The sequence below is a fragment of the Saccoglossus kowalevskii genome, chromosome 13, assembly GCF_978046115.1.
Source record: "Saccoglossus kowalevskii chromosome 13, keSacKowa6.1, whole genome shotgun sequence".
In the NCBI taxonomy this organism is placed as follows: domain Eukaryota; kingdom Metazoa; phylum Hemichordata; class Enteropneusta; family Harrimaniidae; genus Saccoglossus; species Saccoglossus kowalevskii.
In genome coordinates, this window is record NC_140653.1 from 24,959,913 (window position 1) to 25,208,257 (window position 248,345).

General features: G+C 35.0%; 8 protein-coding genes across 8 annotated transcripts; 3 read left to right on the forward strand and 5 right to left on the reverse strand.

Annotated features, from left to right (window-relative positions):
* Positions 1-3,534: 3,534 nt before the first annotated feature.
* LOC144351769 (neuronal acetylcholine receptor subunit alpha-10-like) lies at positions 3,535-8,982 on the reverse strand. Its single transcript, XM_078009083.1, has 6 exons — positions 8,934-8,982; positions 7,971-8,113; positions 7,271-7,315; positions 6,949-7,058; positions 4,280-4,815; positions 3,535-4,037 (listed from the first exon to the last, which is right to left on the reverse strand). The coding sequence occupies exons 1-6, from the start codon at positions 8,980-8,982 to the stop codon at positions 3,535-3,537; spliced, it is 1,386 nt and encodes a 461-aa protein (XP_077865209.1).
* A 2,555-nt stretch (positions 8,983-11,537) lies between these two features.
* Positions 11,538-18,251, forward strand: LOC102801782 (transmembrane 6 superfamily member 1-like). The gene is made up of 8 exons (XM_006816207.3): positions 11,538-11,750; positions 14,216-14,313; positions 14,853-14,956; positions 15,644-15,851; positions 15,988-16,089; positions 16,727-16,819; positions 17,022-17,141; positions 17,735-18,251. The coding sequence occupies exons 1-8, from the start codon at positions 11,540-11,542 to the stop codon at positions 17,942-17,944; spliced, it is 1,146 nt and encodes a 381-aa protein (XP_006816270.1). The 5' UTR covers positions 11,538-11,539; the 3' UTR covers positions 17,945-18,251.
* A 4,554-nt stretch (positions 18,252-22,805) lies between these two features.
* On the reverse strand, positions 22,806-89,553 carry LOC102801555 (SH2 domain-containing adapter protein F-like). The gene is made up of 6 exons (XM_006816205.3): positions 89,142-89,553; positions 54,764-54,923; positions 41,177-41,698; positions 32,249-32,486; positions 30,483-30,605; positions 22,806-26,381 (listed from the first exon to the last, which is right to left on the reverse strand). Exons 1-6 carry the CDS (start codon positions 89,469-89,471, stop codon positions 26,198-26,200), a joined length of 1,557 nt encoding a protein of 518 aa, XP_006816268.1. The 5' UTR covers positions 89,472-89,553; the 3' UTR covers positions 22,806-26,197.
* A 3,659-nt stretch (positions 89,554-93,212) lies between these two features.
* On the forward strand, positions 93,213-104,172 carry LOC102801669 (F-box only protein 22-like). The gene is made up of 5 exons (XM_085507130.1): positions 93,213-93,344; positions 99,662-99,800; positions 99,982-100,147; positions 100,825-101,167; positions 101,929-104,172. Exons 1-5 carry the CDS (start codon positions 93,229-93,231, stop codon positions 102,332-102,334), a joined length of 1,170 nt encoding a protein of 389 aa, XP_085363256.1. The 5' UTR covers positions 93,213-93,228; the 3' UTR covers positions 102,335-104,172.
* Positions 104,173-111,801: 7,629 nt separating this feature from the next.
* Positions 111,802-120,468, forward strand: LOC100376469 (uncharacterized). Its single transcript, XM_002734529.3, has 6 exons — positions 111,802-111,945; positions 114,687-114,895; positions 117,518-117,635; positions 118,344-118,784; positions 119,112-119,245; positions 119,871-120,468. The coding sequence occupies exons 1-6, from the start codon at positions 111,885-111,887 to the stop codon at positions 119,886-119,888; spliced, it is 981 nt and encodes a 326-aa protein (XP_002734575.1). The 5' UTR covers positions 111,802-111,884; the 3' UTR covers positions 119,889-120,468.
* A 4,438-nt stretch (positions 120,469-124,906) lies between these two features.
* On the reverse strand, positions 124,907-131,534 carry LOC146735101 (stimulated by retinoic acid gene 6 protein-like). Its single transcript, XM_085507367.1, has 10 exons — positions 131,439-131,534; positions 131,214-131,348; positions 130,432-130,511; positions 127,966-128,059; positions 127,625-127,673; positions 127,292-127,400; positions 126,547-126,648; positions 125,875-126,038; positions 125,456-125,623; positions 124,907-125,284 (listed from the first exon to the last, which is right to left on the reverse strand). The coding sequence occupies exons 1-10, from the start codon at positions 131,532-131,534 to the stop codon at positions 125,064-125,066; spliced, it is 1,218 nt and encodes a 405-aa protein (XP_085363493.1). The 3' UTR covers positions 124,907-125,063.
* A 74,923-nt stretch (positions 131,535-206,457) lies between these two features.
* On the reverse strand, positions 206,458-211,941 carry LOC144351768 (stimulated by retinoic acid gene 6 protein-like). The gene is made up of 7 exons (XM_085507368.1): positions 211,855-211,941; positions 211,501-211,549; positions 211,168-211,276; positions 208,113-208,214; positions 207,435-207,598; positions 207,032-207,199; positions 206,458-206,857 (listed from the first exon to the last, which is right to left on the reverse strand). Exons 1-7 carry the CDS (start codon positions 211,939-211,941, stop codon positions 206,637-206,639), a joined length of 900 nt encoding a protein of 299 aa, XP_085363494.1. The 3' UTR covers positions 206,458-206,636.
* A 32,925-nt stretch (positions 211,942-244,866) lies between these two features.
* On the reverse strand, positions 244,867-247,852 carry LOC102802912 (stimulated by retinoic acid gene 6 protein-like). Its single transcript, XM_085507369.1, has 7 exons — positions 247,766-247,852; positions 247,412-247,460; positions 247,079-247,187; positions 246,342-246,443; positions 245,660-245,823; positions 245,240-245,407; positions 244,867-245,087 (listed from the first exon to the last, which is right to left on the reverse strand). Exons 1-7 carry the CDS (start codon positions 247,850-247,852, stop codon positions 244,867-244,869), a joined length of 900 nt encoding a protein of 299 aa, XP_085363495.1.
* Positions 247,853-248,345: the final 493 nt, after the last annotated feature.

Genomic DNA, 248,345 nt, shown 5'->3' on the forward strand with positions numbered 1-248,345 from the left:
TATATACTTTTTTACTGCACCTTATTGAAAATATTCAAGGATACTTGCTTACTATATTGAGTACAAAGCTGCCTATACCTATGCTTTATGATCCTGGATATAAGTTTGCCTGGTATTCACAAAATTATTAAATTAACAATCATTTGCATCCCCCTACACATGGGGTGAGGAGCAAGTGCTCCTGGGTATGAAGTTCAACCTGCTACAGGGCCTAGTAAGGCGCAGTGACTTGTGTGCTTCATTCCAAATCAACAGTCAAGTTGACGGCTTTCATGTAGGCCATTCTCCTCCAAGTACAGATGCTAGTACTGTAGTTACTGTAGGCGAATGGACCTGCAGATTCCTTTGGCAGGGATCACGGTTCAATCCATCATCTCCATCCATAACTGATGCCTCCTTAAAGGTCTGATTGGAAGTACATCTAATGGACCTGAAAGTCGGGATATGTTAACTTACTCTCTGAGCAAGGTTCAGAACAATAAAGTTCTAGTCCACTGTGAAAATTCAGCAGTTGTGACGTTTGTCACAAAGCAGGGGATTGCTGCACTAAGCCAGCTCATGGAGGAAATGTTACTCTGGTGCTGCAAGAAGGTAATTGAGTCAGAAGCATGTCACCTGGCATGGGACAAAACTAGTGCAGCTGCTGCGACATTCAGAAGTGCTTGTGCTAGAATAACAATTGGCAAGTTTCTGAAGGACTGAAAACAGCCAGTTAACCCTGCAGGGTATCACTCATATATCTGTTCACATCAGCCAACAATTTCAAACCCTACGGATATGTGACATATCTCCTGGATCACAATGTACTAGTATATGTGATGAAGGCAATGTTTATATCGTGGACATTCCCATCATTCCCACTGGTTCATGCAGTACTGGAGAAAGTAGTGGCAACACTCAACATCAAAACGACAGCTTTAATCACAAATTGCCAAGTTCTCTTCTGGTAGCAAAACTGGTATGCCTACCAAACGGCCTTCACTAGGCCACTGGGGCACATGACTTCAGTGCTGTTTCAATCACATGCTTAGAAGCTCTCCAGCAGTTGGTAGATAAAAGAGCTATTTTCTACCAGAGTGTCCTACCCAATGGGATACCACCCTGCACTTCTATAAATATGCATGGGGCAGTCCTATAATTGGTGTGGTAGGAGTTAAGCAGATCCACTGAAACCTACTGCTCCCAAGTAGCTGTACCTCATGCCCATTGCTATCAAAGGGCACCAGGCTAGCCTAGGATCATATTTTCAGATTGTGTCTTTGTTGCAGCAACTGTAAATATGCTCTCAAGGGGACAGAAATCCTCGCGCCAAGAGCTTCATTTTCATTTTGCCTTTAAGTCCAGGCGGGACATGTGTTGTGTTCCAAATATTTCAAGTTGCAAGTGAAAGTAAGCTAACATGAGTTCTCTTAGTGTAATATCAGAAACCCTTTAAAAGTTTTTATTTAGCACAATTCATGTATCTTGACTACTCGATTGTCAGAGTCACTAAACCCCGAGTGGGGACTATGTTATTGACAATGCTTTATCCGTTTATTAGCTCATAGAATGTCGAATATATTGTGAAGACGACGCCAGCCATGGCAAAAAGTTAATATATATATATATGAAGACAGCGCACGAGGTAGTTAACGACCTGTTTGGGGTCGAGGTTTTAGTAAACGTCTGAGGCCCGTCAATTATTAACAATGAAAAATGCAAATCACAGTTGAATGTTTGAGGAGTATTCAGCACGTTAACGTGTGGCCCACTGACTAAAGACGAGGTTCTTGTCTTCTTGAACATAATCGGTCAAAGTATATCGGAGAAAAAGTTAAGCACACATGAAAACTAAACCAACATAGGCATCAGTATGTCATTTTGAACCAGACCACAAACCAAATATCAAGCATCAGTAATCCGTCATGTGTAGCAGGTGTAGTGTTCATACCAGGTTTGACTACAATTCGCAGGGCTGAGGACGTCTACGAGAACCGAGACCCCAAACAAACTACCGTTAGCGTCCGATTGCCGTACTTCCACGAAGTAATACTAATTTGGCGAGTTTTAAGTGGTTTGCCACAGTGTATATCTGTCACGTAACTCATTTTGTATAGAAGGACAATGGCCAATGAATGGTCCAATGACCTGTAGTAATCGCACCTGGTTCAATGTACATATCACAGTAAACTACTTATTGCTTTCAACCACCTGCTCAGTTCTTTCAGTGGAGTGGACATGTATCCTACAGCTCGTCGATCTGAAAATCGTTGGTTCGAATCCACGGTGTTGCTGTTCAAAAAAGTCATGTTTTTAAATAGTGAAGGATGGGCTTTGTGCTGCCCAATTCAACCATGTGAGAACAACCTAGTTCTGAAAAACAATACTCTCCTCATAGGTATTGCTGAGAACAAAGAAACGAGTAAAAGGAATATTCTTCGAAACTAGTACTTTCTTAGTAAATTCTGAACTAAAACTGTCCGCCATCGAAGGTTGGCGGACTGTTACAACAATAGCGACGACAATAGTATTACTGTGTGTATTGACTACTACCCTCACAATACTACACCGTTATTATAGCTTGGATATATATAGATTTATTGTATTAACTGATCACACTCTAACATATGTATAAGTGGCTAGTTACTATAGTAACATAATTCGACAACGCCTGCACTATTGTATCAATATAATGCGTGGTGCTTTTTAACAAATCTAATAATTCAATTTCAAATGCTGTTGGTGCATTTAGATATACATCGCTTTTGAAAAATTGGCAAAATAATAAAACTGTTGAAATAAACTAATTATGTTATGTTGTTGAACGACCACGAGTAGATTTCTGTATTAAGTTAAAATTTCTTTTTACTGCCTAAATATTTGAAAATAAAAATGAAACTTATCGACAAACAAAATACAATATTTACAAGCTTGCAATGTCTATGACTTTATTCTCAACATATAGAGAATAGAGGGAATATTTAATGAAGCATTAGAAGTGTATATTTGTTATTGTTTTGAACATAGACCTTAAAAGGTATATGTTTTGAATAAATGTTTAACCTGACTATCAGTATATAAAATAGAAATCGCATCGCACACAATTCAAATCGATAATATTAATAAACGAATAAAATATGCTTTAATAATAATAAAAATGGACAACATCCCCAATTTTCGGATATATGATGTAAATAAATAACAACAGCAATGGTATAGACTTAATAACTACTTCTCCTGTCGTGTGTTCGTTGTCACTAAATCTTTGCAATGTCGGGTTTCTTTAGATGGGTACAATCTTTGAATGTATAACAGTTTTAAAAAAAGTTACAAAATAATATTAATAGACGTTTAATAGGCAATCTACAAACTACTAAAGTTTTTATTCTCTGAGACAATTGACACAATCAAAGGACGAGATTGAATATTGCAAGAATGTCTCGCTGTCCACATACACATGGTAGCACAAATTAATCTACGCCATTCTGTCCCAGAATAATATTCTTCAGTAACAGATTTCATCGAAGGTTATTTTCTCCGAGCTGGTATATCCAACTAAACAAACGCCGGTGCTTGTAGTAACGTGCCGGTCGTGAGGCTAACCGTTGCAAGGAGAAACACCCACATGAAGATGCGATCAATGACCGTGGCCAGCAATTTCCACTCTTTCAGAATGACATCGTCTTTGTCCTGATCATTCTGGCGATCCACAAGGGTTTCCAAGCAACGAAGGATGCGTACTATGTGGCCCTCAAATCGACTGTATTCTACGTTATCAACATTTTCAATTTTATGAAATGGTTCGGGTGATGTGGCCGAGGGAGTGGTCTGTAAATGGTTATTCTCAACATTTATACTGCTGGATTCCCCCATAGCGACGTACGTTGCGTTTAGATTCCCCATACACAGCATGCGTGCACAGTAGTTGAGGAAGAACACGCGCGCCCATTTTGGTACTCGTCGCACGCTGCCAGGAATCTTGTAGTGAATACTAAGAACGATTACAGTCATAATTGTTGACATGGATACCAAGGCGATAGTGCCACCGTAATACCGACCTATTTTCAGACAGTAAAATGAACAGTTAGTAGACGGAAGATGAACGCAGTTTGTGCAATTACTACATTGGTTAGTTGAGAAATATCCCTGTTCTAGGAATCGAAGACATGTCATCATGTTAGACGTAGAACGGTACAAGTCATAAAATTACCCACAATGCTTAAAGGAAATTAGAATAGAAAACAACCACATTTCGAAATTCCGAAATATAAGACACTGGTTCTGAGTCGAGCTGACTTACCAATGAGAGGAATGACTTCTGACGTGGGCGGCATAGCCTCGGCAACTATTAGCATAAACACCATGAGCGCCAATAATATAGTGATTCCTAGTGTGACCTTCTCACCTGCGTCGGCTGGTAAATAGAAATCCAACAACGTAAGACCGGAAACCAAAATGCACGGGAGTAGTAAGTTGAATAGATAGAACAGCGACCTCCTCTGGACAATGACGGTGAAAGTGACATCGGGGTATGGTTCTGCGCAGCATCCGTAATAGACGACGTTACGAGTGACTGGCATTGCCACCAAGTTCCATTCGCCGTTATCCATGTATGAATCAATATCCCCCGACTCAGACCGGTTGACTATGTCGATTAGTAAGCCATGGTAAGCCCATGAGCCGAATGTCATGTTGCAACGTTGCTCGTCAAACGGGAAATAGGTAACGTCTATTTTGCAGGTGCTCTTGTATATGACAGGAACGAGCCAGGAGACAGTCCCGTCATATTTAATCTGGGCATTGGTGTTCATCTTTCCACTGAAATTTTCATCACAACTGTTAACAAAAAATACAGCATTTGGTAGCTGGCTATGTTGACTATAATAATAATAATAATAATAATAATAATAATAATAATAATAATAATAATAATAATAATAATAATAATTTATTCCCTTTGCTTCCCCCGATAGAGGTATGAGAGAGCTAAATAATATACATTACATAATACAAACGAAAAAAGCATGTACATGGAAGCGTCACACGAAATTAATTAATAAAATAGAAGAAATGCATAATGAGGCACCAGCCCAAAATTACAAAAAGCAAGTAAATAAATAAAAATACATGGCACTGAATCGGTGGTCAGCAATGACCTGGCTGAATTAAAAACCGCTTCATTATATCTTTACAGAATCTAGAAAGATTTAACAACTCCGATTCGTTAGATGTGTTAAATAGCTGATACATTTTTAAAGTGCTAGGTCTAATTCTATGATATGATTTCAAAAATCTCTCCCGTTCTTTACTCAAGGCCAGACACTCAAAGATATAGTGAAATTCATCACCAAGGTTACCTTGGCATAAGGTACAAATTCTATCATGAACGGCCTTATTTTGATAGCGACCTGTGACAATGGGCAAATTGTGGTTCCCAAATCTAAATTTACATAATTGAATACGATGTACTGGATCGAGTATCAGAATGTAATCTGACACATATAATGACTTTTTGATTATTCTATAAGTGGTACACAACCCATTTTACACCAGATCGGCATTCCAGTTTTGTGTACACATGTCCGATAATCTAAGTTTTATCGCTTGCTTAAGCCACGTTCTATTTACATTTGATCCAATCTGCCAAAGATTTGACATACCAGCCGTACCAAGAACACCTTTAATTTTTAACATCCAGGCTGATTTGTATATATCTCTGTCATGTAACACTTTTAATAAATTGTAGATTCTATGTGATAATTTGCAAGGTTTACTTTGTATAATACTACTCCAAAAATGTATCATTCTAATTTCCGCCAACTTACGAAGGGAACATACCCCAAGTTCACCGTATACCATACAATTTGCAGTATTTTTGTGCACTTTGAGAAGCCGTTTACAAACTTGAGATAAAAAGATTCTATCTGAGAAAGATCTGCATGACCCCATATTTCACATCCATACAATAACACCGGAACGACTAAGTGATGAAATAACTCTAGTTGTATGTCGATGGGTAGACATAATTTGTTTGCCTTCATCGGTAAGCTAAACATGGCCTGTCTGGTCTGGTTTGTCTGTTTACATATTGCTTTCCTGAATTTGTTATTATAGTTGAATGTTATGCCAAGATAAATATAATCAAATGTTACTTCAATGGTTTCATTGCCAAACTTGAACGCAGGGAACTTTTTAACTCTCCCACGCGAGAAAATAACAACCTTCGTTTTATTAGCATTTACAGTTAAATGCCAATCATTGCAATAGGTATAGACAGCATTTAGTGCAGATTGCAATTCTGTTTCTGATTCAGACAGTACAATGGTATCATCAGCATATAATAAAGTGAATAACTTAAGAAATACTTCTATATCCTCATTACTTAAATATGTTTTAATCTCGCTAGCCATATATTTTAGACCATTATAATGCTTACTGATAAAATACTCGAAATCGTTAAGATAAATAGCAAACAACAGTGGTGAAAGATTTTCACCTTGTCTAACACCAACATTACAATTAAAGAAATCAGATTTAACGCTTCCGTCAATAACACAAGTCTTTGCTTGGTTGTACATATTATAAATAACTGTAATAATTTTACCATTTATATGGTTAGAGATTAGTTTAAACCATAGACTTGTTCTGTCAATTAGATCAAACGCTTTTTTATAGTCAATAAAAGCACAGTATACCCTTTTCTTATTATGCAAATATAAATCAATAACCGAGTGTAGGACAAACATGTGATCTAGCGTGGAATATCCCGCCCTGAAACCTGCTTGCTGGCATTTGTTAATGGTCACATAGAGAGTATGTCTGAAACATGTACACAATAGTTCATATAAGTTGCCAAACTGAGTTGAGCTGAATATAATTTGTATTCATGAAATAGGTTAATATTGTATCTCAGATCATCGCAAAGTGTGTCAATCCCAAATGATATTATGTGATACTTGAAACTCTTACCTATTGTATAGCATAATGTCTGGTTTCCATATAATATCAGATGGAACAATCAGAGCAAACGAACCCCCGTACTCATCCGGGTTCCAAGTGAAGTTATCGTCTGTCCAGAACTAGAACACAAACATCATGTAAAACTAGTGTTGTTCATTGTTTTGTTTTTTAAAAGAAGATATTTGTTGTCACCGTCCTCAAATCCATTTGCTGTACGATTTAAAGATGCTACGATTTCTGCATGAAAGTCAGTATAAACAGGTTGATAAAGATTTTCTAATTACGACATTATGAAATTCTATTATTTTTTTTTTTCAAAAAACAAGCTTACCATTCGTATCCAGATGCTAGTGGTCAGTATCTGATTTTTTTCATCCTGGAAATAAAGCACACAACAATTTACAACTTGATGTAATTTCTAAAGTTAGTGCTGTTGATGTACGAATCGTGGATGAAGCTATCTCTATGATATATACAGGATTGAATTATTTACTTGGACACATGTTTAACTTGATGTGTATTTTTTAAAATCAGTTTTACTGGGGTGTGATTTATCATAGTTTTGTAGCTGAGAGAACTGTATTTATACAAAAATACTGGAAATACACATTGTTATATTTGCTACATCTTTATGCTCTAGAATGCCAGCTACCCAAAGCATGGGATCCACAAACATGTCAGTATGACAATGATATCATTTACTAGTTTACGGGGTACTTTAAAATGAATAATTTTCACTGGGTTTACATTTCACTGTTTTAGCATTCCAGGCATATTAGTGGGTTTTAAATTCACGTTTTTTTTTCATTTGCATAATGTGTTCTATGCTCAATTTAAATATTCACTGGGTTTTAATTTAGCGCATTTTCCAGTCAGCGAAATAAGCAAAATTAAAACCAAGTGAATAATTAACCCCTCTGCAGTATTTACATTGTGACAATCAAATCAAAATTGGTTCAATAAATAACTACATTTTCATTTCTCGTTGCTATACCGACATTGCTATTTGTAAATTGCCACGTGAATCTTACCATGTCTATTATTTGCTGTAAGGCGGCGTCGTACTGAACAATCACGGCAGCTGACGAGTTTGCTACAGGGCGTACTACGTTACTGTAGTCTGAAAACAGATCTCGGAATAGGCTGTATTCATTGATAGATGACGTCATCATGCCTGAAATCATAAAAAGGGACGCACGTGGTAATATTTATTTTACAATTATTATGTAAGAGTATATATTGTGTATATCGATGTTAACAAATGAATCGACACCATGTATTACGTACCTTGGACGTACATGACAAATCGCAATGTGGGCTTATTAGTATTCCAATAATCAGTCCTGCGTTTGGAGAGTTACAGATGTAACGTATACTATTCTATAACGTGTAACTTCATACAATTCAAATGAACCCGTTTCAATTTGATTTGTTTACAATTCTGTAACTTTGATTATGGCCAATGGGATTGTGATAAACAATTAGTGTATGTACTAATGCTTTCACGACGTTTAGGTTGCCACTAAGATTGCCAGGTAAAAAATATTTAGCACTTCACAGAGACGATGTTAAGGCCAGACTTTTTTTATTTCTTGTTTCTCGAGTTTTTATAAGGCACTTTTTTTGAAGAGAGCGGAAAAAAATAAAATTATTTTTTTCCCCATTAGATTTGTGTGATTCCCAAAGAATTGTAAGTGAGATCATTGATCGGAGAAAAGAAATGAAATAAAATTTTATTCCATGTATAACCTTGTTTCTCATCTGCGCGAGACTTCGGTACTTTGATCACGATACTACCACGAAAATGCAACTTGGATTTGTTATGCGGCGGGCGGTAAAAAAAATGAAGATAAAAATAATATTTTTTTAGCGGGCGCGAGAAATTACACTGATTCAGAAATAAAATTATATTTTTATTTCATTTTTGGCTCCTGTTCATTCGGCGGGTTCGCGAAACAAGGGATAATAAAAGTCTGGCCTAAGACAAGACTTACCTTGTGCAATTGAAACCGATATAACAACAAGAAGTACGTAAACCTTCATTATTGCAATTGCTGAGTGACTGTTCACTCTCATATGTTGAGAGAATATATAATGAAAACTAGTTGGATGGTAACCAGGCAACTTCTATACATGTGACTCGTTCTCGCGCCACCAGCAGGAAAGTAAATATCCAATCATGTAGGCGAACACTGATATAATTAGCATAATGCTACCTTTCACCTACAGGTGTGACGTGGACGTATTGCATATATCATGGTTACTAAAAAGATACAGATACTTTGTTTATGTATTTTGTGTTAAAATTAATCCCCGCGAAAAACACAAACCCGAAACGTTTGCACTGATTGAGAATGTAAAACCCACAGAATCGGTGTGGGTTATGCATTCATAATAGATTATTCAGGTTTTCCGCCAAAGTGAAGGGTTCAAGTGAGGCTACCTTCCAAATCAACTGTACCTGTATAACTAGTTTAGAATACTTTTCAACTACCCCTGTATAGCCAAATGAAACTCGACCTACATTAACAACACTCTCAATGAACGTTTCAACTAAAAACATTGGTTATCCACTCATCAGATAAAATAGCATTAGTCGGAACACAATGCGACCTCGACCATGTTAACAGATTCTATTGGTTTCACATTCAACAAACATTCGGAATCAGACAAAATTTATTTACAATCGACCCATGGCTGGAAGGAACAAACGTAATGAGGAATGACGTTACCAAAAGAAAATTGTGCATTACTTTTCGCCTTTGTATTATCCCCAGATTTCTGGTTTCAGTTACTTTAATTGTTTTATTAAATTGTCTATGATTGTGTGCTCTTTTGATTTCAGTTACTTAATTGTTTTATTAAATTGTTTATGCTTGTTATCATAGTATGTTATCAAATTAATGTTTTCAGTGAGCTGTAGATGACCTTTGAATAGATTACCCACAATCCTTCACGTTTCTAAAACTGTCTATCGAGGTGTTGTAATCACTGCGACAATTGTGTTTTACTGGATAATAAGTCGAATGCGCGCATGTTGAGACAAGGTTGTCCATTTCGGCGCTGTTGTGTTAATTTCGGCCTACGCTTCCTATAATGTTTCTCGAAACACTCAAGGTATTGATAAGAACGTCGTTTTAAGCGTTTGAAAAAAATAAAACGTACGTCGTGACCAACCATTCTAAACTGTCTAATTTCACAGTATTGTGTCACCGGGTGTAACAAATTGTTTATTTACGTTGGAAAGTACAATAATCGATCAGTCCAGTTACCATATATTGGAGACATATACATGGAAAAAACAATCAATAAACTGGCAACTCATTTTTTTAGCGTTGGCAATTGAACCAATTTATTTTAAAATCGCCGTTACGGTTTTTACTACAATCAACATGTGTTCCAGACTCTGAAGATTTTGAAGCACGAATGAGAAACTGTCAAATAACGGAAAAACGTCACATTACGCATTCCTTAAATATATGTGTATTCAGTTGGAGTTATCACGTGTTCAATAAGCAGGGGGCGGGGTATGATTTATTTATTATAACGCAATTATAAACTAACAGACACGTGACCGCTACCAGAAGACAACTGAGAATGTTCAAATTGACATTACATAAGGCGAAGAAAGTCTGAAATTACGTTTTCAATTAATTGGGTAAAAGTTGACATTTTCAATTTTTAAATCATCGATTCATATAAAACATTTTAGTATTCGGTGTTGAACATGTACTCTGGAAAGGGGTGGTTAGAATTCTATGCATACAAAAATGCCTGATAACCGCATTGTTAGCAGTAATTAAAAAAAATGCGAATTAGACAGTCGTTATTAGTCATTAGGACTTTGGCTTTGTGCCTGCGGTCAGTTACAGTCTGTGAGTAATTCTTGTGTGTTCATTAAAATGGGGCCATAGCTTAGAATAATTGTTGTTTTACAGCTATATATTTATTATGGATTTCTGTTGAGAAAACATCAGGTACTGTGACCAGTTTTCGGCACTATCCATGAATGCCCAGAATAGCAGTGCATATAAAAATGACGCCTCACAAGAATTAGGGTGATGATGACTGTTTGGACAGACAGTTTTTTTTTTTTTTTTTTGGCTGGCTGGCTCGCCCGTCGTATGTATCCTGTTTGAAGTTTAAAGCGAAAGGGTCGTCACCTGCGCACGCGCGGGAATTGAGTCCCAAGCGAGATAACAACACACGCTAAAAACGCAGGGGCTTATGGGTAGAAACTTGTTTGTAAACAATGACACACTATGGCCATCTGACGCATGCGCAGGTGACGACTCCCCCGCTTTAACATTACAATTCAGTACACTAATAAAACTACTTCATATTACTATGCTATAATGGTTCATCTGATATTTTCATTGAGGTATACACTATTTTCTTGATACCACAAACATATTCGTTTCGGAGAATTATGTGTTGCTTTGGTAACGCGACGTAGAAGTAAATATGTATCTCTTTATTTGGCAAGTTACTAATTTACCCGTAGAGAGCGCCACCACTGACCACTAAGTTGAACTTTGGCTTATAACCAGGCACATGAAAACTTATTGTATTTCTTCGTTATACAAGTAAACGTATAGCGATGATTTTCTCGCCAATCGGCGTGGTTCTTTTCACTCTCACGGCGTTCCCTGTAACCTATGGTTATAACTATATACTCAAGTACACCGGTGACAATCATTGGACTGTGTTCGGGGTAGCAGTCGCTGTCTTGATAGTTTTATGCTTTGTCTTTTACATATTGAGCAAACTATCTGACCAAAATGAAAGACCAAGTGATCCACTGTTCTACGGTAAGTGTCCGATTCATGTCACAGAATTTGCTAGGTGAGATTGACAGGCCTCAATCTTGATAGGTCAAAGGTCACTCGTCGATGGCCGGCTCATACTCCAATTAGAATTCTATAGACGACAATGTTAGCGTTTGGGTGAATTTCTGTTAAAAAAAAAAAAAAAAAAAAAGGTTACAAAGATCAAAATATTGTTGAAACCACGTGTATAATAGAATTCTGGACAGTAAAACACATGTTGGCCAGCTCAAGCTCCTACAAAATGAATGTAAAGAAAAACACACAGATTTGTCAGTCTTTCTCAAAAATGCAGCCAGTTTGGAAGTGTCCAACCAAGAGTTGCCCAGATCCACAGGTCACCAGTACTTGTCAGTAAACAAAGCCACACACACAAATCTAACAGCTGACGTATTTGAAGTACGCCCTCATACATCGCGTTTCAGATAAAAATAGATAGAAAGAGAACATAAACAACAGCCATAACATTTTGCTATGAACGCTGATAGCCTAATTAATGGTGTGTGACCTTTACAGCCCGGGGGATCAACCTTTAAATGTTGTCTAGGAATTATAAACTAGATCACAGCCATTGGGCCAAAAAAGTAAGTACGCAAATAAATGAAACCTACAAATTTACAAGTGTTATGGTATAGTAGACAAACGCAGCAACACGCTTATTTTCGTCATTCTGTGAAGCGAGTAAATTGAGAAATTTGGTTTCAGATGGAGGAGTGAAACAGTCATACTCTGAAATAGTTGTTAGCATTCGTATACTAATCTGACGGAGAATAAAACCAAGTAGCACAGTCATGGAACCAAGGGTTACTTTAACTAAGCCATACACCGTGGATCTAATTAGGTAAAAAACAACAACTTATGTTGCCCTCAGGTCGGAAAATTGAAAAATTGGGTCGGACGGTCGGATTTATTTCCCAGAGAAATACAGATCAACCCGAGGTTCAAAGTCGCCACTTATCCCCCGGGAACCCTGGGGATCAAACAACGGTCCGGGATCGTTAATTTTTAGAGGAAACACTTTTTTACTGCTTAAAATGATGAGTTTTTACTATTTGGGCCTATTAAAAAAAAAAAACAAAAAAAAAAACAAAAAAAAAAACAAAAAAAAACCGCGTCCCGATATTTCATATTTTTCGGTCGCAGAGGGCAGCAAAACATTTTTTTTTGGCCTTATAACAAAATCAAAGCATGCAAACTAGACCATCAGCCACAGAAATGTAACTCATCAGCACACGTTCCACATATAGGTTTGTGAACACTGTTTTTGTATTTCGTCCCTGGTGACTTAAAACAATTGATAAGTTATGATGATCGAATACAGGATGGCCCCACTGATATCCAAACCATAGCCGAGGGTCGGCAAGGGTTTTTTCTCGAAAGCTGTAATCAATTGTTTTTATTTTCGTAATAATACAATTTAAATAAATAAAAAAACGTAAATTCGTAGACATGTGCAAGGTGTAAAATGTAATCAGCTATATTGTTCGTCCGTAATTTGCAGAAAGATCTTATTTTTTGTAAGCGTATAAAGCATTTTCCACATTAAATTTCGTAATTCGTACGCAATTTCCAATTTCGAATCTTAAACACAAATTATCAAATATATTATAAAATGCAAAATGTAATTATGAATATGCTTTATCTGTGAAGTGTAAAAACCTATTTTTACTGTAAATGAAACTTTCATTTTATTTCCTGTAAAAACGTAAAATGCCTTCTTTATTTACTGTAACCTGTACCCGGTATCCCCTCTTGCCCCCTTCATACCATGTGTCTTAGAAAAATGTGTATGCACATAACTCGTCGCGTTTGTAATACATTGATCCCGGTATTAAGACAACAACTTAGAAGTAACTTGATTACTACAAGCTCCCATTGCATGAACCAACCTGACCCAAATTAATACAAGCCCACCATTCAATACGCTCAGAGTTGATGTGAAACGATTCATGTTATTAAACATTTTTATTACACGCTGGTGAATTTAGAAGACTTTCCTGCAGGTGCGGCTCCTCTTCTGAAAATTTTTACTATATGTATTACTTGGATGATCAGTTTTTATAACAGAGAGGGGCGGGACTGAAGTCTCTTTTGACAAATTCTCCAGATACGCAAATGTAACTTACAGAAAAATGTACAATAGCAATTTAAAATACAACAAAATTTGATATTATAATCAAGAAGCTCAGCTTCATCCAGTGTCCACCCTCTTTCTTTATAGATAGATAGTATTTTCTGCGCATGTGTACGGAAGTTTTATATTTTCCGGAATCGAAGTCAGCCCAAAGCACTAACACGTATTAAAATATCTTTAAATATTCGAGAACTAATTGTAAAATCATCATTTAAAATCATATATGGCTCAATAGTTCGTCCGAAACATTGCAAGGTCGAGATGACCTAATTAGAGACAGGTTTCTTGCATATGACCTCCTATGTTTTTATTGTAGTGTTTTTGGTGCTGTCTTTTACGGCATTGGTAGATCTTATAATAAGTCTAGAAATTGATGGGTATATTCATGGATTCATGGAATTCTATTTAAAAGAGGTAAGAGTTTATATTTTTCCCGAGATATCTGAGTGTTCTACAAATGGTTCGGTGAAATAGTATAATCATGAGTGTGTTGTTCCAGTCATTACTGTTTGGTCAAATGTACCACCGGCCACCGTCGAGATATCAGAGAGTGAATTACTCGTATTATTTGAAGTAACAAAATTGAGAGATTTCTAGACTGGTTATTGGTGCAAGCAAAAATTCTATGAAATTTATGGCTCAAAACAATCTCCTTATAAAATTATGTTCGTTAAAGCGAGAGGGTCGTCACCCGCGCACGCGCGGGAATTGAGCTCCAAGCAACGATAACAACACGCGCTTAAACGCAAAGGCCCATGGGTAGACGCTTGTTTGTAAACAATGGCACGCTATGGCCATCTGACGCATGCGCAAGTGACGACTCCCCGCTTTAAGAGTACACTGCATTTCAAACAGGATAAATCGTGGCTATAGTGAATGAGCAGGCTTTTAAATAATCATGCTTCCTCCCGACCTTTCTTGTTGTTGACTCCGTGGTGTTGATTTGATAACAGGGCGAGCCATATCTAAATACTGCCCATGGTAAACTGTGTGTATACTGGGATGGTACCGTGCATTACGTCACACAGATGTCCATTGCCATACGATGTCTGCAAAAGTAAGTACCTGATGTAAAATACCCATAGGCCCATTTAAAGCGCCATAGTCTTTGCACCGCGTCGTGTTTGTTTACATGAAATTTAAACGCGTGTGGTATGACGAGTGTGCGCTTTAATATGAAATGAAACAATGTAGACATTTTACTCATAAACATCAACGCATTACGTAAATGATATATCGGTAATGACACCTGTCTTTGGTTTTTGTAATTACGCCCTCCGGCGGTCAACTGTATCTATAACGCCAGTAGCATGGAGCGACGTAAGCTGCGTGTTTATCCGTGTATTAAATAATGAAGTAAAATTCATCTCGTGGTTTCATACACGGTATACATACATAGTGAAATGTCAGAATATCGATGTATAGATCGTTTGTTTTTGTGTTTTTGTATTCGTATTCTATTATTGTAAATATAAACGCTATGTTAGTGCACCATCTAGTCGCCGTACGGCGTTCACATTTCAGGAAAACACCAAATGTATTTCACGTCTTACGCGACGATGAACCATTTAAGATGAAGATGAATTTCCATGATTGGATTCGAATTGAAAAATCCGTACATTCTGTGGACGAGCTGCACGATGAGCCATTTTGTACATGTATATAATTATTAAAATAAATATTCTAATGATGATTTTTCAAGTTGTAAATGATTTCTCATATATACCTGTTTTTTTCTCCCAAGAAAAAACTATGATCACCTCGCCCTCTATTGGTCAGGATCGCTTGGGAATATCGTACTTGTTTATATACTTGGTACCATGACAGGTAGTCACGCCGGTGAAATTAAAGCATCATTTTTACTGACGGTTCCGTATTTAATCATCCCAGTGGTTATTGGCTGCATTGTGATTAGGAGAAGAATGTTAGCGGTAAAATTTGATAATCGCAAGGTTTGTAATCAACTAAGCTGAAACTCATTGACAATAAACGCCGACCACGTTACGAGTGGCGCAAGACACGCTGCTGAGATAATGAGTCTTGGACCCCGGATGTTGTTTTCCTGACCGTATCATTTGTACATTTCAGGTTCGCATTGCATACCAACAAGATATTTTAACTCGACCAATGGATATCCTGCTCATCACCTACTTGATATTTTCAACGTTTATTACTGTTATACGTGGCTTGGTAAGTCATCAAGAACAAATAAGCTGAATGGACCAAAACTAGTGTTTATCAAAGGCTCTGAAATGGACGTCTTGCTTCGTCGTTCCTTTTTGCAAGTTTGCTTTTAATTTTAATTTTAATCGGCTTATTTCAGTGACCAAGAAATACCTTTTGGCCGATATTAAGTGACGATATGCAAACAACAGAACTAGACTACGCGCATGTATTACTTTTATCAATTACATGTTTTCGGCTAACAAGTTCTTGTGTTTACTCGAATGTGTAATCTGTGTAGTGTTTCTGTACTTCAAGAAGTCAAGTCCAATAGTGAACTACTCGGAGGGATTTGGGCATGTTTAATACAATGCGAGGCGCCGCTTAGTCTGAGATAATGAAATATTGTTGCAATATTTTGTTTTTGCTTGATTAATTGATAAGCAATACTGTTCAATGTATAGCAATTTTGTTAGCAAACAGCGAATATATAAATTGCAACATTGCCCAGCAGATTATTCTCGCGATGACAAAATCTGTAATGACAAATTTTCGGCGGTTTTCACTGTAAATAGGCAATGTGGATAACATTGAGTCAGTTATTTATACGAATGTTGCATTGTGCATTGACTTACACACGTATATACGGATGTTATTTACCTAGGCGGCACTGGATTGCACGTGGCCATCAGTGCAGAATTACGTAACTAAGTATGAACCGTACATCGGAGATCCAATAGGTTACCCACGGATTCAAGTAAGTAAAATAAAAGACATGGTCGAAAAATGCAATCACCGACGAACAAAACAGCATAATATATTTGAAAATATAACATTATAACTTCGATGCTGTTTAATGTATGTATTACGCACTTCGCCCTAAATATTGGCGACATCCGTCCGTATTATTTACATGTAAGCATATCCATTAGTGTATTGTGATTCCATTTTGTTGTTAGATGCTGGTGTACCTGTTGTATTTTGTACCCTTCTATGCATTCGCTATATATGGGCTTGTAGTACCTGGAAATACATGGATGCTGAACTGGTCCCTAATATATGCAGGGGTGACTAGTCAGGTAAGACGCGACAATTATCCATTTTTACTAGCTCGTTGTTGTTTTATGCATATCCAACCATAGACCTCAGAAAGTATAAATCACGGTTACTAATAATGTAACCATGGATAAATATTAGTCAACCATTTGTCACCGCACATTAAATCAGCCGAGTAGTTACTGATGAAAAAACGAATTGTAACTCTACATATATTAAGTGTCATCTAAAAGTATAAAAAATGGGTCTTGTATAATTGAAATCTAGTAACAATTCTATGTAATGAACACAAACACTGAAAGACGTGTTGCAAACTGCGCGGCCGATTGATTGTGAATGACGTCATTCGGCTTTCTTAGCTTGGTCATTTGTTATAACTGTTGTAACCCACCTTGCACGCCGGATGTCGTGAAATCCTTTGTTTTAAAATCCAGTTGCCCGCCCTCTCTTTCTAAGGTCTATGATCCGACAAACGCGGCGTTGATTTGTGCGGAATATTTGAGTATAATCTCCCATTGACAATAAACTGCTTACAGCAATTTGATCGAATGAAGGCAAAACCATGAGCGCCATAAGTTGTCTTCTTATTTTGACACTTTCGCTTTATTATTCACAGTCACAAATCATACACTTGTGTGCGGCGTTTCATAAACTCACAAGACCCGCCTTCCACCCACCTCGCCTAGGCAGAGAAGGATTTATATTGGTTAACATCAGCCTGCAGGTTATACCACAACTGTTGGCATGGAGATGTAACAATTATCCCGAAATCTTTGCGGCGTTACCAGAAGATTCAAGTGACACAGTGAAGGCAAAGAAAGAATGAACGTATTAACAATAGTTGTTACACTGTCATAACTTTAACGTAGTGTACAATTAATGTTGTAGTATCGAAACACTAAACATGTTTAACACTTTTCATGTTGACCTTTGATGGCCAAGTTTGTATTACAAACCAATTACGGTAGCCAGATGAAACGTAAATCGAGAAAAATGTACATTAAATTAGAGGGCGTACTGCCTGAAACACTACTTGTTTGGGCGTTGGTGGCGGTTGGCCGATGTCGATGTTCCATATACTCAAGTGTATTCTATTATTAATTTTAATATTCATAATATACACATAGAACGCACGTGCTTTCAGTATACAAACCTACTATGTTAATTACGTAATACCTCATTACCAGAGCCATTGTCAGCAAAATTACAAGTTACGAAATAATTGGAAAAAATATGGAGATGCTGAATTGTTATACGATACGACTTTTTGTTTTGTTTAACGATATATATCTCTTGTAATTCGAAGTTCGGTTAACTGATAATTAAAACTGGAGTTAGACAATTCGAACGTCCGACAACAATAAAAACTTATGTTGCCCGTAACTCGAAGTTCTGTTTATTGAACTTCGAGTTACAATTTGGGCGTCGTTTCTAAAATATGGGCGTTGTCATTTTTGTAACTCGATGTTTTCTTAACTCGATGTCCGTAACTCGAATCATTCAGCATCTCGACAATATGACTCCACACAATTATACACCCATCAACAAGTGACTTTGTCAATGTCATGGATGAAATAGCTACCCTTGAATTCATTTACATAATGAACAGACAGTAGTTATATGCTAATCTGCGAAACGAAGACATTGACCACATCTACACAGTATCGTAAAATGACGTCACGGCTGAAGACTATGTCATTCAAAGTGGCAACGGTGTTTTGCTGTGCAGTCGCTCGTCACTTTGAATATAATAAATTATTGTGTATTGAAAGACTATTACATCCAATTACGTAACATACGCGTTATGTCACTAAATTCCCATGCATGGATAAACATATTCATGGAAATCAATTTCGCATCGACTGTCATATGCACACGTGACACTGAAAGATCTAGAAATTAGGTAACGGGGGGGGGGGGGCGTGGTCCTATTGAATATCCTCATGACGTGGCCTTGGTGGGGGGAGACTGGCACCATAGTCATTCTAAATTGCCACAGCAAACACCGGAAATCACTAGCGATATTGACCGACATTATTAAGCAGCCTGGCCATTGCGAGAAGAAAAAACTCGTAACTTGTCCGTAAATACTAAGGAAATGAGTTGCTGTATCATAACTGCATTCCTTATTCTCTAATAAAATTAAACATATTCAAAATAATTATCATTTGAATGTCGTTGATTGGAGTTTTAATCTGTAGTAAATTTATCGTACTTTATTTCAATTGTCTCAATATTCGTGTAATACATTTTATTTTCTAAAATTCGCATTGTTTGAAATTTGTATCAGTGCGTAGATGACATTTTTACAGTTGTGAGTGTATCTAAACATTTGTATAGACAATATAGTTCCGTCAGTACCGTCCCGCTCCTACTTCATCGAGCACACGTTTGAGCGTCTGTACCGGATATATTAGCCACAACAGCGTATGATGGTCGTACTAGTCAGAGTGGTTTTTCACATATACACTAACATCAATAACGTACATTAAACACTGCTCTGGCATACATACTGTGTAAATTACGTATTCTCAGGTAATTTACGGAGACTATTGGGAATTATTTACAGCGTTGTCAATGTTATCTGGAATCAATCGATCTGCGAAAGATACTTTGATTGTCCTACAGGGGGACATTACTTACGATTGGGTGAGAAATCATTCTAGCGGGAAGTAATATTGTAGTTATATTCGTTCTGATTATTATGCGTGAATAAAGAAATAACAAGTATTACAAAGTGTATGCAACGGCTCGTTAATAAATAAATAAATAAATAAATAAATAAATAAATAAATAAATAAATAAATAAATAAATAAATAAATAAATAAATAAATAAATAAATAAATAAATAAATAAATAAATAAATAAACTAAGAAACAAACAAACAAACAAACAAACAAAGAAACAAACAAGCAAACAAACAAACAAACAAACAAATAAATAAATAAATAAATAAATAGCTTTTTAACCGATTCATTAAATTTTATCTGTTTTTGGTGATGTTTTAATAGTTTGTAGTAATTATTCAAATAAGAATTAACATCTTGACTTTTATTAATGACGCACTGAGGGATGATTTTATCTTATCAATCGGAAGGTCACTTCAAGGGGCACACGTCTATACTCGGTTAGAACTTGAGACTTCCGATCCAAGTGTTACATTTAAAATACCATGATAGGTAATAACGTCAACCGATCTAATGAGACCATCGGGATGGGAAAGAAAGCTGAACATTTTAAATAGTTTTCGTATGTCTAAACATATTATATAGTCACGTGGTATTTTGATTGCAATTCTCTCATTTGTTTGATTCCAAAAATCACTTTGTCTAAATTTTTTGACTTTGAAATTAATGTATGCTAAAACCACTCAGACCAAGACTACTCATGCACAATTAGGTATATATATATATATAGATATATAAGGTAAAAATATATATTCATCCAACAAGATGTAGCCCAATCGAAACATTGTTACTGAAATTACGATGCCGAATTGCAGTTTCACTACCATAATGCAAGTTTATATCGGGTTTTTCATAATTGTTTGTACGTCACTGATATCATGAGAATTGGCAGCTTTCTTGTTATCGAAATTCGATGAAAAAATTTATTGATTTTAGTATGCTTTGCTTAATTAATTGAGCATGACATTTGCACAGTTGCTATGACTCTGTTATAAGAGTCTTGATTCACTTGGCATTACCGGGCATACTTTGATTTGATCTTCTTTTATTGTACAATCTAAATGATACAAAACGATTCAACTTTGCAGACAGTTACAGAAAAAATCAACATTTTAGTATGTACATTTATTCTCTGTTGCCTAAAGTTCAAGGACACCCATTAAAATATGTAGACTTGATTGTGCACAGATGAAGTACTTACAGTTTTTTCGGAAGCACATTACTTGGCAGAAATACTAGCCGAGGTTCCTAACATAGTCGTACGCATTGATGTAGTATAGCCGTCCTCTAATATAGAGATTTGCACCAATGATTTTCCGAGGCAAGGGACTGTGGCACGTTATCATTATTTGTTCATCTCGTGTTTAAAGGGGCGATGGTCGCGGGGATGGTCGTCGCTTGTTTACAAGAAATTCGGAGACACACTGCGCGACGACTACCGCCCTTTAACTTCCATATGTCTTATATGTTAATTTATTAATTGCACTCAGATACTGCTTCTCTACTGGAGATACATTTTCAAACACTACACGTGACTAACCCGATAAAATATAAATTGTTAAAATTGTGCGCACTACACACACGTGTTTAGTCGTGATCCAATAACTGCTTAAGTCTTCTAGTGTGCATGCCTGAAGATGTCACAATAATTGACATAAAACAAAATACCAGAGTATACGTCCTCGTGCATCGTACACTACGGTATTCGATGAGAACAATGCCGTACGTAGCATGCGATGCACAAGAACGTGAATTCCGCTATTTTGTGTATAACATTATTAATATATAAATATATTATTATTATGAGTATATGATGATTTGAGGCTATGACGTTTAGTTATTTTCATAATGATATTGATACATTGTCATGGAACATCTCGTGAGTATTTAGACTCAGTTCCAGGCCTAGCAGTTGAGCAATAAACACCTTGGCTACATGTGCTCCTCTCCAGTGTGTTATTCTCCTCCCGGATTTGGTGACCGATACTCACTTGGTTCACTCTGCCTTGAGAAGTCTGTTCTCAATTTACATAGTGCAATAACGAAAATTACTGGAGTGCTCACGGCCATAGGTTACAGAGCTGGACGTATAATAATGTTATATTTTTGTAATTTATACATGCGTCGTTCATGTAACATATAATAAATGTTATACAGAAATGGTAGTTTTTTTTCTTCATGTATTTGCTCCAAAAGGGCCATTCACCTAGTAAATTGAACAAACGTAAAATTCATATTCAAATGAACCTGTACACACAAGTACAACTGAAGTCATGCTACTCACATTATTGCTATTATTGGTGCGTGCAATGACGATTATAAAGTGTACATATTGGGATACACATATCAATTTATATTAAGCAATAGTTTGGTATATCATTTGTGTGAAACTCGTATATATGCTAGGTGGTTGTCATGGCATTATGTTTATGTATTTTGTTAGATGCACACACTTTATTACGACTGTTCGAAATGACGCGAATACGTAACAAATTAAAATACCATCCATATTTGCGCTTATCGTCGTCCTTCTGATATTTTACAAACTTTACTCTCCTAATTAACTAAACTGACTGAACTTAAATGGTCACATATTTGTAAGTGTGGTACATATACCAATCACACAACGTAAGTGAATAGATGACTCATTGTGGACAACTACTACGATTTCAAAAGATTCCATTAATCCACATTGAAATAGGCACTGCGTTGTTAAATGATTTGAAAAAATGCGAGATCGATACAAGAAATGTATTCACCCTTGTAGCCATGCTGTTATTAATGTAATGGTAAATGTAGAAATTGCAAAGAACGTGGAAAACGGAGTGAAACACGCAGACCACCCGACAAGCAATGCTACTAAGATTTCCACAACTTAAGTAGTTTTCTACTCAGTTATCCAAACAATTCAGTGACATGCATAGTATATAACTGGAAGCTGCATTGGAACATTCAAATATCATACAACTTACACACGTACCAAGAAAAAAGAAGAGGTATATGGAAACGAACAAATCAAACATATATATTTCTGAAATATACACAACATGAAAACAATAATTACATTAATACACAATACAACTGAACCTCACAAAATATTATTCAGTTTTATTTATAAACAAACAAATGCGTAATAACTATTATTGCATGAACCAAGTATCGTTGCATATATAAATTATTGAAAAGCAACAGGCATACGACTTTTATAAATAGAAGCCATGTTCCGGTTTATACGGAAACACTAGACGCAATCCGACTTAAACGGCCACAGTAGAAGACATGTTCCGGTATACATGGCCACCATAGAAGACATGTAAATATGTGAAAGTGAAATTTTTGTAAACTGGAGTACACAAACTTTTATAATATATACTGACCATTATATTTTTTTTATCCAACTAACTCGGCATTTGGAAAATTTCAAAATGAACAATTATAATGAGGCCATTATATATACGAAATAAAATCATTAAACAATCTTGTGTAAAAATGTTTAGATTAGAAGTGATTTGGCTATTACGTTTTTGACTGCAATACATTATTATCCTAAACACTGAATACCAAATGTCTCAAAGGTATTGCTTTTTATGGACAACATCTAAATGATATCAGTTTAACCATTACTATTCATGTATGTAACAGAGATGATATTAACAATACATACTTTTTCTGTCAAGGTTTAGGTCAAAACTTACTAGACAAATGGTTCGCAAATTGCATTTAACAAATGTTGATAAATGCATTAAATATCCAATATTTATAATTAGTGATTATTTCAGGTAATACACAAAATATTACTAAATGTGCAACAAGAATGTGAATTCTTTTTGTTGAATTGGTATTGGTATTTTCACCTGCCACAAAAGGGTGAAAGGATCATTAAATGTAAGACATTACTTGGTAATCATGACCAGCCAATTACAATGCGATCAGAACTGTGAACAAGGTGTTTCATTTCTCTCATAACTGGAAATGGTATATGGATCGATTTATATACAGTGCTGAACCTGCTATGACTGTGCCCTATTTGCAAGACAGCAGAATATTTACAATCAAAAAGGTCTACCGTGATGCAGTTGCAATAAATAAAACTTCCTCTCCTCTCCAATAGTTTACTTTGTTTGGTAACCATACCCAACGTAAAGAAATGTGTACCCAACCTTTCTGGACTTATTTCAGTGTCAATATTCATTCATACAAATCGACTGAACTAAAACAGACTAAAACAGGAAACCTATGAGTTATACAGACAACTACATGGCTATACTAATGAAGACTTATATCAATGACACACGATTTAACGGTACTAAGTTTTTTTCTACATGTAGTGTAATGATACATGACCTTACAAGTTCTGCTTCGACAGGCAAATATCATAAGGGAAATAAAAAGACTCAAATGGCATTTCGAGAATTTGTCTTGGTGAGAACAAGATATGGATACACACAATTATAATTGGTATATTGTCATCCATGGAGTGAAAATACAAGCAACTTACACTACATGTATTTCTAAGAAATGGTCCCAAATTTTTACATAAGCTCAGCAACACAATTTTAATTAGATATGAGAATCATATTTTACATAGTTCGAAATTCACTAAATATTATTTTTAATGTTTTAAACTCCAATTTTCATCTCCAGCTGTTGTCTACAGTTACAAACTCCTCTGCCTGCCACTTATTGAACATTCGAGCAATCTGAGACCATTCCTAACTTCACTGGAAGAACACTTGAATAATAATTAGATTATCTAAACTGATTTACACTTGGTATGTATATAATATATTGCAAATCAGAGAACCCTACAGTAAACGCATAAACACAGTCTTAAGATTTGCAATAGATACAACATATATGTAATGTGCAGAAAATTGGAAAAAAAAAAAACGGTTTCAAGTTAAATGCATACATATAGATAGAAAGTAACAATGTAAAAACAAATATATTCTTATGTAAAAATAAAGGCAATTAATATTCTTATATTATGTATACCTGGGTAGTTTATGACCAACTCCACACTCGTCCAAATTGAATAACAAAGAAATCACTACTAAATCAAATATACAACTTACAGAACAATTGCACATATATATATATATATATATAAGTATACTGTATGTATACTTTCTTAAAACAACAAACATGATTGCAATGGCTAACAACAAATCAATTGAAAGTGCATTCAATCTGTATATTAGTAATCAATGGAAACGAAAATACTACTTATGGAGCAACTCAGTGCAAATTAACCTATGACCTACAGTATGAAAAATGACTTGCTTCATGAGGAGGATGCATGTTTTTTTTACAATGAGTATGTCAGGTCACAGTTACCACAACCACGGGTTGACCAGATTATAAATCATTGTGAGGTAAATCATATTCTTAGTTTTCTTAGAAACATTTAAATTAGAATATGTGTGTTTAGACAATCTTTTACTGAGAAATTGCACAGATGAATGAATGAATGAATGAATTAACAAACTGATTGACAATGGATAGATGGATGGAATCAATGACTACATTGTAGAATGGATGGATGGATGGATGAATGAATGAAAATGAATGAATGAATGGATAGAATCAATGACTACATTGTAGAATGGATGGATGGATGAATGAATGAATGAATGAATTGGATTGATGATTGCATGGTTGATAAATAGGCGAATATACAGAGAAAAGGAAGAACAGATAAGTAAATCAAATAGAATATATGATGGATGGATGACACTTGTATGGTGATGTATAAGGATAGATGGAAGAATGTATTAATGAATGAATGAATGAATAAATGAATGAATGAACAAAACATTCATCTGCAACACAGATACGATTACTGGTTACAGACTGTACGTAGAACTGACTGAATACGGTACAAATCAATAAAAACAATGGATTACATCTATCACATATATACGATTACATTGTTATGTGACTTAATGCTATAATCTAAAGTGATATGTAGAGTAGAAACATGGATGTCAAATTATATCTCTAATGATAATTTGTTGTAATAGGTGCATAATTTGCATATTAGCCATAACTGGGATTTCAACGATGATATCTAGTATGTAAAACATGTTGCAATGCTTCCACAAAATTATGAATAAATTTACATACATTAGTGAACTGCCCAAAGTGTATTAGTCTTTGGTATATGAGGTAAAATAAAACAAAACATAGTCTATACATCTTTGGCAGTTAACAGAGAAAAACAACAAAATAATCTATGCGTCTTCAAGGTGTTCAGGTTTATACATGTGACCAGCAACGAGTGGGTTTATCGTAATTAGCCTGCGGGATGAAAAGACCCATTATGGCACCCACAGAATGCAACAGCTTTATCACAAATATAGATGTAGGTATGGGACACCGGGAGATTTTTTCAAAGGAGTTGACTTGTGATTGGGTGAAGTAATCGCATGTGTTCTGCACCTTTGATGTTGAGTTTATTTTTAGAATAGTGATCTATGATATCAGGAATCATGTGGAATGGCTTGCTGAATTCACCGAGAATGTAACCTTCTTTGTGTCTTACAATCTTCATATGCATGAATCCTCTTGCACTCCTAGAAATGAACAAGGTAGAGGTTTATTACATGCATATGCAATACATGTTTTAGAACAGAAAAGCCCAGGGTCCAGTGATCAAATTCTGCATTGACTGCTGTCATTTGTACAAACCATTGATACACAGCTGTTAATTATCCAAGTTTAGCTGGATTTTTGTTGTAATAATTATTGTATGCTTAAATTTTCATGAATATTCAATACAAGGGGTTTAGAAAAGGAACATACAGGTAGTAATTCACACTCCAGTTAAGCACGTATTGACTGTTGCCATGGGTACAGACTGTGTTGCTATGCGGAGAACATGTGATCAAGCTTACAAAAGTTCAAATGAATTTTGTTAACATGTATGGGTTTGTTTTGGAGACTAAAATCAGGAGTTTTTCTATAAAAAAAGTGTTAAGAGGGAGCACACCTCTGAAGCGTGTAATTATAGGTCCTAAAACCTCAGAAATTAAGACATTATAATCTGATGAGTATTTTGATATGCAGGTGCTGCGCCCTTGTTTCTCTGTCTGGAAGAACCCTTTAAAGTTCATGTATATGATCTGGGAGGCATGTAATACAAATAGTAGAATACTTCATTTTCGCTTGGAATTTATTTTCGCTGAAGGGATGATTCAGTGAAAATAAAATTTAGGGAATATACTTTTTTTCCTATATTTCACATTAAACTCATCAAAAATCAGTGAAAATAAATTCCATACAAAACGCCCAAAAAGCCTTTTCAGCGAAAATTAATTCCAGCGAAAATAATACAGTCTGAATACGAGTGTTTGTGTCACCTTGCACAAGGAGAACAAGTCTGCAAAGTGATTTCCGGTGCAAATAATCTGAAGGCAGGAAATTGTGATTAGATAGTTTGAGGGCATTTGCAATGACCAAATTTCATGAAATTTGCATTTTACATACAAATACATGTAGGTGTTGTATATTTCCCATGATGCATTACCATGAAGAGTGGCGTATGTATATTTGGTACTCAGAGTCAATAATGTGTTTACACATGGAATTAAAGTGAAGAGTATGTTAAATACACTATTACAGAATGACATTTAGAGATTAATCAATATTCGCAAAATTCATGACAATTCTCAGTACCACAAATACCATGCATCTATTCGATTCAGCATTGAACACATGATTTTTAAACTTCCGGGGGTCAACACATTTTGTGTTCTATAGTACAAATCACAGACAGCACACAATATTTTATACAGAAAAGCAAACATCAGTGATCCATCAGCCATTGTAGAAGTGACGTCATGTCTGCTACATGTGTTTTTGTATTCTATGTGTTTTTTGTATTTTCATTGAAGGAAATGATATAAATGATATAAATGCAATTTTCAGTGTCATTTTGATGTTAAATTTGTCATCTCTATTCAAACTTATAATGGCTATTTTTACATATCACTGAAACACATCAGCTCATTTCAATGTATGCAGAGGGTCTGCAAGGGGTATTTTCATAAGCTGTAATCAATTGTTTTTATTTTCGTAATAATGTAATTTAAATAAATAAAAAACGTAAATTCGTAGACATGGGCAAGGTGTAAAATGTAATCAGCTATTTTATTCGTCCGTAATTTGTACAAAGATCTTATATTTTTGTAAGCGTATAAAGCATTTTCCACATTAAATGTCGTAATTCTTACGCAATTTTCAATTTTGATTCTTAAACACAAATTATCAAATATATTATAAAAATGTAATTAGGAATTTGATTCATCTGCAAAGTGTAAGAACCTATTTTTACTGTAAATGGAACTTTCATTTTATTTCCTGTAAAAAAGTAAAATGCCTTTTTTATTTCCTGTAACCTGTACCGGGTACCTCCCCCCCCAATGCAATATTAGTTGATATACATCATAAGATACCAATAAAAAATACTACCCTTGACTGAGAATCCGAAATAAGAAAATATTTGGTCTTATAAGCCATTATTTTTCAGAAATTATTTACACAGCAACAAGTGAAATATTACAGATCAGTTGAGATTTGGAACCAAGTTTAAAACATGTCTATTTGTTTTGTGTTAATTTTCAACCTATTCACTTAATAAATATTCAATCTTTATTATGTCTTCATGATGAGCCAATTTTTGTTTCACGTTTTTAGCGGCTTTAAATTAAACCGATTGGGTGCATATTTAATTTATAAAATTAAAATTTACTCAAATATTTCCACATTTTTTGGACAATTTCTAACAAATTGATAAAGTATCAGTTCTTCTATTGCGTTACGCAAATGTTTACTTTGTCAACTATTTCCCATGGTGCAATGTGCAAAACACAGTGAGAATATTCCAGAGATGCACACACTTGAGGTACTGAGAATGGTCATTTATTTCCCATGATGCATTACCATAATGAGTGACATAATGTAAATTTGATACTGGAAGATCTAGCAAGATAACCTGCCCACACAGGGAATTTAATGAGTAGTACCTTAAACACACTATTACACCTGAATCACACTTAATGAGAGACGGCCTATTGAGAAACCCTTATATGGAAAGCTATCTACGATAAGTGGAACTAATGATAGCCTGACTCAATCTTTTTTTATTCACAGAAAACACAATGGCTGCTCAAGTGAATGCAATTTGTATATGGACATACATGACAAAATTTAGTTGTATGATTTTTTTGATTTTTCTATGCCTACTACTAAGCGACATGGATGAATCTAAAATATTACCCATTCACAAAATTGCTTACTTTGACAAATAAAAGCGACACCTGAAATAAAGGAATCTGAAATTAGTGGTAAATAAATTCCAAACTAATTTACAATGGAAATTTCATACGTTAAGATTTTTAATATCAACCAAAAATATTGATCAAAAAATCTTCAGCTAATTGGAATTTACGTATATTTGGTTCGAAATTAAATAAAATACAATTGTTGGCATGGAAACTGTTCTGTTGTTCAAAGCATTGATTCATAAATATTTTGACATTTCAACAAATTATTAACACATCACATACTGACACCTTTTGTAGCCATTTATTTCAGCTACCCTGCAAGCTTTCCTGTGTCAACTGTGACCAATAGTTAGAAAAAGTGAAGAAAAAAACTTGGGGTCTCTGAACTACTTTTTTTTAAATTACAAATCTCAATTTGATGTGTTTTGATTATTCTTCAATTCAAAATGGCCACCAGAGTAAGGTTTAAAGCAATCACAAAGTCATTGTTTCCATGAAAACAAGTTAGGAAACCCTCTCATGTTATTTTCCAATGTCATGTATTGGGGGAAAGAATCAAGAAAATATAAAGTATTTTAATGCTTTATAGATTTTCATAATTTTTATCTATTTAGCTACATCAAGACACCTCTGCAAAGCAAAGAAAAATTATTTGTACTATTCCAAGAGTTATGTTTTCACTTTAGAATTGTGCAGACTAACAATATTTTAAATTGAAATGGCCACATGTAATCATAATATTAAATTGAAATGGCCACATGTAATCATAATATTAAATTGAAATGGCCACATGTAATCATAATATTAAATTGAAATGGCCACATGTAATCATAATATTAAATAATACAATATTTAATAGATTTTTTTCAAAAACCTCAACAAATAATGTTATGTTATTTGCCCCCCAGGCACAATGGTTACTCAGCAGTTTGTTCCTTATTGAAACAGTCATAATAACACAAGATTTAAAATAAAGCTGGTATTATATGGACTGTTTAATCATCTACTAGAGGTAGAAATATTAGAAGAGGGAAACCAATTAAGTTGATATAATTTATCGCCTATTTATAGTAGTTGTACATATGAACTAGAGAATATATTTACTTTTGGTTACTAAGATTATCATGCTATCACATAAATATATTTTTATTTTATTTTTTTTTACAACATTTGGAATTTCAGATTACAGATTAAATTAGTGGGATATGTATATCCTACCTTATTAGGAAATTTGAATTCCAAATAAAGAACAATTGTTTGTTAATTTGTTTCCAAGATGGCTTCTCTGCTTCATAAATGAAAAATGTTCTACAAATAATAACTCCCAGATACTCTGATAACGATTATCTAAGACATGCATTTATCTTAAAAACAGAGAGAAGTACTTACTTAAGTGATAATGAATAGTCTTTGGCACTACCACTCTCGCTTTGTCTCACTAAAAAACTCCAATCATCATAAATTCTAAGAATACTCTCTGCCTCGTGTCGGGATAATTTACCATGATACCACCTAGGAAAATACATTATAATCAAAAAACAATCAAATAATCATAATCTAACAGATACACCTTTTATTGTATTTATTTATTTATATTTATTGCCTCAAGATGAGTGATGCAAGGCAAGGCAAGGCAAATGAAAAATGCACAATATATGTGCTATGCAATGGCGATACATGTACATGTACATGTAGCACAAATGTAGAAATAGTGACGGCCAAAAAACCCGTAGTGCATAATGCAATTACCATACAAATAAAAAACAAAAAAATAGGCCAATGGCCTGATGCTCAACGGCTATTGTACAAAAGATTAGTGCTGTATATGACAAATACCCCAAAAGGCAGTGAGTGAGACAATAAAACATAATGCTGAAAAGTGGAATTTTTTACAAAAATAACAGAAATATTAAATAAAATTAGAATCAAAGAGAGCCTAAAAAGAACTCCAGTGTGTTGAGAGAATAACATAACATGATATTTGCAATTATCTGAATTTGTAATACGTGTATATACCAAGTTTTGTTGAAATATGTTGAATGGTTCTTGAAATAGCACCCAAATAGCTTGAATTTCACTAGCTGATATGCAAATTATCTAATTTCCACCAAAAACAAAATATATCTGGAAACTGCCCCAACACATCTATGCATCAATTTTATTTAAACATATTAAATGGTTCTCAAGATATCACCAAAATAGCCTAAATACTGGTATGTAAATTAGGCAATTTGCATAATTTTCCACCAAAATCAATCATGTCTATATACATTTAAATATGTTGAGTGGTTATGTTTTCATTACAATCACAATAGACCAATCAAAGAAAACTTAGAACTCCCATGTGCTATGTGAGAATGAGAAACAGTTGGGAAACATTACATATCTCCCTGTGAGCATATAATTTCAATATGGCATCATTGTATAATATTCCTAAGTTTTGTCCATTTTCTGACAACTGTAGTGCATTAAGGAAAAGGTAATGAAAAAAATCACGAATTTCTGAAATTTTTGATAAATTTGGCCACTTTTAGTGACAGGGTGAAGTGTCATCCAAGCTACATGTGTACTGGTTTTGAAGAACAAGTCAAAAGCACTATTTTTGATGAAAAATGACAAAATATTTGCTAAAAATAGAGAATTGAAGATGTCAACACAAAATGAACAAATCTGATAGAGGTCCACCCAAGGTATATACCACGCGAGTTTGAGTGCAATCGGACCATCAGTTTCAGAGAAGAAGTCGAAAATAGCATTTTTGACCAAAAAATTTTTTTTTAAATATTCGCCAAAATTAGGAAATTGAAAATTTCCTTACCAAATTAACAAAACTGATAGAGGACAACCCAAGGCACATGCACTATCAATATCAGCACTGTAGACCACTTAGTGTCATAGTAGCATAGAAGAAATTTTAAAGTTTTGGGGGGCTAATTTGCATAATTTTTGGCAGATCAACTTCTCATGAACAAATTACCATCTACACTCATCAAGGCATCCACACACCAAAAATCGAGTCAATCGGTTTGCCGGTTTTTGAGAAGAAGTCGTGCACAGACAGACAAATAGATAGACGGACGCAGGACAGAAACCCATCCCAAAGGCTTCAGCGGACCTATGGTATGTTTAGTCAAAAAAAAGTTAGCAATATTTACTTTTGTTCCTCTAATGGTATACTTGGATCTATTGTTTCTCCCAGTGTTTCAATTCTTGGTTTGATATCCAATTTCAAACCTGTTTTCTTTGGTGACTGACGTGGACTATCGGTAGTTTTCATGTTTTCTAAAGTCTTCGGAGACTGAGGACATTGTATCGGCTCTGACATCTTGGAATAATCTATGGTAAATTTTTTTGGTGACTCCATTCTCTTGGGTGATTCTAATTCTGCATCGCCTGTAGTAATTATAGAAAGAGTCAATAAAAGAAATTAATTAATAAACAATAAAATAAACAATTAAATATACTGGTAGTTCCTCATAGCGCAATTTGACCAAATATGGTGTAATGGTTAACGTATCTACCCAGATTACAGTTTTGCTAACATTTCCACTCAACAGTAAAAATATAATTGCCAGGTTGCGACATTGATAGTGGAAAAATAGACACCAGTCGGAGAGGAGATTAAAACTGTGGAATACTTTATTTTCGCTGGAATTAATTTTTGCTGAAAAGGCTTTATGGGCATTTTGCTTGGAACTTTCACTGATTTTTGATGAGTTTAATTTTGAAATATAGGAAAAAAAGTATATTCGCTGGATTTTATTTTCACGGAATCATCCCTTCAGCGAAAATAAATTCCAAGCGAAAATAAAGTATTCTTAGTACAGTATTGTCCTGAACCTAAAGATTTACACAAAATCATTGATGAAACAAATCACAATTTCAAAATATAAAACCATTGAAGCTGTTATAATCTTATCTGGATTACATCACAATTGTTAACTTTTAACGAAATAATAAAAATTGAAATGTCAAATCGAGTTTCATTCGGATGAGCTACACTATGATGCATATGCAGACAAAATTACAGACATTACAGTGAGAGAATAATCCAAGCATTAAAGTATCTAAGCTGTATTACGACTATATAACTGTATAATTGCACTGTGGCACGCATAGGCCATTACTCTTGATATATTGTGTCTCATAAATACATACAAACCGTTATTATAGTTTGGATTTAAACTCCCCACATACACGTACGTGTTATTCGGACACTAACCGTCGGAATGCCCAACTTTTGTCGCCTTTACACAAAATATGTTTGTGAATCCGTAGATGTTTTACATATACGTTCAAAATGGGAAATTAAGTCAATTCGGTGAAAATGATGAATTATAGAAATAAACATAAAATATACATTTTCACGTTGTACCAACATTTAGGTCTGAAAAAATGGTCCCGCTTTTAGGAATAAGAACACAAGAATTGGAAGAATTCAATGAAATTGGGATTTCTCTATTAAAATTGGTTATAATATCATGTTTTGCGATATAACAAAGAAATGGTCTATTCTCATTGGTATATACCATGTGAAACTTCTACACAAGACGTTAAATGGGCAATGCTTGAGGTCAATGCATGTAGCCATCTACTGGTAAATGAATGTAATTGAATCTTATCATTTCACAATTTGTCATTTACTTGGCAGAAAATTAACCTATTATTAAACGTATGTACAATATAATATTGTCAAGGGCGAGTTTGTCTGCCCAGCACAAAGGTTTGACTGTGGTCGACTGACACATAGCAGTGAAAAAGAGCTACATCACTTGTCTCCTCTTTTCTTTTTGGCTAAAAGCCATTATAGTACAATGTATCCTCGTTAAAATGAGTGATGGATTATATATGGTAACTGGAATCAACTCTAATAACCTGTAAATGGAATTTCCAATCAAATAATTAAAAAATAAACTCAACAAATTTTTATATCACCGGGTCCCAAAACGATGAAAATTTGAGAAACCAACATTACAAATTCTATCACAGTTTATCTACAAATAATTTACATTTAATTCAGTTCTGTACATTCAAAATATCGCCGATTTACAAAACAGCTATCTTAAAATTATCTAAGGCGATGGTGATTGGTTACCACTCAAGAGCAGCTGCCCTACTATCTCAGATAAGGCAATTAGAGTTAATGGAGGTCTCGGGTCAAATTGAACTTAGTCAGAAAAAAAAATTAAATTTGGTACAAAGAGAAACTGCATATATTCAGTCATATTTCAATGTCATACAGGGTTATGCAGTGATTATTATTTTTTTAAATGTCAACTCAAACTTAAGAACAAAATGAGTTATATGATCACAGACAGACGTCAATAAACTGAGTTTCCATGATGCATTAACTAGGACACAGGTTACATAAAAAAAGTAGCAATTATATCAACATTATCGATCAGCAGCTGTCTACACTTTTATTTCATCGGTGAATTGATGTTTTATTTTTGATGTGTAAAAATGTGTTTTACATCAACGCATCTAGTATAGGATGAAAAAAAAAGATTGAAGATTTGTATGCAGGAATTTCATGAGTAGATTTGATGCCTTAACTTTTATGGTGAAGTCTTGATTGGGAGTAAAGGTGTATAGAAAGCACACATTGATTACTGTGGAATACTTTATTTTTGCTGGAATTAATTTTCGCTGAAAAGGTATTTTGGGCGTTTTGCTTGGAATTTATTTTCACTGATTTTTGATGAGATTAATGTAAAATATAGGAGAAAATGTATATTCGCTGGATTTTATTTTCACAGAGTCATCCCTTCAGCGAAAATAGCGAAAATAAATTCCAAGCGAATATAAAGTATTCTACAGTACTGTTACTCATAGTTTGATGAGTAAATTATACAGCTGTTTCTGTAGATTAATTTCTTTGGATTAATTGATGATACAATACACTGTCTATGTAAACATGTGTCTGTTTACTTAGGAAACTAATTATATTAATTGTCATTGTTGAAGAATTTAATTGGCTGGCAAGCTGTCTTTGAAAGAAAGGGTCTGGTTATCACTCTTGATGAGTCTTGGTAAACAATGAGAGTGTATACTTTGGTAAAGTGTCCGGTTAACAGGGAAAGTGTATACATGCATTGTTAACGAGACTGGGACGCAAAAAAAGTATATACTCTGTTAACATGTGTGGATAAAAAGAAAATAATAAACTGTATTTCCATCGATGTCTAACAAACAGTACAATGGCTTAACATTGGAAGGCGATGATCGTCGTGCCACACATCCACGTGATATGGGTCTCATTTCTCAACAAATATGGCGACTTTGACTGTTAGGCAGGATAACAGATACAAACTGAGAAGTTACTAAGTTTTAACTAGGTAATTGCGGTGGTGATTGGAAGGCATCAAAGGATCCACCAGCGGTAATTAGTGCATGTTGAAACTAGGTCAAAACGTGCGAGTTACATTAAAAGAGCACATTGGATTGTGGGAAAATCAATGTTTATCAACACAAATGTCGCACATGTACAGTGCAACGACCAGCTTCCTTTAAATTATCTTATAATTTAGACACTAAAGGCTGTCTACAGCTACTTTACAATTTTAATACACACTCGTAACGCCATACCCTGGTTTTAATGAAACGTTATTACTTTCTATTACAGCTGTCTTGAGCGACTAATTTGTCAAACAATGTACACACCATGATTGGCTTGTTTATCACTTGACTAGGGAGCACGTTATTTAAAGTAGCAAACATGACATGTGAAATATCAATGCTGATTTTTGTATGATGACGAAAAGTTAAATTCACGTTGTACATTTAGCACATAATCAAACAAAATATTATAATGCCAGACCCCCCCCCCCCCCCCCCCAATAAATTGTTCAGCAGATTCGCCACAAATTTCCAAATGTAACACGACAACGAAAATATACAGCAACAGTTATTTATTATAGTTTCACCAATGGTTCACTCTTTTGGGAATATATTCCTGTGTTACTATTGTGGTCTTTGTCGAAGGTTAACATAATCTAGAATTAGCAGAAAACTATATTTTATGTATAAAACAAAAAAAGTCATAAACAAATCTTAGTTCACTACTGTATTTTTACTTGAAAAATCAACTGATCAAGTTGTCTCTTGGGTCTGGCCTAATGATACATTTTGTTGATATCAATTGAGAACCTTATAGTTGATTGTACATAAAAGCACTGGATTATTAAAATTAAATTTTTTTTTGAAAATAGGCTCACATATGATAAGCACATATAATACTGATAGAGTAAATGAGGTACATACAATGTATGTACAAATCACTTTTCACCAAAAAGCACGAAGTTACACAATAAACGTGCGAAGTGATACAAGAACACATTTTTGATGTGGACCGTTATTTGTGGTGATAAGGTTAGAGTTGGTGGGTCTTTAAACATGTGACAATTCTGTGTCTGAGATCATTTGTCTGATCTTAGGAGACATGTGTGTCCACTCTTCAAATATGGCTGCCACATTTTAACGACTACTGTAAAATTTAACTGTTTCACCACATCTACCTCAAATGTTAACTGTAAACCTTCGCCATGATCAGCAGTTTAATGTAGGTCAAATAATATGAGACAGTAAAGCAGTGGATATAACTGCAGGCATAGTCTAATTGTTTTATAAACTTATTACTGAGTCTGTATAACAAGTAACTGCAACGCATGGATGACTTTGAAACAGCAATGGGAATCTCTGTATAGTTTAATAGTTGTGGAGATTCTTATCCCAGGGCTATAGATTAGACATCAGTTCAGTGAATATATGTGTCTTTGTATTAAGATTTATGTAGACCTTGGCATGTGAATCATCCCCGCTGAATCACGATGGTCAGTGAGGACTGCACAGCATACCAAATACAGGTCATCGGGGACTGTATTGTACGGAGATACAGGTGAAGCATTGATGTATTGAAAACTAGTACAGTTCAGTTTCTTACTCTTGCTATAATTGAGTTAATTCATTCAACTACTGTAGTTGTACATGTATCTGGGCTGTACCTGTAACTTAAGTGTTTATTAAGCCACTGCATCCTTGACTGAATTATATGAGGAAGGGAAATTCTAGTTTTCAAGAATGTGATTTGAAGAAACAAGTGTCAATCTGAAATAGATTCACTGTTCAGCAAAGCACAGTCTTGGAATAATAAATGTATGCTTACTTAAACATCATAGTGGAGAAATAAATAAAATAAAATTGAAATATGTTTGAAAATGGCTTGAATTAATTGATGTGATTTGTGTTGATTAGTATCATAACATATTGAACAGCTGTGATTTTTTTGTTAAATATAACACATAAAAACAAGCAGCCTCTCGGCTGAGATAGCTCCGCTATTAGCAATGCACATTTCAATTAAAGAACAAAAGATAACATTAGAAAATGAACAATATGCATAGTATCAATGCAATAGGACTTGCTGTTTTTAACAAGAATTCAAAAATATCATTTTTGACCATAAATGATTGTGGTTTTTAACAAGAAGTCGAAAATATCACTTTTTACCAAAAATGCCAAAAATATTTACCAAAATTAGAGAATTGAAGATATCATTACAAAATGAACAAATCTGAAAGAGCTCCACATGTAGTACCTATATATGTAATATCAAAGCAATTGGACTTGCCGTTTTTAACAAGAAGTCGAAAATATCACTTTTTACCAAAAATGACAAAAATATTCACCAAAATTAGAGAATTGAAGATATGATCATGAAATGAACAAATCTGAGAGAGGTCTACCTAAGGTACATATACACCAAGTATCAAAGCATTCAGGCTTGTAGTTTTCAAGAAGAAGTCGAAAAAGTAAAACATTGACACGGACGACGACGGACAATCACTCATATGATAAGCTCCGCTCGACAAAGTCGACAGCGGAGCTAAAAAAACCCATTCATGACTATGTGATAATGATTGTAAATTTATAAATCCGTGATGGGGAGCACGAATGTACTGGGGATTTAATTCATGCTACGGTATGCTGGCTAACGACTTTAGTTTACCATAATGGGAAGTAAGTCTGTGGAAGATCTGATTGTGCATAAAAAATCCTGGTGGTTACTGATACATAGACAGTACATCTGAGCAGTAATTCAATGATACAACCAAACAAATAATACATTTTCAAAAAAATTCCCTAAATAGCCGTTTCGAGATTCAGTATTAATTACTTTACATAGAAAATCAGAAAGCAGTAAAGTAGGAAACAAACATACTAGTTAAGGTTTTATAATATTTTGAGAAAAGAATTACAAGAAAAATCGAATGAAATGTACAACTAAATGCAGAAGGGCATTCCTGTCATCTTTAAAGTGGCATTAGCCGTGATTTTGAAATTTGTTTGTTTAAATATAACCACATAATGATGACCAAATCTTACCGAATAATCATTTTAGAGACGACTGCATAGACAAAGTGACCCTACACAAGGCTTTGAATGAGGATAAAATGGGATTTGAAAACTAAGGGTTGAATAATCGCCATTCTGTTGAAATCAGTCAAATGATGGTGATCGTGGAAAATCACCAAGCACGACAAACACTACTATGGGAAATGACACATAAAATCATCATTGATACACTCACATGTATCTGAGACAGGTGGGTTATACAGTTGTTAACATGGTAAAACACATTCACATGTAGCTGACACAGGTGGGTTACACAGTTGTTAACATGGTAAAACACACTCACATGTAGCTGACACAGGTGGGTTATACAGTTGTTAACATGGTAAAACACACTCACATGTATCTAACACAGGTGGGTCACACAGTTGTTAACATGGTAAAACACACTCACATGTATCTGACACAGGTGGGTCACACAGTTGTTAACATGGTAAAACACACTCACATGTATCTGACACAGGTGGGTCACACAGTTGTTAACATGGTAAAACACACTCACATGTATCTGACACAGGTGGGTTACACAGTTGTTAACATGGTAAAACACACTCACATGTAGCTGACACAGGTGGGTTACACAGTTGTTCACATGGTAAAACACACTCACATGTATCTGACACAGGTGGGTTACACAGTTGTTAACATGGTAAAACACACTCACATGTATCTGACACAGATGGGTCACACAGTTGTTAACATGGTAAAACACACTCACATGTATCTGACACAGGTGGGTTACACAGTTGTTAACATGGTAAAACACACTCACATGTAGCTGACACAGGTGGGTTACACAGTTGTTCACATGGTAAAACACACTCACATGTATCTGACACAGGTGGGTTATACAGTTGTTAACATGGTAAAACACACTCACATGTATCTGACACAGGTGGGTTATACAGTTGTTAACATGGTAAAACACACTCACATGTATCTGACACAGGTGGGTTACACAGTTGTTAACATGGTAAAACACACTCACATGTAGCTGACACAGGTGGGTTACACAGTTGTTCACATGGTAAAACACACTCACATGTATCTGACACAGGTGGGTTACACAGTTGTTAACATGGTAAAACACACTCACATGTAGCTGACACAGGTGGGTTATACAGTTAACATGGTAAAACACACTCACATGTATCTGACACAGGTGGGTTACACAGTTGTTAACATGGTAAAACACACTCACATGTATCTGACACAGGTGGGTTATACAGTTGTTCACATGGTAAAACACACTCACATGTAGCTGACACAGGGTTACACAGTTGTTAACATGGTAAAACACACTCACATGTAGCTGACACAGGTGGGTTACACAGTTGTTAACATGGTAAAACACACTCACAAGTTGCTGACACAGATGGGTCACACAGTTGTTAACATGGTAAAACACACTCACATGTATCTGACACAGGTGGGTTACACAGTTGTTAACATGGTAAAACACACTCACATGTAGCTGACACCGGTGGGTTACACAGTTGTTAACATGGTAAAACACACTCACATGTATCTGACACAGGTGGGTTACACAGTTGTTAACATGGTAAAACACACTCACATGTATCTGACACAGGTGGGTTACACAGTTGTTAACATGGTAAAACACACTCACATGTATCTGACACAGGTGGGTTACACAGTTGTTAACATGGTAAAACACACTCACATGTGTCTGACACAGGTGGGTTATACAGTTGTTAACATGGTAAAACACTCACATGTAGCTGACACAGGTGGGTTACACAGTTGTTAACATGGTAAAACACACTCACATGTAGCTGACACAGGTGGGTTATACAGTTGTTAACATGGTAAAACACACTCACATGTAGCTGACACAGGTGGATTATACAGTTGTTAACATGGTAAAACACTCACATGTAGCTGACACAGGTGGGTTACACAGTTGTTAACATGGTAAAACACACTCACATGTAGCTGACACAGGTGGGTTACACAGTTGTTAACATGGTAAAACACACTCACATGTAGCTGACACAGGTGGGTTATACAGTTGTTAACATGGTAAAACACACTCACATGTATCTGACACAGGTGGGTTACACAGTTGTTAACATGGTAAAACACACTCACATGTATCTGACACAGGTGGATTACAGTTGTTAACATGGTAAAACACACTCACATGTATCTGACACAGGTGGGTTACACAGTTGTTAACATGGTAAAACACACTCACATGTATCTGACACAGGTGGATTACAGTTGTTAACATGGTAAAACACACTCACATGTATCTGACACAGATGGGTTACACAGTTGTTAACATGGTAAAACACACTCACATGTATCTGACACAGGTGGGTTACACAGCTGTTAACATGGTAAAACACACTCACATGTATCTGACACAGGTGGGTTACACAGTTGTTAACATGGTAAAACACACTCACATGTATCTGACACAGGTGGATTACAGTTGTTAACATGGTAAAACACACTCACATGTATCTGACACAGATGGGTTACACAGTTGTTAACATGGTAAAACACACTCACATGTATCTGACACAGGTGGGTTACACAGCTGTTAACATGGTAAAACACACTCACATGTATCTGACACAGGTGGATTACAGTTGTTAACATGGTAAAACACACTCACATGTAGCTGACACATTAAATGTACCTACCCATCAGAACATGTGATAGTCTATCTTTAGGTTTATATTCCCACGGAATTTCATAATCCTCTTGTGGACGAACATCTTTCTCCCTTGTTTGGTTACCATGAAGATGAGAAGCACTAGACTGTCCGTTAATTTGCTCATCAGGTAGGCTGCTACCTGACGATGATAACGCTATTTCTTCACGCTTTTCAAGAATTGCTTGAGAAATTCTATTTTTAGCTCCCCACTCCCAGGGCTCATCATACTCCTCAGGAGGTCGACTATCAAGTTCATGGCTCTGACTGCGTCTGGTTTGTAAATGGGAGTGATTTGCTTGTTCATTTTGTTCATTCTGTGGTTTCACAAATTGTTTATCTTGATTTAAACTAGGTTTAATTACATCTGATGGCAGTTGCTTAGCAACTATTGCTTCTCCATCTTCTGGGTCATATGGATCCTCATAGACATGCACTTTTTTCTTTGCTGGTATAAGCTCTCCCTTTCTTTTTTCTAGAGCCTCTTTTTCTAATTCAGCTTCTCTGATTTCTGAAAGATAGAAAGTGACAAATAAAAAGCTGACAATTTTAAATTTAAAAGAAATACAGTTATAATTAAAGCAGTAAACAGTGTACAGAAGTCTTACAATGTGAACTTGTTTATACATTTTATTTGTAGCAGGGTAATACTACTTCTATTGTTCAGAAGTTGATACAATAAATTCAAATTGCCTAGACCCTCAAAATAGGTTAGCGATGGCTATGTTTGGTTTTCAATATAAAATATTCAAAAACAATATGGCTGCCAAACCACATGACCAATGACAATTTTAAGAGTCAGGGCAACCAGTTGTATTAGCCTCTACTAGCATAGAGACCATTTCTCTAGTTTGAGACTATTTCCTTCAGCAGTTTTTTCTCACAATCTTACGAAAAAATGGTGGCAGAAGAGGAAGAAAATTTTAACGAGAACAATAGGGCTTGGTTCCCCAATGATTACAATAATTAGCAAATTTATTTATTAATTAATATGCTACATTTACAGATCTTGTTGTGGATGTTACATTACTGGTAAAAACAGTCAATTATGGTGTTTTGTGTAAAGTAACACATATATCACCAAAAAAAAACACTTTAGACAAACCAATCATGTCATGACATGACCGAGTCCTGGTTTGTTAAACAGTAAACCAAACTAAAATGAGTCGGAAATTTTGAATCATAATAAGAGACAAATAACTGTAAAACATGTTGAAAAAGCGGCATGCAATTTTAGCGAATTGTAGTAAAATGATGTAATAGCGAAATGTTGATTTAGCGAATCTCTCTTGTCATTGCTGATTTCTTTGTTTGGCGGCCATTTTGAATTGATAACAAGTCATTGAAAATGACACAGTCCCCGTTAAGTTCTCTTTGTGCTCGTCATATTAAAGCGGAGGGGTTGTCGCAGATTGTTTATTTATATCAAAACATGTGTTTCGTGTCATAATAATATGGCCAAAATAAAAACAGCCGTTATTCAGCCATCTTTGATCTGATCATGAAACACACTGATATGTATGATGTATATGCCAAATACAAATGAAAATGGTACATAAATTGTGGAAATATAGTAGTAAGGCCAAAAAGTCAGATGGCTGTCAATCGGCCATCTTTTGAAACAAATTGTCATGGACATGCATCCTAACATGTACATGTATAAAGTACATGTATGTGCCAAATTTGAATGAAAACTGACAGAGCACGTCCAAGATACCGCATAAAAAACAAAAACAAGATGCCTGCCAGTCGACCATCTTTGATCCAATTGTGAAATAAATCATCATGGACATGTATCCTAACATGTATAATCTACGTACCAAGTTTGAATGAAAACTGACAAAGCATGTCCAAAATACAACATTTTCAAAAAACAAGATGGCTGCCAGTCGGCCATTTTGAATCGAATCACTAAACCACTGCATGTGCATATGTCCCACATAAGGTACAAGGCACATGCAAAGAATGAACGGAATCGGCCCACAGGATTCTGAAATATGACGTTGGATAGACTGACGCACGGACAGACGGACACACGAACGATCGGACGGACAGACTCAGGAACTCACGGATGGTCGGGGACATGTATCCTAACATGTATGATCTATGTACTAAATTTGAATGAAAACTGACAAAGCATGTCCAAAATACAACATTTTCAAAAAAACAAAATGGCTGCCAGTTGGCCATCTTTGATCCAATTGTGAAATAAATCATCATGGACATGTATCCTAACATGTATAATCTATGTACCAAGTTTGAATGAAAACTGACAAAGCATGTCCAAAATGCAACATTTTCAAAAAACAAGATGGCTGCCAGTCGGCCATTTTGAATCGAATCGCTAAACCACTACATGTGCATATGTCCCACATAAAGTACTAGGCACATGCAAAGAATGAACGGAATCGGTCCAAGGGATTCTGAGATACGACTCCGGACGGACGCACAGACACACAGACGGACGGAGACCGAATTATAAGTCCGAAAACGGGGACTAATAAAGTCATTAGCGACATCTTGAATTAGCGAATCAGTTTTCTCGCTAAATTCGCGAAAAAGACATGCTCGCGAAAAAGACATGTTTTACAGTACTGTACATGAATATAATGTACATATCGTTGTAAAGTTTGATTACGATCAGTCAATGTATGTGTGTCAAGGTCTCATTATGTCCAATGTATGTATGTAACAAAATCCATCAAACACAACCAAGATAAAAAATGGCAAAAATGCTTGAATTCGATAAATTTTAGGCATAATCAAAGAAAGCTTAGAAAGAACTCCTGTGTGCTAAGGATATTTAAGGCATGAAGTACAAATACAGAATACTGCATTTACTATGTTAACAATCTTATTTTGACAACAGACTTGTCTTCGTCTGAGATATTACAGTTATGCATATTTATGAGGTCACATCAACTCATTTATACAAGATGGGTAATTAAAACAAATGGATTTCATTCTGAAGTGATCAGATTTCTGGAGTATCCAAAAGCACCTATGTACCAAGTTTCATTGAAATTTGATGAATGGTACTTAAGAAATTCAGGGAAATCATATAAATAGGTTAATTTATGCAAATTTGGTAATTAGTAAGCACAAAATTTAACCTGCATTGTATGTACCGAGTTCCATTGATATTAGTGGAAAAGTTAAATATTAGCTAATTAATTATGCAAATTACCTATTAATATACATGGATTTAAACCCCAATCTAATCAGATCTGCGCATTATCCAAGACTATCTATATCCAATTTTTCATTGAAATCTGTTTTATGGTACATGAGAAGAAAGTGTGAATGCTTAAAATTGGCTAATTAATATGCAAACTGGGTAATTAATATGTACAGGATTTCAACCAAAAACTAATCAGGGTAGAGCATTATCCCAGAGCATCTATGTACCAATTTTCATTAAAATCTGATAATTGGTTCTTGAGATATCAGTGGAACAGACACACTCACACAGATACAGATGTACTAACCACGCAGACTCCCATTGTATGATTCACACACTGGAGTATAAAAACCATGGCCATATATCCGGGTCTGTTTCCCCTCAACTCATTAAATATCCAAAAATAAAGGGTAAGCTAATATCTAGGGAAGGCATGTACTGTAGTAATACTCAAAAGGGGACAACAGTTACATGTAAGTAATGTTTAGTCCAGAAATGTCTTTGCTATAGATTATACATGTATCAGTAGAAGACAGTGACTGATGATAGCCAATAGACGAGACAAGGAAACCAACTGAGCAAGTGAATCATTAATTTTACAACAGCTGTACTCCCTGCTGAGTCAGGGATTTATTTGTTGTGGCAATTGGCTGGGAGCTAAGTTCAATAATGTTTGTACACACCTGGAGGCTGTCTGTCTACTGTGATGTTCTGCTTGTGCTATTATAAACTGCACCTTAAAGTACTTATCACAAAAACACTACCAATTGTATTGTTTGCAGTGCATTACCTGTCACACTCACTGCTCTGTAGCACCAAGCACGATTAGACTCCTTTCAACACAGTTACTTTGACAACATTTACATAGACAGCTCTGTACATAGTTCTCGTAATCATCAGAATCAGTTTTACCGGTATATACCTGGTACAATCGATTTGACTAGATTTGTTTTGAAGATAATACTGAGTAGATTAATCAAATTTGAAAGAAATCCTTTACAGAGATTTCATTTCTAGGAAATGCGGTATACAAAACTATACACATACATCGAGCAAGACTCGTGTAATGTAATAAGTTTTTATAATCAGAAATAAACATAAATATATAGGTGAATGTAAATTTTTTGTTTTCTTCCTGTTACCCAAGACCATTCGTCCCTGTGTTATCGATATCGCCCAATGAGACACCAGCATAAGTGACACCTGTGGTCGATTGACTTGTGATTGGCTATCGTGGTTAGTACAAGGGTCGTATGAATATTAAAACTAAGTGGGTGGAAGGGAAATTGTACAACTTTATCAAGATAGAAACGAGGATACAATTTAATTTAAAGATTATTATTATGATTATTACATTATTAGGTGAAATCAACCAGTAGGGTATGATTCAAAATGAACATTCATTTTCACTGACACTTAATTTCATCATTTTTGATGCTTCTGAAAATGTTTACTTATTAGCAAAAAACAGTGAAATTAAAACCCAGAGAATAATTAATACCACTACGGTGGAATATGTAGTAGTATATATGCACACAACTCCCACACTGATCTAATCATACATTTAAATAATCAAATAGAGTAAATATGTTATACCTAATATAGTTGAGTCAAGAAATGGTTTACTTGAAAAGAGAAAATACTGAAAAGTGGTTCAGACTCTTGAAAATATGAACAGGAGGAAATTGCATTATGTTATCAATTTCGCTTGGATCTTTTCAGCGGCATCACATGGAGGGTTTCATCAGTCAGCGCAGCGCCATTCAGTTTTCAAGAATCAATATATATGCCTACTTATCTACAGAGAAAGTGATCTCCGGGCTAAATTCCATTTCACAAGAAAGAAAACATTAATCTTCCGCAAAACGGATGAGTAAATACAGCCTGAATGTGTGCTTAGAATGATCCTAATGACAACGTCCATTATAGCGTGTCTCCTAAGAGACTCATCCAACGAAAAATAAAAGATTGCATCTATTTAACCTCATCTAATGAACAGGAAATCAAACTTGCACAGTGGCAATATTCACTGCATATGACATATGGGATAACGATGATGAAACAAGACGCTGAATCTATTCAGATCTATGGCGTTTGCTTACATCATATCTAATGAGCGTTTAAAATAACTAGTGAATGGTCTGTAATAGTATCATATCCAAGTAATAGACAATGTAACCATGGATTGTTCAGTAATAGTATCACATGCAAGTAAGTAATGGTCAATGTCGTAACCATGGATTGTTCAGTAATAGTATCACATGCAAGTAATGGTCAATGTAACCATGGATTGTTCAGTAATAGTATCACATTCAAGTAATGGTCAATGTAACCAGAGATTGTTCAGTAATAGTATCACATGCAAGTAATGGTCAATGTAACCAGGGATTGTTCAATAACTGTATCACATGCAAGTAATGGTCAATGTAACCAGGGATTGTTCAATAACTGTATCACATGCAAGTAATGGTCAATGTAACCAGGGATTGTTCAATAACTGTATCACATGCAAGTAATGGTCAATGTAACCAGGGATTGTTCAATAACTGTATCACATGCAAGTAATGGTCAATGTAACCAGGGATTGTTCAGTAATAGTATCACATGCAAGTAATGGTCAATGTAACCAGAGATTGTTCAGTAATAGTATCACATGCAAGTAATGGCCAATGTAACCAGAGATTGTTCAATAACTGTATCACATGCAAGTAATGGTCAATGTAACCAGAGATGTTCAGTAATAGTATCACATGCAAGTAATGGTTATTGTAACCAGGGATTGTTCAATAACTGTATCACATGCAAGTAATGGTCAATAACTGTATCACATGCAAGTAATGGTCAATAACTGTATCACATGCAAGTAATGGTCAATGTAACCAGGGATTGTTCAATAACTGTATCACATGCAAGTAATGGTCAATGTAACCAGAGATTGTTCAGTAATAGTATCACATGCAAGTAATGGTCAATGTAACCATGGATTGTTCAGTAATAGTATCACATGCAAGTAATGGTCAATGTAACCATGGATTGTTCAGTAACAGTATCACATGCAAGTAATAATCAATGTAACCATGGATTGTTCAGTAATAGTATCACATGCAAGTAATGGTAAATGTAACCAGGGATTGTTCAGTAATAGTATCACATGCAAGTAATGGTCAATGTAACCATGGATTGTTCAGTAACAGTATCACATGCAAGTAATGGTCAATGTAACCATGGATTGTTCAGTAACAGTATCACATGCAAGTAATAATCAATGTAACCATGGATTGTTCAGTAATAGTATCACATGCAAGTAATGGTCAATGTAACCATGGATTGTTCAGTAATAGTATCACATGCAAGTAATGGTCAATGTAACCATGGATTGTTCAGTAATATTATCACATGCAAGTAATGGTCAATGTAACCATGGACTGTTCAGTAACAGTATCACGTGCAAGTAATGGTAAATGTAACCAGGGATTGTTCGGTAATAGTATCACATGCAAGTAATGGTCAATGTAACCAGAGATTGTTCAATAACTGTATCACATGCAAGTAATGGTCAATGTAACCAGATATTGTTCAGTAATAGTATCACATGCAAGTAATGGTCAATGTAACCAGAGATTGTTCAATAACTGTATCACATGCAAGTAATGGTCAATATAACCAGAGATTGTTCAGTAATAGTATCACATCCAAGTAATGGTCATTGTAACCAGGGATTGTTCAATAACTGTATCACATGCAAGTAATGGTCAATGTAACCAGGGATTGTTCAATAACTGTATCACATGCAAGTAATGGTCAATGTAACCAGGGATTGTTCAGTAACAGTATCACATGCAAGTAATGGTCAATGTAACCAGAGATTGTTCAGTAATAGTATCACATGCAAGTAATGGTCAATGTAACCATGGATTGTTCAGTAATAGTATCACATGCAAGTAATAGTCAATGTAACCATGGATTGTTCAGTAACAGTATCACATGCAAGTAATAATCAATGTAACCATGGATTGTTCAGTAATAGTATCACATGCAAGTAATGGTCAATGTAACCATGGATTGTTCAGTAACAGTATCACATGCAAGTAATAATCAATGTAACCATGGATTGTTCAGTAATAGTATCACATGCAAGTAATGGTCAATGTAACCATGGATTGTTCAGTAATAGTATCACATGCAAGTAATGGTCAATGTAACCATGGATTGTTCAGTAATAGTATCACATGCAAGTAATGGTCAATGTAACCAGGGATTGTTCAATAACTGTATCACATGCAAGTAATAATCAATGTAACCATGGATTGTTCAGTAATAGTATCACATGCAAGTAATGGTAAATGTAACCAGGGATTGTTCAGTAATAGTATCACATGCAAGTAATGGTCAATGTAACCATGGATTGTTCAGTAATAGTATCACATGCAAGTAATGGTTAATGTAACCAGAAATTGTTTAGTAATAGTATCACATGCAAGTAATGGTCAATGTAACCATGGATTGTTCAGTAACAGTATCACATGCAAGTAATGGTAAATGTAACCAGGGATTGTTCAGTAATAGTATCACATGCAAGTAATGGTCAATGTAACCAGAGATTGTTCAATAACTGTATCACATGCAAGTAATGGTCAATGTAACCAGAGATTGTTCAATAACTGTATCACATGCAAGTAATGGTCAATGTAACCAGAGATTGTTCAGTAATAGTATCACATGCAAGTAATGGTCATTGTAACCAGGGATTGTTCAATAACTGTATCACATGCAAGTAATGGTCAATGTAACCAGGGATTGTTCAATAACTGTATCACATGCAAGTAATGGTCAATGTAACCAGGGATTGTTCAGTAACAGTATCACATGCAAGTAATGGTCAATGTAACCAGAGATTGTTCAGTAATAGTATCACATGCAAGAAATGGTCAATGTAACCATGGATTGTTCAGTAATAGTATCACATGCAAGTAATGGTCAATGTAACCATGGATTGTTCAGTAACAGTATCACATGCAAGTAATGGTAAATGTAACCAGGGATTGTTCAGTAATAGTATCACATGCAAGTAATGATCAATGTAACCAGAGATTGTTCAATAACTGTATCACATGCAAGTAATGGTCAATGTAACCAGGGATTGTTCAGTAATAGTATCACATGCAAGTAATGGTCAATGTAACCAGAGATTGTTCAGTAATAGTATCACATGCAAGTAATGGTCAATGTAACCATGGATTGTTCAGTAATAGTATCACATGCAAGTAATGGTCAATGTAACCATGGATTGTTCAGTAACAGTATCACATGCAAGTAATAATCAATGTAACCATGGATTGTTCAGTAATAGTATCACATGCAAGTAATGGTAAATGTAACCAGGGATTGTTCAGTAATAGTATCACATGCAAGTAATGGTCAATGTAACCATGGATTGTTCAGTAATAGTATCACATGCAAGTAATGGTCAATGGAACCATGGATTGTTCAATAATAGTATCACATGCAAGTAATGGTCAATGTAACCATGGATTGTTCAGTAATAGTATCACATGCATGGTCAATGTAACCAGAGATTGTTCAGTAATAGTATCACATGCAAGTAATGGTCAATGTAACCATGGATTGTTCAGTAATAGTATCACATCAGAGAAATGGTCAATGTAACCAGGAATTGTTCTGTAATAGTATCACATGCAAGTAATGGTCAATGTAACCATGGATTGTTCAGTAACAGTATCACATGCAAGTAATGGTCAATGGAACCAGAGATTGTTCAATAACTGTATCACATGCAAGTAATGGTCAATGTAACCAGGGATTGTTCAGTAATAGTATCAAATGCAAGTAATGGTCAATTTAACCAGAGATTGTTCAGTAATAGTATCACATGCAAGTAATGGTCAATGTAACCAGGGATTGTTCAATAACTGTATCACATGCAAGTAATGGTCAATGTAACCAGGGATTGTTCAATAACTGTATCACATGCAAGTAATGGTCAATGTAACCAGGGATTGTTCAGTAATAGTATCACATGCAAGTAATGGTCAATGTAACCAGAGATTGTTCAATAACTGTATCACATGCAAGTAATGGTCAATGTAACAATGGATTGTTCAGTAATAGTATCACATGCAAGTAATGGTCAATGTAACCAGGGATTGTTCAATAACTGTATCACATGCAAGTAATGGTCAATGTAACCAGGGATTGTTCAATAACTGTATTACATGCAAGTAATGGTCAATGTAACCAGGGATTGTTCAGTAATAGTATCACATGCAAGTAATGGTCAATGTAACCAGAGATTGTTCAGTAAAAGTATCACATGCAAGTAATGGTCAATGCAACAATGGATTGTTCAGTAATAGTATCACATGCAAGTAATGGTCAATGTAACCAGGAATTGTTCAGTAATAGTATCACATGCAAGTAATGGTCAATGTAACCAGAGATTGTTCAGTAATAGTATCACATGCAAGTAATGGTCAATGTAACAATGGATTGTTCAGTAATAGTATCACATGCAAGTAATTGTCAATGTAACCAGAGATTGTTCAATAACTGTATCACATGCAAGTAATGGTCAATGTAACCAGAGATTGTTCAGTAATAGTATCACATGCAAGTAATGGTCAATGTAACCAGGGATTGTTCAATAACTGTATCACATCCAAGAAATGGTCAATGTAACCAGAGATTGTTCAATAACTGTATCACATCCAAGAAATGGTCAATGTAACCAGAGATTGTTCAATAACTGTATCACATGCAAGTAATGGTCAATGTAACCATGGATTGTTCAATAATAGTATCACATGCAAGTAATGGTCAATGTAACCATGGATTGTTCAGTAATAGTATCACATGCAAGTAATGGTCAATGTAACCATGGATTGTTCAGTAATAGTATCACATGCAAGTAATGGTCAATGTAACCAGAGATTGTTCAATAACTGTATCACATGCAAGTAATGGTCAATGTAACCAGAGATTGTTCAGTAATAGTATCACATCCAAGTAATGGTCATTGTAACCAGGGATTGTTCAATAACTGTATCACATGCAAGTAATGGTCAATGTAACCAGGGATTGTTCAATAACTGTATCACATGCAAGTAATGGTCAATGTAACCAGGGATTGTTCAGTAACAGTATCACATGCAAGTAATGGTCAATGTAACCAGAGATTGTTCAGTAATAGTATCACATGCAAGTAATGGTCAATGTAACCATGGATTGTTCAGTAATAGTATCACATGCAAGTAATGGTCAATGTAACCATGGATTGTTCAGTAACAGTATCACATGCAAGTAATGGTAAATGTAACCAGGGATTGTTCAGTAATAGTATCACATGCAAGTAATGATCAATGTAACCAGAGATTGTTCAATAACTGTATCACATGCAAGTAATGGTCAATGTAACCAGAGATTGTTCAGTAATAGTATCACATGCAAGTAATGGTCAATGTAACCATGGATTGTTCAGTAATAGTATCACATGCAAGTAATGGTCAATGTAACCATGGATTGTTCAGTAACAGTATCACATGCAAGTAATAATCAATGTAACCATGGATTGTTCAGTAATAGTATCACATGCAAGTAATGGTAAATGTAACCAGGGATTGTTCAGTAATAGTATCACATGCAAGTAATGGTCAATGTAACCAGGGATTGTTCAGTAATAGTATCACATGCAAGTAATGGTCAATGTAACCAGAGATTGTTCAGTAATAGTATCACATGCAAGTAATGGTCAATGTAACAATGGATTGTTCAGTAATAGTATCACATGCAAGTAATTGTCAATGTAACCAGAGATTGTTCAATAACTGTATCACATGCAAGTAATGGTCAATGTAACCAGAGATTGTTCAGTAATAGTATCACATGCAAGTAATGGTCAATGTAACCAGGGATTGTTCAATAACTGTATCACATCCAAGAAATGGTCAATGTAACCAGAGATTGTTCAATAACTGTATCACATGCAAGTAATGGTCAATGTAACCATGGATTGTTCAATAATAGTATCACATGCAAGTAATGGTCAATGTAACCATGGATTGTTCAGTAATAGTATCACATGCAAGTAATGGTCAATGTAACCAGAGATTGTTCAATAATAGTATCACATTCAAGTAATGGCAAATGTAACCAGGAATTGTTCTGTAATAGTATCACATGCAAGTAATTGTCAATGTAACCATGGATTGTTCAGTAATAGTATCACATGCAAGTAATGGTCAATGTAACCAGAGATTGTTCAATAACTGTATCACATCCAAGAAATGGTCAATGTAACCATGGATTGTTCAGTAATAGTATCACATGCAAGTAATGGTCAATGTAACCAGGGATTGTTCAATAACTGTATCACATCCAAGAAATGGTCAATGTAACCAGGGATTGTTCAGTAATAGTATCACATGCAAGTAATGGTCAATGTAACCAGGGATTGTTCAATAACTGTATCACATACAAGAAATGGTCAATGTAACCATGGATTGTTCAGTAATAGTATCACATCCAAGAAATGGTCAATGTAACCATCGATTGTTCAGTAATAGTATCACATCCAAGAAATGGTCAATGTAACAATGGATTGTTCAGTAATAGTATCACATGCAAGTAATGGTCAATGTAACAATGGATTGTTCAGTAATAGTATCACATGCAAGTAATGGTCAATGCACCAGGAATTTCTCAATAACATTAAATCTTTGTGAATCAATGTTAGTTGAAACACTATTCAAATGAAAATTCAAACACACAGTCAAACGGGATCACTCATACATGCATTGAGAATAAAATGTATTTTACATACTTCCTACCAGATATAATTTCACATAATACAAGTATTCACAAACCCAATCAAAGAAAGCTTAGAAAGAACTCCCGTGTGCTGAGAGTATTGAAGACACATTAAAAATTAATTCAAAATTACTTGTACATAAGATATTGATGGAAAAGCTGAAAACTAATTATGTAAATCAGGTAACTAATATGAACAGAACAAAATAATTATAAATTATTATGCTAATTAGAGAATTAATATGAACAAATTTTAACCCAAAATTAATCAGGCCTGTCTATTGTCCTATTGAGCATTTATGTACCAAATTTTATTCAAATGTAATGATCAGTAATTGAGATATCAGTGTTAATTAATTATGTTAATTAGGTGATTAATAAGCATAAATATTTACCAAAAACTAATTGGGTCTCTGCATAGTTCTCTTTAAAAGTTTCATTCAAATCCAATTCGTGGTTCTATATATCAGTGGAACATTATGCAAATTAGGTAATTAATATACAATTAAAACTAATCAGGTCTCTGCATAGTCCTAGAATATCTATGTAGCAAGTCTCATTGAAATATGATGATTAGTACTTTAGATATCAGGCAAAAAGATGATAATTAACTAATTATGCTAATAAGTTAATTAATATGCACAAATATTTCCCCAAAAACTAATCAGGGGTCTGCACAGTCCTTAAGTAACTATGTACCAAGTGTCATTGAAATGTGATGATTACTACTTGAAATATCAAAAGCTGAAAATTAATTAATTATGCAAATTAGGTAATTAATATGTACTGATATTACCCTAAAAACTATCAGGTCTGTGCAGTGTCCTATGACATCTATCTATCTATCAAGTTTCATTGAAATGTGATGATTACTACTTGAAATATCAAAGGTTGAAATTGAATTAATAATGCAAATTAGGTAATTAATATGTACTGATATTACCCTAAAAACTATCAGGTTTGTGCAGTGTCCTATGACATCTATGTACTAAGTTTAATTGAAATGTGATGATTAGTACTTGAGATATCAGTGGAAAAGCCGAAAATTGATTAATCATTATGCAAATTTGGTAATTAATATTGCACAAATTTTTACCAAAACCCAATCAAATCTGTGCATTGGCCTAGAGCATCTATGCACCAAGTTTCATAAAAAATTAATGTATGGTTCTTGAGATATCAGTGGAACAGACACACACACACACACAGACAGACACACTAACTGCAAATACTCCTTTTTTGTGCTTCGCACACGGGAGTCAATACAATTTTATGAAAATGTCAGAGTACAATTTTTACAAATTTAATACCACTGTTACTGTATTTATACAGTTGCCCTATGTGGTGGATAGAGGGCACTGTAAACAAGGTCAACATGGAGATATTTGGGTGCACAGATCCGTGTTTCTGTATGTACCTGAATTGTTTTCTGTCTGCATTTACATAAAGTAAGGTGTTTTGTCTGTATTTTACTGAATATTTTTTTTTGCAAAATGAAAAAATAAAACTACGCTGGGAAAATAACACTATATGCAAGGTAATAAAGTGTACATGGAATAAATGGATACTTACGTTGCAATATTTTCTGTGCCTCATAAGGTTCAGTGTAATCACCCTCATCATAGATATTCCCGGTTTGGGCACCATCCGTTACTACGTCAAACCTTCGTGCATCTTCAGCGGCTGCTTTCCTGACGTCAGCAGGATCACTATAATCCTCTAATATTACAGGCTGCAATAATAAATAAATTATGAATTAATATTCATAAAACCAGGTTTGAGGTATACCTGGGTAATACAACATACCGATAACATAATTTAGAAATATACTCATTGTGTTATTGTACCTTCCATGTGCATTTTACAAAATCCATGCTTATGGGCAAATAATCATATTTACGTTGACCGAATTTCTGAACTTTTATCATAAATATAAAGTGCATATTCATTATTAAAATGTACAGAATTACAGACAGCTCATCTGTTCAAAGGATGAACAGGGCTTCCAAGCAAAATTGTGGACAATTTAAAAGCACAAATCCTGTATATTGTAAACATTTTATTTTCCCTGCTACATTTCCAAACACCCATAAACATTTTCACTACAAAAAAATTTCAATAACTTGCAAAATTTATTAAGTTTAGAGGTTTTTGGGCTAAAAAAGTGTATTATCAGAGTTCATCCTCAACGGCCATTAAACCAATAGATTATCATTAAAAATAATATCATTTCTTGATTCCCGAATTAGAAGTGTTTATTATTTATACAACTGCGTACATCACGTTACCGGAGGTCAATGAACCGGAAGGTATAACAGATTTGGAATGTTCCAAATGTGCTGAGTTGCGGCACACTGCTCGGCTGTGTTTCCAACTCAGTACGTACAAAACCCCCCAAATAAAAGTGCCATCATCTTGTAACTATCAGCCTCAGAAAATGTGCTCACAATTCTGCCCAAGCATGCAAATTATCTTTGATTACCGTATAGCATAATATTTTCATAATTTTTGCAGTTATTTTGGGAGTTGAAAAACTATGTCATGGTCATATTTACTCTGTAAAACACACACATACAATCTCTTTTTCTCTAAAAAATGTTTTGTTTCAACTGGTAATACATGTTTCTCAGCTGTCTTTTATACAGTAGTTCTTCTACCTGCTCCCTTTTATACACACCCACATTCAACTCTTTCAAATATGCTGTTGACTTCTTCTAGGGTTGTCTGTCTATTGCTTTTTTGGCTTTTTATATTTTTGTCCCCACTTTGCCCATTGCTAGATAGGTAGCGTATGCACAAAATAATTACAACGTGTCTGTCAGTAATTCAGGAGTTACTAGAACTTTTGCTAAAATCAGATTCTCCCACAGAGAAAAGATAAGCCAGATAATTTATTCTTTTTTTCAACAGTTTTGGATATTTTTGGAATGAGACATTACATTGTCGAATCACAGAAATAGATTTGAATAATTATTATTAGACATGTACATGTAGATGACGCAGGGTCATTACTCTAACATCACATTAGTTGGAGAACATTAGCATAACATCGCAATCATTAGATGTTGTACTGGTTGACAACAGACTTGCATGTCTTAGCAAGTAAATTAGCTATTATTTATTATCTAAGTTGATATTGGTCAGGGTAGGACCAACTTTACTACATACTGTGAAATACTTTATTTTCGCTGGAAGTAATTTTCGCTGAAAAGGCTTTTCGGCGTTTTGTGTGGAATTTTATTTTCACTGATTTTTGATGAGTTTAATGTGAAATATAGGAAAAAAAGTATATTCGCTGGATTTTATTTTATATTTAAGAGAAAATAAAGTATTCTACAGTAATTGGTCTATACCGATAGTTATTTATTTCAACCCCCCCCCCCCAAAAAAAAACACATTTCAACTCCCCTATTTATATATACCAAAAATGCATATGATGCAGAATTTCCAGAACTGCTATTCCCACTTGACTCCTTAGACTGGTGGAAAAGATCCCACAGCCACTTCATGTTGATCATTATCGCATGAAACTCTGCATGTACACAAAACACTCGAAAATTGCGTATCGTCATGCAAATTATTTATTCAAATAATTCTGAAACCACAAACCATGGAGTGAACAGGCATGTCTTGGGAGTTGTGATGTAATAACACTACATTGACATCTGACATGTAAATTATGTCTATTAAACAGAAATATGAATACAACATGTACATTACAATCAATCAAAATCTCCATGTACACGAGAAGAATTACTATTAATATAAATTAATACATACACACATTGCATATTTATTTGTACATACACACATGCAAGAATCCAATAAACAGACATTTTGATCGAATAGTGTAATATCTGTATTCTGTACACATATAATTGTATATTTTTAAGTGCTTAATCAATCATACATTGCAATGATAGCATGATCTGCAAAAAAGGCTTGAGGGTTTCCAAGTAATCATACTAAAACTACACATACTGGTAAAACATTCTCTCTAATAAGTTTGAGTATTGTGAGGTAGGGTGAAATTTATTTTACTATCGGTGGTGCTTTTGTTAGAAACACTTTTCTAATTTGTTTAATGTATAGTGCTACATGTATGTATCTGCAATAAATACGGCCACTCATTAATATAATGGGCTTATAAGGTTTGAATGACAGTCGGATGACCACATTTGACCTGAACATTTTATACCGATATACTTCAGCGTTGATTTTAAATCAAATAGTCTTAGTAATTGTTATGGTCTAACATGCAATCAGGAATTAACTGAGAGGCTTCGAACGTTGAAAATTATTCAACCTAGACAAGTTGAAAAAAAATGGCCACCGATCAGCCACATATTTATGTATTGAGTCAAATCACCAAAATTACTGAATACATTATTGTACAAAAATCATTTTATAGTTATTTATAAATTTCAATAAAACAAATAGTCATGAACAGAAAAATTACTATTCTAATTTTCAGACCATTACATGAAAAGGACTAGTTATATTATTCATGAAATTGAGCTTGTTGCAGGACAGAAAAATGAAAAATACAGAACTTTTCAACCTGAACTGACTGATGTGTAAATGGTTACATGCATGAAGCACACATATTGAAACAGATTTACGATTATAAGGTTATTACAGAAATACCTCAAAGTATGCACAAAGACAGTACAGCGGGAGTATCGGCCGATGTGCAGCGGAGGTCGATGCAACGGCGTACTGTCTGAGTGCATACTTTGAGATATCTTCTTAATAACCTTATTATTATACATCTTTTCCTTCCAAGGATACACCATGGGTATGAAGAAATCCAAAAAGTTTAGAACAGATTTAGCAAACTTCTTTGAGCGGAGTCCGGTCAAACCCTGGTGGCAGCCATGTTTGTTTTTATCATTAGAGGACGCTTACGTGCATAATCATTCCATATTTGGAATTGGCATTTCCTTATATGGTAGGATGAAAATACCTGTAAAATACCGCAAAATTACGGCACGCTGTAACTTATGGCATTACAGTGACAGATGTATAATAATAAAGATTATAATGACACAATATTAGAATTTATTGCATGACTGTATTCCAACTCTGAACACACATATTTCCTATGTGGGTCATTAGCGTCTACCGAGGTAAAATACTAGTATGAGGTTATTCAAGAATACTGCAAAGTTATGCACAAAAGGAATAAAGTACCGGTAGTATCAACTGACGCGTAGCAGAGGTTGTTGCATTCCTGTACTACATGTAGTTGAGTGCATAATTTGTGGAATTCTCAGGATGACAATATTATTATACGTCTTTTTCCAACTTGTAATAATAAGTTAATTAGATATAACAGCCCAAAATAGCAAAAAAAAAATATGTTTTGCACTGAGTGAAGAACTGTGACATGATTATATTTCCATCACAAGCACTTCTACATCTACATTGTAATGTGAATAAATGAAAGTGTTCAAACGTGGCGTATACAGACATTTTCCTAATAAGGAAGACATTCGAACATGTCCATAATACTTTTAGAAACATTCGTTTAGCATTAAACAGACTTCTATTGAATTATATTGTTTTCAATGTCAGATGTATACATTTTACCCATGGCATGAGAGTTCTTGTAAATGGACAATTTCACTCACCATTCTGTGGTGCCACTTACATTCCACATACGTGTATATGCTAATTATAGTCTGAAAACTACAGTCTATAGTAAACACTAATTTAATCTGAAACTAGATATATTGAAAGACATCCCAAAATAAAGTCTAAATTCAAATAAAACCAATGTTTATCTGTATATTGAGATGTGTGACTTGTATTTATTTTGATAACAAATCCAGTACTCCAAGACCCAAACTATATATACATTGTAGTAAAACAAAAAACAAACTAAAAATGTGGCGGTTGTCCCTAGCATAGAAACCCTATGATATATTCAAGACCTAAATTAAAAATTGCAACAATTGACTGAAGATAGCAAAGTCACACCATTATTTATCAAGTAGGAGAGACGAATGTACCAAGTAATGAAGGTCTTCAACTACTTTGATAATGGCACAGTATATAAACCTGTGCATGACATGAATAAGTTTAAAGTCATTATTATGTAAATGGGCTAAATAATATTCTTAAAATATAAACCCTAGCTTTTATAAGCTCAAAAGCTTATACAAGTAGTGAATTTTATTCACATTATTCACTTTGAATTCTTTGAAGAGTATATGATGCTGATGACTGCGTATTGGACTGACTGATGACTGCGTATTGGACTGACTGATGACTGCGTATTGGACTGACTGATGACTGCGTATTGGACTGACTGATGACTGCGTATTGGACTGACTGATGACTGCGTATTGGACTGACTGATGACTGCGTATTGGACTGACTGATGACTGCGTATTGGACTGACTGATGACTGCGTATTGGACTGACTGATGACTGCGTATTGGACTGACTGATGACTGCGTATTGGACTGACTGATGACTGCGTATTGGACTGACTGATGACTGCGTATTGGACTGACTGATGACTGCGTATTGGACTGACTGATGACTGCGTATTGGACTGACTGATGACTGCGTATTGGACTGACTGATGACTGCGTATTGGACTGACTGATGACTGCGTATTGGACTGACTGATGACTGCGTATTGGACTGACTGATGACTGCGTATTGGACTGACTGATGACTGCGCGTATTGGACTGACTGATGACTGCGTATTGGACTGACTGATGACTGCGTATTGGACTGACTGATGACTGCGCGTATTGGACTGACTGATGACTGCGTATTGGACTGACTGATGACTGCGTATTGGACTGACTGATGACTGCGCGTATTGGACTGACTGATGACTGCGTATTGGACTGACTGATGACTGCGCGTATTGGACTGACTGATGACTGCGTATTGGACTGACTGATGACTGCGTATTGGACTGACTGATGACTGCGCGTATTGGACTGACTGATGACTGCGTATTGGACTGACTGATGACTGCGTATTGGACTGACTGATGACTGCGTATTGGACTGACTGATGACTGCGTATTGGACTGACTGATGACTGCGTATTGGACTGACTGATGACTGCGTATTGGACTGACTGATGACTGCGTATTGGACTGACTGATGACTGCGTATTGGACTGACTGATGACTGCGCGTATTGGACTGACTGATGACTGCGTATTGGACTGACTGATGACTGCGTATTGGACTGACTGATGACTGCGCGTATTGGACTGACTGATGACTGCGTATTGGACTGACTGATGACTGCGTATTGGACTGACTGATGACTGCGTATTGGACTGACTGATGACTGCGCGTATTGGACTGACTGATGACTGTGTATTGGACTGACTGATGACTGCGCGTATTGGACTGACTGATGACTGCGTATTGGACTGACTGATGACTGCGTATTGGACTGACTGATGACTGCGTATTGGACTGACTGATGACTGCGTATTGGACTGACTGATGACTGCGTATTGGACTGACTGATGACTGCGTATTGGACTGACTGATGACTGCGCGTATTGGACTGACTGATGACTGCGTATTGGACTGACTGATGACTGCGCGTATTGGACTGACTGATGACTGCGTATTGGACTGACTGATGACTGCGTATTGGACTGACTGATGACTGCGTATTGGACTGACTGATGACTGCGTATTGGACTGACTGATGACTGCGTATTGGACTGACTGATGACTGCGTATTGGACTGACTGATGACTGCGTATTGGACTGACGTGACAATGGCCTTCATCAGATGAGTTATCCATTAGAAATGACAATTTACAAAGAATCAATATTAAAGACAGTAATTCATCCAATTATTTATGTCTGTTGGATAATTTACTTACATATTGATCAGCGGCGATGAATCATTCAAGTGTTGGTAAATTTACCACAGATATATTATGGGTATGATAAATAATGACTGAGTAATTAAAATATATTGCTGGATGAAAATGGCCTCATCTATGTACACAAAATATCAGTTAAACAACTAAACGCTTTGATTACAAATAAAACCCAGCAGTGGGACTGACAAGGAATAAACAGCTGTTTTAAAGTGCTCATATCCTGAGGGTAGAAAACATCATTGATTTTTATTTTCTGACGTGCTTATTATTCAGGAGATGGCGATTTGACAGGCTCCGTATTGTCGGCTGCTTTAATAGGGCCATATTGATTGCATTGACAATCAATGCTTAGGGTGTGTTCTTTATCTTAGTTAATCAGTTAGTTCACAATCAAAATTGGTTAAGAATGTTATTACATGTATACATGAACAGATAGTTTTACAATCTGGAATTCTACTGCTGATTATTAAATACAGTATCTAATTACATGTTTATGTACACGGACTCAATACTATAGGGATGTGAATTAAAAGAAGGTGTCATGACTGAATGCAATATATGTTACTATGGGAGTCTGGATAAGTATTCCAATAGATGACATAAGTATGTAGATGGCATAGTATATTATTATGGGAGTCTGGACAGGCATTCCAATAGATGGCATAGTATGTAACTATGGGAGTCTGGACAGGTATTCCAATAGATGGCATAGTATGTAACTATGGGAGTCTGGACAGGTATTCCAATAGATGGCATATTATGTGACTGGAGTCTGGACAGGTATTCCAATAGATGGCATAGTATGTGACTATGGGAGTCTGGAAAGGTATTCCAATAGATGGCATAGTATGTGACTATGGGAGTCTGGAAAGGTATTCCAATAGATGGCATAGTATGTGACTATGGGAGTCTGGACAGGTATTCCAATAGATGGCATAGTATGTGACTATGGGAGTCTGGACAGGTATTCCAATAGATGGCATAGTATGCGACTGGAGTCTGGACAGGTATTCCAATAGATGGCATATTATGTGACTGGAGTCTGGACAGGTATTCCAATAGATGGCATAGTATGTGACTATGGGAGTCTGGAAAGGTATTCCAATAGATGGCATAGTATGTGACTATGGGAGTCTGGACAGGTATTCCAATAGATGGCATAGTATGTGACTATGGGAGTCTGGACAGGTATTCCAATAGATGGCATAGTATGCGACTGGAGTCTGGACAGGTATTCCAATAGATGGCATAGTATGTAACTATGGGAGTCTGGACAGGTATTCCAATAGATGGCATATTATGTGACTGGAGTCTGGACAGGTATTCCAATAGATGGCATAGTATGTGACTATGGGAGTCTGGAAAGGTATTCCAATAGATGGCATAGTATGTGACTATGGGAGTCTGGACAGGTATTCCAATAGATGGCATAGTATGCGACTGGAGTCTGGACAGGTATTCCAATAGATGGCATAGTATGTAACTATGGGAGTCTGGACAGGTATTCTAATCGATGGCATAGTATGCGACTATGGGAGTCTGGACAGGTATTCCAATAGATGGCATAGTATGTAACTATGGGAGTCTGGACAGGTATTCCAATAGATGGCATAGTATGTAACTATGGGAGTCTGGACAGGTATTCCAATAGATGGCATATTATGTGACTGGAGTCTGGACAGGTATTCCAATAGATGGCATAGTATGTGACTATGGGAGTCTGGAAAGGTATTCCGATAGATGGCATAGTATGTGACTATGGGAGTCTGGACAGGTATTCCAATAGATGGCATAGTATGTGACTATGGGAGTCTGGACAGGTATTCCAATAGATGGCATAGTATGCGACTGGAGTCTGGACAGGTATTCCAATAGATGGCATAGTATGTAACTATGGGAGTCTGGACAGGTATTCCAATAGATGGCATATTATGTGACTGGAGTCTGGACAGGTATTCCAATAGATGGCATAGTATGTGACTATGGGAGTCTGGAAAGGTATTCCAATAGATGGCATAGTATGTGACTATGGGAGTCTGGACAGGTATTCCAATAGATGGCATAGTATGCGACTGGAGTCTGGACAGGTATTCCAATAGATGGCATAGTATGTAACTATGGGAGTCTGGACAGGTATTCTAATCGATGGCATAGTATGCGACTATGGGAGTCTGGACAGGTATTCCAATAGATGGCATAGTATGTAACTATGGGAGTCTGGACAGGTACTCCAATAGATGGCATAGTACGATATAACATAGTATAGTTAAATACTTGAGTAGGCTTGCCGTTATGTGGCTAGCAACATGTTTAATGCATTATTTCAAGACAACAAAACAAATTATCAACAATCCCTGATGTCTTTTTTAGATAAAAAAATGACACCAACTTAGTGTGAAAGTTTCACCTAAACTAAATGGATAAAAAACCTAGGAGCTATTTAAACTTCCCTGACTAACTATAATACAGTTAGGAGAATTTTACAGGTATCTTAAAAAGTAATGGCTTTGTAAAACTTCCCACAAATCTTCATCTATACCTTAATATAGCTGTTTTTCATCAAATAAAGTAGATTAATAGACCCACGTTCAATCAGAAGCATCATAAGATATTCTATCATTGCTAATTGTATTCATGTCTCGGTCAGTAGTAATGATATGAAAGTTTTCTCTTCTAGGATTTCAATTAACCGCTTGCTGATCACTGTAAACATGCATGGGAACATAGTGTACTAGAGAGAGAGATACATTGTATAAATAATGAGATACAAATCAACAATAAATGTTGATGAAATTTTAACAAGGTATTCCAAATAATATAGAAATTACTAATTCTCCATTGGATTCCCAATCCATCAAGTAGATGTCTTATTGTAGCAGACAATTTATATGTAAGAATTTAGCGGTATACATGCACTTTAAAATTTAAACAGGCTGTCCATTAACCTTTTTTTGCCACCATTTTATTCTTGCCAACATTTTTGGCAACATTTTGTTTTTATTGTATTCTTCTACAATGTTTTTACGAATTTTGGACTAAATGTTCGCTACATGTCTTGATCAGAATTTTTGAAAAAAAAATATTATTATGAGATTATAAGATGCTAAAAGTTTACTTTAGCACTTAAAGCGAGGGAGTCATTGCTTGCGCAAGCGTCAGATGTCCATAGCGTGTCATTGTTTACAAACAAGCGTCTACCCATGAGCCTTTGTGTTTTTAGCGTGTGTTGTTATCATCGCTTGGGACTCAATTCCGCGTGTGCGCAGGTGACGACCATCCTACTTTAAACATTTAGTTGCTAAATATGAAAGCATATTATAAATTACACTGTTTTTTTTTTTTCTGAGCACTTCAACAAAATTCTTCAAGCTTTTGAATTTTGTGCTCAATATGCAAGTGCCGAGTCAGACTCTGAATGGCCATGCTTCGAATTCACCTCTGTGTGTCCTAGCAAAGTACATCATGTAATTCTACTTATTAACATTCACAACACAATGCAAAACTAATTTCCATTCCACAAACACTGTTCTGATGACATCTTTAATTAAAGTGACATTACAAAATGAGAGCTGAGGCAGCTTTCACAAAACTCCTCATGGGAAAGGATAGTTTAATTACAGTTGATACTAATTCATTCAATAACAGGGAAATAAACAAACAGAAATATTGAAACAAGCAAAATGGAGGGATAATTGCATATTACATAAATAGTCTATTTTATAAAACAAATGTAGTAATTTCAGTGATAACTCTATATAAATCCAGATAAACCATACACATATTTATAATACTAGAATACTGTAAAATACTATATTTAGCTAGAATTAATTTTCGCTGAAAAGACTTTTTTGGTGTTTCGTATGAAATTTATTTTTACTGATTTTTGATGAGTTAAATGTGAAATATAGGAAAAAAACTATATTCGCTGGATTTTATTTTCACTGAATCATTCCTTCAGCGAAAATTAGTTCCAAGCAAAAATGAAGTATTTTACAGTATATTATTATATACCTAGTGCCGAAACCAATCAAATTTGTCGTTCTTTAAAACACTATATTACAAAACGTAACAGCTCTTGTTGGAATATTCAAATAATGTATAATATTTGATCTATTAGGATCTCTAAGAGCTTCTATGGGCAAAATAAGACATATTTTAATAATTCAGAATGGAACACATTGTTGGTTTTAATGAAGATGAGTTTCTAATAGAGCAAATTTGATATTGCTTGACAGATTCTTAAAACACAAACATGTTCTGTAGTGAACCCTAAATTTATTATATACATTGTATTTTCTTTCTAATAAAGTATTAAAACTATTAAACAATTTTATTTATCATTACTACAATATAGAAATATAATATTTTTAATCAATAACTTGAACACTTGAGGGACTCGACCTTTAAAAAAGTACCCATGCTATTTTCAATAACATAACAAATATTCAAAATAAAGAAATTATTAATAAAATAGAAAGTCATTGAAGTTATACAGACATTCATGCCATGCAGATAAAATAGCAGTATATTGAAAAAGACGTGACGACATCACATCTCATTTTGTAGAAGCAATGTTGCCATGGTGACAACACTGCTGCTTCATCTTCTGAATAACTATTCCCGGTAATGGCAAATATGGTGCTATCACCAACACTGGCACAGAAATGTTCATTAGCGAAAGTCTAACCTGATTACACCAATCATGCTTTATATGGTTTTTTATCCCATACACAATTACACTCATATTTACCCAATCAAATTGTCATTCATTAGGTAGATCCAATTTGACCTTTATGCTGTGAACTGTCGACATAGGAGAATGAAATGCAATTTGTATAGCTTTGTAGCCAGCAGGCCAGACTGTCTGCATATCAAATAAGGTCTTCGGGCACTATATGTATATGTAAGGCGAGAATTTAGTACACAAATATGGGTATATAAAACTGTCAGTGTTTCCTACAACAGAATTACATGTAATATATTTTACCTATTTTTTAAAAAAATTTATGGAAATGACAACTCATACTTGTTTTTGAAACTCAATAGCAGTTAAAGATGCACTCAAGGGGTCATTCCTTGCAAATATGGTGAAATGACCATGTGACTTTTACAGACATGTTGCAAGTCATCAAAGTTTATGAGCAAGTTGATGTGTAGATTTGTAATCTGCTTTTGAGTGCATGCAACTCTTATTCTGTTTATAGAAAAGCTGTATATGTAATATCATACATTATATGCAATATTTATCAATGGAATAATCATAACTATACACGTGTTTATCATCTGTTTCCGCTTACATCATGTAAACTGCATGCACATACATGTACATATGTATATGCAAAATGGCCGCCATGCTGCTTTTGAATCCTTTTTTTTATTTATTTAAAAAAAAAAAGTTTTTGTGCCAGGCGACAGTTCTGGAGATTGAGTGTCACTGTTGTCTCTTCTTACTTTTTTTTTGTAAGTGCAAATTGCAAGTGCTAGTGTTGACATATGTTTCCTATGCCACAGTGGTCATATTCATGTTTTGGGACTACACACATGACAGGGCTGTGTGGCTATCTCTCTATCAAATGTCAATTTATTGTGCTATCCTGGCGTCAACCAGGCTCGGTCGAACACAAGCACCTGCAGACCTTAACCAAGGTTATCCCAAAGTCGCATTCGCTAGTGAATGAATCTCGGCCAGTGGAATTGGCCTTCCCATTGAGTCTGTGGCACACTCACCTAGGGTAGGGGTCGACCCTTTCAATGTTCAGCCTAAGGTAGGATTTGAACTTGGGTCTACCGATCACGAGTCTGATGCGACAACCACTATGGGGGTTGTTTATCTGGCACATTATCGTAACTACAGAGCTTCAACTTTGATCAACTTCAGTTAAACTTTGGTTTCATACAATTAAATTCAGCTTGCCTGCACACTTGCATTCAGATAAAAAATGGTTGCTATGGGAACATTCTCATTGGGTGGGACTCATGCTCAGCAGTGGTACAAAATTGTATTATTAATATGTATAATAACTATATACAATGTACAATCATGAAAGGGGCAAACAATTGTGGTAAATATCAGAGAAAAAAAATGACCTGTGCAGTAATTGTTATTCATTTCATGAATATACATTAATAACATCCACTTACAGTTGAAGCTTTCAAATAAATACAATTTGATCTCATCAGATTCAAGTAATTTTACAATAATAATGTATAATGGCATTTGTATGCCACAGACCCATATAACAAATTTAAATATTACATTTGCTCTTTGTACTCTTTGTCCAATAGAAGTGCACATAAGCCAAAAATTACATTTATTTTATGCATATTCAATGAAATATGACTTATTTTGTCTATCGACAGACATCTCTCTTTTACGTAAGCATATGTGACTGTAATGGAGCAAATATTGTAACCATCTCTCATAAGAAAATCTTGTTGAATTCATCAGTTCTGATTATCAAGTCACTGGAAAATGATTGAGTAGTCAGTTGTTTCATCTGACATTCAATTTAAATGTAGTGTCAATGTCTCATTGACATAGGTCTTGTGATATATGTACAAGAGTATATATCAAGACTTCCAAGGTTTTTTTACTGGGAATATTTTATCAATAGTTTGTTCAATTTTTGCAGAGATTGTATATAATACATGTGAATTACAGGCAAAGCCAGTAATTCTAAGTTTTCCATGAGAAGACTTGTGATACAATATATCACCCCCCCCCCACACACACACATAGTTTCAAACTCTACACTATATGGTTGTAGGATACACCACATGACTCATGAAACTACAGCCATAGGAAACACCATATCACAGTTGAAAATACTGCCATAGAAACACCATACCACTTATGAAAATACTGCCATAGGAACATCATATCACAGTTGAAAATACTGCCATAGGAACACCATACCACTTATGAAAATACTGCCATAGGAACACCATATCACTCATGAAAATACTGCCATAGGAACACCATATCACTCATAAAAATACTGCCATAGAAACATATCACTCGTGAAAATACTGCCATAAGAAACACCATATCACTCATAAAAATACTGCCATAGAAATACCATATCACTCACAAAAATACTGCCATAGAAACACCATATCACTCATAAAAATATAGCCACAGGCAACACCATATCACTCATAAAAGTAGCCATAGGAACACTATATCACTGTTGAAAATACTGCCATAGGAACACCACATCACTCGTGAAAATACTGCCATAGGAACACCATATCACTCATGAAACTACTGCCATAAGAACACAATATCACTGTTGAAAATACTGCCATAGGAACACCATATCACTGTTGAAAATATTGCCATAGGAACATCATATCACTGTTGAAAATACTGCCATAGGAACACCTTATCACTCATGAAACTACTGCCATAGGAACAAAATATCACTTAGGAAAATACTGCCATAAGAAACACCATATCACTCATAAAAATACTGCCATAGAAACATATCACTCGTGAAAATACTGCCATAAGAAACACCATATCACTCATAAAAATACTGCCATAGAAACACCATATCACTCACAAAAATACTGCCATAGAAACACCATATCACTCATAAAAATATAGCCACAGGCAACACCATATCACTCATAAAAGTAGCCATATGAACACTGTATCACTGTTGAAAATACTGCCATAGGAACACCATACAACTGTTGAAAATACTGCCATAGGAACACCACATCACTCGTGAAAATACTGCCATAGGAACACCATATCACTCATGAAACTACTGCCATAAGAACACAATATCACTGTTGAAAATACTGCCATAGGAACACCATATCACTGTTGAAAATACTGCCATAGGAACACCATATCACTGTTGAAAATATTGCCATAGGAACACCATATCACTGTTGAAAATATTGCCATAGGAACATCATATCACTGTTGAAAATACTGCCAGAGGAACATCATATCACTGTTGAAAATATTGCCATAAGAACACAATATCACTGTTGAAAACACTGCCATAGGAACACCATATCACTTATGAAAATACTGCCATAGGAACACCATATCACTTATGAAAATACTGCCATAGGAACACCATATCACTCATAAAAATACTGCCATAGGAACACCTTATCACTCATGAAAATACTGCCATAGGAAACACCATATCACTCATAAAAATAGCCATAGGTACACCATATCACTCATGAAAATACTGCCATAGGAACACCATATCACTCATGAAAATACTGCCATAGGAAACACCATATCACTCATGAAAATACTGCCATAGGAAACACTATATCACTCATGAAAATACTGCCATAGGAAACACCATATCACTCATGAAAATAACTTCCATACCCACAAATGTCAGAGTGAAGTCATAGAGTTCAGTCATATCATTTAAAGGTGACTAAGTCTTCTGGGCATAAAGTTGAACAGAAAATAAGCCACAGACCTTCAAGAAATGCTATGCATAGAAAAGTAAACAGTTGTAACCAAATAAAGGATAATTATATTTACTTTCTTTTCAAAACTGAGATTACCTTCCGGCAAACTATACAGACTGGATTAAGTAAAACTCTGAGACCTTGACAATATATGCGTCGTCGGTAATAAATGATGAATGCACTACGGTCAGATATCAGATATGGTTGTTGGAATATGGACAATTTAAACTGGGTATTTAATGAGTATTTTATTTGTTTCAGTTTAAATTGGCTTAAAATATGTATATATTTGCATGACTAATAAGATAACCAACCATTAAGTCTAGGCATTTTCAGAGGTCTCAGAGACTTTAGGCTAGGTGAAAACAATTTTCAGTCATTTCTATTTTTCATTTTTCAAGGCCCAATTTGGTTCACCAGTATACAGGTTAAATATTCATAGTATAAATTATACGCATTTACAGAAGTTCTATCCAGACGGAATTAGTCGTCTAATCTAAAACCAATTACAGCAATCCTAAAATCCTGTAAATGTATTGTATGCAAAGCTGATAATTGGAATTCTTTTGAGTAACCACATAACGAACGAATCAGGATATTACTATCACAATGGGAGTATATTACTGCAGTGATCTTATGACAGAGATTAACTTGCTAAAGGTTTTGTCAGTTGCTAATTTGATTTATTTTCATTTCTATACATGTATACGAACATTTTTCTTGGTACATGCTACATGAATTGACACAAGATTGATCGTTTGACCTTTCAGTGCTTTATCTTGCTTTGGTAGCACACACATATACAGATTCACACTTGAGTGTTAAGACTTTAAAACAAATTGTAATCAAATAAAACCTTAGAAAGACCTCCTGTGTGCTCTCAGTATTAAAGGTACAATCATAGACCTTAGAATGAGAGGTCTATGGTACAATGTGTGTAAAGGAGGAATGTGGAATATTTAAAATCAATTCAAAGTTTAAGATTAAAGGGTGGCAGTCATCGCGCCACATGCTGTTCGATATGGGACTCATAGCGACGTATACAACGCGTGTAAAATACATTGTTTATTTACATGAAATTCGAACACTCGCTGCACAACGACCACCGCGCTTTAACCTTTGTAACAAGAAGCCTGGTGAATAATATAGCTCTGTAATGTGATCTATGGCATAGATGTTCATAAAAGAAAACTTTTATTAAAGCGAAGAAAATAAATTTATTTCATTATATACATCTATGATTTGCTGTCTGTGATTCATTCTAGAGCATCTATGCACCAATTTTGTTGAGATAACAGAAAATTGCCTAATTTATGCAAGGAAATTGATAATAATTTGCATCATATGTGGAAAGTTTCATTGAAATCTGATGGTAAGTGTACTTGAGATATATGTAGAACAACTGAAAATAGGCTAATTTTCATGTAAATTAGGTAATTATTATGCACAGTTTCTGCCCTAAAGTAATCACCTCTGTGGATTACCTCAGAACAACTATATATCAAGTTATTTTGAAATCTGATGAGTGCTTATTTGGATATATGTGAAAAAGCTAATAAAAATAGGTTTATGTATGCAAAGTAGATAATTAATAAGAAGATATTTCAACCAAAAAATTTATCAGGCCTGTGGAACTTGGGGGTCAGTTCATCTGTTCATCTGTGCATGTGTGTGTGCGTCCTTTTTCATTTCTCAAACATGCCTCTGTTTGGACCGGTACAAAGACAAGTCATAGTATACGTACAATGTATGCACTGGTAACCAGTTTTGTCCAAAAAAATAAAAACACAAAATATCAAGATTTCAATGTATTATCAACTGTTTTTCAGGCATGCCTGGGCTGATTTTATGCAAACTTTGTAGGAACATCAAACAAGATGGATGCACATAATTCAAAATGGCCGACTGGTTGCCATTGTTGTAACCTTCCCTGATTTTGTTTTAGGTTGGTACGAAGGAAATTCATAATGGTATATACAAATGCACTATGATTAGTGTTCCCTTTCGTTGACATTTGACAGATTTTTGTTCCAAAAAACACTATGTCTAATTTTATTTAAATTTTGTACAAAGCCAAAATGATTTTATGTGCATGCAATTTTTTTTGTCTCAATGAAATTTCCTTGATAATTTTTCATTTCTGGTTTTGTGTCCTCAAATTAACAAATACAGACAGCATGGAGCTAGAAAGGAAAGGAGAGAGGACACTATTGTTTCTGCCTGTTCTATGATAGTTATAGTTTATTTGCTCATTAGATATTGACCCCTTCATTATAACAAGATTAACAGGGTTTAATCTTTTGTTGGCTGACTTCATGAATATCCGTATACTGTAAAATGTCTAATTTTTACTGGGTTTAAATTTCACTGATTAACCATTTCAAACATATATTCACTGGGCTTTAATTTAGCGTGAAATAAACAAAACCCAGTGAATAATTAGCCCTTTAAAGTAAGTTTGGAGACTTTATCAACTACCGGTACATCAAATTGCTATATGAAATAGGAATTTTTATTTTCATGTTATACTTTAAAAACAAAATAAAGTAGCTATCATAAAATATATAATTATTGCGAAATGAAATATTCAATTGTGAAAGCTTCTCATCACATAAATGTTATAATTAATAAAATTGGTCATGGATAGGCGACAACTTGTGTTTAAAAAATAAACGATTTACAGTAAAAAAAAAAACGAACAGAGCTGCTAGAACATTGTTATGAATTGTACATTTTCTCGCTCTACACGCAATGACCTGAAAAATAACCTATCTACACCCATCAATCATAATCACCCATCAATCACCTATTTTACATCCATGTAAAACAAAATCTTTTAGCCAAGTTTGACATCATCTCGACAAACAATGGAAACGTAAAAAATGGTAACGCTATCGTGATTTCAAACTTAATTTTCACGAATGCACATCGGCACACAATAAAAAGAAATATCTCACTATAACTGCTTGTTTTCAAGCAACCAATACAAACTTTAAAATCTTTTAGTGAAATCGTGGGGAAAAATATTTAGCTTTGAGTATTGAGTTCTTTTCCGCATACACGACAAGTACATGGCCATGACTTCGCTAAGAACGTATCCAGGACTGTAATGTTTCCGGTGCCAAAGGTCACTGAATGACCTCTGACGTCACTTGGAAGAAAACACGTACATGTATTGTTTGTTATTTCTTCTGCATATTCGTTTTTATGGACAAAAAATATTTTCTCGTTCAGCAATATTTTGAAACATAGCAATTAGCATAAGTAAATATGCGGTCTCAATCATGGTGTAAAAGGCTTATTTTAATAGGATTAATTCTGCCTAAAACAAAGCTATGTCAATAGCTTAAAACAGGATTAAACAGTGTCCTCTCTCCTTCCCTTTCTAGCTCCATGCAGACAGTAATTATAACTTGCTAGACTGGCATTTGAGTAAAGACTGACAGATGACTACGGAATAATGGAAACAAAATGACAAGTCCCTGTTTTCAGACTTCATCAGAACAGAGTGAAAAATACATATTTAGTAACATTCTCCCCAATGTGCATTACATTATGATACTACACAAAGAAGTACTTATAGTAAGTAGACTCCAGGGAGGTAAGCAAGTGGCTGTGGTTTTGCGACGATAAATTTGTTAGTGACAGCATTTTCAAATTCTTTTCGATAACAAAAATACATGATATATATATATATATGACAAACAGTAAAAAATAGCACCAGTCGATAATCAGGAAATATAATGACCACATACAAAATTTTAAGAAATTGAACTTTGACCCTGGATAACTTCATTACTAGTAGAGATTGGACCCCAGCTTGCCTGAAAAACTGGGTCAGGAAGCAAAATATGGGGTTAACGCAATCCCTGAATTGACATCACTTTTAAAAGTTAAATAAAATGTAGTGAATGGGAAAATATTGTAAATTTTTGAATTATTATATGTACAAAGGCAGTATAGTAAATGATTGAGTGTAGTGGAGGTTGAAGCGTTCTTGTACCGCCTGAGTGTATACTTTATGGCATCCCTGTGATAACCTTTTTATACATCATTTCCCTGTTTGTAGTAATAATTTAAGAGAAATGTAACAGCCCGAAAATGCATCGAAGAGAGTTTTGTGCTGTGTGTTTGTGTTCAGGGTCAGGATTCTATTTCATCATTCACTGATAGCGCTGAAGTAAACAAAAGACAGTGTTTGAATATGAAGTAAACAATTTCGAAATAAGCAAGACATACATACACATCCGTAACGTTTTAGAATACTTCCAGATGTTTTTTTTTACGGAAGGGTAAATTCTATTGTTTTTTGTGTCAAATGTATAATAAGAGGATTGATGAGGAGGCTATATATGTGAAAGGGGGTGATGACACTGCTGAAAATGATGAGGAAGAGATATATATTATGTAGATGCGCAAACAAATGCAAATTACTATGGCAACAAAAATCAGGTATGTTCCAAGCAGACTCCAAGAGCCTTGGATCATTTGTAGGGAATACCCGGATGCATTATTTTCATCTTTAATTATTATATAATAAGCATTATGTGATGGTGACATGTGACAGGTGTAGACCAATGAGCAAACCTGTCACATTCCTACAATTATGGAGATTAATTAAGAATTAGGTTAAAGACTAAGTGTCACATGTACTCCATTAGCGCTATGAGTCACATTACATCATCACTGGTCACGAGTCAATAGCCTCCACCTACAGGTTTCACACCACAATTACATACTTTATGATGATGCGCAGGGACATACAATGTGGTCTCATGGTTATATTTCAAATTAATAGCAGAATAATCAAGTCCCAAAATGATTTCAGAGGATTTGATATATTGATTGTAGACTACTTAAAGATATCTTTACAGTGAGTATTTTAAAAGTCAGGGTGGTCTACATTTTTAATGATAACAGTATCAAGTTTTGCATAGTTCTATGTCAGTATAGGAACAGAATTGTGCAGTGTGATGAAAGACGTAACATGTTTGTAAAGTACCGCTCTGTTTGTCAATCTTAGAACCATGTCTGATTGTCTTTACAAGTTTCATTAAAAAGTGTTTAATTGTATTTAAAATTGAGATCTTGTAATCGGAGCAATGACTTATTAAGTCATCTATGACTTGAGAATGCACAATAAGTCAATGAACATGTACTAAAGATGGTTGTGACTACCACACTTTTGAGATATTTTCTGAAACTGCTAAATTATTATTTGTGATTTTCTGTTGATGTACCTCAAATATTTAGCTATTTTCAAATCCAAAATATCTGCAAAAGTAGGGTTTTTTAACACTATAGAAAAATTGCAATGTCATTATGGAAATAAGTTTGCACACCTCTGCGTTTTTTTTTTTTTTTTTTGGGGGGGGGGGCATTTATTTGAGAGAACCCTTAGATTTCATTCAGCAAAATAACAAGAATTTAAAGCATTTAAATTGAATTCCTTTATAGTTGTTATCAGTTATAATCACTTCTAACCATCAACAGTACAAACAGATGCATGTATATATTTTCTCAAATTACTTCTCTATTTACAAGAATTTGATGTACCGAGTACCTGTCATTCTTATAACTTATTTCCTGTCTCTCTGTCTATTACAATTAGATATGGATCCAAGTATTGTTATTTTGTTACTTTATTTACTTACTTTTTTTTTTTACTTTTTTTATTATTGCTTTTTTGATAATATACATCAATCTCACTCTACAAACAATCGTATATATCAATAGTTAAACACAATCTGGAAGAGCCTCCATCTTGTACAAGCAAGCGTTTTTTATAGCAAAGTTCTGTAGCAATTCATTGGACTGCAAAATACCCCAAATGTTTTCATTTTACATTTAACCATGTATGTATCAAATTCATGTGAATGTCAAGGTATGTATTATATATTTTGACATATCCTGAAAGGATGCTCTTCAATTAGCATACATGCTAATCAATTATATCTTCACCTTGGTTGCTATGCACAGTGCACATTCGATTTATAGTCAGTCTGCTGACCTTTAGACCCAATAAAGCCCGAGTTGACTTCTTTATTGCTTATCACATTGAGACAGGAGACACTAGTAATGCAAGTCATGCTCTCAGACATTTGTAGTGTCATAGCATATTAATTTGTTTATTTTGAATGACAATCTCATTATTTCATCACCTGCTGACGACCTCCACAGACATATCAAAGGGTGTAACAGGTGAAGTGTTAATACTGGTGGAACTACCAAAGGGAGTAGGCAGGCCAAGTGTTAATACTGGTGGAAAACCACAATGTTTATTTAGACATAATCAAGCAATATGACATGTGATATATATATATACTATATATATAAGCTATTTTATAAATTTAAAACTCTCCTCCTTCTTGGCCAATCATAATGGTGCATTGCAGGACACTAATTGTCTTGTTTCCATGTCTGACTCGCTTTCTCAAATCAAATCTCTTTTTTCACATAAATTGTTTTAGGACTTCCTGAAACTTTTATATGCCTTTATTTATAATTATTCTCATAAATTGTCTAAGAACTCTTTTATTGATCATCAAAGACGAAGCACTCGTCTACTTTGTCTTAGAGGAAACTGCAAATATTGGGTTCAAACTCAGAACTCACACAATGGGCGGTGTGCAGACGTGGCCCATGATCTATCTGGAACAGGTATGACGTCCGGTATTGACTTTCGACCTATATGATGTGTCAGTTACATCATGAATATTCATAAGTTGATCATTATGCGCTATGCAATTACTGCATTCATGCATCGTATAATAAGCATTCTCAGACGATCATAGGATATTCTATTTAAGAATAGGGAATGGTTCCCATTTTGATTATTTCGTGCAGAATTATTGACAGGTCTCATATAAAACCTTCAAAAGTATGACAATTTTTTCATAAATGTATATTTATAAATGGTTAGGAAAGATGAGTTTAAGTTAGATAAAGCACTATTACTCATCTAGCTCTTGGGTCTGGCGTTATTCACTATTTTAGCCCAGTTTGTAATTAAATGTTAGGCTTGGGGAACAGTTTTTGTTTTGAATTGTTTATTGTTATTTTTGTATATAGTTATATTTATTCACGTTTGATTGGCTTGTAACTACACATGTGGTGCATATCTATTACATTATTACTATCACAAAACATTCTTATTAACTATCCCGCAATTTATGCAACAAATACCTATGAACATAGCATAACTATTACTACCTTGTCAATTAGGAACCGGTGGTGAGAAAGGCATTCAGGGAAAGGTGAGTAGGACATTCCAGGAAGGAGTGAGTAAGGCATTCCAGGGAATGGTGCATAAGGCATTCCAGGAAGGAGTGAGTAGGACATTCCAGGGAATGGTGCGCAAGGCATTCCAGGAAGGAGTGAGTAGGACATTCCAGGGAATGGTCCGCAAGGCATTCCAGGAAGGAGTGAGAGGGACATTCCAGGAAATGATGCGCAAGGCATTCCAGGAAGGAGTGAGTAGGACATTCCAGGGAATGGTGTGTAAGGCATTCCAGGAAGGAGTGAGTAGGACATTCCAGGGAATGGTGTGTAAGGCATTCCAGGAAGGAGTGAGTAGGACATTCCAGGGAATGGTGCATAAGGCATTCCAGGAAGGAGTAGGACATTCCAGGGAATGGTGCGTAAGGCATTCCAGGAAGGAGTGAGTAGGACATTCCAGGGAATGGTGCGCAAGGCATTCCAGGAAGGAGTGAGTGGGACATTCCAGGGAATGGTGCGCAAGGTATTCCAGGAAAGAGTGAGTAGGACATTCCAGAGAATGGTGCTAAGGCATTCTGATAGGAGTGAGTAGGACATTCCAGGGAATTGTGCGCAAGGCATTCCAGGAAAGAGTGAGTAGGACATTCCAGGGAATGGTGCATAAGGTATTCCGGGAAGGAGTGAGTAGGACATTCCAGGAAGGAGTGAGTACAACATTCCAGGGAATGGTGCGTAAGGCATTACAGGGAATGGTGCGTAAGGCATTCCAGGAAGGAGTGAGTAGGACATTCCAGGGAATGGTTCGTAAGGCATTCCAGGAAGGAGTGAGTAGGACATTCCCGGGAATGGTGCGTAAGGCATTCCAGGAAGGAGTGAGTAGGACATTCCAGGGAATGGTGCGTAAGGCATTCCAGGAAGGAGTGAGTAGGACATTCCAGAAAGGAGTAAGTAGAACAATCCAGGGAATGGTGCGTAAGGCATTCCAGGAAGGAATGAGTAGGACATTCCAGGGAATGATGCAAAAGGCATTCCAGGAAGGAGTGAGTAGGACATTCAAGGAAGGAGTGAGTACGACATTCCAGGGAAAGGTGCGTAAGGCATTCCAGAAAGGAGTGAGTAGGACATTCCAGGGAATGGTGCGTAAGGCATTCCAGAAAGGAGTGAGTAGGACATTCCAGGAAGGAGTGAGTAGGACATTCCAGGGAATGGTGCATAAGGCATTCCAGGAAGGAGTGAGTAGGACATTCCAGGGAATGGTGCGTAAGGCATTCCAGGGAATGGTGCGTAAGGCATTCCAGGAAGGAGTGAGTGGGACATTCCAGGAAGGAGCGAGTAGGACAATCCAGGGAATGGTGTGTAAGGCATTCCAGGAAGGAATGAGTAGGACACTCCCGGAAGGAGTGAGTACGAAAATCCAGGGAATGGTGCGCAAGACATTCCAGGAAGAAGTGAGTAGGACACTCCAGGAAGGAGTTAGTAGGACATTCCAGGGAATGGTGCGTAAGGCATTCCAGGAAGAAGTGAGTAGGACACTCCAGGAAGGAGTCAGTAGGACATTCCAGGGAATGGTGCGTAAGGCATTCCAGGAAGAAGTGAGTAGGACACTCCAGGAAGGAGTGAATACGACAACCCAGGGAATGGTGCGTAAGACATTCCAGGAAGGAGACAGTAGGACATTCCAGGGAATGGTGCGTAAGGCATTCCAGGAAGGAGTGAGTAGGGCAATTTAGAATGGAGGTGAGTCAGGCATTTCAGGAAGGGGTGAGCAAAAATAGTAAATTCCACAGTGGAGTGACATTTTGATAACACTCCCAATGTTTAGATAACCTGTAAATAAAGGTCCTTGCACATACAACATTACATGCGTTTTCTTTCCATTATTATATACAGCTTTTACAGTTTGCACACTGTCTGTATGCCAGTAGCTGATGTTGTCTAAAATTGAAATGTACATTACGACATTCCAGGCTTGACTGAAGATTTATATTACTATGATAAAATATTCAGCATTCTATCAAATTATAAATACATTCATTCCACAATATAAAGTGACGGCGTGTGACATGGATGTAGATATGATTCAGTTTTATTGAAGCCCACAATGATTTTCTCTATTTCTACTAACAGGTAGTTTGACTTCAGAAGCACTGACAAATTGCTTTGACTAAATTATGGATGTGGACTGATACATGTGATGTATGTGGGACACTTCCTGAAGGTAAATCGCATCAATTGTAATTTTTTTAACTTTACAGGAATGTGGGATATTTCCCAGTGGATGTCTGGCAATCAGGCAGTTCCCAAAGCAGTGTGGTAATCACAATACCTGCCTGTGAGCAAGAAAGTGTTGAATTACCAACATAGCTAGAAATAGTTGCACAGAATGACTATAAAAAGAAATAGTAACAATTAATAAAAAAAACACGAGACTACATTTCAGAAAATATCAATTATACATGTGCATATTTAATGGACTTTACTCAAGTACCAAATTAATTAATATGGCAGTTCCAAATAAAGACACAATATATATATATATATATATATATATATATTATTGTAAAACACGTTGAAATAGCTACATGCTATTTTAGTGAATTTGACTCCATGCATGAATTAACAGAATCTTAATTTAGCTAAACTGCCTACACTCTCAAATCGGGTTAGTTTAATTTGATTGAATTGCAGAAGTACACGAGAGTTTCCAGAGTTCTAAAAAGGAATGAATACGTTTAGACATGTTTATTAGAACAATAAGTGACATTTCAAAAGTAAACAAACACAATTGAATGCATAGATGCAAACATGAGTAATAATGTTTACACTTTTATGTGATAGTATACTTATGTAGTAGACAGACAGTGTTAATATTAAATGAAGCTACAACTGGCGAGGGACATCTATCAACCCACTAGACTGTGTAATCTGCTAAACTTGAGATTACCATCTTCGGGCAGTAATGAACACTGTAACATTCACAGCAAACTCTATCAGCTTTGATTACAAGAACCAAGCAATAGAGATCCCCAACATGTCAAAACTGAGAAGTTTAATAAAGGCATGCTAGGGGGATAATCAACAAGATTTGTGAAAATAAACGATGGCGGTCTATTAGTTTTTAATTTGGTTCCTTGAAATCACTTCCTAAGTGCAAGGTGATTCTATATTGGCGCCGCTGCGTCTACTGATTACGCTTATGACACATACTAGTACGTATCGGGAAACAACAAATTACAAAAATTTGTCACTCAAACACCTTCATTGTAAATGTATCACGTTCTTGAGCATCAAACGAGATCTAGCACATTTTATGAGAATTTGTTATCCTTAAAAAACCTGAGCAGCAGCGTATCACATTAGTCTTCATTATATAGTGAATATTATCAATCAATACTGAGTACATACATGTATACACATAATCTTTTAATCAAAACTGAATACTTCTCCATGAATTAATCACATTCAATACATTAATATGACAAAAACTTTGAACGTGAAAATGTACTTTTATTACCTTGTAATGTAAACCCGCACAATTTTTATTCTATATTTTTGCAATAATCTTGACGAATATCTGTAGCTACATGTAGTAATATAAGGTTATTACGAAAATACCTCAAAGTATGCATGAAGACAGTACAGCTGGAGTATCGACCGACGTGCAGTGAAGGTCCATACGCAGCTTACTGTCTGAGCGCATACTTTGAGGTATTCTCGTAATAACCTTATTATTATACATCTTTTCCTTCCAAGGATACATCATGGGAATGCCGAAATCCAAAAAGTTCAGAACAGAATCAGCCAACTTGAATTGGCATTTCCTAATATGGTAGGATGAAAATACCCCGTAAAATACCGCAAAATTACGGCACGCTGTAAATTATAGCATTACGGTGACAGATGTATAATAATAAATTATATCCACTTATATCCAGGTGAACATTTTTATGTGCAAAATATTGGTAGGAAAAATGATGGCATTGTTATGATATTGATAATAACTACATCAGAACGAGGATTGGTTAAGCCATTAGCCATGCAAAATGTATTCAAATTATGAAATACACTTATTATAGTTGGTTTTACTAGGTCATAGGTCAGTTAAAATGCTGCATGCTGGGAATTTCCCTCAAATCATGTGACATAAATAGCATATAGACTTTAGGTCTGGCAAACAAAGTATAATCTTGACAACACAGCATAAACAAGTGTTAACCTACATCCACAGATTAATGTTTTCCATATCATGTAAATAGGGCAGTCATTGTTATGTTTGTTTTTCATGTAAACAAATATTGTATTTCACACACATTGTATACATCACTATGCGTCCCATATCGAAAAGGACATGGCACAATGACTGTGTTTTAACTAAGCTATGTATGATTGGTTGGTGTCTTGTGTAGTACACTCATTGAACAGCTCTTATTGGCTAATACAGTGATTTTTCTCATACTGTAATGATGCGTGTACAAGTCATCTCGGTTTTATCTGTTTGTGAATGTCGACCATTATCCAGATATTTCTGAAATGGATTACATGTATAATCGATTATTTTGCACAGTTGAATATATCACTATTTTTGAATATTACTGAGGATTTTAATATAACAAGGGAACTAAGGAGCAAATTCACAAAAATAGAAACATACCATACCACACAAGAAACACCGAGCACACTGAAGATTATGGTGTGTCTACATCAGCAGAGAAATATACATACATTTATCTACTGCAATGGAATTATCATTCTGGTTATGTTACTTTGTTGAAGTGTACAAAGCATGATTGGGACTTGCAAATCTGTTGTGTTGAATAACTTTGTGCTAAGTGGACAGCCCTAGGTAAAACACTGAGACATACTATCAAATGACAATGCTGTTGTTGGGTAACGCCTATCCGTTTAATGCGCTTGTCTGTCTAAGATACAGGAAAACCAATATCAAACCAAATTACAATTTGAAATGCAAGTAATGCTATATTTGTATTGTAAAAAATGTTTACTCTGTGTGATCTGATTAATGGTGCTATATTTGTATGTAAATTAGTAAACCTTCATATTTATATTGTTAAGAAAATTAATAAACCTCACAATTTAATTCATATGTTAGTAAGTATATTCATAAAACTGCCAGGTTTACTAATTTGAATATTAATGTAACCATGAAGGTTTACTAATTTGCATAGGTGTCACAGTAATAAATGAATGCAGCATTGTACTAGACCATTAGTGGTTTAAATCCAATAATGCAACTTTAATTGCACAGAAACACAATATTCACATGTGTACTCAACAGAGCTATTATTGGTTAGACTTATTTTTATTTTTTATTTGAATTTACTTATGATTGAGTATTCATAATGAAGTATGTACCTACACGCAGACTATTAAACAACGTACATGTCCATACCGTTGTCTCTGAATACAATTACAAGTACTCTTATCAAACATGTGCATGTATGTGTACAAGGGATAGGTAAACTATGAATCAGACAGCCATTTAAAATGTAGAATGAGGAATACATCAGCTAATCATTCTGCAAAATTCAAAGTTTGACAAAGCTCAATAGGATTAATTTATGTCAGGTGACATTGTCAATCAGTTACATTTACTTGTCTATTATATTGTCACATTTGTTATGTAGAAATCACTCATCACAAAATATTAGGAAAACATAAAATTTAACATAGTAATTAGGTAATTAAGTTAGTTCAAGCTAAACTAATATTTGCCATTTATTGTGAATTTACTGAGCATATGGGAAATGCATTACGAGAGAAAATTTCTCATGGAATAGAAGGGTAAAATGTTATCATATTGCAATGAAAATATAAGAATATTAGGTTTGACAACAATATTCCTATTTGTCAACATTTCACTGACATACATACTAACATCTTCGCCAGCCAAGGTTCATTTATCCAGCTGTCGACTCACCATAATATCTGTTGACGAAATTAAACACTGGGACATGCTCTGGTGTGATTTCATCATAAATGGAACACAAAGTTAAATTTCATGACACGTTTCCATGGGAAATCAAATGCATAGTCACATGTTTTTGTCAGCTGAGCTATGATAGTATATAAGACGACAAAATTTATTGGTTTAAATTTGAAAATGAGGAAAGTTGTTGATACAAGAGCGCCGATTGATGGATTCAGAACCCTGGCAGGACCAATCAAATCATTCAATTTAACTGAGGTCATATACAGCTTTTCCTAACATAGTCATGCATAGGCATGGATCGTTGGTTTCAGCGAAATGTGCAAATCAGATGACATACTGTAAAGAGCTTATTTTTCACAAAACAATTTTGCAAGCACTTGCTTTCGAATAAAAATTGTTGAAACCAAATTACTACTACCCGGTAGTAGTAGTCTGGTTAACAGTTGACTTTGTCTTTCATTTTAGATAATAATAATAAATCACTAATCAAATCTTACTTGTTCTCAGCACATGTACCATATTTCAGCATCAAAACACTTTAGAACATAAATTTAATTAAATGAATTTAATCATAAAATTTATCCACCTAGTTGCCAATTAATATGAAAATGAACTGTAAATTGAATTGGAAAAGGATCAGAGAAGTCTCGGAGTCAGCAAAACATAAAAAATTCATTATGTAATCAGTCATAGTCAATGACATAGTCCCTGTTGATGTAAAGGAAGTTTTCTCGAAATGAAAAAAAATGCATCTATATGAAGCATGTTATGCAAATGTAGCTCTTAACTATGCACCACAGGTATTAGATTGGATATTCAGATTTTATTAAGATTTTCATATTATGGTTTTATTTTATGTTATCCACAAAACTGACATAAAAATCCATGGTCAACAGAACTACTTTTTATGTAAAAAAATAGCTAAAAAATGAAAATGAGATGTTTGAGCCAATTTAACTTTGGTCCTTACATGTATGAGAGAAAAGGTCTCGTCATATTTCAAAATATTGTTTATTTGTACAGTGTATAGTATATTATTATAAGATGGATACACTGATGGATATACTTCTGTTTGTCACAATTTATTAGAAATTCTTGGAAATACTATTTATTTTCTTTGAAATAATGCCATTACATGGATTCTTTGTTGTAGCACTTTTGAAACAAAATACTGAGATAAAATTGTCATCCTATTTAATAGATCAAAATCCCAGCAAATGACCAATAGAGAGGGAGACATGTGGCAGTTACATTTGTGTATGTTTCACAATATTTTATATATGTGAAATTCACTCATGCACACTCAAGAAAAAAAATTTCCAAAAAAAATCAGGCTTACCGGCATATCAATATAATTATCCTTAGCAATTTTATAATGGTTACTATGGAAACCACACCCAGGTGTTGCATCAACTGTAATTGACATAGATGAGCAGATCAAAGATGGTGTCCTGTTCACATATTCTAAATGTTATTAACATAGCATTTGCATTAGATCCGAATGCCTTCCACATAACTGATGGAATATTTATAATGTTGTTGTTTGATAATATGCATGACTTAAATAAATACATGTAAATATTAACAAAAAAATATTATTATTGTCGCTTGTATTTTACAACTAACATAAAAAACGAGCAGTAGTCTGGGAAGAATTTAAAGTAAGCCATCACACAGTAGAGAACGCTATTTGAACAAAGCTTTCATTTTATCAGATTAAATTGGTACAAAATGTGTTTATGGGATTGACATTTAAGCAGGAAATGACAGACATAACAAAATTACCCAACTCGTATAAAGGTTTTTCCCAGAATACTATGTGTTGGCGGGTCTGAGAGACAGACAACTTCCATTTGCTAGATTTGATGTCTGAGTCAGTATGTTTTTAGATGCACAGGTCTTGGTCAATGGCTGATGACCAATTACTTATAGGTTTGGCAGTATCAAATTGTGTCCCTTTCACCACAAGACAAATTATTCTGAGGAAAGTTAAAAGCATGTACATAAAAAATAAATCAGTGTAAATTGGAAAGCTGTTCTGAAAACATGTCTAAACCAAGCCCAGTATAAACTGGATGCATGTCTGAACCAAATCCTGCGTAAATCAGAAAGAAAACCATATCAAATCACTATTTTCTAGTTTCTTTACCATACACTCTCTGTAAACAAAACAATTTTCACTCGACATTTTTTACATACACCAAATTTTCAATTCGGTTAATACATGTACCGGTACTCTTAGACTGTTAAAGTTATAACGTTAAACGGGAAGTAGTGAGCGGGAAGTAGTGAATCCGATTCTCGTCCTTTGTGTGACATTAACGCATGCACGAGTGATGAACAACACTGACACAAATGGAGCAGAACAATGTTTGGTTGAGTCACTCTACACAAAATACCTTTCCTTCTATGAAGTTTTTTTTATTCACCGCAAAAAACACCTGTGCAAGAAGAACTACAATAGTTCCTCAAAATTGAAATAACATCCATGTACCATATCTGCTCTATTAAAGCACATCTCAAATAAAAGCATATATAAAACAAAAATCACATTTGTTTATTTAAATTTTACTTGTTGGACTATAATACTGTAATTTACACAAGTGTAAACACTACTGATGGAACAAATATGTTGTCTTTATTTTCATGGTGTAACCATCACAGTAATATATTCCATCAAAAAAAAAAAAAGCCGAATTCCGCAGTTGACAAGCTATTGTGTTTGTGCCACTCTTGATTACATGTTTGGGACAGAATGAGATAATATTTCACAGGCAGCCCAGTTATTTGTAAGACAGTTTTGCTGACATTTTCCACATTAAATTTAATTATATATTTCAAAGACTGTAACTGGAACATTCAGCGTACCATATTTGCTCTATTAGAATTGCATATATACCATAGACTGAAAAAACAACCATGTAATTTACATCAGCGCATGCGTTACTGATAAAGAAAATATAGTATATGGAATTTTTACAGTGTGTGAGATGTAAAAAAAAAATGAGGTTTCAAGGTAAACTGGGAACGAACAATTTAAATTACCATTACAGCAATATCTGAAAATTTAAAAACTGGTTAACTGACTTGTCTAACAACACATGTGTTATCTATGTGGTTTATGCTATTGTTCAGTCAAACTAACATTCTATAAAATTAACCATAACAGATGGAGAAGAGTTCTTTAACTAACTAACGGTGATTTAGAACAACTCTGACTCTTGGCTTGTCCCTGCATGTTAAAATGGACTGTAGATTTATAACACACAGATGGTCAGAGTGAAAAAAACACACACACTGGAATTCAAAGTAATATCACACCCCTGAAGAACATGGGTCAAATGTGGACAAAGAATGCTTTGCTACAATATTTACACAGTACATGTAGTTGTAATACAATGTTTGATATATGGCTTCCATACAGCAACATAAGCATAAAATAAATTGTTTATTTACACAAAATTTTAAGTGCTGACATCTGCAAACAAGATACATGTGACCCAAGGTCCATGATTACACTAAAGGGAATGTCTGGACAATAATTTACCCTAAACGTATACATATTTAATATTTAATAAAGCAAAGATACTGTATCAGACTTATCTGATAATATCCCTTTTACAAAATTGAACACCATGCCAATTACCGGTATACTTCATACATTGAATTTGAACTTTAAAGGTAAGGTCATACACCAGTATGTGAAACAATGACGGTCTGAATTTGTGCGAATTACAGGACGTGTGACCTAAAAATTACTTTCAGTGCATCGGAACATTACTGGTTGTTTACGGCTTCAAGTTCAGAGACTGACAGTTAGCAATATCTAATAGGTAATAATCTATTTAGAGTACAGAATAGAATAAGCTTGTGATGCAAAACTGTAGAACAGGTGGTCAAGGCGGAGATAACACTTAGGTAACTCCTTGGACGAATAAAAATTCATACAGAGGAGAACCCCTCGTAAATTTACCCCATGTGTACAGTGTATGTAGTCATGGTTACATGGTTCTGGGAGCACAATAAACAATATTAGTGTAAACAAATGAATGTCTCCTTTACTTATTCAAGAGCTGTACTTCAGAGAGTACAAGTGACGGAGCATCTAGATCTGTAACCTTTTGAATCTTTGCCAAACAAGAAATAATACACACTTTTCTAATGTGTAGTCCAAGGCTTATTCAGAAAAAAAATCTATGAGTTTCAAAGCACTAACATTTTTATAATGAAATCTATATTAGTAATAATAAAATAAATTGTATGATAAAAATAAATAAATAAAAACATATTTTAAAAAATGTGAACAAAAAATAAAGTCCAAGCTAGAATCATAATCAGATTTCTCTCCCTCCATGATATTGTAGATATTACACATTATGTTATACTTCAAAATCAGCACCACAGTTCCTTTTCATTCAGTTGCAGGAATAAATATTAAAGGTAGATAAAATGAAAAAGGAAGGCAACTACGGTGTTATGTTCTAACAATCACACCAATCACAACTTGAAATACTCAATCACGAAATGACATTTCTAAAAATAATCCACACGAGCGAATGAGTTTTTGAAAGTGCGTCTCAGTTTGTTTTTTATACTGTCCTTATGTATTTGTACTTTATCCTTTTTGCCTTCTTTAATAAAATCTTCTGTCTCGCTTATTTCATGAACCTTTCTATCATTATATACTAAAAAGCATTTGTCTGAACAATTTCAATTGATATGCTAGTGGAACTCGCACAGAAATATAAACTTCACGTCATCGCAAACTATCGCAAAACAGATTCCCATCGGATGATTTCATTGGGATATTTTCATCACATGTATGATTACTGTATACAAGTTTTTATCTTTATTCGAGTACAGGTTGAATACCAAAGCAGAAGAAAAGCTTTGTACAACAAATGTTGAATTATCACTATTTAACATGGGAAGCAGAGAGACACAAACTAATAGCTGTCCACTTAAAAATATGTGACAAATGTATAAATTCAAATGGAAGATGGACATTACTTTACCATTATTATTCATACATGTACAAAGAACATAAAGCGCACCTAACAAACCTGTTAAAAGTGTTGTAACCAGTAGTGACAGCTAGAATTTTTAATCTATTACATGCAGTAGACATATGTCATGGCCTTTAGCTAAAATAGAGATCAGTTCACAAAACAGCAACACCACATTACATACAATATTAAAAGGAATATTTAAATTTGAATGACTTTTGTAGCATAGTGTTTCAGTGCCTATTCGTAACAGCATTTGGGTAATGTAAAACTAGAACTATTGTAAATTAATAGAACATTGCTCAGCATTCAAAAGAGACTAAATCTGGAAAAAAATATGCATACATGATAAATATAATTTTAAATATGTTACTGCGCAGTCTTTTGAGTGATTTGTTATGAATTCCAATCAAAGTTACTGACTGAACTTTTTTAATGTCCCAACTATATTAACCTTTTCACAAACAGACTTTCTTACTCAAATTGTTCTAACCTTTTTTTCTTATATTTCCTAATATTGCTGGTAATAAAGCCTAACTGATGACATTTGAGTCAAGTTTTATTTTTTTCAGTCAGTATTTTTGTCCCAATCTTCTGAGGGAAAGTGCAGACTATGAATGGGACTATTTTGTGATAAAAAGAGGGAACTTGTGGATAAAAGGTTAATAAGTTATTTGATAACTTATCTATAATATATGTCTATCACTGTTAGCTTATTTGTTATTAAAACATTTTACCTTGAGCTGGCTCAGGCAGAGATTGTCACCGATAAGACTGGGCCTGACAGATAGAACTTGACCCTAGCTGCATAAATGCATCAGACCGAAATCACACCCCCTATCTTCAAATTATGTTCCACTCATATCATGTTTCAGAATTTCGTTTACAAAATTTACAGTTTATAAACATAAAAAATTTATAAATTTAAAAAAAGAACTAACCAGACTGCACGTGTGCATAGGTACAAAAAAAATGTATACATGTATCAATTAGAATCTGATTGGCTTTGTGGCACTTCGTGGAGCGCCATGCAAATTATTATTATAGCCAATTCAGTTGTTTGAATAAAACATTAAAGAAATATGTTATAAACTAGTTGCTTAAAATATGTGAACAGCTTTTCTGAAAGCACTGTAACTCAACTCAAATAACTGTTATTGTTCATAATTTGTTTCAACTTTGATTTGGAAATATTATATTATATTTGTATGACCATTTTGAAATATTATAACACGATAGATATACAACAAACGGGGCATGACGAGAGCACTAGAGAGTTTGTCGGTGACGTACAAACCAATGTTCTTACTATATTATGATCAATCATACACCAACAAAGACATACTAGCACATTCATGTGATAGATTCTTATCTTGTCTCTGACATGGTACGCGCCACGAGGGAATGAACAGACATGATGAGACAATAACCCCCAGAACTCACCTTTTTCAATTTAGCAGGCGATTCTTTACTCGGCCTAAATTTTGCACCAACGTCATTATTTCTAAACAAGGGACTTGAACTGCCGCCACCACTTGCGTAGCTGTGAGGTCTCGGCCTCAGGTTGTGTGTTTGTTGTTGTTGTGTTGGTGCTGATCGGGACGCACACGTAGAAGAAAGTGTCGTGACTGGATCCGTGTAATCTGGTAGAGCATCTTCGTCGGTTTCAAACTCCCAGCTCGAACTCCGTCCACCGTTTTCAGCATCGTAGTCTGGCTCCGGAGGCTGTGGTGGAGATTTTTTACCGAGCAAATGCTTCAGGAGCTTGGCCATAGCGGCGAATGAAATCAGCTTTACTAGCCAGTGCGATCACAGTTTCTTTGACAAGCAACACAGGAAGTCATAATGTAGTGAGGGGAATGCTGGGAAAAAATAAACTCACCAATCACTGAGCTGATCATGAACTATAGTTGTTCACAAGTTCATAGGTCATTTGCGGTCATTAACCTCGTGAATCACAACATTGACGAGGTGGTCATCGGTGTCGGTCACTGATAGTGGTTACTACTATGAATCGTGAAAAAATGAGCGACTGATGGTGAAATATGTATGCCCGAGAATGTAATTTTATTCTTCATCTTTTAATTTCACGACTCGCTATTTAGTGGTCTCTTTAATACAGACTTGGAGTTGCGGTCGTCACTCATTTTTTGTGCAGTCATGGCGAGGAAGAAAGTTCGAGCTTGAACTTTGAGGGCGTGTATAGTCGTTGTTAGTCTTGAACCCAATGGTCGGCGGGAATACCATGTCTTCGGGGTCAAAATGCGGAAATATTCTCTAACCGACAGAAAATAAATAATAAGGTTGTTATATATCGATAGTTCAAAAACCACCGAGTCAAAATTCCTAAATTAGAACTTACATCTGCTGAGATTTGATACACTACGTCTGTTGCTTTAAAATATTTTGTCAATTTTATAATATTAATGCGTATTGTGAACATATCATACCAAAGGGTAACACAAAAAGTGGTCTGTCTATTTTTTTTAAATCTAACAGTGTTAGTTGAAAATCTAGAAAATACAGCCGCTGCAACCCCATTGATACTGGCAATACTGATGAACTATATGCCAGTCGCGGCAATTATCATAATAACTTCTAGTTGCAGTGATTTCTGCTTAAATTCTATCCACAAAGCAAAGTCTTAGTTATTCTAGTAGTATCATATTTAATATACGTGCAAGTCGCCAAAGATATGGGTCCCACGCGACGTACTTTGTTCACTTGAAATGGAAAGCACACTGTGGCTAGAATAGACTGAAATACACTGCAAAGCTTGTCATTTCAAACCACGCCTTGGTACAATTTAGTCACATCATCTGAAATAGTTTAAGTAATAATTATTAAAGTAGGGGTATATATCCAGTCGGTTGCTTTGGAAAAAACACACACTTAGAAATAACATATAAATCTATGAATAGATATTCAAATGTCGTAAAACACGATACCCATTTTCAATATCGATTTGCGCATTATTCAATGTCTGAAATGGGTTGGGGTCACTACAAGCGATGTCATTATTGCAATACACTGATTACTGTTATTTCTCAAAGGTGTGATTCTATCTAAGTTTTGCTTTCCTGTCACATGAATTCGCACAATCACTCGTCGAACAATTCTATAAGATCATGATCTTTCAACTTCAATACGCGTTCAAATTGCAGCAATTTATTGTCCGTGGTAAACTTGAACTAAAGGGAGTGTCCACATCGCACAAATACAGCACCTGTATCACTCTTGTATTGGCAATCGTGAGTGCGCCACCATTCGAGATGCAATACAAAAATAGAATTTAGTATGTTACCACTGATGGCGGTGTTCATACTACTAAGTATGTAGGTCTCATGCCACTAATTAACCAATGGCTGCTCGTAGCTCTCAATTTAAATGCCCAGCAAGAGCCAATGAAATTTTTTAAATATTATTTTTCTCAGGTGCTCCCTGTTTGAGGGCGTAATCACCTGGGTCAGAGGTGAGACCAACATGTGGTCTTTTGTTTACTACTTAGCGGCTGTGTACCTGTGGGTTTATTCTGTGTGTTAATGGATGTTCTAATCTTGGTGTTTTTCCAGTGATTTCTCTTGGTGCAATCCAAATACAGTAGGTGTGTCTTGTTTACCTGAGATTTGCAAGAGTTTGAGCTGGCCAACATGTTAGTTTTTTTCATATGGTTGATTACTGGCACGTTGATTTCCCATTTTTGAGCCATATTTTCAACTTTCTTCGTCATTTTCATATAGCAATCTCGTCATATGTTAACATTGTCGTCTATGGAAATTCAATTAGTGATATGAGCCCTGTACGAGTGTATCGTACCACGTGGTATCGTACGGTGTACGGTAATCTTATCCCGAAACTTTCGTCACGCATGACCCACATCATGGAATTACAAACCACATGGTTTGTAGCCTAAACGCTCCTTATAATAATTACTGTTCTTACATATATACTTAATTGCCTGTCTCTGAACCAACTCGGGGGACTCCAGGGCCTTCTTGGTTCAGAAACGACCAAACTTGTCTCCCATATTTCAAACGATCGAACGAGGGAAATATACAGCAATTTGTTTGATTGCCAAACGTTCTACGAAAACGTTTTTTATTTCCCCCATAATATGTTCATCCAATGACAAATTGTTTCCGGGTTATTTCCCCCCTAGTGCCCTTTTGCCCGAGTCTTCATAGCGATTTACCCTTTCCGCTAAATTCACTTTATTTGTTGAGTATGCACCGTTTCTGATGTCCTATTTTTGTCAGAATTTGACAACATTACATTACCTAGCAATATATGCCATTCCCAACAAGATACTCCAGTCATCAGTAAAGGTCCCTGAATGTGGTTCGGGAACGGGAACTTCGTCTCGCTTAGCTGATGCCGCTTACGCGTAGAGATATCAGATTCGACCCAAATGAACACACATTAGTTCATTAGTCCCCAGATATTCCAGCTTTATTTTTTCATCTTCCTTCTCTTAATAAAGGTTATAAACTCCTTATATGAAAAGTCAAGTCTCTAAGGCGTGGCAGAGTAAACATGCGATCAGCCAATCGCTGCAGTCGTTGACACGATCACGTGATTACCAGGGGTGTGTCTCACGGTTAAGGGGCACTTCCAGTTAAGCCTAATCTCACAACAAACTTACTTTCTGGATTAAAATTACAATGGATAACAAAAGATAGATTAACTTTGTAAATAACATAAACAATAGTGTCCCGTGATTCTTTGGTGCAATCCCTGGGCTTGCAAGGTTCCCCTTTTAAAGCCTTGCAAAGTTGCCACTATTAAATACAATAAGTAAACAATCTATTTATCAAATTCCTGAAATATGTGCTTATAATCTCCACCCTAAATATGTCAGTTGTTGATTCTAAACAATACTAGTAGTCTAACGGCGTGTGAACCGGATGTGCGAACGTGAAGTCGCAAATATCATAAGTTTGTGAATTATAAGGTTTTGTGGAACATTATCAAACATTTTGCGAAAACCTATAAAATTGAATATCAGCCTAATAACTATGTTGAAGTTGCAATTGGTCATTCGACGAAATGGTCTTTCGACGAAATGGTCTCTCGACGAAAGTGTGCCCCGTTTCATATTCACCGATAGTGCAAGCCATTGTCGGATAATGTATTCATAAACTCGATAAGTGTTTACCATTTGCCAGGCCACGCCCTTAATTTGCGAGCTGCAGGTCTGTAGCTCCGGATTTCGCTGGTGTCTATTTTTGGCGTTTTCTGTTTCATCGGTAATCTGATTCGTTCGTCTATTGGTAAATCCTAGGGTTTCGCGATTACCAATAGACGAACGAATCAGACTGCCGATGCAACAGAAAACGTCAAAAACAGACACCAGCGAAATCCAGAGCTATAATCTTAATTAAATAAATTACATGGCGGTGATTATTACACTTTTCGCGAAATGTAATATAAAATTCCGCATATAATATTGAAGCTGGTACTTCTGGAGCTCTGCCAGGTCATTCACAGTGCAAAAGGTCATGCTCTATCACGTGATGTTTATTATACAAAGATGGCGTCTACGGAAATTTGTGTCTGTCAATCTGCGTGGATTCTCACCTCTATGCCTGAAATTATCGAGGCTATTTTGTCTCTGCTGCCGGCAAGATCACTTAATACCAGTGCTCGGTAAGTGTATTGTATCGAGTTGTAGGATAGGATATTTTATTTGGAACGTACACAACAACAATGCTCGAGTAAAGTTCAACGTAAGAAATATACAGTATCACAACTAAACTAAAATAATTTTAAAATCTGAAAAACAAAATTAGCTAAAATACTACAAATATATTTGTCTACACTAGAGAAAACATTAATAAACAATTCTCCATTTGGTAATGTTTGATAGTCAGATGAGTATTTGAACAATGTATAGAGAGGAATTGTATGTTGTATGTAGTGTGTGGTCTTAGGGGAAACGCGTTTGGGCTCCCGAACATTGCGGCGACTGCCAGCAGACAGCAGACGAATTGGCGGCATTTCGCCCAATTACCACTTCGCCCGAACGGTTTCGCCCGATTACCTGTTCGCCCGATTACCATTTCGCCCGATTGCCAGTTCGCCTGATTCCTCGTATGTTTGGTATTTACGTGTAGTCAAAACAAGATAACGTAGAAGTCGAAATTTGTTTTTATAAGGTGACGAACGTGAAGTTTACAACGGGGTTGTAACGTAATTTTATGCCGTTGCGGCCATTTTGTGTGGGTCATACCATTTGTGTATCGGGAGGAAACAATGAGTCATAATTCCAAGTACCAAATGTTGCGTATTATTGAATATTGGTAATTCCCAGTTACATTTAACATTAACCATTTCTCTGACTGTAAAACAAGAGGAAATAATATATTATTGGTACTATATAAATTGTATTTAAAACTTTAAAAATACGGTAACGACGTCGTGATTTGCGAGTTTCATTAGATTGATAAACGCCGAGGTTGGCTTTAGGTACTGTACTACTTAGTGTTCCAAGTTCCCAACACCGGAGGGCGTACAAAGGTTCCGTCAATGGTCAATCTTTGCATAAAATGCGCGGATTGAAATTATTCTGCTAACGACACCACTGTGAAAGTATTTTATTCAAACACCGATGTCGAAACAAGTGAAAAATCTGTGTATGATGGTCGATGCATACTTGTCCCATTGCCTGTCGGCCACCCCTCTATTGTGAATGGGGATGACTACCCGCAATGGCGGACATCAGTTGCAGTGTTTGCATCGGCAAGAAAACCCTGACTAAAATGCGATCATATGGTAGATTTTATGCATTTTACCAGATGTACATTTCGAATTGAAACCCCCAGTAGGCCTAGTGTGTAACATCAATAAATCAGGCGAAAAGGAAAACTGGCGAACTGGTAATCAGGCGAAAGAGTTCGGGCGAAGTGTATTTTGGGCGAAGTGACTGTACCCCCAGCAGACTGTCTGATGGCCGACAGAAATGAAAATAGATACTATAAGTACCCAGTGTACCACTCTCATTTGGGAAGGTCAGTCAGTCTATGTGTGCACCATAGTAAGTCATAGTAGGTAACAACACATGAATAACATATAACATAATAGCGTTATGTAAAATACACTATGCTATATGCATATTGCAAAACTACTAGTATAATACGCGATAGTTTTGAGTTAAAATAATGCTCCAGTCAATGTCAACCCCTACCCTCCCCACCTCGGGGTTTAGTGGGGGATTTGGAAATTATTGTTGTAAAATTTGCGAAATGCCCCACCTCCTAGGGCAAGATGCTTGCTATCAGCAGAGTACTAGCGATGCTAGCGATGACGGGACACGAAACACGGCTATTACCCCACCTCCACGGGCACAGTTTGGCGGTAAACCCTGTCTAATGCCCCACATTTGTCCTGTATCGCCCGAGGTGGGAGGGGTCGGAGTTGACATTGACTGGAGCATAACTCGAAAGTTAAATTAAATTCATGTATAAAAATGAATATAATTTGCTGAATTCTAATAATACTATGTTTTAAACTCTGGTTGATAGCTGTTCTTGCTTTGAATGAATGCAATTACACTTACACTTTCTATTTATTTGTTTACATGGAATTGTCCTAATTAAAACACTCATGATTTACATAATAATAACAACAACAGTGCGCTTACGTAACTATAGAAACTTGTCATTGCCTGTTCCTGTGAAGTCCAGTAAGTCACAAAAGCCAGTGACAACGACAACAATGTTCTAGTACCCTAGAATACAATTTACTGAATTCTTAATTTGTGTTACTGATTCTTGAGCTTCATGCATTTACTGTATGTACTTTACTGCATTTTATTTTTGTTTATTTATTCCAACAGTGGTGGGTGTATACCCAAAGACCACCTCAAAAAAGTTGAATAATTTTTTTTTAACGTTGTTTCCATTTTATTCCCTTGAAAAATTAACCAAATGATTATTGTTCATTACAGTAAAACCTGTCAAAACCGACCCCTGGATAAACCGACCTACTGTCAGAACCGACCAATTTATGTAGCCCCGAAATTTCTCCATAGACGCCTATGTTAAAACAACCTGTGAAATCCGACCACTGTTTACTCCGAACACCGATCGCATTGATCGGTCCGAAGTCCAATATTCACACTGAATACATCAACCATCCGACCAGTTGCACCACATCCGCTGTCTAGTAATTCGGTCTGCCCGGCCTAAAAAGTGTGCATTGTGTCCAAATTCCGCAAACGTCACAGAAACAATACCAAATCTCACACTACAAGTAACGTCCCGTGTAAAACAATGGCAACTGATTACATTTTTCACACCACACGCCCACGCATCGCGTGGTGTCTGTATAATGACCCCGGATATAAACAAATGATCGGGGTCATCACCTTCAATTGCGGTGAAGCACACTGCATTATCACTTCTTCAACGCTCAAAAGACATTGAGTTTTCTTCTTTCCATAACAATTCTGATCGACAATTTTGTGCTTTCGAATGTTTCCGTAAAGGGGGCTTCAAGATTGAAATTTATGATGACGAAGAAGCAGACGACAACAAAGAATTCGGAAACCTTATTTAGCAAGTTGCAGACCCGCAAACACAGTGTAGCGTTGTAGAATACCTCCACTTTGATGAACGTATACTGACTGAAGCAATGTATGATGGCGAGTGGGAGCAACAGATTGTTGAGAATTTTATTGCAGACAAAGAAAACCATGAATCTATAGACAACAATGACATAAATTGCAACGACAGTCAAATTATTGACCCCCACAACGACAGTGACTTGACGCATGGCGATGTGCTAGACATGTTGACAAGATTACAGAACAAAGACTCCAGTTACTTGACAGATATCCAAAATTTCATAATTCGAACGGAAAACAAAATGGTTGAAAAAAAGATGTTCTTTAAAGTAGTCAAAACTTGATGATTTTTTTACATCATAAATTGATTCATTGACTCACAGTTGAGGGACTGTGATTGACTTAACAGCAAAATCGACTGTCTGCATAAATTATGATAATTACATGTAGCTCACGTGAACTTACATAGTGATGTCATCCAAAATGGACGCCTTCAGTTACGATACGCAATACTTACCCGGTCTGTTCGAATAGTTATTTTAATGTTAATTGATGTCATGTACATACCATAATATTTTTGTCTTGTTTGGTAAATTATTTTATTGAAACAATACAATAAATGCACATTGTAAATACATGTAGAATCACCGGAGACAATCTCCGATGTCTTTCATTTGTCCCGTGTTTACAGCACATGTAATTGTTGTTTCAACCAAAGTCACGCCCACCCTGAATAAACCGACTCCCTCTGAAAACCGACCATAGATCCCAGTCCCAGTCATGGTCGGTTTTGACAGGTTTTACTGTATATGCCAGATTAGGCGGAATATTACAACACAACTCTTCCAGGAAAATAAATTTGCGAAATGAATTGCGTCGTCATTGACTTCAACAACACTTTTACAATTACATATGCACAATATTATTTACATACCGCCTGAATTTACGTTGTAAAAATTATTAGGGTCTGTGGCAAAACAGTCAAAGACAAGATCTTTTGTTGTGGAACGGTTTTGATCATACACAAACTCTTGATACAAAGCAATTTTCACCATTATGAAATGTCATTTGATCTGACAGGTTAAGTCTGAATAAATAATCCCAGATTAGACAAATATACCAACATTAGCATATCCATAGGTAACTTAAAAGGGGGTGCTATTTTAGGAAAGGTGTTTTGGGGTCGAGTAGGATACCGTCAGCGAATACGTAATGTAATGAGAATGCTGTGTCATACTGACACAATCCTCCAAAAATTTCCGAACAGTGATGATGTTTTTTTTTTGTATTATTTTATTTTTGTCATTACGATGGTAGTAAAAATATGGGTAATAACTTTTCTTGGCAACATGTTAAAAAAAAATTTGTAATTGGGTTAAAATTTTGCAATTACTTTTTGTTCAGTGTTGTTATCACTTTGCTACAATAATGATGGTCTGTATTGTAAATAATTCTAAGAAGTATTGACGAAATACTGTGGAATACTTTATTTTCGCTGGAATTAATTTTCGCTGAAAAGGCTTTTTGGGCGTTTTGCTTGGAATTTATTTTCACTGATTTTTCATGAGTTTAATGTGAAATATAGGAAAAAAAGTATATTCGCTGGATTTTATTTTCACGGAATCATCCCTTCAGCGAAAATAGCGAAAATAAATTCCAAGCGAAAATAAAGTATTCTACAGTATTGTTGATGATTTAAACAGGGTGCCAATTTCAAATAACAGGGACGGCGCCCTGTAATATCCCTCATGCAGAACACTAAATCTAATCATGGAGGTTTATACCTCCATGATCTAATCCACCATTGTTGCCCAAACATTGTTTTAAATAACTGGGATACATATTACCCCAGCTTCCTCCATCTGTTTCTCTGCTTTGCTACTAAAAATAGGCTCCATTACTTTTGCTGTGCAATTTGCCTTTGAAAAACAGCCAATCATGTAAGACATGATGTCAGTACTAGTATCAAATGTCATCCTCTTGAATAAGCAATAAATTACATATTGGTATATTTTAAACTGACTGGGATTTCCAACACCACAGAATCATGTAGGCGTTTGCTGTTGTTGTATTTCTGTTCGCTCTTAATGTTACATTTTCAAAGTTGCAGTAAATCAATGTCAATTACTGTAGTAGTCAAGATTGTTGTGTCAGTAGATAGATAAAACACCTTGAAACCAGAGTATTTTCGTTGTTTGAGTAAAATTGGATGGTAACTTTATCAGCAATGAGATGTTTTCTGACCAGGAGGCGAATGGATTTAGTGTGCATTATTTTGTCGCATCAAAGAACGCTGATGAAATGATGCATTGTAATTTTGATACGATCACAACAAATTTACTCCCTTGTCAAAACAAACTACTAGAAAGATGATCAGTATACTGTAACATACTTTATTTTAGGTGGAATTAATTTTTGCTGAAAAATACTTTTTGGGTGTTTTGTATGTTGGTCATCTGACTCAACAAACATTCGAAACGAAAACAAACTTTCCACCTTGCCAATGTTAAACTTCAAGCAAAATATTAAACGAAAAATTAATGGATTCAATTTCATGCACACAGGATTTATGAGACACGATTGGCAATGGCGCCAATTGAGATTTTGTTTAGCGTTATTTTCGGTAACTTATGCAAATAAGGGCATTTGAATGACATAAATAAATAATTTATTCTTTAAAACGTGACCAATCAACGTGACCAATTTCAGAATGCAGACGAATACTTATAGTATAACAAATATACTGCAGTCCATTTTCAAAGTGGAGAATGACCGTTTGCAAAGCATTTTGCACTTGTGTGTATACATATATATTAGTGTTAAACACAGCTTTTATTTCATGCTGTTTTGCTTTCTGAACATACACATTACTGTACATGCACTATCTACATTATTTACACTATGCCAGCAAGGTAACCCAAATACATGTATCTGCAAAGTGAAGTTTATTCTATTACATATACAGTCAAACCGCCCATTGGACTTTATTAAAATAGTCTTTATAGACTATAAATATATAATAGTCTTTAAATAAAGGTTGGATTATTATTTTAATGCATCACCAACTGGTATATTTGACATAATTTTTTTCCAGAAAATAATGAGATGGCACTGTTGCTAAAAAACACATTTGTTGATCAAGATTAAATAAGCTTGACTAGAGGAAAAAATAGTTTTATAAACAGAATGATAATTACTATTTTAGTCTCCAAACAAAGGCAAATCTGCAAAAATATTGCTGAAAGGGTGGTCACAAACCTGTGGTCTTTATAAACAGGTTGCTCTTTCTTTCGAACTGCCCAAAAGTGGTCACTATAGGCAGTCTTTATATTGAGATGGTCACTAACACAAGTTTGCCTGTATGTTAATTTATTTGTTGTTTTTGTTGTTGTTGTTTCAGGGTATGCAAATGCTGGAAAAGTATTGCTGATAGAATAATGAAATCTCGACAGCAGTTTACATGGGCTGTATACGATGCTCAGTATCAAGATGATGATGACATCTTCACTTATGACAAAGAACTTGAACAATGCCTATCGGTAAAAACAAGTCTATTGTATTGCCTGTTGCTACAAATATTGATATTGATTGCAAATATTGATAAAATTTCAGTAATACCCAGTATATGGTTAACTTTAATGGTATGTTGCTGATTTATACTACATACCGGTATTGATAAATTTACACATATTAATTTACTTTATTGTTTTATTTTGACAGTCATGTAGTAGTATACCTAAGCTTGCTTTGCTGTTCATGGAACCAGATGCAAATGCTTTATTTCCTGAAAATGGTGCATATGCTGGTAACAGCATAGAAGCATATTTACACCAGATACTGCCATCAGATTGCCAACTGGTGGGATTCAGTACACCTGGAGTTGTCAGTAAGTACCATGGATAATCAAGTATGAACAGTACTGGGTACACAGTTTTATATTCTGAATTGTATGTGTAGTAACATCACAGTACAAATCACTATTAGTGTTGTGGTTGAATGATACGTCCTTAAAATTCTGCATGGGACTGAACACTGAAAATACAGTTTCAATCCACTGGGCAAGGTAGTTTCACTAATTTATGCAACTTTGTGGGAATGTTGATTAAGGTTTACATGCTGTGATAACACCATCATTAACTTGCCATTATGATAGCAATATCATGATGGTCATATAGTCTCGTCACCTAGTGACGAAATATAGTTTCTATGACAAAATGTACTGTGTGTATGTACTGTTAGAACTAGCAGTTTGTACAAAAAAAAATTTCAGACGAGATAACAGCAACATTCAATATCGGGAACAGACACAGTCAGAAACATAAATCCTCATACCCGCACCACGTTAAATCAATTGGACAGTAGATATTTTATCATCTTGATTGGGAGGTATTCCTTCTACCATGGTTCCTGCGTGGAGAATGAAAGTGTATATATGTGCTTTCTATCTACTTATTACTGAATTTTTTTTATTTCCTAAATTGAAATCTTCAAAATCTGTACATGGGGTATCTTCCACAGTGCTTCCAGAGACATAATCTTTACATGTGTATCTTTTCATCGCAGGTACCTCTCGGGATCTTAAATACATATCAGAATCAGAAGACCAGCAGACAAGCTGTGCCTGTGTACTATTCCCTAAAATGAATGGCGTCAATATCCACATCTTCAGAGTCCCAAAAAATGAGTTCATGCAAGGATCTCATCGTGATAACATTTGGAAAACTACCGGAATTCCTGAAAACGAAGATGTCAAATGTATCCTTATCATTGGATTCAATCGGTTTGCATTCCATGCCATGGGTCAGCTTGTCAATCATCTTGCTGATGTTTATAACAAAAAGAACCACGATATTGTGATCTCTGGTGCATATGCTAATGATCTTGTCACTCCAAGAACTTTAGAAAGGTTAGTGTAGTGTAATAACACTTTGATATATGTTGTATAAAAGATTATTGCTACAGACTGAAAGCGAGAGCATCGTCACGTGCGCATGCTCGGGAGTCCCAAGCGACGATAATAACACATGCTGAAAATGCAAAGGCTCATGGGTAGATGCTTGTTTGTAAACAATGACACGCTATGGCCATTACTTTTATCTAATCAAAAATTACTTTTATCTAATCAAACGGATATGCATGGACAAATTAGGTGAAAAATATGCCAATTTTTTAAATATAATAACAGCTTATTGCCTTTTAAAACGTGGAAGAGATTGACATTTTAGCTGAATGTTTGAGCTGCATGTATATTATGAGGTTATTACAAGGATACCTCAAAGTATGCACAGAGTCAGTACAGCGGAAGTATCGACCAACACGCAGTGGAGATCGATGCGACTGTGTACTGTCTGAGTACTTTGAGGTATCCTTGTAATAACCTTATTATTATACATCTTTTCCTTCCAAAGACATATTATGGGAATGCCGAAATCTAAAAGGTTTAGAACAGAATCAGCAAACTTCTTTGTGTGGAGTCCGGTCAAACCCTGATGGCAGCCATGCTTGTTTTTATTATTAGAGGATGCTTACATGCGTAATCATTCCATATTTGGAATTTGCATTTACTAATATGGTAGGATGAAAATACCTGTAAAATACCGCAAAATTACGGCACGCTGTAACTTATGGTGTTACGGGATGTATAATAATAATATTTATTTTCATTAGAGAGGAGAAGAAGACTGGGATACTTGGTTTGGTGTTTTCCGGACCCAACGTAAAAGCGGCATCTGTCGTGTTAAATTCCAGAGTTACACATCCAGACCACGCTAAACGAGAACTGTTGAAACTGAAGAGCGTTGGGTTATCTGAGAAGAAAACTATAGCATTCATGTTTGCTTGCATTGGACGAGGAACTGAACATTACAATCAACGCAACGTGGAAAGTGAAGCATTTAAAAGTATTTTCCCCAATACTCCACTCTTTGGTTTTTTTGGGAATGGTGAAGTTGGGTGTGAACAATTGAAGTGTGGCAAGCGCCCTGATGGCAGCCACCCATTACCCAATGCTATCTCTCCAGAACTTTTACATGCATACACCACTGTGTTCTGCATGATCTCATTTGATAACTGAAACTGGAACAGGCTCTTTGTATGATGTGTATGAACTCTGTCGCAAATTTATGTTTTTCTAGTCATAGCAGGGTTACATTGGCTATAATTACAAAATTCCTACATGTGCTGTGTTTGTTAGCAGCTTGCCAGCTTTTATTTTTTTAGCAAATACTTATACAATGTATGTATGAATACATTTCATTGTTTCTTTTCAAATACCTTAAGAATATAACATTCCCAACTCTTAACTACTTGTGTTTTGGAATAATTTTAGTAAATTATGGATAAATTTTACAATTTCTGGCACAGTTTTACTGATTTAATGACCAATGTTTTTAGGCCAATGATCTTATGAGGGGTGTCTAATAATCCTAAATACAAAACTCTTCAACAATGAAAACCTTATGAACCTGTATAGTGACTCATATTTTTTTGGTGGTTGACCAAGTTACAGGTGGTTTGATGGAGCTTGCATTGAAAATAATTTTGGGAATGCATAATGCCCTAGCATAAAGATGTTCAAATTGTAATTGTCCCAGCTCACAAAAACAAGCTCTGTCTAGCCCCCTCTATAGTTAATAATTAGTCTTTTACACAAATAAAACTTTGAGTACAAAACTGTTATTTACCAATGACTTTTGTGAAGTTCCAAAATTGTCGCACTTCTTTGTTTTTGATAGGCCCATGTGTAAAATACAAATTTGAATGTGTTTTGTGTGATGACTGGCACTCCAATGTCTTGCCGTTATTATTACTACTGTATTTGTATTGTATATATATATATATATATATATATATATATATATATATCACTCGCATGTGTTTCACTATTGTAGTGATAGGTTCCCATATTTCTGATTTCTTGTAATTCATTCTTTATTCATTACTTGACACATATGTAAGTTTGAATAGAGTCTTTAACCAAGTCACTGAAACTCGTACAGCATTATTTTGTCTGCCAAATATTGAGAGATATTGCATGCAATAATTTTAGAAAAAAAATAATTTGACAATTTATTTCATTTTGACAATTTTATCTGTATATTTTTAATTTGTTGTATATATTTTGAGATTACTATACTGCCACATACATATGTTATTTGTGTGATCTGTTTTTTGATGTCCCTGGTTGTTGATAGTAATATTAGCCATTTAGCATGAGAAAACTGTCTACAGTTCTGTTATCTCACAATTGTTTTAGTACCATAATCAAGAGTCTTTTGTTTGTTATTACTTATCTAAGTTACTTAATACATATTGCACATCATGTATTACGTTATTGATTGTCAGGGAAGGTGAACATAATCTTCAATTTTACTACATGTACATGATGATAATTATATGATTATAATTTCCTGAGGATTGTATATTGTATGAGTTGATTTGCATAACTGTGAAATTGATCTAATCCTGAATATCTTAAAGTGAGGGAGTCGTCATCTACGCATGTGTCAGATGGCCATAGCATGTCATTGTTTACAAACAAGCGTCTACCAATGAGCCTTTGGGTTCAAATCAAATTATAAAGGTATACAAAAAATTGATGGCGTCCTGCAAAATGATTACAATACCCTTATTAATATTTTTATAATGTTTCCATTTTTGTATCACTAAAAAGTATTGTAACATGTACATGCTTTTATATATGTGGTTGTATATTAATTATTCTTTTGCTTACCATTGTTAAATACAGTAGAATCTTGTTTCATATACATTTTTTGGCAGGATTTTGATAAAAAATTGGGATTTAAATTTGAAGTGTCACTGTCATCACATTCCACCATGTTTGATCTGAACCAAATTTGAACATGAGTAACAAAGTAAAGAAATTGGCAGAAATCAAATCTGCTTACCGTACATTGTATTAGTCTCTGTTCTGGCAATTGACTCTCTGCATGTGTGTATCTTGAACAAGTCTGGGCTGATTACATTCAATTCACTCATACATCTGGGAATACATATGCACATCCATCCATTTCATGATCCAATTCAAGCCGTTTTTATGCTAATAATTCATCATAATCAAAGTATGTCTGCCATTCTGGGACTCCATCTCCGGTTTATATGAAAGAATTTCATTCAACCTTGGTACAAACATTGAACATTAAAGTAGTTTGCTACCATTACAGCATAAAAAAATGATCACAGTCATTCAAAAATTGTTGTGTGATGATTCACATACATGCATGTCATTCATATTTATTCATTTCCAAGAAAACATGATAATCTAAAAAGCAGACATTCCATGTGAACACATTATTAGTACCTGTTTGGACGCAGTCCTAAAACAGGGACTTATGGATCTTTGTGCGTCCATGTTCCTGGACCTATATCTTAGACATGCCTGGACCTATTACATCCAAACTTCACACATACATAATATTATACATATGCTCCCCTGATTCATGATGGCCGAATGGCAGCCATTTTCTTACTGAAAAATCATCAAAATCAAGCATTTCTCGGCTGTTTACAGATGGATTTTGTTCAAACTTGGTATATACATTAGACATTATTGGACCTTGATGCAAATCATTTTGTTTTTCAGATAAGATTTAAAATGGCCGGCTGGATGCCATTTTGTTTTAATAAATGTGGTTCTAGTGCCATATCTCTGACTTGCTTTGGCTGATTATGTTCAAATTTTAAATATTCATTATACATCATGTCATAGATGTACAGATATATTGGTTTGACGATCTTATTCAAAATGGCCGAATGGTGACCATTTTTGTGCTAAAAAAAATCACCAAATACCAAGCATTTCTGGATGGATTTCGTTCAGACTTAGTACATACATTAGACATTACGGGTTCCAGATGCAAGTCATTTTATTTTCCACATCGGATTCAAAATGGCTGACTGGTGGCCATATTGTTTTAATAAATGGGCTTCTAGAGCCATATCTCTGACATGCTGTGACTGATTATGTTCAAATTTTATACATTCATTATACCGGTACATCATGTTATAGATATATACATGTTTTCAAAATGTCTGATTTTGTTTTAATTAATGCTGTTCCAGAGCAGTATCTCAATATGGAAAAGTACTCGTTTGACAAATGTCAATCATTTTATGTTAAACAATCATCATAATCATATTCCTGACATGGTTATATTCCAGCTATATCACTATAAACAAAAGTATATATCTTAAATTCGATAACTAACGGGGACTGCATCATGCATGGGTTGTTCCATGGATAAATTATACTAATATTCAAAATCCTCCCATTTTTCATGACGGTCACATGTAGCGCTCATAACACTACGTATTATATTTAAGCATTGAATACAATTTTGGGAAGCTATGGAATTTTCTGCCTTATTTGGAACCAATTGTTCAACCATTCAAAAAATACATTTTTGATAAATTTTTAAATTATCTGTCACCTAATTTCTATTGAAAACCTGCTCTTCGAGCATGAGGTTGTGTATCTAAAAATTGCAACCATTTGTAAAATATCAGTAGCTTTACATGATTGAAATGAAACAACCTAGGAGTTGTGGTTGTATTATAAACTTGTAAATCACATTAGACGTAACACAGTTTGGGCTTGTCGTGCTTTGTCAGGTGACTGCTATAAAAATAAACAACTGTAAAATGAATTATAATTTCTCAGAAATGATCAAACTACGGAATGACGAGAAGCCAAAGTATATATATAATATGCGTTACATTTGACAGAAAACAGACCCATCATATTCTTGTCCCTAACATTAAAGCAAAACGAAAGTTTATTGCTGCTACACACAATGTTTTTAATGTATTAGAATGTTATAGAATTATGCCTTAGATGGGCAAGGAGTATTTATAAGCGAGTACAAAATCTAAGTTACTATCTTACGATATTGGAATAAAAGCGGATAAAATAGGCGTAAAAGTTAAGCATCTGAAAACTGTATATTCTCCGTTCTCAATACATGTATATAGATATTGTGGTAAAATATTGATCTCCCAACAAACACGTACCATGGAATTATTTAAATATATCAAGGCATTGATTTTTGTAAAGGTGGAAATTCCCATGGCCTGCCATTGCTTGATGAGCTAATACGTCGCATATACTAAAAACAGACGATTCCACCTGAATGTAGAATGTTGCATAATATGTAACATCACGCAGATAGAGAGTAAACAAGTTGCGATCAGTGAGAAAATGTCAAACATGCATAGCTGGGGGGTCTTTATTAAGTACGTAGACAATTTATTAATATGTTAAAAGCATAATATAAAGCCCAAAAATACTTATGCAAGGTCGACCATTTAATTTATCCGAACAAAAAAAAAGAACTTTCTTTGTTGCACAAAGGTCAAACCAATTATTATGGTAATCTGTGGTTCAATGTTTTGCAATGTCATTTACATATTTTCGTGGAATTTAATATCTATTCATAGCCGATTGTACATACAATAGTGGTATGGTGCCACCACGATAAAACGTTGTCATTTAACGATGTTGGTCATCCGTGCCCAATCGCGGCCATCGCATAAAGATCGACGCAACGCCATATATTCAAGAATATTCCTTCTTTCCTAAGCATTCCATATTTTATATCCCAGACATTGGATAAAAATATACAATCGTAAATGCGAGGCGCCCAAGCGGTCTGTCATTTATGTTTTGAAATAGACATTTCCATGGGTCAAAGGTTCTCTTTTTGAAGGTTTTAGGAATCAAAGCACTATAAAAAGTGGGTTTTTCTTGAAAGTAGGTTTGGAGGGGCGAGATTTTGAGAAATCTGGCCCGGGCATTTTTTATTTTATAAAAACCTGTTGCCTCGCTTACCTGTATATAAATAATACAACTGCCCCCCCCCCGAGCCCAGAGCGCATATCTTGCCTCCGCACCATGCGTTGCAAAATCACGAGAATAACCTGTGAGATTTTGCAGTGGAGGTCAATTTTGAAACAACAACCCCTCCCACGTACACATGGCTATGTCGCCTAGTTCAATAAGACGTGGAAGTCAGTGCTTTCAAACGAAATAACTGAACGTTTGAATTGAAAGACCGAACTTTTGTTTAATGACATTTTCGCGGCATTATTTATACAAAAATATACCCCGAGTTTCAATGGTCAATCCCTGATAGAATAAATATAGATGCGCGTATCTGTGCGACGTGAAAATCAAAACGGTCAGCAAAGAAAAGCGCGTCTCATGGTACGTAATATATTCGTGCTTCACATTCAAACTGCTCAGCTAAATACGTCCACGCAACCAAATAATTATTAACATTATTCGGGAGCGTTTACAAAATAATCAATAAGACATTGATAAAACCCAGAGTGTAAAAGGGTGTGCTATGTGATATGATATAGTGATTATTCTCGATCAAAATGCGATGGTCGCAATTGGTCATGGATTGTTGTTCTGAGTATGTTATTATGTTATAAATATGCATTATGTTATAAAGTCGTAAATGGTTGCAACGTCGTTTTCTCAATCCGTATGACGATCACAAATAATATATTTACCAACGCCATTCTAAAGCAACAAATAAATACATGCAGATAATAAGACATTCATCTTCTGAAGAAGTTGTGTCACTAAAATGAATAAATAATTCAACAATTCAACAACAACAACAACAACAACAACAACAACAACAACAACAACAACAACAACAGCAGCAACAACAACTATCTTGATTTATATTTCGGCTTAATGGTGGTTGCCATGACATCTACTGATAAAGGTTAAATGATGAGGCCAGATGACAGGACTGTTTGAGATCAGTCGACACATTCTTATGAGCTTGCGATTTCAAGCTTATGCGGTACCTTGGTCGTAGTCCAGAACTAATGATGTATATTAATGTCAACTGTGGAATGTTATTGCAAGACCATTAGCGCCTATAAATATAAACTGACGTTGACACTATGATAGTGGTTTTCCTAATATAGTGACGATTAATAAATTGTATTATGATGTGTAAAACTTTCGTGTGATTAGCTGTTTGTTTAGAGGCAACGCCTGAAAGTCTCTTATACTCTATTGTAATTGGCTAATGGTTGACAAGTTAATACAGTGATTTGAAGCTGTCTCCAGAGGAGAGCTCAAGTCAGTCGAAGAATCGAAGGTGACACGAATTGAGCTTCTGTGTGTTTTTGTGAGTCCAACGTGGAGAACAATCGAATCTCGGTTACCTAAGTGAAAGGTTTCGAAACATCAACAATACCTATCACACAACAACAACAGCAGCAAAAAAAACAAAAAAAAAAAACAAAAAAAAAAAAACAGTATTCATCATAATAAGTAATTCTTGACAATTTATGACTTTTGTGATAACAAAATGAAATAAATAAAAACATATTTTAATAGTAATTAGGGAGTGTTAAGGATCTCGATAATACATGACAATATTTGTATTCATTGGAACATTTTACACACATTTGCCTTATGTTCCTAAATAATGTCACAGTATTCTATTGCTACACCGATCATATGGTTCACTTAGGACGGCAATGACGTATGGAGTGTGATTGTACGTGTACTCATGACTCATCCAACAGTACGTGTAATGTCGCTATTGTTAAAGAATTAGGTAAGCTATGCAAATTTAATTTTCCTGGAAATAAATTTAAAAAAAACACTGTCTCATTCCTTTAAAAAAGGGTGAAAATACTATTGTTATCCGAATATGCATCATTAATGTATTGTGTGGTATAATTGCTAGACAAGTACACACAGACAGGTGTTGAGTATTAATATGACAGCTATTTGACCAAACTGGGAACATATCAGCATATGATGTTAAACCAAGGAACACAGGAACATATAGAACTATATAAGTGCATTGGTCATGGGACTAGTGCAATTTGTTATCTTTCAGCCCATGGTATTGCTAACTCTGATAAAAGAAGATCTGAATAGAAGTAAAGACTCATGACTTAAGCATACTTCCGGAGACGTGTACCTATTAGACCGGTATTGAAGATAAGCTCTCAGCTCATGTATACGGAGTAGCCTCGCACAGGTATCTCTCGTATTCATGTCACAATATATTGGCACTGTAGTGCGGCTTATTCTTTCAGTGGACTCGGACTTTCAACACCTTGTTATGGTCCCAGACTACATGTAACCACCGTATTTAAAGCAGACTAATAAGTTATACCACAGCGTAGAGTAGGGTGGGATACAAGTAATGGATTACAGATTATGTCTTTGTAAAGGTCGTGATATTTGTTTTCTTGTCTACGTGCACAAGGTACGTAATGCCTGGTACCAGCAGCTGTACTTCCTTAAAACTGGTATTCAACATACAGTCGTCGATTCAATGCACTCCATCATCACAATTACAAGCTGAAAACATAAATATCTCACCGATAGTAGAAATACGCCCAAATTGTAACCAACAATCAATAATATGCATTTAAATGAGTCGACTATATATTTTCACTAGCCATATTAAATCACTGATACCTGACAAAAAGCACGTTTGACGGTTAATGGTTGGATAACCCTTTTATTTCACTACTCATTCACTACGATTACGAAGTCCAAAGTTCGTCGTTTTGAAATGAGTTCATGTAGGTCTTTAATAATAGTGATGACAACTGTTTTATGTACTTCCAGTTAATCAGCATCTCTATTTACATTAAATCATATGTTCGTGTGCCATTCCTGCATTATTGCCAGAGCACCCCCCACCCCAGTTGGTGACGACGACGGTTCAAAAAATACGAAATTCCCCAAGATCCACCGCTCCCCCTTCGCCTCACTATTACAGGTTAGTGAGTGTCCAACTCCAAGTTCTTTCTCCACCTCAGTAACCAACTATTTCCCATCAATTTAGTACTCGGAAACATGACTCTTGTTCCTAATATGCATGACTTGTCAGTGACTTATTAGGGTGACTTATTAGGGTGACTTATTAGGGTGACTTATTAGCCATCAACCACTTCTATAACAAACCATCAAGGGTGCCAAGTGTGCATCACGGACAACTTGACACAGTTTTGTATCAACATCAAAGATATACTGTAACATTTGACCACACATCACTTCAGTAAATCATCAACACACACAATATATAATAATAACAGTGGGCTAAGTCATGACCCTTGGATACTATATGACGACGACTATATACTGAGGCTACAGATAAGGTGGGGGTATTTAGATAAGCAGTATGGATATATTTTCGAACACATAGCGTGGGAAACAATATATATGTTATTTCGAATAATACCAGAAATTATACATGAATTTAGCTACACGTGACATATAAATATCGAGAACAGAATATAAAACCATTCATCAGTTTGCATGCCAATTAATGGTTTTTATATTCGGTGCTTACATAACAATGACAAACTATTTTATCTTTACCGTGGTGGTGCAGACACTAGTATTTCTATCCATAGAATGATGAGTTACGTGTTTTATGCATAAAATCCAATCAATGCAATAAACTGCGTTTAATGCCTATATATGACTATATCATTCACACACAAAAACGAGTATCATTTAGACGGAAGTGAATCGAATATTATGCATTCGACTTTCTGTAAAATAAGTGTTATTTATTATAAACAGAATTAACTTTGAAGACGAATATACGCGCGTAAGATAGTATCGGTACAATTGAATATGAAATTGCAAACAATGTAGAACATATTTGCTGATCACGACATCACTTGAAGTAAAACACAGTGGTCCCATTTGGGTATTTAAAAAATATTGTAGCATCGACCTTCATCGATTTTGTAGGACGGTGGGAATTTATTCATATAGGTGCAATTAAATATACAACTACAATGATTTGGCTACCTTTTACAGGTCAATATCAAATATTTTTGCATAGCTGGAATGAGTAAATACATGGTTAATGTACCTGGCGTATCAAATACTAGTAATACAATATTCCATACTATTGTTTTTCAGTTATGAACCAGGCAATAGCGGTCACATGGTCATTCGATAATATTGTTATTGGCTTTCGCAGCCTATTTATTTTTTCTGACTGTTGAAGGCCTTTAATGTCGTTACATTTGGTACACTTACGTGAATGCAAACAATAAAATAAATTAAAAAAAAACAATAAAAAATACTTCATTGATAACAATAGACTGACTACATCGAAAAGGTGTGGTGGCGTAAGCGACATTGTCATTCAGAGCCTGATTTGCATTACTAAGGCCATTGGCGTCCTAACTTATTGTAGTTGCAGAAAATAATCTCGAGTTGTGAATTACTCATAAATCGAGATCTCCATGACAAAAAGATGCAGCACTGAATGCCCCGCAGTCAAAACATATATTTCCACTTATTATGGGACAAAGCTTCTATGGGTTTGGTATGTATAAAAAAAATATACCGATGTTGAAATTATTGATATGTTATATATCTGTTAAGTTGGGGGGGGGGGGTTAACAATGACATAAACTCTGCACGAACTGTGTAGATTATTGTGAAAATGCGAAGCTCGGTCATTGCACTACAGTTATCCCATGGTACATTGCGATATCAAATATGGCCGTTAATACAGTTTGCTCATGTCACTGACCTGCGGTTCAACTAAAGCACCATTATCGCATTCTATGTCAAGAATCGACGCGCCATGTGGGTGACGAATATCATCACAATATACGTGTACCTAGTGAGCTTAACATCAGTAACAGGTAGGAGTGGTTCAATGCTAGTCTTTGATCCACGGTGTTGTCTAAGTGGGCAGCCTATGATTAAAAGGAAAATCGACCACCTGACAACTCCATGAATCTAGGACTATCACCAGCGAAACACATGCGAACTAATACACTGTAACATGCCGCTCGCCCCTTTTGAAAACCATTGAAGCTGCAACGAGTAATAGCTTATAACTGTCAGATTATTATTATTATTATTATTATTATTATTATTATTATTATTAGTAGTAGTAGTAGTAGTAGTAGTAGTAGTAGTAAAGTCTTAGTTTTGCTCAGTACCTTTCCACAATTTTTCACATCGATTTCGTAGAATGCACCGTGCGAACGGTTTCTTTTTAATTTCTGCCTGCTAATTCAGCAATTCCTTTGTGATGGTTCACTGCTTCTCGGGGCCTCTTGAAACAGTTAATTATAGCTGTCAAAGTCTGGCCGCCATTGGGGGTGGTTGTGCGAGACATTTCTCCTTTTAATGTATGATTTTTTATTTTCCGTTTTTTTTTATTTAATAGCTGCACTAGTATTCATTTTAATTCTTTGTGCTACGCTGACGTCACGATGAAAAAATGTGTATTGTGGCTAATTTCTTGCTTTCTGAAATATAAATAATAAATGTATGTGCATTTCTATGAAGAATGATGTCATTTCGTTTCCATTACATTATTTTATACAAGGGAAGCTGGGCAGTCACATTTTACTGCCGTCGACACTCAACTACCGAAGTGTACACCGGGGGGGGGGGGGGTCACTATATATGCTGTAACTACCCCATATGCGTTCCAAATTTAGCGGGAAAGCGGGCCCGCGCGAGAAGCAAATAGGCCCCTTATAAACTGCTAATGTCTGCAATAGGCCCCCAGAAATAAACTCACAGGGCTGCTGCGCCCGCTGTAGGCCCCTCTTGCAACAACCACTACCATACACCGCCCGAGGCCCCGAATTGGCGGACCCATAGCCCCGACCAGGCCGCAAATGTCCACCTGAACTTTCCCACCGGGACATTCCCGCCATAACACACGTAATATAAATTAAACTGTATTCAGTGAAAATGGGTTTTATACGCACAATATTTACAAAATTTTGCTGAAAATAATATTTAAGCAATAAACCACCGCCGCGGCCGGAGACGAAACTTGAGCAGTATTTTTATTTATTTATTTGTAATTAGGAGCTGCAGTACAATTATTGGAAAAAGCACATACTATATAAATAAAAAGAAATTTTTGAACTTAAAGTAAATACAGGAAATAAATCTAATCTACACAATTAATCTCTTCTATAATTCATGACATCAATAAGAAATCTTTTCACAACTCCATCAATATATTTACCTTTCAGTCGTGTATTTAACACCCTAAAACATTTACCGAAAACAAGGGGATTTTAATTAGTAAACGGTTCGTTTCGCTAATTAAAGATAATCAGAAATCTTCAATTACGCGGCGAAACGAGGGTCTTACAGGTACAATAATCACAACTATCGGACGAAACGAGCAGTATTTTTACCTTCCAGTCGTGTATAAAACTTCATAAAGCAATTATTTATTCATAATAAAAATCCCGTTATTTTCGACAAATGTTTCATGGTGTTAAATACACGACGGAAAGGTATATACGGTTTCGTTTCGTTTCGTCACCCCCCCCCCCGAGTCATCCACACTTTCGAAACTCCTTTCGCGCCTCGGCCTCATTCGCATTCAGCTCCTGCGTTTTTCTGGGTTTTCTACCCTGTATTCATGCCAAAGTCACTCGGAGCTGAACATAAAATTGCGTAATGGTATCTGATGGAATAAGAATCCTGACAAAATTGTGTGTATTGTGTTTTATACTATCAAATAAATGATCATATTCATACCCATGTCAATAGTTCTCATCTTTCTTCATCAAACAACGAATGACAACAGGAGTTGCATACACAGTAACTTGTTTGAGTTGATCACGCTCCACTTGAGTGCAAAAAGAAGAATCCTTGGCAATAGGGGGTAGGATGTTCTCAATATATGTCTGAAATAAGGGGTCTATTATTTTTTTTTTTAGCAAGAACGCACATGGTGTAAGGTTTTAATATTGAGTGACCCCCTGGGAGTGTACATCTCCAGCTGAGCGGAATATTCACTTTACCAACGTATTTCGACGACGAACATAGAATATAAACATAATATACATGTGTAAAGTAAATTATAGTAGAATGCATATAACTTCGAAAAAAACAATAACAGCTATACTTACAACTTTTGATTGATTTTCGTCGTGAAACAGTACGAGTTAGTGACCCATTGACCTAACCTATTCATCAACCACTATTGGCACTGTACAAATTCAGCATTCGTATTGCCAAATGGAATAGTTCACTATGGACATTTCTGCGCCGAATTCAGTACGTGTTCTTTATCAGTTCTTTTTTAGGCGAATGTTCCAAGAACATACAACACGCATTATAATCGTAACGTCGGTATAGGATTATTTTCATGCATGTGCATTTCATTATCGCGTATTCTTTTGAGAACGTATAGGGAAATGTTAACTTATTTAAATTATATAACACTAAATTATGATGAAGTACCTTAGTCTAATTTGTGACTTTTTTGCTGACACAACGAAGAACAAGTTCAAAGAATATTATGCCATACCAAGTTCTTAGGGTCAGTGTTAGTTAATGCATAATTTTAAAATATAAGCAGAATTTATAACCAAATTTTACTTTATTAAATTATATACAGTATTTATGCAAACGTGGAATCACGGTCCCTCTGATGTCCAGAAACATGAAGGTGATAATGTTACACTAGAATGTCAACTTGATGGCGAGGTAGCTGAAGGACTTGAACCGAGATGGGAGAGGAGATTACCCGGCGAAACAGTTCCAATTGTTATAGCCACTAAGCGTGATGGTTGTGATCTTGATAACTGTGAATATCTTATTGATAATGTGAGTACGGTAATGTTTTTCTGTTAACTGCTTTTTAATCTGTGTATTGTTGAATATCTTTGGAATTTCGACAGCCATTTCACACCCACCATAGCTGAATAAATTAGAGATACTCGTATGGGATACTTACATGAATTTTATCAACATATGTTTGATTACTAAATTTTGTATCTCGACGCCATTAAAAAATCATAAAACGTGATTGATAAGTTTGCTAAGAATGTTTTACTGTAATAAACCTGATGAATTTACAACGCAAACACATTAAAAAAGATATACCACGTCATATGTTTTCCGTTCATTTGGTCAGCGGAGATACGTAATGTAAATCATCATATAACACGACGCGACTCGACCAGCTATCTACCAAACGACGTGCCACTGTTTTCACAAACATGGTTAGTAACCGTTGCTAGTAATCGTGTTTGCATACTCATTGCAGATAAACTAGCTTAACATATTTCCAGAAGCCATGTTTCTACTCAGCAAATAATACAATCACCGGGTCGAATACCCTTCACATTCAAAAAATAGTTGTCTAAGCATCGTCATACGTGTGTATAGTATAAGCACGAACAGATTATTTGACATTCAAATAAACAGTAATTAACGCAATAAAATGTCCACACTGATTTTTATGAATGTATAGACCGAGTAGAAAACTAAAGATGCTGAATTGTTCGAGTTACGGACCTCGAGTTACGAATACGTTGAGTTACAGAAATGACCGCGCCCATATTTTTGAAACCACGCGCCCTTTTGTGAAATCACGCCCAAATTGTTACTCGATGTTCAGTTAACAGTTAACAGAAATTCGAGTTACGGGCAATATACATTTTGGTTTTTGTTGAACGTTCACATTCAGTAACTCGAACTTTGAATAACAGTTAAGCAAACTTCGATTTACGACCAACATGTGTTTTCGTTTTGTTTACCTTTTGTTTACCTTTATTTTGGAACTCGAACTTTAATCAAAAGTTATTCAAACTTTGAGTTGGTAATTCGATATTTAATTAACAGTTAATCAAAGTTCGAGTTACGGTAACGTAGATTTTTGTTATTGTTCAAACATCCACATAGCATCTTTCATTTTTGATTAGCGATAAGCCTGCTTGTTTCAACTTTTGGGCTTCATTCGTAACTCGGTGTTCGTAACTCGGTGTTCGTAACTCGGTGTTCGTAACTCGGTGTTCGTAACTCAATGTTTGTAACTCGGTGTTCGTAACTCGGTGTTCGTAACTCGGTGTTCGTAACTCAATGTTTGTAACTCGGTGTTCGTAACTCGGTGTTCGTAACTCGGTGTTCGTAACTCGAACAATTCAGCATCTTAGAAAACAGCTTTTCCTAATTGTCCTAAATTTCGGGTTGTGTGTTGTTATACCGCACGCGTGTTACGTAACTCATTTTGTATAGAAGGGCGTATCATAGTACTACATATTGCATTCAACCACACATCACCTACTTAGCTAGCACACTTCACACTTCTCGTCAATCTGGAAATCGCTAGTTCTATTCCGGGGTACCAGTGCTCAACAAATTTCCTATTTTTAAATGGAAGGGGGATTATGGGAGAAAAAAAATCGTCCTGGAACACAGTCCGTTTCTAATAAACTGGTATTGTCGATAACAAAGAAACTAATAAACGGAGACTGTTTTGGACAAAAATGAGTCCTTTTCCAGAAAATACGGACAAAAGATACGAAACAAAAACTGTTCGATATTAAAGATTAGCGGTTATTACTATCATTTATAACCATGGCTATCGCAACACTTTGCATATCTCAAGTTGTAAATTTCCAGCTTCAGACATCTGTATTTCATGTTCTTAAATAAATGATTTACTGACTCAAGCTATATATTTCCAGGTATTGACGATATATTTTATGTCATTGCTCTACCCGCACTATAGATTTAAAGACTTAGCATTCTTGCGTTAGATGTTTTTTGTTTTGATATAATGATATCTGGCTCACGAATTCTCCACGCCACGCACAGTTATAGAAATTAACATCAGTGCATGGACGGTTAAATCTGGAAATTTACAGCGTGGACTGTGTAACCAAATTTGTTCTCTGAAGATAGGAATTCTCCAGTATTCTTGTTTCAGACCTATACACTAAATACTAGTATTATGCACATGAGGAACGGCCAGGGTCTAAGGATCTCCGAGCTTTATTTCTACAATATAACGTACGTCGGAGTATTAAGATTCATTATGCTACCGCCCTCTAGGATTACAATCACATAATAAATTCTTATTGAACTAATCACTGACACTTTCGTTGACACTAATAGTATATGATTCATTCAAACATATATCAACCACGACCCAAGAGAGTCACTTCCCGGAATCTATATGTCCATCTTTAAGTTATTAATGACGAACAGTTGCACGAAGAGTTATACTGTAATTTGATTAGGTTCTCACAGGGTCTACAACTCGCTTTAAACTACCGTTTAGATGAAATCTGCTGACGGCATATACTTCTATGTCAAAAAATGGCATCAACTTACGCTAATTGTAATTGTATTTACATAAAATAATCAAACGGCGTATGTTTATAGAGCGACAACACGCGTCATTTGAACTCATCAAAACACCATATAATTAATATTTTGTAGACCATCAACACGTATTATTTAGTATTGACTGATGTGAAGCTGGAAGACCAAGGCGAATACTGGTGCTCTGTATTGAATCTAGACCCGCAATATCTTAAGGCGAATTTGGGTGTGTGGGGTAAGTAAATAGTCTGTATATGCTATTTATTTGTTTTTGATTTCTGTGTATTTTATTAAACATATGCAAAAAATAATATTGAAATAAAGCATGTTTGTCCCAGAAGCCGGACTATATAGAGAGTCAAGTATATCTTGCCCATTTTTTCTTAGATATTAGTAGCTTGCATAGTTTATAATATGCCTCCAATAAACATGAAGTGTGTTTCCAGTGCACTGAATGTGTATACAAGACGCTGTTATTGTATATTGTAAACACAGGTTGGTTAGGGTGGCGTGGCATAGTACGGCGCAGTGTGCTGTAGTGTGGTGCGTTGGAGTGGCGTGACTTTGCACATATTATTTAAAGTCAAAGAAAAAAAAAACGTTCAATGGATTATAGTAATATACTACATATTTCGCACTGTGCAAGGAGAACATTATATAACATAAGTCACCTGTATATAGTGTTGGTTTTTTCACACACTATTTCTTGTGTTCTTCTGCATAATCACCCGTTAATGTGGAAAACCACATGATTTCAAATCAGGGACGCGCATTATTTCAGGATATATTTATATTGAGGAAAAATCTTCAAACGTTACATTTTTACTGCTACAGTTGGTGTCAAAAATTGCCATAATCGGGTGATTCACCAAGACTATTCCAATCTTTGAGAGACTAGTATCAAACAAATCAGGTCTCAAGGTATTTCTTCCATCTGTTGTAGTTCTACCTTCTGAAGTGTCGATTGACCATGAGGAGACTGTAATTACACTAGAAATGCCCAAATCGTGTGAAAGCATAATAGTTAACAGGACATGTGTTGTTGATGATGTCGCCCCAGAAGCATCCCTAACGTGGACGTATAACATATCGTCTGATGTACGATCAACAATAGAAGGCGAGCTGGACTATGACTTTGAGTCCGGTACCGTTGATGACATTTCACCAAGCGTAAATTACAACGTTGAGGTAGTAAGGCAGTCAAAGGAGACAAATGGTCGATATAAAAGCAAGAGCACACTTATAGTGACGTTCACAGCTGCCGGGGATGGAAAACTAGAAGAAAACTTGAGAATAGATGTCAAATGCAAATCGAAGCAAGTGGCTCTAGTTGGACCTGATGGTGAGAGACAAAGCAAACCAATACAAGTTTCGGTTGTTGAATGTAAGTTCTTCAAATACACTATTATACCAATTTGGCCATATCCCTCAAGTAGCAATGGATAGGCACTTCAAGAACTTCAAAATCTTAAACTGTGCAGAACAAAGTACATACGAGCTCCTCGTAGCACTATTTTTATTTTGGTGGTAATTTTAAATATAGGTATTGAACTACCATTTTGAAAGGTCAGAAAAAAATGCTTGTATAGTTAATATTTAATTTACAGTAACCCTTAGACATAAGATATTGACTCCACATGCAAGAAATGGTATAATTAATTATTTAAATGTTTTTTCCCAATTACTAATAATTGTTACTGTTTTGTTATAGCTGTAGATTCGGATAGTGGAGCAGGAAATAACGCCATCGTTGTAATCCTGGGTGTTCTTTTTGCCATTTCGTTAGCTGGTAATGTTGTAGGAATTATTTTATATAAACGTCTGCAGAATAGACCCTTTAAACATGTGAGTATATATCTATTTAATGAATAACTATCTTTCAGTCTAGAAGAACATATGTAGAGTGACGTATTGTTAGTTGCATCTCACGACAATGCATGCTAATATTATTACATACACAACTACTTTGAACAAGACAATTTATCTATATGTTGACAAATTCTGGACCAGCAGTATACAATCTGAAAAGTGATTGGTTTAACAAGTACATCTATCTCGTTGTAAGAAACGTGATTAGTAGTTTTAGATTTGTTCTATGAAACATTGAAATTGTCTTATACGCATGTGCACATTTTTGCTTTATCGTAATTTCGTTTCTGTCCACATTATGACATTTATTTATATTTGTTTATATTTATACTTCGTCCATATTTCATTTTTTAGCTTTGATATCCTTAATTATTTTATAAAAACTTGACATTTATAACGATTTTTGGCCAAATGAATATCTGTTTTTATTAGCTAAATTTCTTGATAAAAAATTGGGAAATTATTTTGTGAATGTTGATAAAAGTTGACTGTGGCACTTAGTGGGCTAATTGACAGTTGATTAATAGTTGAAGAACATATCTGCTTCCACAAAATTAAAACTTTGCCAACATAGTTTCACTTTCTTCTGTTGCAATTACAGGCTCCTGTACAACTTTAATTGTTCGAGGGAACTGTCCAATCGAGAATCTGCTTGGCACCTTCCTGCTCATTATCATACATGATGTTATACTCATCATTCGGGTTGAACAACTAGTCAGCAGGATTCATATCTCTTGGTCAAATCGTACACAGTATTTAAGTTTCAACCGTTTAAACTCATGTATGTAAGGCTTAAAATCTTATCCATAACACTCTGTCATGTGTAGATAATGTGTAGAATAGTCTATTATAATGTACTAGCTGGAAAATATCTGTTTTTGTTTATTATGTAGAAAATATCTTTTCTGATATTTTGCTGTATTCTGTGCAACATATCTAGTAACCTTTAGTTGAGCTAGTTTGCTTGTCTTGCCCGAATATGTAGTAGTGGTAGAAATTTACAAGCGATTATATTGTAAATATTAATCTAGTATTCATTTCACATTTACATTTTTTTTAGTTTTTTTGGCGAATTCACTAGGTGTAAATTTGTCAGTAAAACAATGAGATCCAACTAAAATACATGTTCATGTTGATTTAATTTTGGAGGATTTAATTTTATCAGTGAAAATAAAACCAACTGTAAATAATAAATTGAACACTTGTTTAGTAGAACCCCTGTTTATTTTGCTTTCAAATCTATCTGGCAAAACAAAGGCTTATTTGCCTAAAACGATTTGTTTTAGCAGCAATACAAACTATGTGCAATATATGAATATGTTTTCAAGGGCATAGAAATAGCATGCATATTTATTTATTTCAGACATGTTAACTATCGAATTGTAGATGTATGCAATTCACAAACTGATATAGTTAGGGAATATCCAAATATGATAGTGTAGGGTGTGATAGTTGTGGAGTTTTGCGAACTGCAATACATAATTATGTGTCGCATCTTTATTGTTATAATTTTATTTACACACGATGCATAAACCCAAAACACCTTAAATCTTTTACTCAAGATTCCGATTGATTGACCACACCTGATTCTTATTGTTACTTGTTTGGTATCTCACATACCATCACTAATATCGCTCAGAGTTTGGTCATGAAACCAATATGCTGTTTCGTTTCAATGGCGCTTAGCAGAAAATCAATATTTATAGATAATATATATATAAAGTATAATACAATTAAAATGCACTTTGAGAATGTAAACCTCTACGACAATCTCATAGTACAGTCACTCTATAGTCCAGTCATTCTAGCAAAAAAGGGGAGCCAACCCGTCACAAATTGCAACAGAAATAATTTCTTCACAGTGCTTTTCGAAAAGGTATCTAGAGTGACATACTAAAAGTCCAGGAAAATCTAGGCTTCCGAAATATACCTAATTTACATATATTCAAAATGGCTGTTTTGCACATTTTTACAACATAGAAATATAACTATTTGGACATATCTTTAATTCTAGATGAGGTATTTTAAAAATTCATGATGCTATGGTACTGTTTTGAGTCGGTGAAGGTATGAGAGTGCCACATGTGTTGATTGGGTAGATGAAAATTAGCATAAATCTAATATGGCCACGATAATATAATTATTTAATGTAACGTCTCTGCCGGCTTCTCTTCTATGTGGCATAAGTAATAAGTTTAAGATGCTAGAATACAATTTTAAACAGAATCGTACAGTACAGAAAAGATGTTTAAATGGTTTCCTGAGTAGACGGATGCTTCATCTGCATACATAATAGACCATTTAAACGTAAATTTTCAACTCTATAAACTATATTTTTGATTTAACAAACTGTATTAAATAGTTATAATTCTTTTCAAAAGTTTATTGTTTGATTAATGTAATTGCTTATCATCGTCGCTATCTTCATCAGATATCTGAACTACATTCGTGCATCCAGATCGTCGACATTGACCACAAACGGCAGAACATTCAATGTTCAAGAGAAATTCAGGTGCTGCCTCCTTGTCAGTCATGACGATCGGTTGTGGATCACGTCCTGGGATTTGCTTCCTGGTGAGAAATCCGATTTGTGTCTTTATTACGACTTCATTGTCTATAAACGCGACACTCCCGTCCGAGAAGGACAGGACCCCTAGTTCAGTCCGACGCCTACCTGAGTAGGAAGACTGTTTTCCACATCAAAAGTTTGAGTGGTGCTGATCAGAGAGGCTCAAAGGACAGTCTGCTTGAAGCGGCCGATGCAACTGATAATTGGTTGGTTCCCTTGTTAGGTAAACAGTCTCCTAATGGTAGGACAACCGGCTAGCCTCATCCCCAGAGAATCCCAATGGTGGGTGACAAGGCTGACCTATAGCCATTTCGTTCTAACAATGGACGAAAAGTCAGCTGTCTGGCCAACAAAGAAACGGCATGGATCTCCCTTCTACTACACCAATCAATGAACGCACATCATTTCGAAGCATAGGCTGTGTTGGTGGGATCCCTGTTTGTCATGGTCAGGACATTGGCAGCCCTCTCTGAGTGAGTCAACTGAGAGCCTTGATGCGTGTAAGTGCTACACTGCTGGGCTCAAAGGCAGTGCGCCGTCTGGTTGGAACAGCAGATCTGGAAGTCCAAAAGCACCCCTGGTGTTTCAACTAACATTTCCAACAGTAGTGGAAACTGGGGCGCCACCCACGTCAAAATGCAGATGCACTCCTGTCAAAGTTTCTCCAGTATCCGCTGAATAGCGGGAAGGGAGGAAAAGCGTACACATCCATGTAGGTCCATGGGGGTTGACAAAGTGTTACTGGCCAAGCTCCTGGAATCAGCAAGAGTGTCGTGTACGTCGGGAGCTTGGCGTTCCAAGGAAGGTGGTGTGCGGCTAGCTCCACATTGTATTCCGGGTACCAAAGAAGAATTTGCTCCACTAGGACTGACAATTATGGGGATCTGGTCCCCCCTCTTTGTAGTTATAGGAGACCACTGCTGTGTTGTCCGTGCGAAGCGAAGACTGTGGTCTCAAACTATATGTAGAAAGTGAGGTAGTGCTAAGCGCACTTCTTTCAGTTCGAGCCAGTTGATATGGCAGTCCTGAATCTAATGCAGGGGCCATATTTTCCATTGCACTTGTTCGTCCAATAGGTGCGCTCCCCAACATTTGAGGGAGGCAACCGTTTCCAGAGTCATAGCCATGGCGAGTGGGTCCAAGGGGACCCCCTGCCTGAGGTTGGCAATTGCCAACCACCAGGACAAGGCATCCCTTGTTTGGTCCGAGAGTGTTACTCGCCTCTGCAGTGCTTGTAAGAGAGCCCAGTGTTGCAACAAAAGTGCACTGTAATGGGCGGCTGTGTAACACGGCCTGGGAGAACTACCTTGTGAACTGCTGACATCATTCCGATGATCCGCATTAGTTCTCGGAGGAATGCAGAGGGAATACTGACTAGGCATTCGGCTAGGTCGTTCAGGCAACGGGCCTGTGGCGACCATACCAAGCCTGCCTCCGTGTCGAACTCCCTGGCCAGGAACACCAACTGTTGTGTTGGCTGAGGGTGGAACTTGCTCGATTTACTAGGAAGCACAGCTGGTCTAGAAAGTCTGGTGTTAGCCTTACTGTTTAACTAACCACTCCTTGTTGGGTTATGTTGCATGTGATGTGTCCCGACGCAGCAGTAGCACCACCTGTTTCCACACTCTGGTGAATACGTATGGAGCCATGCAAAACCTGAAGGGGAGCACCCCGATTACTTGGCTCAACTGAGCAAATCGAGGGTGTCACTTACTCACTGGGTGTATCGGTATGTGCGAGTAAGTATCGCTCAAATCTAACAAGGCTAACCAGAAACAGAGCATGGAGAATAATATGGTGCTCGGCGTTTCCAGGAAGCTCATACTGATTTAGTCTGCTTAAGTCCAAACCGGGCACAGCCACCTGTAGTCTCAGTTGTAGTCTTTAGAGCCACCAATACTTGCGAGTAGAAGCCCGGACTTAGTGCCGGGTCCCCTATCCTGTGTATAGCGCCCTTTGTAAGCAAACTATTTACCTCCTGTTGGATTGCTCCCGCTTTGCGGGGACCCTGGTAGTGCCCTGAACTGGGGCTCGTGCCAGGGGGGTGGAGATTGCAGCGGTTACATGCTGCCTTCGAACCGGAATACACTAGTGCAGTCAGTGCGACAGAGATGTATGGGTTCGTCGGTTCCACATCGAGGTGATCTCCCTCCACCGAGGTCAGACCCTGTGAGGTTTATAGAAGTCGATAGGCTTCGACTCTGCCTCCCATTGAACATATGCCCATCCCCCTTGTTGCAAGCGGAAGCATCAAACCTGCTTCCCCTGCGAGCTGGGTAGGTGACCCCTGAGGAAGAGGGGGGGAACACCACCTGGTCCCTTCTTCCTGGGGGGCACGTCGCCACTCTTCCGATCGGGTGCGAGATTTGACTTCAGAAAAGGTTGAGCAAAAAATTTACCTACCCTAAGGACTTAGGCCTCTATCCCGTGGGGAACCAAGGTCCGCCAATCACCATCGTCTGTGCGTTCCCCCCTACGTCCAGCACTCGGCGGGATCCTAGCAATATTGAATGCAGGATTCTGGATCCTGGAAGCGACAGTCCTACCAAGAGTGACTGTTTCAGGAACGACGGGGGGGGGGGGGTGAACATCGGGTCACTGGGATTGATGTTCCTCCCTCACCCCACGGCGTGGCTCACAGAGTCATTACGGGGAACAGACTGTGAGGAGCGGCCCGAGATTGACATTTAAATGATACACGCATATTGGATTTATGCAAATGATTGCTATTCAATAAAATGTTTCACAATCACATACATTCTCACACACCAAACCATATCGCAGCAACTTGAATATCTAAAAAATTTCATCTAGAATTAAAGATATGTCCTAATAGTTATTTTTCCATGTTGTAAAAATGCAACAAACGGCCATTTTGAATATAGATTTTCCTAGACTTTTAGTATGTCAATCTAGGCACCTCCCCGGAATGTATTGTGAAGAAATTATTTCTGTTGCAATTTGTGATGGGTCAAACCATAAATTGTCTGGACTACTATCTGGCAGTGACAGGAGACCTTTCAATGGCAAGTACATCCAGATCTCACCCCAGGTCTAATCGATTGCCATTTGTTTCTAGATAATTTTTTCCATTTTATTGCATCATAACAATTATTTTTATTTTGAAAACGTTCTTTTTTAGAAAATTAAACCCTTTGTGATTATAACGTTCATTGTACTTCATCTTGAAACAGAACGGTCAGTGCCATCTTAGGTAAAACTATCTCAGGTAAAAGACTCTGTAATCACCGGGCCCAACCCTGCCAATATAACATCGTCGATGACAGCAGGTATTCCCTCCATTTCTACTTGCGGGTCACATTTGTAGCGTTTTAGTTGTAATCCAGGATTACGAGCCAAGGTCAAGGCTACAAACCACCTATTGCGTATAACTTGCCGCCGCCGAGAAACTGATACAATACGTTTACTACCAGTGTCTACTGCTTCTGTCAATAAATCAAAATAAATTATATAGATATAGGGATGAAGTAACATGACCGCAAAGCAATCCTCCATACTTCATCTAATATTATGAACCAATGATGTCCAGCAATTGCCATAATTAAATGTAGCATTACAATATCATGAAAAGTTGGTAATTTAACACCAGCTCTGACCTTCAATGCCGTTTTCCATATTAACAACCAATTGCATCTGAGAATGTTTAGTTGGCGATTTCGCAGAGTTCTCATTGACAGCACTCATCAATAAGTTGCAGAATGTCACCAAAATCGGATGGGTATGAGCATTCTCTAATTGTAAAAATCCAACATAAGCTTTGTAACCTAAAAATAATCATAATACGATTAATTGTAGTTAAAAAAACAAGTAAATGCAACTTTGATTGCTGTCATTCGATCTTAATCGAAGCGGAATTTAATCCCCACTATTTTGTTTTACTTTACTGGTACATAAAATCACCAAAGGTTCTGCTCTCTGTTCTTTGCATTTGTTTACACACCACGGAAAAATACGAAAATTAATACGAAATGATTGTCAATTATATAAACTGGTAGCGAAAGTAACTTTTCATTACCTGGGTCGAATCTTTCATATTTTCTAGGGAGAGTACTTTGATCAATACGTGACATCACGAATGCACTGATTATAAGCGATTTGAATAATCTTATCAAACACGATGCAATTCCAAGAAACACGTTGTAAAAGAACATAAAGTAGGTAAAGTTGTGGAAAAGACGCCTGAAATGAAACATGAATCATTGAGTTTGAGATAACTATTTGACAATGCACGCTGTTCGCGTGACGATTTTCAAATAGCAATATGACAGCTAGATGTATGTAACTTTAGTCCACTTTATTGCATTCATTCTATTACCTGCGACGATATTATCTCTTTGGATATCTATCAATGTATGTTATGTTGAAATCTTAGTGTTTCATAATTGGCCCCGATTGCAGACTGGAAGCCATTTTATGCCTAAAATGGGTAGCCTTACGGCGGCGATACTCATCGGAATGATCACAAATAATATTTCCAAACATAGTTTTTACAGTATGTGCGCATTTCTTGTGCTTGTTAGGTATGCACATTTAAAACAACATGTCTAATATCTGGTATCCCAGAATCTTTCTCTGCGGAAGATACTGTAACAAGCAATAGCGGAACCTAAAGTTACTTCACTGTTTTAAATCTCCCCATTATTTGATTGGTCACAAAAAGTAACACATATGACTAAGAACACTTTACCTGTTGTCCAATGCAAACACTTTCCCATGGTCTTGAAGAAATGCAAATCGTGCCATAAGGTACTGTCCAAGCGTCACCAGTAAGCCGACCAGAATTATTGGCCTAAATTGAGTAGAAATTACTTGTCAAGCGCTACCTCACTATTTTGTGCTTGTTTATTTATACGCGGCTATTACAGTTATATCACCATCTATCGGAAGACGTTGTTTAACGCCATGGTGTTATTTTTCCCTGTCATTCAACGGGATCTATTTGAATAACCATCAATATTAGTAATACAATATGGTTCATATGTACTGATAACCGACATACTACATTAGTTTTTGGTTGTAATCCGTACATATTAATTACCTAATTTGTGGGTCATAATCTGTGTATTTTATTGATTTGCTGAGTAGTAATGACATGAATATGATTTATCTAATTATGACTGTACGTATGACTGCTCAACCTAGTACTGCCACAGATATTTAAAGCAAAATGTCAATGTGAGTGCATCGCATATGATGTACACTATGCGTGCGACCTCAATAATGCGTGTAAACATCACCATAAACATATTTGTAGAGTGCTTGTAACGCAGAGTGGTCAAGGGAACAAGTTTATTTCAGGGAGCAGGAGTAGACTATAAAATTGCACTTGGAAATTGCAGAATGACTATATTACTACAAGAAGACGTTCTGTATGGCATATGATATATGGTAAATATCAAAGTAAAAGTAAATGCTTGCAAATGAGAACGCACCCTAAATATTTGAGTAGTTGCCACAGTCCTTTCCTGCCATCATCGCTACCCAAGAAATATCCCAGAAAAGCAACTCCAATGAAAATAACCAAAAACTGAATGAAAAAACCTACAAAATAGAATCGTTTAATATTAAAATAGTTGCACTTTCGCAACTACTCACATTTTTGTTGACATCACCATCTTTTAGTTTCGAAAATTGAATCGATCGTAAACATCGAAATGGACAATAAATACATATTTTGAAAGATCATAATCAATATTAGTAAATGTAATATTCACGTGAAGGAGATTCCATCACACGATTAAAATTTAGAACATATTTTCTCTTACCCCAAATCATATAGGCAACTTGAAATCCCATGTATCGACTGGCAGATACCTGTACAATATTATACATATAGTAGTGTTAATCGCGACGTAATTTCGGATGGTCATAGAATCTCATTCAATCACAACTAATAAATCAGTTATAATACATTGTAAAGTGGATCAAATAAAGTCCGAGGCGAAATACTGACTTGAGGTCATAGGACACGTAGTAGTAGATGCGGGAATACATGCAAGGTATGCAGTTTGTTTGCGATGTGTTCAAAGGGATCCATATTTATTAGAAAAGAGATTAATCGTATACGAATTATCATTTGTGAAATATGATGTTAAGCCAGTTTTACCACCCGCATTGCTGGACTGAAGGAAAACGTTGTGTTTTCAATCACAGATGGAATTAAAGAATGGTCCCCTCTATACACAGCTAGCATATTCTCCCTGAATTAAAACAAAAGAGAAAGTGTAATTGTGTTTTACAGACTTAAAACCTTTAATTCAGATAATGTTGTATAATATTCTTTCATAATTGAGTATAATGAGTATTTACCGAATATAGAAAGAGCTGTTCAAACCAGGAATTCGTGTGTTGTAAAAACTGATACTGAAACAGAATATCGTACCTGTACTGCTGCATTATGTGTAGTATCACACATATAGTAAGTAAACAAGTTGCCGACAGTGAGATGTATGTACCGACTGTAAAATCAAAATACGGGGAGTTCCAGAGTAACTAAAACTAGGTCGTGTCATACAATAAGGGAAAATAAATTACATTGCCACGGCATCCATATAATATGATAATTCATGCTATTTTGCAATAAGTCTGATATTACCTGCTACTAGTTTCCAGACTTCTCCTGACGTCGGCACTGCATCATACACTAGAAACATTCCAATTATATATAACTTGAACGAAATTATGCAATCAAAGAAAGCTTAGAATAAAACTAGTGTGTGCAAAGGGTTTTGGAAGCATAAATTACTAATAAGGAATACTGTATTACCTCAATTAGTAGCACATCTCTAATTCACATAAAGCACAAATTGTATTTATTGTATAAACATTATCTAAGTATGTCCTATTTTGGCCACATGATTTGCCTTTGTCATTTTCATTTGAGCAGATTTGCTTCTAATAGAAAAAATATGTCATTTAAAAATATAGATGCAAGCAGTGATCAGAGTGGTTCAAATTGGTTACTAGTATATTATAATGATTAAAAATAATTAAAAGAAATATTACCATGTATGATGACCTTATATTTCAGCTATAACACAATTATAACACTTATGCTTATCATTGAGGTCACATGACCATATATACATATATACATATATATATATATATATATATATATATATATATATATATATATATATATATATATATATATATATATATATATATATATATATATATATATATATATATATATATATATATATATATATATATATAGTCATATTTCTTGTCCGATGCCTTCAATATAGCACTAGTTGTATCGCATTATCTGCAGCAATGCCTAATACATCACTGTTATGCATATTAATAAGATCACATGACCACATACAATCATCCGATATGTTACTAATATTTCTTGTCCGATGCATTCAATATAGCACCAAAATGCACATCCCGGGCTGCAAAAGTGCATGAAATAATTAAGTTATGAATAATAAAGATGGTAACATCTGTTGTGCTAGTCACCTCTTTTTTCAAGTGTCTATATTATAGCACAAGTTGCATTATAACAACAGTGCTTGAGTAATTAAACTTATGCATATTATTGTGGTCGCATTTATATAAAGTAGGTAAGTAATATATTTATAGATTTTAACCCTGAAGTAGTCAGATCTGTACCAAATGTCATTGGTATTTGATGAGTGTTACGATATCTGTAAAACACCTATAAATTAGTTAATTTATGCAAATTAGGTAATTAGTAAGCACATAATTTAACCCTAAACTAAACATATATATGGCTTACACCAGAGCATACATTCACGTCTGATGAGTGGTTGTGGCGGAAAAGCTAAAAATGTGGTAATTAGTATTCACATTAGGTAATTAATATACATAGAAACTAATCAGACATGTGAGTAACAATTGAAAATGTTTAAAATTAACATGCAAATTAGGTAATCCTCAATTTAACAATAACTAAATAGATTCTAGTTGCGTGACCATGTGTTCCAATGTGCACCAATGACACACTATCATAGTCAATTCCTATAAACGATATTATTAACTGTGATACTTCTTTAAAAAAAGGGGTCATCAACATCAATGTGGTTGATCTTGCACTAAAATAATTGCTTTCATCTATGTTTCAATATGCTGAACTCACCTGGTAGATGAGAATGAAAGAAAGCACCATGGTGGTTATGAGTCGTGTGGAATATTTAAATCCTGCAAATACAAATGCTTTCTGTTTAATTCATTATAATGTGATTCGGGTTTCTCTCAAAAGTGTCCCACTTGTCAATAACTGGAAACAAGTTTGTTTACCTTTTCTTGGTACATACAACATCCTAAGTAAGTCTTTACATTGCTTCAAGCACTTCTTGTTAGTTGTTTCAACATCATCCTCAACACTATAATTTAAATATTCATGTTCAATAATAATAATAATAATAATAATAATAATAATAATAATAATAATAATAATAATAATAATAATAATAATAATAATAATAATAATAATAATAATAATAATAATAACGTCAATAGTGGAAACAACATTTACAACTCATAGAGGCCCATCTTAATATATAGAATGTGAGTTTTAAAAATTACAGAAGTTACTAACCTGGCTTCTTCTTGTGTAATAGTACTACTGTACAACAACTGTTTGACATAACGGAAGCTGTAATTATCGATCTCCAATGGCTTGATAGAGGGAATAATTAATATTATAAAAAGATAATTTATTACCGATCGTGCCGACTGATTTAAAAATTGAAGAGGTTAAACTCAATACTGTAGTTTAAGTGAAATGTTACTTAATATAAAATGTTGTGTTTAACATCTTCACTGGTAGCAGGTGCCAGTGAATGGCACTTGTCCACGCATCATGCGTAACCCCGTGTAAAGTGAAAACTCCATGGTCAAAACAAAATTCAAAGCTTGTTGTTGCCAATTGAATGTGGTCAACATACATATTAACGATGACACATAATATCCAACGAATTATTAAACAAGAAGCAATGAAAGAGAATGGATAATATATGCCACTGTACAGAAGATTATGTATGTTTACCATATCTCACTCTTGTTACACATTCTTTGCTTAATTAGAAGTGGGTTACATGACTGCATGGAAACAACAGCGCAACTATACTGTGCAAAGCAAATTGTTATTCACCGTTATATTTGCTGTGTATTTTGGCATTTGTTATCAGTGGACAATGTAATTTTGTTTTACTTAGTATTACACGGAGTAACACATCACATATTTCGAATTGGTGTTGTTATTTGACATTCCATGTGCAATCGTCGGATTGTCAATTTATAGCAAGGAATATATAAATGAATAACTCATAAAGCTGCATTTAATAGGATAACGAATTAGGATTATCATTTTTTACCTACCCCATTTACATTGTCGATAAACTTCCCCGCCCTTATTCTCGCTACAATCATTTTCACCAGCACAATAGAGAAATGCACAGATAAGAAAGCGGCACAGGTGGTGATTGGCAGCTGTATTAATACCTCCGACCAGTTCTGCAACATAGATGAGTATTTCAGCATCAGCGTTTAGATATTATTATGTGGGTAATCGCCAATGACACGTGTGAATAATTAAATACTTACCACACTAGTGCCACATGCAAAGACAGTAACTATACTTGTAATCATGAAAGTATACGCATAGACAGTACCAATAGCGACAGTAACCAGGGTTTCCATGGTGATTGCAATAAACAATGGATAGTACGTGAAACCGTATATAAGTGCAATAAGAACGACGTACAATACTATAAATGAAAACATAAAAATTAGTGAAATTAAACAACGCTAGTTCATTATATTCGCATACCAAATAATCTCCTTATATGGCACATCAGTGAATATATATATTTATATATATTAGATACAATGTGCAAACATGACAACAATATTATTTTTTTTCTTGTAAAGAATGAAAGGTTGGTCAGATTAAACTTTTCTGAGTGTGTGTTTGGGTCAATACAATGTCGATGACTTAACAGCCACTTGTCTGTGTGACACACAGGGAGAGTGTGTGTGTGTGTGGGGGGCATACATTGAGCTGGTATATTAAAGTTCCTTGCTTTCAGCAAGACAATTGATTGTCGGCGAATGACTAGACTACAGTAATATACTAACAATAGAATTTGTGTCTATAATGAGTATATTAGACGTAAATGTTATATAAAATGAATACAGTTCTCTTACTTTGAATGCCAGGTGACTTATCATCAATCCCAAACGGGTCACCCTCGCCAAATGCGCTATAGGAAAAGAACGACACAAGAGATCCAGTCACCGTACCAAACGCAGCAGCATAACAATACCTATTCCTGCGGTCATCTAGTAAATTGACAGGACTGTTGATAAAATACGTGGACAATTAATACGTTAAAAGCCTAAAAATATAATAATATAATACGAGCTCAAACAGTACTTACTATATGATGCCAGGACGTCCATTTAATTTATCCAAAAAAATTAACTTTCTTCGTTGCAAGAATGTTAAACCAACTACTACGCCAATCTGTGATGAATAATATAATAGTTTATTAAAAAATTGTCTTAGATAATATTGAATAAAAGAAGTTACTTCAATAACAAATGGCAGCATAACAGATCGATATGTTTACTGATGTTTTGATGTTCAATGATTTAAAATGTTTCAACAATTTTCAATCTGAATATTGCGACATAAGCCACGCAATTTGGCTAATGAATACATTTTGTTTGTATCGCAATCACATATGTGTACTCACAGTCACCAGCCTAAACCAAAAAATAAAATCACCCAGGTTATCAAAACATTCATCTTCCGGTGAGGACGTGTCACTGAAATAAAAGGCCAATATTCAATAGAAATACATATATGTATCTTCAATATTTTATGAATATATTTTGTAAACAACAGCACACTGCATGACGGACACTAATAATTAGTATACTCACAACCATGACAGCCAATCAGATTCACGCATTACAAATATACTCACTTCATGGCTTATTCAAAGATAAGTGCAATATTGACCAATATCTTGGTAGCTGATTAACAGACCTATGCAGATGTAATATTCCTGCAATTGAATAAAAAACAATATGTATTCATTTCGCACTAATATGGGAACCATGAGTTCATTTTGGAAAGTACTATTTTTGGCTAAATTTAAACCCTGTAGTTCACTATTTTATTGTATTCTTCTGGTTGCCCAATGTCAAACCAATTGACCAGTATATTGATCATTACAAAATATTTTGGTGAATATTTTTGTTTTGGGACTTTAATAACATTTGGCAGTTACAATACCTGTCATTGAAATGACATTTATTCCAATTAAGCTACGGTATGCCATCTGCCACACAATAAAGATACGATTACCACGACAGTGCCAGTTCAACTAAAGGTTGTGTTCCTGGTCAAAGTCCAGTGTTTTATATTATCTACCTATAAACACACTCAGTATATAGGAAAGCCATGCCGACAGTATATTCCCACCTTTGAGTGTAATTTCTTACATGCTGTTGTCGTCATCGACATACTTTCTATACTTCACTAAAATCACGAACACGTAAACGGTGTTACAAGACTCAATCTTACCTACAGTACTGCAATGCGCCGACATCCGCTTGTCTGCGTGACACTTCTATATGCATAAGCAGTTTATGGAAGTTCTCGGTAGTACTGACTCAATATAAGTTAGGAGATGTCGTCACCTGCGCACGCGTCATGTTGCCAAAGCGTGTCATTGTTCACAAACAAGCGTCTACCCATGAGCATTTGCGTTCTTAGCGTGTGTTGTTATCGTCGCCGAAAACTCATTAACGTTGCCCCTTTGTCGCCGTCGTAATTAATTATTTTAGTTTATTGATTTTGGTAACAATATAACTAGTTTTCTAAATTAAGCTTAACTAAACATAAAAATAAAGCTCGAAATTCTTCAAAAATACATTTGTGCAAATATTAAGAATCTATTATTAACATGCAAGTAAACTATTGTAACTAGGTAAACAGTTATGCAAGCTTGAAAATAAATATAATTTTAAGTATAGTTTGGAAGGAATAAATTGAAAAATGTTAAAAGAAGTAACAATAAACTGGATGTACTGTCTGTATGAATAGGTAGAGGAACTGAATCATCCAAACACACTGCAAGTAAATGAGTGAGATTTACTTGCTTGTTGCACTGGGAATAAATGATTGCATGACTTTATTAATGATTTGTCCATGCATTCAGTCACTGTGTACAATTGTGCTTGAAAACCGTAAAACAAATCACATGTGTTTTTGTTAGAAATCAATTAACAGACAAAACCTTTACCTCAACCTTTAAAAACAATGTTTTACGGAAATAATAAAAGAAAAGATAATAAATATAATCTAGTTAAAATAAAAACAATTATATAAAGCAAAATAATGGTGAAATAAAAATAGTAAAAAAAGTAAATTAAAATAAAATAAACAAAATAAGATGAAATGAATGGCTATAATCAAAATCCTATTTTTATTTTATTGAATCGCTATCAGTCGACGGCGAGCCCAACAACAAGTGACAACAGATTAAAGGCATTCATTCATTAATTCACACAATCATGGGTTAATTGTATTCGTTCATTCATAGAATCATTCATGAATTAATTTAGTCATACATTCCTTAAATACATTTTGATTAATAGGCCCAATTAATTACGAAAGTACTCACATCAGTGTGAGAAAAATGACAAATTGAAAACACTCACCTTCTATAAACAAAGATTAACGAACGGGCCGACTTACTTGGGCTTTCAACTAGTCGTAATGGACAGGGGGACCCTTCAATCGTTGTAATACAATATTTCCTCTTTGTGAACGTGAGTCCTAAAATAGTTGGAATCAATAAATACAAACGCATTGGTACGTCTGTCCACAATACAACTTGTTTGAATTAAATAATTTTACTAATTATGCATTAGTTAATCCAAAGATGTCTATGTTTGTCCGATTTGACACCGATCGCAATGATTATGCATTCAAGCAATAGTAGCTTCTGTATATATGTACGTGTCACTGAATAATTCCATCATCAGCGACTATATGACCAACAGAATATCTGTAAATTGTAATTTATATTACCCCTGTTAATGGTTTAGGATTGTCTTATTGGTTATTAAATTAGTATTATTAGTCTTATACTGGTTGTGTGCTTTTGTTTGACTTTCAGTGTTGCGGGATATTGGCAGCTTGGTTCGCAGGAGACTATTTAGTTTTCCGGTTTGTAACACAATTAAAAAAATAGGTTTATGCTCTCAGCAAAATGTAGTACACTCAAACGTTAAATATTATATATGAAATAATAAAACCAAAACATTATAATAATATAGATAATATATTATAAAATAGCATTAATTGAAACAGTACATGATGACTTTGAAATAATTGGAACCCGAATAATTAATTATTATGACTTCAATTAGACTTATACAATAAAACACACCAAATTTACTAAATAAAGTGACGTAAAATAACATTAATGCAATAGTTAATAATATTATAATTACTGAATGTTCGCAGGAACGTTTGGAATATTATATTCGGTGTAAGCAGCGCAAAGTGGACCATATGTAACATTTGTTAAAGGGAAATATTTTCCGTAATTCAGCATCTCCTTTTCTAGCTGTTTGTAGCATTCTTAAAATGAATGGCCTCGCAAATAAAGGTACGGCTTGAAATAACTAGCGTGATTAAGTAAAATACGTTAGGTAGTTCCAGCAGTGCGCAGTCACATAGAAAGTATAGAAAGTATGTCGATGACGACAACAGCATGTAAGAGATTACACTCAAAGGTGGGGATATGCTGTTGACATGGTTTTCCTATATACTGAGTGTGTTTATAGGTAGATAATATAAAACACAGGAGTTTGACCAGGAAAACACCCTCTAGTTGGACTGGCACTGCCGTGGTAATCGTATCTTTATTGTGTGGCAGATGACATACCGTAGCTTAATTGGAATTAATGTCATTTCAATGACAGGTATTGTAACAGCCAAATGCTAATAAAGTCTCAAAACAAAAATATTCACCAAAATATTTTGTAATGATCAATATACTGGTCAATTGGTTTGACATTGGGCAACCAGAAGAATACAATAAAATAGTGCACTACAGGGTTTAAATTTTAAAATAGTACTTTCCAGATAGAAATTAGTGTTCCCATATTAATGCGAAATGAATGCATATTGTTTTTTATTCATTTGCAGGAATATTACATCTACATAGGTCTGTTAATCAAATTTGGAAAAATGCTACTGAGTAACGGTTCATTGCGAATTATGTCCCAATTGTTTAATAGGGTTAAGACCCTAGTATTCGTGGGTCGAATGTTCTGTAGTTGTGAATATAGTTTGCCCTTCATTGATTAGGCATTGATTCACGTAAATGTGAGATATGATTATCATGTTCATTATTTGAAGAGTGTCTTTCAATATCACTATCTGTGTAATCCTTTTCACGCAATTTTTCAATAAATAGATCACGTTTTTGTAAAATTGTTTAGATTATTACATGTTCGAGCATACCGGATGGTTCGCTTTTAATAAATCATTCGAATACTAATATAGGATGACGTACAAGAATTACGTTTCAAATGTTGAAACGTTTCCGTTGTCTTGGTGTGCGTTTTCACGTCTAATATATTCAAATCATGGAAGCGTTGTCCTTTATATAGGTCAAGGTTAAAGTACATGACTTGTGTTAGAGAGTATTCAAATGTGAGCCGGTATTTGCTATGAAGCATATTAGCTTCTTTAACAAATTTGTGTAATTCTGGTACAGTACTTTTGAATAACTTGAAGATGTCATCTCGAAAACGATACCAAGTTTTAATATATCGAGCACCAAGTAGTAAGTAAAATTCGATTTCCCAGTAGGTGGAATGTTATGTCAGCAATCTCAGGTGAAGACGGTGATCCTATGCTAACTCCACATGTTTGGGTATAATATTCATTATTAAACTCGAATGTATTTCTTTTCAAAATGATTTCATGAAGTTTAAGTATATATTCCAAAGGCAGCGATTTCAAAGGACTATCACTGTGATTGTAATTCGATTGCATTGCATTGTCGGTTGCTCGGATCGCTCTTCGTGAACAGTATTAGTATACATTGATACAACATCCATGGTTACTGGGACGTTATTTCAGATATTTGTATTTTATCGATTTTGTTAATAAAATCAGTAGTATCTCTGATGTATGTATGTTGCCTTTTAACGATTGGAATTAAATTCAATCAATTCTGATATTTTTTTCGTCGGACCAGCGCAACCACTGATTATTGGTCAACCGATCAATATACTGCTTTCTGATGGTGGTTTGTGTACTTTAGGCAGTAATTATCACCGGGGCGTTCTAACGTTGTAGTTAAATGGGTTTGTATAATTATACGTGTCGTAATCGACTAAATCCAGGTTGTACATTTTTGTAACGAGTTCATGGACCAAATTAGTTGTAACCATGGTATCGTTACCATTAATTATAGTATAGTATTGCTCGTTGTTTAGCTGACGAAGGCTTTCATGTATATAGTCAGTTGTATTCATGATTGCAATGCCGCGACCTTTGTCGAATGGTTTTATTACAATTGTGTTATCATGATGTAGTCTTTTTATTGCTGCTCTTTCGACAGAATTCATGTTTTGTTTGAGTTAATTGGTAGTAATTTTGAATATCTCAACTTTGGTTGCCTTAATATAGTTTTCGAGTCTCCTGTTATGTGAGTCTGGTGGGTTCCATGTTGATTTTATTTTGAAAGGGTGTTTTTGAAATTGTTTATTACGCATTAAATATTTGATACACATTCTCCTAGATATCATAGACATGTCTCTGAGCAAAGTGTGATAGGTTGGCTTTGTTGGGGTTGGTATAAATTTGTGTCCGTTGCCAAGGTACCCATAACGATAATAACAATGGCTCAGATTGTGCTAGTTGTAAGTTCGTTTAACAACGAATATAGGAAAAGGAAGTGCTTAAGATAAGCATGCAGCATACATTCCGAGATATCGATGTATAACGAAGAAGAGACATGGTTTAAACTGCGGATGAACCAACATAGGAGGGGGTTAATAAATGAATAAGTACGAGAAATATGTATAGCAACTGTATTTAATTTATAAACTGCAAAATCGTAACGATGTGGGTGTAGACGGTATTAAGATAAATGTGAGTCACTATATTAGAAATCTCGCCGTGTTCACATAAGTAACGTTGAAGTTACGATCGAATATTTACGAAAAAGTTCGAGGCTATCGCGGATCTCAGATCTTTGCTAGTTGTAGCAGTGGGCGGGGCTTGGCCACTGAGACGTTGCGTGAATCTGATTGGTTGATATAGATGCATCGATTATCCTGGTATCCAGGCTAGTGGATGGCGTAGTCGGTTCAGATTATGCTAGTTGGACGTTCATTTAACGGCTGTATATATTCAATAAATTGCGAAATCGCAACGAAATGGGTTTAGATGGTATTGTGACTATTGTAAGTCACTATATTAGTAACCTCGCCATGTTCATATAAGTAACGTTAAAGTTACGATAGAATATTTACGAACAATTTCGAGGCTGTCGCGGATCTCAGATCTGTGTTAGTTGTAGCAGTGGGCGGAGCTTGGAAATAAGTATTATAAATCATCATATAAGACGACGCCACTCGACCAGCTATCTACCCAATGACGTGCCACTGTTGTCACAAACATGGTTAATAACCGTTGCTAGTAATCGTGTTTGCAAACTCATTGCAGATAAACTTGCTTAACATATTTACAGAAGCTATGTTTCTACTCGTCATATAGTAAAGTCACCGGGTCGAATACCGTTCAAAAACATCGTCCTCAGAAAACTAATAATTATTAGTTGTCTGAGCATCGTCATACGTGTGTATAATATAAGCACGAACAGATTATTTGACATTCAAATAAACAGTAATTAACGTAATAAAATTGCCACACTAATTTTATGAACGCATAGACCGCGTAGAAAACTGGAGATGCTGAATTGTACGCTTTTTGTTTTGTTTACCTGTTGTTTACCTTATATTGGCACTCGAACTTTTTGACTAGCAATAAGCTTGCTTGTTTCAATTTTTGAGCTTTATTCGTAACTCGATGTTCGTAACTCGATGTCCGTAACTCGAACAATTCAGCATCTAAGAAAACTGCTTGTCTTAATTGTCCTTAATTGCGGATTGTGTGTTGTTATACCGTACGCGTGTTACATAACTTATTTTGAATAGAAGGATGTATCATGTAGTATTATAATACTACATGCTGCATTCAACCACAAATCACCTACTTAGCTCACATACTTCATACTTCTCGTCAATCTGTAAATCGCTAGTTCTATTCCGGGGTACCAATTAAATGGATGGGGGATTATGGGAGAACAACCTCGCCCTAGAACACAGTCCGTTTCTAATAAACTGGTTTTGTCGATAACAAAGAAACTAGTAAACGGAGACTGTTTGGGACAAAAATTAGTTTTTTTCCCAGAAAATGCCGACAAAAGATACCAAATAAAAACTGTTCGTTATCAAAGATTAGCAGTTATTACTCTCATATATAACCATGGCAAGTTGTAGCCATCTATATTTCACGTTCTTATATAAATTATTTACTGACTCAATATATTTATTTCTAGTCTTAGGTATCTGTGTATTGACGATATATTTTATGACATTGCTTCACTCGCACTCCCAGCTTTATTTCATTTCTACAATATAACGTACGTCATTATGCTGGCAAACAACTACCGCCCTCTAAGATTACAATCGCATAATAAATACTCATTGAACCAATCACTGACACTTTTGTTGAAACTAATAGTATATGATTCATTCAATCATCGTCAAACTGACGTGGTATATATCAACCGCGACCCAAGTGAGTCACTTCCCGGAATCTCTATGTCCATATTACAGTTATCAATGACGGACAGTTGCACAAAGAGTTATACTTGGTTAGATTCTCACAGGGCCTATAACCCGCTTTAAACTACCGTTTAGATGAAATCTGCTGACGGAATATACTAGTAAGTCAAAGAATGTCATCAACGTACGCCAATTGTAATTGTATTTACAACAAATAATCAAACAACACACGTCATTTAAACTCATCAAAACACCATATAATTAATATTCTGTAGACCATCAACGCATATTATTTAGTATTGACTAATGTGAAGCTTGGAGACAATGCGAATACTGGTGCTCTGTGTTGAATTTAGACCTTTAATATATTATGGCGAATAATAGTGATAGTTGTGGAGGTTTGCGAACTGCAATACATAATTATGTGTCGCATCTTTACTGTTATAATAGTTATAATTTTATTTACACGCGATGCATGGCACCCTAAACACCTTACAAATGTTACTCAGAATTCCGATTGATTGACCTCGCCTGATTCTTATTGTTACTTCTTTGCTATCTCACATGACATCACTAATATCTGTCAGATGTTAGTCATAAAACCAATAGGCTGTTTCGTTTCGTAGCATAAACTCAATATGTATAGATAATATATATATATATATATATAAAGTATAATACAATTAAAATGCACTTTGAGAATGTAAACCTCTACGACAATCTCATAGAACAGTCAATGAGACCTTTCAATGGCAAGTACATTCAGATCCCACTACAGGTGTAATCCATGTCTAGATCAACTCTTCCATTTTATTGCATCATAACAATTATTTTTATTTTCAAATGAATTAAGTAACTATGAAAATTGAAAGCGTTTTTTTCAAAATGTTAAACCCTTTGTGATTATAACGTTAATTGTACTTCATCTTGAAATAGAACGGTCAGTGCCATCTTAGGTAAAACTATCTCAGGTGAAAGACTCTGTAATCACCGGACCCAGTCCTGCCACTATAACATCGTCGATGACAGCAGGTATTCCCTCCATTCCTACTTGCGGGTCACATTTGTAGCGTTTTAGTTGTAATCCAGGATTACGAGCCAAGGTCAAGGCTACAAACCACCTATTGCGTATAACTTGTCGACGCCGAGAAACTGATACAATACGATTACTACCAGTATCTGCTGCTTCTGTCAATAAATCAAAATAGTTATATAAATATAGGGATGAAGCAACATGGCCGCAAAGCAATCCTTTATCTAATAATATGAACCAATGATGTCCAGCAATTGCCATAATTAAATATAGCATTACAATATCATGAAAAGTTGGTAATTTAACACCAGCTCTGACCTTCAATGCCGTTTTCCATATTAACAACCAATTGCATCTGAGAATGTTTAGTTGGCGATTTCGCAGAGTTCTCATTGACAGCACTCATCAATAAGTTGCAGAATGTCACCAGAATCGGATGGGTATGAGCATTCTCTAATTGTAAAAATCCAACATAAGCTCTGTAACCTAAACATAATTATAATATATGTAATAGTAATAAGTAAATGTAACTTTGATTGTTGTCATTCGGAATTTAATCCCCACTATTTTTTTTAACTTTACTGGTACATAAAATCACCAAAGTTTCTGCTCTCTGTTCTTTGCATTTGTTCACACACCACGGAGAAATACGAAAATTAATACGAAATGATTGTCAATTATATAAACTGGTAGCGGAAGTAACTTTTCATTACCTGGGTCGAATCTTTCATATTTTCTAGGGAGAGTACTTTGATCAATACGTGACATCACGAATGCACTGATTATAATCGATTTGAATAATCTTATCAAACACGATACAATTCCAAGGAACACGTTGTAAAAGAACATAAAGTAGGTAAAGTTGTGGAAAAGACGCCTGAAATGAAACACGAATCATTGAGTTAGAGATTACTATGTGACAATGCACTCTGTTCGCGTGACGATTTTCAAATAACGTTAGTCGACTTGTTTTCATTCATTCTTATTACCTGCGAGGTATTATCTCTCTGGATGCATGTTATAGTGACATCTTATATTTTATAATTTTATGCCTAAAATCAACGCAGGTTATATGCGAATGGGTAGATACTCATCGGAATGATCACAAATAATATTTCCAAACATTGTTTTTACTGTATGTGCGCATTTCCTGTGCTTGTTAGGTGTACAAATGTAAAATCAACATGTATAATATCTCGGATCCCAAAATCAGTGATAATACGCCGACGTAAGGCATCAGAATAGCACCATTTACTTTCACTCGATCTTTAATTTACTATATATTGCATGCGGAAGATACCGTGAGAAGCATAGCAGAAATGAAAGATACTTAAATCTCCACATTTTTTGATTGGTCACAGAAAGTAACGCACATGACTAAGCACACTTTACCTGTTGTCCAATGCAAACACTTTCCCATGGTCTTGAAGAAATACAAATCGTGCCATAAGGTACTGTCCAAGGGTCACCAGTAAGCCGACCAGAATTATTGGCCTAAAATAATAAATTAACAAGCCACGATATGTAGTTCGTTGAATGGAAATTACTTGTCAAGCGCTACCTATTTTGTGGGGGTTTATTTACACGCGGCTATTACAGTTATATCACCATCTATCGAAAGACGTTGTTTAACGCCATGGTGTGATTTTTCCCTGTCATTCAACGGATCTATTTGAATAACCATCAATATTGGTAATAAAATATGGTTCATATGTACTGTTGGATAATCGACATACTGCATTAGTTTTTGGTTGTAATGTGTACATACTAATTACCTAATTTGTGGGTCATAATCTGTGTATTTTAATGATTTGCTGAGTAGTAATGTTTAAGACATGAATATAATTTATCTAATTATGACTGTACGCATGACTGCTCAACCTAGTACTGCCACAGATATTTAAACCAAAATGTCAATGTGAGTGCATCGCATATGGTGTACACTGTGCGTGCGACCTCAATAATGCGTGTAAACATCGCCATGGGCACGCAGAGTCGTCAATGGGACACGTTTATTTCAGGGAGCAGGAATAGATTATAAAATTGCACTAGCAAATTGTAGAATGATGATATTTCTAGAAGACGTATGCAGGTTTGTATATTTCTATATATGTTCTATATGGCATATGATATATGGTAAATATTAAGGAAGTAAATGCTTGCAAATAAGAACGCACCCCAAATATTCGAGTAGTTGCAATAGATATTTCCTGCCAACATCGTTACCCAAGAAATATGCCAGTAAAAAAACGCCAATACCAATAACCAAAAACTGAATGAAAAAACCTACAAAATAGAATTGTTTAATATTAAAATAGTTGCACTTTCGCTACTCACATTTTTGTTTATATCACCATCGTTTCGTTGCGAAAATCGAATTCGTAAACATTGAAATAGACAATAAATACATATTTTGAAAGATCATATTCCATATTAGTAAATGTAATATTCACGTGAAGGGGATTCCATCACACGATTACAATTTAGAACATATTTTCCCTTACCCCAAATCATATAGGCAACTTGAAATCCCATGTATCGACTGGCAGATACCTGTACAATAGTATACATATATTTGTGTTAATCGCCACGGATTTTCGGATGGTCATAGAATCTCAGGAAATCACGTAATATTAAGACAACTAATAAATCAGTTATAATACTTTATACAGTGGATCAAACAAAGTCAAGGACAAAATACTGACTTGAGTTCATTGGACACGTCGTAGGAGATGCGGGAATACGAGCTATGCAGTTTGTCTGCGATTTGTTCAAACGGAAAAGAGATTTATCATATACGAATCATCATTTGTGAAATATGAATGAAGAATTATCAATGTCACGAGTAGCATGCATTATATAATGTCGAGCCAGTCTTACCACCCGCATTGCTGGACTGAAGGACAACGTTGTGTTTTCAATCACAGATGGAATTAAAGAATGGTCCCCTCTATACACAGCTAGCATATTCTCCCTGAATTAAAAAGAAGAAAGTGTAATTGTGTTACTCAGACATAAAACCTTTAATTCAGATAATGTTATATAATTTTCTTTCATAAGTGAATACAAGGAGTATATTACCGAATATAGAAAGACCTGTTCAAACCAGGAATTCGTGTGTCGTAAAAACTGATACTGAAACAGAATATCGTACCTGTACTGTTGCATTATGTGTAGTATCACGCATATAGTAAGTAAACAAGTTGCCGACAGTGAGATGTATATACCGACTGTAAAATCTAAATACGGGGAGTTGCAGAGTAATTACAATTAGATCGTATCATATAACAAAGGAAAGTAAATTACATTAAATAATCCCCTGCCATCCATATAATATGATAATTCATGATATTTTGCAGTAAGTCTGATATTACCTGCTACTAGTTTCCAACCTTCTCCTGGCGTCCGTACTGCATCATACACTAGATACATTCCAATTATATATAACTTGTATATATATATAACGAAATTATGCAATCAAAGAAAGCTTAGAATAAAACTAGTGTGTGCTGAGGGTATTGGAAGCATGAAGTACAAATAAAGAATACTGTATTCCCTTTATTAGAAGCACATCTCTAATTCACATGAAGCAAAAATTTTATTTATTGTATAAACATTATTGAAGTATGTCTTATTTTGGCCACATGATTTGCCTTGATTTGCAGATTTGCTTCTAATAGAAAAAAATATGGCATTTAAAAATATAGATGCAAGCAGTGATCAGGGTGGCTCAAATTGACTATAGTATAATCATTACAGATAATTAATGAAATCCTGACGATATATGATGTCGTGATATTTCAAATATCTTGTCCGACAACACAGTTATAGATGCAGTACTTAAGGTATAACAGTTATGCATATTATTGAGGTCACATGAACATATATATACACATCAGATACATAGGTCATATTTCTTGTACGATGTCTTCATTGTAGCACTAGTTGTATTTCATTATCTACGACAGTGCCTAACACATTACAGTTATGCATATTAATAAGATCACATGACCACATACAATCATCTGATAGGTTAGTAATATCTCTTGTCCGATGCCGTCAATATAGCACCAAATGCATATCCTAGGCTGCAACAGTGCATGGAATATTTAAGTTTTGCATAATAAAGATAGTCACATAGCTATATATGACCATATGCTTTCTTGTCAAATTTCTATATTATAGCAAAAGTTGCATTATAACAACAGTGCTTGAGATATTAAACTTATGCATACTAATGAGGTCACATGAAGTAATATATTTAAGGATTTTAACCCTGGAGTAGTCTGATCTGTACCAAATATCATTGACATTTGATGAGTGGAACACCTATCAATTAGTTAATTTATGCTAATAAGGCAATTAGTAAGCACATAATTTAACCATGAACTGATGAGTGGTTGAGATATTTTTTGTTAATTTGGTAATTAGTTTGTACATTAATATGTATAGAAATCAATCATGTTTGTGAGTAACAATTGAAAAAAAGTTTAAAATTAGCGAATAATATGCAAACTAGGTAATTAATATGCACGGACAAAACATGTTCCGAGTATTGTGCCAGGGCATCTATTTACTAAGTCTCATTAAAATCCGAAATTGGTTTTAGATAAATGGATTTGACACTCACAGATTCGATTACTGGTTTGTTCAGAATAACATAATATGGAAATCGAGTAATTGATGAATGTTGTACAATATTAGTATCAATTGAATACACTAATTTCCAATGTTTGTAGTTATTATGTGATGCTTTTTATCTTCACCTCAATTTAACAATAACTAAATAGACTCTAGTTGCGTCAACATGTGTCCCAATGTGCAAAAATGGCACACTATCACAGTCAATTCCTTTGAACGATAATATTAACTATGATACTCCTTTAAAAAAAGTTATCAACATCAATGTGGTTCTCCTTGCACTAAAATAATTGCTTTCATCGATGTTTCAATATGCTAAACCTACCTGGTAGATGAGAATGAAAGAAAGCACCATGGTGGTTACGAGTCGTGTGGAATATTTAAATCCTGCAAATACAAATACTTTTTGTTTAAATCATTATAATGTGATTTTGGTCTCTCCCAAAAGTGTCTCACTTGCCAACAAGCGTGAACAAAATTGTTGATTTAATACAACATTACCTTTTCTTGGTACATAAAACATCCTAAGTATGTCTTTACATCGCTTCAAGTACTTCTTGTTAGTTGTTTCAATGTCATTCTCAACACTATAATTTAAATATTTATGTTCAATAGTAATATTAATAATAATAATAATAATAATAATAATAATAATAATAATAATAATAATAATAATAATAATAATAATAATAATAATAATAATAATAATATTAATAATAATAATAATAATAATAATAATAATAATAATAATAATAATAATAATAATAATAACGTCTATACTTGACACAACATTTACTACTCATAGAAGCCTATCTTAATAGATAGAACATGATAGAACATTACTAACCTGGCTTCTTCTTGTGTAATGGTACTACTATACAGCAATAGTTTGACATAACGGAAGTTGTAATTATCGATCTCCAATGGCTTGATAGAGGGAATAATTAATATTATAAAAAAGTTAATTTATTACCGATCGTGCCGACTGGTTTAAAAAGGAAGGGGTTAAACTCAACACTGTAGTTTGAGTGAAATGTTACTTAATATAATATGTTGCGTTTACATCTTCCCTGGTAGCAGGGTAGCGTAACCCTGTTTTGTAACAATAGTGTAAAGTGAAAACTTCATGGTCAAAACAAATTTCAAAGCTTGTTGTTGCCAATTGAATTTGGTCAAATGTGATACATTATATCAAACGAATTATTACATAAAATGCAATGATGGAGAATGGATAGTATATGCTACTGCACAGAAGATTTGTATGTTTACCATATATCACTCTTGTTACGCATTCTGTGATTGGTTAGAACTGGGTTACATGACTACATGGAAACAGCAGCGTAACAATACTGCGCAAAACAAATTGTCGTTGACTGTGCTGTCGCTGTTTCTTCCAAGGCAAGAAAAACTTTTGCCATCCCAACGAAACACTGAATGTGTCAGAATAACTATGAAGTAAGATACATCGTTTTGATGTTTAGGGTTTTTTTTTATGCAAAGTAATTATCTACGACAAAGCCACTGAAACTTCGCGCGTACGCGCGAATTCAAACAACGGCGTGCTTACATGTTTATCTGGCGAGTGTTAATATAACTTGGGTTTCAAAGTTTTTCAATTTATCCCAATAGTTTTATACTTGATAAATCAATAACTGCTAATATTTCACACTAGATGTTACATTTACTGTGTATTTTGTTCAGCGGACAATGTCATTTTGTAAGTACAAAAACGCATGGTTTTAATTAATGTTTTATTTAATATTACATGAAGTAGTATGTTACATAATTCAAAATAAAGTGTTGTTATTGTGTAGGAAAGATGTATGCTAAATGTAGTTTTGGATGTTCATTGCCAAGACAAACATAATGTTATAATTTAAGTATAACTCATTATGTTACTGTGTAATTCACATTCCATGTGCAATCAATCGGATTGTCAATTTCTATCAAGGAATATATAAATAAATATGTCCTAAAGCTGGATATAATAGGATAACGGATTATGATTATCATTTGTTACCAACCTCATTTTCATTTCCAATTAACTGCCCAGTCCTTATTCTTGCTACAATCATTTTCACCAGAACAATGGAGAAATGCACAGATAAGAATGCGGCACAGATGGTGATTGGCAATGATATTAATACCTCCGACCAGTTCTGCAACATAGATGAGTATTTCAGCTTCAACGTTTAGATATTATTATGTGAGTAATCGCCAATGACACGTGTGAATAATTAAATACTTACCACACTAGTGCCACAAGAAAAGACAGTAACTAAACTTGTAATCATGAAAGTATACGCATAGACAGTACCAATAGCGACAGTGACCAGGGTTTCCATGGTGATTGCGATAAACAATGGATAGTACGTGAAACCGCATATAAGTGCAATAAGAACGACGTACAATACTATAAATGAAAACATAAAAATTAGTGAAATCAAACAATGTTAGTTCATATGTTAGTATCTTCTCATATGGCATAACACATTTGTAAATATATATATATGTTATTAAAGTGTCGATATACAATGTACTAACATACCAACAATATTGTCTTCTTCTTGGAATGAGTGAAATGCTAATTGATTGTCGGTGAATAAATAGACTAAAGTAATATTAAACTAACAATAGCATTTTTGTCAATAACGAGTATATTAGACGTAGTAGTTACTAATTATTATATAAAATGAATACAGCCCTCTTACTTTTCATGACAGGTAACACATCATCAATCATAAATGGGTCACCGTCGCCAAATATTATAGAGGCAAAGAACCACACAAGAGATCCAGTCACCGTACCAAACGCAGCAGCATAACAATACCTATTCCTGCGGTCATCTAGTAAATTGACAGGACTGTTGATAAAATACGTGGACACTTTATTAATATGTTAAAAGCCTAAAAATATAATAACATAATACGAGCTCAAACAGTACTTACTATATGATGCCAGGACGTCCATTTAATTTATCCAAACGAATGAACTTTCTTCGTTGCAAAAATGTTAAGGCAAGTACTACACAAATCTGTGATGCATAATATAAAATAAATAATCACATATTGTCGTGGATATGACGGACTTACGTAATCTTGAATAAAGAAAGTTACTTGAATGACAAATGGCAGCAAGACAAATGGTATTTTCACATTGTCCACCATGGACGAATATATTTCATTTATAATGTACCACACAATATCAATGAGTCAACAATTCTCATTACGTATTCATGATTTATTGCATATTTAATTTAGGGAAAACCTTCCCTATAGGTCTGGTCAAAATTATATTGGTGGAAATTGACAAGGGAGACGTGTCAGCTGGTTTGTTCATAGACTTTTCGAAAGCGTTCGATTCCCGTGAACCTTAATACTTTACTTTCAAATTTAGAACACTGTGTTAAAATGGTTTAAAAGATATCTAACATCAAAAAATCAATAAATCGCAATGAACAACACTAAATTAAAGAAACAAAATATTACATGCGGCGTACCACACATATATACATGGCATTTCTTCTTAATTTATATTAATAATATAACTACTACATAATCCTTCCGTCAAACAGTATGGGGAGCACTTTTAAATCGTATCTAAATGAAATATTATATCAGCTAGTAAATATGATGCACATAGTGCCCATTTATTTACAAAAACTGTTTGAATTCCATGTTGGTATTTTTGTTTTTGATTCATTGCACGACAGACTTCCTTTCCAGTTTGCAACTTATTTCTCAACAATATATTCACGTAAGAGAGGTGATCAAAATTCGAGGAGCTCCGAGAAGCTGCATGCTTTGTCCTCCGGGGTGATCCCCAAAACTCATTTATGCAAGAATATTCATGAGCTGAGAATTCGCGAGCAGATTGGAAACAAATTGAAAACCTTTTGTTTAACTCCAAAATAACAACATTAATTGCTGTGTAAAAAAAACAGAACGTTTGTACATTTTTAAGGACATCGTAGTATAAAAGTTTCTGCCGTTTGCTTATTTATCAAAGCATCGATTTCGTAAAATTGCTGGCCGTAAATATTTGCTGTGTCACGTTGCTTTACAGCTGTAAACACCGAACGACTCGCGTTATAGCTAGCACTGTTTTAATATGAACAATTATTTCCCAATAATAAGAAAAAATTATAGTGAATCGCACTGAAGTCAATATACGTGTCAGCAATTTCCTCTGTGAAATTCACGTAATAACACTGCCTCCATGCATATGCGTAGATTACACAAAATTACGGCCCGTAAATATTTGCTATGTCACGCTGCATTGTCGATGTCAAATATAGGAAGACTTTTACTATTTATTACTCTGATTTGAATAAAATCAATTATTATAATAAAAACGAACTTTAGTGGATCACACTGAAATAAAAACTCACAATTTGACGACAAAACGGAACTATGCGTTCCTCCTAAATCTAGGCCAGAATTTGAAATTCCAAATCAGCGCCTTTCTCTAAGTCACATAATAATACTGATTTCATGACGACATTTGCCGATTTCAAAACATTACCGAATGTACAAGTTCGTTATACATACACATATACTAAGAACAAACAGCTAGATTTGCAGACAACTAGAAACTGTTTGCATAGATAAGTTTGTTTATGTGACCACAATGATTGTGATGTATCGATTGATAACAGTAATGTTTCACTGATAGCAAGAACAATAATTCTCAATATTTACTGAGATTTCGTTCATATTAAACTCACTTTTTGCATATACACTTCAGCAGACTATCAAATATTAACCGGAATAATAAAATGTAGTTTAACTGTCTTTATTATTATGGTTTGATTTTGATCAAGTCCGTTATACTAGGTTCAAAACGTACAGCATTCTCCATGCATCAAAATGTTGAATTAGGATGGGTGAAACCGCTATCAAGTATATAGCCCTCAAAGTTTGAAATAATATTCCGGAAAGCATTAAAAATCACCACTCTAGATATGCCTTTAAATTGAATATCAAAAATATCTTCTAAGTTTATATCAGCACTTATATTTAAATAGTTTGTTTCTATACACTTAATATTTCACAGCCTCTTGATAGTCATTAATTGTTTGTGTTTATTGTAATATAATAATTATTATTATTATAATTACATCACATATGTGTACTTACAGACACCAGTCTAAACCAACGAATAAATGCATACGGGTTGTCAAAACATTCACCTTCCTGTGAGGACGTATCACTGAAATAAAGGCAAATATTCAATATGAATACACATATGTATCTTCAATATTTTATGAATATATTTTGTAAACAACAGCCCACTACATGGCGGACACTAATAATTAGTATACTCACAACCATGATAGCCAATCAGATTCACGCATTACAGATATACTCACTTCATGGCTTATTCAAAGCTAAGTGCAATATTGACCAATATCTTGGTAACTGATTAACAGGCCTATGTAGATGTAATGTTCCTGCAAATGACTGAAACACAATGTATATAAATTTCGCATTAATATGGGCGCCATGAGTTCATTTTGGAAAGTACTATTTTTGGCTAAATTTAAACCCTGTAATGCACTATTGTATTGTATTTGTCCGGTTGCCCAATGTCAAACCAATTGTCCAGTATATTGATCATTACAAAATATATTGATCAATATTTTGTTCTTTTTAAAAAGAGGAATGGAGACTTTATTGGCATTTGGCAGTTACATTCTGAATACCTGTCATTGAAATGGCATTATTACCAATTAAGCTACGATATGCCATCTGACACATGAGAATACAAAAGTAAGTTTTTGAAATAAACACCTACGGTTTGACAAGTAGGTAAAAATGAAATCATTGCAAAAAATAACATTTCTTCTTACTTAGCCATATCAATATGATAGTCATGCCAGAAAAAAACGCCCAAGCGCAGGCGATTTTACAGTAACCTTGGTAACTATATTATTCCAAACTTTAAACAAGAATATCATGAGATGCCGTCGGATTTATTGGGGTACGCAGATGGGCACTTAATCTGGCCTAGTCGTGGCAAATATATTTTCATAAAACGTCTGACACTAACGCGAATTTTCTACGACTGTTATGTTCTTTCGTGCTCTCTATTTCAGGGCTCATACCACTAATTGAATTTCCATAGACGACAATGTTAACATATGACGAGATTGCTATATGAAAATGACGAAGAAAGTTGAAAATATGGCTCAAAAATGGGAAATCAACATGCCAGTAATCAACCATATGAAAAAAACTAACATGTTGGCCAGCTCAAACTCTTGCAAATCTCAGGTAAACAAGACACACCTACTGTATTTGGATTGCACCAAGAGAAATCACTGGAAAAACACCAAGATTAGAACATCCATTAACACACAGAATAAACCCACAGGTACACAGCCGCTAAGTAGTAAACAAAAGAACACATGTTGGTCTCACCTCTGACCCAGGTGATTACGCCCTCAAACAGGGAGCACCTGAGAAAAATAATATTTAAAAAATTTCATTGGTTCTTGCTGGGCATTTAAATTGAATTGAGACCTGCAAACTCCATGTAATGTACTGGTGTTGACTATCAGTCCTACGAGCAGCCATTGGTTAATTAGTGGCATGAGACCTATAATTACCACCGTCGCAGCCGCACGTCTACTGTCTATAACGTCATTGCAAATCGCGAATAATCAATGAGCATGCCCCCGAATAGATCTAGACTAGATCGTGGCAATGATGCGTCAGACCAAGATTCAAAAGAAAAGAAAAAAAAGATCACTACAATTGCCACAGCAGAACCAGTCCATCTATCGGGCGTGTCTGTTTAATTAAGGGGGTGTTCTTGTATACCTTACGGTGTACAGTCTGTATACTGATTGTTTTTTATATCACCTACCTTAAAACACACTCAATATCTAGGCACGCCATACTATCAGCATATCTACGCCTTTGCCATTAATCGGTGATTAGTGGCCGACATTACTATACTTCACTGATAACACGTAAACGGTGTTAAAAGACTCAGTCTTACCTATAGTACTGCAATGCGCCGACACCCGCTTGTCTGTGTGACACTTCTATACACATAAGCAGCAGTACGTGGAATCCGCCTGCATTGCAGTTCTCGGTAGTACTGACTAAATATGAAATATGACAGTTAACTTCGCCCCTTTGTCGCCGCTGTAATTTATTGTTGTAATTTATTATTATTTAATTTATTGGTGATGGTGCAACTGATATGCAGAATGCTTCCTGGGCATTTACGTACGACCGAGTTAACTATTTTTACAATGCTTTAAAAAGTTACATTTTGCAAACAAATATTTAACTTTCGATAACAATACAACTAGTTTTCTAAATTAGAGTGAATATAGAGATCGAAATATTTGTGAAAATATTAAGAATCTATCATTAACATGCAGGTAAACAATTGTATCTAGGTAAACAGTTATTCAAGTTTGAACATAAAACAGTATATAATACTTAATATAGTGCATCAATTATAAGTATAGTTTGGAAAGAAATAAATTGAAAAAATGTTAAACGAATTAACAATAAACTGGACGACGTACTGTCTGTATGAATAGATATAATAGAACTGAATCATCCAAACACACTGCAAGTAAATGAGATATCCTTGCTTGTTGCACAGGGAAAAATGATTGCATGACTTTATTGGGGCGTACGCAGATGGGCACTTAATCTGGCCTAGTCGTGGTAAATATATTTTCATATGATAATTTCAATTGAGAATGAATTTGTGAAACGTCTGACACTAACGCGAGTCTTCTACAACTGGTGTGTCGTGCTCTCTATGTTCATGCATTCAGTCAGCATTTTTACGGAAATATATAAAAAAAACAGATTTTAAATATAATCAAACTAGTTAAAATAAAAACTTATATCAAAATAAAAAACTTGTAAAATACCGAAATAAAAATGAATAAGTAAATTACAAAAATAGAAAATATCATACCAAAATAAAATAAACAAAATATATAACAGATTATAGGCATTTATTCATTAATTCATACAATCATGGGTTAATTTTATACCTTAATAAATTCATTCAGTCATTCATTCATTCCTAAAATACATTCTAGTGAATGAGCTCAATTAATTATGAAAGTATTCATATTAGTGTCAGTAAATTGTCAAACTGGAAATAAACACCCACCTCCAATAAACAAAGATTAATGACTGGGTCGAATTACTTGGGCCTTTAACTTTAACTTAATGGACAGGGGTGGCCAAGCAATAATGGCAATGCAATATTTTTTTCTCCGTGAACGTGAGTCCAAATATAGTTGGAATCTGTAAATTTATGTAATCATATGGTGCATCTATCCAGAATATCACCTCGGGATTTGTTTGTTTTCAAGTGCAAAGTCATCTCAATGTGTACATCCTGTTCCAATTCTGAACGATGAAGAAACATAAAATAAAACCAAAATATTCTAACGATAAAGATAATATTGATTGAAATAGTAAATGGTGACATCGAAATAATTGGAACCACAATAATTAAGTATCATGCCTTCATTATTATACAACAAAATACATGAAATCTTATTAAATTTACTGAATAAAGTGGGGTGAAATAAAATTAATGCAAGTTACAACAATAGTATCAATATTACAATTACTGAATGCTCGCAGGGATAGTTGGGATAGTATATTCGGTGTATGCAGCGCAAAGTGGAACATTGCAACATTTGTTAATGAAACTGTTTTGGATATCTTCGGTACTGCGGGAAAAAAATGACATACCTTATCAATAAGTCTCATTCTCTAGCAACAATGTGTGACTTCTCTAAATCACCTGACGCAAGGAATCTCGACTTACTGGAACGTTGCATTTTTAAATAAATGGTGCATTTTATTCAGTATAACAAATTACACAAGTCACACCACAACGAGTTTACAGTTAAATACTGTTCAGCTACTGTAGTATTTTCAAATAATGCAAATATTGTTTATTATTTCAGATAATGCGATTATTTTCATCAACAATTTGTATATCTGACCGATATATAAGAGCCACATAGTAAAAATCTGAGACGTTTTTTTTATTATTTTTTAAATTAGTTTTGAACATTGAATGCCACTGTTGTCTCTCTTGACTTTTTTGTGTGTGTGCAAATGCTGACACATAAAGCATTTTTTTCCACAGAAGTCATATTTATGTTTGTGACTACATGACAGGGCTGTGTGGCCATCTCTCTATCGAATGGCAATTTTAATGCGCTATCCTGGCGTCAACCAGGCTCGGTCGAACACTAGTGGAATAGAGCTTCCGATTGAGTCTGTGACACACTCACCAAGGGTAGGGGTCGACCCATTCATATTCAGCCTAAGGCAGGATTTGAACTCGGGTCTACCGGTCATGAGTCTGATGCGACAACCACTATGCTACCAGTGACCGGTCATTGTTCATTCTTGGGTATAAGGACATATTTTTCGAGAATCTTTAACAACAAAAAATATTATCAATTGTACCCATTATACCGATTGAGGTTATTCGTAGTAGGCAATATTTCTAGTCCAGTGACAATCCTCTCACCTTAAAAACATTTTTATGTTAAATATTTCTGAATAATTTAATCAGTCGTAAACAGGTGACGGTAAAGGTGTTGTTGTATTTAATGTTACTTAAAGTTTATTTTAAAGAATAAAAAATATTACGTAGAAAACAGTAATTACATTCTCCTGATAAATAAATGAATAATATTTTTTCGCGAACAACAGCGTTTGCAAGTGTCCACTTTACCAACAACAACAGAAAAAAAATTATATTTGCTATGTGCAACAATGCAATAGCTGTATAGACCAACGTAACTACACGTTCCATGTAACGGCCGTTCATTCATCTATTTGTATACTATGAAATGACAACTTGTTATATTATATAATTATCAAGCAGAGATTAGAATTACCTACATTTTTTGTATAAATTGAATATGTTGATGACAGAGTTGAATCGGATATATTTGATGCTAAAGTATACAATATATCCCACGGTGGTTTCTGACAACGCGAGAAATAAAGCCACAGTGTGTGAGTTGGTATGATTCTCAGTAACTATGTATAAGGTTCGAATTAGCAGACACGGTATAATACTTAGTACAATTAAACGAATCAAGACTTGGAAACATCATTAAGAACTGAAGTTACGTAGATTCACAGTATAAGTAGGTGGTACATGTATCCCTGTTTTTTGGTCTGACATTAAGAGCGTCAACGAACGCTTAGTAGTAAAATCAGCCTCTGATATAATTATTCTGTTTAAAAACTGCTACTAGAACTCACTAACAAAAATGAATTTATAAAACATTAAGTATCATTCGGGAACAGTTCTTGATACAGTTTGATATAATAATCAGATGCAATTAAATATTTCCTCTGCCAAGGGCTTGTTTTTCGTTCATAGGTAGAGGGCGCAACTCATCACATGCGATTTTCGATACTTCATATTCGCTACGTCACGCATTCATTCTTAGCACAATTATTGTTCAAAACATCGCTGACCCGAATCCACTTACAATAACGTCTTCAACAGCTGTGACGACATCCCCGGATCTATCTCGGCCCATCACTCTCTTCCGTTTCAAGCGGAGTCCAGGATTATGGGTAAGTGTTAGAGCAACCAACCAACGATTACGTAACTGCGTGCTTCGCGGACTTCTAGGTTCGGTTCGAGCACCTTTGGGTTGGGCCCGCCCACCTAAACAGGAGAACAATATATGTAATAGTTACAATTATTCAAACTGTATTCTGCAATAGTGTCTTAGAACACGCCAAATATAATATTATACACTTTGCAACATCACAGCAAATTGATCGGAACAGGACTGACGATCCAGCTTATTTCATCGTCCAGAAAAAAACACACAATTATAATCGTCGATTCACATCCCATTCTAAGCGTTCACGCATGATTTCTTAGCACGGACTAACGTTTTTGACCTCTTAGCCCGCGCTAAGGAGCTGTACACGAACACAACTAATACTCATGCAATATTTGCACTTGAATAGTCGGCACTTAAATGGATCAGGGATTAATCACTATGTCGTGGCATCGTTCATTTCTGCAAAAATGGTACGATTTTAAAAATAAACTTCCTGGTGTTGGCGATTCTCTATTACGTAATCATAATCTTTATTGACCGGATATGGCTTTTGCTGCTCGAGATCGTGCGGCGCGCGTGAGCCGTACAACCGAGGGCAACAAAAGACGTATCCAGTCCATAAAGGTTTTATCATGTACCGTATTACAGGTGTAATTGTTTTGATTGATGAAAACCGAGCGCGCTGGCCCGGGCGTGATACGGGAATTTATTACCTTGGTGTGAGGGAGCAGTTTCTATAGTGTAAGGCCGGTTGCGGTATACGGTATTTACAAACCATGGAAATGATATATTACAAAAACTTACCTTCAGTAACTACATATATGTCATTATCGTATGCCTTCCCGTGTTGTATAGATTTCTCTTGTCGACTATTCAGTAACACTTTACAGAATGTAACCAGGATTGGATAGGTATGTGCATTCTCTAGTTGTATAAACCCAATATATGATTTGAAACCTGAAAAAAGGGAAAGACAATCATCAAAAAGCGAAGTGGATTGTTATAACATACATATTACAAAAAGTTACTCGACTCCATCTAGTCATGTGAATATTAACTTTTGTTACATGTTTGTTGGTACCGATGTGTCTTTAGTATCTACTCGGTTTTGTAATTGGTATTTCGTAAAAAACGTCCTGAATAATATTGGAGATTTTGTTTTCTAAACTATTGGTTACGGAGTGGAATGGCGTGACACCTTATAGATGTGTTTTTGACACACATAGGTCATGTACTTAAACCTCACACAAACCACGACACAAAACATTTCTCTCTAAAAAAGAACATTTTCAGGTTTTTTCACTTTTAGTGACTTAAACAGGATTTTCATTGTTTCTAATATTTGAAATCAATGCTTTGTCCTGTGCATAAATATGGTTCAGTCTGTTCCCAACCCGCTCGCCATCTTTGCAACCCTACATACATATGAAATCAAATACATGTATCTTACAAGGTTAAACGCAACTTATGTTTTTCCTTCACTTAGTTCTAGGCCAGACATGATGATACGGCATTTTTTTTATCAAGTACGTGGAATTTTTTTTAAAAAGATTTTTGTTTTGATTTTTGTTTCACTGTAAATTTTGTTAGTGCTCATGTTTTATGTAAAATCATTTATCTCACTAGTCTCTTCTTACTCTACAACCAATAAGTGAGATTGTCTTATTGTTATGGGAAGGTACAACTTCTAGATAACTACAATGTAATTTATTTTTCAAGTTGATTGTCCAAAATGAAAGCAATGTAACTGTCAAATATTATTATAGCCCATATTGAAGAATGTGGTCATATGGTGGTTTTAAAGTCGTTGTAATGTGCATGATAATCTGGAGTACTGCTCTTATCTTTGGTCAGCGTCGCGAAATACTTAATAGACACACTTTAACGGATATAAATTATATTAATCCAATATTTATAACAAATACCTTTTTCACACAGTCAAATATGCACATCGATTTACGCAAGTATTTTTGAATTCCTAAACTTGAAGCTCGTAGACATTTTCTAGACCTAATATTTGTATTTGAATGTATTAATAACATAACACATCCCATATATTATGGGAAACTTCTTTTAATGTTCCTGGGCGAGTTCTCTGAAAGAACGTCTTATTTTTTTAATCGGACAATTTCCCGTTTTTTAAGAGCATTGTTTCAGTAATTGATTTTACCAATACTGTTTTTACGTTTTTACTAGGTTGTGTTGCGACTTGTAAATAAATAAAACTAAACACATTATTGACGTCAATAATGAAAATTTGTTGTGGTTTTTTAAAAAACACAATTAATTATTTATAAATGCAAATAAATGCCCACTTAGTTCAGGTAGTTCAACTGTGTTTAATAACACATATAGTTGCCTTAGCGGCCGTCCAAACTTGTTTTTACCCTTCAAATATTTTTTTTTCCGATCATCGAATTCACTGTTCTCCTGACTTATGAAACCAGAGGACATTGCCACAGAATAGAACTGAACACTATATGTGTGGTAAAAACCAAGTCTCGCGACTTGCTCGATTTACTATGAAGCACGGCTGGTCTAGAAAATCTGGTGTTAGCCTTACTTAACCACTTCTTGTTGGGTTAGGTAGCATGTGATGTGTCCCGACGCAGCAGTAGCACCACCTGTTTCCACACTCTGGTGAATACGTATGTAGCCATGCAAAACCTGAAGGGGAGCACCCCGATTACTTGGCTCAACTGAGCAAATCGAGGGTGTCACTGACTCACTGGGTGTATCGGTATGTGCGAGTAAGTATCGCTCAAATCTAACAAAGCTAACCAGAAACAGAGCACGGAGAATAATATGGTGCTCGGCGCTTCCAGGAAGCTCATACTAATTTAGTCTGCTTAAGTCCAAACCGGGCACAGCCACCTGTAGTCTCAGTTGTAGTCTTTAGAGCCACCAATACTTGCGAGTAGAAGCCCGGACTTAGTGCCGGGTCCCCTATCCTGTGTATAGCGCCCTTTGTAAGCAAACTATTTACGTCCTGTTGGATTGCTCCCGCTTTGCGAGGACCCTGGTAGTGACCCGAACTGGGGCTGGTGCCAGGGTGGTGGAGATTGCAGCGGTTACATGCTGCCTTTGAACCGGAATACACTAGCGCAGTCAGTGCGACAGAGATGTATGGGTTCGTCGGTTCCACATCGGGGTGATCTCCCTCCACCGAGGTCAGACCCTGTGAGGTTTATAGAAGTCGATAGGTTTCGACTCTGCCTCCCGTTGAACATATGCCCATCCCCCTTGTTGCAAGCGGAAGCATCAAACCTGCTTCCCCTGCGAGCTGGGTAGGTGACCCCTGAGGAAGAGGGGGGAACACCACCTGGTCCCTTCTTCCTGGGGGGCACGTCGCCACTCTTCCATCCCCCGGAAGAGCCGGGATGCTTGCCTCCAGGCTACTTCTGGCCAGTGGGTGACGACTTTGATCGTTACGTTTTCTCAGAAATATTCCATGAACACGGCCACCCCCTTTGCCCGTCCCACCGAACCCAAAAAAATCGTGGTACCGGGGGTTCGGGAGGAACTGTAGGATCCGATCGTGTGCGAGATTTGACTTCAGAAAAGGTTGTGCATAACATTTACCTACCCTAAGGACTTAGGCCTCTATCCCGTGGGGAACCAAGGTCCGCCAATCACCATCGTCTGTGCGTTCCCCCCTACGTCCAGCACTCGGCGGGATCCCAGCAATATTGAATGTAGGATTCTGGATCCCGGAAGCGACAGTCCTACCAAGAGTGACTGTTTCAGGAACGACGGGGGGGGGGGGGGTGTTGAACATCGGGTCACTGGGATCGATGTTCCTCCCTCACCCCACGGCGTGGCTCACAGAGTCATTACGAGGAACAGACTGTGAGGGGCCGCCCGAGATTGCACATTTAAATGATACACGCATATTGAATTCATGCAAATGATTGCTATTCAATAAAATGTTTCACAATCACATACATTCTCACACACTAAACCATATCGCAGCAACTTGAATATCTAAAAAAATGTCATCTAAAATTAAAGATATGTCCTAATAGTTATTTTTCCATGTTGTAAAAATGCAACAAACGGCCATTTTGAATATAGATTTTCCTAGACTTTTAGTATGTCAATCTAGGCACCTCCCCGGAATGTATTGTGAAGAAATTATTTCTGTTGCAATTTGTGATGGGTCAAACCATAACTTTTCTGGACTACTATCTGGCAGTGACAGGAGAACTTTCAATGGCAAGTACATCCAGATCTCACCCCAGGTCTAATCGATTGCCATATGCTTTTAGATCAACTTTTCCATTTTATTGCATCATAACAATTATTTTTATTTTGGAAACGTTCTTTTTTAGAAAATTTAACCCTTTGTGATTATAACGTTCATTGTACTTCATCTTGAAATAGAACGGTCAGTGCCATCCTATGTAAAACTATCTCAGGTGAAAGACTCTGTAATCACCGGGCCCAATCCTGCCAATATAACATCGTCGATGACAGCAGGTATTCCCTCCATTTCTACTTGCGGGTCACATTTGTAGCGTTTTAGTTGTAATCCAGGATTACGAGCCAAGGTCAAGGCTACAAACCACCTATTGCGTATAATTTGCCGACGCCGAGAAACTGATACAATACGTTTACTACCAGTGTCTACTGCTTCTGTCAATAAATAAAAATAAATTATATAGATATAGGGATGAAGCAACATGGCCGCAAAGCAATCCTCCATCCTTCATCTAATATTATGAACCAATGATGTCCAGCAATTGTCATGATTAAATATAGCATTACAATATGATGAAAAGTTGATAATTTAATACCAGACCTTCAATACCGTTTTCCATATTAACAACCAATTGCATCTGAGAATGTTTAGTTGGCGATTTCGCAGAGTTCTCATTGCAAGCACTCATCAATAAGTTGCAAAATCGGATGGGTATGAGCATTCGCTAATTGTAAAAATCCAACATAAGCTTTGTAACCTAAAAATAATCATAATACGATTAATTGTAGTTAAAAAAAACATGTAAATGTAACTTTGATTGCTGTCATTCGAACTTAATCGAAGCGGAATTTAATCCCCACTATTTTTTTTTAACTTTTTTGGTACAAAAAATCACCAAAGTTTCTGCTCTCTGTTCTTTTCATTTGTTTACACACCACGGAGAAATACGAAATTTAATACGAAATGATTGTCAATTATATAAACTGGTAGCGAAAGTAACTTTTCATTACCTGGGTCGAATCTTTCATATTTTCTAGGGAGAGTACTTTGATCAATACGTGACATCACGAATGCACTGATTATAATCGATTTGAATAATCTTATCAAACACGTTGCAATTCCAAGAAACACGTTGTAAAAGAACAGAAAGTAGGTAAAGTTGTGGAAAAGACGCCTGAAATGAAACATGAATCATTGAGTTTGAGATAACTATTTGACAATGCACGCTGTTCGCGTGACGATTTTCAAATGGCAATATGACAGCTAGATGTATGTAACTTTAGTCCACTTGATTGCATTCATTCTATTACCTGCGACGATATTATCTTTTTGGATATGTATCAATGCATGTTATGTTGAAATCTTTGTGTTTCATAATCGGCCCCGATTGCAGACTGGAAGCCATTTTATGCCTAAAATGGGTAGCCTTACGGCGGCGATACTCATCGGAATGATCACAAATAATATTTCCAAACATAGTTTTTACAGTATGTGCGCATTTCTTGTGCTTGTTAGGTGTGCACATTTAAAAACAACATGTCTAATATCTGGTACCCCAGAATCTTTCTCTGCGGAAGATACTGTAACAAGCAATAGCGGAACCTAAAGTTACTTCACTGTTTTAAATCTCCCTATTATTTGATTGGTCACAAAAAGTAACACATATGACTAAGCACACTTTACCTGTTGTCCAATGCAAACACTTTCCCATGGTCGTGAAGAAATGCAAATCTTGCCATAAGGTACTGTCCAAGGGTCACCAGTAAGCCGAACAGAGTTATTGGCCTAAATTGAGTAGAAATTACTTGTCAAGCGCTACCTCACTATTTTGTGCTTGTTTATTTATACGCGGCTATTACAGTTATATCACCATCTATCGGAAGACGTTGTTTAACGCCATGGTGTTATTTTTCCCTGTCATTCAACGGATCTATTTGAATAACCAACAATATTGGTAATAAAATATGGTTCATATGTACTGATAATCGACATACTGCATTAGTTTTTAGTTGTAATCAGTACATATTAATTACCTAATTTGTGGGTCATAATCTGTGTATTTTATTGATTTGCTGAGTAGTAATGACATGAATATGATTTATCTAATTATGACTGTACGTATGACTGCTCAACCTAGTACTGCCACAGATATTTAAAGCAAAATGTCAATGTTAGTGCATCGCATATGATGTACACTATGCGTGCGACCTCAATAATTCGTGTAAACATCACCATAAACATATTTGTAGAGTGCTTGTAACGCAGAGTGGTCAAGGGAACAAGTTTATTTCAGGGAGCAGGAGTAGACTATAAAATTGCACTTGGAAATTGCAGAATGACTATATTACTACAAGAAGACGTTCTGTATGGCATATGATATATGGTAAATATCAAAGTAAAAGTAAATGCTTGAGAACTCACCCTAAATATTTGAATAGTTGCCACAGACCTTTCCTGCCATCATCGCTACCCAAGAAATATCCCAGAAAAGCAACTCCAATTAAAATAACCAAAAACTGAATGAAAAACCTGCAAAATAGAATTGTTTAATATTAAAATAGTTGCACTTTCGCAACTACTCACATTTTTGTTGACATCACCATCGTTTAGTTGCAAAAATTGAATCGATCGTAAACATCGAAATGGACAATAAATACATATTTTGAAAGATCATAATCAATATTAGTAAATGTAATATTCACGTGAAGGAGATTCCATCACACGATTAAAATTTAGAACATATTTTCTCTTACCCCAAATCATATAGGCAACTTGAAATCCCATGTATCGACTGGCAGATACCTGTACAATAGTATACATATAGTAGTGTTAATCGCGACGTAATTTCGGATGGTCATAGCATCTCAGGAAATCACATAATTCAATTACAACTAATAAATCAGTTATAATACATTATAAAGTGGATCAAATAAAGTCTGAGACGAAATACTGACTAGAGGTCATAGGACACGTTGTAGTAGATGCGGGAATACATACAAAGTATGCAGTTTGTTTGCGATGTGTTCAAAGGGATCCATATTTATTAGAAAAGAGATTAATCGTATACGAATTATCATTTGTGAAATATGATGTTAAGCCAGACTTACCACCCGCATTGCTGGACTGAAGGAAAACGTTGTGTTTTCAATCACAGATGGAATTAAAGAATGGTCCCCTCTATACACAGCTAGCATATTCTCCCTCGATTAAAAAAAGAGAAAGTGTAATTGTGTTACACAGACTTAAAACCTTTAATTCAGATAATGTTGTATAATTTTCTTTCATAATTGAGTATAATGAGTATTTACCGAATATAGAAAGACCTGTTCAAACCAGGAATTCGTGTGTTGTAAAAACTAATACTGTAACAGAATATCGTACCTGTACTGCTGCATTATGTGTAGTATCACATATATAGTAAGTAAACAAGTTGCCGACAGTGAGATGTATATACCGACTGTAAAATCAAAATACAGGGAGTTCCAGAGTAACTAAAACTAGGTCGTGTCATACAATAAGGGAAAATAAATTACATTGCCACGGCATCCATATAATATGATAATTCATGCTATTTTGCAACAAGTCTGATATTACCTGCTACTAGTTTCCAGGCTTCTCCTGACGTCGGCACTGCATCATACACTAGATACATTCCAATTATATATAACTTGAACGAAATTATGCAATCAAAGAAATCTTAGAATAAAACTAGTGTGTGCAAAGGGTTTTGGAAGCATAAATTACTAATAAGGAATACTGCATTACCTCAATTAGTAGCACATCTCTAATTCACATAAAGCACAAATTGTATTTATTGTATAAACATTATTGAAGTATGTCCTATTTTGGCCACATGCTTTGCTTTTGTCATTTGCATTTGAGCAGATTTGTTTCTAATAGAAAAAATATTTCATTTAAAAATATAGATGCAAGCAGTGATCAGGGTGGTTCAAATTGGTTACTAGTATATTATAATGATTAAATGTAATTAATAGAAATATTACCATGTATGATGAAGTTATATTTCAGCTATAACACAATTATAACACTTATGCTTATCATTGAGGTCACATGACCATATATATACTTACCGCACTAGTGCTACAAGCAAAGACAATAACTATACTTGTAATCATGAAAGTATACGCATAGACAGTACCAATAGCGACAGTAACCAGGGTTTCCATGGTAATTGCAATAAACAATGGATAGTACGTGAAACCGTATATAAGTGCAATAAGAACGACGTACAATACTATGAATGAAAACATAAAAATTAGTGAAATTAAACAACGCTAGTTCATTATATTCGCATACTAAATAATCCCCTTATATGGCACATCAGTGAATATATATATTTATATATATTAGATACAATGTGCAAACATGACAACAATATTATTTTTCTTCTTGTAAAGAATGAAAGGTTGGTCAGATTAAACTTTTCTGAGTGTGTGTTTGGGTCAATACAATGTCGATGACCTAACAGCCGCTTGTCTGTGTGACACACAGGGAGAGAGTGTGTGTGTGTGTGTGGGGGGGGGGATACATTGAGCTGGTATATTAAAGTTCCTTGCTGTCAGCAAGACAATTGATTGTCGACGAATGACTAGACTACAGTAATATACTAACAATAGATTTTTTGTCTATAATGAGTATATCAGACGTAAATGTTCTCTTACTTTGAATGCCAGGTGACTTATCATCAATCCCAAACGGGTCATTCTCGCCAAATACGCTATAGGAAAAGAACAACACAAGAGATCCAGTCACCGTACCAAACGCAGCAGCATAACAATACCTATTCCTGCGGTCATCTAGTAAATTGACAGGACTGTTGATAAAATAATATAATATAATAATATATATAATATAATAATATAATATAATAGTTTATTAAAAAATTGTCTTAGATAATATTGAATAAAAGAAGTTACTTCAATAACAAATGGCAGCATAACAGATCGATATGTTTACTGATGTTTCGATGTTCAATGATTTAAAATGTTTCAACAATTTTCAATCTGAATATTGCGACATAAGCCACGCAATTTGGCTAATGCATACATTTTGTTTGTATCGTAATCACATATGTGTACTTACAGTCACTAGCCTAAACCAACAAATAAAATCACCCAGGTTCTCAAAACATTCATCTTCCGGTGAAGACATGTCACTGAAATAAAAGGCCAATATTCAATAGAAATACATATATGTATCTTCAATATTTTATGAATATATTTTGTAAACAACAGCACACGGCATAACGGACACTAATAATTAGTATACTCACAACCATGACAGCCAATCAGATTCACGCATTACAAATATACTCACTTCATGGCTTATTCAAAGCTAAGTGCAATATTGACCAATAACTTGCTAACTGATTAACTGGCCTATGTAGATGTATTATTCCTGCAAATGAATAAAAAACAATATGTATTCATTTCGCATTAATATGGGAGTTCAGATTAGCCCATTTACGTGTTCGTGATTTCAGTGAAGTATTGAAAGTATGTCGATGACGACAACAGCATGTAAGAGATTAAACTCAAAGGTGGGAATATGCTGTCGGCATGGTTTTCCTATATACTGAGTGTGTTTATAGGTAGATAATATAAAACACAGGAGTTTGACCAGGAAAACACCCTCTAGTTGGACTGGCACTGCCGTGGTAATCGTATCTTTATTGTGTGGCAGATTACATACCGTAGCTTAATTGGAATTAATGTCATTTCAATGACAGGTATTGTAACAGCCAAATGCTAATAAAGTCTCAAAACAAAAATATTCACCAAAATATTTTGTAATGATCAATATACTGGTCAATTGGTTTGACATTGGGAAACCAGAAGAATACAATAAAATATTGCACTACAGGGTTTAAATTTAGCCAAAAATAGTACTTTCCAGATAGAAATTAGTGTTCCCATATTAATGCGAAATGAATGCATATTGTTTTTTATTCATTTGCAGGAATATTACATCTACATAGGTCTGTTAATCAAATTTGGAAAAATGCTACTGAGTAACGGTTCATTGCGAATTATGTCCCAATTGTTTAATAGGGTTAAGACTCTAGTATTCATGGGTCGAATGTTCTGTAGTTGTGAATATAGTTTGCCCATCATTGATTAGGCATTGATTCACGTAAATGTGAGATACGATTATCATGTTCATTATTTGAAGAGTGTCTTTCAATATCACTATCTGTGTAATCTTTTTCACGCAATTTTTCAATAAATAGATCACGTTTTTGTAAAATCGTTTAGATTATTACATGTTCGAGCATACCGGATGGTTCGCTTTTAATAAATCATTTGAATACTAATGTAGGATGACGTACAAGAATTACGTTTCAAATGTTGAAACGTTTCCGTTTTCTTGATGTGCATTTTCACGTCTAATATATTCAAATCATGGAAGCGTTGTCCTTTATATAGGTCAAGGTTAAAGTACATGACTTGTGTTAGAGAGTATTCAAATGTGAGCCGGTATTTGCTATGAAGCATATTAGCTTCTTTAACAAATTTGTGTAATTCTGGTACAGTACTTTTGAATAACTTGAAGATGTCATCTCGAAAACGATACCAAGTTTTAATATATCGAGCACCAAGTAGTAAGTAAAATTCGATTTCCCAGTAGGTGGAATGTTATGTCAGCAATCTCAGGTGAAGACGGTGATCCCATGCTAACTCCACATGTTTGGGTATAATATTCATTATTAAACTCAAATGTATTTCTTTTCAAAATGATTTCATGAAGTTTAAGTATATATTCCAAAGGCAGCGATTTCAAAGGACTATCACTGTGATTGTAATTCGATTGCATTGCATTGTCGGTTGCTCGGATCGCTCTTCGTGGACAGTATTAGTATACATTGATACAACATCCATGGTTACTGGGACGTTATTTCAGATATTTGTATTTTTTCGATTTTGTTAATAAAATCAGTAGTATCTCTGATGTATGTATGTTGCCTTTTAACGATTGGAATTAAATTCAATCAATTCTGATATTTTTTTCGTCGGACCAGCGCAACCACTGATTATTGGTCAACCGATCAATATACTGCTTTCTGATGGTGGTTTGTGTACTTTAGGCAGTAATTATCACCGGGGCGTTCTAACGTTGTAGTTAAATGGGTTTGTATAATTATACGTGTCGTAATCGATTAAATCCAGGTTGTACATTTTTGTAACGAGTTCATGGACCAAATTAGTTGTAACCATGGTATCGTTACCATTAATTATAGTATAGTATTGCTCGTTGTTTAGCTGACGAAGGCTTTCATGTATATAGTCAGTTGTATTCATGATTGCAATGCCGCGACCTTTGTCAAATGGTTTTATTACAATTGTGTTATCATGATGTAGTCTTTTTATTGCTGCTCTTTCGACAGAATTCATGTTTTGTTTGAGTTAATTGGTAGTAATTTTGAATATCTCAACTTTGGTTGCCTTAATATAGTTTTCGAGTCTCCTGTTATGTGAGTCTGGTGGGTTCCATGTTGATTTTATTTTGAAAGGGTGTTTTTGAAATTGTTTATTACGCATTAAATATTTGATACGCATTCTCCAAGATATCATAGACATGTCTCTGAGCAAAGTGTGATAGGTTGGCTTTGTTGGGGTTGGTATAAATTTGTGTCCGTTGCCAAGGTACCCATAACGATAATAACAATGGCTCCGATTGTGCTAGTTGTAAGTTCGTTTAACAACGAATATAGGAAAAGGAAGTGCTTAGGATAAGCATGCAGCATACAGTCCGAGATATCGATGTATAACGAAGAAGAGACATGGTTTAAACTGCGGATGAACCAACATAGTAGGGGGCTAATAAATGAATAAGTACGAGAAATATGTATAGCAACTGTATTTAATTTATAAACTGCAAAATCGTAACGATGTGGGTGTAGACGGTATTAAGATAAATGTGAGTCACTATATTAGAAATCTCGCCGTGTTCACATAAGTAACGTTGAAGTTACGATCGAATATTTACGAAAAAGTTCGAGGCTATCGCGGATCTCAGATCTTTGCTAGTTGTAGCAGTGGGCGGGGCTTGGCCACTGAGACGTTGCGTGAATCTGATTGGTTGATATAGATGCATCGATTATCCTGGTATCCAGGCTAGTGGATGGCGTAGTCGGTTCAGATTATGCTAGTTGGACGTTCATTTAACGGCTGTATATATTCAATAAATTGCGAAATCGCAACGAAATGGGTTTAGATGGTATTGTGACTATTGTAAGTCACTATATTAGTAACCTCGCCATGTTCATATAAGTAACGTTAAAGTTACGATAGAATATTTACGAACAATTTCGAGGCTGTCGCGGATCTCAGATCTGTGTTAGTTGTAGCAGTGGGCGGAGCTTGGAAATAAGTATTATAAATCATCATATAAGACGACGCCACTCGACCAGCTATCTACCCAATGACGTGCCACTGTTGTCACAAACATGGTTTATAACCGTTGCTAGTAATCGTGTTTGCAAACTCACTGCAGATAAACTTGCTTAACATATTTACAGAAGCTATGTTCCTACTCGTCAAATAGTAAAGTCACCGGGTCGAATACCGTTCAAAAACATCGTCCTCAGACAATTAATAATTATTAGTTGTCTGAGCATCATCATACGTGTGTATAATATAAGCACGAACAGATTATTTGACATTCAAATAGACAGTAATTCACGTAATAAAATTGCCACACTAATTCTATGAACGCATAGACCGAGTAGAAAACTGGAGATGCTGAATTGTACGAGTTACGGACCTCGAGTTACGAATACGTCGAGTTACAGAAATTACCACGCCCATATTTTTTAAACCACGTGCCCTTTTGTGAAACCACGCCCACATTGTTACAAACAGAACTTCGAGTTACGGGGAACATACATATTGTTTTTTGTTGAACGTCCAGATTCAGTAACTCGAACTTCGATTTACGAGCAACATGTGTTTTTTGTTTTGTTTACCTTTTGTTTACCTTTATATTGGCACTCGCTCTTTTTGACTAGCAATAAGCTTGCTTGTTTCAATTTTTGAGCTTTATTCGTAACTCGATGTTCGTAACTCGAACAATTCAGCATCTAAGAAAACTGCTTGTCTTAATTGTCCTTAATTGCGGATTGTGTGTTGTTATACCGTACGCGTGTTACGTAACTTATTTTGTATAGAAGGATGTATCATGTAGTATTATAGTACTACATACTGCATTCAACCACAAATCACCTACTCAGCTCACATACTTCATACTTCTCGTCAATCTGTAAATCGCTAGTTCTATTCCGGGGTAACAATTAAATGGATGGGGGATTATGGGAGAACAACCTCGCCCTAGAACACAGTCCGTTTCTAATAAACTGGTTTTGTCGATAACAAAGAAACTAGTAAACGGAGACTGTTTGGGACAAAAAATAGTTTTTTTCCCAGAAAATGCCGACAAAAGATACCAAACAAAAACTGTCCGTTATCAAAGATTAGCAGTTATTACTCTCATATATAACCATGGCAAGTTGTAGCCATCTATATTTCACGTTCTTATATGCATTATTTACTGACTCAATATATATATTTCTAGTCTTAGGTATCTGCGTATTGACGATATATTTTATGACATTGCTTCACTCGCACTCCCAGCTTTATTTCATTTCTACAATATAACGTACGTCATTATGCTGGCAAACAACTACCGCCCTCTAAGATTACAATCGCATAATAAATACTCATTGAACCAATCACTGACACTTTTGTTGAAACTAATAGTATATGATTCATTCAATCATCGTCAAACTGACGTGGTATATATCAACCGCGACCCAAGTGAGTCACTTCCCGGAATCTCTATGTCCATATTACAGTTATCAATGACGGACAGTTGCACAAAGAGTTATACTTGGTTAGATTCTCACAGGGCCTATAACCCGCTTTAAACTACCATTTAGATGAAATCTGCTGACGGCATATACTAGTAAGTCAAAGAATGTCATCAACTTACGCCAATTGTAATTGTATTTACAACAAATAATCAAACAACACACGTCATTTAAACTCATCAAAACACCATATAATTAATATTCTGTAGACCATCAACGCATATTATTTAGTATTGACTAATGTGAAGCTTGGAGACAATGCGAATACTGGTGCTCTGTGTTGAATTTAGACCTTCATTATGGCGAATAATAGTGATAGTTGTGGAGGTTTGCGAACTGCAATACATAATTATGTGTCGCATCTTTACTGTTATAATAGTTATAATTTTATTTACACGCGATGCATGGCACCCTAAACACCTTAAACATTTTACTCAGAATTCCGATTGATTGACCTCGCATGATTCTTATTGTTACTTGTTTGCTATCTCACATGACATCACTAATATCGGTCAGATGTTAGTCATAAAACCAATAGGCTGTTTCGTTTCAATGGCGCTTTGCATAAACTCAATATTTATAGGTAATATATATATAAAGTATAATACAATTAAAATGTACTTTAAGAATGTAAAACTCTACGACAATCTCATATAACAGTCAATGAGACCTTTCAATGGCAAGTACATTCAGGTCTAATCTATGTGTAGATCAACTCTTCCATTTTATTGCATCATAACATTTATTTTTATTTTGAAATGAATTAAGTAACTTTTAAAATTGAAAGCGTTCTTTTTCAAAATGTTAAACCCTTTGTGATTATAACGTTAATTGTACTCAATCTTGAAACAGAGTGGTCAGTGCCATCTTAGGTAAAACTATCTCAGGTAAAAGACTCTGTAATCACCGGGCCCAATCCTGCCAATATAACATCGTCGATGACAGCAGGTATTCCCTCCATTTCTACTTGCGGGTCACATTTGTAGCGTTTTAGTTGTAATCCAGGATTACGAGCCAAGGTCAAGGCTACAAACCACCTATTGCGTATAGCTTGTCGACGCCAAGAAACTGATACAATACGATTACTACCAGTGTCAACTGCTTCTGTCAATAAATCAAAATAGTTATATAAATATAGGGATGAAGCAACATGGCCGTAAAGCAATCCTTCATCTAATAGTATGAACCAATGATGTCCAGCAATTGCCATGATTAAATATAGCATTACAATATCATGAAAAGTTGGTAATTTAACACCAGCTCTGACCTTCAATGCCGTTTTCCATATTAACAACCAATTGCATTTGAGAATGTTTAGTTGGCGATTTCGCAGAGTTCTCATTGACAGCACTCATCAATAAGTTGCAGAATGTCACCAGAATCGGATGGGTATGAGCATTCTCTAATTGTAAAAACCCAACATAAGCTCTATAACCTAAACATAATTATAATACGTAATAAGTAAATGTAACTTTGATTGTTGTAATTCGAACTTAATCGAAGCGGAATTTAATCCCCACTATTTTTTTATAACTTTTTTGGTACATAAATTCACCAAAGTTTTTGCCCTCTGTTCTTTCCATTTGTTTACACACCACGGAGAAATAAGAAAATTAATACGAAATGATTGTCAATTATATAAACTGGTAGCGAAAGTAACTTTTCATTACCTGGGTCGAATCTTTCATATTTTCTAGGGAGCGTACTTTGATCAATACGTGACATCACGAATGCACTGATTATAATCGATTTGAATAATCTTATCACACACGATACAATTCCAAGGAACACGTTGTAAAAGAACATAAAGTAAGTAAAGTTGTGGAAAAGACGCCTGAAATGAAACACGAATCATTGAGTTTGAGATTACTATGTGACAATGCACGCTGTTCGCGTGACGATTTTCAAATAACGTTAGTCGACTTGTTTTCATTCATTCTTATTACCTGCGGGGTATTATCTCCCTGGATGCATGTTATAGTGACATCTTATATTTCATACTTTTAAGCCTAAAATTAACGCAGGTTATATGCGAATGGGTAGATACTCATCGGAATGATAACAAATAATATTTCCAAACATTGTTTTTACAGTATGTGCGCATTTCTTGTGCTTGTTAGGTGTACAAATGTAAAAGCAACATGTATAATATCTCGTATCCCAAAATCAGTGATAATACGCCGACAGAAGGCATCAGAATAGCACCATTTACTTTAACTCGAAGTTTAATTCACTATATATTGCATGCGGAAGAAACTGTAAGAAGCAATAGCGGAAATGAAAGATACTTAAATCTCCGTCATTATTTGATTGGTCACAGAAAGTAACGCACATGACTAAGCACACTTTACCTGTTGTCCAATGCAAACACTTTCCCATGGTCTTGAAGAAATACAAATCGTGCCATAAGGTACTGTCCAAGGGTCACCAATAAGCCGACCAGAATTATTGGCCTAAAATAATAAATTAACACGCCACGGTATGTAGTTCGTTGAATGGAAATTACTTGTCAAGCGCTACCTCACTATTTTGTGGTGGTTTATTTATACGCGACTATTACAGTTATATCACCACGTATCGGAAGACGTTGTGTAACGCGGTGGTGTGATTTTTCCACTGTACTTCAACGGATGTATTTGAATAACCTCCAATAATGCAATGGAATGCGTTTCATGTGTACTGTTGGATACATACTTCATTAGTTTTTGGTTGTAATCCGTACATATTAATTATCTAATTTGTGTGTCATAATCTGTGTATTTTAATGATTTGCTGATTAGTATTGTTTAAGACATGAATATAATTTATCTAATTATGACTGTACGCATGACGACTCAATCTAGTACTGCCAACAATATTTAAACCGAAATGTCAATGTGAGTGCATCGCATATGGTGTACACTGTGCGTGCGACCTCAATAATGCGTGTAAACATCGCCATGGGCACGCAGAGTCGTCAATGGTCACGTTTATTTCAGGGAGCAGGGATAGATTATAAAATTGCCCTAGCAAATTGCAGAATGACTATATTTCTAGAAGACGTATGCAGGTTTGTATATTTCTATACATGTTCTGTATGGCATATGATGTATGGTAAATATTTAGGAAGTCGAAGAAAATGCTTGTAAATAAGAACGCACCCTAAATATTCGAGTAGTTGCCACAGTACTTTCCTGCAAGCATCGTCACCCAAAACAATTGCCAGTAAAAAAACTCCAATACCAATAACCAAAAACTGTATGAAAAAGCCTACAAAATAGAATTGTTTAATATTAAAATAGTTGCACTTTCGCAACTACTCAGCATCGTTTATTTGCAAAAGCTAAACCGATCATAAACGTCATAATGGACAATGAATACATATTTTGAAAGATCATGTTCCATATTAGTAAATGTAATATTCACATGAAAGGGATTCAATCAAACGATTACAATTTAAAACATATTTTCCCTTACCCCAAATCATATAGGCAACTTGAAATCCCATGTATCGACTGGCAGATACCTGTACAATAGTATACATATAGTAGTGTTAATTGCCACGGATTTTCCGATGGTCATAGAATCTCAGGAAATCACGTAATATTAAGACAACTAATAAATCAGTTATAATACTTTATACAAAACAAAGCCAAGCCAAACAAATCAAACAGATCAAACAAAGCCAAGGACGAAATACTGACTTGAGGTCATAGGACACGTCGTAGGAGATGCGGGAATACGAGGTATGCAGTTTGTTTGCGATATGTTCAAACGGAAAAGAGATTTATCATATACGAATTATCATTTGTGATATATGAATGAAGAATTATCAATGTCACGAGTAGCATGCATTATATAATGTCGAGCCAGTCTTACCACCCGCATTGCTGGACTAAAGGACAACGTTGTGTTTTCAATCACAGATGGAATTAAAGAATGGTCTCCTCTATACACAGCTAGCATATTCTCCCTGAATTAAAAAAAGAGAAAGTGTAATTTTGTTACACAGACGTAAGATAGAGATGCAGGTTCGTGGGCACCTGGGAGTGAATTCCTTTTTTTTTTTGCTTTTTATTATCCAAATTGTCTTGGCTATAGACTGTTAAAATTTTGTAGAATTGTGAATTGTGGAGCATACTCAAAAGACGATTTTAAATTATATATAACAGGTGCAAACATTCTCTCTTTTGAATGCAAGATTTAGCCAAGCTGCACATAAATAATAAAAAAGAAACATGGTGAAAAAAGGAAATGACGGGATTTCCATATTATGCACTATATTTAACTTTTTACAAAACGGTAATACATTCAAATTTGGAACTGTTACAGCCATTTTTAATATGAGCATTAGCAAACTCCTTACTGCGTGAATTGTTATGCAAATTAGCAATTTTCTCAGTTTCTGTTTGGTGCACATTCCAGAACTTTAAAAAAAAAATATCTACTAGACGCTTTGACCTTTTGTTTTGAAATTTTCACAAATGATTGACAATGTGTTTATATTCAAAACGCCGTCAGGGCATTATTTTTGGTTGAACAGTGTTACAACAATCGTACAGACAACTAGCCTGGGGGTTAATTTTTATGCATAAACTTGAAGTAATGAAATTTAAGCTGCTGCCCTGTAAAACTGACAACTGGTAGACAGTTTTCATGACGGCACTTTCTTCATAGTAAACAGATGTACCCGTAAACCAATTTTGACAGGAAACAGAGGCATGGTTTAGAAGCTATTTTTTTAAAATCACTTTTAACCAAAAACACACATTTTTGTGCATATTTCAAACTACAGAGTCCATAAAAAATACTAACAACATTTTAAAATTCATACAATAAGCTTTCCGAAAATATATAGTTTTGTGGACAAGGAAGGTCATCTTGGTTTCCTAATTAACTAATTAAAATACCTGCCAAGTAAACTGCATCTCTACCTTAAAACCTTTAATTCAGATAATGTTATTTAATTTTCTTTCATAAATGAGTACAAGGAGTATTTACCGAATATAGAAAGACCTGTTCAAAGCAGGAATTCGTGTTTTGTAAAAATTGATACTGAAACATTTAACATTGACAGTTACATGTCTGTGTGTCATTAGTGTTGTGACAATTGATACTGAAACATAATATCGTACCTGTACTGTTGCATTATGTGTAGTATCACGCATATAGTAAGTAAAAAGGTTGCCGACAGTGAGATGTACATGCAGACTGTAAAATCTAAATACGGGGAGTTGCAGAGTAATTACAATTAGATCGTATTATATAATAAAGGAAAGTAAATTATATTAAATAATCCCCTGCCATCCATATAATTTGATAATTCATGATATTTGGCAATAAATCTGATTACCTGTTACTGGTTTCCTGACGTTTTCCGACATCGCCACTAAATGCACTACATACATTCCAATTATATATAACTTGAACAAAATTATGCAATCAAAGAAAGCTTAGAATAAAACTAGTGTGTGCTGAGGGTATTGGAAGCATGAAGTACAAATATGGAATACTGTATTCCCCTTATTAGAAGCACATCTCTAATTCACATGAAGCAAAAATTGTATTTATTGTATAAACATTATTGAAGTATGTCTTATTTTGGCCACATGATTTGCCTTGATTTGCAGATTTGCTTCTAATAGAAAAAAATATGGCATTTAAAAATATAGATGCAAGCAGTGATCAGGGTGGCTCAAATTGACTATACTATAATCATTACAGATAATTAATGAAATCCTGACGATATATGATGTCGTGATATTTCAAATATCTTGTCCGACAACAAGATAAGTTATAGATGCAGTACTTAAGGTATAACAGTTATGCATATTATTGAGGTCACATGAACATATATATACACATCAGATACATAGGTCATATTTCTTGTACGATGTCTTCATTGTAGCACTAGTTGTATTTCATTATCTACAACAGTGCCTAACACATTACAGTTATGCATATTAATAAGATCACATGACCACATACAATCATCTGATAGGTTAGTAATATCTCTTGTCCGATGCCGTCAATATAGCACCAAATGCATATCCTAGGCTGCAACAGTGCATGGAATATTTAAGTTTTGCATAATAAAGATAGTCACATAGCTATATATGGCCATATGCTTTCTTGTCAAATTTCTATATTATAGCAAAAGTTGCATTATAACAACAGTGCTTGAGATATTAAACTTATGCATACTAATGAGGTCACATGAAGTAATATATTTATAGATTTTAACCCTGGAGTAGTCTGATCTGTACCAAATATCATTGACATTTGATGAGTGGAACACCTATCAATTAGTTAATTTATGCTAATAAGGCAATTAGTAAGCACAGAATTTAACCATGAACTGATGAGTGGTTGAGATATTTTTTGTTAATTTGGTAATTAGTTTGTACATTAATATGTATAGAAATCAATCATGTTTGTGAGTAACAATTGAAAAAAAGTTTAAAATTAGCGAATAATATGCAAACTAGGTAATTAATATGCACGGACAAAACATGTTCCGAGTATTGTGCCAGGGCATCTATTTACTAAGTCTCATTAAAATCCGAAATTGGTTTTAGATAAATGGATTTGACACTCACAGATTCGATTACTGGTTTGTTCAGAATAACATAATATGGAAATCGAGTAATTGATGAATGTTGTACAATATTAGTATCAATTGAATACACTAATTTCCAATGTTTGTAGTTATTATGTGATGCTTTTTATCTTCGCCTCAATTTAACAATAACTAAATAGACTCTAGTTGCGTCAACATGTGTCCCAATGTGCAAAAATGGCACACTACCACAGTCAATTCCTTTGAACGATAATATTAACTATGATACTTCTTTAAAAAAAGTCATCAACATCAATGTGGTTCTCCTTGCACTAAAATAATTGCTTTCATCGATGTTTCAATATGCTAAACCTACCTGGTAGATGAGAATGAAAGAAAGCGCCATGGTGGTTACGAGTCGTGTGGAATATTTAAATCCTGCAAATACAAATACTTTTTGTTTAAATCATTATAATGTGATTTTGGTCTCTCCCAAAAGTGTCTAACTTGCCAACAAGCGTGAACAAAATGGTTTATTTAATACAACATTACCTTTTCTTGGTACATAAAACATCCTAAGTATGTCTTTACATCGTTTCAAGCACTTCTTGTTAGTTGTTTCAATGTCATTCTCAACACTATAATTTAAATATTTATGTTCAATAATAATAATAATAATAATAATAATAATAATAATAATAATAATAATAATAATAATAATAACGTCTATACTTGACACAACATTTACTACTCATAGAGGCCTATCTTAATAGATAGAACACGATAGAACATTACTAACCTGGCTTCTTCTTGTGTAATGGTACTACTATACAGCAATTGTTTGACATAACGGAAGTTGTAATTATCGATCTCCAATGGCTTGATAGAGGTAATAATTAATATTATAAAAAAGTTAATTTATTACCGATCGTGCCGACTGGTTTAAAAAGGAAGGGGTTAAACTCAACACTGTAGTTTGAGTGAAATGTTACTTAATATAATATGTTGCGTTTAACATATTCCCTGGTAGCAGGGTAGCGTAACCCTGTTTTGTAACAATAGTGTAAAGTGAAAACTTCATGGTCAAAACAAAATTCAAAGCTTGTTGTTGCCAATTGAATTTGGTCAAATGTGATACATTATATCAAACGAATTATTACATAAAATGCAATGATGGAGAATGGATAGTATATGCTACTGCACAGAAGATTTGTATGTTTACCATATATCACTCTTGTTAAGCATTCTGTGATTGGTTAGAACTGGGTTACATGACTACATGGAAACAACAGCGTAACAATACTGCGCAAAACAAATTGTCGTTGACTGTGCTGCCGCTGTTTCTTCCAAGGCAAGAAAAACTTTTGCCATCCCAACGAAACACTGAATGTGTCAGAATAACTATGAAGTAAGATACATCGTTTTGATGTTTAGGGTGTTTTTTTTATGCAAAGTAAATATCTACGACAAAGCCACTGAAACTTCGCGCGTACGCGCGAATTCAAACAACGGTGTGCTTGCATGTTTATCTGGCGAGTGTTAATATAACTTGGGTTTCAAAGTTCTTCAATTCATCCCAATAGTTTTATACTTGATAAATCAATAACTGCAAATATTTCACACTAGATGTTACATTTATTGTGTATTTTGTTCAGCGGACAATGTCATTTTGTAAGTACAAAAACGCATGGTTTTAATTAAAGTTTTACTTAATATTACATGAAGTAGTATGTTACATACTTCAAATTAAAGTGTTGTTATTGTGTAGGAGAGATGTATGCTAGATTTAATTTTGGATGTTCATTGCCAAGACAACATAATGTTATAATTTAAGTACAACTCATTATGTTACTGTGTAATTCAGTAATTGACATCCCATGTGCAATCGGCGGATTGTCAATTTCTATCAAGAAATATATTTATTAAATAAATATGTTCTAAAGCTGGATGTAATAGGATAACGGATTAGGATTATCATTTGTTACCAACCTCATTTTCATTTTTAATGAACTGCCCAGTCCTTATTCTTGCTAAAATCATTTTCATCAGAACAATGGAGAAATGCACAGATAAGAAAGCGGCACAGATGGTGATTGGCAGGTGTATTAATACATTCAACCAGTTCTGCAACATAGATGAGTATTTCAGTCTCAACGTTCAGATATTATTATGTGAGTAATCGCCACTGACGCGTGTGAATAATTAAATACTTACCACTTTAGTGCCACAAGCAAAGACAATTACTATACTTGTAATCATGAAAGTATACGCATAGAAAGTACCAATAGCGACAGTAACCAGGGTTTCCATGGTGATTGCGATAAACAATGGATAGTACGTGAAACCGTATATAAGTGCAATAAGAACGACGTACAATACTATAAATGAAAACATACAAATTAGTGAAATCAAACAATGTTAGTTCATATATGTTAGTATCTCCTCATATGGCATAACGCATTAGTAAATATATATATATGTTATTAAAGTGTCGATATACTAACATGCCAACAATATTGTCTTCTTCTTGGAATGAGTGGAATGTTAATTGATTGTCGGTGAGTAAATAGACTGAAGTAATATTAGACTAGCAATAACATTTTAGTCAATAACATATATATTAGACGTAGTTACTAATTTTTGCGTAAAATGAATACAGTCATCTTACTTTTGAGGACAGGTACCATATCATCAATCTCAAATGGGTCATCGTCAACAAATATAATTATAGAGGCAAAGAACCACACAAGAGATCCAGTCACCGTACCAAACGCAGCGGCATAACAATACCTATTCCTGCGGTCATCTAGTAAATTGACAGGACTGTTGATAAAATACGTGAACAATTCATTAATATGTTAAAAGCCTAAAAATATAATAACATAATACGAGCTCAAACAGTACTTACTATATGATGCCAGGACGTCCATTTAATTTATCCAAACGAATGAACTTTCTTCGTTGCAAAAATGTTAAGGCAAGTACTACACAAATCTGTGATGAATAATATAAAATAAATAATCACATATTGTCGTGGATATGACCGGTTTACGCAATGTTGAATAAAGAAAGTTACTTGAATGACAAATGGCAGCATGACAAATTTTATTTTCACATTGTCCCTATAGGTTTGGTCCAAATTATATTGGCGGAGATTGACAAGGGAGACGTGTCAGCTGGTTTGTTCATAGACTTTTTCGAAGGAGTTCGATTCCCGTGAACCTTAATACTTTACTTTCAAATTTAGAACATTGTGACATTAATGGGATGCCGTTAAAATGATTTAAAAGGTATGTAACATCAAGAAATCAATATATCGCAATGAACAACACTAAATTAAAGAAACAAACTATTACATGCGGCGTACCACATGGATCTATACATGGCATTTCTTCTTAATTTATATTAATGATATAACTACTACAGAATCCTTCCGTCAAACAGTATGGGGAGCACTTTTAAATCGTATCTAAATGAAATATTATTTCAGCTAGTAAATATGATGCACATAGTGCCCATTTATTTACAAAAACTGTTTGAATTCCATGTTGGTATTTTTGTTTTTGATTCATTGCACTACATACTTCCTTTCCAGTTTGCAACTTATTTCTCAACAATATATTCACGTAAGTGAGGTGATCAAAATTCGAGGAGCTCCGAGAAGCTGCATGCTCTGTCCTCCGGGGTGATCCCCGAAACTCTGCGCAATATACAAATTTATGCAAGAATATTCATGAGCTGAGAATTCGCGAGCAGATTGGAACAAATTGAAAACCTCTTGTTTAACTCCAAAATAACAACATTAATTGCTGTGTAAAAAAACAGGACGTTTGTAAATTTTTAAGGACATCGTAGTATAAAAGTTTCTGCCGTTTGCTTATTTATCAAAGCATCGATTTCGTAAAATTGCTGGCCGTAAATATTTGCTGTGTCACGTTGCTTTACAGCTGTAAACACCGAACGACTCGCGTTATAGCTAGCACTGTTTTAATATGAACAATTATTTCCCAATAATAAGAAAAAATTATAGTGAATCGCACTGAAGTCAATATACGTGTCAGCAATTTCCTCTGTGAAATTCACGTAATAACACTGCCTCCATGCATATGCGTAGATTACACAAAATTACGGCCCGTAAATATTTGCTATGTCACGTTGCATTGTTGACGTAAAATATAGGAAGACTTTTACTATTTATTACTCTGATTTGAATAAAATCAATTATTATAATAAAAACGAACTTTAGTGGATCACACTGAAATAAAAACTCACAATTTGACGACAAAACGGAACTATGCGTTCCTCCTAAATCTAGGCCAGAATTTGAAATTCCAAATCAGCGCCTTTCTCTAAGTCACATAATAATACTGATTTCATGACATTTGCCGATTTCAAAACATTACCGGATGTACAAGTTCGTTATACATACACATATACTAAGAACAAACAGCTAGATTTGCAGACAACTAGAAACTGTTTGCATAGATAAGTTTGTTTATGTGACCACAATGATTGTGATGTATCGATTGATAACAGTAATGTTTCACTGATAGCAAGAACAATAATTCTCAATATTTACTGAGATTTCGTTCATATTAAACTCACTTTTTGCATATACACTTCAGCAGACTATCAAATATTAACCGGAATAATAAAATGTAGATTAACAGTCTTTCTTATTATGGTTTGATTTTGATCAAGTCCGTTATACTTGGTTCAAAACGTACAGCGTTCTCCATGCACCAAAATTTTGAATTAGGATTGGTGAAACCGCTATCAAGTATATAGCCCCCGAAGTTTGAAATAATATTCCGGAAAGCATTAAAAAGCACCACTCTAGATATACCTTTAAATTGAATATCAAAAATATCTTCTAAGTTTATATTAGCACTTATATTTAAATAGACTGTTTCTATACACTTAATATTTCACAGCCTCTTGATAGTCATTAATTGTTTGCATTTATTGTAATAATAATAATTATTATTATAATTACATCACATAAGTGTACTTACAGACACCCGGCTAAACCAAAGAGTAAATGCATACAGGTTGTCAAAACATTCATCTTCCTGTGAGGACGTATCACTGAAATGAAGGCAAATTCAATATTCAATATGAATACACATATGTATCTTCAATATTTTATGAATATATTTTGTAAACAACAGCACACTACATGGCGGACACTAATAATTAGTATACTCACAACCATGACAGCCAATCAGATTCACGCATCACACATATACTCACTTCATGGCTTATTCAAAGCTAAGTGCAATATTGACCAATATCTTGGTAACTGATTAACAGGCCTATGTAGATGTAATATTCCTGCAAATGACTGAAACACAATGTGAATAAATTTCGCATTAATATGGGCGCCATGTGTTCATTTTGGAAAGTACTATTTTTGGCTAAATTTAAACCCTGTAGTGCACTATTGTATTGTATTTGTCCGGTTGCCCAATGTCAAACCAATTGTCCAGTATATTGATCATTACAAAATATATTGATCAATATTTTGTTCTTTTTAAAAAGAGGAATGGAGACTTTATTGGCATTGGGCAGTTACATTCTGAATACCTGTCATTGAAATGGCATTATTACCAATTAAGCTACGATATGCCATCTGACACATGAGAATGCAAAAGTAAGTTTTTGAAATAAACACCTATGGTTTGACAAGTAGGTAGAAATGAAATCATTGCAAAAAATAACATTTCTTCTTACTTAGCCATATCAATATGATAGTCATGCCAGAAAAGAACGCCCAAGCGCAGGCGATTTTACAGTAACCTTGGTAACTATATTATTCCAAACTTTAAACAAGAATATCATGAGATGCCGTCGTATTTATTGGGGCGTACGCAGATGGGCACTTAATCTGGCCTAGTCGTGGCAAATATATTTTCATATGATAATTTCAATTGAGAATGAATTTGTAAAACGTCTGACACTAACGCGAATTTTCTACGACTGTTATGTTCGTTCGTGCTCTCTATAATTACCACCGTCGCAGCCGCACGTCTACTGTCTATAACGTCATTGCAAATCGCGAATAATCAATGAGCATGCCCCCGAATAGATCTAGACTAGATCGTGGCAATGATGCGTCAGACCAAGATTCAAAAGAAAAGAAAAAAGATCACTACAATTGCCACAGCAGAACCAGTCCATCTATCGGGCGTGTCTGTTTAATTAAGGGGGTGTTCTTGTATACCTTACGGTGTACAGTCTGTATACTGATTGTGTTTTATATTACCTACCTTAAAACACACTCAATATCTAGGCACGCCATACTATCAGCATTTCTACGCCTTTGCCATTAATCGGTGATTAGAGGCAGACATTACTATACTTCACTGATAACACGTAAACGGTGTTAAAAGACTCAGTCTTACCTATAGTACTGCAATGCGCCGACACCCGCTTGTCTGTGTGACACTTCTATACACATAAGCAGCAGTACGTGGAATCCGCCTGCATTGCAGTTCTCGGTAGTACTGACTAAATATGAAATATGACAGTTAACTTCGCCCCTTTGTCGCCGCTGTAATTTATTGTTGTAATTTATTATTATTTAATTTATTGGTGATGGTGCAACTGATATGCAGAATGCTTCCTGGGCATTTACGTACGACCGAGTTAACTATTTTTACAATGCTTTAAAAAGTTACATTTCGCAAACAAATATTTAACTTTCGATAACAATACAACTAGTTTTCTAAATTAGAGTGAATATAGAGATCGAAATATTTGTGAAAATATTAAGAATCTATCATTAACATGCAGGTGAACAATTGTAACTAGGTAAACAGTTATTCAAGTTTGAACATAAAACAGTATATAATACATGATATAGTGCATCAATTTTAAATATAGTTTGGAAATAAATAAATTGAAAAAATGTTAAACGAATTAACAATACACTGGATGTACACTGTATGAATAGGTATATTGGAACTGAATCATCCAAACACACTGCAAGCAAATGAGTGAGATTTACTTGCTTGTTGCACTGGTAATAAATGATTGCATGACTTTATTGGGGCGTACGCAGATGGGCACTTAATCTGGCCTAGTCGTGGTAAATATATTTTCATATGATAATTTCAATTGAGAATGATTTTGTGAAACGTCTGACACTAACGCGAGTCTTTTACAACTGGTCTGTCGTGCTCTCTTTGTTCATGCATTCAGTCAGCATTTTTACGGAAATATAAAAAAAAACAAAAACAGATTTTAAATATAATCAAACTAGTTAAAATAAAAACTTATATCAAAATAAAAAACTTGTAAAATACTGAAATAAAAATGAATAAGTGAATTACAAAAATAGAAAATATCATACCAAAATTAAATAAACAAAATATATAACAGATTAAAGGCATTTATTCATTAATTCATACAATCATGGGTTAATTTTATACCTTAATAAATTCATTCAGTCATTCATTCATTCCTAAAATACATTCTAGTGAATGAGCCCAATTAATTATGAAAGTATTCATATTAGTGTCAGTAAAATGTCAAACTGGAAATAAACACCCACCTCCAATAAACAAAGATTAACGACTGGGTCGAATTACTTGGGCCTTTAACTTTAACTTAATGGACAGGGGTGGCCAAGCAATAATGGCAATGCAATATTTTTTCTCCGTGAACGTGAGTCCAAATATAGTTGGAATCTGTAAATTTATGTAATCATATGGTGCATCTATCCAGAATATCACCTCGGGATTTGTTTGTTTTCAAGTGCAAAGTCATCTCAATGTGTACATCCTGTTCCAATTCTGAACGATGAAGAAAATTAAATTAAACCAAAATATTCTCACGATAAAAATAATATTGATTGAAATAGTAAATGGTGACATCGAAATAATTGGAACCACAATAATTAAGTATCATGCCTTCATTATTATACAACAAAATACATGAAATCTTATTAAATTTACTGAATAAAGTGGGGTGAAATAAAATTAATGCAAGTTACAACAATAGTATCAATATTACAATTACTGAATGTTCACAGGGATAGTTGGGATATTATATTCGGTGTATGCAGCGCAAAGTGAAACATTGCAACATTTGTTAATGAAACTGTTTTGGATATCTTCGGTACTGCTGGAAAGAAATGACACACCTTATCAATAAGTCTCGTTCTCTAGCAACAATGTGTGACTTCTCTAAATCACCCGACGCAAGGAATCTCGACTTACTGGAACGTTGCATTTTTAAATAAATGGTGCATTTTATTCAGTATAACAAATTACACAAGTCACACCACAACGAGTTTACAGTTAAGTACTGTTCAGCTACTGTAGTATTTTCAAATCAAATATTGCAAATATTGTTTATTATTGCAAATAATGCGATTATTTTCATCAACAATTTGTATATCTGACCGATATATAAGAGCCTCATAGTAAAAATCTGAGACGTTTTTTTTTATTATTTTTTAAATTAGTTTTGAACATTGAATGCCACTGTTGTCTCTCTTGACTTTTTTGTGTGTGTGCAAATGCTGACACATAGAGCATTTTTTTTCCACAGAAGTCATATTTATGTTTGTGACTACATGACAGGGCTGTGTGGCCATCTCTCTATCCAGTGACAATTTTAATGCAATATCCTGGCGTCAACCATGCTCGGTCGAACACTAGTGGAATAGGGCTTCCCTTAGAGTCTAAGACACACTCACCCAGGGTAGGGGTCGACCCATTGATATTCAGCCTAAGGCAGGATTTGAACTCGGGTCTACCGGTCATGAGTCTGATGCAACAACCACTATGCTACTAGTAACCGGTCGTTGTTCATTCTTGGGTATAAGGACATATTGTTCGAAAATCTTTAACAACACAAAATATTACCAACTGTACCAATTATACCGATTGAGGTTATTCATGGTAGGCAATATTTCTAGTCCAGTGACAATCCTCTCACCTTAAAAACATTTTTATGTTAAATATTTCTGAATAATTTAACCAGTCGTAAACAGGTGACGGTAAAGGTGTTGTTGTTGTATTTAATGTTCATTATTTTAACGAATAAATAAATATTAACGAATAAAAATATTACGTAGAAAACAGTAATTACATTCTCCTGATAAAAAATGACATTGCCTGAAACAACTTGTTATATTATATAATTATCAAGCAGAGATTAGGATTACCAACATTTTTTGTATATATTGAATATGTTGATGACAGAGTTGAATCGGATATATTTGATGCTAAAGTATACAATATATCCCACGGTGGTTTCTGACAACGCGAGAAATAAAGCCACAGTGTGTGATAGTTGGTATGATTCTCAGTAACTATTTATAAGGTTCGAATTAGCAGACACGGTATAATACTTAGTACAATTAAACGAATCAAGACTTGGAAACATCATTAAGAACTGAAGTTACGTAGATTCACAGTATACGTAGGTGGTACATGTATCCCTGTTTTTGGTCTGACATTAAGAGCGTCAACGAACGCTTAGTAGTAAAATCAGCCTCTGATATAATTATTCTGTTTAAAAACTGCTACTAGAACTCACTAACAAAAATGAATTTATAAAACATTAAGTATCATTCGGGAACAGTTCTTGGTACAGTTTGATATATTAATCAAATGCAATTAAATATTTCCTCTGCCAAGGGCTTGTTTTTCGTTCATAGGTAGAGGGCGCACCACATCACATGCGATTTTCGATACTTCATATTCGCTACGTCACGCATTCATTCTTAGCACAATTATTGTTCAAAACATCGCTGACCCGAATCCACTTACAATAACGTCTTCAACAGCTGTGACGACATCTCCGGATCTATCTCGGCCCATCACTCTCTTCCGTTTCAAGCGGAGTCCAGGATTCTGGGTAAGTGTTAGAGCAACCAACCAACGATTACGTAACTGCGTGCTTCGCGGACTTCTAGGTTCGGTTCGAGCACCTTTGGGTTGGGCCCGCCCACCTAAACAGGAGAACAATATATGTAATAGTTACAATTATTCAAACTGTATTCTGCAATAGTGTCTTAGAACACGCCAAATATAATATTATACACTTTGCAACATCACAGCAAATTGATCGGAATAGGACTGACGATCCAGCTTATTTCATCGTCCAGAAAAAAAAACACAATTATAATCGTCGATTCACATCCCATTCTAAGCGTTCACGCATATTTTCTTAGCACGGACTAACGTTTTTGACCTCTTAGCCCGCGCTAAGGAGCTGTACACGAACACAACTAATACTCATGCAATATTTGCACTTGAATAGTCGGCACTTAAATGGATCAGGGATTAATCACTATGTCGTGGCATCGTTCATTTCTGCAAAAATGGTACGATTTTAAAAATAAATTTCCTGGTGTTGGCGATTCTCTATTACGTAATCATAATCTTTATTGACCGGATATGGCTTTTGCTGCTCGAGGTCGTGCGGCGCGCGTGAGCCGTACAACCGAGGGCAACAAAAGACGTATCCAGTCCATAAAGGTCCAGTCCATGTACCGTATTACAGGTGTAATTGTTTTGATTGATGAAAACCGAGCGCGCTGGCCCAGGCGTGATACGGGAAATTATTACCTTGGTGTGAGGGAGCAGTTTCTATAGTGTAAGGCCGGTTGCGGTATACGATGTATATTATAGTACTGCATTTGTCATGGTGTATTTACAAACCATGGAAATGATATATTACAAAAACTTACCTTCAGTAACTACATATATGTCATTATCGTATGCCTCCCCGTGTTGTATAGATTTCTCTTGTCGACTATTCAGTAACACGTTACAGAATGTAACCAGGATTGGATAGGTATGTGCATTCTCTAGTTGTATAAACCCAATATATGATTTGAAACCTGAAAAAAGGGAAAGACAATCATCAAAAAGCGAAGTGGATTGTTATAACATACATATTACAAAAAGTTACTCGACTCCATCTAGTAATGTGAATATTAACTTTTGTTACATGTTTGTTGGTACCGATGTGTCTTTAGTATCTACTCGGTTTTGTAATTGGTATTTCGTAAAAACTTCCTGAATAATATTGGAGATTTTGTTTTCTAAACTATTGGTTACGGAGTGGAATGGCGTGACACCTTATAGATGTGTTTTTGACACACATAGGTCATGTACTTAAACCTCACACAAACCACGACACAACACATTTCTCTCTAAAAAAGAACATTTTCAGGTTTTTCACTTTTAGTGACTTCAACAGGATTTTCATTGTTTCTAATATTTGAAATCAATGCTTTGTCCTGTGCATAAATATGGTTCAGTCTGTTCCCAACCCGATCGTCATCTTTGCAACGCTACATACATATGAAATCAAATACATGTATCTTACAAGGTTAAACGCCATGTCTTAACCATTGACATTGATTGAACTACTGTGCAACTTATGTTTTTCCTTCACTTAGTTCTGGGCCAGACATGATGATACGGAATTTTTTTTATCAAGTACGTGGAATTTTTTTTTAAAAAGATTTTTGTTTTGATTTTTGTTTCACTGTAAATTTTGTTAGTGCTCATGTTTTATGTAAAATCATTTATCTCTTCTAAAGTTCCTAATGTTCAACTTCTAACTAGTCTCTTCTTACTCTACAACCAATAAGTGAGATTGTCTTATTGTTATGGGAAGGTACAACTTCTAGATAACTACAATGTAATTTATTTTTCAAGTTGATTGTCCAAAATGAAAGCAATGTAACTGTCAAATATTATTATAGCCCATATTGAAGAATGTGGTCATATTGTGGTTTTAAAGTCGTTGTAATGTGCATGATAACCTGCAGTACTGCTCTTATGTTTGGTCAGCGTCGCGAAATACTTAATAGACACACTTTAACGGATATAAATTATATTAATCCAATATTTATAACAAATACCGTTTTCACACAGTCAAATATGCACATCGATATACGCAAGTATTTTTGAATTCCTAAACTTGAAGCTCGTAGACATTTTCTAGACCTAATATTTGTATTTGAATGTATTAAAAACATAACACATCCCATATATTAGGGGAAACTTCTTTTAATGTTCCTGGGCGAGTTCTCTGAAAGAACGTCTTATTTTTTTAATCGGACAATTTGCCGTTTTTCAAGAGCATTGTTTCAGTAATTGATTTTACCAATACTGTTTTTACGTTTTTACTAGGTTGTGTTGCGACTTGTAAATAAATAAAACTAAACACATTATTGACGTCAATAATGAAAATTTGTTGTGGTTTTTTCAAAAACACAATTAATTATTTATAAATACAAATAAATGCCCACTTAGTTCAGGTAGTTCAACTGTGTTTAATAACACATATAGTCGCCTTAGCGGCCGTCCAAACTTGTTTTTACCCTTCAAATATTTTTTTTTCCGATCATCGAATTCACTGTTACCCTGACTTATGAAACCAGAGGACATTGCGACAGAATAGAACTGAACACTATTTGTGTGGTAAAAACCAAGTCTCGTGACTTGCTCGATTTACTATGAAGCACAGCTGGTCTAGAAAATCTGGTGTTAGCCTTACTTAACCACTCCTTGTTGGGTTATGTAGCATGTGATGTGTCCCGACGCAGCAGTAGCACCACCTGTTTCCACACTCTGGTGAATACGTATGTAGCCATGCAAAACCTGAAGGGGAGCACCCCGATTACTTGGCTCAACTGAGCAAATCGAGGGTGTCACTGACTCACTGGGTGTATCGGTATGTGCGAGTAAGTATCGCTCAAATCTAACAAAGCTAACCAGAAACAGAGCACGGAGAATAATATGGTGCTCGGCGTTTCCAGGAAGCTCATACTAATTTAGTCTGCTTAAGTCCAAACCGGGCACAGCCACCTGTAGTCTCAGTTGTAGTCTTTAGAGCCACCAATACTTGCGAGTAGAAGCCCGGACTTAGTGCCGGGTCCCCTATCCTGTGTATAGCGCCCTTTTTAAGCAAACTATTTACCTCCTGTTGGATTGCTCCCGCTTTGCGGGGACCCTGGTAGTGCCCCGAACTGGGGCTGGTGCCAGGGGGGTGGGGATTGCAGCGGTTACATGCTGCCTTCGAACCGGAATACAGTAGCGCAGTCAGTGCGACAGAGATGTATGGGTTCGTCAGTTCCACATCGGGGTGATCTCCCTCCACCGAGGTCAGACCCTGTGAGGTTTTTAGAAGTCGATAGGTTTCGACTCTGCCTCCCGTTGAACATATGCCCATCCCCCTTGTTGCAAGCGGAAGCATCAAACCTGCTTCCCCTGCGAGCTGGGTAGGTGACCCCTGAGGAAGAGGGGGGAACACCACCTGGTCCCTTCTTCCTGGGGGGCACGTCGCCACTCTTCCCTCCCCCGGAAGAGCCGGGATGCTTGCCTCCAGGCTACTTCTGGCCAGTGGGTGACGACTTTGATCGTTACGTTTTCTCAGAAATATTCCAGGAACACGGCCACCCCCTTTGCCCGTCCCACCGAACCCAAAAAATCGTGGTACCGGGGGTTGGGGAGGAACTGTAGGATCCGATCGGGTGCGAGATTTGACTTCAGAAAATATTGAGCATAAAATTTACCTACCCTAAGGAATTAGGCCTCTATCCCGTGGGGAACCAAGGTCCGCCAATCACCATCGTCTGTGCGTTCCCCCCTACGTCCAGCACTCGGCGGGATCCCAGCAATATTGAATGCAGGATTCTGGATCCCGGAAGCGACAGTACTACCAAGAGTGACTGTTTCAGGAACGACGGGTGGGGGGGGGGTGGGTTGAACATCGGGTCACTGGGATCGATGTTCCTCCCTCACCCAACGGCGTGGCTCACAGAGTCATTACGAGGAACAGACTGTGAGGGGCCGCCCGAGATTGCACATTTAAATGATACACGCATATTGAATTTATGCAAATGATTGCTATTCAATAAAATGTTTCACAATCACATACATTCTCACACACCAAACCATATCGCAGCAACTTGAATATCTAAAAAATGTCATCTAAAATTAAAGATATGTCCTAATAGTTATTTTTCCATGTTGTAAAAGTGCAACAAACGGCCATTTTGAATATAGATTATCCTAGACTTTTAGTATGTCAATCTAGGCACCTCCCGGGCATGTATTGTGAAGAAATTATTTCTGTTGCAATTTGTGATGGGTCAAACCATAACTTGTCTGGACTACTATCTCGCAGTGACAGGAGACCTTTCAATGGCAAGTACATCCAGATCTCACCCCAGGTCTAATCGATTGCCATATGTTTCTAGATCAACTCTTCCATTTTATTGCATCATAACAATTATTTTTATTTTGAAAACGTTCTTTTTTAGAAAATTAAACCCTTTGTGATTATAACGTTCATTGTACTTCATCTTGAAATAGAACGGTCATTGCCATCCTATGTAAAACTATCTCAGGTGAAAGACTCTGTAATCAACGGGCCCAATCCTGCCAATATAACATCGTCGATGACAGCAGGTATTCCCTCCATTTCTACTTGCGGGTCACATTTGTAGCGTTTTAGTTGTAATCCAGGATTATGAGCCAAGGTCAAGGCTACAAACCACCTATTGCGTATAACTTGCCGACGCCGAGAAACTGATACAATACGTTTACTACCAGTGTCTACTGCTTCTGTCAATAAATCAAAATAAATTATATAGATATAGGGATGAAGCAACATGGCCGCAAAGCAATCCTCCATCCTTCATCTAATATTATGAGTCAATGATGTCCAGCAATTGTCATGATTAAATATAGCATTACAATATGATGAAAAGTTGATAATTTAATACCAGACCTTCAATGCCGTTTTCCATATTAACAACCAATTGCATCTGAGAATGTTTAGTTGGCGATTTCGCAGAGTTCTCATTGCAAGCACTCATCAATAAGTTGCAGAATGTCACCAAAATCGGATGGGTATGAGCATTCTCTAATTGTAAAAATCCAACATAAGCTTTGTAACCTAAAAATAATCATAAAAATAATCACGAAATGATTGTCAATTATATAAACTGGTAGCGAAAGTAACTTTTCATTACCTGGGTCGAATCTTTCATATTTTCTAGGGAGAGTACTTTGATCAATACGTGACATCACGAGTGCACTGATTATAATCGATTTGAATAATCTTATCAAACACGATGCAATTCCACGAAACACGTTGTAAAAGAACATAAAGTAGGTAAAGTTGTGGAAAAGACGCCTGAAATGAAACATGAATCATTGAGTTTGAGATAACTATTTGACAATGCACGCTGTTCGCGTGACGATTTTCAAATGGCAATATGACAGCTAGATGTATGTAACTTTAGTCCACTTTATTGCATTCATTCTATTACCTGCGACGATATTATCTCTTTGGATATGTATCAATGCATGTTATGTTGAAATCTTTGTGTTTCATAATCGGCCCCGATTGCAGACTGCAAGCCATTTTATTCCTAAAATGGGTAGCCTTACGGCGGCGATACTCATCGGAATGATCACAAATAATATTTCCAAACATAGTTTTTACAGTATGTGCGCATTTCTTGTGCTTGTTAGGTGTGTACATTTAAAAACAACATGTCTAATATCTGGTATCCCAGAATCTTTCTCTACGGAAGATACTGTAACAAGCAATAGCGGAACCTAAAGTTACTTCACTGTTTTAAATCTCCCTATTATTTGATTGGTCACAAAAAGTAACACATACGACTAAGCACACTTTACCTGTTGTCCAATGCAAACACTTTCCCATGGTCGTGAAGAAATGCAAATCGTGCCATAAGGTACTGTCCAAGGGTCACCAGTAAGCCGAACAGAGTTATTGGCCTAAATTGAGTAGAAATTACTTGTCAAGCGCTACCTCACTATTTTGTGCTTGTTTATTTATACGCGGCTATTACAGTTATATCACCATCTATCGGAAGACGTTGTTTAACGCCATGGTGTTATTTTTCCCTGTCATTCAACGGATCTATTTGAATAACCAACAATATTAGTAATAAAATATGGTTCATATGTACTGATAATCGACATACTGCATTAGTTTTTGGTTGTAATCAGTACATATTAATTACCTAATTTGTGGGTCATAATCTGTGTATTTTATTGATTTGCTGAGTAGTAATGACATGAATATGATTTATCTAATTATGACTGTACGTATGACTGCTCAACCTAGTACTGCCACAGATATTTAAAGCAAAATGTCAATGTTAGTGCATCGCATATGATGTACACTATGCGTGCGACCTCAATAATTCGTGTAAACATCACCATAAACATATTTGTAGAGTGCTTGTAACGCAGAGTGGTCAAGGGAACAAGTTTATTTCAGGGAGCAGGAGTAGACTATAAAATTGCACTTGGAAATTGCAGAATGACTATATTACTACAAGAAGACGTTCTGTATGGCATATGATATATGGTAAATATCAAAGTAAAAGTAAATGCTTGCAAATGAGAACGCACCCTAAATATTTGAATAGTTGCCACAGACCTTTCCTGCCATCATCGCTACCCAAGAAATATCCCAGAAAAGCAACTCCAATTAAAATAACCAAAAACTGAATGAAAAACCTACAAAATAGAATTGTTTAATATTAAAATAGTTGCACTTTCGCAACTACTCACATTTTTGTTGACATCACCATCGTTTAGTTGCGAAAATTGAATCGATCGTAAACATCGAAATGGACAATAAATACATATTTTGAAAGATCATAATCAATATTAGTAAATGTAATATTCACGTGAAGGAGATTCCATCACACGATTAAAATTTAGAACATATTTTCCCTTACCCCAAATCATATAGGCAACTTGAAATCCCATGTATCGACTGGCAGATACCTGTACAATAGTATACATATAGTAGTGTTAATCGCGACGTAATTTCGGATGGTCATAGAATCTCAGGAAATCACATAATTCAATTACAACTAATAAATCAGTTATAATACATTATAAAGTGGATCAAATAAAGTCTGAGACGAAATACTGACTAGAGGTCATAGGACACGTAGTAGTAGATGCGGGAATACATACAAAGTATGCAGTTTGTTTGCGATGTGTTCAAAGGGATCCATATTTATTAGAAAAGAGATTAATCGTATACGAATTATCATTTGTGAAATATGATGTTAAGCCAGACTTACCACCCGCATTGCTGGACTGAAGGAAAACGTTGTGTTTTCAATCACAGATGGAATTAAAGAATATTCCCCTCTATACACAGCTAGCATATTCTCTCTCGATTAAAAAAAGAGAAAGTGTAATTGTGTTACACAGACTTAAAACCTTTAATTTAGATAATGTTGTATAATTTTCTTTCATAATTGAGCATAATGAGTATTTACCGAATATAGAAAGACCTGTTCAAACCAGGAATTCGTGTGTTGTAAAAACTAATACTGAAACAGAATATCGTACCTGTACTGCTGCATTATGTGTAATATCACACATATAGTAAGTAAACAAGTTGCCGACAGTGAGATGTATATACCGACTGTAAAATCAAAATACAGGGAGTTGCAGAGTAATTACAATTAGATCGTAATAAAACTAGGCCGTATCATACAATAAGGGAAAATAAATTACATTGCCACGGCATCCATATAATATGATAATTCATGCTATTTTGCAACAAGTCTGATATTACCTGCTACTAGTTTCCAGCCTTCTCCTGACGTCGGCACTGCATCATACACTAGATACATTCCAATTATATATAACTTGAACGAAATTATGCAATCAAAGAAATCTTAGAATAAAACTAGTGTGTGCAAAGGGTTTTGGAAGCATAAATTACTAATAAGGAATACTGCATTACCTCAATTAGTAGCACATCTCTAATTCACATAAAGCACAAATTGTATTTATTGTATAAACATTATTGAAGTATGTCCTATTTTGGCCACATGCTTTGCCTTTGTCATTTGCATTTGAGCAAATTTGTTTCTAATAGAAAAAATATTTCATTTAAAAATATAGATGCAAGCAGTGATCAGGGTGGTTCAAATTGGTTACTAGTATATTATAATGATTAAATGTAATTAATAGAAATATTACCATGTATGATGACCTTATATTTCAGCTATAACACAATTATAACACTTATGCTTATCATTGAGGTCACATGACTATATATATATATATATATATATATATATATATATATATATATATATATATATATATATATATATATATATATATATATACGTGTATATATATATATATAGTCATATTTTTTGTACGAAGCCTTCATTATGGCACTAGTTGTATCGCATTATCTGCAGCAATGCCTAATACATCACTGTTATGCATATTAATAAGATCACATGACCACATACAATCATCTGATATGTTAGTAATATTTCTTGTCCGATGCATTCAATATAGCTCCAAAATGCACATCCCGGGCTGCAAAAGTGCATGAAATAATTAAGTTATGAATAATAAAGATGGTAACATCTGTTGTGCTAGTCACCGCTCTTTTCAAGTGTCTATATTATAGCACAAGTTGCATTATAACAACAGTGCTTGAGTAATTAAACTGATGCATATTATTGTGGTCGCATGAATCCATTTATATAAAGTAGGTAAGTAATATATTTATAGATTTTAACCCTGAAGTAGTCAGAGCTGTACCAAATGTCATTGGTATTTGATGAGTGTTACGATATCTGTAAAACACCTATAAATTAGTCAATTTATGCAAATTAGGTAATTAGTAAGCACATAATTTAACCCTAAACTAAACATATATACGGCTTACACCAGATCATACATACACGTCTGATGAGTGGTTGAGGCGGAAAAGCTAAAAATGTGGTATTTAGTATTCACATTAGGTAATTAATATACATAGAAACTAATCAGGCATGTGAGTAACAATTGAAAATGTTTAAAATTAACATGCAAATTAGGTAATCCTCAATTTAACAATAACTAAATAGATTCTAGTTGCGTGACCATGTGTTCCAATGTGCACCAATGACACACTATCATAGTCAATTCCTATAAACGATATTATTAACTGTGATACTTCTTTAAAAAAAGGTCATCAACATCAATGTGGTTGATCTTGCACTAAAATAATTGCTTTTATGTATGTTTCAATATGCTCAACTCACCTGGTAGATGAGAATGAAAGAAAGCACCATGGTGGTTATGAGTCGAGTGGAATATTTAAATCCTGCAAATACAAATGCTTTCTGTTTAATTCATTATAATGTAATTCGGGTTTCTCTCAAAAGTGTCCCACTTGCCAATAACTGGAAACAAGTTTGTTTACCTTTTCTTGGTACATACAACATCCTAAGTAAGTCTTTACATTGCTTCAAGCACTTCTTGTTAGTTGTTTCAACATCATCCTCAACACTATAATTTAAATATTCATGTTCAATAATAATAATACTAATACTAATAATAATACTAATACTAATAATAAGAATAATAATAATAATAATAATAATAATAATAATAATAATAATAATAATAATAATAATAACGTCAATAGTGGAAACAACATTTACAACTCATAGAGGCCCATCTTAATATATAGAATGTGAGTTTTAAAAATTACAGAAGTTACTAACCTGGCTTCTTCTTGTGTAATAGTACTACTGTACAACAACTGTTTGACATAACGGAAGCTGTAATTATCGATCTCCAATGGCTTGATAGAGGGAATAATTAATATTATAAAAAGATAATTTATTACCGATCGTGCCGACTGATTTAAAAATTGAAGAGGTTAAACTCAATACTGTAGTTTAAGTGAAATGTTACTTAATATAAAATGTTGTGTTTAACATCTTCACTGGTAGCAGGTGCCAGTGGATGGCACTTGTCCACGCATCATGCGTAACCCCGTGTAAAGTGAAAACTCCATGGTCAAAACAAAATTCAAAGCTTGTTGTTGCCAATTGAATGTGGTCAACATACATATAAACGATGACACATAATATCCAACGAATTATTAAACAAGAAGCAATGAAGGAGAATGGATAATATATGCTACTGTACAGAAGATTATGTATGTTTACCATATCTCACTCTTGTTACACATTTTTTGATTAATTAGAAGTGGGTTACATGACTGCATGGAAACAACAGCGCAACTATACTGTGCAAAGCAAATTGTTATTCACCGTTATATTTACTGTGTATTTTGGCATTTGTTATCAGTGGACAATGTAATTTTGTTTTACTTAGTATTACACGGACTAACACATCACATATTTCGAATTGGTGTTGTTATTTGACATTCCATGTGCAATCGGCGGATTGTCAATTTATAGCAAGGAATATATAAATGAATGAGTCATAAAGCTGCATTTAATAGGATAACGAATTAGGATTATCATTTTTTACCTACCCCATTTACATTGTCGATAAACTTCCCCGCCCTTATTCTCGCTACAATCATTTTCACCAGCACAATAGAGAAATGCACAGATAAGAAAGCGGCACAGGTGGTGATTGGCAGATGTATTAATACCTCCGACCAGTTCTGCAACATAGATGAGTAATTCAGCATCAGCGTTTAGATATTATTATGTGGGTAATCGCCAATGACACGTGTGAATAATTAAATACTTACCACACTAGTGCCACATGCAAAGACAGTAACTATACTTGTAATCATGAAAGTATACGCATAGACAGTACCAATAGCGACAGTAACCAGGGTTTCCATGCTGATTGCAATAAACAATGGATAGTACGTGAAACCGTATATAAGTGCAATAAGAACGACGTACAATACTATAAATGAAAACATAAAAATTAGTGAAATTAAACAACGCTAGTTCATTATATTCGCATACCAAATAATCTCCTTATATGGCACATCAGTGAATATATATATTTATATATATATTAGATACAATGTGCAAACATGACAACAATATTATTTTTTTTCTTGTAAAGAATGAAAGGTTGGTCAGATTAAACTTTTCTGAGTGTGTGTTTGGGTCAATACAATGTCGATGACTTAACAGCCACTTGTCTGTGTGACACACAGGGAGAGTGTGTGTGTGTGTGTGTGTGGGGGGGGGGCATACATTGAGCTGGTATATTAAAGTTCCTTGCTGTCAGCAAGACAATTGATTGTCGGCGAATGACTAGACTACAGTAATATACTAACAATAGAATTTGTGTCTATAATGAGTATATTAGACGTAAATGTTATATAAAATGAATACAGTTCTCTTACTTTGAATGCCAGGTGACATATCATCAATCCCAAACGGGTCACCCTCGCCAAATACGCTATAGGAAAAGAACGACACAAGAGATCCAGTCACCGTACCAAACGCAGCAGCATAACAATACCTATTCCTGCGGTCATCTAGTAAATTGACAGGACTGTTGATAAAATACGTGGACAATTAATACGTTAAAAGCCTAAAAATATAATAATATAATACGAGCTCAAACAGTACTTACTATATGATGCCAGGACGTCCATTTAATTTATCCAAAAAAATTAACTTTCTTCGTTGCAAGAATGTTAAACCAACTACTACGCCAATCTGTGATGAATAATATAATAGTTTATTAAAAAATTGTCTTAGATAATATTGAATAAAAGAAGTTACTTCAATAACAAATGGCAGCATAACAGATCGATATGTTTACTGATGTTTTGATGTTCAATGATTTAAAATGTTTCAACAATTTTCAATCTGAATATTGCGACATAAGCCACGCAATTTGGCTAATGAATACATTTTGTTTGTATCGCAATCACATATGTGTACTCACAGTCACCAGCCTAAACCAAAAAATAAAATTACTCAGGTTCTCAAAACATTCATCTTCCGGTGAGGACGTGTCACTGAAATAAAAGGTCAATATTCAATAGAAATACATATATGTATCTTCAATATTTTATGAATATATTTTGTAAACAACAGCACACTGCATGACGGACACTAATAATTAGTATACTCACAACCATGACAGCCAATCAGATTCACGCATTACAAATATACTCACTTCATGGCTTATTCAAAGATAAGTGCAATATTGACCAATATCTTGGTAGCTGATTAACAGACCTATGTAGATGTAATATTCCTGCAATTGAATAAAAAACAATATGTATTCATTTCGCACTAATATGGGAACCATGAGTTCATTTTGGAAAGTACTATTTTTGGCTAAATTTAAACCCTGTAGTGCACTATTTTATTGTATTCTTCTGGTTGCCCAATGTCAAACCAATTGACCAGTATATTGATCATTACAAAATATTTTGGTGAATATTTTTGTTTTGAGACTTTAATAACATTTGACAGTTACAATACCTGTCATTGAAATGACATTTATTCCAATTAAGCTACGGTATGCCATCTGCCACACAATAAAGATACGATTACCACGACAGTGCCAGTTCAACTAAAGGTTGTGTTCCTGGTCAAAGTCCAGTGTTTTATATTATCTACCTATAAACACACTCAGTATATAGGAAAGCCATGCCGACAGTATATTCCCACCTTTGAGTGTAATCTCTTACATGCTGTTGTCGTCATCGACATACTTTCTATACTTCACTAAAATCACGAACACATAAACGGTGTTACAAGACTCAATCTTACCTACAGTACTGCAATGCGCCGACATCCGCTTGTCTGCGTGACACTTCTATATGCATAAGCAGTTTATGGAAGTTCTCGGTAGTACTGACTCAATATAAGTTAGGAGATGTCGTCACCTGCGCACGCGTCATGTTGCCAAAGCGTGTCATTGTTCACAAACAAGCATCTACCCATGAGCATTTGCGTTCTTAGCGTGTGTTGTTATCGTCGCCTAGAACTCATTAACGTTGCCCCTTTGTCGCCGTCGTAATTAATTATTTTAGTTTATTGATTTTGGTAACAATATAACTAGTTTTCTAAATTAAGCTTAACTAAACATAAAAATAAAGCTCGAAATTCTTCAAAAATACATTTGTGCAAATATTAAGAATCTATTATTAACATGCAAGTAAACTATTGTAACTAGGTAAACAGTTATGCAAGCTTGAAAATAAATATAATTTTAAGTATAGTTTGGAAGGAATAAATTGAAAAATGTTAAAAGAAGTAACAATAAACTGGATGTATTGTCTGTATGAATAGGTAGAGGAACTGAATCATCCAAACACACTGCAAGTAAATGAGTGAGATTTACTTGCTTGTTGCACTGGGAATAAATGATTGCATGACTTTATTTAATAATGATTTGTCCATGCATTCAGTCACTGTGTACAATTGTGCTTGAAAACCGTAAAACAAATCACATGTGTTTTTGTTAGAAATCAATTAACAGACAAAACCTTTACCTCAACCTTTAAAAACAATGTTTTACGGAAATAATAAAAGAAAAGATAATAAATATAATCTAGTTAAAATAAAAACAATTATATAAAGCAAAATAATGGTGAAATAAAAATAGTAAAAAAAGTAAATTAAAATAAAATAAACAAAATAAGATGAAATGAATGGCTATAATCAAAATCCTATTTTTATTTTATTGAATCGCTATCAGTCGACGGCGAACAGATTAAAGGCATTCATTCATTAATTCACACAATCATGGGTTAATTTTATTCGTTCATTCATAGAATCATTCATGAATTAATTTAGTCATACATTCCTTAAATACATTTTGATTAATAGGCCCAATTAATTACGAAAGTACTCACATCAGTGTGAGAAAAATGACAAATTGAAAACACTCACCTTCTATAAACAAAGATTAACGAACGGGCCGACTTACTTGGGCTTTCAACTAGTCGTAATGGACAGGGGGACCCTTCAATCGTTGTAATACAATATTTCCTCTTTGTGAACGTGAGTCATAAAATAGTTGGAATCAATAAATACAAACGCATTGGTACGTCTGTCCACAATACAACTTGTTTGAATTAAATAATTTTACTAATTATGCATTAGTCAATCCAAAGATGTCTATGTTTGTCCGATTTGACACCGATCGCAATGATTATGCATTCAAGCAATAGTAGCTTCTGTATATATGCACGTGTCACTGAATAATTCCATCATCAACGACTATATGACCAACAGAATATCTGTAAATTGTAATTTATATTACCCCTGTTAATGGTTTAGGATTGTCTTATTGGTTATTAAATTAGTATTATTAGTCTTATACTGGTTGTGCGCTTTTGTTTGACTTTCAGTGTTGCGGGATATTGGCAGCTTGGTTCGCAGGAGACTATTTAGTTTTCCGGTTTGTAACACAATTAACAAATTAGGTTTATGCTCTCAGCAAAATGTAGTACACTCAAACGTTAAATAGTATATATGAAATAATAAAACCAAAACATTATAACGATATAGATAATATATTAAAATAGTATTAATTGAAACAGTACATGATGACTTTGAAATAATTGGAACCCGAATAATTAATTATTATGACTTCAATTATACAATAAAACACACCAAATTTACTAAATAAAGTGACGTAAAATAACATTAATGCAATAGTTAATAATATTATAATTACTGAATGTTCGCAGGGAAGTTTGGGATATTATATTCGGTGTAAGCAGCGCAAAGTGGACCATATGTAACATTTGTTAAAGGGAAATATTTTCCGTAATTCAGCATCTCCTTTTCTAGCTGTTTGTAGCATTCTTAAAATGAATGGCCTCGCAAATAAAGGTACGGCTTGAAATAACTAGCGTGATTAAGTAAAATACGTTAGGTAGTTCCAGCAGTGCGCAGTCACATAGAAAGTATAAAAAGTATGTCGATGGCGACAACAGCATGTAAGAGATTACACTCAAAGGTGGGGATATGCTGTTGACATGGCTTTCCTATATACTGAGTGTGTTTATAGGTAGATAATATAAAACACAGGAGTTTGACCAGGAACACACCCTCTAGTTGGACTGGCACTGCTGTGGTAATCGTATCTTTATTGTGTGGCATATGACATACCGTAGCTTAATTGGAATTAATGTCATTTCAATGACAGGTATTGTAACAGCCAAATGCTAATAAAGTCTCAAAACAAAAATATTCACCAAAATATTTTGTAATGATCAATATACTGGTCAATTGGTTTGACATTGGGCAACCAGAAGAATACAATAAAATAGTGCACTACAGGGTTTAAATTTAGCCAAAAATAGTACTTTCCAGATAGAAATTAGTGTTCCCATATTAATGCGAAATGAATGCATATTGTTTTTTATTTATTTGCAGGAATATTACATCTACATAGGTCTGTTAATCAAATTTGGAAAAATGCTACTGAGTAACGGTTCATTGCGAATTATGTCCCAATTGTTTAATAGGGTTAAGACCCTAGTATTCATGGGTCGAATGTTCTGTAGTTGTGAATATAGTTTGCCCTTCATTGATTAGGCATTGATTCACGTAAATGTGAGATACGATTATCATGTTCATTATTTGAAGAGTGTCTTTCAATATCACTATCTGTGTAATCTTTTTCACGCAATTTTTCAATAAATAGATCCCGTTTTTGTAAAATCGTTTAGATTATTACATGTTCGAGCATACGGGATGGTTCGCTTTTAATAAATCATTTGAAGACTAATATAGGATGACGTACAAGAATTACGTTTCAAATGTTGAAACGTTTCCGTTGTCTTGGTGTGCGTTTTCACGTCTAATATATTCAAATCATGGAAGCGTTGTCCTTTATATAGGTCAAAGTTAAAGTACATGACTTGTGTTAGAGAGTATTCAAATGTGAGCCGGTATTTGCTATGAAGCATATTAGCTTCTTTAACAAATTTGTGTAATTCTGGTACAGTACTTTTGAATAACTTGAAGATGTCATCTCGAAAACGATACCAAGTTTTAATATATCGAGCACCAAGTAGTAAGTAAAATTCGATTTCCCAGTAGGTGGAATGTTATGTCAGCAATCTCAGGTGAAGACGGTGATCCTATGCTAACTCCACATGCTTGGGTATAATATTCATTATTAAACTCGAATGTATTTCTTTTCAAAATGATTTCAAGAAGTTTAAATATATATTCCAAAGGCAGCGATTTCAAAGGACTATCACTGTGATTGTAATTCGATTGCATTGCATTGGTGGTTAATATCACCAGTAAATCAGTAAATATCACCGGGGCGTTCTAACGTTGTAGTTAAATGGGTCTGTATAATTATACGTGTCGTAATCGATTAAATCCAGGTTGTACATTTTTGTAACAAGTTCATGGACCAAATTAGTTGTAACCATGGTATCGTTACCATTAATTATATATATTTTTTTATTTGCTCTTATAGGCCACTGGCCCCTTTTGCTTATTACAATACTGATGCAACAAATCTTTGGTCAAAGGTCAAGTACATCTTGTCTCACCTTTAATGCATTTTGTATAAAAACAGCTAAGTTACTAATAATTTCAAATGAATTACATGACATTAAAGAATAAAACTTATTTACAGATGGATTTGTATAAGCCCAAATGGGAATGAGCCGCTTTCTAAGCGTTACCATTAATTATAGTATGGTATTGCTCGTTGTTTAGTTGACGAAGGCTTTCATGTATATAGTCAGTTGTATTCATGATTGCAATGCCGCGACCTTTGTCGAATGGTTTTATTACAATTGTGTTATCATGATGTAGTCTTTTTATTGCTGCTCTTTCGACAGAATTCATGTTTTGTTTGAGTTAATTGGTAGTAATTTTGAATATCTCAACTTTGGTTGCCTTAATATAGTTTTCGAGTCTCCTGTTATGTGAGTCTGGTGGGTTCCATGTTGATTTTATTTTGAAAGGGTGTTTTTGAAATTGTTTATTACGCATTAAATATTTGATATGCATTCTCCTAGATATCATAGACATGTCTCTGAGCAAAGTGTGATAGGTTGGCTTTGTTGGGGTTGGTATAAATGTGTGTCTGTTGCCAAGGTACCCATAACGATAATAACAATGGCTCAGATTGTGCTAGTTGTAAGTTCGTTTAACAACGAATATAGGAAAAGGAAGTGCTTAAGATAAGCATACAGCATACAGTCCGAGATATCGATGTATAACGAAGAGGAGACATGATTTAAACTGCGGATGAACCAACATAGTAGGGGGTTAATAAATGAATAAGTACGAGAAATATGTATAGCAACTGTATTTAATTTATAAACTGCAAAATCGTAACTATGTGGGTGTAGACGGTATTAAGATAAATGTGAGTCACTATATTAGAAATCTCGCCGTGTTCACATAAGTAACGTTGAAGTTACGATCGAATATTTACGAAAAAGTTCGAGGCTATCGCGGATCTCAGATCTTTGCTAGTTGTAGCAGTGGGCGGGGCTTGGCCACTGAGACGTTGCGTGAATCTGATTGGTTGATATAGATGCATCGATTATCCTGGTATCCAGACTAGTGGATGGCGTAGTCGGTTCAGATTATGCTAGTTGGACGTTCATTTAACGGATGTATATATTCAATAAATTGCGAAATCGCAACGAAATGGGTATAGATGGTGTATTGCGACTATTGTAAGTCACTATATTAGTAATCTCGCCATGTTCATATAAATAACGTTAAAGTTACGATAGAATATTTACGAACAATTTCGAATCTGTCGCGGATCTCAGATCTGTGTTAGTTGTAGCAGTGTAAGCAATAAGTATTATAAATCATCATATAAGACGACCCCACTCGACCAGCTATCTACCCAATGACGTGCCACTGTTGTCACAAACATGGTTAATAACCGTTGCTAGTAATCGTGTTTGCAAACTCACTGCAGATAAACTTGCTTAACATATTTACAGAAGCTATGTTCCTACTCGTCAAATAGTAAAATCACCGGGTCGAATACCGTTCAAAAACATCGTCCTCAGACAACTAATAATTATTAGTTGTCTGAGCATCGTCATACGTGTGTATAATATAAGCACGAACAGATTATTTGACATTCAAATAAACAGTAATTAACGTAACAAAATTGCCACACTAATTTTATGAACGCATACACCGAGTAGAAAACTGGAGATGCTGAATTGTACGAGTTACGGACCTCGAGTTACAAATACGTCGAGTTACAGAAATGACTACGCCCATATTTTTTAATCTACGTACCCTTTTATGAAACCACGCCCACATTATTACAAACAAAACTTCGAGTTACGGGGAACATACATATTGTTTTTTGTTGAACGTCCACATTCAGTAACTCGAACTTCGATTTACTAGCAACATGTGATTTTTGTTTTGTTTACCTTTTGTTTACCTTTATATTGGCACTCGCTCTTTTTGACTAGCAATAAGCTTGCTTGTTTCAATTTTTGAGCTTTATTCGTAACTCGATGTTCGTAACTCGATGTTCGTAACTCGATGTCCGTAACTCGAACAATTCAGCATCTAAGAAAACTGCTTGTCTTAATTGTCCTAAATTGCGGATTGTGTGTTGTTATACCGTACGCGTGTTACGTAACTTATTTTGTATAGAAGGATGTATCATGTAGTATTATAGTACTACATACTGCATTCAACCACAAATCACCTACTTAGCTCACATACTTCATACTTCTCGTCAATCTGTAAATCGCTAGTTCTATTCCGGGGTACCAATTAAATGGATGGGGGATTATGGGAGAACAACCTCGCCCTAGAACACAGTCCGTTTCTAATAAACTGGTTTTGTCGATAACAAAGAAACTAGTAAACGGAGACTGTTTGGGACAAAAATTAGTTTTTTCCCCAGAAAATGCCGACAAAAGATACCAAACAAAAACTGTTCGTTATCAATGATTAGCAGTTATTACTCTCATATATAACCATGGCAAGTTGTAGCCATCTATATTTCACGTTCTTATATAAATTATTTACTGACTCAATATATATATTTCTAGTCTTAGGTATCTGTGTATTGACGATATATTTTATGACATTGCTTCACTCGCACTCCCAGCTTTATTTCATTTCTACAATATAACGTACGTCATTATGCTGGCAAACAACCACCGCCCTCTAAGATTACAATCGCATAATAAATACTCATTGAACCAATCACTGACACTTTTGTTGAAACTAATAGTATATGATTCATTCAATCATCGTCAAACTGACGTGGTATATATCAACCGCGACCCAAGTGAGTCACTTCCCGGAATCTCTATGTCCATATTACAGTTATCAATGACGGACAGTTGCACAAAGAGTTATACTTGGTTAGATTCTCACAGGGCCTATAACCCGCTTTAAACTACCGTTTAGATGAAATCTGCTGACGGCATATACTAGTAAGTCAAAGAATGTCATCAACTTACGCCAATTGTAATTGTATTTACAACAAATAATCAAACAACACACGTCATTTAAACTCATCAAAACACCATATAATTAATATTCTGTAGACCATCAACGCATATTATTTAGTATTGACTAATGTGAAGCTTGGAGACAATGCGAATACTGGTGCTCTGTGTTGAATTTAGACCTTCAATATATTATGGCGAATAATAGTGATAGTTGTGGAGGTTTGCGAACTGCAATACATAATTATGTGTCGCATCTTTACTGTTATAATAGCTATAATTTTATTTACACGCGATGCATGGCATCCTAAACACCTTACAAATTTTTACTCAGAATTCCGATTGATTGACCTCGCCTGATTCTTATTGTTACTTGTTTGCTATCTCACATGATATCACTAATATCGGTCAGATGTTAGTCATAAAACCAATAGGCTGTTTCGTTTCAATGGCGTTTAGCATAAACTCAATATTTATAGGTAATATATATATAAAGTATAATACAATTAAAATGCACTTTGAGAATGTAAAACTCTACGACAATCTCATAGTACAGTCAAAGAGACCTTTCAATGGCAAGTACATTCAGATCCCACTCCAGGTCTAATCTATGTGTAGATCAACTCTTCCATTTTATTGCATCATAACAATTATTTTTATTTTTATTTACTATGAAAATTGAAAGCGTTCTTTTTCAAAATGTTAAACCCTTTGTGATTATAACGTTAATTGTACTCAATCTTGAAACAGAGTGGTCAGTGCCATCTTAGGTAAAACTATCTCAGGTGAAAGACTCTGTAATCACCGGACCCAATCCTGCCATTATAACATCGTCGATGACAGCAGGTATTCCCTCCATTTCTACTTGCGGGTCACATTTGTAGCGTTTTAGTTGTAATCCAGGATTACGAGCCAAGGTCAAGGCTACAAACCACCTATTGCGTATAACTTGTCGACGCCGAGAAACTGATACAATACGATTACTACCAGTGTCAACTGCTTCTGTCAATAAATCAAAATAGTTATATAAATATAGGGATGAAGCAACATGGCCGCAAAGCAATCCTTCATCTAATAATATGAACCAATGATGTCCAGCAATTGCCATGAAATATAAATTATTAAATATAGCATTACAATATCATAAAAAGTTGGTAATTTAACACCAGCTCTGACCTTCAATGCCGTTTTCCATATTAACAACCAATTGCATTTGAGAATGTTTAGTTGGCGATTTCGCAGAGTTCTCATTGACAGCACTCATCAATAAGTTGCAGAATGTCACCAGAATCGGATGGGTATGAGCATTCTCTAATTGTAAAAATCCAACGTAAGCTCTGTAACCTAAACATAATTATAATACGTAATAAGTAAATGCAACTTTGATTGTTGTCATTCGAACTTAATCGAAGCGGGATTTAATCCCCACTATTTTTTTAAAACTTTTTTGGTACATAAAATCACCAAAGTTTTTGCTCTCTGTTCTTTCCTTTTGTTTACACACCACGGAGAAATACGAAAATTAATACGAAATGATTGTCAATTATATAAACTGGTAGCGAAAGTAACTTTTCATTACCTGGGTCGAATCTTTCATATTTTCTAGGGAGCGTACTTTGATCAATACGTGACATCACGAATGCACTGATTATAATCGATTTGAATAATCTTATCAAACACGATACAATTCCAAGGAACACGTTGTAAAAGAACATAAAGTAGGTAAAGTTATGGAAAAGACGCCTGAAATGAAACACGAATCATTGAGTTTGAGATTACTATGTGACAATGCACTCTGTTCGCGTGACGATTTTCAAATAACGTTAGTCGACTTGTTTTCATTCATTTTATTAGCTGCGGGGGTATTATGTCTCTGGATGCATGTTATAGTGACATCTTATATTTCATAATTTTATGCCTAAAATCAACGCAGGTTATATGCAAATGGGTAGATACTCATCGGAACGATCACACATAATATTTCCAAACTTTTTTTACTGTATGTGCGCATTTCTTGCGCTTGTGCTGGTGTACAAATGTAAAAGCAACATGTCTAATATCTCGTATCCCCGAATCAGTGATAATACGCCGACAGAAGGCATCAGAATAGCACCATTTACTTTCAATCGATGTTTAATTCACTATATATTGCATGCGGAAGATACTGTAAAAAGCATAGCAGAAATGAAAGATACTTAAATCTCCCTATTATTTGATTGGTCACAGAAAGTAACGCACATGACTAAGCACACTTTACCTGTTGTCCAATGCAAACACTTTCCCATGGTCTTGAAGAAATACAAATCGTGCCATAAGGTACTGTCCAAGGGTCACCAATAAGCCGACCAGAATTATTGGCCTAAAATAATAAATTAAAAAGCCACGACATGTAGTTCGTTGAATGGAAATTACTTGTCAAGCGCTACCTAACTATTTTGTGGTGGTTTATTTATACGCGACTATTACATTTATATCACCACTTATCGGAAGACGCTGTGTAACGCGATGGTGTGATTTTTCCACTAGCATTCAACGGATGTATTTGAATAACCTTCAATAATGGAATTGAATGCGGTTCATGTGTACTGTTGGATAATCGACATACTTCATTAGTTTTTTGTTGTAATCCGTACATATTAATTATCTAATTTGTGGGTCATAATCTGTGTATTTTAATGATTTGCTGAGTAGTAATGTTTAAAGGGGAACTAAATAGAGCCTATTTTAGTGTTTGTATTTATCAAGTTATGTATATTGATTATAAATTTTAAAAAAAAATAAAAAAAATGATTATCTTCAGAGTTATGATGATTTAAATATGAGAAACCATAAACCTGCGAAGGACTTCCGTTTGCGCCATCTTGCCATAAAAAAAACGCCCTCATGAGGTATAAACAGGTAAGGTAACAAAGCATGATGACGAAATAGTATCTGATTAAATATAAGCAACTTAGGGAGCCATAGCTGGCTGGACTGGTGAATTGACTTCTAGTCTAGGTTTTTTCGACTTTTACGTTAATTTTATTTACAAGCATATCAACATACAAACATCATGAATGTGTGATTGATCGAAACAGGCATTTTGTTTAGTTTTTTGTCTAACTGTCTAATAAATGCTGTTTCCAGTACTGCACTGTGCGGCGTGCAAATTATTCAAAGTATGGATGCTGGAGTATGCAATCTTGAGTTCGTAGGGTGGTGGTGGAAACATTTTCGTCCATGTATTCACGAAGCTGCACTGGCAAATCATGGGACAAGTGTCACAGGAACACCAAGCAGATTGTTCACAGACTTCCGTGTAATTTGAAATGAAACTTTCATCCGAACAAGGGGCATCGTCGACGATATACTCTCATCACTCACACTGGACTGATCTGAATCGTCACAGTATACCATACTTCCCTGATCATAAGCCCGGAGGCATGAACACGTAAAGGAAAAGTAAGGGATGAGCTTGTACTCGAGGACCAACTCAGAAAAAAATATTTTGTTTTGGGGTTAAACACTGTAACCATCTTGCAAACAACGAAAAATTATCCCCAAAAAATATTCGTTCACCACGCCGGGCTCGGGAAAATAATACTTATTTTTGAAAAAAAAATGCGTCATTGATTTGAACGATACTTACAATGAAGAATCAAACATGTTCATAAAAAACACACGCATTATTACAATACGATTTACATACCGTCTGAATATACGGTGAAATAATGGGTACGGTCTGTGAGGAAACAGTGGACGAAGGCATTTATCATTATCTTCGTTTTGGTATGTTTTCGATCGTACGCAAAACAATTTTCCACCATGAGGTTTTTCAGCACGATTTGACCTGGAACAACTTCCTTTGACATAACAGGTCATGTCTTTCATTAACCAATCAAAATGATGTGTCGTAATGATGAAATTTTCCGATTATTGACGATGATTTTTTAGCGGAAGTGAATTACCGCAATGTTAAAATGCGATCTGTAGCACTGATTGCAACGAAAAAACGATGATTGTTTTCCTTAAAAACTGGCGATTCGCAATTTCCGAAATATAAACGACGGTTAATAGCGACAGTGGGTAAACTGAGTGTGGAGGAAGAATTTAAACACCTTTCTCGGTCGCCAACATGTCTCATCGTTCAAACCCTAGGCCTTTCATGATACTAGTAGTCTCAAAGTAAACCATGCCCAATAACCAGGTACACGCCTTGACGATCACATTTTTGGCTTTTCGAAGGCTACTACTCAAAGAAATATTGATTACTCCAGATTTGCAACATCGATGTTCATCCTGAGTAAATGACAGAATAGAAACGAAGCGAATCACGTTGTGTACGTTCGCCATGCACTCTGAACTTGAAATTAATGCGAGTTTTCTCATAAAACTAAAAGCATGAACCAAACTAACATGCCAATCACGATTATTATGAAATGAAACACACCTTTTACAAGCATATTTTAAAGAATATCGTCGACGCCCAGTGAAAACACTCTGGGCTTATAATCGTGAATGCCCTCAACTCGATAAATACCAAGTAAAAACATAGGGATGGGCTTCATACTCGGGAGGGGCTTACGATCGGGGAAGTACGGTACTTTAACGCAATTGGGCTTTCACTCTCAGAATACTGTGGTTCAAACGCATAGGGCTCTAACCCAAGTTTTAAAAAGCACATTGTGCATATAAAAGTTGAGTTTATACTAATAGTACACAATGCTTGGCAGCATGAACGGCTATGTACAATGGCGTATACGAATGCGATCAGATACTAAAACGTCATAGCTTTGAAAAGTACCCGGATGTTAAATATGTTCGTTCGTTAATTATTCCCCTCCATGAATGGCCTCCATGGCAAGCACTTCAAATGCCTATCCAAGCTACAGTTATAATTAAAACAAAATTAAGCCACTGCAATATTATTTCGAATACAGTTTAGAATATACACAACTATAAATTAAGGCCGCATTTAGGTTCGCTTTAAGACATGAATATAATTTATCTAATTATGACTGTACGCATGACTACTCAATCTAGTACTGCCAACAATATTTAAACCGAAATGTCAATGTGAGTGCATCGCATATGATGTACACTATCCGTGCGACCTCAATAATGCGTGTAAACATCACCATAAACATATTTTTAGAGTGCTTGTAACGCAGAGTGGTCAAGGGAACAAGTTTATTTCAGGGAGCAGGAGTAGACTATAAAATTGCACTTGGAAATTGCAGAATGACTATATTACTACAAGAAGACGTTCTGTATGGCATATGATATATGGTAAATATCAAAGTAAAAGTAAATGCTTGCAAATGAGAACGCACCCTAAATATTTGAATAGTTGCCACAGTCCTTTCCTGCCATCATCGCTACCCAAGAAATATCCCAGAAAAACAACTCCAATTAAAATAACCAAAAACTGAATGAAAAAACCTACAAAATAGAATTGTTTAATATTAAAATAGTTGCACTCTCGCAACTACTCACATTTTTGTTGACATCACCATCGTTTAGTTGCGAAAATTGAATCGATCGTAAACATCGAAATGGACAATAAGTACATATTTTGAAAGATCATAATCAATATTAGTAAATGTAATATTCACGTGAAGGAGATTCCATCACACGATTAAAATTTAGAACATAATTTCCCTTACCCCAAATCATATAGGCAACTTGAAATCCCATGTATCGACTGGCAGATACCTGTAGAATAGTATACATATAGTAGTGTTAATCGCGACGTAATTTCGGATGGTCATAGAATCGCAGGAAATCACATAATTCAATTACAACTAATAAATCAGTTATAATACATTATAAAGTGGATCAAATAAAGTCTGAGACGAAATACTGACTAGAGGTCATAGGACACGTAGTAGTAGATGCGGGAATACATACAAAGGATGCAGTTTGTTTGCGATGTGTTCAAAGGGATCCATATTTATTAGAAAAGAGATTAATCGTATACGAATTATCATTTGTGAAAAATGATGTTAAGCCAGACTTACCACCCGCATTGCTGGACTGAAGGAAAACGTTGTGTTTTCAATCACAGATGGAATTAAAGAATGGTCCCCTCTATACACAGCTAGCATATTCTCCCTGGATTAAAAAAAGAGAAAATGTAATTGTGTTACACAGACTTAAAACTTTTAATTCAGATAATGTTGTATAATTTTCTTTCATAATTGAGTATAATGAGTATTTACCGAATATAGAAAGACCTGTTCAAACCAGGAATTCGTGTGTTGTAAAAACTAATACTGAAACAGAATATCGTACCTGTACTGCTGCATTATGTGTAGTATCACACATATAGTAAGTAAACAAGTTGCCGACAGTGAGATGTATATACCGACTGTAAAATCAAAATACAGGGAGTTCCAGAGTAACTAAAACTAGGCCGTATCATACAATAAGGGAAAATAAATTACATTGCCACGGCATCCATATAATATGATAATTCATGATATTTTGCAATAAGTCTGATATTACCTGCTACTAGTTTCCAGCCTTCTCCTGACGTCGGCACTGCATCATGCACTAGACACATTCCAATTATATATAACTTGAACGAAATTATGCAATCAAAGAAATCTTAGAATAAAACTAGTGTGTGCAAAGGGTTTTAGAAGCATAAATTACTAATAAGGAATACTGCATTACCTCAATTAGTAGCACATCTCTAATTCTCATAAAGCACAAATTGTATTTATTGTATAAACATTATTGAAGTATGTCCTATTTTGGCCACATGATTTGCCTTTGTCATTTGCATTTGAGCAGATTTGCTTCTAATAGAAAAAAATATGTCATTTAAAAATATAGATGCAAGCAGTGATCAGGGTGGTTTAAATTGGGTACTAGTATATTATAATGATTAAATGTAATTAATAGAAATATTACCATGTATTATGACCTTATATTTCAGCTATAACACAATTATAACACTTATACTTATCATTGAGGTCACATGGCCATATATACATATATATATATATATATATATATATATATATATATATATATATATATATATATATATATATATATTGTACGAAGCCTTCATTATGGCACTAGTTGTATCGCATTATGTGCAGCAATGTCTAATACATCACTGTTATGCATATTAATAAGATCACATGACCACATACAATCATCTGATATGTTAGTAATATTTCTTGTCCGATGCATTCAATATAGCACCAAAATGCACATCCCGGGCTGCAAAAGTGCATGAAATAATTAAGTTATGAATAATAAAGATGGTAACATCTGTTGTGCTAGTCACCTCTCTTTTCAAGTGTCTATATTATAGCACAAGTTGCATTATATCAACAGTGCTTGAGTAATTAAACTTATGCATATTATTGTGGTCGCATGAATCCATTTATATAAAGTAGGTAAGTAATATATTTATAGATTTAAACCCTGAAGTAGTCAGAGCTGTACCAAATGTCATTGGTATTTGATGAGTGTTACGATATCTGTAAAACACCTATAAATTAGTTAATTTATGCAAATTAGGTAATTAGTAAGCACATAATTTAACCCTAAACTAAACATATATATGGCTTACACCAGAGCATACATTCACGTCTGATGAGTGGTTGTGGCGGAAAAGCTAAAAATGTGGTAATTAGTATTCACATTAGGTAATTAATATACATAGAAACTAATCAGGCATGTGAGTAACAATTGAAAATGTTTAAAATTAACATGCAAATTAGGTAATCCTCAATTTAACAATAACTAAATAGATTCTAGTTGCGTGACCATGTGTTCCAATGTGCACCAATGACACACTATCATAGTCAATTCCTATAAACGATATTATTAACTGTGATACTTCTTTAAAAAAAGGGGTCATCAACATCAATGTGGTTGATCTTGCACTAAAATAATTGCTTTCATCTATGTTTCAATATGCTCAACTCACCTGGTAGATGAGAATGAAAGAAAGCACCATGGTGGTTACGAGTCGTGTGGAATATTTAAATCCTGCAAATACAAATGCTTTCTGTTTAATTCATTATAATGTAATTCGGGTTTCTCTAAAAAATGTCCCACTTGCCAACAAGTAAAAACAAGTTTGTTTACCTTTTCTTGGTACATACAACATCCTAAGTAAGTCTTTACATCGCTTCAAGCACTTCTTGTTAGTTGTTTCAACATCATCCTCAACACTATATTTTAAATATTCATGTTCAATAATAATAATAATAATAATAATAATAATAATAATAATAATAATAATAATAATAATAATAATAATAATAATAATAACGTCAATAGTGGAAACAACATTTACAACTCATAGAGGTCCATCTTGATATATAGAATATGAGTTTTAAAAATCACTAGTTGCCGTGCAGAAGTTACTAACCTGGCTTCTTCTTGTGTAATAGTACTACTATACAACAACTGTTTGACATAACGGAAGCTGTAATTATCGATCTCCAATGGCTTGATAGAGGGAATAATTAATATTATAAAAAGATAATTTATTACCGATCGTGCCGACTGATTTAAAAATTGAAGAGGTTAAACTCAATACTGTAGTTTAAGTGAAATGTTACTTAATATAAAATGTTATGTTTAACATCTTCACTGGTAGCAGGTGCCAGTGGATGGCACTTGTCCACGCATCATGCGTAACCCCGTGCAAAGTGAAAACTCCATGGTCAAAACAAAATTCAAAGCTTGTTGTTGCCAATTGAATGTGGTCAACATACATATAAACGATGACACATAATATCCAACGAATTATTAAACAAGAAGCAATGAAGGAGAATGGATAATATATGCTACTGTACAGAAGATTATGTATGTTTACCGTATCTCACTCTTGTTACACATTCTTTGATTGGTTAGAACTGGGTTACATGACTGCATGGAAACAACAGCGCAAGGAATATATAAATGAATAAGTCATAAAGCTGCATTTAACAGGATAACGAATTAGGATCATCATTTTTTACCTACCCCATTTACATTGTCGATAAACTTCCCCGTTCTTATTCTCGCTACAATCATTTTCACCAGCACAATAGAGAAATGCACAGATAAGAAAGCGGCACAGATGGTGATTGGCAGGTGTATTAATACCTCCGACCAGTTCTGCAACATAGATGAGTATTTCAGCCTCAGCGTTTATTATGTGACTAATCGCCAATGACACGTGTGAATAATTAAATACTTACCGCACTAGTGCTACAAGCAAAGACAATAACTATACTTGTAATCATGAAAGTATACGCATAGACAGTACCAATAGCGACAGTAACCAGGGTTTCCATGGTAATTGCAATAAACAATGGATAGTACGTGAAACCGTATATAAGTGCAATAAGAACGACGTACAATACTATAAATGAAAACATAAAAAATAGTGAAATTAAACAACGCTAGTTCATTATATTCGCATACTAAATAATCCCCTTATATGGCACATCAGTGAATATATATATTTATATATATATATTAGATACAATGTACAAACATGACAACAATATTATTTTTCTTCTTGTAAAGAATGAAAGGTTGGTCAGATTAAACTTTTCTAAGTGTGTGTTTGGGTCAATACAATGTCGATGACCTAACAGCCGCTTGTCTGTGTGACACACAGGGAGAGAGTGTGTGTGTGTGGGGGGGGGATACATTGAGCTGGTATATTAAAGTTCCTTGCTGTCAGCAAGACAATTGATTGTCGACGAATGACTAGACTACAGTAATATACTAACAATTGATTTTTTGTCTATAATGAGTATATCAGACGTAAATGTTCTCTTACTTTGAATGCCAGGTGACTTATCATCAATCCCAAACGGGTCACCCTCGCCAAATACGCTATAGGAAAAGAACAACACAAGAGATCCAGTCACCGTACCAAACGCAGCGGCATAACAATACCTATTCCTGCGGTCATCTAGTAAATTGACAGGACTGTTGATAAAATACGTGGACAATTAATACGTTAAAAGCCTAAAAATATAACAATATAATACGAGCTCAAACAGTACTTACTATATGATGCCAGGACGTCCATTTAATTTATCCAACAAAATTAACTTTCTTCGTTGCAAGAATGTTAAACCAACTACTACGCCAATCTGTGATTAATAATATAATAGTTTATTAAAAAATTGTCTTAGATAATATTGAATAAAAGAAGTTACTTCAATAACAAATAACAGCATAACAGATCGATATGTTTACTGATGTTTCGATGTTCAATGATTTAAAATGTTTCAACAATTTTCAATCTGAATATTGCGACATAAGCCACGCAATTTGGCTAATGCATACATTTTGTTTGTATCGTAATCACATATGTGTACTTACAGTCACTAGCCTAAACCAAAAAATAAAATTACTCAGGTTCTCAAAACATTCATCTTCCGGTGAGGACGTGTCACTGAAATAAAAGGCCAATATTCAATAGAAATACATATATGTATCTTCAATATTTTATGAATATATTTTGTAAACAACAGCACACGGCATGACGGACACTAATAATTAGTATACTCACAACCATGACAGCCAATCAGATTCACGCTTTACAAATATACTCACTTCATGGCTTATTCAAAGCTAAGTGCAATATTGACCAATAACTTGCTAACTGATTAACAGGCCTATGTAGATTTAATATTCCTGCAAATGAATAAAAAACAATATGTATTCATTTCGCATTAATATGGGAACACTAATTTCTATCTGAAAAGTACTATTTTAAATTTAAACCCTGTAGTGCAATATTTTATTGTATTCTTCTGGTTACCCAATGTCAAACCAATTGACCAGTATATTGATCATTACAAAATATTTTGGTGAATAGTTTTGTTTTGAGACTTTATTAGCATTTGGCAGTTACAAAACCTGTCATTGAAATGACATTAATTCCAATTAAGCTACGATATGTCATCTGACACACGATAAAGATACGATTACCACGGCAAGGCCAGTCCAACTAAAGGTTGTGTTCCTGGTCAAAGTCCAGTGTTTTATATTATCTACCTATAAACACACTCAGTATATAGGAAAGCCATGCCGACAGCATATTCCCACCTTTGAGTTTAATCTCTTACATGCTGTTGTCGTCATCGACATACTTTCTATACTTCACTGAAATTACGAACATGTAAACGGTGTTACAAGACTCAATCTTACCTATAGTGCTGCAATGCGCCGACACCCGCTTGTCTGCGTGACACTCCTTTACACATAAGCAGTTTGTGGAAGTTCTCGGTACTACTGACTAAATATGAGTTAGGAGATGTCGTCACCTGCGCACGCGTCATGTTGCCAAAGCGTGTCATTGCTTACAAACAAGCGTCTACCCATGAGCCTTTGCGTTCTTAGCGTGTGTTGTTATCGTCGCCTGAAACTCATTAACGTTGCCTTTTTGTCGCCGCCGTAATTAATTATTTCAGTTTATTGATTTTGGTAACAATATAACTAGTTTTCTAAATTAAACTTAACTAAACATAAAAATAAAGCTCGAAATTCTTCAAAAATACATTTGTGCAAATATTAAGAATCTATTATTAACATGCAAGTAAACTATTGTAACTAGGTAAACAGTTATTCAAGCTTGAAAATAAATATATTACATCAATTTTAAGTATAGTTTGGAAGGAATAAATTAAAAAATGTTAAAAGAAGTAACAATAAACTGGATGTACACTGTATGAATAGATATAATGGAACTGAATCATCCAAACACACTGCAAGTAAATGAGTGAGATTTACTTGTTTGTTGCACTGGGAATAAATGATTGCATGACTTTATTTAATAATGATTTGTTCATGCATTCAGTCACTGTGTACAATTGTGCTTGGAAACCGTAAAACAAATCACATGTGTTTTTGTAAGAAATCAAGAGATGAGTTTTATACTTACATAAATTTAGAAATACAATACCTGACAATTAACAGACAAAACGTTTACCACAACCTTTAAAAACAATTTCACAGCATGTTTTACGGAAATAATAAAAGAAAAAGATAATAAATATAATCTAGTTAAAATAAAAACAATTATATAAAGCAAAATAATGGCGAAATAAAAATAGTAAAAAAAGTAAATTAAAATAAACAAAATAAGATGAAATGAATGGCTATAATCAAAATCCTATTTTTATTTTATTGAATCGCAATCAGTCGACGGCGAGCCCAACAACAAGTGACAACAGATTAAAGGCATTCATTCATTAATTCACACAATCATGGGTTAATTTTATTCGTTTATTCATAGATTCATTCATGAATTAATTTAGTCATACATTCCTTAAATACATTTTGATTAATAGTCCCAATTAATTACGAAAGTACTCACATCAGTGTGAGAAAAATGACAAATTGAAAACACTCACCTTCATCTATAAACAAAGATTAACGAACGGGCCGACTTACTTGGGCCTTCAACTAGTCGTAATGGACAGGGGCCCTTCAATCGTTGTAATACAATATTTCCTCTTTGTGAACGTGAGTCCTAAAATAGTTGGAATCAATAATTACAAACGCATTGGTACGTCTGTCCACAATACTACTTTTTTGAATTAAATAATTTTACTAATTATGCATTAGTCAATCCAAAGATGTCTATGTTTGTCCGATTTGACACCGATCGCAATGATTATGCATTCAAGCAATAGCAGCTTCTGTATATATGTACATGTCACTGACTAATTCCATCATCAACGACTATATGACCAACAGAATATCTGTAAATTGTAATTTATATTACCCCTGTTAATGGTTTAGGATTGTCTTATTGGTTATTAAATTAGTATTATTAGTCTTATACTGGTTGTGCGCTTTTGTTTGACTTTCAGTGTTGCGGGATATTGGCAGCTAGGTTCGCAGGAGACTATTTAGTTTTCCGGTTTGTAACACAATTAAAAAAATAGGTTTATGCTCTCAGCAAAATGTAGTACACTCAAACGTTAAATATTATATATGAAAGAATAAAACCAAAACATTATAATGATATAGATAATATATTATAAAATAGCATTAATTGAAACAGTACATGATGACTTTGAAATAATTGGAACCCGAATAATTAATTATTATGACTTCAATTATACTTATACAATAAAACACACCAAATTTACTAAATAAAGTGACGTAAAATAACATTAATGCAATAGTTAATAATATTATAATTACTGAATGTTCGCAGGAACGTTTGGAATATTATATTCGGTGTAAGCATCGCAAAGTGGAGCATATGTAACATTTGTTAAAGGGAAATATTTTCCGTAATTCAGCATCTCCTTTTCTAGCTGTTTGTAGCATTCTTAAAATGAATGGCCTCGCAAATAAAGGTACGACTTGAAATAACTAGCGTGATTAAGTAAAATACGTTAGGTAGTTCCAGCAGCGCGCAGTCACATAGAAAGTATAGAAAGTATGTCGATGACGACAACAGCATGTGAGAGATTAAACTCAAAAGTGGGGATATGCTGTTGACATGGCTTTTCTATATACTGAGTGTGTTTATATGTAGATAATATAAAACACAGGACTTTGACCTGGAACACACCCTCTAGTTGGACTGGCACTGCCGTGGTAATCGTATCTTTATCGTGTGTCAGATGACATACCGTTACGGTAGCTTAATTGGAATTAATGTCATTTCAATGACAGGTATTGTAACAGCCAAATGCTAATAAAGTCTCAAAACAAAAATATTCACCAAAATATTTTGTAATGATCAATATACTGGTCAATTGATTTGACATTGGGCAACCAGAAGAATACAATAAAATAGTGCACTACAGGGTTTAAATTTAGCCAAAAATAGTACTTTCCAGATAGAAATTAGTGTTCCCATATTAATGCGAAATGAATGCATATTGTTTTTTATTCATTTGCAGAAATATTACATCTACATAGGTCTGTTAATCAAATTTGGAAAAATGCTACTGAGTATCGGTTCATTGCGAATTATGTCCCAATTGTTTAATAGGGTTAAGACCCTAGTATTCATGGGTCGAATGTTCTGTAGTTGTGAATATAGTTTGCCCTTCATTGATTAGGCAGTGATTCACGTAAATGTGGGATACGATTATCATGTTCATTATTTGAAGAGTGTCTTTCAATATCAATCTGTGTAATATTTTTCACGCAATTTTTCAATAAATAGATCACGTTTTTGTAAAATCGTTTAGATTATTACATGTTCGAGCATACCGGATGGTTCGCTTTTAATAAATCATTTGAATACTAATGTAGGATGACGTACAAGAATTACGTTTCAAATGTTGAAACGTTTCCGTTTTCTTGGTGTGCGTTTTCACGTCTAATATATTCAAATCATGGAAGCGTTGTCTTTTATATAGGTCAAGGTTAAAGTACATGACTTGTGTTAGAGAGTATTCAAATGTGAGCTGGTATTTGCTATGAAGCATATTAGCTTCTTTAACAAATTTGTGTAATTCGGGTACAGTACTTTTGAATAACTTGAAGATGTCATCTCGAAAACGATACCAAGTTTTAATATATCGAGCACCAAGTAAGAAGTAAAATTCGATTTCCCAGTAGGTGGAATGTTATGTCAGCAATCTCAGGTGAAGACGGTGATCCCATGCTAACTCCACATGTTTGGGTATAATATTCATTATTAAACTCGAATGTATTTCTTTTCAAAATGATTTCAAGAAGTTTAAGTATATATTCCAAAGGCAGCGATTTCAAAGGACTATCACTGTGATTGTAATTCGATTGCATTGCATTGGCGGTTGCTCGGATCGCTCTTCGTGAACAGTATTAATATACATTGATACAACATCCATGGTTACTGGGACGTATTTCAGATTTCAGATAGTTGTATTTTTTCGATTTTGTTAATAAAATCAGTAGTATCTCTGATGTATGTATGTTGCCTTTTAACGATTGGAATTAAATTCAATCAATTCTGATATTTTCTTCGTCGGTCCAGCGCAACCACTGATTATTGGTCAACCGATTAATATACTGCCTTCTGATGGTGGTTTGTGTACTTTAGGCAGTAAATATCACCGGGGCGTTCTAACGTTGTAGTTAAATGGGTTTGTATAATTATACGTGTCGTAATCGATTAAATCTAGGTTGTACATCTTTGTAACGAGTTCATGGACCAAATTAGTTGTAACCATGGTATCGTTACCATTAATTATAGTATAGTATTGCTCGTTGTTTAGTTGACGAAGGCTTCCATGTATATAGTCAGTTGTATTCATGATTGCAATGCCACGACCTTTGACGAATGGTTTTATTACAATTGTGTTATCATGATGTAGTCTTTTTATTTCTGCTCTTTCGACAGAATTCATGTTTTGTTTGAGTTAATTGGTAGTAATTTTGAATATCTCAACTTTGGTTGCCTTAATATAGTTTTCGAGTCTCCTGTTATGTGAGTCTGGTGGGTTCCATGTTGATTTTATTTTGAAAGGGTGTTTTTGAGATTGTTTATTACGCATTAAATATTTGATACGCTTTGTCCTAGATATCATAGACATGTCTCTGGGCAAAGTGTGATAGGTTGGCTTTGTTGGGGTTGGTATAAATTTGAGTCCGTTGCCAAGGTACCCATAACGATAATAACAATGGCTCAGATTGTGCTAGTTGTAAGTTCGTTTAACAACGAATATAGGAAAAGGAAGTGCTTAAGATAAGCATACAGCATACAGTCCGAGATATCGATGTATAACGAAGAAGAGACATGGTTTAAACTGCGGATGAACCAACATAGTAGGGGGTTAATAAATGAATAAGTACGAGAAATATGTATAGCAACTGTATTTAATTTATAAACTGCAAAATCGTAACGATGTGGGTGTAGACGGTATTAAGATAAATGTGAGTCACTATATTAGAAATCTCGCCGTGTTCACATAAGTAACGTTGAAGTTACGATCGAATATTTACGAAATAGTTCGAGGCTATCGCGGATCTCAGATCTTTGCTAGTTGTAGCAGTGGGCGGGGCTTGGCCACTGAGACGTTGCGTGAATCTGATTGGTTGATCTGATCGATTTTCCTGGTATCCAGGCGAGTGGATGGCGTAGTCGGTTCAGATTATGCTAGTTGGACGTTCATTTGACGGCTGTATATATTCAATAAATTGCGAAATCGCAACGAAATGGGTTTAGATGGTATTGTGACTATTGTAAGTAACTATATTAGTAACCTCGCCATGTTCATATAAGTAACGTTAAAGTTACGATAGAATATTTACGAACAATTTCGAGGCTGTCGCGGATCTCAGATCTGTGTTAGTTGTAGCAGTGGGTGGAGCTTGGAAATAAGTATTATAAATCATCATATAAGACGACGCCACTCGACCAGCTATCTACCCAATGACGTGCCACTGTTGTCACAAACATGGTTAATAACCGTTGCTAGTAATCGTGTTTGCAAACTCACTGCAGATAAACTTGCTTAACATATTTACAGAAGCTATGTTTCTACTCGTCAAATAATAAAGTCACCGGGTCGAATACCGTTCAAAAACATCGTCCTCAGAAAACTAATAATTATTAGTTGTCTGAGCATCATCATACGTGTGTATAATATAAGCACGAACAGATTATTTGACATTCAAATAAACAGTAATTCACGTAATAAAATTGCCACACTAATTTTATGAACGCATAGACCGAGTAGAAAACTGGAGATGCTGAATTGTACGCTTTTTGTTTTGTTTACCTTTTGTTTACCTTTATATTGGCACTCGAACTTTTTGACTAGCAATAAGCTTGCTTGTTTCAATTTTTGAGCTTTATTCGTAACTCGATGTTCGTAACTCGATGTCCGTAACTCGAACAATTCAGCATCTAAGAAAACTGTTTGTCTTAATTGTCCTTAATTGCGGATTGTGTGTTGTTATACCGTACGCGTGTTACGTAACTTATTTTGTATAGAAGGATGTATCATGTAGTATTATAGTACTACATACTGCATTCAACCACAAGTCATCTACTTAGCTCACATACTTCATACTTCTCGTCAATCTGTAAATCGCTAGTTCTATTCCGGGGTACCAGTGCTCAATTAAATGGATGTGGGGATTATGGGAGAACAACCTCGCCCTAGAACACAGTCCGTTTCTAATAAACTAGTTTTGTCGATAACAAAGAAACTAGTAAACGGAGACTGTTTGGGACAAACATTAGTTTTGTCCCCAGAAAATGCCGACAAAAGATACCAAACAAAAACTGTTCGTTATCAAAAATTAGCAGTTATTACTCTCATATATAACCATGGAAAGTTGTAGCCATCTATATTTCACGTTCTTATATAAATTATTTACTGACTCAATATATATATTTCTAGTCTTAGGTATCTGTGTATTGACGATATATTTTATGACATTGCTTCACTCGCACTCCCAGCTTTATTTCATTTCTACAATATAACGTACGTCATTATGCTGGCAAACAACTACCGCCCTCTAAGATTACAATCACATAATAAATACTCATTGAACCAATCACTGACACTTTCGTTGAAACTAATAGTATATGAATCATTCAATCATCGTCAAACTGACGTGGTATATATCAACGGCGACCCAAGGGAGTCACTTCCAGGAATCTCTATGTCCATATTACAGTTATCAATGACGGACAGTTGCACAAAGAGTTATACTTGGTTAGATTCTCACAGGGCCTATAACCCGCTTTAAACTACCGTTTAGATGAAATCTGCTGACGGCATATACTAGTAAGTCAAAGAATGTCATCAACTTACGCCAATTGTAATTGTATTTACAACAAATAATCAAACAACACACGTCATTTAAACTCATCAAAACACCATATAATTAATATTCTGTAGACCATCAACGCATATTATTTAGTATTGACTAATGTGAAGCTTGGAGACAATACGAATACTGGTGCTCTGTGTTGAATTTAGACCCTCAATATATTATGGCGAATAATAGTGATAGTTGTGGAGGTTTGCGAACTGCAATACATAATTATGTGTCGCATCTTTACTGTTATAATAGTTATAATTTTATTTACACGCGATGCATGGCACCCTAAACACCTTACAAATTTTTACTCGGAATTCCGATTGATTGACCTCGCCTGATTCTTATTGTTACTTGTTTGCTATCTCACATGACATCACTAATATCGGTCAGATGTTAGTCATAAAACCAATAGGCTGTTTCGTTTCAATGGCGTTTAGCATAAACTCAATATTTATAGATAATATATATATAAAGTATAATACAATTAAAATGCACTTTGAGAATGTAAACCTCTACGACAATCTCATAGAACAGTCAAAGAGACCTTTCAATGGCAAGTACATTCAGATCCCACTCCAGGTCTAATCTATGTGTAGATCAACTCTTCCATTTTATTGCATCATAACATTTATTTTTATTTTGAAATGAATTAAGTAACTATGAAAATTGAAAGCGTTCTTTTTCAAAATGTTAAACCCTTTGTGATTATAACGTTAATTGTACTCAATCTTGAAACAGAGTGGTCAGTGCCATCTTAGGTAAAACTATCTCAGGTAAAAGACTCTGTAATCACCGGGCCCAATCCTGCCAATATAACATCGTCGATGACAGCAGGTATTCCCTCCATTTCTACTTGCGGGTCACATTTGTAGCGTTTTAGTTGTAATCCAGGATTACGAGCCAAGGTCAAGGCTACAAACCACCTATTGCGTATAACTTGTCGACGCCGAGAAACTGATACAATACGATTACTACCAGTGTCAACTGCTTCTGTCAATAAATCAAAATAGTTATATAAATATAGGGATGAAGCAACATGGCCGCAAAGCAATCCTTCATCTAATAATATGAACCAATGATGTCCAGCAATTGCCATGATTAAATATAGCATTACAATATCATGAAAAGTTGGTAATTTAACACCAGCTCTGACCTTCAATGCCGTTTTCCATATTAACAACCAATTGCATCTGAGAATGTTTAGTTGGCGATTTCGCAGAGTTCTCATTGACAGCACTCATCAATAAGTTGCAGAATGTCACCAGAATCGGATGGGTATGAGCATTCTCTAATTGTAAAAATCCAACATATGCTCTGTAACCTAATCATAATTATAATACGTAATAAGTAAATGTAACTTTGATTGTTGTCATTCGAACTTAATCGAAGCGGAATTTAATCCCCACTATTTTTTTTATAACTTTTTTGGTACATAGAATCACCAAAATTTTTGCTCTCTGTTCTTTCCATTTGTTTACACACCACGAAGAAAAACAAAAATTAATACGAAATGATTGTCAATTATATAAACTGGTAGCGAAAGTAACTTTTCATTACCTGGGTCGAATCTTTCATATTTTCTAGGGAGCGTACTTTGATCAATACGTGACATCACGAATGCACTGATTATAATCGATTTGAATAATCTTATCAAACACGATACAATTCCAAGGAACACGTTGTAAAAGAACATAAAGTAGGTAAAGTTGTGGAAAAGACGCCTGAAATGAAACACTAATCATTGAGTTTAAGATTACTATGTGACAATGCACGCTGTTCGCGTGACGATTTTCAAATAACGTTAGTCGACTTGTTTTCATTCATTCTTATTACCTGCGGGGTATTATCTCTCTGGATGCATGTTATAGTGACATCTTATATTTCATAATTTTATGCCTAAAATTAACGCAGGTTATATGCGAATGGGTAGATACTCATCGGAATGATAACAAATAATATTTCCAAACATTGTTTTTACAGTATGTGCGCATTTCTTGTGCTTGTTAGGTGTACAAATGTAAAAGCAACATGTATAATATCTCGTATCCCAAAATCAGTGATAGTATGCCGACAGAAGGCATCAGAATAGCACCATTTACTTTCACTCGAAGTTTAATTCACTATATATTGCATGCGGAAGATACTGTAAGAAACAATAGCGGAAATGAAAGATACTTAAATCTCCGTCATTATTTGATTGGTCACAGAAAGTAACGCACATGACTAAGCATACTTTACCTGTTGTCCAATGCAAACACTTTCCCATGATCTTGAAGAAATACAAATCGTGCCATAAGGTACTGTCCAAGGGTCACCAATAAGCCGACCAGAATTATTGGCCTAACATAATAAATTAACACGCCACGGTATGTAGTTCGTTGAATGGAAATTACTTGTCAAGCGCTACCTCACTATTTTGTGGTGGTTTATTTATACGCGACTATTACAGTTATATCACCACGTATCGGAAGACGTTGTGTAACGCGACGGTGTGATTTTTCCACTGTAATTCAACGGATGTATTTGAATAACCTTCAATAATGGAATGGAATGCGGTTCATGTGTACTGTTGGATACATACTTCATTAGTTTTTGGTTGTAATCCGTACATATTAATTATCTAATTTGTGGGTCATAATCTGTGTATTTTAATGATTTGCTGAGTAGTAATGTTTAAGACATGAATATAATTTATCTAATTATGACTGTACGCATGACTACTCAATCTAGTACTGCCAACAATATTTAAACCGAAATTTCAATGTGAGTGCATGGTGTACACTATGGTGTACACTATGCGTGCGACCTCAATAATGCGTGTAAACATCGCCATGGGCACGCAGAGTCGTCAATGGACACGTTTATTTCAGGGAGCAGGGATAGATTATGAAATTGCCCTAGTAAATTGCAGAATGACCATATTTCTAGAAGACGTATGCAGGTTTGTATATTTCTATACATGTTCTGTATGGCATATGATATATGGTAAATATTTAGGAAGTCGAAGTAAATGCTTGTAAATAAGAACGCACCCTAAATATTCGAGTAGTTGCCACAGTACTTTCCTGCAAGCATCGTCATCCAAAACAATTGCCAGTAAAAAAACTCCAATACCAATAACCAAAAACTGTATGAAAAAACCTACAAAATAGAATTGATTAATATTAAAATAGTTGCACTTTCACAACTACTCACCATCGTTTAGTTGCAAAAGCTAAACCGATCATAAACATCATAATGGACAATGAATACATATTTTGAAAGATCATGTTCCATATTAGTAAATGTAATATTCACATGAAAGGGATTCAATCAAACGAATACAATTTAAAACATATTTTCCCTTACCCCAAATCATATAGGCAACTTGAAATCCCATGTATCGACTGGCAGATACCTGTACAATAGTATACATATATTTGTGTTAATCGCCACGGATTTTCGGATGGTCATAGAATCTCAAGAAATCACGTAATATTAAGACAACCCGTACTAATAAATCAGTTATAATACTTTATACAGAGGATCAAACAAAGCCAAGGACGAAATACTGACTTGAGGTCATTAGACACGTCGTAGGAGATGCGGGAATACGAGGTATGCAGTTTGTTTGCGATATCTTCATATCATTTGTGAAATATGAATGAAGAATTATCAATGTCACGAGTAGCATGCATTATGTAATGTCGAGCCAGTCTTACCACCCGCATTGCTGGACTGAAGGACAACGTTGTGTTTTCAATCACAGATGGAATTAAAGAATGGTCTCCTCTATACACAGCTAGCATATTCTCCCTGAATTAAAAAAGAGAAAGTTTAATTTTGTTACACAGACTTAAGATAGAGATGCAGGTTCGTGGGCACCTGGGAGTGAATTTCTTTTTTTTGCTTTTTATTATCCAAACAGTCTTGGCTATAGACTGTTAAAATTTTGTAGAATTGTGAATTGTGGAGCATACTCAAAAGACGATTTTAAAATATATATAACAGGTGCAAACATTCTCTCTTTTGAATGCAAGATTTAGCCAAGCTGCACATAAATAATAAAAAAAAACATGGTGAAAAAAAGAAATGACGGGATCTCCATATTATGCACTATATTTAACTTTTTACAAAACGATAATACATTTAAATTTGGAACTGTTACAGCCATTTTAATTATGGGCATTAGCAAACTTCTTACTGAGTGAATTGTTATGCAAATTAGCAATTATCTCAGCTTCTTTTTGGTGCACATCCCAGAACTTTAAAAAAAGTAGCTACTAGACGCTTTGACCTTTTGTTTTGAAATTTTCACAAATGATTGACAATGTGTTTATCTCCAAAACGCCGTCAGGGCATTATTTTTGGTTAAATAGTGTTACAACAATCGTACAGACAACTAGCCTGGGTGTTAATATTTATGCATAAACTTGAAGTAGTGAAATTTGAGCTGCTGCCCTGCAAAGCTGACAACTGGTGGACAGTTTTCAAGACGGCACTTTTTTCATAGTAAACAGATGTACCCGTAAACCAATTTTGACAGAAAACAGAAGCATGGTTTGAAGCTATTTTTTTAAAATCACTTTTAACCAAAAATACACATTTTTGTGCATATTTCAAACTACAGTGTCCATAAAAAAATACTAAAACGGAGGTCATCTTGGTTTCCTAATTAACTAATTAAAATACCTGTCAAGTAAACTGCATCTCTACCTTAAAACCTTTAATTCAGATAATGTTATTTAATTTTCTTTCATAAATGAGTACAAGGAGTATTTACCGAATATAGAAAGACCTGTTCAAACCAGGAATTCGTGTTTTGTAAAAATTTATACTGAAACATTTAACATTGACAGTTACATGTCTGTGTGTCATTAGTGTTGTGAAAATTGATACTGAAACATTATACCATACCTGTACTGTTGCATTATGTGTAGTATCACGCATATAGTAAGTAAAAAAGTTGCCGACAGTGAGATGTACATGCAGACTGTAAAATCAAAATAGGGGGAGTTGTAGAGTAATTACAATTAGATCGTATTATATAATAAAGGAAAGTAAATTACATTAAATAATCCCCTGCCATCCATATAATATGATAATTCATGCTATTTTGCAATAAGTCTGAAATTACCTGCTACTAGTTTCCTGCCTTCTCCTGACGTCGGCACTGCATGCACTACACACATTCCAATTATATATAACTTGAACGAAATTATGCAATCAAAAAAAGCTTAGAATAAAACTATTGTGTGCTGAGAGTATTGGAAGCATGAAGTACAAATAAAGAATACTGTATTCCCTTTATTAGAAGCACATCTCTAATTCACATGAAGCAAAAATTGTATTTATTGTATAAACATTATTGAAGTATGTCTTATTTTGGCCACATGATTTGCCTTGATTTGCAGATTTGCTTCTAATAGAAAAAAATATGGCATTTAAAAATATAGATGCAAGCAGTGATCAGGGTGGCTCAAATTGACTATAGTATAATCATTACAGATAATTAATGAAATCCTGACGATATATGATGTCGTGATATTTCAAATATCTTGTCCGACAACACAGTTATAGATGCAGTACTTAAGGTATAACAGTTATGCATATTATTGAGGTCACATGAACATATATATACACATCAGATACATAGGTCATATTTCTTGTACGATGTCTTCATTGTAGCACTAGTTGTATTTCATTATCTACAACAGTGCCTAACACATTCCAGTTATGCATATTAATAAGATCACATGACCACATACAATCGTCTGATAGGTTAGTAATATCTCTTGTCCGATGCCGTCAATATAGCACCAAATGCGAATCCTAGGCTGCAACAGTGCATGAAATATTTAAGTTTTGCATAATAAAGATAGTCACATAGCTATATATGGCCATATGCTTTCTTGTCAAATTTCTATATTATAGCAAAAGTTGCATTATAACAACAGTGCTTGAGATATTAAACTTCTGCATACTAATGAGGTCACATGAAGTAATATATTTAAGGATTTTAACCCTGGATTAGTCTGATCTGTACCAAATATCATTGACATTTGATGAGTGGAACACCTATCAATTAGTTAATTTATGCTAATAAGGCAATTAGTAAGCACATAATTTAACCATGAACTGATGAGTGGTTGAGATATTTTTTGTTAATTTGGTAATTAGTTTGTACATTAATATGTATAGAAATCAATCATGTTTGTGAGTAACAATTGAAAAAAAGTTTAAAATTAGCGAATAATATGCAAACTAGGTAATTAATATGCATGGACAAAACATGTTCCGAGTATTGTGCCAAAATCCGAAATTGGTTTTAGATAAATGGATTTGACACTCACAGATTCGATTACTGGTTTGTTCAGAATAACATAATATGGAAATCGAGTAATTGATGAATGTTGTACAATATTAGTATCAATTGAATACACTAATTTCCAATGTTTGTAGTTATTATGTGATGCTTTTTATCTTCACCTCAATTTAACAATAACTAAATAGACTCTAGTTGCGTCAACATGTGTCCCAATGTGCAAAAATGGCACACTACCACAGTCAATTCCTTTGAAAGATAATATTAACTATGATACTTCTTTAAAAAAAGTCATCAACATCAATGTGGTTCTCCTTGCACTAAAATAATTGCTTTCATCGATGTTTCAATATGCTAAACCTACCTGGTAGATGAGAATGAAAGAAAGCACCATGGTGGTTACGAGTCGAGTGGAATATTTAAATCCTGCAAATACAAATACTTTTTGTTTAAATCATTATAATGTGATTTTGGTGTCTCCCAAAAGTGTCTCACTTGCCAACAAGCGTGAACAAAATTGTTTATTTAATACAACATTACCTTTTCTTGGTACATAAAACATCCTAAGTATGTCTTTACATCGTTTCAAGCACTTCTTGTTAGTTGTTTCAATGTCATTCTCAACACTATAATTTAAATATTTATGTTCAATAATAATAATAATAATAATAATAATAATAATAATAATAATAATAATAATAACGTCTATACTTGACACAACATTTACTACTCATAGAGGCCTATCTTAATAGATAGAACATGATAGAACATTACTAACCTGGCTTCTTCTTGTGTAATGGTACTACTATACAACAATTGTTTGACATAACGGAAGTTGTAATTATCGATCTCCAATGGCTTGATAGAGGTAATAATTAATATTATAAAAAAGTTAATTTATTACCGATCGTGCCGACTGGTTTAAAAAGGAAGGGGTTAAACTCAACACTGTAGTTTGAGTGAAATGTTACTTAATATAATATGTTGCGTTTAACATTTTCCCTGGTAGCAGGGTAGCGTAACCCTGTTTTGTAACAATAGTGTAAAGTGAAAACTTCATGGTCAAAACAAAATTCAAAGCTTGTTGTTGCCAATTGAATTTGGTCAAATGTGATACATTATATCAAACGAATTATTACATAAAATGCAATGATGGAGAATGGATAGTATATGCTACTGCACAGAAGATTTGTATGTTTACCATATATCACTCTTGTTACGCATTCTGTGATTGGTTAGAACTGGGTTACATGACTACATGGAAACAACAGCGTAACAATACTGCGCAAAACAAATTGTCGTTGACTGTGCTGCCGCTGTTTCTTCCAAGACAAGAAAAACTTTTGCCATCCCAACGAAACACTGAATGTGTCAGAATGACTATGAAGTAAGATACATCGTTTTGATGTTTAGGGTGTTTTTTTTATGCAAAGTAAATATCTACGACAAAGCCACTGAAACTTCGCGCGTACGCGCGAATTCAAACAACGGCGTGCTTACATGTTTATCTGGCGAGTGTTAATATAACTTGGGTTTCAAAATTTTTCAATTCATCCCAATAGTTTTATACTTGATAAATCAATAACTGCAAATATTTCACACTAGATGTTACATTTATTGTGTATTTTGTTCAGCGGACAATGTCATTTTGTAAGTACAAAAACGCATGGTTTTAATTAAAGTTTTACTTAATATTACATGAAGTAGTATGTTACATACTTCAAATTAAAGTGTTGTTATTGTGTAGGAGAGATGTATGCTATATTTAATTTTGGATGTTCATTGCCAAGACAACATAATGTTATAATTTAAGTACAACTCATTATGTTACTGTGTAATTCAGTAATTGACATCCCATGTGCAATCGGCGGATTGTCAATTTCTATCAAGAAATATATTTATTAAATAAATATGTTCTAAAGCTGGATGTAATAGGATAACGGATTAGGATTATCATTTGTTACCAACCTCATTTTCATTTCCAATGAACTGCCCAGTCCTTATTCTTGCTACAATCATTTTCATCAGAACAATAGAGAAATGCACAGATAAGAAAGCGGCACAGATGGTGATTGGCAGGTGTATTAATACCTCCGACCAGTTCTGCAACATAGATGAGTATTTCAGTCTCAACGTTCAGATATTATTATGTGAGTAATCGCCAATGACGCGTGTGAATAATTAAATACTTACCACTTTAGTGCCACAAGCAAAGACAATAACTATACTTGTAATCATGAAAGTATACGCATAGAAAGTACCAATAGCGACAGTAACCAGGGTTTCCATGGTGATTGCGATAAACAATGGATAGTACGTGAAACCGTATATAATTGCAATAAGAACGACGTACAATACTATAAATGAAAACATACAAATTAGTGAAATCAAACAATGTTAGTTCATATATGTTAGTATCTCCTCATATGGCATAACGCATTAGTAAATATATATATATGTTATTAAAGTGTCGATATACTAACATGCCAACAATATTGTCTTCTTCTTGGAATGAGTGGAATGTTAATTGATTGTCGGTGAATAAATAGACTGAAGTAATATTAAACTAGCAATAACATTTTAGTCAATAACATATATATTAGACGTAGTTACTAATTTTTGTGTAAAATGAATACAGTCATATTACTTTTGAGGACAGGTACCATATCATCAATCTCAAATGGGTCATCGTCAACAAATATAATTATAGAGGCAAAGAACCACACAAGAGATCCAGTCACCGTACCAAACGCAGCGGCATAACAATACCTATTCCTGCGGTCATCTAGTAAATTGACAGGACTGTTGATAAAATACGTGAACAATTCATTAATATGTTAAAAGCCTAAAAATATAATAACATAATACGAGCTCAAACAGTACTTACTATATGATGCCAGGACGTCCATTTAATTTATCCAAACGAATGAACTTTCTTCGTTGCAAAAATGTTAAGGCAAGTACTACACAAATCTGTGATGAATAATATAAAATAAATAATCACATATTGTCGTGGATATGACCGGTTTACGCAATGTTGAATAAAGAAAGTTACTTGAATGACAAATGGCAGCATGACAAATTTTATTTTCACATTGTCCCTATAGGTTTGGTCCAAATTATATTGGCGGAGATTGACAAGGGAGACGTGTCAGCTGGTTTGTTCATAGACTTTTTCGAAAGAGTTCGATTCCCGTGAACCTTAATACTTTACTTTCAAATTTAGAACATTGTGACATTAATGGGATGCCGTTAAAATGATTTAAAAGGTATGTAACACCAATAAATCAATATATCGCAATGAACAACACTAAATTAAAGAAACAAACTATTATATGCGGCGTACCACATGGATCTATACATGGCATTTCTTCTTAATTTATATTAATGATATAACTACTACAGAATCCTTCCGTCAAACAGTATGGGGAGCACTTTTAAATCGTATCTAAATGAAATATTATATCAGCTAGTAAATATGATGCACATAGTGCCCATTTATTTACAAAAACTGTTTGAATTCCATGTTGGTATTTTTGTTTTTGATTCATTGCACTACAGACTTCCTTTCCAGTTTGCAACTTATTTCTCAACAATATATTCACGTAAGGGAGGTGATCAAAATTCGAGGAGCTCCGAGAAGCTGCATGCTCTGTCCTCCGGGGTGATCCCCGAAACTCTGCGCAATATACAAATTTATGCAAGAATATTCATGAGCTGAGAATTCGCGAGCAGATTGGAACAAATTGAAAACCTTTTGTTTAACTCCAAAATAACAACATTAATTGCTGTGTAAAAAAAAACAGGACGTTTGTAAATTTTTAAGGACATCGTAGTATAAAAGTTTCTGCCGTTTGCTTATTTATCAAAGCATCGATTTCGTAAAATTGCTGGCCGTAAATATTTGCTGTGTCACGTTGCTTTACAGCTGTAAACACCGAACGACTCGCGTTATAGCTAGCACTGTTTTAATATGAACAATTATTTCCCAATAATAAGAAAAAATTATAGTGAATCGCACTGAAGTCAATATACGTGTCAGCAATTTCCTCTGTGAAATTCACGTAATAACACTGCCTCCATGCATATGCGTAGATTACACAAAATTACGGCCCGTAAATATTTGCTATGTCACGTTGCATTATTGACGTAAAATATAGGAAGACTTTTACTATTTATTACTCTGATTTGAATAAAATCATTATTATTATAATAAAAACGAACTTTAGTGGATCACACTGAAATAAAAACTCACAATTTGACGACAAAACGGAACTATGCGTTCCTCCTAAATCTAGGCCAGAATTTGAAATTCCAAATCAGCGCCTTTCTCTAAGTCACATAATAATACTGATTTCATGACGACATTTGCCGATTTCAAAACATTACCGGATGTACAAGTTCGTTATACATACACATATACTAAGAATAAACAGCTAGATTTGCAGACAACTAGAAACTGTTTGCATAGATAAGTTTGTTTATGTGACCACAGTGAATGTGATGTATCGATTGATAACAGTAATGTTTCACTGATAGCAAGAACAATAATTCTTAATATTTACTGAGATTTCGTTCATATTAAACTCACTTTTTGCATATACACTTCAGCAGACTATCAAATATTAACCGGAATAATAAAATGTAGTTTAACAGTCTTTATTATTATGGTTTGATTTTGATCAAGTCCGTTATACTAGGTTCAAAACGTACAGCATTCTCCATGCATCAAAATGTTGAATTAGGATGGGTGAAACCGCTATCAAGTATATAGCCCTCAAAGTTTGAAATAATATTCCGGAAAGCATTAAAAATCACCACTCTAGATATGCCTTTAAATTGAATATCAAAAATATCTTCTAAGTTTATATCAGCACTTATATTTAAATAGTTTGTTTCTATACACTTAATATTTCACAGCCTCTTGATAGTAATTAATTGTTTGTGTTTATTGTAATATAATAATAATTATTATTATAATTACATCACATATGTGTACTTACAGACACCAGTCTAAACCAACGAATAAATGCATACGGGTTGTCAAAACATTCACCTTCCTGTGAGGACGTATCACTGAAATAAAGGCAAATATTCAATATGAATACACATATGTATCTTCAATATTTTATGAATATATTTTGTAAACAACAGCACACTACATGGCGGACACTAATAATTAGTATACTCACAACCATGATAGCCAATCAGATTCACGCATTACAGATATACTCACTTCATGGCTTATTCAAAGCTAAGTGCAATATTGAACAATATCTTGGTAACTGATTAACAGGCCTATGTAGATGTAATGTTCCTGCAAATGACTGAAACACAATGTGAATAAATTTCGCATTAATATGGGCGCCATGAGTTCATTTTGGAAAGTACTATTTTTGGCTAAATTTAAACCCTGTAATGCACTATTGTATTGTATTTGTCCGGTTGCCCAATGTCAAACCAATTGTCCAGTATATTGATCATTACAAAATATATTGATCAATATTTTGTTCTTTTTAAAAAGAGGAATGGAGACTTTATTGGCATTTGGCAGTTACATTCTGAATACCTGTCATTGAAATGGCATTATTACCAATTAAGCTACGATATGCCATCTGACACATGAGAATACAAAAGTAAGTTTTTGAAATAAACACCTACGGTTTGACAAGTAGGTAAAAATGAAATCATTGCAAAAAATAACATTTCTTCTTACTTAGCCATATCAATATGATAGTCATGCCAGAAAAGAACGCCCAAGCGCAGGCGATTTTACAGTAACCTTGGTAACTATATTATTCCAAACTTTAAACAAGAATATCATGAGATGCCGTCGGATTTATTGGGGCGTACGCAGATGGGCACTTAATCTGGCCTAGTCGTGGCAAATATATTTTCATAAAACGTCTGACACTAACGCGAATTTTCTACGACTGTTATGTTCTTTCGTGCTCTCTATTTCAGGGCTCATACCACTAATTGAATTTCCATAGACGACAATGTTAACATATGACGAGATTGCTATATGAAAATGACGAAGAAAGTTGAAAATATGGCTCAAAAATGGGAAATCAACATGCCAGTAATCAACCATATGAAAAAAACTAACATGTTGGCCAGCTCAAACTCTTGCAAATCTCAGGTAAACAAGACACACCTACTGTATTTGGATTGCACCAAGAGAAATCACTGGAAAAACACCAAGATTAGAACATCCATTAACACACAGAATAAACCCACAGGTACACAGCCGCTAAGTAGTAAACAAAAGACCACATGTTGGTCTCACCTCTGACCCAGGTGATTACGCCCTCAAACAGGGAGCACCTGAGAAAAATAATATTTAAAAAAATTCATTGGTTCTTGCTGGGCATTTAAATTGAATTGAGACCTGCAAACTCCATGTAATGTACTGGTGTTGACTATCAGTCCTACGAGCAGCCATTGGTTAATTAGTGGCATGAGACCTATAATTACCACCGTCGCAGCCGCACGTCTACTGTCTATAACGTCATTGCAAATCGCGAATAATCAATGAGCATGCCCCCGAATAGATCTAGACTAGATCGTGGCAATGATGCGTCAGACCAAGATTCAAAAGAAAAGAAAAAAAAAGATCACTACAATTGCCACAGCAGAACCAGTCCATCTATCGGGCGTGTCTGTTTAATTAAGGGGGGTGTTCTTGTATACCTTACGGTGTACAGTCTGTATACTGATTGTTTTTTATATCACCTACCTTAAAACACACTCAATATCTAGACACGCCATACTATCAGCATATCTACGCCTTTGCCATTAATCGGTGATTAGTGGCCGACATTACTATACTTCACTGATAACACGTAAACGGTGTTAAAAGACTCAGTCTTACCTATAGTACTGCAATGCGCCGACACCCGCTTGTCTGTGTGACACTTCTATACACATAAGCAGCAGTACGTGGAATCCGCCTGCATTGCAGTTCTCGGTAGTACTGACTAAATATGAAATATGACAGTTAACTTCGCCCCTTTGTCGCCGCTGAAATTTATTGTTGTAATTTATTATTATTTAATTTATTGGTGATGGTGCAACTGATATGCAGAATGCTTCCTGGGCATTTACGTACGACCGAGTTAACTATTTTTACAATGCTTTAAAAAGTTACATTTTGCAAACAAATATTTAACTTTCGATAACAATACAACTAGTTTTCTAAATTAGAGTGAATATAGAGATCGAAATATTTGTGAAAATATTAAGAATCTATCATTAACATGCAGGTAAACAATTGTATCTAGGTAAACAGTTATTCAAGTTTGAACATAAAACAGTATATAATACTTAATATAGTGCATCAATTATAAGTATAGTTTGGAAAGAAATAAATTGAAAAAATGTTAAACGAATTAACAATAAACTGGACGACGTACTGTCTGTATGAATAGATATAATAGAACTGAATCATCCAAACACACTGCAAGTAAATGAGATTTCCTTGCTTGTTGCACAGGGAAAAATGATTGCATGACTTTATTGGGGCGTACGCAGATGGGCACTTAATCTGGCCTAGTCGTGGTAAATATATTTTCATATGATAATTTCAATTGAGAATGAATTTGTGAAACGTCTGACACTAACGCGAGTCTTCTACAACTGGTGTGTCGTGCTCTCTTTGTTCATGCATTCAGTCAGCATTTTTACGGAAATATATAAAAAAAAAACAGATTTTAAATATAATCAAACTAGTTAAAATAAAAACTTATATCAAAATAAAAAACTTGTAAAATACCGAAATAAAAATGAATAAGTAAATTACAAAAATAGAAAATATCATACCAAAATAAAATAAACAAAATATATAACAGATTATAGGCATTTATTCATTAATTCATACAATCATGGGTTAATTTTATACCTTAATAAATTCATTCAGTCATTCATTCATTCCTAAAATACATTCTAGTGAATGAGCCCAATTAATTATGAAAGTATTCATATTAGTGTCAGTAAAATGTCAAACTGGAAATAAACACCCACCTCCAATAAACAAAGATTAATGACTGGGTCGAATTACTTGGGCCTTTAACTTTAACTTAATGGACAGGGGTGGCCAAGCAATAATGGCAATGCAATATTTTTTTCTCCGTGAACGTGAGTCCAAATATAGTTGGAATCTGTAAATTTATGTAATCATATGGTGCATCTATCCAGAATATCACCTCGGGATTTGTTTGTTTTCAAGTGCAAAGTCATCTCAATGTGTACATCCTGTTCCAATTCTGAACGATGAAGAAACATAAAATAAAACCAAAATATTCTAACGATAAAGATAATATTGATTGAAATAGTAAATGGTGACATCGAAATAATTGGAACCACAATAATTAAGTATCATGCCTTCATTATTATACAACAAAATACATGAAATCTTATTAAATTTACTGAATAAAGTGGGGTGAAATAAAATTAATGCAAGTTACAACAATAGTATCAATATTACAATTACTGAATGCTCGCAGGGATAGTTGGGATAGTATATTCGGTGTATGCAGCGCAAAGTGGAACATTGCAACATTTGTTAATGAAACTGTTTTGGATATCTTCGGTACTGCGGGAAAAAAATGACATACCTTATCAATAAGTCTCATTCTCTAGCAACAATGTGTGACTTCTCTAAATCACCTGACGCAAGGAATCTCGACTTACTGGAACGTTGCATTTTTAAATAAATGGTGCATTTTATTCAGTATAACAAATTACACAAGTCACACCACAACGAGTTTACAGTTAAATACTGTTCAGCTACTGTAGTATTTTCAAATATTGCAAATATTGTTTATTATTGCAAATAATGCGATTATTTTCATCAACAATTTGTATATCTGACCGATATATAAGAGCCTCATAGTAAAAATCTGAGACGTTTTTTTTTATTATTTTTTAAATTAGTTTTGAACATTGAATGCCACTGTTGTCTCTGTTGACTTTTTTGTGTGTGTGCAAATGCTGACACATAAAGCATTTTTTTCCACAGAAGTCATATTTATGTTTGTGACTACATGACAGGGCTGTGTGGCCATCTCTCTATCGAATGACAATTTTAATGCGCTATCCCGGCGTCAACCAGGCTCGGTCGAACACTAGTGGAATAGGGCTTCCCATTGAGTCTGTGACACACTCACCCTTGGTAGGAGTCGACCCTTTGATATTCAGCCTAAGGCAGAATTTGAACTCGGGTTTACCGGTCATGAGTCTGATGCGACAACCACTATGCTACCAGTGACCGGTCATTGTTCATTCTTGGGTATAAGGACATATTGTTCGAAAATCTTTAACAACAAAAAATATTATCAATTGTACCCATTATACCGATTGAGGTTATTCGTAGTAGGCAATATTTCTAGTCCAGTGACAATCCTCTCACCTTAAAAACATTTTTATGTTAAATATTTCTGAATAATTTAATCAGTCGTAAACAGGTGACGGTAAAGGTGTTGTTGTATTTAATGTTACTTAAAGTTTATTTTAAAGAATAAAAAATATTACGTAGAAAACAGTAATTACATTCTCCTGATAAATAAATGAATAATATTTTTTCGCGAACAACAGCGTTTGCAAGTGTCCACTTTACCAACAACAACAGAAAAAAAATTATATTTGCTATGTGCAACAATGCAATAGCTGTATAGACCAACGTAACTACACGTTCCATGTAACGGCCGTTCATTCATCTATTTGTATACTATGAAATGACAACTTGTTATATTATATAATTATCAAGCAGAGATTAGAATTACCTACATTTTTTGTATAAATTGAATATGTTGATGACAGAGTTGAATCGGATATATTTGATGCTCAAGTATACAATATATCCCACGGTGGTTTCTGACAACGCGAGAAATAAAGCCACAGTGTGTGAGTTGGTATGATTCTCAGTAACTATGTATAAGGTTCGAATTAGCAGACACGGTATAATACTTAGTACAATTAAACGAATCAAGACTTGGAAACATCATTAAGAACTGAAGTTACGTAGATTCACAGTATAAGTAGGTGGTACATGTATCCCTGTTTTTGGTCTGACATTAAGAGCGTCAACGAACGCTTAGTAGTAAAATCAGCCTCTGATATAATTATTCTGTTTAAAAACTGCTACTAGAACTCACTAACAAAAATGAATTTATAAAACATTAAGTATCATTCGGGAACAGTTCTTGGTACAGTTTGATATAATAATCAAATGCAATTAAATATTTCCTCTGCCAAGGGCTTGTTTTTCGTTCATAGGTAGAGGGCGCACCACATCACATGCGATTTTCGATACTTCATATTCGCTACGTCACGCATTCATTCTTAGCACAATTATTGTTCAAAACATCGCTGACCCGAATCCACTTACAATAACGTCTTCAACAGCTGTGACGACATCTCCGGATCTATCTCGGCCCATCACTCTCTTCCGTTTCAAGCGGAGTCCAGGATTCTGGGTAAGTGTTAGAGCAACCAACCAACGATTACGTAACTGCGTGCTTCGCGGACTTCTAGGTTCGGTTCGAGCACCTTTGGGTTGGGCCCGCCCACCTAAACAGGAGAACAATATATGTAATAGTTACAATTATTCAAACTGTATTCTGCAATAGTGTCTTAGAACACGCCAAATATAATATTATACACTTTGCAACATCACAGCAAATTGATCGGAATAGGACTGACGATCCAGCTTATTTCATCGTCCAGAAAAAAGACAATTATAATCGTCGATTCACATCCCATTCTAAGCGTTCACGCATGTTTTCTTAGCACGGACTAACGTGTTTGACCTCTTAGCCCACGCTAAGGAGCTGTACACGAACACAACTAATACTCATGCAATATTTGCACTTGAATAGTCGGCACTTAAATGGATCAGGGATTAATCACTATGTCGTGGCATCGTTCATTTCTGCAAAAATGGTACGATTTTAAAAATAAACTTCCTGGTGTTGGCGATTCTCTATTACGTAATCATAAACTTTATTGACCGGATATGGCTTTTGCTGCTCGAGGTCGTGCGGCGCGCGTGAGCCGTACAACCGAGGGCAACAAAAGACGTATCCAGTCCATACAGGTTTTATCATGTACCGTATTACAGGTGTAATTGTTTTGATTGATGAAAACCGAGCGCGCTGGCCCAGGCGTGATACGGGAAATTATTACCTTGGTGTGAGGGAGCAGTTTCTATAGTGTAAGGCCGGTTGCGGTATACGATGTATATTATAGTACTGCATTTGTCATGGTGTATTTACAAACCATGGAAATGATATATTACAAAAACTTACCTTCAGTAACTACATATATGTCATTATCGTATGCCTCCCCGTGTTGTATAGATTTCTCTTGTCGACTATCCAGTAACACGTTACAGAATGTAACCAGGATTGGATTAGGTATGTGCATTCTCTAGTTGTATAAACCCAATATATGATTTGAAACCTGAAAAAAGGGAAAGACAATCATCAAAAAGTGAAGTGGATTGTTATAACATACATATTACAAAAAGTTCCTCGACTCCATCTAGTCATGTGAATATTAACTTTTGTTACATGTTTGTTGGTACCGATGTGTCTTTAGTATCTACTCGGTTTTGTAATTGGTATTTCGTAAAAACGTCCTGAACAATATTGGAGATTTTGTTTTCTAAACTATTGGTTACGGAGTGGAATGGCGTGACACCTTATAGATGTGTTTTTGACACACATAGGTCATGTACTTAAACCTCACACAAACCACGACACAACACATTTCTCTCTAAAAAAGAACATTTTCAGGTTTTTCACTTTTAGTGACTTCAACAGGATTTTCATTGTTTCTAATATTTGAAATCAATGCTTTGTCCTGTGCATAAATATGGTTCAGTCTGTTCCCAACCCGCTCGTCATCTTTGCAACGCTACATACATCTGAAATCAAATACATGTATCTTACAAGGTTAAACGCCATGTCTTAACCATTGACTTTGATTGAACTACTGTGCAACTTATGTTTTTCCTTCACTTAGTTCTAGGCCAGACATGATGATACGGCATTTTTTTTATCAAGTACGTGGAATTTTTTTTAAAAAGAGTTTTGTTTTGATTTTTGTTTCACTGTAAATTTTGTTAGTGCTCATGTTTTATGTAAAATCATTTATCTCTTCTAAAGTTCCTAATGTTAAACTTCTAACTAGTCTCTTCTTACTCTACAACCAATAAGTGAGATTGTCTTATTGTTATGGGAAGGTACAACTTCTAGATAACTACAATGTAATTTATTTTTCAAGTTGATTGTCCAAAATGAAAGCAATGTAACTGTCAAATATTATTATAGCCCATATTGAAGAATGTGGTCATATGGTGGTTTTAAAGTCGTTGTAATGTGCATGATAACCTGGAGTACTGCTCTTATGTTTGGTCAGCGTCGCGAAATACTTAATAGACACACTTTAACGGATATAAATTATATTAATCCAATATTTATAACAAATACCTTTTTCACACAGTCAAATATGCACATCGATTTACGCAAGTATTTTTGAATTCCTAAACTTGAAGCTCGTAGACATTTTCTAGATCTAATATTTGTATTTGAATGTATTAATAAGATAACACATCCCATATATTAGGGGAAACTTCTTTTAATGTTCCTGGGCGAGTTCTCTGAAAGAACGTCTTATTTTTTTAATCGGACAATTTCCCGTTTTTTAAGAGCATTGTTTCAGTAATTGATTTTACCAATACTGTTTTTACGTTTTTACTAGGTTGTGTTGCGACTTGTAAATAAATAAAACTAAACACATTATTGACGTCAATAATGAAAATTTGTTGTGGTTTTTTAAAAAACACAATTAATTATTTATAAATGCAAATAAATGCCCACTTAGTTCAGGTAGTTCAACTGTGTTTAATAACACATATAGTTGCCTTAGCGGCCGTCCAAACTTGTTTTTACCCTTCAAATATTTTTTTTCCGATCATCGAATTCACTGTTCCCCTGACTTATGAAACCAGAGGACATTGCGACAGAATAGAACTGAACACTATATGTGTGGTAAAAACCAAGTCTCGTGACTTGCTCGATTTACTATGAAGCACAGCTGGTCTAGAAAATCTGGTGTTAGCCTTACTTAACCACTCCTTGTTGGGTTATGTAGCATGTGATGTGTCCCGACGCAGCAGTAGCACCACCTGTTTCCACACTCTGGTGAATACGTATGTAACCATGCAAAACCTGAAGGGGAGCACCCCGATTACTTGGCTCAACTGAGTAAATCGAGGGTGTCACTGACTCACTGGGTGTATCGGTATGTGCGAGTATCGGTATCGCTCAAATCTAACAAAGCTAACCAGAAACAGAGCACGGAGAATAATATGGTGCTCGGCGTTTCCAGGAAGCTCATACTAATTTAGTCTGCTTAAGTCCAAACCGGGCACAGCCACCTGTAGTCTCAGTTGTAGTCTTTAGAGCCACCAATACTTGCGAGTAGAAGCCCGGACTTAGTGCCGGGTCCCCTATCCTGTGTATAGCGCCCTATGTAAGCAAACTATTTACCTCCTGTTGGATTGCTCCCGCTTTGCGGGGACCCTGGTAGTGCCCCGAATTGGGGCTGGTGCCAGGGGGGTGGAGATTGCAGCGGTTACATGCTGCCTTCAAACGGGAATACACTAGCGCAGTCAGTGCGACAGAGATGTATGGGTTCGTCGGTTCCACATCGGGGTGATCTCCCTCCACCGAGGTCAGACCCTGTGAGGTTTATAGAAGTCGATAGGTTTCGACTCTGCCTCCCGTTGAACATATGCCCATCCCCCTTGTTGCAAGCGGAAGCATCAAACCTGCTTCCCCTGCGAGCTGGGTAGGTGACCCCTGAGGAAGAGGGGGGAACACCACCTGGTCCTTTCTTCTCTTCTCTTCTCTCCCCCGGAATAGCCGGGATGCTTGCCTCCAGGCTACTTCTGGCCAGTGGGTGATGACTTTGATCGTTACTTTTCTCAGAAATATTCCATGAACACGGCCACCCCCTTTGCCCGTCCCACCGAACCCAAAAAATCGTGGTACCGGGGGTTGGGGAGAAACTGTAGGATCCGATCGGGTGCGAGATTTGACTTCAGAAAAGGTTGAGCATAACATTTACCTACCCTAAGGAATTAGGCCTCTATCCCGTGGGGAACCAAGGTCCGCCAATCACCATCGTCTGTGCGTTCCCCCCTACGTCCAGCACTCGGCGGGATCCCAGCAATATTGAATGCAGGATTCTGGATCCCGGAAGCGACAGTCCTACCAAGAGTGACTGTTTCAGGAACGACGGGGGGGGGGGGTGTTGAACATCGGGTCACTGGGATCGATGTTCCTCCCTCACCCCACGGCGTGGCTCACAGAGTCATTACGAGGAACAGACTGTGAGGGGCCGCCCGAGATTGCACATTTAAATGATACAGGCATATTGAATTTATGCAAATGATTGCTATTCAATAAAATGTTTCACAATCACATACATTCTCACACACCAAACCATATCGCAGCAACTTGAATATCTAAAAAATGTCATCTAAAATTAAAGATATGTCCTAATAGTTATTTTTCCATGTTGTAAAAGTGCAACAAACGGCCATTTTGAATATAGATTATCCTAGACTTTTAGTATGTCAATCTAGGCACCTCCCCGGAATGTATTGGGAAGAAATTATTTCTGTTGCAATTTGTGATGGGTCAAACCATAACTTGTCTGGACTACTATCTGGCAGTGACAGGAGACCTTTCAATGGCAAGTACATCCAGATCTCACCCCAGGTCTAATCGATTGCCATATGTTTCTAGATCAACTTTTCCATTTTATTGCATCATAACAATTATTTTTATTTTGAAAACGTTCTTTTTTAGAAAATTAAACCCTTTGTGATTATAACGTTCATTGTACTTCATCTTGAAATAGAACGGTCAGTGCCATCCTATGTAAAACTATCTCAGGTGAAAGACTTTGTAATCACCGGGCCCAATCCTGCCAATATAACATCGTCGATGACAGCAGGTATTCCCTCCATTTCTACTTGCGGGTCACATTTGTAGCGTTTTAGTTGTAATCCAGGATTATGAGCCAAGGTCAAGGCTACAAACCACCTATTGCGTATAACTTGCCGACGCCGAGAAACTGATACAATATGTTTACTACCAGTGTCTACTGCTTCTGTCAATAAATCAAAATAAATGATGAAGCAACATGGCCGCAAAGCGATTCTCCATCCTTCATCTAATATTATGAACCAATGATGTCCAGCAATTGTCATGATTAAATATAGCATTACAATATGATGAAAAGTTGATAATTTAATACCAGACCTTCAATGCCGTTTTCCATATTAACAACCAATTGCATCTGAGAATGTTTAGTTGGCGATTTCACAGAGTTCTCATTGCAAGCACTCATCAATAAGTTGCAGAATGTCACCAAAATCGGATGGGTATGAGCATTCTCCAATTGTAAAAATCCAACATAAGCTTTGTAACCTAAAAATAATCATAATACGATTAATTGTAGTTAAAAAAAACAAGTAAATGCAACTTTGATTGCTGTCATTCGATCTTAATCGAAGCGGAATTTAATCCCCACTATTTTGTTTTACTTTACTGGTACATAAAATCACCAAAGTTTCTACTCTCTGTTCTTTGCATTTGTTTACACACCACGGAAAAATACGAAAATTAATACGAAATGATTGTCAATTATATAAACTGGTAGCGAAAGTAACTTTTCATTACCTGGGTCGAATCTTTCATATTTTCTAGAGAGAATACTTTGATCAATACGTGACATCACGAATGCACTGATTATAATCGATTTGAATAATCTTATCAAACACAATACAATTCCAAGGAACACGTTGTAAAAGAACATAAAGTAGGTAAAGTTATGGAAAAGACGCCTGAATCATTGAGTTTGAGATAACTATTTGACAATGCACGCTGTTCGCGTGACGATTTTCAAATAACAATATGACAGCTAGATGTATGTAACTTTAGTCCACTTTATTGCATTCATTCTATTACCTGCGACGATATTATCTCTTTGGATATGTATCAATGCATGTTATGTTGAAATCTTAGTGTTTCATAATCGGCCCCCATTGCAGACTGGAAGCCATTTTATGCCTAAAATCCACGCACGTTATATGCGAATGGGTAGTCTTACGGCGGCGATACTCATCGGAATGATCACAAATAATATTTCCAAACATAGTTTTTACAGTATGTGCGCATTTCTTGTGCTTGTTAGGTGTGCACATTTAAAAACAACATGTCTAATATCTGGTATCCCAGAATCTTTCTCTACGGAAGATACTGTAACAAGCAATAGCGGAACCTAAAGTTACTTCACTGTTTTAAATCTCCCTATTATTTGATTGGTCACAAAAAGTAACACATATGACTAAGCACACTTTACCTGTTGTCTAATGCAAACACTTTCCCATGGTCTTGAAGAAATGCAAATCGTGCCATAAGGTACTGTCCAAGGGTCACCAGTAGAGCGAACAGAGTTATTGGACTAAATTGAGTAGAAATTACTTGTCAAGCGCTACCTCACTATTCTGTGCTTGTGTATTTATACCCGGCTATTACAGTTATATCACCATCTATCGGAAGACGTTGTTTAACGCCATGGTGTGATTTTTCCCTGTCATTCAACGGATCTATTTGAATAACTATCAATATTAGTAATAAAATATGGTTCATATGTACTGATAATCGACATACTACATTAGATTTTGGTTGTAATCCGTACATATTAATTACCTAATTTGTGGGTCATAATCTGTGTATTTTATTGATTTGCTGAGTAGTAATGACATGAATATGATTTATCTAATTATGACTGTACGTATGACTGCTCAACATAGTACTGCCACAGATATTTAAAGCAAAATGTCAATGTGAGTGCATCGCATATGATGTACACTATGCGTGCGACCTCAATAATGCGTGTAAACATCACCATAAACATATTTTTAGAGTGCTTGTAACGCAGAGTGGTCAAGGGAACAAGTTTATTTCAGGGAGCAGGAGTAGACTATAAAATTGCACTTGGAAATTGCAGAATGACTATATTACTACAAGAAGACGTTCTGTATGGTATATGGTAAATATCAAAGTAAAAGTAAATGCTTGCAAATGAGAACGCACCCTAAATATTTGAGTAGTTGCCACAGTCCTTTCCTGCCATCATCGCTACCCAAGAAATATCCCAGAAAAGCAACTCCAATTAAAATAACCAAAAACTGAATGAAAAAACCTACAAAATAGAATTGTTTAATATTAAAACAGTTGCACTTTCGCAACTACTCACATTTTTGTTGACATCATCATCGTTTAGTTGCGAAAATTGAATCGATCGTAAACATCGAAATGGACAATAAATACATATTTTGAAAGATCATAATCAATATTAGTAAATGTAATATTCACGTGAAGGAGATTCCATCACACTATTAAAATTTAGAACATATTTTCCCTTACCCCAAATCATATAGGCAACTTGAAATCCCATGTATCGACTGGCAGATACCTGTACAATAGTACACATATACTAGTGTTAATCGCGACGTAATTTCGGATGGTCATAGAATCGCAGGAAATCACATAATTCAATTACAACTAATAAATCAGTTATAATACATTATAAAGTGGATCAAATAAAGTCTGAGACGAAATACTGACTAGAGGTCATAGGACACGTAGTAGTAGATGCGGGAATACATACAAAGTATGCAGTTTGTTTGCGATGTGTTCAAAGGGATCTATATTTATTAGAAAAGAGATTAATCGTATACGAATTATCATTTGTGAAAAATGATGTTAAGCCAGACTTACCACCCGCATTGCTGGACTGAAGGAAAACGTTGTGTTTTCAATCACAGATGGAATTAAAGAATGGTCCCCTCTATACACAGCTAGCATATTCTCCCTGGATTAAAAAAAGAGAAAGTGTAATTGTGTTACACAGACTTAAAACTTTTAATTCAGATAATGTTGTATAATTTTCTTTCATAATTGAGTATAATGAGTATTTACCGAATATAGAAAGAGCTGTTCAAACCAGAAATTCGTGTGTTGTAAAAACTAATACTGAAACAGAATATCGTACCTGTACTGCTGCATTATGTGTAGTATCACACATATAGTAAGTAAACAAGTTGCCGACAGTGAGATGTATATACCGACTGTAAAATCAAAATACGGGGAGTTCCAGAGTAACTAAAACTAGGTCGTGTCATACAATAAGGGAAAATAAATTACATTGCCACGGCATCCATATAATATGATAATTCATGATATTTTGCAATAAGTCTGATATTACCTGCTACTAGTTTCCAGCCTTCTCCTGACGTCGGCACTGCATCATACACTAGATACATTCCAATTATATATAACTTGAACGAAATTATGCAAT

Excerpts from the sequence above, each read along its gene's own strand:
- LOC144351769 (XM_078009083.1), bottom strand. The coding sequence starts at position 8,982 with ATGAAGGTTTACGTACTTCTTGTTGTTATATCGGTTTCAATTGCACAA. Across the intron at positions 7,059-7,270 it reads CTAGCATCTGGATACGAATG|TTCTGGACAGACGATAACTT; the intron begins GTAAGCTTGTTT and ends TTTGTGTTCTAG. Across the intron at positions 4,038-4,279 it reads AGAAGTCATTCCTCTCATTG|GTCGGTATTACGGTGGCACT; the intron begins GTAAGTCAGCTC and ends GTCTGAAAATAG.
- LOC102801782 (XM_006816207.3), top strand. The coding sequence starts at position 11,540 with ATGATTTTCTCGCCAATCGGCGTGGTTCTTTTCACTCTCACGGCGTTC. Across the intron at positions 14,314-14,852 it reads TGGAATTCTATTTAAAAGAG|GGCGAGCCATATCTAAATAC; the intron begins GTAAGAGTTTAT and ends ATTTGATAACAG. Across the intron at positions 14,957-15,643 it reads GCCATACGATGTCTGCAAAA|AAAAAACTATGATCACCTCG; the intron begins GTAAGTACCTGA and ends TTTTCTCCCAAG.
- LOC102801555 (XM_006816205.3), bottom strand. The coding sequence starts at position 89,471 with ATGGCCAAGCTCCTGAAGCATTTGCTCGGTAAAAAATCTCCACCACAG. Across the intron at positions 54,924-89,141 it reads CGCCTGCTAAATTGAAAAAG|CCTGTAATATTAGAGGATTA; the intron begins GTGAGTTCTGGG and ends TTATTATTGCAG. Across the intron at positions 30,606-32,248 it reads ATACCATTAGAGGAACAAAA|GTGGTATCATGGTAAATTAT; the intron begins GTAAATATTGCT and ends GTATTTTCCTAG.
- LOC102801669 (XM_085507130.1), top strand. The coding sequence starts at position 93,229 with ATGGCGTCTACGGAAATTTGTGTCTGTCAATCTGCGTGGATTCTCACC. Across the intron at positions 99,801-99,981 it reads AACTTGAACAATGCCTATCG|TCATGTAGTAGTATACCTAA; the intron begins GTAAAAACAAGT and ends TTATTTTGACAG. Across the intron at positions 100,148-100,824 it reads CAGTACACCTGGAGTTGTCA|GTACCTCTCGGGATCTTAAA; the intron begins GTAAGTACCATG and ends TTTTCATCGCAG.
- LOC100376469 (XM_002734529.3), top strand. The coding sequence starts at position 111,885 with ATGTGGGTGACGAATATCATCACAATATACGTGTACCTAGTGAGCTTA. Across the intron at positions 114,896-117,517 it reads GTGAATATCTTATTGATAAT|ACCATCAACACGTATTATTT; the intron begins GTGAGTACGGTA and ends AATATTTTGTAG. Across the intron at positions 117,636-118,343 it reads GGCGAATTTGGGTGTGTGGG|TTCTACCTTCTGAAGTGTCG; the intron begins GTAAGTAAATAG and ends CATCTGTTGTAG.
- LOC146735101 (XM_085507367.1), bottom strand. The coding sequence starts at position 131,534 with ATGGAAACCCTGGTTACTGTCGCTATTGGTACTGTCTATGCGTATACT. Across the intron at positions 131,349-131,438 it reads TTGCATGTGGCACTAGTGTG|AACTGGTCGGAGGTATTAAT; the intron begins GTAAGTATTTAA and ends TCTATGTTGCAG. Across the intron at positions 125,624-125,874 it reads ATATGAAAGATTCGACCCAG|GTTACAAAGCTTATGTTGGA; the intron begins GTAATGAAAAGT and ends GATTATTTTTAG.
- LOC144351768 (XM_085507368.1), bottom strand. The coding sequence starts at position 211,941 with ATGCTAGCTGTGTATAGAGGGGACCATTCTTTAATTCCATCTGTGATT. Across the intron at positions 207,200-207,434 it reads ATATGAAAGATTCGACCCAG|GTTACAGAGCTTACGTTGGA; the intron begins GTAATGAAAAGT and ends AATTATGTTTAG. Across the intron at positions 206,858-207,031 it reads TATGGAAAACGGCATTGAAG|AAGCAGTTGACACTGGTAGT; the intron begins GTCAGAGCTGGT and ends ATTTATTGACAG.
- LOC102802912 (XM_085507369.1), bottom strand. The coding sequence starts at position 247,852 with ATGCTAGCTGTGTATAGAGGGGACCATTCTTTAATTCCATCTGTGATT. Across the intron at positions 245,824-246,341 it reads GTGTTTGCATTAGACAACAG|GCGTCTTTTCCATAACTTTA; the intron begins GTAAAGTGTGCT and ends TCAATGATTCAG. Across the intron at positions 245,408-245,659 it reads ATATGAAAGATTCGACCCAG|GTTACAAAGCTTATGTTGGA; the intron begins GTAATGAAAAGT and ends GATTATTTTTAG.